The sequence below is a fragment of the Mercenaria mercenaria genome, chromosome 7 (assembly GCF_021730395.1).
Source record: "Mercenaria mercenaria strain notata chromosome 7, MADL_Memer_1, whole genome shotgun sequence".
Classification (NCBI taxonomy): Eukaryota; Metazoa; Mollusca; class Bivalvia; order Venerida; family Veneridae; genus Mercenaria; species Mercenaria mercenaria.
In genome coordinates this window covers 48,543,013-48,751,660 of record NC_069367.1, presented here as the reverse complement: position 1 = coordinate 48,751,660, position 208,648 = coordinate 48,543,013, and the positions used below count along the sequence as shown (strand labels likewise).

The 208,648-nt window shown below is 35.8% G+C and overlaps 4 protein-coding genes across 4 annotated transcripts; 2 read left to right on the top strand and 2 right to left on the bottom strand.

The window, feature by feature from the left end:
- The first annotated feature begins 6,988 nt into the window (after window positions 1–6,988).
- LOC123554178 (integrator complex subunit 6-like) lies at window positions 6,989–31,125 on the top strand. The gene is made up of 18 exons (XM_045344133.2): window positions 6,989–7,214; window positions 7,313–7,390; window positions 9,823–9,972; window positions 10,604–10,693; window positions 12,009–12,198; window positions 12,911–13,072; window positions 13,629–13,837; window positions 14,787–15,072; window positions 17,466–17,560; window positions 18,090–18,200; window positions 19,996–20,075; window positions 20,993–21,142; window positions 22,102–22,208; window positions 22,451–22,596; window positions 23,750–23,861; window positions 24,192–24,311; window positions 24,953–25,228; window positions 25,726–31,125. The coding sequence occupies exons 1-18, from the start codon at window positions 7,104–7,106 to the stop codon at window positions 25,905–25,907; spliced, it is 2,655 nt and encodes an 884-aa protein (XP_045200068.1). The 5' UTR covers window positions 6,989–7,103; the 3' UTR covers window positions 25,908–31,125.
- Window positions 31,126–31,221: 96 nt separating this feature from the next.
- On the bottom strand, window positions 31,222–43,938 carry LOC123554177 (uncharacterized). Its single transcript, XM_053548347.1, has one exon. It carries the CDS (start codon window positions 35,909–35,911, stop codon window positions 34,205–34,207), a length of 1,707 nt encoding a protein of 568 aa, XP_053404322.1. The 5' UTR covers window positions 35,912–43,938; the 3' UTR covers window positions 31,222–34,204.
- Window positions 43,939–48,421: 4,483 nt separating this feature from the next.
- Window positions 48,422–124,017, bottom strand: LOC123554176 (cohesin subunit SA-1-like). Its single transcript, XM_053547168.1, has 27 exons — window positions 123,935–124,017; window positions 117,224–117,309; window positions 116,471–116,567; window positions 110,894–111,013; window positions 110,036–110,209; window positions 105,507–105,711; window positions 104,968–105,193; window positions 98,054–98,129; window positions 96,638–96,787; window positions 95,713–95,827; window positions 95,023–95,129; window positions 93,931–94,020; window positions 93,371–93,460; window positions 92,867–93,070; window positions 92,434–92,504; window positions 89,169–89,427; window positions 86,429–86,582; window positions 83,918–84,051; window positions 83,464–83,565; window positions 82,927–83,075; window positions 78,526–78,654; window positions 77,624–77,808; window positions 75,652–75,811; window positions 59,782–59,886; window positions 59,317–59,464; window positions 54,937–55,242; window positions 48,422–50,035 (listed from the first exon to the last, which is right to left on the bottom strand). Exons 2-27 carry the CDS (start codon window positions 117,301–117,303, stop codon window positions 50,009–50,011), a joined length of 3,663 nt encoding a protein of 1,220 aa, XP_053403143.1. The 5' UTR covers window positions 117,304–117,309; window positions 123,935–124,017; the 3' UTR covers window positions 48,422–50,008.
- A 50,586-nt stretch (window positions 124,018–174,603) lies between these two features.
- Window positions 174,604–176,235, top strand: LOC123555842 (uncharacterized). The gene has a single exon (XM_045346430.2). The coding sequence runs from the start codon at window positions 174,604–174,606 to the stop codon at window positions 176,233–176,235; it is 1,632 nt and encodes a 543-aa protein (XP_045202365.2).
- The last annotated feature ends 32,413 nt before the right edge of the window (window positions 176,236–208,648 follow it).

The window sequence follows — 208,648 nt, the reverse complement described above, 5'->3', positions numbered from 1 at the left end:
CAACGCCTGAATCCCAGGCTAGGTCAATAGCATCTTTGTAAGATCATTTCTCAAATTTGTTCAATGGGGGTCCTTGACTAGTTAAATTTTTAGCGCAACTATAAGAAGTATGGAGAGCTATCCTACTTGACTCGGTGTTGGCGTCCTTCCACATCCACACTTTGGTTAAAGTTTTGATGCACTTTCTCTTTATCTTTGTTATTACTTGATAGATTTGCTTCAAACTTAAAATTAAACTAGCGCCTAGACTATGATATATCTTTTTACATTTTTATGATTGAATGTAGTGAACTGAGCCAGTCTATAATTTCAACATCAGTCCTGTGTGAAAATCTCTAAAATAGACTGGCTATTGTCTCTATGAAATTGAATTTATCAAAAAAGGGAAAAATATAGAAATATAGTTATTATCAGTCTAGTGGCTAGTCTAACTTAAAATGGTTGTTTCTTATCATCACCCACTCTGGCACCAATATTTCATGAATTATCCCCACTTTTTACTTAGAATTTCAGATTAAAGTTTTGGTGCACTTTCACTTTATCTCAGTTATTACTAGATGGATTTGATTCAAACTTCAAACAGTTGTTCCACATTATCACCCACATCTAATGACACAAGATCCATAACTCTGGCACCAATTTTTCATGAATTATGCCCCCTTTTTACTTAGAATTTCAGGGCAATTGTGGTGTACTTTCACTATATCTTTGTCATTACTTAATGAATTTGATTAAAACTTAAATTAGTTTTTCCAGATCATCATCCTCATCATATGGCACAAGGTCAGTCAGTCACAATTGTTTTATGAGTTATATTCCCTTTTTACTTAGAATTAGTTAAATTTTGATGCTTTATATATCTCTACTGTTACTAAATGGATTTAATCAAACTTAAAATGGTTGTTCAGCATCATTACTCACATCATACAACACAAGTTCGATAATGCCGGCACCAGTACGTTCTGAGTTATGCCCTCTTTTTACTAATAGAATTTACTGTTCAAGTTGCGATACACTTTTGCTGTATCTCCAGTATTACCAAACAGATTTGATTAAAACTTTAAATAGCTGTCCCGAATTATTAGCCGCATGATATGACACATGGTGCATTACTTTTGCAGAATTTTTCCATTACGTTCCTTTTATACTGATTTAATTTTTTGAGACTTAAGCTATTGTCCAATATCTTCATCCACATTTGAGTCATTAAACACTAGTGACAGCTCCAGCTTCCTCAGATGTACCCAATTTCACTATCCAGCATCGAAATATTCCAGCGCGCTGTCTCCTGTGACAGCTCTTGTTAGCTGGTCTGTCACGTAAGGCTCGTCCGTCTGGATAGAGACACAATAGAGACCACATTCTGCAATCAGTTTTAATCAAACTTGCACACAACTTGTAATGGCATAATATCTGGGTTCTTTTCGAAAAGTGGTCAGATCCTACATGGGTTCCAAAGTTGCCCCTTAAAGGGCCAAAATTTGCTATTCTGGCTTGTAAACACGATAGAGACCACATTTTGCAATTGATTTTATTCAAACTTTCAAACAACTTGTATTGGCATAATATTGCAGTTCCTATCAAAAACTGGCCAGATCCCATCATGGGTTCCAGAGTTAAGGCCCCTTAAAGGGCCAAAATTTGCTATTTTTGGCTATTGCAGCCAATATAGAGACTTCATTTATGGTTTGATTTGATACAAACGTGCTGATTAAATATCTTTAAAACAATAGATCTTGGATTACATGATGAATCCGTCAGATCTGGTCATAGGTTCCGGAGTTACAGCTCCCGATTGACCCCTGAAAGAGCCAAATTTTGTTAATTTTAACCTTGTGAACACGATAGAAGTGACATTTTACATTTGATCTTAACCACACTTATACACAACTTAAATCACAATAAGGTCTTGGTTCTTTTTGAAAACCGGCTAGATTTCATCATGGATTCTAGAGTTACTGCCCCTGAAAATGGCAGAATTTTCTATTTTCACACTTTCAACCATATTGAGGTTTCATTTATGCTTTGATTTGATACAAACTTGCTTAGAATGTTTATCTGGATGATCTCTATGCTAAGTTCGAAACTGGGTCATGTGGGGTCAAAAACTAGGTCACCAGGTCAAATCAAATGTAAAGCTTGTTAACGACCTAGAGGTCACATTTATGACTGTATCCTCATGAACCTTGGTCAGAATGTTTATCTTGATAATTCTTAGGCCAAGTTTGAAACTATTTGATTTGTATTTGATACAAACGTGCTGATTAAATATCTTTAACAACAATAGATCTTGGATCCCATGATGAATTACATTAGGAGTTACAGCCCCTAATTGACCCCTGAAAGAGCCAAAATTTGTTCATTTTTACTGAACACGATAGAAGTGACATTTTGCATTTGATTTTAACCATACTTACATACAACTTAAGTTACAATAAGATCTTGGTTCCTTTCAAAAACCAGCTAGATTCCATCATGGGTTCATGAGTTACTGCCCCTGAAAGGGGCAAAATATACTATTTTGGCCCTTCCAGCCATATAGAGGTTTCATTTATGCTTTGATTGTTTATCTTGATGATCTTAAGGCCAAGTTCGCAACTGGGTCATATGGGGTAAAAAACTAGGTCACCAGGTCAAATCAAAGGAAAAGCTTGTTAACACCCTAGGGGCCACATTTATGACTCTACCTTCATGAAACTCAGAATATTTATCTTGACGAAACTTGGTCATATGGAGTCGAACACAAGGTCACCTGGTCAGATCAAAGGAAAAGCTTGTTAACCTCTTAAGGCCACATTTATGACCCTATCTATATGAAACTTGGTAGAATGTTTATCTTGATGATTCCTTGGCCAAGTTCGAAACTGGGTCATATGGGGTCAAAAACTAGGTCACCCGCTCAAATCAAAGGAAAAGCTTGTTGACACTCTTTAGGAGGCCATATTTATGAGCCTATCTTCATGAAACTTAGTAAGAATGTTTATCTTGATGATTCATTGGCCAAGTTTGAAACTGGGTCATATGGGATCAAAAACTAGGTCACTACACAAATCAAAAGAAAAGCTTGTTAACACTCTTGATGCCATATTTATGACCCTATCTTCATGAAACTTGGTCAGAATGTTTATATTGATGATTCCAAGGCCAAATAACAGGTGAGCAATATAGGGTCATTGTGACTCTCTTGTATAATGTTTTGATACACTTTCATGCTATATCTGTTATTACTAAATACAATTTACTCAAACCTAATATTGTTCAATTGCAGTCATTCAATGCATAGCACAGATATGCCCTATTACACTATTCAGGATCGAAATAGTCAAGCACACTATCTCATGTAATAGCTGTTGTTAATGCCCTGTCTGATTCTGCTTGCAAATCGGCGTATGATGTTCCGTTCATGGGAGCTCCTTTACTTAGCCGCCTTTAACCTTAATTATCATGCTGAACACAACTGAATCTGCCTTTGCGACCAGTGTAGATCATGATCAGCCTGCACATCCATGCAGTCTGGTCATAATCTGCACTGTTCGCCATTCAGTCAATATCTTTTTGGTAAGCACCACTTTTAACAGTTAATAGTACTGTCCAAATAGAAAAATGGATGAGTTCATTATAGAAATTTAGTACGTAAGGGTAATGATATGAAAATATTGAAGCAGCTCTTTGATTTCAATGTAATTTGTAGTTCTACATTTGCATTTAATAAGTATTGGGATTTCAACAATCTCAACAAACATGCAACTTTTAAAACTAGATGAAGCTTGCTAATTAGTTTATTACCAATTTAGTTTTGTTCTGCAACCAATATAGGTAAAGGGAGGTAATCATAATTTTACAAACTTGCATTTGTAATAAATTCTGGCAAAACTAGATGAAGCTTGCTAATTAGTTTATTACCAATTTAGTTTTGTTCTGCAACCAATATGGGTAAAGGGAGGTAATCATAATTTTACAAACTTGCATTTGTAATAAATTCTGGCAAAATATATAATTATTACTGCAAATATTTGAAAAAATATGATAATTAGTTATGATATTCAAATCATTCCTGAGGCAAAGTAGGTTTAACAAATTTACACTAACATTAAAATAACTCTTTATGGTGGGCCAACAAAGATCTGAAAATCAAATTTTGAAAAATACCTCCAGTGAAAAACATGTACTATGCTCCCAGTGAGCACAAATATAATGTCACTTAAAGTTTCACAAACTTCAAACATAACTTGTGAACATGACGAATTAGTATATAAAAACTTTTATGTTGTAGTAAATCAAACTGAAACTTGACCACTAGAAGACAGTAAATACAAGCAATGAGAATTTTGGCCTTTTTATCTTCACCCAATTCAGCATGATTGTGTTTGTTTTTTTTTCATAATGATTGATTTTTGCACACTTGTTTATCACCATAAGGTAACTGTGTAGGCCAAGAACCATAACTCTGATATGCAATTTTTCAGAATTATGGCCCTTTTTGCACTTTGTTTTATATGTAGAATAAAAAAATATTTTACTCGTGAACACTCTATCTTACGTTTTCTCGTGAAAATATTGCACTTCGTGTCTACTCGTGAAAGATAATTTAATCTTACATTATACCTCTATTTAATACATTAGTAACGGCAATCAAGCCTTATGGTTATGACAAATGTATCATCACCATGTCTGATTACATGTGTAAAGCAGTATATGCATGCGCTGGCGGATGTCCGGCTTCCATCACGGTCATGTGGAATGTGTAGGTACATTCCCAAACGGAGGAAGTATATAAGTACTCACACAGTTTTCCTTGTTAGTTGTTGATAAATATCCCTATTTACATGTAACTTCAGTGTTTGTCCAAGCAAGACCAGTAGCGTAACTTTTCATTAGGCCCAAAGACCCTGGTCTGCATATGATTTTCACAAGTATAATTTATTGTATATAGATAATTTTAAAGTGAGTTGGGAAGCGGAGATAATATCCACCCCCCCCCCCCCCACCCCCAAATATATGTCATAATTCACAATTAGCGGGACAATGCCACCTCCCCCACACACACACCCCCACACACCCCAACCCTCCGCCCCCGGACATAGCATAATGTGCCCTTCCACATAGGCTAATGTGCGTGGCTGGCTAGGAACTTGCAACTTGATGAAAAAAGTTCAACGGTCTGGTCACTGGTTTTGTAGAATAGTTGACCTTCACAAGTCATATCATCAGTATTATATCCAGGTACATCAATCATACCAGCTTATCACTTGAACGCTTACAAATGTCCCACGCAAATCCTGTTTTGAATACTATCTGCTTCATATGATTTAAAAACAGGAGGCAAGAAAATGATAAGAGATCAAAAATACAATGCCAGTAACGATAATAGACCAGTAGACTTGCTGAAAATGAGGAAGCACGGTCTTTTAAGCTTCTCTGATTTTCATTGGCCCGACACACCGACCTAACTTCTTACAATGCAAGCAATATTTATACTTATATACTGGTTTACGAAAGTGGCCAAATGGTGTTGATCTGGTATCAGAAAGACAGAAAGCGACGCAATGTACACAAAATACCGAAATCAAATAAATGCATCTTGAAACTGAGACGCATATAAGAGAAGATCTCATGTTGGGTTGCCCGTTGGATGGATATACTGAACAAAGCAGTTAACCCGCCATTTTTTATTTGGCCAATAGCTTAAATATTCATGACGTACAGTAATTTTTAAGAGAACAAGTTGTTGGCCAACATATATTCTTTTTACAACATGATCACTTTTTTGAAAACGGTCACCGGAAATAATAAAAAAAAAAACATTTTAAATATCAATCAATTTACAAAGCAGATCTTGCGAAAAAAAAAAACTTTATGTGAAAGAAAATGATCGTAATCCACTCCAACTCATCCTGTACGCTGTTGTATGATTTTTTAGGGGAGACTGATTAACCCCGTCCGTCCAGGGTATGCGCAAGCTTTTATACAGTCGGCCGCATTGGTCGAGAGGGCTAAGACGCTTTCCCACGGAGGTGGAGGCCCTGGGTGTGTCCTTGGGCAAGGCACTTTATCACCATTGCCTCAGTTGACCCAGCTGTAAATGGGTACCGGTTCTTAAATAGGGTCGCTCAAAAGCCTAGAAGTAGAGCTACAGAACTTATGTTCATTGTTTCACAAAGCGACGGTAAAAAGATGTACCTTTACTTTTATATAACACACAAGCTTTTGAAAGACCTTATATGTAATTTCGCGTGATTTTCACTGGTGTATGCTGAAATGCTATGAATCAAAGAGCTATAAAAATAAGTATTTATAGACTACTTCTTTGTATGAATGAAGAAAGTTTTTTCACAGTTGTAGGCCTACCGATAGTTCAAGTTTATGATGTTGCCCAGCCGAGTCCACAAAAAGTCTGCTACCGTGAGAAATAAAAGCGGTACTGGTGCGTTCAAGCATATCACTAAACGACTCGTGCATTGCACGTTTGACTTACAATCATTACTGACAACACAACAGTCGCAGAGTTACAACCATTGCCAACGCGGTACTGTGTCTAGTATATTCGAGATTCCAACAGAATGGTCATTGTCCCCGAGATTAATCCGAGTAAAATTAATTAACAACATCTAGTTATTCCCGGATCCAGATCCATAAACGTATACATGCATCTGTAACGTCAACAATTCGCTTGACAAAATAGGTCAAACAAAACGAAAGTAATTGGCCTAGTTTTTCGAGGGGATATCTCAAAAGACTTATTGGTTTTGTTTTAAATCACAGTTAGCAATATCCTTACATTAATCCATTTCAGGAAATCTCAATTCATGTAAAACAATAATATTTAACTGTAAAGTGACAAAAGTAGCTTTAAAAATATATTCTTAAACACTATTTTGAAAATAAATTAATCGCTCCCCACAAAAATATATCCACCAATCAGAAATTAATGGCGAACTGGTCACGTGCTCAGATTTCGTGGCGTGCTAGCTGCTGATTTCGGCAGCCAAACCGGGCTGAGACATAGTGAAAGACGGACGGATTTTACGCGATTTTCACCGTAAGGAGGCCTTTTGGGCTTCCGGAATCGATCTGGAAATAAGCTTTAAGGCTTTGGCTTTAAGATGACAATAATATTGTTTCTTGTAGACACTAGTGCGTCTATGAATCAACGCACTTATTTGGGTACCTCTTTGATCGACATAGCGAAAGCATCAGTTGAGAATTTTATGAAGGTAAATAAACAATCTAGGCATTTTTGTTGATTGACATGTTAGTTGGCAGTATAATAAAGAAGACTGACTCGTAATTTTGCATTTTATTTCTGATTCAGATTAGAGCCCGCGATCCAAACAGCCGCTGGGACAGGTACATGCTTTTGACTTTGGAGGATCCCCCATCAAATATCAAGGTATTTTCACTCTGTCTAAATCCGATCAACAGTATTATGTGATCGTCTCGGTAAACAATTTATTCATACACATAATCCGACACGGTTTCAAGCATTTGGTCGAATGTAACACACAGAAATCGCCACAAAAATCTAAGCGAAGTCCTTCGTACGTCCATTCGCCATTGCTTTCTCCGTGTTGGTAATGCATTGTGGGAAAATTTCAATAAGTTACTAAAAATAGAACGACCTGTCTAATTTACATAGATATGTAGGTCAATTTGTGTATCACAAAGAAATCAAAGTATCTGAAGTACCAGGGAAAATGCCACAGCAGGTCATATTTGCTGAACATTTTCAAATGATGTATATAGAACTTTTAAAAAACAAACATGCAGAACAAAACAATTGCAGTTGGATTTTTTATGATGTTTGTGGATTATTACATTTTTAAATAACTAATACCAAAGGTCAGGCTCTGCTATTGATTCATTATATGCTGCTTTCTCTTTGATTCGAGCCTCTTAAATCTAATGCGGTTGTGCATATTTTTGTAAACCTGTTCAATTGAATAATTTTTGTTTTTTGTTACAAAAATATTTGCATTTAACAATGGGCAATAAGAATAACAATGTTACCATCTTTTACATGTACTTTTTTGCACGAGACTGTTCAAAGGAGGTCAAACTCCACATCATTTTAAAGCTTTCTCATCGATTCGAGCCCTTTATTTGGAAGGTCATTAAGTGTTAATGTTTGCATATTCTATTTCCATAAAGCAAATATCTATCAAGATTGACTTCTTGTTCACTCCTTACAACAGTTGAAATATGCTCATGATGTTTTTAATTTGAAATTTGGGTTCACAATATTACCCACTATGTAATTTCCTTTTGAAAAAAGCAATTTTTGATGCAAAATATTAAAACAGGTATTTACTCAATTTTTAAGTGGTTTCATGACTAATATTTTTCAAGGCATTTTAAAATGTTAATGACACAAATTTCTGATGGAAGAACATGCTACATGAGCATGAATTTTACTAAAACACAAGGGCTCGAATCGATGAGAAAGCTCGAACCTACGAGAAACAGGCATAATATACCTAAGAAATGAGACTGCGACATACCCAAAAATTGAAAGGTGACAAATAAATTTGATTCCTTTTATTAAATACCATGTCAGACACCAAAACAGTAATTTATAAAAACTTAATCCAGGCCCAGATCCAGGAAAATATGATTGGGGGACACCAGTTTAGAACAAAAGCATCACCTGCAAGGTGCATAGTGCCAAGAGGGGATATGTACAGGGGTGGATGGGGGGGGGGGGGGGGAGAGGGGGCTCTGTCCATGTTTTGGGGCATGAGTGGGGTCTCTCCCTGCTGGTCCCTAGTGCATTTTTTGTCTATAAATTTTTAGGTACATGTATTGGGGGGTATCCCAGTCATTGTAGGGTGAGGGCATGGGGCTCTCTCCATGGAATATTTTGAAATGGTGGGCTCTGGTGCATTTTTGGTCTAAATTTTGATGTACCAGTACTGGGAGTTTTACTCCTCATTTTAGGGTGGTCAGAGGTTCTCCCTGTGGAAAAATTTTGAAATATACTAAGGTGTGAAATGGAGGCCTCTGGTGCATATTTGGGTCTAAATTTTGAGAAAATATTATTCTTTTGCCAAAAAAGTTTGGTGCAACTTTTATGAGTATACTGTAGGTCTTTTCTCAGCCAACTTGGGGCGGGGGAGGGTGGCATGGGCCTCCTCGGCCCTGAAACCGGGACTGTAACCGATACAATTTTTCAAGCATATCCACCCCCTTTGTGGAATGGTATTTGGAGGCCAAATGCCAACTGATACCTATTATTCTAAAATGACAAAAAGTCATGCATTCAGTTCAGACACTTGTAAAATATTCTAAATTTCATAGAAAACATAAACAATGTTGAATAAAACTTAACTTATTTGGACCCAAATTTTATGATGGTAAATGTTACATTTTTATCCTCATTGATTCTCATGAGATTACCTACATTTCTTTCAACCAGTTGTGACTATACTTTCCTGGAGCGAGGCGATTACTGAAGATGATGATGAAATCAAAGCCTCATTTCTGTAAAAACGTGTCAGAGGGAGACTAGATTTTAGCATATGCCACAAAGATTAAGAGATAATTCTGAATATAAGAGAAATGCAGTTATGCATCTCAATAAAGGTGCCTATTATCAGGGGCAGATGAACATTGAGTGTGTACAAGTAAAATCTCACAGTGATCTGCACATATTTAATGTAATTAATATATAAAATTGAATTAACATTAAAACACTGTTCATTGCTCTTGAATATCAAGATGTAAAACATTGTGTCAATTTAATGTTATCAAGTTTCTAAAATAAATTTTACCTTTCATTGTACTAAATTTATGTAAAGTTAAGAATTTATTCTGTCTATGTTACAGGCTGGTTGGAAAGAGAGTCATGCAACATTTACTGCTGAATTAAAGAATCTGACAGCAGCAGGAATGACCTCTATGGGGAATGCAATGAAGAGTTGTTTTGATTTGCTCAATGTCAATAGAATGCAATCTGGTATTGATACATATGGGCAGGTAATTAAATAAAGCAGTATGTTGCTTAAATAAAACAGTAAAGGTTAAAAAGCCCACTCGAAGCCTTAGTGGTACCTTTTTATACGCCTGAAGTGTTGTATGTTATGATGCGTCTGTCTGTTAGCAATTTCATGTCCACTCTGTAACTCTTGAACTGCTTGAAGGATTTTAAAGAAACTTGGCACAAATGTTCACCACATCGAAATGAAATGCAGAGCGCATGTTTTTCATGGCTCACTTCCGAGGTCACATTTGGGGTCAGAGGTGTTACCTTTGGGCATGTATTGCTCTGCATTGCAGTGCTCTTGTTCACATCTTGCAGTCTCACAGAGCCCTTGTTAGTATTTCTGTATCTGAAGACTTTTGAAAACAGCATAGGTATTTGTGTACATTGTGACTGTAGATCATTGGAATGTCGATATCATATTCATATTTGAAAGGGGTTGATGTGTAGTTTTCATTCATCAGACTTGTAAAAACGTTTTAAAGATATTGTTTTATCATTGTGACAGATTTAATACCAGTTACTATTTTATTAGATAAGGAAATGTTGCGGTTGCATATGGAGGCGGTTGCATATGGAGGCCCGAGAGTGTATATCAGTTCATAATAAAAAAAATTGTCTTTATAGGGAAGATGTCCACATTATCTGGAACCTGCAGTGATTATAACACTTACAGATGGTGGAAAACTTACATCATTTAGTGGTGTGCAACCAGAGGTAAATCCAGAATAATGCTGTAAAAGGGTTTTCAGTACTTTGACAAGAATAGCAGAATTGCCATTAAACTTTTTAACCTATGCAAATAATGTTTATTCTGTTAGTTTTAGTACAAAGGCCTGATAATCTTTTTGTTATATTTGATAAACGAAGCAAATGTAGTTGAACTCTATAGAGCCAAATGATGGAAAATGAAAGGATTTTATTGTTAACACTTCTGTTACTTGAATTTGCTTTGTATTCTTAACTGGCCTGAGCACATAGTGCTTATGGTTGTGCTTACATGATCTTTGTTTGTCGGTGATCAGTTCTTTGAAGGTTAAGACTTACCCAGCTAAATTTCTTTAAATAACTTTTCCATCTTTCAATTTGGACATTACCATTAACTGTTAAAAGGGGTGCTTACCAAAAAGCCTGATAAGCAGATTTCATAGCTCAACACAGGTATGTTCCTTGGATGGTCATTTTGCAGAGTCCTTCAAATTAAGGTCATCTATGCAAAGTTATGGTTGCCGTGGCAACTGAAAGTAAAAAATGGTCGCATAAGAAACATAGGCCCAAGTTCAAAATAATTTCACAGAACTGTTGTACCAAATTCTGTCGCTCTGTCTCATTTATTTCAAAACATGTCATATGGCCAGTTGGTTAGCCCCGGTCGTAAAGGGAGATGTGTTCAAAACGTTAGCCTTTGGTGAATAAATCTTTTCAAGTGAGGAAGAAGTCCAGCTAGCTTTCATAATGGTGGTGGTTCTACCCAGTTGTCGGTGAGTCTGAGGGTTGTATGGGGGTGTTTGAATTGAAATCTTTTGAATATCCTTCTCTGACACTGCAGGCAGTTTTAAAATTATTTCACTAAAATGTCCTTTGTTCAGTCAAGCCATGTTGGATCTTTTGCTTAATTTAGCATAAAATACATGGCAGTGAAAGGACTGGGCAAGTATTCCTTTTATGGCTTTAAATAGTGGAAAGCATTGGTGTGATATTCAAATAATTTTACAGAAATACTGCATCTCAGCCAGAGCTGAAAATAGAAAATGTTTCAAATGATGGCTTCTGTAATGTTGATAGGTCTATCTGGGTTCCTGCTTGTGCCTAAAAAAATGTCTGAAGGAGCACCTTGGATTTGCCTTCATCATCAAAAGCTGGAAAGTGTGTCGGTGAGACATTAAACCAAACAAAAATCTCCCAAGAAACTTGGCTTGATTAAAAGTGGTTGAACATTTTGGTACGAGGACAAGATATTCACTTAAATATGGGAAGACGTAGGGTTGATAATCAGGGAATATACAATATGTATTTTGATTTTTATTTTCAGTTGAATATTCCAATGAACACTTCCTGTGTCCCTGGACATGAACTTACAAAGGAACCATTCAGATGGGATCAGAGGATATTTGGGCTGGTGATGAGATTACCTGGCAGTGTGCCAATTGATCTGAGTAGTAATACATTCATTCCGTCTGCTGACAATCACCCTTTAGATCTGATGTGTGAAGTCACTGGAGGTAAATTTATTTATTTTGTTTGGTTTAAAGTCGCACTGACAAAATTTTTGGTCATATGGCGACTTTCCAGCTTTGATGGTGGAGGAAGACCCCAGGTGCCCCTCGGTGCATTCTTTCATCACGAGCAGGCACCTGGGTAGAACCACCTACCTTCCATAAGCCAGCTGGAAAGCTTCCTCACATGAAGAATTCAATGCCCCGAGTGAGGCTCGAACCCACATAGATGAGGGGCAAGTGATTTGAAGTCAGGGACCTTAACCACTCGGCCACGGAGGTCCCTGGAGCTAGAGAGCAATATTCAAAATGTTCAATTTTTTACATTGGTAGCATTGAGTTTCAGTCAAAAGTTAAAATTTACAACTCTTAATTGCAACTGAGAAGAATGTTCATCTCTTCACTGTTGCAGTAGTTTAATATTAAAGTCTGTTATTTTTGTACCAAATGTACAAAAAATACGGGCCTTAACAGTTTTAATATATTTTCAATTACTACATGTGCATGATCATCACTCACCAAGGCCACACTAACTTGAAAGGTCAATAGTCCTAATATTCTAAAGCACTAGAAGGATTTTTTAATAAAACTAGCATCAGATGTTTCTCTCGTCAAGTGGTACATTCCAATTAAAGCAATTTCATCTACTTTGAGGATATAGTATACTCCGATGTTGTTAATTTGTATGTGTATGCCACATGATTTTTATGCTTTTCAGGTCGTTCCTATGCAGTTTATAACCAAAAGATGCTCGGTGCAGCAATAGAAAGTCTTGTATCCAAGGTACAGAATGGTGTAGTGATACAGTTTGAAAAAATAGGCCCTGACCCACCACTGTTACCAAATGAACTTAATAAGTTAGAGAATGAAAGTATGAAAGGTAATGCATGTGAAATTTCTGTACAGTTATCACTATTATAGAAAAGCTTGTGGTGTCTTAGGATTTTTGACTTGATGTTCCTTTTACTTGCTTTATGAGGCAAAAATGTGATCTTGGTTATTTTCTTACATTGATGTAATAAATACAAACAGTTCTGTTATTATTTCTTCCATTTTTGAGAAATTGTTATATCAGATAAATAACATAGGAATGTTCAGTCAGTGTACAAAATGTTAGAGGACTGCAAGACCCAGAGATTGAGAAGTGTGTTTCCTGTCATTGGTCTGCTTTAAAGTAGAAATGTTACATTTGAAAGACATGTAATACTGGTCACATAGTAATTCGTGTGTCTGAGTTTTTGGAAGAATTAGAAAATAAAGGTTGAGGTAATGTACCTTTCACCATTTTTTCAAATACAGAATTTAAAATGAAAAAGAAAACAGTGGATAATATGTAGGTAAGCTCTGTTGAAACTGTTTATTCCATTTCACTAGAAATTCATGTTAAATCTTTGTTTCCATGTATAAAACATTAATTTGATTAATTTGTTTAACAGAGAACCAGAGCATGAATGGTCAGATAATTAAGATGGAGGAAGAACCGAAAGCTGCGCCCACACCACCACCCTCACATTTACCGGGGAACACAAGTTGGCACAATCTGCGACGCTTGATACTTGTACCAAGGTCGGCACAGAAAGGCTATTCCGTAGGGCACTGGCCAATACCAGAGTCATTCTGGCCAGATAATACAAATCAAACATTGGTGAGTAATGCTGGATTTGATCTTGTTTGTTACATGTGTTGCAAGAATTGCAAGAAAATCATCATTGTTAATCAAGGAGAATTGTCAAAAAATTCCAACAAGCTGCTGGATGAAAAATGATGCTCATCTTCTTTTCAGCCCATAATAATAAAAAAATGAAGCAGATTTTTTTCCCTGTAGATTTGACATAGCAGTTACAAATGAAATTTTCTTATACAAAAAAAGAGAGATATGTGAAGTATTGCTTAATCACTTTGCATGGTGGGCTACTCTGTCTGTACTTAAATACCTTATACTAGCAGTTACTCCCCTTCTGCAATATAAAATGACAGGTTGTTGTTTCTCTATGCAGAGAGAGACCCTCTTGATTTGGTAGTGAGCCAGGTCGTAAGTGAGGGTTACCAGTCGACAACTTGGGCTGTAGTGAGTCTTGCTTTTTTTATACAAATTTAATGTTTTTGTGTAAAAAAAGATGTGTTATTGAAGGGAATTTCTTACCAGTTACAGAGGCCGAAATGTCAGACTGTTAGTTAATTAGCTCAACAAAAGTTCTCAGAAAAATAAGCTTTCTTTCCAGCCTAGTTTTATGAGGAACCAACCTTTATTGTTGAATATAGTTTATCAAGCTTCAGCATGTATATTTGACAGTTTTATAACAGTCTGACCAAAGAAAATAGTGGAAGGTTGTTTCTCATTCATCCATATTTCATGAGAAGAGGTTGTTTTCAATATAGAGTCTGACATGAATAGCCCAGAAAGTCAGTATCAGTCACACTGGTAAAAAATGTAATCCTGCGTTCATAGAAATATTTAGACCAAAATAAAGAAGATTGAAATTCCTTCAAACAATAATCATGATGCAAAGTTTGTCAAAAATAAGAACTGTTTTGATTTTACCTAATTTTTTGCAACTTAAGTTATTATTGCAGGCATGTTTTTTTTTTTTCAGCCACCAAGATCTGCACATCCAAATGTTCAGTTTTCATGCAATCCTTGTGAGCCTATGGTCATTGACAATTTACCGTTCGATAAATATGAACTTGAACCGTCACCGCTTACGCAGTATATTTTGGAACGTAGACAGCCAAATGTGTGCTGGCAGGTTTTCATTAGTAACAGTGCTAGATACAGTGAACTAGGACATCCATTTGGATATATAAAAGCCAGTAGTGCATTGACTTGTGTCAATTTATTTGTGATGCCATATAATTATCCTGTGTTACTGCCATTGTTAGGTAAGTTGGAATTATTTGGCTTTGAAGACTCCAGTCCCAACTAAATGAGCTGACAAAATATACCCAGTTTGGTTTGGTTCAAGAGTTTAACCATTACTCTACTAAATTCCTATAATGAACTTTTCCATTTTAATTCTTTCAATTTGGACAGTACAATTAACTGTTAAAAGGGATGCTTACCAAAAAGATACCGACTGAATGGCGAACAGTGCAGATCTTGATATTGAAACTGGAAGTTGTTTATCAAACAGTTATGGCCTTCATGTGGTTTGTTGCTTGATTTATCATGGTTCAGAGTTGAAATGTGCGGGAACTGAAGCAAGCGGGCAGTGACTCAAATGGTTAACTAAGCATCTGAACGATGAACCATTGTAAATTAGACGATAAACCACAAGAATAGTTCTCATTCTTGCATGCACAGTGGAATATATTTGATAAAAATTATGCTGGACTTCATCAGAGTTTAATGAACCAGATGTCATCTGGCAGTTTGACGTCACAATTGGCAATCAGATCTAGCCTGGCTAGAATGATGATTTATGCTTGTTTTTATCCTGTCACTAGCAGTACTTTCGACCCGATATCAGGGTGCCGTATATCTTTCTTGATATACCGTCAGTTGACACGTGACCAGTGATATACGGTCAGTTGATCATGTGACCTTATGATCGATATTGTTGTCATAAGAAATTTTGCATTGAAACCATCACCATCGTGTTGGAAATGTCCAAACTAAGTAAATGAGTGGTCAAATAATGAGTTTTTATTCAAAAACAAAGAAGTTATTGCGATTTTGTTGGTGATTACGTCATTATATAAGTGACGTCATTACAAATATGACGTCATTGAAACGGTTGTCGCACACTTATTTTTGTAAAATAAATTGCCAAATATCGGAAAATGAAGTAATGACAAGATAAATAGAATAATAGGTTAGTGCCTAAGATGGAGAAAGTTTATCAGGCTCGGCTCCGGACGTTATCAGGTTCGCCTTCGGCTCACCCGATAACCTCCTCCGCCTCGCCAGATAAACTTTCTCATCTACGGCACTAACCTATTATTCTCTATATTACTATACAAAATACTGTATGCATTAAACACAGGCTTATTAGTATTGATTTAAAAATTGGCAATTGAGACTTGATATTATCAACAACATATACAAGAGAATTGTCAGACTCATTGCAAGGCTGGATAGTTACCTATTGTTAGTGTACAAGCAATTTGAAAATTTTTGCAGTAAAGTTTCCTTTTTTTGAGTCGGCTGAACGATGAAATCGTTTTGATGAGTCCTTGCTATCCAGCGATTCTCTAAGTCTAAATGGACCAAATAACACAGTGAAGGGATGTAGTTCCATTAGATTTCTCAAACTTCAAACAGTTCACTGCATGAATGAAGTTAAGTTGTGTGAATTCCCTTTGCTATGACCAATATACGATGTAATCTGTCATATTTATGACTTGTAATTGTGCAATACTCGAATGTAACTCATTAAGCATAAATGTGCATTTTATGAATTGCGCAGGCTTTCAAAGCTTGCGTAACATCCAGCAAAAGACAAAAAATAGTTCCACAGGGCTCCAGATAAGATGCCTATTAGCGTAAATTACGTATAGAAATAATGCAAATAGGCATGTCTAATAATTTCTAAGTGTATAAAAACGTATATAAAATTACAGAAATGCACACAATGCTTTTTTAAAAACAAAATCTGAATCGTCTGGATGCGTTAGGTAACATAGCCGATCCCGATCAGCCTTAATTCTCCCGCATTGAACGTATACACGCATCGTATGATTTCTATAAACTTTGCGTGGGTTTCTACACACACACATGAATTTTGCAGTCAGTAAACGGATAAATTATCGGAAGAAGAAGCTCTTACTGGTTTGTTTAGTTACTACAGATATTAAAAATGATTTTAATTCTTATTTTTCGAGAAATAAACAAATCGGCGAAACATTAAATTGTATTTTCTTGTAGTTTTTGAAATCGAAAGTAGATCGTCTATGTTTGGCGAAACGAAACAACTTTTTTATGAAAAGATTTAAATAAGAGGTAATTTAACCGTAAACTTCAATGTCAAATACTGCCAATTGCTGCTAAATGTCTTCGTATCATCACAATTTGTAAAATATATTGTTCAAACTGGAGAAAAGTGTAATCGTATCCGGATATAATATTTTGGGTAAATATCGAGCTGTGTTATGAAATTTTAAGAAAAAAACTAAAAACAAACTGAAACTGGTAGACTATACTGTCAGTGCATCAATCATTAGCTGACTCAGGCCATTCAGGCCTTTGATTTGTTGAAAAGTATTTAATTTCTTTGTATGTGTTGCTGTTTGTAGAGTTTGCTTAGAAAGTACAAATAATTTTGTTAACTTTTCAGATGAGTTATTTAAGGTTCACAAGTTAAAGCCATCTCCCCAATGGAGACAGAGATTTGATAACTACATTAAAACTATGCCAGGATACTATGCACAGGTAAACAATATTTTTGCAATTTGCATACAATGCCAACAAATTCCTCTTTGTTTTTGTTCATTTGATGACCAGTTCATTCAGGAAGGAAAGCATTTGTTCAATCTATTTTACATCAATTGTAGAGAAAGTTTATTTATACTTTAATTATGCTGTTTTGTGGCAGCCATCGTTTCACCCCTTCATCTAGTAGATTGGTATGGGGCCTGGGACAACAGTGCCATATTTGATGCGAAAATATGATGTTAATATTGCATCACATCATTGCACCATTATATCATATTTTTGCATCCTATTGAACTATTACCACCCTTACCCATCTACTGGGTGAAACAATGATGGCCCTTGCTGAACACCATACTTCATGTATTTAGTTTTTAAAGATACAAGTCACAAGATATGATTTACGTAAATAATACTTGCTTTAGAAATTATAAATTCTGATTTTCCACCTTTTCTCAAATACATTTTAAGTACCAAAAATTACATGAAATTTGATACAAAAAAAAATCATTCTTTTGTTTTTCAACAGCCATTGAAAAGGGCACTAGCTAGGATGGGTGCTCATAACCTCGTACCGGAGAGTATGGATAATTGTCTTTCATATAGTGTCATTACCTACCTGAAAAAGTTGAAAAATATGGTATGTATATCTATTGACCACTTCAAGTTGAAAAAAGTAGAATTGTACAGCAAAAATGTCATAGGTCCTTGTAATTATGAACACCATATTTCATTGATGATTTTATTGGTGCACATGTTAATTATGTTATTTAAGCAATTAACTGAAGGACTGCTATACAGTTTGATGCAGAAACAATGAACAATATAATACTATGGTGTGCAGAGTGAAATGTGAAGTTTATTTGGTGGTATTTTTAGCTCATCTGATTTTTTTGAAAAAAAATGATGAGTTATTGTCATCACTTGAGCGGTTGTCGGCGTCGGCGTTGCCTGGTTAAGTTTTATGTTTAGGTCAGCTTTTCTCTTAAACTTTCAAAGCTATTGCTTTGAAACTTGGAATACTTGTTCACCATCATAAGCTGACCCTGTATAGCAAGAAACATAACTCCATCTTGCTTTTTGCAAGATTTATTGCCCCTTTTGGACTTAGAAAATAACAGATTACTTGGTTAAGTTTTATGTTTAGGTCAACTTTTCTCCAAAACTATCAAAGCTATTGCTTTGAAACTTGGAATACTTGTTCACCATCATAAGCAGACCCTGTACATCAAGAAACATAACTCCATCTTGCTTTTTGCAAGATTTATTGCCCCTTTTGGACTTAGAAAATCAGTTTTCTTGGTTAAGTTTTATGTTTAGGTCAGCATTTATCCTAAACTATCAAAGCTATTGCTTTAAAACTTGCAACACTTGTTCACCATCATAAGTTGACCCTGCACAGCAAGAAACATAACTCCATCCTGCTTTTTGCAAGATTTATGGCCCCTTTTGGACTTAGAAAATATCAAATTTCTTGGTTAAGTTTTATGTTTAGGTCAACTTTTTCTCTTAAACTATCAAAGCTATTGCTTTGAAACTTGCAACACTTGTTGACCATCATAAGCTGACCCTGTACAGCAAGCAACATAACTCCATCTTGCTTTTTGCAATAATTATTGCCCCTTTTGGACTTAGAAAATCATTTTCTTGGTTGAGTATTATGTTTAAGTCAACTTTTCTCATAAACTATCAAAGCTATTGCTTTAAAACTTGCAACAGTTTTTCACCATCATAAGTGGACACTGAACATCAAGAAACATAACTCTGTCCTGCTTTTTGCAAGAATGATGGCCCTTTTTAGACTTAGAAAATTATGGGTAGGACAATATTTCTATTACACAAAAAAATCAGATGAGCGTCAGCACCCGCAAGGCGGTGCTCTTGTTATTCAATACTTTAAACGTAAATGTGTTATCAGAAACAAATAGTGTGTCATGTAGAATAGACTGGTCTTTGTCACAGGTTTGACAGTATAATCTCATTTATAAGGAACAAAGGAGCCTCCATGGCCATAGTGGTTAAAATTACTGACTTCAAATTACATGGCCCTCGCATAAATTTATGGGTCTGAAACCTCGTTGGGAAGTAGAATGTTTTTCATGTTGGGAATCCAGGTGGCTAATGGAAGGTTGATTGTTTTAACCAGGTGTCTGTCTGAAATGCTTCCCATAGGGCATCTGGGGTTATCGCCATGGAAAGTCATCAAATGGCATATAACTGTGTTAGTGTGTGTTAAACACTACCAAAAAAATTATAAGTATTAAACAGATTAATGCACAGTATTCCGGTGGAAACTAAAAAGCCAGTCACTAAGGGGATTTTAAATAAGGATTTTGAATGTCTTAGTGCATATCAGAAATTTATCCATATTTCTTCATGTTTAGTACCGGTATGTTGGTTCAGTAATAAAAAATAAGATTTCTCTTTATTTCTAGGCAAAGATGGAAATGGACAGGCTAGTAGCATCTGTTGGTTCCAAAGTTCCCCCACATGAAGGCATCAAAGTTAGCTCAAGGTACTGTATTGTTGTTTTTTCCTGTATTAAATACTCACCAGTCCTTTCATACCACTGAACACAAACCTTAAATCATATTCTCAGGAGTATAAATATCTTAAATTACAGTAGTTGTAAACCATAACTTGTATTTTCCAGATTATAAGTAACTTAGTTGCTGGAAAAAACGGTGATTGTGCTTTTTTGTGAGAATTTTTATAATCGAAATATCACTCTATAAGGCTTGGCTATTTCAGAGATATCCTGTAAGGCTGGGCTATTTCAGAGATATCTTGTAAGGCTGGGCTATTTGATATCCTGTAAGGCTGGGCTATTTCAGAGATATCCTGTAAGACGGCTATTTCAGAGATATCCTGTAAGGCTGGGTTATTTCAGAGATATCCTGTAAGGCTGGGCTGTTTCAGAGATATCTTGTAAGGCTGGGCTATTTAAGAGATATCCTGTAAGGCTGGGCTATATCAGAGATATCCTGTAAGGCTGGGCTATTTCAGAGATATCTTGTAAGGCTGGGCTATTTAAGAGATACCCTGTAAGGCTGGGCTATTTCAGAGATATCCTGTAATACTGGGCTATTTAAGAGATATCCTGCAAGGCTGGGCTATTTCAGAGATATCCTGTAAGGCTGGGCTATTTCAGAGATATCTTGTAAGGCTGGGCTATTTCAGAGATATCCTGTAAGGCTGGGCTATTTCAGAGATATCCTGTAAGGCTGGGCTATTTAAGAGATATCCTGTAAGGCTGGGCTATTTCAGAGATATCCTGTAAGGCTGGGCTATTTCAGAGATGTCCTGGCCATTGTATCTAGTTTTATACTGATGATGGAAACGGTGATATTATAAGAACAGAGTTTCAGTAAGTATTGAGTTGAGTACATGTATCGAACTCTATATAATCCTTTTGTTTATGGTGCATTTTAGAACAAAGACTTCTGTATTACAAAGAAAAGATTTCAGCCAATTGTTGAAGAATGTTGGAGGAAATTTATCTAGTCTAAAACAGGAACTTACAGATTACAACACGTTTACTATAGCTGTACCGGACAAGGAAATTAAACCACAGCAATTTAGGTAATTCAAAGATAATTACATAAAATGGATATCAATTCATGCAAAGGCTCATAATGACGTTGTTTATACTGTGGATGCTACTTTTCTTGTTACAAACATAAAATACATAAATATTTTGTTAAATCTGACTTTCGATAATTGTTTTCTTCAGTATTTGGCAAATGTTTGAATATTTTGTTTTAGTTAGTACGCAGTATTATTATGTCTCCCACCACACAGTGGTGTGGGAGACATACTGATTTACTCCAGTCTGTGTGTCTGTCTGTCACAAAGCTTGTCCGCACTCTTAAGTCAAACATTTCTCATCTGATCTTCACCAAACTTGAACAAAATGTGTTTGACCATAAGACCTCGGCCAAGTTCCATAACTAGCCAAATCCGCCCAGGCACTTTTGAATTATGGCCCTTGAATTACTGATTGGGTCAGCTCGTCTAAGCCATCTAATTGGGTCCATTCGTCTAAACCAACTGGAGAAACTAGACATTTTTCATTGGGGCAGTTGTGGGAGACATGCGCTTTTCTCAAAAGCATCTCTAGTTTAATCTATTGTTACTCAAATACTTCCCTTAATGTGCTGATCATGTAAAATTGTATGCAATATTTAAAGTAGTGCTTTTCTAACCATGTCATTAAGTATACTCCATTTTACTGACAGACCTTCTAATATTGGAAGGTGCTGTCATGACTCATGAGACAACTCTGTTTATTACACTACAGTGATCTTGCAAGCTCCGTTATTCTAAATACAAACTTTTTTCTGTTCTTCAAACCAAGACGTCAATAGTTTGAACCCATCTGGTCACTACAATTTGACATATTTCCTGGAGGAGAAAACTGGGAAGTGTTAAAAGTGTTTACCTAAGCTGTCTTACATGCAACAAGAAATGACTTGTATTAAAAAAAGTTTTATTTGTCAAAAGAAAATGCTTTAAATCAAAATTATGTTCACTAATTTCAGAAATCCATATGATATTCCACGCAAGAGTTTACTAGATCAGATAGCAAGAATGAAAACCAACTTTCTCCAGACATCTTATACCAATAAAACAAAACTGTCTGATACAGGTTAGTTTTTATTTCTGTACCTTTAGAGGAAAATTTTTTTGAAGATGTGATCATACATGTAATCTTTCTATTGTTCTGTTGTTAGAAGAAATTTAGTACCATTTATGACATCACAGATAATATTTTTCACCTGAAACTGTTATTTAAAAAATTTGCATAGTTTTGAATCAATGTACATAATTCTGTGTATGGAATTGAGTATATTGTGATGGATCTTTCAAACAACTGTGATCTCTTTGCAGATGAGTTACACAGTGTACCTATAGGGCAGATGGGTAATTATCAGGAATACCTCAAGAAAATTTACAGTGAATCACCACCTCTACGTCAGTTAGAAAATACACCAACTAGGGTCCATATGTTTGGAAATCCATTTAAAGTTAACAAGGTATGGTTTTTGTATATTTTTTAAGAAAATAATGCCCAGTACAGGAAGATGGATGGAAAATAGAGACATTTTCTATATGGAGAATATGACATAAAATAGTGTAATGCTATGAATGGCAAATGATTACTGGGGTATTTTAATATAATTATGATTGAGAATAACTTGCGTAAGTTTAAGGTTGTATCAATCTAAAGAATCGAAAAAAATCAGAACTAATTTTTTATCTTCAGCAGTTGACATCCACATATTTATGTTCCCAAAGATGCAGGTGTTTTGACAGAAATCAGTTTATGCCAACAAAACTGATTTCACTATGTGTATATAAGTTATACGTTATGGCTTTGACTTAAAAATGTCGGTTTTGTTTACAACTTACTTGTAAAGCTGTATTTCGGTATTTTCATATATTGGGTTGAAACTTAACAATGTACTTCCTAGTCATCAGCCCCTCTTACAAATTAAATATATCAAAATACGTGTATATAGAAGTTATTTCCGTTGTTTATTATTATTCCCTGATGAAGGCATGTAGCTGAAACGTTGGAACTATAGTAAATTTTGAAATTGACAGCGTGTTTGGTTATCTACTTCATTATATAAAAGTACCAAATATGGCCCTTCTTTAAGAGAAAGTTTGCTTTCAAACTGCTATCATTTCCAAAGTAAAAGTTTCAGTTGTAATGAAATAACTTTGTTATGCAAGCCTTACTGACTGTAACAAAAGTTACGGCATTTGTTAAGCTTGCTGACTTCAAATCACTTGCCTCTCACTGTTGTGGGTTTCAAACCTTACTTGGGTTGTAGAATTCTTTCATGTGACAGTCATTCTGCAAGCTTACAGAAGGTTTGTTTCTTTCCATGCCAGAAAAGATGCACAGAGGGGCACCTGGCAGTCCTCATACACTATGTTAGGCTAGAAAGTCGCCATATGATATATAATTATGTGTGTGAAGTTGAACCTAACAAAAATATGTTCCAATTTAGAGGTTTTTAGATAGTCTAGTGCACAGTGGTACGAACAGCTCTTGTTTGACTTTGGTCAATGTGTTGCTTCTCTGTACTTATCTTACTTTACATAACATTAAAAACATATTAATAAATTCTCAGTGCCCATTAAAAAAATAAATATTGCCATATGTATTTATTTTTACAGAACATTATGGTGGATGAGGCTGAAGACTCAATGTTAGGTGGACAACAGTCTCAGAAGAAACGAAATATGGATTCCCCGCCTGGTTCACCTGGACCTCGAAAAAGGAAACCTGGTATGACTAAAATATGAATTTTAAAATGCAGAATTTGTTCTTGTTTAAGATGAAAAATTGATGCAAGTGAGATGCAGGAAATGTGGAAATGGTCATTTTGAATAATACAAAAATATATAACTTAGGGGTTGTCTACGTAAGAATAAGAAATGTTTATAAGCATGTGCATGTACTTAATTTACGATACAATTCTGATTTTAAGGAATAGTCTACAACAAAGGATTGGGAGCATATTGCCGGAACTGTTTTATGTGTCACTGGAACTTGTTTTGTCATTTAAGTAGAAAACCTCTTTATGTTTGAGTAAACTTGCATAATGTCAATTTTCAGGGCCATTGCCAAAAGACACTCCAATACGTCGCCCAAAGACGCCACCGGTTGTACCCAAACCAGAAAAATTAGATCTTAAACCAATGTCTCCTATACACGAGGAGTCTGACTCGGATGCAGGTATGTTATTATATTTCCATTTATACATGCTTTGAGCTTAGACAGGTAACTGTTTTGTTATATGAGCCATGCCATGAGAAATACAACATAGTGGCTTTGCAACCAGCATTGATCTAGACCAGCATGCGCATCCACGCAGTCTGGTCAGGATCCATGTTGTTTGTCAACGGTTTCTCTAATTACAATTGGCTTTGCAAGCGAACAGCATGGGTCCTGACCAGACTGCACGCGGATGCGCAGGCTGGTCTGGATCCATGTGACGATCCGCGCAGTCTGGTCTGGATCCATGCTCGTCGCAAGCCACTATGTTGATATTCTCATGGCGCGGCTCAATTATACGTTTGGTGTTATTGATCTCAAATGTACCAGGGGTCTTCCTCTGTTATAGTTGGAAAGTTGCCATATGTTTAATCTTGTTGTCATGCTTGAAATTGAACAAATGTGGGCTTGAAACATGGCAGTCCAAGAGTATCTGTTACATACAGAATGCAAATCTTTGCTGACAAACTTACATGTGTGTATGTAGAATTCAAGATTGCTAAAATGACTATCTTATAATGGAATAGTTCTTCAAAATTAGTTACAGAAGTAAATTCTGTCATTTGCATGCCTGTTAAAGTTACTGTGTCTATTTATTGTAGAATTACCATCACCTAAAGAGTTTAATAAACCTGTGATAAAGGAGGAGCTAGTAGAAGTCAATCATGTTCATCATAGTGTGAATGACACTTCATTAACCAATCATGTGTCAGAAATGAAAAATGGGCGGACTAGTCCTGAATCTCCAACCAATGATAAACCTGTGTTAAATAATAAACATCCGAACAAGTTGAATCACAAAAAAGACATAAAAGTTTGGAATCATAATGTGAATTTAAGGCAGCTGGTGGTGAAAGAGGTTCGGAAGCCGGGAAGGAGTAAGCCTATAGTTTTTTTTCTGTCCTAATATTTAAGAAAAATAGAACTGCCTCAGTAATGCATATTTGCAGAAATATTTGATGTTTTAAAGTTAAGAAGTTTTAGTCATGTTGACCTTAAAAAAAAAATCTTTCAGAAACTGTAAAAAATTTACAGGTAGAATTTTATTTTGTAAAGGACATCTGGAAAGGAGTGTGGTAATATAAAAATAAGTATGGTCTCGATCACTGTCCAAGTTCTATTTAAATGCAATAATACAGCAGCAAAAAGGACGGAACAAATTCCTGACTGAATGTATGTTTATCTTTGCAATACTGTGTAAATCTCATTTCTATTCTGCAAAAAATGCTGACAATAGCAAAAACTCATTGTGTTCTGAAAAAAATCAAACTGCTTATTAAAAATAACTTTTAGTATGTTCTCCAGAGAAGCACATGTACTTAAATATTTTACAAAGTGATGAAAACGTATTCTCAGTATTTCAAATCTGTTTCAGGATATGATGCATTGTTTGAACATATGAACAAAGTTCAGGGAAGTTATGAAATCAAGCGTGCCTTTGTCCAGGAGATCATCCACGAGGCCGGGAGATTCAAGAAGAAAGTGCTTATTAATTTGTTAGAACAATTTGAGAAATCTTTGACTCCACATTCCAAAACTAATGATAAAGTCAGATGATACATATGAACAAAGTATTTGTGACACGAATGTGCATGTGGCATATATTTTATATTTTTCCTACACAAGTTATGTATTATTCATTGTTTCTTTAACATTAGCCTTGCATAAGATTAGTGTTCTCAAAAAAATAGTTTTGTAATATTCATTGCCCTAATACCAATAAGGAAGTTAACAGCTTAAGTTACTGGATCACTGTTTGACAAGAGTTTGGCTTTCATATTAAAAGTTACAAACAGATATTGTCAAAAAGACGAGTAATATCTATGAAATTATGGCTTAAGATAATTTTTCCTAATAATTTGTTTTTTCCCTGTGATTCTAGTTCTGTTCAAAATATAAAGAGTGCAGGTTTGATTTACATACTGTTTTATAAAACTAAGTTTACTTAGAAAAAGGTGGTGTTGAAACCCAGCAAAACAGATCGGGCAATAAGGAAGGAATCATAGAGAAATAAAGAATGAATTGTGAAATAGTGCTTGTAAAAACATCTATCTTTAATTAGTGCTTACAATGTTGGAAAATTGCATTAGAGAATAAATATTTTTTGTTAAGTGTTACTGAAAACAAAAATTATTTTTGATTTTGAAATTAAAAGTCCATAAACATAACCCGTGATTTCAAAATACCAGTACTCTGATGTCTGGAAATAGGAAGCTATTTGTTTGATGGCTAAGTGAGGCAGTGCAGTTGGGAAATAATTTATTGTGTACTTTGAAATGTTTGAATGTTGATCATTTAACGTAGTGGACCCTTAATGACAATTGCCAATTTCTGCTTGACATCATATTCTCTGATTGTGACTTTGGCTTTGCCTGAAAGGTTCATAAATATGTATGCTTGTGTCTGCAATTTTTTTTTTTTATTTAACGGGGCCATTCATAGGTGCCTTCCCCTGAGAAAATTTCTTTCAGATCATGCAGTTTTCCTCAAATATTGACTTTACATCAGGTTTTTTTTTATTCCCCTTTTTAGCTCACCTGTCACAAAGTGACAAGGTGAGCTTTTGTGATCGCGCGGTATCCGTCGTCCGTGCGTGTGTCCGTAAACTTTTGCTTGTGACCACTCTAGAGGTCACATTTTTCATGGGATCTTTATGAAAGTTGGTCAGAATGTTCATCTTGATGATATCTAGGTCAAGTTCGAAACTGGGTCACGTGCCATCAAAAACTAGGTCAGTAGGTCTAAAAATAGAAAAACTTTGTGACCTCTCTAGAGGCCATATATTTCACAAGATCTTTATGAAAATTGGTCAGAACATTCACCTTGATGATATCTAGGTCAAGTTCGAAACTGGGTCACGTGCCATCAAAAACTAGGTCAGTAGGTCTAAAAATAGAAAACCTTGTGACCTCTGTAGAGGCCATATATTTCACAAGATCTTCATGAAAATTGGTCAGAACATTCACCTTGATGATATCTAGGTCAAATTTGAAACTGGGTCACGTGCCGTCAAAAACTAGGTCAGTAGGTCAAATAATAGAAAAACCTTGTGACCTCTCTAGAGGCCATATTTTTCATGGGATCTGTATGAAAGTTGGTCTGAATGTTCATCTTGATGATATCTAGGTCAAGTTTGAAACTGGGTCACGTGCGGTCAAAAACTAGGTCAGTAGGTCTAAAAATAGAAAAACTTTGTGACCTCTCTAGAGGCCATATATTTCATGAGATCTTCATGAAAATTGGTCAGAATGTTCACCTTGATGATATCTAGGTCAAGTTCGAAAGTGGGTCACGTGCCTTCAAAAACTAGGTCAGTAGGTCAAATAATAGAAAAACCTTGTGACCTCTCTAGAGGCCATTTTTTTCATGGGATCTGTATGAAAGTTGGTCTGAATGTTTGTCTTGATGATATCTAGGTCAAGTTCGAAAGTGGGTCACGTGCCGTCAAAAACTAGGTCAGTAGGTCAAATAATGGAAAAACCTTGTGACTTCTCTAAAGGCCATATTTTTCATGGGATCTGTATGAAAATTGGTCTGAATGTTCATCTTGATGATATCTAGGTCAAGTTCGAAACAGGGTCATGTGCGGTCAAAAACTAGGTCAGTAGGTCTAAAAATAGAAAAACCTTGTGACCTCTCTAGAGGCCATACTTGTGAATGGATCTCCATAAAAATTGGTCAGAATGTTCACCTTGATGATATCTAGGTCTAGTTTGAAACTGGGTCACGTGCCTTAAAAAACTAGGTCAGTAGGTCAAATAATAAAAAAACCTTGTGACCTCTCTAGGGGCCATACTTTTCATGGGATCTGTATGAAAGTCTGAATGTTCATCTTGATGATATCTAGGTCAAGTTTGAAACCGGGTCAACTGCAGTCAAAAACTAGGTCAGTAGGTCTAAAATTATTAAAATCTTTTGACCTTTCTAGAGGCCATATTTTTCAATGGATCTTCATTAAAATTGATCTGAATGTTCACCTTGATGATATCTAGGTCAGTTTCGAAACTGGGTCACGTGCGATCAAAAACTAGGCCAGTAGCTATAAAAATAGAAAAACCTTGTGACCTCTCTAGAGGCCATATTTTTCATGAGATCTTCATGAAAATTAGTGAGAATGTTCACCTTGATGATATCTAGGTAAAGGTCAAAACAGGGTCGCGTACCTTTGAAAACTAGGTCAATAGGTCAAATAATAGAAAAACCTTGTGACCTCTCTAGAGACCATATTTTTCAATGGATCTTCATGAAAATTGGTCAGAATTTTTATCTTGATAATATCTAGGTCAGGTTCAAAACTGGGTCACATGAGCTGAAAAACTAGGTCACTATGTAATAGAAAAAACGATGTCATACTCAAAACTGGGTCATGTGGGAAGAGGTGAGCGATTCAGGACCATCATGGTCCTCTTGTTCCAAATACTGAGCTATTTTTTCCCCAAATTTACAGGCCTGGGCCCCTTCTCCTCTTGGTAAAAAAAACCCCTGGATTTGGAGAAAACGTTATCACAAAGAAATTGCCAGTTGTCAATATGGATTCAGTGCAGTAATGACCAGACTAGTGCAAAGGTTGTCTGTTAAAAATTATGTGCTTTTTTGCTTGTAAATCCTTGACTCGGACTGTGATATGTTAAATTTACATACTTGTATTATTTGCTATATAAATGTTTCTTAAATGTTGGAAATAGATACTGTGAAAACTTCAAATTCCTTTGATGTATATGAGATTGTGGTTTTGTCCAAACTCCTACTCCAAATCTTTTTTTTTCTTTGGGATTGATTAACCGATTACACAATGAAAAAAGTTTCAAAATTATAATGTTTTTACAGTGTCGGTTGTAACTTGTTCTTAACTGATAAAGGCAATTATTCTGTTAGTTATGTTTGTAAAATTGTTCATAATTCTGTTATGTTAGCATCAGGGAAAAAATTGATTACACATTACTGAATCTATTTTAACAAATTTTTCTCTCGCAGATTTGTAATCCTTGAAAAAAAGATTGATTTTGGTTGGGATCTGGGGAAATGTCACTAGCTATATCTGGGGAATTATAGCATGTAGTTAATGTGTTTGCCATGAATTAGATGAACAGGAAATGTTGGGGAAAAACAAACCGTTGCTGCAAAAAAACCAAACAAACTGTTACTATAGGCTCTAAAAGTGCAAGAGTAAAAATCAAATGAACTAAAAGGGCCACCTCAGAAAACAAAACTTTATAACCTTGTTTCCTCAGAAAACTTGCTATAATCTCAAAAAAGAGCAAAAAAAATCAAATTAATGGCAAGATGGATAAAGTTTTAAGATAAGTTGCAATAAACATTTGTTTGGATTTGAGATATTGAAAGTGGATAAATAGTGTTTTATTGTAAAAACAAAAAGAGGATGGCTAGGAAGTGTATAACTGAAATATGAATACCACTCGAAAATGTCTTGCCTTTTCTGTTGTAATATTGGTTTAGTTACACCAATTGGTTTTAACTCATTTGTGTTGAAAATTTGTTGAATCACTCTCAACTCTGCTTCCTGAGAAAAAAAAAAGCTGTTACACTGTCATCATGCGGTGTGGCTGTAACCCAAGTTCAACTCCAACCCACATCCTCGAGACTGAGCGAAGGACTTCTCAACCGGAAGACCGCTATTTCCTTTAAATGGTTTCCATTCTCGGAAAAGACCTTATGCATTTAGGTGTATGTTGTTTGTATTTTTATCTTGCCCATAGTATGTATATTTCATGACAAAGAGCAATATTGTGATATTTCATGACCCATTACACATTCTGTTTTGTCATGTGATATTTCATGGTTCATTACACATAAATGTTGTCATTACACACTGTGTTTTGTCATGTGATATTTCATGGTCCATTTCACATCATGATTTGACATGTTCATTAATCATTTAAACACTGTTTATTGTGGTGTAACTGCAGTTGTATGAGTGGTGACCTGTTTCCAAGGCAGTTTTTTCACGAGGGTTTAAATCAACTGTATATTATGATTCCAGTTTTAAGTGCATATCCGAGAGTCGAAGCATTATCTGACTACCATTATATAGGTGAAATAATACACAGTAAAACATTGAAAGCTTGAGATTGCAACAGGGTGAGAAACATGTTCAAATTATCTATGTTTCAGAGCAATCTAAAAATAGGAAAATAAAGGAAAACACCCCGGAGACCACATCCATTGCACAAGCAAGCCCTCTGTGCTTAGGACAGTGTTTCACTGTAATTGAAAATATTTGCAGAACTAAAATATTTAATGATTGGCATCAGGAAGACTAGTTAGCTAGTCATGATTGGCATCTAACCATTATGCAAAGTAGTTAATTTTGATTTAAGAAAGGTAGAATGGTACTTACTTTACAGTTCTTACAGAAAATCAAAACAATATGTGTCAGGCTGTTTCTTTTTTAGAGACCGCTTTCATCAAAAGTGTTAATTTTCAATTGTAATGCCAAAAGTGCTTTTAGTTTTGTTAAAAATTTTATTTATTAAATGGTACCAGAAATATTAGATTTTACAAAAAATGTGTTTGCTAAAATTACAGTAAATTCCAAGACAAATATTACCATACAAAAAAGATTAAAAGACCTTCGTGGAAGTTAAATTTCTTTAACTATGTTTGTGCAGCACATTTTAAATAAACTACATTACAGACCTTTGATATAATTACAGTGTATATGTACTGTAGTTATACCATGATAAATGGTAATTGTGCATCAGTTGAATCTCCAATGTGCAGCTTATTGTTGAATAAAAAATGATGAACAAATATATATCCTGTTTAGTTTTCATTGTTATTCAATAAAACATGTACAACACATGCATCATTTGGCCAAGGCATAGAAATACGTTTAATTGCAAAGAAAAGTGACCTTTTTAAGCTCACCCGAGTTAAAAGGTTAGCTTCACGAGTTAAAAGGTTAGCTTCCTCGATCACCCAATGCCTGTCAGTTTAAAGCAATTGCTGTTAACAGCATCTCTTAGCTGCTTTGCTTGTTTTAACTAAATTCCAGGGGGAATGCCTCTTAGGTTGTCCCCTTTAATAAAATTATTCCTTGCAAACTCTGGTTGTCATGTGAACAGAAAAAATAAATATTGGAAACAGTTGTTGGTTTTCAAAATAATTTGACAGAAATCTTCATTTGGTAACCCTTTATCAAGTGTTCAAATTATTTCTGTTCATTAGAATCACAACTCGCTTTTCCCCGTTAATGTTTTTAGTGGAAACCTAAAAAAATCTTGTCAAACTGCAGGCCAGATTTTGAAATAAATTTTCAGGTTGCTTTGGGTGACCCTCTTGCCAATTTTCTGCCAGATTTTGACTTGGAGGGGGGAGGGTGGGGGTGGAATTTTGGATATTTTATAGGTTCGCTTATTAGATTGGGGACTTGGACTTGAACTAGCTGTTTAATTTCCCCATCTCGTAGGCGAGTAAATATGGTAATTTTGGATATTTCGTTACCTGCCTATAGGACGGGGAGGTGACTTTGGACATTAAATAGCTGTTTAATTTTCCAGTCTTACAGGCGAGTAAATATGTTACTAAGATTGTTTCAAATTGCCAAACATGGTCTCTATTCAACCTTTGAAAATGTTTTTTTACTTGACCTCCAAAAATGTAAGTCATATCGACGTTTCAAAATCAGGCCAGGCTGCTAGAGGACGGGGCCAGTTTTCAAAGTAACTTACATTTGAGCTGTGAAACTTTGCACAGTAGTAAAAGGTCATCATGACCTTGCTTGGTTTAATGAAAGACTATGCAGACACGTACCTATGCACGCACGTAGGAGCAAAATAATTAAACTACCCCCGCCAGAGGCAGAGGGATATTGTTTTTACATTGTGTTGCCTCCCTCTGAATATGAAAATGCAAAATCTCATATAATTATTGATTAGCGCATGACTGCCTATATATATATAATATTATCCCCCTTGACCCAGGAAAAAGTTTAACCCCTTGTTAATGCTTATAACTCAGTATTTCAGCTAGAATCACCAAACCTCACATTATTAATTTGCACATTGATGGATCTTCATGAAACTTCAAATAAATGTAGATCACAATAGGGTGGTGATGCATGTGCAATTTCATCAAGATCACTTCATTAACCAGAGGTTTTGCCTCTTAATTATCTTACAATGCATAAATTTCCACATAACAAAGTAATCCGTTCGTGGATCTTCAGGGCATTTTCACTAAAGGGTGATGGTGCATGCATATCTTTTATCAGGACCTATTCAGCAACTGCAGTTGTTGCCCGTCCCTTTGTTTAACAAGAGCACCGCCTTGCGGGTGCTGACGCTCGTCTGATTTTTCTGTAAAATAGAAATATTGTCCTACCCATGATTTTCTAAGTCTAAAAATGGCCATCATTCTTACAAAAAGCAGGAGATAGGTATGTTTCTTAAAGTACAGCATCCGCTTATGATGGTGAAAAATTGTTGCAAGTTTTAAAGCAATAGCTTTGATGAGAAAAGCCGACTTAAACATAATACTCAATCAAGAAAACTGATTTTCTAAGTCCAAAAGGGGCAATAATTATTGCAAAAAGCAGGATGGAGTTATGTTTCTTGATGTACAGGGTCAGCTTATGATGGTGAACAAGTGTTGCAAGTTTCAAAGCAATAGCTTTGATAGTTTAAAAGAAAAAGTTGACCTAAACATAAAACTTAACCAAGAAATCTGATATTTTCTAAGTACAAAAGGGGCCATAAATCTTGCAAAAAGCAGAATGGAGTTATGTTTCTTGCTGTACAGGGTCAGCTTATGATGGTGAACAAGTGTTGCAAGTTTCAAAGCAATAGCTTTGATAGTTTAGGAGAAAAGCTGACCTAAACATAAAACTTAAACAAGAAATCTGATTTTCTAAGTCCAAAAGGGGCAATAATTCATGAAAAAAGCAGGATAGAGTTACAATTCTTGATGAACAGGGTCAGCTTATGATGGTGAACAAGTGTTGCAAGTTTCAAAGCAATAGCTTTGATAGTTTAAAAGAAAAAGTTGACCTAAACATAAAACTTAACCAAGAAATCTGATATTTTCTAAGTCCAAAAGGGGCCATAATTCTTGCAAAAAGCAGGATGGAGTTATGTACAGGGTCAGCTATTGATGATGAACAAGTGTTGCAAGTTTCAAAGCAATACCTTTGATAGTTTAGGAGAAAAGCTGACCTAAACATAAAACTTAACCAGGCAACTACGACGCCGATCAAGTGATGACAATAACTCATCTTTTTTTTTCAAAAAATCAGATGAGCTTAAAATTCATAAATTCCCACACAACAAAGTAACCCATTGATGGAACCTTCATGAAACTTAATACAAATATATCGCTATTAGGCAGAGCTTTTCCCCTTGATTTTGTAAAAAATAGGAACCATTAGAGCTGTGTATGTCTAGAATGAAATATCTTTCAAAATATAGTCCCTCATTCACAGAACAACTTATTTGTTAGGGGATATAAATTCACTAAAATTTGCTTATTTTAGATGTCACCTTGTCCAGCCATCACACTTTCATCCACAACCTCTTAAAAAGGCTGAAGAGATTTCAGTTGAACTTGGAATACAGAAATGAAAAGTGTAAGAATCAGAACTTTTTTCCTTCACTTTTTGTATTAAGCATTTTTTTTTGTCTTGAGCAAATCCCCAGTTTCACCTAAGGTACCTAATACTCTATCATTTATACCTTTTCACACTCCTTTTGTCAATTTGGGTACAGCCCAACTGTGCCGAGTACAAAATTTAATGTCTATTTACAAAGAAAGGACAAATGTTCAATCTTGAGCATGTCGATGCTCAGCATAAGTTATTAGTACTGAAGATGGGCTATTCCCTGACATAATTTAATAGTTTAATTCATACTGTAAACATTAACTTTGCCAAGTCTGCCTCCTACCCACAACAAACCATTTTTAAATGCTACGCTTTGTGGACCTTCTATGTCAGTGATGAGTGTTTTAATGTATTCCCCCTCCTGCGATACCAGGATAACCTGGTTTCCACTCCATTCTGCAATGATCACATTTCCCACAGAATCAAAGCATACACCAAGAGGTTTAAACATTTCCTCATCATTTTCTCCAGTATATATTGCTTTTACAAATTGTCCAGACAAGTCACTTATCATTACACATCCATTACTGTGATCAGAGACACAAAGAGTATTACTATCGTGATGAACATCGACACGCACAGGGGCCTGTAGATGGAAGCTTCTCCCTACATCGTCGCCATTTTCTGAAAATACTCGCAAACAACCCTTTTGATTATCATACAGGGACACTGTAGATCCACGTGTTTCAGTGAAACAAACATAAAGCTCCGTCATTGGGTCTCTGTCTTGTGTGTTTCCAAACTGAGATAAGCAAATGCCGTGCGGATCTTGACGAAACCGGGACACAACTTCTTCAACCTGACCATTCTGACCGACTCGCTTAATACATTTTGTTCTTGGACAGGTGATATAGCATTCTCCATCCAAGTTGGCAGTAACATCCTCACACACATCCCCGACATCTGCTGATGATAAAATATTCCCTTTTATATCAATCAGAACAACAGTTTCATGGTCAAGTAATGTAATCCAAGCTCTGCTTTGGCTTACAGGTGCAATTCCATATACATAACCCATTCCGTCAGTAAAAGGAATTACAAATTTTGAGTAAAGTTTAAAATTTCTAATAGATGATGCAGCCATGCTAGACTCCCTAAGAAACATCCCATCAGCTGACATTTGCCTATGCTCAAACCTTTGTGGAGACAGGGATGACCTGCTGTCATTTTCGCTTACATATCCCATCATACTTTGTATTTGCTGAGTATCAATAGAGCCATACTGGAAGCGCTTTGCAGGTTTAATCGAACTTGTCTCAGAAGTATCTCTGATGTCACATTCCATTTCGTTCAACCTATCGTATAAAAACATCCCTTTTCCAACAACATAAACATCATTGTTACTATTTAACAACTGTAAAGCCTCTGTGTTTGCTGCTCTGTATTTTTCATAATCTTGTGTCAGGTGTCCTCTATCTGTTTCGTATTTACTCAAATGATCCCCATAATGATGTTTTAATTCCTTCTCTGATTTCTGTTTCTCATTTTCTATTTCTGCATGCATTTGTGATGCTTGGTAATTCAATTTTGTCAGTTCTTGCTCCAATTCATGTGGATACTGTGTTTTCCTCGTTTCTGTTTCCCGAATTTTCATCTGCAGCTTTTCTCCAAGGCCAATCTGTTTCTGAAGGAGTGACGCAAGTCTTCGACGTACTTCATTCGCTTCTTCAGAGATTGGTTTTGTCACATGATGTTCGTGCTCCAGCAGTTTACATATCAAACACAGAACAACATCACATTCCTTGCAAACAAACTTAATTTCCTCATTTCTATGTCTCCAACAGTTTTTCTGTGACCTTGACCTGTCGGGATAATTTGTGATTGACTGATCTGCCAATGGTACAACATGTTGTCGATGGTAACGAGACGCCTTCATTTTCAGATGAGCATTCGTGCAGGCGTGACACAGACTTTCTTCACACTGCATGCATCTGTTAATAGCCATCCTATCATCAGAGCAAATGTCACATGTCTGACTCGAAAGAGGTTAAATAATAATTGTCTTCATCATAGTTCTCACTTTTAAAGTGGCGGATTACCTCCCCTGGTAAATTCACTGATGCCTTACAGATTGGGCAACGATAAATTGTTCCACCAAAACTTGACACTTGTCCTCGCAAACAATCTAAACAAAACGTATGGAAGCACGAAGATACAGTCATCTCCTCAAATGTTTTTTGACAAATACTACATACAAGTTGTCTCCCTTTGTTTGAAACAGACACTGCCTCTGCCATTTTTAAAAACTCTAGTCTGCACGATCAAATTATTCCCATGAAAACAATTGCTTCATTTAAACTGAAATAGATAGATTTAGATGTAGCATCATTCCAAAATTTTAAAAAGTTTAATGTGAAGGTATTTAACATGATCTAACCACTTACAGCCTAAACACCAACATTCAAATGAATATTTTAATCATTTTTGTGAATTTGATGTCTGTATTTAAATATTTATGAATGTCATTATATATCCATACATTAATGATAAATGGATTGAATATAGGTATTGATGAAGTCTTTTTCCTATTCAGATTCTATAGAGAGAGATGTAAATAAAACCCAACTGCCAGAGCAAACATTTCTATTACTAGCATTTTTCTGATCTTTTCATCCACTAAAAGGTTTGTGCTCTATGAAATGAGAATGGAATAAACTAAATGATGCATGGACTTTAACCATTTACTGACTCCTCCATTATACTTCAGCAAGACTGTGAAATTGATTTTGGCTGTAAATCAATAAAGCATATCATTAAACACAAAAACAAACATAAATACTGTTAAAATGGCTGTATCATGGAGACATGGATGAAGTTAAATCAACTGTTTTGTTGAGACGCACTCTGGTCCTGTTAAAAATGTTTCATGGAGACAGGGGTTTGTTTAAAAAGAATTGTTTCATGGAGATGTTGTTTTCAAATTCTAAAGACAATGGGATTTTTTTTACAATATTCTTTACTTAGGATATCATTGCCACGCCAGTCTTCCACTGTTCAAATAAAACTCCAATTCATTTGACCTACCTATTTCTTGTCCCCACTTTATTAAAACAGAGTTACTGGTTGAAAGACAAAAATCAAGGATTTAGGAAATCAATTTGGTATCGTCATTTCAGTGCAGTATTTTGGGCGAGGTTATCATTTTTCAAATAGTATCCATTTTCTGTAATCACAAACATTTCCATGTCACACAAGCTATTCTCATTCCAACAGCAAATGTTAACACTTGACATTTTCACATCTAGCCGACTTGTGACAATTAATACTATATAGTTTTACTTTCTGCCCATCAGGTGTGCTCTCTGTTGTGAAACTGGCAAGTAGAGTAACCAAATATGTTTTGTCAGACAGTATCAATATACCTTATTGTGAGAATTCTCATATCATCAAGATAACTGTATTTTCATTTCTCTTAGTTACCAGTATAAGTTATATTCCTTACATTATCAGATGGAAGTATAATGAATGAACTACACTTGCAATATTATCATTTTATTACATCTGAACACAGGAACCAAGTTCACAAAATTCTAAATATTAAATAAAAACACACACCTACAAATGTTTGAAAATAACACCAGAAACCCCTGAAAAACTTTTCCGTCAACAAAATTATGTATTATTTTCAAAATTTACTTCTGCCATTATAACTTAACTGCTAAATCATCATCCAGTTTTTGCTTAGAATGGGGGCAATGAGGTTGGGTGGGGGTTGGTGGCAGTGAATTTGATTGTATCCTTTATGGAAACACAAAAAAATGATGAGATGTAGATATAATATACAGTAAAGTTTATGTCAATTAAATAAACAGATGAAAAAACAACACAGATACTTATTGAAATAAAAATGGTTAGGAGCAGAATGTAAAAATTAGAGGCGTGTAGGAATGATTATAAGTCAAGGAATTAATTTATCATGGCATACTGGCAATAATTCTTTCTTTATAGAAATTTTACTGTTGCTGTTTCCAGCAGTTGCTGAATGACTGTACCCTCTTGATGGCATTTTTGGCCTGCTAAATTACAGAAAATTTCATTATCATACCAAAGCAAAAATAGGTGTCAAACTTTCATATTTACCCCTAGAATAATCAACATAGTGACTATATTTATGCTGCATTGTAGATGTTTTTTTCACCATTTCTTGCCAAAGTTTGAATTGAATTTTAATTTTCAAAGGTGGATGAAAAAGAAGAATCCGTTGTAAGATATATAACAATTACATTTAAAAATCCATTTTAGAAAAGAAATCAAAATTGCCCAAATCTAAGGTATGTTTAATGTCCCCAAAAATGAGAGAAAATAAACCAACTTAAAGGCAATCTATCTACATTTATTACTATTGAACAGAACAGGTAATTTTAAAACAACTTTTTACATTACATGTACATTTAAAATTCATGGATAAAAGAAACAAATAATCCTTAACCATCATGTGTTTTGTAGAGAGATACCGGTAGGGAGATTGTGTACACATGTGTAGGTCGAAAAAAAATTTTTTATTAAGAGAGACTTAATCGGAAATTATTTTTATGTCAAAAAATGAATACAAATAAGAGGGTTATGCCTTTAGATAATCAATAAATTGATTTCTAATGTTGAAAGCATAAAAAATGCAGTTTTGCAACTTTTTGTTAAAAAGTTGAAAAAAATATTCTCCAAGGTCATTTATAGTCAAAAATAGCAGGTATTTGATTAAAACTTTAATACCAGGTCCTGCTGAAATCAAGAGAAATCAGGTGTTAAGACCCTTTTTATATATAGTTGCCTCTTACAACCGCGCAAGGAAAAGACTACAGTTCCAATTCTTTTCATTCACAAGTTGTCCTAGAACCTCACTGTAGGTAAAACTACACACTTAAAATGTAAGTTGGATTTTACAGGTACAAATGAATGTGTATGGCTATATTTTGTGAACAACTTCAATGTTTTGAATTTTGACATCAGAATAAACAACAGCTGTCAGTTGACAGAGCGCTCGACTATTCTCAGTTCTTGATGGTATAATATAAGCTACGAGTAAAACTTTAACATTACAATAAGCATATTCGAAAAGGGGCCATAATTCAGTCAAAATGCTTGATAGAGTTGCCTCCTCCTTTTTACAGACTGGGGTCATGATGGTAAACAAGCATGCAAAATATGAAAGCAATATCTCAATGGACTTTGAAAATATTTGGGGTGGTATGCAAACTTTAACATTTGTGCGACGCTCACGCCGACGCCAGGGCGAGTAGGATAGCTCCCCTATTCTTCGATAAGTCGAGCTAAAAATAAAACCTTAGACAAGTTCCCATACAATTCTGAAAGCACAACCTGTGCAGGCTGATCATGGTCCACACTGTTTGCTATTCAGTCAGTAAGCTTTCAGTGAATACCTTTTAAAAGGGTCATTGACCCTAAAGCGCTCACCTGTGTACAAGGCTTCAAGTGTGTTTATGTAAGTACAAAGTTAGATTTCTTCCATGTTAGCCTAATAAAAGTATATCATATACATGCCACACACATTTTTGAACTTTGGGCAATACTTCGAACAATTATGGTAGACAGTACAACCCAGATATCACATGCCAAGTATCAAGACTCTCCTGTTATTGATTCAGAGAAGATTTTCAAAGTTTCTTATAAATAACCCGACAGCAAGTACATGTCATGCACAAGGGCATGGACATTTTTTACCTTAGGGCAATAATTTGGACAATTATGGTAGAGAGTCACACCCTTATATCACATGACCAAATATCAAAGCTCTAGAGAAAGATTTTTATTAAAGTCTGATAGCAGCTGAAAACCTATTTCTAACCAAAAAGACCCATACGTTCAATGAACCGGAACCATTTGAACAACTTTAAAAGAGGGCTACCCAGAGATCATTTGTGTAAAGTTTCATCGAAATCCATTCAGTGGTTTTGGAAAAGATGTGTTTATGAAAAGTGACCATGCCCTCTGGCAGCCATGTTTTTTAACATATCAAAAAATTTTGAACACTATTTGTAGAAGGTCACACACGGACCATTTGTATAGAATTATTTTAAAATTGGGCTAACAGTTTTATACAAGAAGTTTCTGCTATATACATATAGGAAATAGTGACCACGTCCCCTGGCAGCCATGGTTTTTGACGAATCAGATAATTTGAACAATCTTGGGAAAGAGTCACACAAGGAACATTTGTGTAAAATTATTTTAAAATTGGGCCAGCAGTTTCACACAAGAAGATTTTTAATGTTTCCACTAGAATTATACATGTACAATGTAGAGGGAAAAGTAACAATGCCCTCTAACACCTATGTTATTTGACAAATCAAAATAATTTGAATAATCTTGGAAAAGGGTGACATAAGGACCATTTGTGTAAAATTATTTTAAAATCAAGCCAGCAGTTTCACAAAAGATTTTAAAAATTTCCACAATATACATATAGGGAAAAGTGACCATGCCCCCTGGCAACCATGTTTTGAAAAAATCAGTGTAATATCAAAAATCTTGGTAAAAGGTCACACATAGAACATTTGTGCAAAATTATTTTAAAATCAGGCTAGCAGTTTCACACAAGAAGATTTTTAAACTTTTCATTATGTACATATTGGGAAAAGTGACCATGCCTCCTGGTGGCCATGTATTTGACAAATAGGAACTAGAGATGCTTTTCGTTTTGTCAAAAGCGCATGTCTCCTACAACTGCCTAATCATCTAAATAGTAAGTCAGTCTGCGCTTTCTTGGACCCAAAATGTACCCTGTACTACTTGTGCATGCGCTTTCTTGCACCCAAAACGTACCCTATACTATTAATAAAAGTAGTATAGGGTACGATTTGGGTGCACGAAAGCGCATGCGCTCCGAGGATTTTTCGGTAATTCAAGGGCCATAATTCCGAAGTGCCTGGGCTGATTTGGCTAGTTATCGAACTTGGCCAAGGCCTTATGGTCAGACACATTTTGTTCAAGTTTGGTGAAGATCGGATGAGAAATGTTTGACTTTGAGTGCGGACAAGCTTTGTGACAGACAGACAGACAGACAGACAGACACACACAGACTGGAGTAAATCAATATGTCTCCCGCACCACTGTGTGGTGGGAGACATAATAAGAATAATCTTGGTGAGGGTGACATAAGGACCATTTTAGTGAAATTTTTCAAAAGTCGGACCATCGGTTTAGGAGATGTCGTTTGAAGTTTTTTTCTTTTTTAAGCTCTGGCAGCCCCTGTGTGCAACCAACTGGAACCGTTTGAACAACTTTGGTAGCGGACCACACAAGGAACATTGTGGCCAAGTTTCTTCAAAATCCATTCAGTGGTTTTGGGGATGTCGTTTAAACACAATTGTTGACGCCGGACGGACAACTTTGACAGATGCACGCCAGACACAGCGTGATCACAATACCTCACCATGAGCATTTTGTGCTCAGGTGAGCTAATAAAAAATGGCACTTCCAAAATTTAATGATGGACCAGTCCATTTTAGAAATATAGCAGGGTAAAGTCAGGGTTAATTCATGGCCACAATCTGCATAGTCTTAGACAACAGTTATTAAGTGAAACAGAATTTAGTGAATTTCAAACAAAAAGATAATATATTTGCTCCCTTAGTTTAACTTTCAATCCTTTACCCAACCACTAAATCCACGATGGCTATTCACCCATGATTAATAATGAATTGATAGTTCATGATTACAAACTGAGGAGTTAACCATCTTTATCCTGATGAGTCAAAGGTACTGTGAAATCATTTAAATTCGCTGGCATGAATTTTCGCGCAAACGTGAAAAAGGACTGTTTCGCGCGGACTTTAATTCGCGCATTTTCAATTTTAGAAATTAAGTTAAAAAACAATAATAGCGCGGTCTTTAATTCGCGCATCGGTCCTAGCGCGAAATATGCAAAAATTCATCCTATGCGAATAAAAATGATTTCACAGTATCTGTAATTACCTGTAACAAGTAGTCTTGTGGTTGATAAATGAGGTGATCAGCAGTACACTAAAACCCTCTATATAAACACCAAACATGGGGACAGCTATAAATTGGACTTAAGTTGCAGATGGTCTTTTCTCACATTATTAAACTGTACTCTGAATGTTTAAATCAGAAATCAAACTTATTAACTTTTAGTGGTTTCTGTTCACGAAAGTTGTTATACCAGCTAGTGGTACATATAATGGCAGTCACTTCAACTTATATTCACGGGAAAGGACGGATGGGATATTAGTTTTTGACCAGTTGGTGAAATGAAATCCCAGTGAACAAAATGAAATTGCCAGGAACGAGGTCCTTTATTACCTTTACCCTGCTATATTTCTAGAATGAACTGGTCTATTATTTAATTTAGGCAGTACCATTTATTATTTGAAGGGGTATTCATTAAAATTTACTAAATGAATAGCGTAAAGTGCAGACTATGATCAGTCTGCACAGATGTGCAGGCTTATCTTGGTCTGCACTGGTTGTAAAGGCAAAATCACTTGCCACCAGTAGGCTAAAGGTTAAATTTGAATTCCCACAAATTCATGTCACTACAAAACAGCCATCTGGGCCAAAACAAAAACATTCTATGCTCACAAAATTTAAATAATGTCACAGTAATCAGTGTATCCTGAATTCAGTACTAGTACTTTCTTATTCCCCATTTATAACTGACAACTTTTCCACATAAATCAGAGGTGGACGACAAATCACAATTTAGAAGTTGTCAGACTCTTTTTAAAATACAGTTAAATCTATGTAGACAACATACAAAATGTACATGAACTATCAACCTGTACTTCATATCATTAAGTTTGATTGGGAGCTAACATTAACTTAATAAATAAATAAATGACAATAAAATATAAATACAACTTTCTATCATTCATTTTGCAACAAAATATCCACACTTATCAATGTTCTGTAAAGTGACTCATTCATATTTTTAGGGGAAAATTTTAAAATGTGGGTGCTGTGAAAAATGAACTTATTGACACAAGACTATTGTAAGATATCCTAAATAATTTGCTAAAATACTGTGCAGATCCATGGGTGTAACCCACTACAACACTTCTGAAATAACAGAGAAAAACAAGATTCATCTTTCTATTTTTACCAATATCGGACACTCATTTTCACTAACTATCATTTTTCAGTGTCATACATACATTATGATGCGAGCAAGTTTTCTCTGTGTCGTATTTTCAATTTAATATCCAAAGGTTTGAATTATGTGGCATCAACTTTTCCGGAGTGTGTTATCATTTGGTGTGACATCTTGCCAAGGTTAAATTGGGGTACTGGTCAAATTTATAAAAAAGCAGATGGCAAAAGACGGCGTATTAACAGGTTTGGTCGCCAAAAAGTTCTTGCTTTGCCCAAGGGCGACGTGTTGTCCATAGACATTGACACTGATACCCCCGGATTTTATCGTTTAGATGGGGTGCATTTATCACTGGTGGGGCTTGAATATTTTTTAGACGCATTAAAAGACAAACTAGTTTCGTGGCTTTGAATTTTGGGGGATAAATTTATTTTGTGAATGTGAAGTTGTAATAAATTTATTGTGGCGGAAAATTCTGGCAGCCGGGGATCATTTTTTGTAAGGTATAAGGAAAAACAGTATTGAATGCATTATTTTTGGTTTGATGTATAATTGAGCAATTATTTTACTGGGTTGTTGGTCCGCTTCGGCGGAATGTTCAATGATCTGGTGAACTTGCTCGATTACATTTCAAAATTTAGTTTTTTCTGTGAGCACTGGGTTTTGCCCACAAGTTGTTGCTATACTTGGTATCTCCTAGGTGTCTCTTTGGCATTATAATTTTTACATGGATAGGACATTACAGTGCTAAATATAGCTATTGCCATTAAAATTTTTGCTATTGTGCACCGGCTAATTGCTATTGCCTGATTAATTGCTGGGTGCTTGTCACTGCCGAATAATTCTATAGTGTTAGCACGAAATTGGTTTTTGTCGACCGAAATGTTGCTAAATTATTGTCCAAGTATTATGCAAGACAGATACATTGTGTTTTGCTATTGTCTGTGCCATATTGTATGGCCGAAATATTGCTAAATTATTTTCCGGATATTATGCGCGACACATACATTGTGTTTTGCTATTGTATGTGCCATATTGTATGGCCGAAATATTGATAAATTATTGTCCGGATATTATGCATGACAGATACATTGTGTTTTGCTATTGTCTGTGCCATATTGTATGGCAAAAATATTGCTAAATTGTTACGAGTACTTTACGCGTATTGTGCGCGGAAGAATGATTAAGTAACAGTTATTAAACGGTGGCATGTGTATTGTACACACCTGGATTTTTGCTATTATTAAAGTATTATCCTTCATTGTGAAAATTTTTAATTTTGCACGGCAGAAATATTATTTAGTCTTGCTAATTTATTGTACTGATTTAGTGCATGGCAAAAACATAGCTAATTTCAAGTTTACTTGAGGGTGTCGGCAATTTTTGGTCCTCGGTTGTTAGAATTTTCATTACATTTTCTTGGCCTGGGTCACAGCGTGTGACAAAAATTCAGGCTAAAACAATTATTGTCATAAAGATGCGGCCATAAACTATCCAAACTTGTGTTAGGGATTTTATTAATGTCTTGTTATTGATAACAAAGTATTATGCAATATGTTTTTGTGAATCAGTTTCAAATAATTAAAACAGGTTTTTCAAAGAATTCTGGTTTATTGTGTATAATTCAAGTCCTTAAATAACAGAGAAAAACAAGATTCATCTTTCTATTTTTACCAATATCGGACACTCATTTTCACTAACTATCATTTTTCAGTGTCATACATACATTATTTGCCAGACTTGGTTTAACTGAAAATGTTGAAAATTTTACCGATACCCTTTCTGTAAATTAACAAGCTCCATGATTGCTCATAGTATCTACTTTCCAACAAAAGAAATACCCAGGTTACTGTCAAATCATAATATTTTTCAGTATACAATTTCATAAAATATTTAAATAAATTAATATCATCAGGAAAAAATGTTAAAAATATTAAACACTTATGCTACAGAACAACACTTCCACAAACTACAGATAACTGCTATTAACATTACAAACTAAGTACAGCTTAATAAATAATAGAAATAAATTGTATATCCCTTGTACATTCTCTGTTAAAAGTTCCATGCTACCAGATTTACATCAAAGTCACCAAAATTTTGAAAAAAGACAACACCCAAACAGGAGGGTCATTGACCCTTAAGTGCTCACCAGTCCTGTGTATAAGGCTTTTAGTGTGTTTGTATAACGTAATGGTACAAGTATTGATGGTTTCTTCTATGTTAGCCGTCACACACATTCTTTAACCTAGGGCAGTAGTTAGAAAGTACAACTCAGATATCATACGCCAAAAATCAAGGCTCTAGCTATAATTGATTCAGAGAAGAAGATTTTCAAAGTTTCTTATATATAAGCCTATAGTAAGTACATGTCACATACAGGGGCACCCGTGCGAAAACAGGCCAGAAAATCCTGGGATTATCCTGGGATATCTCAGGTTATCTCAGGAGAAATTCCTGCCATTTTCCTGGGATATCCTGGGATATCTCAAGATTTTTCACGCCGGTAATTGGAACAGGATTTATTCCTGCACATTCCTGAACAATCCTGTATAAGCAGGAAATGCCAGGATGTAAAAAATAACATTTTGAGGGCCAGGAAATCCCAGGATATCCTGGGAAGCCAAGATTGAAAAAGTGTCCTGGGGCCAGGATATCCTGGAATTTCCTGGAATGTAGATGGAGTACCAGGACCAGGAAATCCCAGGAAGCCAGGATGGTAGAGTGTCCTGGGGCCAGGATATCCTGGGATTTCTTGGCAAGTAGAAGGAATCCTGGGGCCAGGACATCCAAGGTTATCCTGGGTGCAGGACTTAACCTTAAATAATTGTTAGAAATAATCAGTCCTTGTGTCTCATTTGGAAAGAATTAAGTTTTTGTAGCTTTAAGATTATTATTACACTGAAATGAGATCCTAAAGACAAATACAGGTTGTAAGCTTTCCTTTCTTTTTAGATGAATTCATATAATAGGTATCTCACAAACACTGACAACTGTATAAACAAAAATTAATGTAATAAAAAATGTCAAATGTTATTTTTTAGCTCACCTGTCACAAAGTGACAAGGTGAGCTTTTGTGATCGCGCAGCGTCCGTCGTCCGTCCGTGCGTCCGTTAGTGCGTAAACTTTTGCTTGTGACCACTCTAGAGGTCACATTTTTCATGGGATCTTTATGAAAATTGATCAGAATGTTCATCTTGATGATATCTAGGTCAAGTTCGAAACTTGGTCATGTGCGGTCAAAAACTAGGTCAGTAGGTCTAAAAATAGAAAAACCATGTGACCTCTCTAGAGGCCATATATTTCACAAGATCTTCCTGAAAATTGGTCAGAATGTTCATCTTGATTATATCTAGGTCAAGTTTGAAACCGGGTCACGTGCCATCAAAAACTAGGTCAGTAGGTCAAATAATAGAAAAACCTTGTGACCTCTCTAAAGGCCATATTTTTCATGGGATCTGTATGAAAGTTGGTCTGTATGTTCTTCTTGATGATATCTAGGTCAAGTTTGAAACTGGGTCACATGCCTTCAAAAACTAGGTCAGTAGGTCTAAAAATAGAAAAACCTTGTGACCTCTCTAGAGGCCATATATTTCATAAGATCATCATGAGAATTGGTCAGAACGTTCACCTTGATGATATCTAGGTCAAGTTCGAAACTGGGTCACGTGCTGCCAAAAACTAGGTCAGTAGGTCAAATAATAGAAAAACCTTGTGACCTCTCTAGAGGCCATACTTTTGAATGGATCTGCATAAAAATTGGTCAGAATGTTCATCTTGATGATATCTAGGTCAAGTTCGAAAGTGGGTCACGTGTCTTCAAAAAGTAGGTCAGTAGGTCAAATAATGAAAAAACCTTGTGACCTCTCTAGAGGTCATACTTTTCATGGGATCTGTATGAAAGTTGGTCTGAATGTTTATCTTGATGATATATAGGTCAAGTTTGAAACTGGGTCAACTGCGATCAAAAACTAGGTCAGTAGGTCTTAAAATAGAAAAACCTTGTGACCTCTCTAGAGGCCATACCCTTGAATGGATCTTCATGAAAATTGGTCAGAATGTTCACCTTGATGATATCTAGGTCAAGTTTGAAACTGGGTCACGTGCCATCAAAAACTAGGTCAGTAGGTCAAATAATAAAAAAAACCTTGTGACCTCTCTAGAGGCCATACTTTTCATGGGATCTGTATGAAAGTTGGTCTGAATGTTTATCTTGATGATATCTAGTTCAAGTTTGAAACTGGGTCAACTGCATTCAAAAACTAGGTCAGTAGATCAAATAATGAAAAAGTCTTTTGACCTCTCTAGAGGCCATATTTTTCAATGGATCTTCATGAAAATTGGTCAGAATTTTTATCTTGATGATATCTAGGTCAAGTTCAAAACTAGGTCACATGAGCTCAAAAACTAGGTCACTATGTCAAATAATAGAAAAAACGACGTCAAACCCAAAACTGGGTCATGTGGGAACAGGTGAGCGATTCAGGACCATCATGGTCCTCTTGTATACTTAAATATGATCATATTTGACAGGTTGTATTATTTTTGTTGTTTTGTTTTTTTTCCAATTGGCATAATTCAACATCTCTTTTCATACTTCAGTTCATTTCATCAACTGCTGAATGTAATTAACCTTTGCCTGACCAGCTTCAGCCTATCCCTCATTATATTTAGGCACCCATGTAATTAAGTCAGTGGTTCAAATTTATTTATATAACAATCACCTAAAATATATACAAGTATTCGATAAACTCTTGTTACAGAAGCATAATTATCTATCCTTCACATATACCTGAACAAAAAATACCTGTGACCAGGTAAAAGTTTAATTAAGACACTGAGGGGATAAAGATGGTATTTTATTTAGTCTATAATTTTTTTTCTGGTCCTGTGACATTACAGGTTTGAATTACATTTAAAATTAGAAAGTTTAATGTTCTTACCTGATATCCTTCTTAAACTTAAGCATTTTTAGAGATTCCAGTTAAAATATTTTGCTCCATTTCATGTGCCAGCAACAACATGAACAAAGCACTTCCTGTTTACATTCAAATTTTTTTGGCACATGTATAACAGCTTCAGAAGCCTTCATTGTCATTGGTTTTTATCTTGATGCAGGATTTCTCAGGATATCCTGGGATTTCCTGCATAAAGAAAATTATGATTTACATTTGTTACAGCTTATTGAAACTTATTTAAAGAAGTCCTGGCTTGTCCTGCCTGTTCCTCAATCAATTTATATAAGTCCTGGATTGTCTTGCCTTATCCTGTCTTCATTTATTCAGGTCCTGGCTTTTCCTGTCTTAAGCTGAGCTCTTAAAATATCACGTAGGATATCCCAGGATATCTCAGGATTTACCTGGGATATCCTGGCCTCCAGGATTTATTTCTGCATGGGATGTATGATGGCCATTTTTGACCTTAGGGCAATAATTTGGTCAATTTTGGTAGAGAGTTAAACCCTTATATCACATGCCAAATTTCAAAGCTCAAGAGAAAAAGATTTTTAAAGTGTGATAGCTGAAAACCTATTTTAACCAAACAGACCCATATGTTCAATGAACCGGAAGCATTTGAACAAATTTGAAAGAGGGGTACCCAGAGATCGTTTGTGTAAAGTTTTATCAAAATCCATTCAGTGGTTTTGGAGGAAATGTTGTTTAATGAAATTGTTAATGAAAAGTGACCACGCCCTCTGGCGGCCATGTTTTTAACGAATCAGAATAATTTGAACAACATTGGTAGAGGGTCACACAAGGACCATTTGTGCAAAATTATTTTAAAATTGGGCCAGCAGTTTCACACAAGATTTTTTAAATTTCCACTATATACATATAGGGAAAAGTGACCATGCTCCCTGGCAGGCATGTTTTTTGACGAATCGAAATAATTTGAACAATCTTGGTAGAGGGTCATATAAGGACCATTTGTGTGAAATTATTTTAAAATTCGGCAAGCAGTTTTACACAAGATTTTTTAAATTTCCACTCTGTACAAATAGGGAAAAGTGACCACGCCCCCTGGCAGCCATGTTTTTTTGATGAATCAGTATAATCTGAATAACCTTGGTAGAGGGTGACAGAAGGACCATTTGTGTAAAATTATTTCAGAATCGGACAATCGGTTTAGGAGGAGATGACATTTGAAGATTTTTCTATTTTTAGCTCTGGCGGCCCCTATGTGCAACCAAGCGGAACCGTTCGAAAAAATTTGGAACAGGACCACTCAAGGAACATCCAGGCCAAGTTTCATCAAAATCCATTCAGTGGTTTTGGAGATGTCGTTTAAACATAATTGTTGACGACGGACAATTTGACGGATGAACGGACGATGGACACAACATGATCACAATACCGCACCAAGAGCACTTTGTGCTCTGGTGAGATAAAAAAACAAACCATCATACCATATAAGGGGGCACAATTCTTATGAAATATTATGCCTAGCCTTGTAAAGAAACTAAATTACATTTTTTACTTAAATTTAATACTTCTATTACCAGTATGTTCTAACATTTAAAGTAAGTGACAAAATCTAATTTTCTGGCTGGGGTTTATGTTATAGAAATCAGTAAGAGTTGTATATCCTTAAGTGGTTGCTGTACAAAAAATTTAACTTCCATGATTGTATGCCGTGATGACTGTATCATATGACAGTTGTACCCCATGATGTTTGTATCCTGTTTGTGTCATTCCGTGACACCCTACATGACAGGTGTATCCTGTAATGACTACACATTCTACATTCTGTGATGATTCATCATTCGATACACATGTAGTTGTTTATGTTTTTTTGTTCATTATTTATTTTCAGCAACAAAGTACTGTTAATATCAAAAATAATCTGAGTGACACTGATGCAAGTTGCTTAAAATAATGTCAGTACTTTGAGTAAATCTGAAGTCAGCAAAGATGAACACACAAAATGAACGGGGATCTTGGAAGAATTTCAGCAACTTCTCTCTGTATGGAAACCTAGTATCCCTGCTGCCCGTAGTCTGACTGTAATAGATCAAGTTTAACATTAAATCAAATCAATATTATCATATATTATAACAAAATTCCACTGTATAAACTATATTGAAAAGGAAAGTCGTCCAATAATAGATTACCGAAGAATAATGCATACATTTTTATGTTTATATATAAAAAAATAAGTGAAGCTTTTTCGGCTAGCTTTGATTTAATTGAAAATGACATAAGCAAACTTACATTTGATTATATTTGTTACTTTACAAAGAAAAAGTTAAAAATACATTTTAATCAGGATGGTGCAAAAGTGGTTTTGCCTCAATATTTTGATACATATTTTGGTTACTGAACATTTAAGGCTGTTAAAACTTAAGTTTTTTTATATCTCATTTCCGAAGATATTTGAGCTGGAATTTGAAACTATTTAGTCTGTATTATAATATTATATAATACATGAACATGTTTTACATATATACTGTGTAAGTAAAATCAAGCAAATAAATATCAAAGTTTAAATTTTCAGATCACTTTATCTTAAAACTTAAAATGAACCTTTACAAAGCAAAATATTTGCTTTAATCTTGAAAACATTGTATTATATACTACTTTATATTAAATCTAAACTGTGTGGAATCTTTAAATACTTAAATTTAGAAGGTATTAAAAAGTAAAAAAAAATTTCATAAAAGATAAATTAAGGTATTCTAATTAGAAAATATAGAAAAAAACATGTGCAATATACAGCGATACTGAAAAAATCTTCAAGTTTATCCACAACTGAATACCTTACAAAAATCATCTCTTAATATACTGTCAGGGCTTTTTTTCCCTATAAATCTACCTCCGGTAAAAGGAGGTAATCCCAATGCCAAAAAGTATGTTTTTTTCCCAAAGTTGAATCTAAAATTCCCAAATGATTATACCTTTTAGGGTTTTTGCTGTTTTAAGATAGTTTTGCTAATTTGTATGTATATTTAGGTAAATTATAATACTGTTGAACAATTACTGAAATGCAATTCATTAATATTTCACACAAAAACACATTTATGTAGATTTAGGCAATTTGCAAATTGTCCCAATTAAGATAATTTCCGAGAACATTTTCCCAATTCCACCGGTGTCGGTGACATTCCCAAATTGATGAAAAAAAGGCCTGACTGTACAACAGAAACACGATAAAGCCACCTTTTCCATCAATCAGTTTTTGATTGGCAATTCAGGGCAGCATGAAAATTTTGCTGAAACTAAATCATAAGATTTAGTAAGAATTAAATGTACTTTTAGCACTGTGTACTAGTGAATTTGGTGGAAAGCACTCATACTAAGTGTTAGCAGGGATGAAAGTATCAAACTATTCTGTTGTGTTGTCACCATTGTAAAACAACACAAACAGCATAATATGCTGTTTGTGTTGTAAATAAATAACTATCTCTGTATCTTCTTACAGATTTTATTAACTATCACAACAGCAATCTTAGTGCCATGCGGCAGCAGTAAAGTCTCCCCGTACTTTGATTCAGTGTTGTTATATTTTCTGGTCCCTTGGGATCATGGAGTTAACTCAATGTTCATGGGTAATAGAGTTCCGCTTAAGCCGGTGCTAGGGGGCGTGAGGGGTGTTGCAACAAAATCCCATTGAAAATCATTTACGATTCCAGAGGAAGCAAGTAAAATTGATTGTGTATATTCTCATTACACAATCTGCAAATCACACATCAACATGAAATATCTTAAAAAAAACTGGAGAAAAAGATAACAAGAGCTCGTCGAACATGAAATGCACCCCCTTGATGCATTCAGTAATTGCTCAAGGAACAGAAATTATATGCTCAATGTAAACAAAAGTTCTACCGTTCTGGTTCAATCTGACCTTGACCTTTAACCTATTAACCTAACAAGAGATCACAGAGTGATCTTGGCGCCCACCACTGACCTATTTTTGAATGTTCCAAATTTCAAGACTAGCTCAAGGTCAAATTTCACATCTGTACAAAACACTGTGCATGTGGTCCAAATTTGAAAGCTGTGGCTTGAGAAATGTGAAAGTAGGTCACTAGATCAATTTCAAGGTCAAAGTTCATTTCGGTAGACAGAACTATGCACGTGCTTCAAATTTGGAGGCTGTAGCTTGAGAAATGTGAAAGTAGGTAATAGGTAAAGTTCAATGTCAAATTTCAATTCAGAACACAAAAATATGCATGCGGTCAAAATTTGAAGCTGTAGCTTCAGAAATGTGAAAGTAGGTCACTAGGTCAATCTCAAGATCAAAGTTCATTTCGGTACACAAAACTATGCATGGGGTTCAAATTTGAAGGCTGTAGCTTGAGAAATGTGAAAGTAGGTCACTTGGTCAAAATCAAGGTCAAATTTTATTTCGGTACATAAAACTATGCATATGGTCCAAATTTGAAGCCTGTACCTTCAGAAATGTGAAAGTAGGTCACTAGGTCAATCTCAAGATCAAAGTTTATTTCGGTACACAAAACTATGCTTGTGGTTCAAATTTGAAGTCTGTAGCTTCAAAAATGTGAAAGTAGGTCACTAGGTCAATAACAAGGTCAAAGTTTGTTTCGGTACACAAACCTATGCATGTGGTCCAAATTTGAAGGCTGTAGCTACAGAAATGTGAAAGTAGGTCACTAGGTCAAGATCAAGGTCAACTCATGTCAAGCTTCATCTTGCCACTCAAAACTATACATGTGGTCCAAATTTGAATGATGTAGGTCATGGACATGAAGACACTAAGTTTTTTGCCTATACAAGTCTTTATGAACCATGTGACCCCCGGGACGGGGCCATATTTGACCCTAGAGGGATAATTTGAACAAACTTGGTAGAGAACCAATAGATGATGCTACATTACAAATATCAAAGCCCTAGTCTTTGATGTTTGGTCAAGAAGATTTTCGAAGTTTTCCCTATATAAGTCTATATAAACCATGTGACCCCCAGGGCGGGGCCATATTTGACCCTAGGGGAATAATTTGAACAATCTTAGTAGAGGACCACTAGATGATGTCATATACAAAATATCAAAGCCCTAGGCCCTGTAGTTTTGGACAAGAGGGTTTTCAAAGTTTTTTCCTATATAATTCTATATAAACCATGTGACCCCCGGGTGGGGCCATATTTGACCCCAGGGAAATAATCTGAACAATCTTGGTAGAGGACCACTAGATTTTGCTACATACCAAATATCAAAGCCTTAGGCCCTGTGGTTTTGGATAAAAAGATCAGAAACCGTTTAACTGTTCCTGGCCAATGTGACCTTGACCTTTGACCTAGTGATCTCAAAATCAATAGGGGTCATCTGCTGGTCATGACCAACCTCACTATCAATTTTCCTGATACTAGGCCCAAGCCGTCTTGAGTTATTGCCCGGAAACCTTTTTCCTGTTCCTGGTCACTGTGTCCTTGACCTTTGAAATACTGACCTCAAAATCAATTGGGGTCATCTGCTGGTCATGACCAACCTCCCTATAAACTTTCATGACCCTAGGCCTAAGCGTTCTTGAGTTATCATCCGGAAACCATTTAACTGTTCAGGGTCACTGTGACCTTGACCTTTAACATACTGACCTCAAAATCAATAGGGGTCATCTGCTGGTCATGACCAACCTCCGTATCAACTTTCATGATCCTAAGCCCAAGTGTTATTGAGTTATCATCCGGAAACCGTTTAACTATCCAGGGTCACTGTGACCTTGACCTTTGACATACAGACCTCAAAATTAATACGGGTCATCTGCTGGTGATGACCAACCTCCCTATCAACTTTCATGATCCTAGGCCCAAGCGTTCTTGAGTTATCATCCGGAAACGGATTGGTCTACATTCCGACCGACCAACATCTGCAAAACAATATACCCCTCCTTCTTCGAAGGGGGGCATAAAAAGACGGAGTGCATGGGCCATAACTCAACTGAAAACCATCCTACCAGAAACCAAACGACTTTCACCGGAAATTTTCTCAAACCTCTGCAAAATATTGGCTCAAAATTTGCAGACATGACAAATATGAAGACTTTTTGCAGAAAGACAGACATGGCAAAGTTCAATAGCATTATCTCCAGTGGACACAAAAGTGCTTGCTAAAATTTATGGTCTCTCATTAAATGTATATTTGTAAACAATCTGAAAAATTCCATCCAAAAAAAGAATGCAATCCTTGACACAAGGACTTTGGGCATGTGAACATAAAGACTCTTATTTCTAACATCTGCTACAGGTTTCATACTTTATACCTGACCTGAAGCTATAACATGCCCATTCTTGCTTCACTACATTCTAAGTCAGAAAGACCACATACACATGCATACATATGACTGAATAATTATGGACCTGTGAAAAGCTAATTAGGTGTCCAAGACTTTTTTGTATTCACAAGTAAAGATAAAGGTTTAAACAATGACAAGAAGTGATACACAATGTTTGCTCTTCCATATTTCAAAGCTGCCAGGCCCATAGTCATATTGTCATAATTTACAACTTTTTCCATAAAACATAGAAAACAAAAATTGCTGTTTAAAACAAAAACTGCTGCAAATAAAGACAAAAGCAGAGAAAATGGTACATTTACATGTTATCATTGTATAAGTTAACCCATAGGACTAAAAGAAAAAAGTTAATGTACATTTTCTTTCATTGTGCTCATCTGCTGTAAAATATAACACACAGGAATCTTTTTTTTTTAAATACAAATTTGGTAACAAATCTTCTTTTTGTTGTATCCTAACAAAACTAATTTAAATCAGGCAATCTATTGAGTCATCAAATTTTCAAACCGGAATAGTATTTGATCAAAATTTTGCAAAGTATAGTCCAACAACTGTATTAGAAATGTCATACCAACTTTTCACAGCTATGAAAACAATGAAAGAAAATGTAAGGATATATAAATCTGATCTGGTATATTTCATGCAATTACTTACTGAATGGCCCTGTCCCATGTTTTGTGGAGTATGGGGCATCATTGGGGTATGAGGGTGGGGGGTCATGGGGCTAGGGCATGGTCCATGTGGGGTAAGGGGTGACTGGGACATATGGGTATGTGGTGGAGCTTGTCCCATGTGACCTTGTGGAGTCATGGGAGTGTGTGGAATTTGTGGGGTTAGAGGAGGCGGCAAAGGGGTGGGAGGCTGGGGAGGATGTGGGGTCAAGGAGGGTGGGGGATGAGGTGTCAGCGAGGGAGGGGGATGCTGATGTTGCATTTGCTGAATAACTCCAGCATGGTGTCGCTAAAACAAGGAACAACAATCATTTAAATGTCTAACAGTTATTTAATATAATGTTAAATTAGTAGAGAAGAACAAAATCAGGCAAAATATGAGTTCTTGAAAATAATGCACCAAGTTTTAAGTTAATCTCAGTATGCAATCTTGCAATTTGTCGAACAGAATTTCTTCAGAAACAGCCAAGCAGATGTTAGTGACTACTTTTTTATCTACATTTTCTGCAAACAGGCTTTTCCTTGATTTCTTTTAAAATAATACCATTGATGTTATATATCACTCCAAATTTTATATATTTTATTTTATTGGGTTTATCGTCACACTGACACAATTATATGTCATATGGCGCCTTTCCAGCTTTGACGGTGGAGAAAGACCCTAGGTGCCCCCCCCCCCTTTAATTATGGTTACCTCCGCCAGATGGGTGGCTTCCTCACATGAAAAATTCAATGCCCCGAGTGAGACTCAAGCCCACGTCGATAAGGGGCAAGTGATTTGAAGTCAGCAACTTTAACCACTCAGCCATGGAGGCCCCTGTGGGTGCTGATAGGAATGTTTGAAATTTTAAAAGTTTAGGCACTGCCATTTAGACATACTTTTGCTTTAAGCAAAATAAGAATGCCATTTTTTGATAAAAACCAAAATATACCTGTAGTAACTCTTTATTATGTTAGAAGTACATATATTACCTCAAATGTTTTATCTATGGTACTAGCACATTGTACACTGTATTTAATAGTGATTTTTTTTTTTTTTTTTGCTATTTTTTACAGCTGAATAAAGGCTGTTTCCCCTAGCCAAAAATTATTTTTCCCCCCTAAATTTTTTATGTTTTCCCCTTAAAGAAGGTCATACTTTCCTCTTGGATTTTAAAGAAAATGTTCTGTAATATGAACTGTGAATAATTTTACGAAAGTCTGCATATATGTATTGTCTGTCTATATGTTTCCCCTATAGAAAGCTACAAGTTGTTTTGAAAAATAAAAAAGTCACTGCATTATGACTAAAAAGTATTTGTAAATGGAGAATTATGCTGAAATCAACACAGAATATGCTGGCATAGACAACTCATTCATTCATTCAGACAATAGCATGAACACAAAACACTCAATTTTGTCTGTTTCAGTTAAAAATATTTTAGTAGTTTCTGTGACATATAATGCTGTTAATGAGTAATAAATAACAGTTATTGAAAAGAAAGAAGAATGGTTCTAGTATTTAGTAATGTTAATTCTCACACTGGATAACCGGCTATCTTGACGCCCGCTGGAAATGTAACTCAGCTGGAAATGCAACGCAGCTGTAAATAGGTAGGTAAAGTTTTTCATTTATTTCTATTAAAACGAAGCCAATTCTTGCAAATCAACTTGACAGTTTTATCAAGGAATGACCATTGCTTACATTTACAATTTCTGGGCCAAAAACGATCGTTATGTTTTGAGATATTCTCTAACAATTTCTTCACTTTGAAAAATCGAGCAAAAATCCAAAGTTTTGTGCAAATTGTTTTGTTTATGAACAACCTGTGAAAAATTTTATCATCTGGTTGAACAGATGTGTCCTTTTGGAACACCTGTGTGAAGTTTCCGGGTTCTACGTTATTCCTGAAAAAGTATTTTAGCCGTTAAATAGGCATGGTCGAAAAAAAAAGACTGTCGAAAACGGCCGCTGTATTTGCAAAAGGCAGTCGTTGAAGTCAGCTGTCGGCTATCGAGAATACAGCTGTATCAAAGTAAAAAAAAATGTCTTGTAGACATGTAATATGCCCCGTAGAGTCTCTTCTTTATGTATATTTTGGATCTGTTTTGTCTGTCTGTGTTTTTGCGACTTCATTCGTCTTTAATTTGTGTAAAATGTGTATACTTGCAGTCCGTAAACAGTTTGAATATACTTATGTATGGTCCTTATTGCCTTGTCGAGTAATTCTGGTTGATTTCATTATCATTGTCCGTTTGGTTTAGGGTCTAAAAGTTGCTTAGTTCCTTTCGTCTGTCCGTTCGTCCGCCCGCAGTGTCTTGTCCGGAATCTGATTCTACATGCACGTGAACAATTTCCTCGTGTGCAGAACCTGAACTTGTCCTCTAATTGATTTTTGGATCTAAGATATCCAAATGACATCTATCATGTTTTGAAGTACGGGATTGGCAGTACAAATCAATAGGCTATCATTGTACCTCTGAGTCACATTTATACACGAATCTTAGTAGATAAGGTATATACACGAATACACTAAAAGTCTGTGTTTTATGGCAGCTTATTTATGGCTTATAATACTGTGTATGCGTAAAACTTTTATTTTTAAACAAAAAGACATTATGTATGTGAAACAATATACAATACCTAGCGTTGTACAAAATAACAGTGTAAGACAGAAAGAGCAAATGCGTAAACTGCACAAAAGGGGGATAACTCTTGTGACATAAATTCTGGGATCCGTTATCGTAAGATCGTAAAAAAGCAAAGAACAGTTCCGATCTACCTTGTTATATGTTGATTAAAGCTACATGTGACTGCCATGCTAAGAAATAACTAATTAACATTCATGTGAGATTTTGCAAAGTACTGCTTATTTAGATTTGAAACAATCGTTTTCAATCGTTTGCCTCTATACATCAACAACTTGCAGTTTTAGACCATGAATAAACTGGTATTTGTTGAAAAGGTATTTATGAATAAAACAAAATAGCAGATTTACATTAGGAGCAATTAAATAATTATGTATGAGCAAATAATATTATACACCATCTAGCACCATCAAGGACTGACGGCCAGAAGCAATCATTTGCACTTGCAAAACCCGAGGTGAAATTACTTTCTGTAGCAGCCCGGAGGCACCTGTAGTGGTTTTCCTCCACCAACAAAAGCTGGCAAAATTGCAATATGCACTGTATTGCTTCGGTGTAACTGCAAAAAAATATATGGTTGGCTTTCGCATGCTGGAAAAATGGCAAGAACGCGTGAACTACGTTTAAATTCAGCCCGGGTGTGAAGGAATATAGTCCTAAAGCCTCTTGAAATGAAAGTGCCAATTTTAAAAATAATTACGTTTCCGTCAAATCACTACCAGTAATACTTTTTACTTACAAAAGTATTCAAAATCATCGGAGTTAATGGATAGTCTATAAATGCTAACATCTGAGTTCAACGACAGCACTAGCGGCCGTTTTCGACAGTCTTTTTTTTTCGACCATGCCTATTTAACGGCTAATATACTTTTTCAGGAATAACGTAGAACCCGGAAACTTCACACAGGTGTTCCGAAAGGACACATCTGTTCAACCAGATGATAAAATTTTTCACAGGTTGTTCATAAACAAAACAATTTGCGCAAAACTTTGGATTTTTGCTCGATTTTTCAAAGTGAAGAAATTGTTAGAGAATATCTCAAAACATAACGATCGTTTTTGGCCCAGAAATTGTAAATGTAAGCAATGGTCATTCCTTGATAAAACAGTCAAGTTGATTTGCAAGAATTGGCTTCGTTTTAATAGCAATAAATGAAAAACTTTACCTACCTATTTACAGCTGCGTTACATTTCCAGCTGAGTTACATTTCCAGCGGGCGTCAAGATAGCCGGTTATCCAGTGTGATTCTACTACCTGTTTAACTAAAGCTGTAACAAGCTGAGATAGCATTCCATTGACCTGTTATTATAGTGGAGATTCAAGTTTCAAATTTGCAGTACATAGAGCAACTTTCCAGCTTTACTTGTCGGTGGAGGAATACACCTTGTGTTCCTTAAGGCATTATTTCAGGCACATGCTGGGCACCTGAACCACAGACCTTCCCCCAGCAACCTGGATAGCTCTCTTACATGATCACACGAGAAGAGCCAAAACTGATTAAAGGTGAAGGGCAAGTGATTTTTGAACTAATGACCTTGACTACCGAGTCATCAAGGCCCTTTCATTCCATGGTATATCTTACTATGCCAGTCAACTAGAGATCAACTTGGTACAGCCTCAGAAAGAAGTCTGAAGTTACTATAAATGCATTTTAGTAAACTTGTACTACAAGATTTCTGTGAGTGTTTTACAGAAATAACAAACATTTACATGGAATATTGCATTAATACTCACAGAGGCGTCATCGATATTCTGGGAGCCATCATCATACATCATCTGCTGGGGATGATGTCGCATATTTCTGTAATGGGGTGGTGCGGACATCTGTGGGCTCTCGTATTCGGAGATACTTGGTTCACTGGTCTCTGGCTCAAGTTGAGGCCTAGCAGCATGAAGATTCAAGAACAAAATAATCAGTACAAAAACTCCAATTATTATAAATACCCAGGTCATACTGTTGCAGAAATAATGTGTCTAGATAAATGGATTTGTAGTAAATGTTGCAACCTGAAAATTAACATCAAGGGTATTATTGATCTATGGCAAACAGTTTAAAAATAGCTATGGAAAAATATACCTTATTTTTCTCCAATGATATTCAAGGCATCACATGTCTTTACCATACCTGATCATTCTTTTATTCTGAATCTGTCAACAAGTTTAAAGATGAACATATAAACAGGACTCCAAACAACTTACATTTCCTGTGGATGTCTGTGACCTTGGTAGCCTTGCTCCGCACGTCTGTCATGACCTTTGTTCTGGTTCATCCAAGAAGCCTGTGCCTGCTGGTACCCAGCATTACTGTGTAAATATATCAATTATCATCACTAGTACTGTAACAGTTGATTTTTCATAAATCATCAACATTGTTATAGCTGAATTTTCATTGAAAGAGCATGTTTTCAATTATTTAACAATTTTATGTAAAAATTTCATTAACAACATTTTTCACAGATACTGATCTACAAAATGGATAAGAATTTATTAAAAGCACTGAAAAGAACATGAAATAAAAATAAAATTTGTTTTACATGCAAGATTGAATTATCTTTCATTTCATAATACCACATCTTACATTTTATCTCATAGCTACATCACTAGTGTTAAGGGTTTAAACCATCTGAAAAAATCTGGCACAAATCCATACAAGAATGCTACATACCTAGTCTGGTAAAGATCCATTGAGTGGTTCATGAGAATGATTAAAAATGTTTTCCTTTTTAGGCCTGGCACCCCTTATAAGGGGTTCTGCAACACTATTTATTTAACTTGAGTAAGGTCCATGCCAGAATGCTACAGACCAAGTTTGGTATAATTTTGACCTGTAGTTCTAGAGATAACTAGAAAATGCTTTTGTAAAAAAGCGCATGTCTCCCCCAATGCAAAGTCCTATAGGCAAGAAGTCAATAGGGGTCAGGAGTGAAAATCAAAGAGACACTGATGGTTGGCTGCAATAGGGATCATCTACTTGGCATGTCTAGTCATCCCGCTAAATTTCAACACTCTTGGCCTAGTGGTTCTCAAGTCACTGTTCAGACTCCTGTGACCTTGACCTTTGATCAAGGGACCTCAAAATCAGTAGGGGTCATCTACTCTGCATGTCCAATCATCCTATTAAGTTTCAACATTGTAGGTAAAGTGGTTCTCAGGTTATTTCCAAAAAATGATTTTACATGAACAGGCCACTGTGACCTTGACCTTTAATAGACTGACCCCAAAATCAATAGGGATCATCTACTCTGCATGTTCAATCATCCTATGAAGTTTCAACATTCTGGGTCAAGTGGTTCTCTAGTTATTGATCGGAACTGGTTATCAATGTTCAGGCCCCTGTGACCTTGACCTTTAACGGAGTGACCCCAAAAACAATAGGGGTCATTTACTCTGCATGAACAATCATCCTATGAAGTTTCAATATTCTGGGTCGAGAGATTCTCAAGTTATTGATTGGAAATGGTTTTCCATGTTCAGGCCCCTGTGACCTTGACCTTTAACAGAGTGACCCTAAAATCGTTAGGGGTTATCTACTCTGCATGATCAATCATCCTATTAAGTTTCAACATTCTGGGTCAAGTGGTTCTCAAGTTACTGACCGGAAATGGTTTTTAATGTTCATGCCCCTGTGACCTTGACCTTTAATGGAGTGACCCCAAAATCGATAAGGGTCATCTACTTTGCATGTACAATCATCCTATGAAGTTTCAACATTCTGGGTCAAGTGGTTCTCTAGTTATTGATCGGAAATGGTTTTCAATGTTCAGGCCCCTGTGACCTTGACCTTTGACGGAGTGACCCCAAAATCAATAGGGGTCATCTACTCTTCATGACAATCATCCTATGAAGTTTCAACATTCTGGGTAAAGTGGTTCTCTAGTTATTGATTGGAAATGGTTTTCAATGTTCAGGCCCCTGTTACCTTGACCTTTGACGAAGTGACCCCAAAATCAATAGGGGTCATCTACTCTTCATGACCAATCATCCTATGAAGTTTCAACATTCTGGGTCAAGTGGTTCTCTAGTTATTGATTTGAAATGGTTTTCAATGTTCAGGCCCCTGTGACCTTGACCTTTGACGGAGTGACCCCCAACAAGAGGACCATGATGGCCCTATATCGCTCACCTGTTATCATTGCACTTGAGGACAAGTCCTCAGAAAAAATATCTAAGTCCAAAGGACAGTAACAACAAAGGGAAGAAATTTAACCAAAAAGAAAAAAAAAATCTTACAAGGTACAGATATGTCAAAATACACCTACAAATTGGAGGTACCATCCATGTTGTACCACAGAAAAGTGGTCTCAGTTTTTCCCTACGGCCAATAATAAAAAAGTTACTAAAAATAAGCTATTTATAGTAACGTAAAAGGGAAGTAATTAAAACAAAACAAGAAACACGGCAATGCCACGAAACCAGGTTTTCAACACTTTTCATAAGAACAAGAGGACCATGATGGTCCTGAATCGCTCACCTCTTCCCACATGACCCAGTTTTGAGTATGACGTCGTTTTTTCTATTATTTGATATAGTGACCTAGTTTTTCAGCTCATGTGACCCAGTTTTGAACTAGACCTAGATATTATCAAGATAAAAATTCTGACCAATTTTCATGAAGATCCATTGAAAAATATGGTCTCTAGAGAGGTCACAAGGTTTTTCTATTATTTGACCTATTGACCTAATTTTCGAAGGTACGTGACCCTCTTTTGAACTTTACCTAAATATCATCAAGGTGAACATTCTCACTAATTTTCATGAAGATCTCATGAAAAATATGGCCTCTACAGAGGTCACAAGGTTTTTCTATTTTAATACCTACTGGCCTAGTTTTTGACCGCACGTGACCAAGTTTCGAAACTGACCTAGACATCATCAAGGTGAACATTCAGATCAATTTTCATGAAGAGCCATTGAAAAATATGGCCTCTAAAGAGGTCAAAAGATTATAATAATTTTAGACCTACTGACCTAGTTTTTGATCGCAGCTGACCCAGTTTCAAATTTTACCTAGATATCATCAAGATGAACATTCAGACCAACTTTCATACAGATCCCATGAAAAGTATGGCCTCTAGAGAGGTCACAAGGTTTTTTTATTATTTGACCTACTGACCTAGTTTTTGATGGCACATGACCCAGTTTCAAACTTGACCTAGATATCACCAAGGTGAACATTCTGACCAATTTTTATGGAGATCCATTCACAAGTATGGCCTCTAGAGAGTTCACAAGGTTTTTCTATTTTCAGACCTACTGACCTAGTTTTTGACCGCACATGACCCTGTTTCGAACTTGACCTAGATATCATCAGATGAACATTCAGACCAATTTTCATACAGATCCCATGAAAAATATGGTTTTTAGAGAGGTCACAAGGTTTTTCTATTATTTGACCTACTGACTTAGTTTTTGATGGCACGTGACCCACTTTTGAACTTGACCTAGATATCATCAAGATGAACATTCAGACCAACTTTCATACAGATCCCATGAAAAATATGGCCTCTAGAGAGGTCACAAGGTTTTTCTATTATTTGACCTACTGACCTAGTTTTTGTAGGCATGTGACCCACTTTCAAACTTGACCTAGATATCATAAGGATGAACATTCTGACCAATTTTCATGAAGATCTCATGAATTATATGGCCTCTAGTGATGTCACAGGGTTTTTCTATTTTTAGACTTACTGACCTAGTTTTTGACCAGACGTGACCCAGTTTCGAACTTGACCTAGATATCATCAAGATGAACATTCAGACCAATTTTCATACAGATCCCATGAAAAATATGGCCTTTAGAGAGGTCACAAGGTTTTTCTATTATTTGACCTACTGACCTAGTTTTTGACGGCACGTGACCCACTTTCGAACTTGACCTAGATATCACCAAGCTGAACATTCTGACCAATTTCATGAAGATCTTGTGAAATATATGGCCTCTAGAGAGGTCACAAGGTTTTTCTATTTTTAGACCTACTGACCTAATTTTTGACGGCACGTGACCCAATTTCGAACTTGACCTAGATATCATCAAGGTGAACATTCTGACCAATTTTCATGAAGATCTTGTGAAATATATGGCCTCTAAAGAGGTCACAAGGTTTTTCTATTTTTAGACCTATTGACCTAGTTTTTGACGGCACATGACCCAGTTTCAAACTTGACCTAGATATCATCAAGGTGAACATTCTGACCAATTTTCATGAAAATCTTGTGAAATATATGGCTTCTAGAGAGGTCACAAGGTTTTTCTATTTTTAGACCTACTGACCTAGTTTTTGACGGCACGTGACCCAGTTTCAAACTTGACCTAGATATCATCAAGATGAACATTCTGACCAACTTTCATAAAGATCCCATGAAAAATGTGACCTCTAGAGTGGTCACAAGCAAAAGTTTAGGGACGCACGCACGCACGGATGGAAGACGGACATCCCACGATCACAAAAGCTCACCTTGTCACTTTGTGACAGGTGAGCTAATAAAAAAGTATACTGAATCACAGTGCATCACTTTAAAGCACAACCCTAACCCTAACCCAACCCTTTTTTTAGTAACAATGACCTTGACCTTGATCCCAGAAACCCCAAAATCAATCCCAAGCTACAACATTATGTAAGTTTTCTATATACCAAGTTTCATCATGATAGCTTATTCCTAAGTTAAGTTATTGACCGGAAACCCTTTTTCTATTTTAAGCAACAGTGACCTTGACCTTGACCCCAGAAACCCCAAAATCAATCCCAGCCTTTGTCTTGATATAAGCTACATACATACCAAGTTTTATTCAAATATCTTTACCAAAACAAAAGTTATTGACCGGAAACATCAGTTTGACGCCGCCGCCCGCCCGCCCGCCCGACCAACAACATACCCCAATCTAATAACTCAGGTTTTTCTTGAAAACCTGGTTAAAAATTATTGTAAGTGAAGAAAAGAAGGATCTGCCAAATAAATCTGTTGACATAAATGAAATTTCAAATCAGTATCTTCATTAGTTACAGAGATATACCCATTTTAATTTGAAATAAAGGGAGGTAATTTGACATAAAATCAGTCCACAGTTATCTACCCTCATTGGCTCAGTCCAACTAATGACAATAATGAAATTTCAAATAAGTACTATAAGTACTTTCTGATATAAATCCATTTTGATTACAATCAGGGGAGGTAATCAGATATAAAATAACTCTGAACCTACGCTTGGACCTGATTTGTCATGGAATCCAAGAATTATTGTTGTTGAAGTTATTTTGGAAGTTTGTATCAAATAAAACCATAAATGAAGTCTCTATATAGCTGCAAAAGCCAAAATAGCCAATTTTGGACCTTTAAGGGGCCATAACTCTGGAACCCATAACGGAATCTGGCCAGTTCAAGAAAGGAACCGAGATCTTGTGGTGATACAAGTTGTGTGCAAGTTTGGTTAAAATCGAATCATAAATGAAGCTGCTATTGTGCAGACAAGGTCAAAATAGCTAATTTTGGCCCTTTCAGGGGCCGTAACTCTGGAACCCAAAATGGAATCTGGTCAGTTCAAGAAAGGAACCAAGATCTTATTAGTGATACAAGTTGTGTGCCAGTTTGGTAAAAATCAAATCATAAATAAAGCTGCTACTGTGCAGACAAGGTCAAAATAGCTAATTTTGGCCCTTTCAGGGGCCATAACTCTGGAAACCATAATGGAATCTGGCCAGTTTAAAAAAGAAACCAAGATCTTATGGTGATACAAGTTGTATGCCAGTTTGGTTATAATCAAATCATAAATGAAGCTGCTATTGTGCAGACAAGGTCAAAATAGCTAATTTTGGCCCTTTCAGGGGCCATAACTCTGGAACCCATAATGGAATCTGGCCAGTTCAAGAAAGAAACCAAGATCTTATGGTGATACAAGTTGTGTGCCAGTTTGGTAAAAATCAAATCATAAATAAAGCTGCTACTGTGCAGACAAGGTTAAAACAGCTAATTTTGGCCCTTTCAGGGGCCATAACTCTGGAACCCATAACGGAATCTGGCCAGTTCAAGAAAGGAACCGAGATCTTATTGGTGATACAAGTTGTGTGCCAGTTTGGTAAAAATCAAATCATAAATAAAGTTGCTATTGTGCAGACAAGGTCAAAATAGCTAATTTTGGCCCTTTCAGGGGCCATAACTCTGGAACCCATAATAGGATCTGGCCAGTTCAAGAAAGGAACCGAGATCTTATGGTGATACAAGTCGTGTGCAAGTTTGGTTAAAATAAAATCATAAACGAAACCACTATCGTGCAGACACGAAATTGTTGACGGAGGCACGGACGGACAGACTGACGACCACAAAAGCTCACCTTGTCACTATGTGACAGGTGAGCTAAAAAACAATAGGGGTTGTCTACTCCAGCAGCCCTACAACCCTATGAAGTTTGAAAGTTCTAGGTCAAATGGTTTTCCAGTTATTGCTCGGAAATGAAGTGTGACGTACGGACGGGGGGGAGAGACATAATTAAGTAAAAATATTGATGCCTAATGATTAACAATCAATGCTGGACTTTCCACCAATACTAATATCTCACTTTAACGGGCCTGTGATTCAAATGACAAGAGGACAAATTTTAAAATGGCACTATATCGCTCCCCCGACTCAAGTATGTACGTGATTTCTTGGACAAGGACATCTACTCAATGCTACATGCCAAATATGTAAGCTTTAGGCCTTGAGGTTTGACAAAAGTGACCCCATGGGTAGGGCCAAGTTGACCCAAGGGGCATGATTTTAACAAACTTGGTAGAAACGCAACAATGTATCAAGCCAAATATCTAAGCTCTAGGGTTCAAGGATTTAGACAGGCAAGAAGATTTTTGAAGTTTTTCCTGCGTAAGTCTTTGTTAAACACGAGGGCCCTGAAGGCCCTGTATTGCTCATATAACCTAGTTCTTACCCCCAGATAATCTAGTATGTAATTTAACATACATTTCATTGAGACAGACATTTCGACCATGTTTTATGTAGATCAGGTTGATCATTTACTCAATTTTTCAATTATTTGACTTAGTGACATAGTTTTCGACTTCAGGTGCTTCACGTTTGAACTTTACCTAGATTTCATACACACAAACATTCTAACCTTGATTTATGACGATCAAGTTGAAAAAAAAGGTCTCTCAGTGTTAACAAAGTTTTTCTATGATTTAACCCAATGACAGTTCCCCCCTCCCCCAAGTGATCAAGTTACAAATTCATCCTAGATTTTTAACAGACAAACATTCTGATCAATGGTAGTCAATGTGGCATTTTGAGGGTTCACAATGTCATTCTATGATCGGATCTAGTGACCTAGTTTTGATCTAGATAATCCAGTTTCAAAGTTGACCTAGATTTCAAAACGACAAACATTCTGACAAATTTTTATGAAGATCAAGCAGAAAATGTGGCTTCTACAGAGTTAACGAAATGTTTCTATTATCAGACCTAATGTTATAGCAAGACCTCAAGTAAACTAGTTTTGAACCAGTTTTTGATCTAAAAGAGTCCAATATATGGACAAAGATTTATAACGATCAATTTGAAAAATCGGCCTCTGAAGTGTTTACTAAGTTTATATGACCAACAGTCCTAGTTTTTTCTCAAATGAACCAGTCACAAATTTATCCTTAATTTTAAAAGGACAAACATTCCAGTCAAGTGTCATGAAAATCTATGTTCAAAATGTGGCCTCTTGATTGTTATAAGACCAAGTAGAAAATGTGAACAAGGTTTTTCTTGGATCTGACATAGTACCCTAGCTATAGATTTTACCGAAATATACAAAATCAAACACAAAATGTGGCCTCTAGAGTGTTAACAAAGTTTTTACAATGACCTGACCTAGTGACCCAATTTTTGATTTTAGGTACTAACCCTATTTTGATCTAGACTTCACAGGGACAAACATTCTAACAAAGTTTTAAGAAGAACATATATAAAATGTGGCCTCTTATGTTAACAAGGTTTTTCTATATGACCTAATGCCCTAGTTTCAGAGCTAAAATAACCCAGTTTCTTTCTTGACCTACACTTCATACAGACAAACATTCTGACAAAATTTCAAGAAGATAAGGTAGGAAATCTGGCCTCTAGAGGGTTCACGAAGTTTTCCTATCAATATGAAATAGCAACCTAGTTTATGAAACCTAGACTACCCAATAACGAATTTGTTAGAGGTAATATTCTGACCTAGTTTCATTAAGATTGGGCCAAAATTATGATCTTTAAGTCTTTAGTGTTAACAGTCAAATTGTTGACAACGGATATACAGTGACCACAACTGCTCACCTTGAGCACTTTTGACTCCAGGGGCATGATATGAACAAATTTGGCAGAGGCTCTCTCCAAGTTCTTGGCCTTGTGGTTTTACAGAAGATTTTTAAAGTTTTTCTTATATAAGGCTGCGTAAAACAAGTAAACCCTTGGGCAGGGCCATTTTTAACCCCTGGGGTATAATTTCAACAAATTTGGCAGACCACTACTACACAATCAACAGACTTGGCAGAGGACCACTGCACAATGCTACAAGCCCAATATTTATGCACTGGGTCTTCTGGTTTCAGAAAAGAAAAACTTTCTTGTCTAAGAAGTGTTTCCTACTTTCTTATAGAACTCTTTCGTAAAACAAGTTAACCCTGAGCTGGGGCCAACTTTGATCCCTGGGGCATGATTTGAAAAGCTTTGGTAGAGGACTGCTAGACAATGCTACATGCAAAAACAGGGCACTAGACAACTTTTGGGGACAGGTACCCATACCCTCAGGAAGGGGAATTTTTCCACATTTTAAGATGAAAAGGGGAAGTTTAAGCCATGTATATGTAACTACTTTTCACACTTATTAACACTGTTTTCAATCATTCCTAACTGATGTGACTATATTGCAACAGTAATCTTCCTTAGAGGCACTATATAATATTAAAAGAAAGAGTTAATATCTATTTGTGTCAAACAACCTATCATCAGGGGAATTTTCTTCTGAGAAAGGGGAAAAAAACATATTATTTTAGGAGGGGAATGGTACCCATATTTGGCCCCAAAAATGGCCAAACGAGTGCCCTGCAAAAAGCCTTCTGGTTTTGGAAAGGAAGATTATTAAACTTTTCCTTTTGGTTGCCAAGGCAAACTTCTGCATAAAGAACCATACAAGGAACATGTAGGCCAAGTTTCATCAACCTAGAATGGTTTCAGAGGAAAAGTCTCGAGCAATGTGTGGATGGATGGATGGATGGATGATGGACAGATGGCGAGTGATCAAAATAGGTAAACAAGAGGGCCATGATGGCCCTATATTGCTCACCAGAGTTTATCTGGCCTATTGACCAAGTTTTTGCCCCCAAATGACCCAGTTTCATATAGATTGAGTCACAACTGTTGCCTTTAGAGTTCACAAACTTTTACTTTGATTTCATCATGTGACCTAGTTTTTGACCCCAAATGACCCAGATTAAAACTGGGCGTAGAGATCATCAAGACAAACATTCTCACCAAGTTTCAAAAAGAATGTGTCACAACTGTGGCCTCTAGAGTGTTTACAAGCTTTTCCTTTGATCTGGCCTACTGACCTAGTTTTTGATCCCACATCACCCAGTTTAGAATCTGACCTAGAAATCATCAAGACAAACATTCTGACCTTGTTTCATAAATATTGGGTCACAACTGTGGTCTCTAGAGTGTTCACAAGTTTTTCCTTTGATCTGGCCTACTGACCTTGTTTTTGAACCCATATGACCCAGATTCATACTTGACCAAGAGATCATCAAGACAAACATTCTGGCCAATTTTCATAAAGATTGGGTCACAACTGTGGCCTCTTGAGTGTTCACAAGCTTTTCCTTTGATCTGGCCTACTGACGTAGTTTTTGACCCCATATGACCGAGTTTCAACACTGACCTAGAAATCATCAAGACAAACATTCTGACCAAGTTTCGTAAAGATTGGGTCACAACTGTGGCCTCTAGTGTTCACAAGCTTTTCCTTCAATTTCACCGTGTGACCTAGTTTTTGACCCCAAACGACCCAGATTCAAACAAGACCTATAGATTATCAAGACAAACATTCTGATTAATTCTCATGAGTTTCAAACTTAAATTGTGGTCTCTAGTGTGTTGACAAGATTTTCCTTTGATCTGGCATAGTGACCTAGTTTTTGGCCCCACATAACCCAGTTTCAAACTTAACCTAGAAATTATCAAGAAAAACATTCTGACCAAGTTTCATAAAGATTGAGTCAAAATTGTGGCCTCTGAAGTGTTCACAAGCTTTTCCTTTGATTTGACCGGGTGACCTAGTTTTTGACCCCACATAACCCAGATTCGAACTTGACCTAGAAATCATCAAGACACTCATTCTGACCAAGTTTCATAAATATTGTGTCATAACTGTGGCCTCTAGTGTTCACAAGCTTTTCCTTTGATTTGGCCTACTGACCTAGTTTTTGACCACACATGACCCAGTTTCAAACTTGACCTAGAAATCATCAAGACTAACATTCTGACCAAGTTTCATAAAAATTGGGTCACAAATGTGGCCTCTAAGAGTGTTCACAAGGCAAATGTTGACGGCCGCTGCCGGACAATGACCGGTCACAATAGCTCACCTTGAGCACTTTGTGCTCTGGTGAGCTAAAAACATGAAAATATCTCTTTTTAATATTGGTCAATTATGGCAATCAAAAGCCTAAAATCAGGACCAGTTCTCAAAATCCAAGGCCCTCTGGTTCAGGTGAGATAAGAAGGAAATGTAAAATCACAAATTTGTAATACGGTCAATTTCAATTAAATGCAAAATTTGCATTACATCGCCAATAATAAGAAATAAGATTGGCTAACTTCAAGAGCATGAAATTTTGTGGTCTAAGCCAAAGAGGCTATTTCAAAGGAAAATGAACTTGGGAATTCAATCTTTGAAGATAAAACTTTTACAGAAATTTCATTTGTCACTGGAATTTAATATTGCAGATTGATGCAGCCATAAAACAAGTCCCCTATAAATGTGCCGATCCATGAGAAAACGTGTATTAAAGACAAAAGATCAAAACTGAGATAACAAAATATTTATAAAGAACATTCTTTTACCTTTCAAAAATTTGATGTAATTATCTTCACTATTTAAAGAATTAACAATGCTCTGAAGGCATTTTGAGATGTGACACCATGAAAGCAGTATGACATTGTTGAGCATAGACTTTACTTTTTCTGTCATTAATAAAACAAATTATGCTTATCACCTACTAAACATCGTACATTTGAATATTTAGAAACAATTTAAAATGATTTTACTGAAAACTTACTTAACCATATATCTTTGGTTTCATCATAGGCCTTTTATCTATACACCACTACATTTTCATGATGCATGGGTGCTTTGGAATTTCCATTGCCATGACAACACAAATGACAATTATTTGTAAAATAATATAGAATTTGATTTGCCTTAGACAACTGTATTACAATGTATTTGTTTTAGTATTAGCATGAACATATGGAAAACAATGCTTTTCCAGTATTTCAAAACACTTATCACGCAATAACTGTATCATGTCACTTATACAGGTTTTCCCATGGAACAGTCCAAAACATTTCACAGAATAAAGCAGGAATAACATCAAATAATTTTGCAATTTATTCTGTTTTCACTTTATACATGTACAAGGCAGAAGTTGTATGATAAATGCACAATATAAATTTGTTCTAATCTGACAATGACATCTACAAATAATTTTCTCTATTTACACAACAACATTTAAAGTTGTACACAACATACTAGAGTAAGTTTCTATGTAATATAACAAAAGAATGTACTTGCACTAATGGTACAAAAGTTAACAATTCTATTCAGAAACTTTACCCCCCCCCCCACCCCACCCCCCACAAAACAAGACAAAAAAGTGCTGCAGCAATTAATGATGATTTCAATGCTGATGATGAATGAGTGGTATGATACATTTGATAATGTGAGATGATTATGGAAGTGATGGTATGATAGATATTGATGGAGGTGAAGACTAATGATGAGCCAGTGTTACATGCAGTTACCATGACGATGAAACATTAATTCAAACGAGATCACAGCATAACATGAATGATGGCATGCCAGTTTCTTAATGAATAACTACACTCATTTTACAAAATTTGTAGATTGTTAAGGACTGAATTAAAATTCATAGAAACAAAACTGCTAAAACATTAAATTTTGTAAACTTGCGATATACTAACAAAATGAAATGATTCTGTCGCTGTTGTTCTATGATGATGATGACGATGATGATGGTAAAATGAGATTTGGCAAAAGGTTTACTAAACAAGAGCACCGCCTTGCGGGTGCTGACGCTCATCTGATTTTTTTTGTGTAACAGAAATATTGTCCTACCCATGATTTTCTAAGTCTAAAAAGGGTCATCATTCATGCAAAAAGCAGGATAGAGTTATGTTTCTTGATGTTCAGTGTCCACTTATGATGGTGAAAAACTGTTGCAAGTTTTAAAGCTATAGCTTTGATAGTTTATGAGAAAAGTTGACTTAAACATAATACTCAACCAAGAAAATGATTTTCTAAGTCCAAAAGGGGCAATAATTATTGCAAAAAGCAGGATGGAGTTATGTTGCTTGCTGTACAGGGTCAGATTATGATGGTCAACAAGTGTTGCAAGTTTCAAAGCAATAGCTTTGATAGTTTAAGAGAAAAAGTTGACCTAAACATAAAACTTAACCAAGAAATCTGATATTTTCTTAGTCCAAAAAAGGGCCATGAATCTTTCAAAAAGTAGGATGGAGTTATGTTTCTTGCTGTACAGGGTCAACTTATGATGGTGAACAAGTGTTGCAAGTTTTAAAGCAACAGCTTTGGTAGTTTAGGATAAAAACTGACCTAAACATAAAACTTAACCAAGAAAACTGATTTTCTAAGTCCAAAAGGGGCAATAAATCTTGCAAAAAGCAAGATGGAGTTATGTCTCTTGATGTACAGGGTCTGCTTATGATGGCGAACAAGTATTCCAAGTTTCAAAGCAATAGCTTTGATAGTTTAGGAGAAAAGTTGACCTAAACATAAAACTTAACCAAGAAATCTGATATTTTCTAAGTACAAAAGGGGCCATAAATCTTGCAAAAAGCAAGATGGAGTTATGTTTCTTGCTATACAGGGTCAGCTTATGATGGTGAACAAGTATTCCAAGTTTCAAAGCAATAACTTTGATAGTTTAGGAGAAAAGCTGACCTAAACATAAAACTTAACCAGGCAACGCCGACGCCGACGCCGACAACCGCTCAAGTGATGACAATAACTCATCATTTTTTTTCAAAAAATCAGATGAGCTAAAAAGAAACTAAAACCAACTGAAGGTAAACTATTACAATAAAGAAGTTTGGTGCAATGTTTGAACTAAAAGACAAGTCAATTATAAAATGTAAACCAACAGGGGGCCATCATGGCCCAAAGTCACGCAACTGACATTGCCTATTCTATTTGGAACATGTTATAATCTCCTGTATAATGAAAGGTGACATCAAGCATTTCTGATTAGAAGTCATTTTAATGTTTTTCTATTTTAAACTCTGGCTAAAAGGGGTTATTAAACAAACCAGTTAACAAACTTAAGCAAGATCAGCACAAGAATGCTAATGCTACAGACTATGTTTGGTGAAGATAATTCACACAGAGATCATTTGAAGGTTTTTCTTTTTAGCATTTCCCATTTTTAAAATCATTTGAGCATTTTCCGTTTTTCCCTGAAACCTTAACTCATGAGCTACATTCAGGTCCAAATAATGCTTTAACAACAGGTGAGAATATGAAATTTCACTAAAACTGCCAACTGTCAGTATGGATCCACCACCTTAAAAAATATTCTAGATTTAGCTTTAGTTTAAGACTACAAGCAGAACAATTTGAACAAAACGTTTTCCCCCTATATTCAGCTCTAGCAACCCCTACAAAGGGCTGAACTATTTAAATAAACGTGAGGCAATGATACTTCCGACCAAATCTGGTGAAGATCCATAAAAAATGGTTCGTGAGATAAAATGAATACTCGTAAAAAGAGGTCTGGTGGAACCATATGAACAAACTTGCAAGAGGTCCAAGCTAGAATGCTACTAACCAACTGTAATTCTGACCAGCAGTTTCAGCAGAAAAGATGCTTAAGTAAAACTGTTGATGCCAGATGACCGTCCATCCACCTATACTAAAAGCTCACCCTGAACAAAGTTCAGGTGAGCTAAAAATGACATTTATATTGGAATAACTGCTGAATAATTATTAGTGATTTATTCTGTACCCACATTTTCCGAGAAGACTTTATCAGACATAAGAAATGAATCTCAATAAATAAGTCTCAATGTGTGCATAGCAATAAATGTGTGAAGAAAAAAAAAAAAATTCTTAGCAATAATGAGTTTGCCTATTTTTGGGAATAGCTGAAACTACAGAGGCACTTTTTGTTAAGTATCCATAGTGACAGAAAGTAATCACGATAAAGGTAGAATTGTAATGATGTTTCTATCAAGATTTTGATAGAAGTAACTGGGTTTAAAACTGTGCTCAGCTAGATATATTTATGTAGCTGTTTGCCATATTTGTTAAACAGTATCTTTGAAGGTTTCTAACAGGGTAAGCCTTCCTTTTGTTTGATCATGCGTTTCATAAATGTCATTGCACTCAATTATCCTTTTCTTCAATGAAACTATAAGCAAATAAGGAAATATCTAGAATATAGTTCTTCCAAATGCTTGTTGCATGCTCTCCTTTATGCAATGGTTCCCAAACAAAATTATTAATTTTCTTTAACTCTTTAAGCATAAACTGTCAACCAAAGACATAAAAGGCACTAAAATATGGGTTTGAACAAGTGCAGGTTTCCACTCAAAGCCTGGGTTGCTCCGTTCTAACTTCATCCCCACACACTAGAAATAAAGCAAAAACAACAACAAAAATAATAAAAGAAATAAAAGAACAAAAACACAAACAACAAAACACACTAAACAGTAAAACAATAACAATAAATATCCTCAGATTTTATGCATGGCTTTCTGTTGTTGTTTTTTTTAACTTGAGACGGAGTGTTAAGCAACATTTTTTTGTAAATCTTATCACAACAATTAGATTTCAAAATCCTTCCAAGACATGGATATAGAAAATGGAGGTGAGGTAGAAATGGTTGATCATTTTAAACATAATATAGTCTTGTTTGACCGCTGTTGCCTTTAGCTTTTGTAAACAACCATTCATTGGCTTAAATAGCTCATAAAAATAAATCACGATCAAGATACTGTAAAATCATTTAATTTCGTGTGCATGAAATTTCGTGGTTTTGGTCAAAATGGTAATTTCATGGGGATATGAATTCGTGGATTTCAACTTTTGAACATAAAATGAATGGGAATTTTACTTGTTTGTTGGGATTAAATTTCGCAGATTGACTCAACCATGAAATCCACGAAAATTAGTCCCCCATGAATATAAATGATTTCACAGTATTGATAAAAAGAAATTCTACACAGATGAAACTTGTGACCACCTGTGTCATGTGAACAAGCAGAAACACCTTGGGTGACAACAAATCATTACAATTTTAAGCTACAGTCAAGTACTGAACTAAAAAACGCGATTTTATCTAATGGTGCCTAAATAAGATATAGTAAAAATACATGCAAGAAAAAACAACAGTGCCAGCTTACTAAGGCAAGAGTTCTAAGGTATTGCTTGATGCAGAAAACAAATGCTTCCCTAGTTCAGAGGTATATCTGCCATTCTGAACTAGCAAAAACATTAAAGGTATGTCTCCTTTTGGGAATGTTTCTCTTTCATTTTTACAACCCCAAAATACTACTGCAATACAAAATAGGTACAGGTAGAATTTCCATATTACATGAATTTTTTTCAATTTCTGATTCAAGCAAATACACTTTATAAATATGTCAAAACTATGTGAAATAAAAGTATCTTGAATTTCAAAATTAGACATACAAAAATGCTCACAAAACTCCTTTCTGCACAAACAAAATTTCATTAACAGAACACCCACAACAAACATACATAAAATTATTACAGCACAAAAACTGTTTACTTACGAGGATTCCTGGAAATCAGCTTCTGATCCTTGTTCTGATGCACTCTCCTCGTCCATCCTTCGTCGTTTTACAGCCGTGGACTGATGTTGCGGCATACCCAGTCCCGGTGCTGGGGTAGCAGTGTCCCAACTCTGGTTTGAAGACTCTTCAGCAAGTGTTCCTGACAAATGTAAAACATACTTTCTGCTCTACATATCTGTATGAAACTGGATTTAAACAAAAGTGAGTTGGATTTTACAGCATATCTTTGGGTTTTTCTTTGTGGAACTAGAGCTATCACTAAACGTGATGAATGTACTTCCCTCATGCACTGACACAGTACATTGCAATTTGACGCACACAAGATTGCATAATTATGTGGACTGTATGCATACAGACTGTAAGTACACAGTACAGTAAAAAAAAAAAAGTCCATAACTATCAAAAAAATTTATCTAAAAGAACGTAAATGACCATGCACAACTAGGCTGGTACTGATCACTTGTGTGAAGTTTTTAATTGTGTGCAAGGGTTCGGAAGATTAGGCGCGCACAAGATTGCATATGCAGACTTATGTACATAGTATGTTAACAAGAAACAAGTCCGTACTCTGCAATTTTTTTCTGAAAGAACCTAACATTGCCCATGCAACTATGTTGTTACTGATCACTTGTGTTAAGTTTCATTAAATTGTGTCAAGGGATGAGGAGAGATGTGCCACAAGATTGTGTCTATGTTATAAGTACGTAACAAAAAACAAAGTCCCGTAACTCTGCAATATTTTTTTCTGAAAGAACCTAACATGCCCCATGCACAACTACTGTTGTTACTGATCAACTACAACTACTGTTGTTACTAAGTTTCATTAAATTGTGTCAAGGGGATGAGGAGAGATGGTGCGCACAAGATTGTGTCTACGGACAGACAGACAGACAACCTGAAACCAGTATACACCCACCCCTTACAACTTTGTTGTTTGGGGGGGGGGGGGGGGGGGGTTACAAAAATCATATAAACACCTAACATTCTTAATAAAGAACAGCATATTAACACCTTAATTAGGAAACAGGTCTGCTTCTTTACTGTGACCACATTCAATCTTATCTATTTCTTTTCATAAAGAAATACTGATTTTGAATATTCTATAATGAATGGCTTTGAAACTGTCAAAACAATTTGGTACTAAAATAGGAATGAATAAGGCTATAAAAAGCCCCCCAGCCCCCTGCAAAAAGTCCTGTTTTACCAGCACAATATTTTCTTCACAAGGAACTAGCAACTTCACCACATAAGACAGTCATTTATGAAGCATGACACTTACTATCAGGTCTTTGCTTACATCTCCAAAGAGAGTAATTTATTCAATTGCCAGTACACTGATGATACTAGTCACACACTGCATTTTTTGGACATTAACTCAGGTATGAGCTTGAAAATGAGTATAACTGTCATTCTTCAGTAAGCAAACAGGATTAGAGACTTTAATCAGTAACCTCAAGCATGGCTCAAAACTGTAGTAGTAAGGAAGCAGATACAATACAACTTGTGTTATGAGACCACCTAAAGGACAAGCAAATAGTGGTCATCTCTTAACACAACATCTTTTCTTCTTTAACAACACAAAAAGGAACTGAACAAGAATGATATCAACATGTCGCCTGAAGAATTCCTGAAGTCCACAACAGTCACAGGGCCATAACTTCGGAAAAATAATCGGACACGGAAGTCCCCAAAAAACAGACGTCCACTTCAAGTTGCTGATGTATACCAAGTTTTATTTGAATTAGAGATAACTGAATGAGTTGAATACATAAGTGACAGACAGACTGACAGTTCAAACACGACATGGCTGCTGGTGGCATAAAAGGTGGTCTCTCCAGCAAGTTAGACAGTAATTTCAGGTCAGCCTACTCAACTGCTCAGCCAGTTTGACACCCTGAGTCATAAATAAAGTGCTGTATGTTCATTTAATTATCTAAGACAACACACTAACCATCTATATTGGTATTATTTCTCTTCTTGCCGTATCGTTTCTGTGCTGCCTGTTTCAGGGTGATCGGGTGTATTTCATGTTCTCCCTGCACCAAGCTGTTCCGGTATGTAAGAAGGGCCTGCCAGTCCTCGGAATTCCTCGAAATGGGCGGAACACCAGCAAGCTGTTTGTCCAAATAGTTCAATCTGTCATGTTCAATTGAAATATCATCTTTAAAGAAATCTACTTCACCCTTCGTACTTCAGACTTTTTAATGACTGATTTATCATACAAATGTGATTTTTATTATTGATCACTGGAATTAATCCGCCTTATTACTAGTACTAATGCCCATTCATTATTTGAAGAGTATGCACAGTGTTAGACAGGTTTGTACCCACTAGGGTAATAGGACTTTTTACGAATGCCAGTGGCCAATACATGTTTGAACATACATTTTTATTTCTCAAAATATGCTGTTTTTACTGCACCATTCAAAATGTAAGGAAGATTGCTAATGGTAATCCATATCCTGGCATTAGAGATTATTCACTGACATATATTTGGTTTGGGCTATTTAAAGTGATCATGTTATAATGTTATCAATTAACATAAGTTTACAACATAACATATTAATAGATCTCTGATCTTTCCTATTTATATTGGCCTGAATGACAGACCTCAGATTTGTTACTGGGCCATTATGAAAACACAAGTTCATCAATATTATTCTAGTTTATATTTTTCAAAAAGCCTTTTATTTCTTTCCATTGTTTACATCTCATTTTCCCATGGCATTAATTAGATGTATAGCTGTATCACCAATTTCAGTATAACTCTGATGACAGAAATCTTTATGAGTAACATGTTTCGACATTTTGTGTAATCTAAGCAAACTGAAGCATATTCATGTGTGTACTTACACAGTCTTTTTATCTTGCTTCATGAGTTTGTTGGTGAACTCACACAATACCTCAAGAAAGGAGATGTTGGGTGGGGCTTTACTGAGATCATTTGGGTCAACGTTGTTGATACTGAACAATATACCATCTCTGAAATAAAAATGATCTCTCTGTGTTTAAAGTCTACTGAATGTCAATAACTGAAAGTTAAAATTGTGGTCAAGATATACCGGTAAAAATGCAAAAGCTAAAAAATTATAACGCAAAGCTGATGCAAATTATCAATTTCAAACTGTTTCCAATTTCATGATTCTTTACATCAGAATGCTCTGTGAATACTTCAATAGTCAGAGGCATACCCACTCCAACTGCCAATTTAAACTATTAAAATTATGCAAGGCACATCTGAACATGTTGTAGAACATGTAAGTTTAGTGCTATATATAACAATGATAATATGTCAAACTGGACAACTTCTATTCAATGATTTTGTGTCAGCTGAAAACAGTAAGACTACTGTAAGTGTACTTATAATAAGCGCGGCTGAATTTTAACGCAAACGCCTAAAATTGAGTAGTTTCAGCTTTTTAGCGCGTACTTGTATTAGCGCAGTATCACCGGAGCTAAAATAGCCAATTGGTGGCTGAATGGTATTCGTAATGAAAACGGCCAGGCACGAAAATACACATGCATAGGTCTACAGTATGGCATAAAATCTGCATTCGTTTGGATCAGTGTTAATCTGTATACCATAAATTTGTACATGTACGCAGTGCAGAATGGCGATAATTGTTTGTTTTCAAATTTACACTTGGTGTTCAAAGCAGTAAAATGTTATGTTGACACTCGTAATTAGCGTGACCGGACAAACTGACGGTCTACTCCGAAGGTGTTTATACAATGGCGAAGAACAAAATGCAACTTAATTTACAAAATAGATGATTTTTGTACTAATATTCAAACAGGTTAAATTATTCTATTCAAAGCTTTCTGCAGAATATTAGTTAGGAATGCAGTTATTGTCATATTTACACAATAAATAGTTATTCCACTGTGCTTTGTTGCATTGTAATTACGGTATTTTCAATACTATAAATATTGCTTTTTTAAGGAAAGCCTTTCATTAGCGCGCTAGACATGAATTAGCACATGCCCGATCCCATTAATAGCGCGAAAATTAGTACTCCGCTTAAATTAATACACTTACAGTATTTCTCCTGTGCAATCCAGCACATATTTAGAGAACTTGTAAACATGAAAACTTCAAAAAGATGTTGCCGGCTAAAGAAAAGCAAAAACATGAAAACATCATTTTACAAGTCTATTTAGAGTTTTAGTTTACTATAGATGGGCTGGAATCACAATTAACACTGTAAGAACATAAATTTTCAAAGGACCAACATTTCACTAACTTGAACATGAGCACCGTGATGCGGAGCAATATACGTCCAAAGGTATGACATTTGACCCTTAAGTGTGACCTTGACCTTAAAGCAAGCCATCCGAAACATGCGCTCTGCATGTCGTCTCGATGTGGTGAACATTTATGCAACGTTTCTTTAAAATCCTTCAAGCAGTTCAAGAGTTAACAGAGCGGACACGAAACAGTCATATGACCTTTGGCCCCTAGGTGTGACTTTGACCTTGAAGTGAGCCATCCAAAACATGCGCTCTGCACGTCGTCTCAATGTGGTGAATATTTGTGTCAAGTTTCTTCGAGAGCAGACATGAAATTGCTAATGAATGAACAGACATCGGACAGACAGTGGCGTCATAACATAATACGTCCCCTTGGGCGTATAAAAACAGTAGCAGTCTGCAAACTTTGAATAAACCTTCAATTTTTGCCTTTAAGTAATCAACAACACTTTTTCAGTGCATGAATTTCAAGAAATAAACCAAAAACATTAAATCAGCTACCAGTATTCATTGCCAATATTTCTGTTTTGAACAATTTGCATTCCATACTATTATGCTGAAAATGAATACTCATACATTACAGTGTTACTTCACCATACATGAAATTTCCAAGACGCATTAAATTTTCATGAAGTACAGCAGTACTGAACAAGAGGACCATGATGGTCCTGAATCGCTCACCTCTTCCCACATGACCCAGTTTTGAGTATGACGTCATTATTTCACATAGTGACCTAGTTTTTGAGCTCATGTGACCCAGTTTTGAACTTGACCTAGATATTATCAAGATAAAAATTCTGACCAATTTTCATAAAGATCCATTAAAAAATATGGTCTCTACAGAGGTCACAAGGTTTTTCTATTATTTGACCTATTGACCTAGTTTTCGAAGGTACGTGATCCTGTTTTGAACTTTACCTAGATATCATCAAGGTGAACATCTCACATATTTCAATGAAGATCTCATGAAAAATATGGCCTCAAAGGGAGAGTCACAAGGTTTTTATTTTTATACCTACTGGCCTAGTTTTTGACCGCATGTGACCCAGTTTGAAACTGACCTAGATATCATCAAGGTGAACATTCAGATCAATTTCATGAAGATCCATTGAAAAAATATGGCCTCTAGAGAGGTCAAAAAGATTTTAATAATTTTAGATCTTACTGACCTACTTTTTCACCGTCAGTCGACCCAGTTTCAACACTTGACCTAGATAATCATCAAGATGAACATTCAGACCAACTTTCATACAAGTCCCATGTAAAATATGGCCTCTTGAGAGGTCAGAAGGTTTTTTTTATTATTTGACCTACTGACCTAGTTTTTTAAGGCACGTAGACCCCAGTTTTTAAACTTGGCCTGAAAATATCAAGGTGAACATTCTGACCAATTTTAATGGAAATCCATTCACAAGTATGGCCTCTAGAGAGGTCACACGGTTTTTCTATTTTTAGACCTGCTGACCTAGTTTTTGTCCGCACATGACCCTGTTTCGAACTTGACCTAGATATCATCAAGATGAACATTCAGGCCAATTTTCATACAGATCCCATGAAAAATATGGTCCTACAGAGGGTCACCAAGTTTTTCTAGTTATTTGACCTAACTGACCTAGTTTTTGATGGCACGTGATCCACTTTCGAACTTGACCTAGACATCATCAAGATGAACATTCAGACCAATTTCATAACAGATCCCAATGAAAAATATGGCCTCTAGAGAGGTCACAAGGTTTTTTTCTATTATTTGATCCTACTGACCTAGTTTTTTGAAGACACGTGACCCACTTTCGAACTTGACCTAGATATCATCAAGGTGAACATTCTGACCAATTTTCATGAAGATCTCTGAATAATATATGGCCTTAGAGAGCATACAAGGTTTTTTATTTTTAGACCTACTGACCTAGTTTTTGAAGGCATGTACCCGCAAAGTTTGAACTTGACCTAGATTCATCAAGATGACATTCAGACCAATTTTCATGAAGCTCATGAAAGATATGGCACTCTAGAGAGGTCACAAGGATTTTTCTATTTTTAGACCTATGACCTAGTTTTTGAAGGCACGTGACCCAGTTTCGAACTTGACCTAGATATCTTCAAGATGAACATTCACACCAACTTTCCTACAGATCCCATGATAAATATGGCCTTTAGAGAGGTCACAAGGTTTTTCTATTATTTGACCTACTGACCTAGTTTTTGATGGCACGTGACCCAGTTTCGTACTTGACCTAGATATCATCAAGGTGAACGTTCTGACCAATTTTCATGAAGATCTTGTGAAATATATGGCCTCTAGAGAGGTCACAAGGTTTTTCTATTTTTAGACCTACTGACCTAGTTTTTGACCGCATGTGACCCAGCTTGGAAATTGACCTAGGTATCATCAAGATGAACATTCAGACCAATTTTCATACAGATCCCATGAAAAATATGGCCTTTAGAGAGGTCACAAGGTTTTTCTATTATTTGACCTACTGACCTAGTTTTTGACGGTACGTGACCCAGTTTCGAACTCGACCTAGATATCATCAAGGTGAACATTCTGACCAATTTTCATGAAGATCTTGTGAAATATATGGCCTCTAGAGAGGTCACAAGGTTTTTCTATTTTTAGACCTACTGACCTAGTTTTTGACGGCACGTGACCCAGTTTCGAACTTGATCTAGATATCATCAAGGTGAACATTCTGACCAATTTTCATGAAGATCTTGTGAAATATATGGCCTCTAAAGAGGTCACAAGGTTTTTCTATTTTTAGACCTACTGACCTAGTTTTTGAAGGCATGTGACCCAGTTTCGAACTTGACCTAGATATCATCAAGATGAACATTCTGACCAACTTTCATAAAGATCCAATGAAAAATGTGACCTCTAGAGTGATCACAAGCAAAAGTTTACGGACGGACGGACGCACGCACGGGCGACGGACACCGCGTGATCACAAAAGCTCACCTTGTCACTTTGTGACAGGTGAGCTAAAAAGACAGAAACAGTACCTATGCATAGCTGCTACAGCTTCCCTGTTCTTCACTTGATCTAGTCCAAACGAGAGGGAGAATCTTCTAGCTAACTCTTTGATAGACTGGAAGGCATCAGAGGACCTATCTATCAGCCCTCTCTGCTCGTCCTGCAGCTCCTTAAATAACTGTAATATAACATTCAATTTATCACTTAGTTTTTTCATTTTTTAAAATAAAGCCTAAGAAATTCTCAAAGATTTCATTACATTATCCTTGTCAAAGTATCAGAGTTCATAGTATTTCAGTGTAACAAAAATCGTTACGTAACTGTGTAAGGCTATACCAACAAACTTGAGACCATACGGTATCTTTTGCCTTTCAAAACACTATACAGTCATGGGCTGGTACCTAGGTCGAACCAACCTTCCACAACCCCGCTGTAAAGCTTCCTTATGCAAGGAGCCAAACATTGGTCCAACACACCAAGGTTAGGGGCAAGTGATTCAGTCAGTGACCTTTACCACTGGGAAATGGAAGCAACATAATAAATTCTAGGATGTATATAGCATTTACCTGTGTAAGACTCATAATAAGTGTTTTAGCAGTGTGCACTTTGTTGATTTCTCTTGCTTTACTCATTGTTGCTTTAATAATGTCACCATAATCATTGTAAAACTGAAAGAAATTGAAAAACAATATTTCATTATTTCAAATATAATCTAAAACCTTGGTTATAGGTAGTATTTAATGAAAAAGTTTTATTTCAATCAAAACTTTTTGAAAAATTGGAAGCAGCATTGTACAGTCTAAATTGTAACTTGGATTTTTAACATTATAAAATTTATACGGAAAAAAGAAGTTCTTGAAATTTTAAAGAAATGCAATTTGATAAAACAGTACTAATCTAATAAAGAACTGTATTCAAAAAAATGTCACAGATATTCTAAAACTCAATTATAGGTAAAAGGAAAATTTAACTGGCATTTTAATGAAAATTGAGGCATGTTCAAAATGTTCACTATTATACCTTCATATAGTGTTTGAACATTGGAGCTGCTACCTTGATGTTGAGGACATTATATACAATAAGTTTACAAAAACAGGCAAGGAAGTTTCTCCTCTTGTGCAGTTCCTCAATTTTGATATTCTCATCTACATCATCTGTAAGCACAAAAATTAAGATGCACATATTTAAGCAATAGGCAAGATTTCTCTCTATATACCTCTAGGTCTCCTTTAATGACTTTTCTGAACTTTAACAAACTTTACTTCTGTACTGCTTTCAAAAGGCATTTCTCAAAAACAAAAACAAAAGCTGTATGGGATCATCAGACTTGCTCCCTGCTCTTCAGGATGCCCCAAGCTAAACCATCCCTTTCCCTCTCCCCTCCTATCAGATCATTGAGAAAGCTTCAAGTTATGAGAAAGTGTCATCTTAATAAAAATGCACACTGAAATTTTCCTTTACATATCAATCTTGTTTAATGGATCAATCTTGATACTTCTGACATTTTAATTTTAATTTCATAATGACTACTTATATCTGACTTGGGACACCCATGTCTTCTGTTCTATAAAAGGGGTTGATGTTAGGCCCCTTTTCAATCCAAAATTGCACTTCTTTCAAAAGGAACTAGAAAATGCTTTTGTAAAAAAGCGCATGTCTCCCCCAATGCAAAGTCCTATAGGCAAGAAGTCAATAGGGGTCAGGAGCAAAAGTCAAAGAGACACTGATGGTTGGCTGCAATAGGGATCATCTACTTTGCATGTCCAATCATCCCGCTAAATTTCAACACTCTTGACCTAGTGGTTCTCAAGTCACTGTTCAGGCTTCTGTGACCTTGACCTTTGATCAAGTGACCTCAAAATAAATAGGGGTCATCTACTCTGCATGTCCAATCATCCTATTAAGTTTCAACATTGTAGGTCAAGTGGTTCTCAAGTTATTTCCAAAAAATGATTTTACATGAACAGGCCACTGTGACCTTGACCTTTAATAGACTGACCCCAAAATCAATAGGGGTCATCTACTCTGCATGTAAATCATCCTATGAAGTTCAACATTCTGGGTCAAGTGGTTCTCAAGTTATTGATCGGAACTGGTTATCAATGTTCAGGCCCTGTGACCTTGACCTTTAACTGAGTGACCCAAAAACAATAAGGGTCATTTACTCTGCATGAACAATCATCCTATGAAGTTTCAACATTTCTGGGTCGAGAGGTTCTCAAGTTTTTGATGGAAATTGTTTTCCATGTTCAGGCCCATGTGGCCTTGAACCCTTTTAACAGAGTGACCCTAAATCGTTAGGGGTCATTCTACTCTGCATGACCAATCATCCTATGAAGTTTACATTCTGGTCAAGTGTTCTTAGTTATGATCGGAAATGGTTTTCCATGTTCAGGCCCCTGTGACCTTGACCTTTGACAGAGTGACCCCAAAATCAATTGAGGTCATCTACTCTTCATGACCAATCATCCTATGAAGTTTCAACATTCTGGGTCAAGTGGTTCTCAAGTTACTGACCGGAAATGGTTTTCAATGTTCAGGCCCGTGTGACCTTGACCTTTAATAAGAGTGACCCAAAATCGATAGGGGTCATCTACTTTGCATGTACAATCATTCTATAAGTTCAACATTCTGGGTCAAGTGGTTCTCTAGTTATTGATCGGAAATGGTTTTCCATGTTCAGGCCCCTGTGACCTTGACCTTTGATGGAGTGACCCAAAATCAATAGGGGTCATCTACGCTTTATGACCAATCATCCTACGAAGTTTCAACATTCTGGGTCAAGTGGTTCTCTAGTTATTGATCGGAAATGGTTTTCAATGTTCGGGCCCCTGTGACCTTGACCTTTGACGGAGTGACCCCAAAAACAATAGGGGTCGTCTACTCCAGCAGCCCTACAACCCTATGAAGTTTGAAGGTTCTAGGTCAAATGGTTCTCCAGTTATTGCTCGGAAATGAAGTGTGACGTACGGACGGACGGACGGACAGGGCAAAAACAATACATTAATTCATGCAGATTTCATAAGCTATCGTAGTTGTTAATGTTCCCATACACAAGATGCTAAACAACAAATTTGTGTTTTGTTTTTTTTTTATTCACATGAAGTGGTTTGTTTAATGGTGGGGTAAACTGAAATGTACCGTAGCAAAGCAGAATTTATACAGAATTTATTTCAGTATGTGGGTTAGGTGTTGTGAAGTAAATAGAAACAGATACCATGACAAAAGAGCAATACATTCTCCAAATATCTTTTGATACTCTCCTAAATAATCCAAGGCAGATGATAATGATCTCCAATATTAAGGGTGTTTCAGTATTTCTGTTTTCATTTTCTGAGTAAGAAGTTTTAAGTCCGCCAGTTTATAAATCCATTTTATCGTTACTATAAATACATGTACTCAAATTTTTGATTTTACTAAATACTGCACTTATTTTCACAAAATGATCAGGACCAAGCCCAATCACTATTGGTGCAAAAACAAAGCCCTGACGTTATTTTAATCACAATCATTGTTTACTTATATACTCACCATCATCATCCTCAAGGAACACTTTGTCCATAAGAAAAGAGCTGAGCTGGTTTTGCAAACTTTTCTCTGGTTCAAACACAAGGGGCCGCAAAAGTTCTCTCTCAGCCAAGTTCTTGCTAAAAATGATCAGTGAGTCACATATTGTAATATATGCCTGAAAAACAGAGGTGAAATTAAATTATATAATCATTGAAGCTAGGTTCATACTGTATGATCAATAAATCAAAATTTGTCAATAATAATCAGTCTGACGACAAAATTAACCTGCAAATAAACAATGATCATAGAAAAATAAATATTTCTGCAGCAAAATTCATTTATATTTTTTAACAAGAAACAGGTCAGTTGTGTTCCTAGATCCTTATAAAGTATTACTGCATAAGAAACAGTTATTTTTTTTAACTGATTAGAAATGGGGCCCCCGAGGCCTTTACAATTGGGAAAATTGTTGTATCGTCATCTTACGAATATAAGACGCACATTTTTTTCCGAGATTCTGGTCTCAAAGGATCAATGCGTCCTATATATGGGGATAGAAAAAGACCAAACGTTTCCCCCCAACTCAGAAATTAAGAAAATTGATCTTTGTTTACCCCTCGTACCTCTATATTGAAGAGAATTCAAGGGGAGTAAATACCAATGACTCGGGCATAGCTAATAGCTGGTATCGGGACCCGGCATCTTAAATTACTTTTGTAAAAAATGTAAAATTTAGAGCTCGTACAAAAAAGATAAATAAATGCTGTTTTTCACTAAAATATATTTTACATCGCATTTCTGTAACTGATCATTTTAACAAGACCTGTGTAAAACTTTCCCGGCGTGTTTTCACACTTTTTGCATTGAAATACTTGAAACTCCATATCAGGTAGCCCGGAAATCGATTATCTAATCTTCAAACATAATTTTGATAGTTGTCTATAATCCTCTTGTTCATTGAGAAATTCACTCCCGAGGCTTTACTTATCTTACACCTACTGTCACAATCTGCAAACAATTAACCGTTTAATCATACCCGGAGGCAATTGTAAACATGTGCATGCGAGATTTTAGACTGATCCAATATGATCACAGTCGCTGATTTGTAATGTTCAAAACAATTTGCAAACCAGTCTTAAAATTATCTATAAAATTAAAAAATCATTTTACCGCCACATGCCAGTGTACTTTCGTTTTCACTGGTGTCAATATTCATGGAGTGGTCACAGGATGCGGCAGTTAAGTGCTTACACAGTTTATGCTTTTCAATTTAAATACTTGCCACAACATCCAAAAACATCGACAATGATTAAGCAAAAACCGGCGAGTTTGTAGAAACTATAGCGAATTTCGGACAAACATAAATTCGGATAAGTGATAAGAAGGTATAAGCATTTTTCCAGAATTCTGCTGATATTTTTTCACTGCGTCCTATACACGAGTGCGACCTATATTCGGCCGATTACGGTAAAATATCGAAATTGGGAATGTCAAAGTCAAACTTTTTATTACAATATTACATTTAATAACAAGAGCTGTTTGAGGACAGCAACGCTCAACTATTCAACAGCCTTGTCGATTGAATGAAAAAAGCAAAATAGGGTTATGGAACCTGCATAGTGCTTATCAGCTCATGACAGTGGGCAAGTGTGTGAAGTTTCAATCTATTCCCATTAGTGGGTACTGAGATACCAGCTTACATATAAGAACTTAACCCAAAACTCCTAAGTTGAAAAAGGGGCTTAATTTTGTAAAATGTGAAGTTGAGTTATTGACCCTTTACACTGCATGTCATATCATGACAGTGAACAAGTGTGTGAAGTTTCAATCCTTTCCCATTAGTGAATACTGGGATACCAGCTTATATACAAAAACTTAACCAAAAATTTCTATGTTGAAAAAGGGGCATAATTTTGTAAAAAAGCAAAATAAAGATATGGAACCTGCTTTGTGCATGTCAGATCATGACAGTGAACAAGTGTGTGAAGTTTCAATCCAATCCAATTAGTGAATACTGAGAAACCAGCTTACATACAAAACCTTAACCAAAAAATTGTAAGTCATAAAAGGGGCATAATTTTGTAAAAAAGCAAAACAGAGTTATGGAACCTGTGCAATGTAAGTCAGTTTATCACAGTAAATAAGTGTGTGAAGTTTCAATCCATTCCCACAAGTGGTTACTGAGATACCGGCTTACATACAAAACTTTAACCAAAAATTTCTAAGTCAAAAAAGGGGCATAAATTTGTAAAAAAGCAAAATAGAGTTATGGAACCTGTGCAATGTAAGTCAGTTTATCACAGTGAATAAGTGTGTGAAGTTCAATCCATTCCCACAAGTGGTTGCTGAGATACCAGCTTACATACAAAAACTTAACCAAATCGCGACGCGGACGCATGGGCGAGTCCAATAGCTCTACTATTCTATGAATAGTCAAGCTAAAAATGGTCATAAATGCATCAAGCTTACACACTGTCTTGTGTTTCAAATGTTCAAGGATGCATAGCTACAGTCTTGATTGAACTTTTAGAATTTTAGCTTTGAAATTGGGAAAAACATGCAGTTAGCCATAGAGATTAGAGCCGTATTTCAGCCCCAAATTTGCCTCAGAAAAAACATCAAGCTTGAAATGAACTGTATTTCACCAATTCATGACTTCACATAACATACTTCTTTGCCAGTATTCCATGTGCTAAATCATCTTACAGTCCACTGTATGAAGGCAAAATAGTAACAAAACAAAACAAAACAAAGAACTTACATCTTCACTAATTTTATCCCTGCTGTGGTACAACAACTGATGTAAATATCTCATTAAATTAACAAGGTGTTTCTTAATGGTTTGGACAAGGTCTGGATCAGGTTTGTCCTCTAGTTCTCGCAAGTTCCACAGCAACAGCATGTGTAAGGTAGTCTGTGCTTTACAAACAATCTCGTCAGAGAGCTCAACATTCTCCGAGGCAAGACGTACAATGTGGAACAAATCGTCCCATAATTCCCAGGAACTTAAATCATGGCAACTGAAATAGACATAAATGCAGAGGATTAGAGAGCCAAGGGAAATAGATCTGGTAGCAAGAACTGTCTGGTGAAAAGTGGTGGTATAGCGAAGATTTTTTAGACTATACTTGTGAACAAGAGGGCCATGATGGCCCTATATTGCTCACCTGTTATCACTGCACTTGAGGACAAGAAGGTCCTCAGAAAAAATATCTAAGTCCAAAGGACAGGAACAACAAAGGGAAGAAATTAAACCAAAAAGAAAGAAAAAATTCTCACAAGGTACAGATATGTCAAAATACACCTAAAAATTGGAGGTACCATCCATGTTGTACCACAGAAAAGTGGTCTCGGTTTTTCCCTACGGCCAATAATAAAAAAGTTACTAAAAACAAGCTATTTATAGTAACGTAAAAGGGAAGTAATTAAAAAAAAATGATTGTAAGTTAACAAAAGAAGGATCTGCCAAATAAATCTGTTGACATAAATGAAATTTCAGATCAGTATCTTCATTAGTTACGGAGATAATTGATACCAATTTTAATTTGAAATAAAGGGGTAATTTTACAATAAAATCATCCATAGTTATCTACCCTCATTGGCTCAGTCCAACTAATGACAATAATGAAATTTCAATAAGTCCTATAAGTACTTACTGATATAAATCCATTTTGATTACAATCAGGGGAGGTAATCAGATATAAAATAACCTGGAACCTACGAATGGATCTGATTTGTCATGGAATCCAAGATTTATTGTTGCTGAAAATATTTGGAAGTTTGTATCAAATAAACCATAAATGAAGTCTCTATATGGCTGCAAAAGCCAAAATAGCCAATTTTGGACCTTTAAGGGGCCATAACTCTGGAACCCATGAAGGAATTGGCCAGTTCAAGAAAGGAACCAAGATCTGTGGTGATACAAGTTTTGTGCAAGTTGGTTAAAATCAAATCTAAATGAAGCTGCTATTGTGCAGACAAGGTCAAATAGCTAATTCTGGCCCTTTCAGGAGCCATAACTCTGGAAACCATTATGGGATCTGGCCGGTTCAAGAAAGGAACCGAGATCTTATGGTGACACAAGTTTTGTGCAAGTTTGATTAAATTCAAATCATAAACTAGAGCTATTACGAACGGTGATGAATGTACCCCCCGCATGCACTGACACAGTACATTGCAATTTGACGCACACAAGATTGCATAATTATGTGGACTGTATGTATCAGTATAGTAACAAAAAACAAAGTCCCATAACTATGCAGAATATTTATCTAAAAGAATGTAACATGCACCATGCACAACTAGGGTTGGTACTGATCACTTGTGTGAAGTTTCATTAAATTGTGTGCAAGGGTTGTTTGATTAGGCACGCACAAGATTGCATATGCAGACTGTATGTACATAGTATGTTAACAAGAAACAAAGTCCCATAACTCTGCATTTTTTGTCGCTGAAAGAACCCTACATGCCACATGCACAACTACAGTTGTTACTGATCACTTGTGTGAAGTTTCATTAAATTGTGTCAAGGGGATGAGGAGAGATGGTGCGCACAAGATTGTGTCTATGTATATAGTATAGTAACAAAAAAACAAAGTCCCATAACTCTGCAAATTTTTTTTCTGAAAGAACCTAACATGCCACATGCACAACTACTGTTGTTACTGATCACTTGTGTGAAGTTTCATTAAACTGTGACAAGGGGATGAGGAGAGATGGTGCGCACAAGATTGTGTCTATGTATATAGTATAGTAACAAAAAAACAAAGTCCCATAACTCTTCAAGTTTTTTTTCTAAAAGAACCTAACATGCCCCATGTACAACTACTGTTGGTATTGATCACTTGTGTGAAGTTTCATTAAATTGTGTCAAGGGGATGAGGGGAGATGGTGCGCACAAGATTGTGTCTATGTATATAGTATAGTAACAAAAAAACAAAGTCCCATAACTCTGCAATTTTTTTTTCTAAAAGAACCTAACATGCCCCATGCACAACTTATGTTGGTACTGATCACTTGTGTGAAGTTTCATTAAATTCTGTCAAGGGGATAAGGAGAGATGGTGCGCACAAGATGGCGTCTACGGACAGACAGACAGACAAGACCTGAAACCAGTATACCCCCCCCCCCCCCACCAACCCCCTACAAGTTGTTGTCGGGAGGGTACAATGAAGCTGCTATTGTGCAGACAAGGTCAAAATAGCTAATTCTGGCCCTTTCAGAGGCCATCACTCTGGAACCCATAATGGATCTGGCCAGTTCAAGAAAGGAACCAAGATTTATATGGGATACAAGTTTGTTGCAAGTTTGGTTAAAATAAAATCATAAATGAAGCTGCTATTGTGCAGACAAGGTCAAAATAGCTAATTCTGGCCCTTTCAGGGGCCATAACTCTGGAACCCATAATGGAATCTGACCAGTTCAAGAAAGGAACCGAGATCTTATGGTGATACAAGTTGTGTGCCAGTTTAGTAAAAATCAAATTATAAATAAAGCTGCTATTGTGCAGACAAGGTCAAAATAGCTGATTTTGGCCCTTTCAGGGGCCATAACTCTGGAACCTGTAATGGGATCTGGCCAGTTCAAGAAAGGAACCGAGATCTTATGGTGATACAAGTTGTGTGCAAGTTTGGTTAAAATAAAATCATAAATGAAACCACTATCGTGCAGACAAGAAATTGTTGACACACGGACGCACGAGACGGACGGACTGATGACGGACGAAGGGTGATCACAAAAGCTCACCTTGTCACTATGTGACAGGTGAGCTAAAAAGAAATGTCTGTATTCTTATACACTACAATCTAGAATTTTATGCAACCTATAGGTACACTTCTAAGCACTAACCAGTGAATTATTAGACCTACTGCTGACAAATCATCAAAGTTTCAAAGAAGCAACGTGCTAAGGAAGATAATGACTTTGTATAAAGATCAGTATCAATGCATCAATACAAGATCAAGTAGACGGAGCTTGCTCAAAATACAAGTAACACTTGGACTTCTCTTTAACAAAAATATTCTTACCAGGAGAAAGCATATAATCTTTTAAGAGCAGCAATCAGTGCATAAACCTCGTCTTCATCTGGCTGTTCACCCTGTTTATGAAACAATAGGTTTATTCATGAAAGCAAACCAACCATTTTGTTATCATATGAGCATACATAGAAGGAGATGGTAAGACCTATAGTTAAAATAAAAATTTCATTTTGACTGTTACTTGACAACCATGTGGTGGTCAAAATCTTGGGATTTTGACCCAGCAATTCAAGAATCCTGGCCTGGTTTGTTTTACCATTATTTTGACTTGTAGAATCTGGTACTGGCCTGTACTTGTACGGTCACGTAAAAATATATATATTATCTTGTATAAGCTGTCATTTCTTACTATGGCAGTACTTGCATAGAGGCAACGTTAATTTAAACATTTGCTTTTTTGTATTAAAAACTTCGTATTTACCTCTGCGAAAAAGTCTTGCATTGCTTCTTTGAATTTAACCACAAGGCTATCAATGAGTGTTTTCCTTGCTACATCACATTTACCACTGATAGCATAAGCCTCATCACAGAGACACTCAAAACATTTTGAACACGCCTCGAGTACTTCCTGATCTGTGTGCTTCTCTACAATCTCATGTAAATACCTCAACAAACTTTCCAGATTCTGAAACACAATCATTTCCCTTGGATGGTAAGACAGTATAGCAAAACATGGATTTGCACCCTATCAGAAGACAGGACATTTAGAAACTATTAACTTTTCCCCCAACTTAAATCACTGTTAGAATGAACAGGAAGTGATATTACTCTGAACAACAAAGCTGTCTGCTTCAGAGCAGAACAGTTGTGACTGTTTCTTAGTGCTTATGTATAAAATAAGTAAAGTAATTTTTGATGGAACTGGGGGAAAAAGACATTCTGTGTTCATGGAATGTAGTCATTTTTAAAACATTTCTGCTCATACCTTTTCTTGTCTACTGGATGTATAGATCTCCAGATCAAAGTACTGAGGTATCTGAAGTAGGTTTGTTGCTTTCTCTGGGTCCATCAAGTACTGAAATACAAAATTATAATTACATTTTGATTCCCCTATAAAGTCTGTAAATATTTTTTGCGGAATTAATTTTCACATATTTGCTTATTTCTCAAATATAAGTCCTTAACAGTTATATTTAAAATTCTTTAATGGGGAAAAAATTTGTGTTTTAGAAAAGTCTAAATTTCAAGAAGTTATGGTCACATGAAAATATATAATCTAAAGTATCCCTAATTTCTGCCTCAATGAACTGGAAAGAAATGATACAAAATTTGGTTGAGAACCAAACTTTACCAAAAATATGAGCTGGACACCTAGCTACCAGTTGTAAGTAATAATGTCAACTTCTGCCCGACTAGTTAACATGTAACATTTGGAAAAAGACACTTCAAGTCCAAAAAAATAAGGTCATGTATATCATGGTAAGTGTAAAGTAAATGAACCTTAAGGAAGAATTTAATAAATATTTATCAATAATTTAATTTTACCTTTAGCAACAGTTGTGGTAGCGTAGTAATAAAATGTTCTGTCAATTTGGTTTTGTCATCTTGAACTGACTGCTTCTCTTTTGCTGTTAACTGGTAAATAAAAACAAATATATTTATAAAATTTAAATATCTGTAACAAAAAACTTATCAAGTTTGGTTTAAAATAAGACTAAAAGTAGAAAACAAGCGTTCCTCCATGCCTATATATACTGCCATGACTATACACATGTACAGAACTACTTGAAACAGGTATGTGCCATTAATACCAATGTTTAATGTGCATCAGTGTATAATAAGCATTCTTAATTAAAGCCTAAAATTCTGGGAAGAGAATTTTTGGTCAAGCCTGAAAAGAAGTGGAACTGAAAATCAAGTAGAAATACCAAATTTACCTCTGAGGCTGTGAGTCTTGAGAAGCTGTAATTATCATACTTTATCAAACATTATACGTCCATAAAAATCAGCTATTTATATGACCCATGACTGAACTCGAAATTTTTTTAATGTTCATGAGAAGAAGTTTCTAAAAGGTATTACTATAGAGGCACCTAAAAGGATGCTCAATGCCACAATTTTAACAAGGTTTGGAGAAAGGCTTAGAACAAGTTTCATCAAGCTGTTTGTGAAAAGATGTTGTTTAAAGGTACCGGTATTTTGATTTTTAGCTCCGGCCGCCCCTACGAGACGAGGTGCCCCTCATTTCAACTCATTTGGGAGTGGGACTTTACAATTATGCTATAGACAAAGTTTGATGATGATCATCAAGCAGTTCATCAGAATTTCTTTTACAAGTACTTCTCTTTTTAGGTCTAGTTGCCTTTAAAAGGGACAAAGCACCTCCAATTCAACAAATATGGCAGAGAACCTTATAGTGATGCTACAGACTAATTTTGATGAAGATCCATCAAGTAGTTCATGAGAAGTCATATAAAGTTTCATTTACTGGTATTTCTACTTTTAGCTTTAGTATAGATACTTTGTATCTTGCGAGTAAAATAACATTACACCGTTCAACTGTAAAACAAATAGGGTCATCTTAAAATAAAACATGTGCAATAATTCCATGTGGCAATGCTTAAATGGCTGTTCTACCTTTTGTTTAGCATGTCCTCGTCCGACTGGAGATTCTCCAGTGGCCGCCTGTTTCACACAACATACCATAATCTCTATCAAACTGGTTTCCTGTTTGTCATCTAGAGCTGTAGAAAAATATGACAAGATTATTTTTGAAAGCCACGAATGAATAACGCAAGTAATAACGTGGGGGTTATGAAATATTTCATAAAGCTACAGCAGCGCTACCTGACCTGAAGTATATCACAATACTGGGGATAGTCTGCTCTCCCCCATTTATAGGCTATATATGTATAGGCCATTAAGAAAACAAGTTTCATAGAACATAGAGATACTGGATAGTTAAATGATTTTAACATTTTGAACTTGGTAGACAAGGGAAAAAGGTTATGTAACCGCAGTCAGTTACCCAAATCAATGTTTCTATATTCTGAACCATAACGTAATTGTTCTACATAACTCACAACTTCTTGGCTGGCACTGAACTTTTTTCTGCCAGCAGCCTCACATGAGTACACTGTCTTCTGTTAAATAACCACAGAGAACATTTGCCTTACTATTAGCTCTAACTAGTGATATCCTGTTTCATAGTATTGTGATTTACCTATCAAGCCGACCATGCAGACTATACTTTGTTGATGTTCAAATTCTATACAAGAGCAGCTAAGCTCTCCTATCTACCACTCTTGACATAGTCTAGATGCCTACCTTCTTCATTTTTGCCTGGTTCTTCAAGGAGAAGATCTGTCATACATTCCCAGTCTTTCATCATTGGATTAATTTCCCATAAACTATCAACCAGATATGCACCATGCTCATGTAACTGCAATATGTACATGTAAATGTACTACTTAAGAGCCAACATTAAACACCATGTTTTTAGAAAATCACATCACTCAAACAACATACAACAGCTAGGGAGAAAGTAAATGTGAATAAAATACAGCCCTTACACTTAGTATTTGTTTCAACTGAAGTAATCCTAAGACTCAGGGTTTTCAACACATAATGATCATACATCAGAGAGTGGAGCATTTTCTAGCAATGAGATGGAATGTTAAACATACCTGAACACTTATGGTGCTGCATGAACCAAAAATATGGATGCAATCAATTCTAAAAAAATTACCACCTAACTGGTCTGATTTTGTGACTACTTCCAACTTCCTAAATCTTAAACTAAAGTTAAAAGTATGTCTGAATTTTGTCAAGATAAACCATCTCTATCTCCTTTTTTACATGCCACATAAATCTGTTGTAACTATTATGGTGAAATAAAATCTCAGTCATATGGTGTCTTTTAGTGAATTATTTTGGAACAAAGGCAAGCATTTTGGTAGAAGCAGTGACTGTTTGTTAGCCTGCGACATGGTCCTACTGTTAACTGGGTAGTGTTCACCTAGGCTTTATTTAGCCATTTCCTGGTTTACAGCCTTATTTACGAAACTTGAGTCTATGTTTTATATGACATGATGCAGATTCAGGAATAGTCAGAATTGTTAAGTGACATTTGCATATATTAGCAAAACTAAACTACTATACAAATCACCAAGTCAACAGCAAATGTTTTAAATGTTACTATGCTGTTTCTGTCTACAGCATATTCAAAATACATCATAAAATCCCCCCTTACCTCACTTTCAATAAAGAACTGCACCAGATCTCTGATAAGTGGTGTATTAGGACTTCTCTTTTTACCCTTGGCTGTCTTTGCTGCAGTAGCATCATCGTCTTCATGTCGGAACAACTTGGCGTTCAGAAACTCCCCAGCTGCCTGGGCAACCTGACACAATTAAAGAAAAAGTATATTGTAGTTTTTAGTTATACTAAGATATAAATGTAATAACATAGTAAAACAAAAACCAAAAATTTTGGCCGGCCCTGTAACATTCAAAGATGTGCAGGTCTTTTCTGCTTCTTTTTTAAAAGTACTTGACTGATACAGTTAAATAAATACAGGTATATTCAGAAAAAAAAAAACATTATTCAACTCGAAATAATGTTTTCTACAAAACTCTTTTGGACTAATTAAAAAAAAACCCGCCATTTAAGTTTATTTAAACAAAAGATTATATACACATTTAATCAATGTCTTCATAATAACAAGAGCTGTAGGAGGACAGCAATGCTCGACTATTCAATAGCCTTGTCAATTGAATGGTTATTAGAGTCCAACAAGAGCTGTCCGTAAGACAGCGCGCTCCACTATTCGGCAATTTGACAGTAAAATGAATGTACGTCTCAATAAGAAACCTCTACTTTTAAAAGGAAGATACACCATGGGGCATAATTCTGTCAAGAACACAAATTAGAGTTATTGGGATTGTTACCACACATGCAGATAATGATGGTAAAGATATATTTTGAGTTTCAAGTCATTATCTTATCTAGTACAAAAACTTTAACCAAGAAAGGTCACGCTGACGCCGGGGCAAGTAGAATACTCCACTATTCTCCGAATAGTGGAACTAAAAAGGGGCATAACTTTATAAAAAAAGCAAAATAGAGTTATGGAACCTATGCAATGTAAGTCAGTTTATCACAGTGAATAAGCATTTGAAGTTTCAATCCATTTCCCCAAGTGGTTACTGAGATACCAGCTTATATACAAAAACTTAACCAAATCGGGACGCCAATGCATGTGCGAACCCAGTAGCTCTACCTATTCTTTGAATAATGATGATGCCTCATTTTGTATCAGCTGAACTCTACAAATAAGTCATCAAAAATGTAAATAAGTTTAGGTATACTCAGTGAAGGAAATACAGAATTTAATCCCGACTTCAGACTGCCACAAGACTACAAACTTGCCATTTTGGACAGCCACCATGCCACAGAAACAAAATTTTATTTATTTATTTTGTTGGGTTTAACGTCGCACCGACACAATAAACAAAATTTTGGACTGTCATAAAAATATAATTATGAAAGCGATTTTGGACTGTCACCATGCTAAACTTAATAAGGCAGAATATTCTCAATTCTATGTCAAAGGAGGATAAGTTAAGGTTCATGGGAAAAAATCTTACGACAAAAAAATTGTACTAACCTGTCTGTGTGATGAGTACACAAGTTCATAAACATTCTCACAATCTTTGTCACTTAACACAGCATCACCAAAACTACTGTAAATGCAAACACAGAAAATGTCAGAATGTTCTTACTTAGTGTGTTACAAGAATATGCACTCAACATAGTACCATTCATATATACCTATTTATCACTCTGAACCATACAGCTCTTTCTATTATAAGCCATTGTTCTTCAATGAACTGTGATACCTTTTAACCTGTCTAGAGTCGTGCATTCCAATTTCTTGACATTACAAATCCTTATAATGGATTATTTAAGTTTTAGATTTTCTATCAAAGTGTACATTTCTGTCTAGGCTTTTATCAAAAACCTGTGAAATCCAGGAAAAAATATTTATGTATGGTTAGTAGCAGACCTGGGCATGATGCACCGGCACTTTTCACAAACAAGTAGGTCATACATGAATACATATAGGTAACAGAATGTCTTAAAGAATGTCTTTGTGTGGTCCCCAGCATTTTTCCTTATTTTTGGTGTTTGGATTGCTCGATACCCTGAATAACTTGAGTATTTTGTTTATTAACTGGCCACTTTGGGGGACTGGTCCCTTTAAATGTATGTAAAATTATAAAATTTCCCAATTAAAAAAGACAGCAAATTTTGGAAAAATTTGGGCCCTTCCCCCACTGAATAATGTTTTGACTTACTTGGGATATGGATGACTACCCTTCACTCTTTTTTTTAAAACGCACTTCTGTCCCTTTGTTTAGTGCCCATCTAACCTATCCGGGCCCTACAAAAAAAACCACACTTTTTCAATATATTTTTTCATTTTTTTTGGGGTTTTAACGCCTTTTTTTTCAACAGTATTTCGGGTCATGTAGCGGCGGGCGTTACCCAAACCCAGTTTTCCTGGATTCTGTCCCTTTTCAACCTGTTCTCTGCAAGAAGCTGAAAACTTCCCCTTTTTGAATCAGAGGTGGAGGACTAATGATTTCAGCCCACATGTGTTTAAAAAATTTTGTCCGGAGAACATACAAACCTCCCCGGGTTCGAACTCAAAAAACCCCCCCCCCCCCCCCCCCGCGACCCGGCCAAAGCTTTTCCTACTGAGCAAAGGGCGGGCGGGCTGTTAAATTATAGGGTAGTCAATAAAACAATAAAGATAAACTTTAGCTTCATGGTTTTGGAACAAGGTACCACAAAGTTAAATGATTTCAGGTTGGTGACAACTTTACAAATTTGCCCCTAAAGTTTAACGGATAAATGTTTTGGAAAAGATAAAGCAAAAAAAAAATATATGGGAAGAAAGTTTTTAAGGTTTTTGGGCAAAAAGTCATGAAAAAAAAAAAACACAAAATCTTAAAAAGATTTCAAAAAGCTTTCAGGAAAAAACAAAACCTTGAATCTTTTGGAAAAATTTACTCCAGTTTGTGACAGTTCGATGTATCATAGAGGGGGATATGGGCTTTCGAAAACCAAGTCTTACATCACCAACCTGTAAATAGGTAGATAGGTTTTAAACATGTTTTTACACTTTTATATACGTTTTTGTCAAGCATTTTTTTACAACGTATTCTTAAATTTTAAACAATTTAATTGGGTTTTTACCCCCATATTTCTTTTGCCCCCCCCCCCCCCCAAAATGTCTCTAAAGTAAACCCGAAAAACGTTTTGAAAAAAATCAAAATATTTAAAACAACTCCTAAATTTATAATTTAAAGGGATTTTTTTAATTCAGCTTGGGTTTTAAACTATGTTCTTTACTCTGTACAAGAAAAATAAATTTTTTTTCCAAATAATTTTTCCCCTTTCCCCATTTGAGCGAAAATTTAAATAATAGAAAATTTTGGCTGAATAGCGCAAGGGCTTTCATAAATATTTTTGACTTGCCCAAAAAAAGACATAAGCTGATTTTAAATTCCCTGAATTTTCCCTGTTTTTTTCTTTTTCTTTGATTTTTTAAAGATATCAAAAAAAACTTGGGGCAAAGAGTTTTTTAATTTTTGAAACGTGTTAAAACCCAAAATGTCATTCCCAAAAAATACCCTCAAAAAATTTCTCGAGACAAAATTTGTATAAAATCAGATTTACAAGACTTTTATATTTTGTAAAATATTTTTTCCCAAAAAACTTATGGGAAAAATTAAAGGTTACTAAAAAATGTGTCTGGAGGACAAGGGTGTGTCCCCCCCTGGGCATTTTTCAAAATAAGGGGGAAAATTAAAAATTTTTGGGAAAAAAAAAGGATGGTTTTCCCCCCCTGCCAAAAAACCCATAGGCAAGAAGTCAATAGGGGTCAGGAGCAAAAGGGCCCAAAAAAAAAATGGGTTTGGGGCTTTGGGGATAGGGTTTAAAATTTACCTTGGGGGAATGGGGGCCAAGGGGGGGATCCCGCCTTTAAAAAAATTTCCAAAAAAAAACGCTTGGGCCCTTAAAAATGGGGGGTTTCAAGCCCCTGGGGGGGTTTTTGGCTCCCGTGGGGGGGCTTGTTTTTTTGGGGGCCAAAATTGACCTAAAAAATTTTTTAAAATTAAGGGGTCCCAAAAATTTAATTTGGGGAAAGGGGGGGCCAAACTCTATTAAGTTTAAACTTTTCCATGGTTAGGTCAAGGGGGTGTTCCCTTTAAGGGGGGGGGTTTTTCCAAAAATTTTATTTTACCAATTTTTAAATGGGGGGGGCCCCGGACCTTTTTTTTCCTTTTTAACTGGGCAACCCAAAAAAAATGGGGGTTCTATCTTTTCTGGGGTGTTCCATAATTAGGGGAAGGGTTTAACCATTTGGGGGCCAGGGTGGGGTTTTCTTCAAGGGGGGGTTTTTTTTGGGGGGGGGGGGGGGGGGGATTGGGGGGGGGTGGGTTGGAAAAATTTACCCTTTAAAAGGTTTTTGGGCCCCCCAAAAAAAAAAATTTTGGGGTCATTTTTTCTCCCGCATGAACATTCATCCTAAATTGGGTTTTTTAAATTCTTTGGGGGTCAAGGGGGGGTTCCTTCAAGTTTTTTTGATTGGGGGGAAATTTTGGTTTTTTTCCCGGTTTTAGGGGCCCCTTTTGGCCTTGGGGCCTTTAATTTTTGGGGACCCCAAAAAAAAAAAATAGGGGTCATCCCCCACTCTGCCCCTTTATTTTAACCCAATTTTTCCTAAAAAGGAAGTTTTTTTAAACTTTGGGAAAAAAAAGTGGGGTTTTCCAAGTTTCTGGGCCTGGAAAAAAAGGGGGGGTTTTTTCAATGTTCCCCCGGGGGCCCCGTTTGGAAATTTTTTTAAACCTTTCCCACAGAGGGGTTTTAAATGGGGGGTTCCCAAAATTCCGTTAGGGGTTTTTTCCTTTTTTAATCTGGGTGACCTTTTTCAATTTCCTTTTTAAGTTTTTCATTTTTTTATTTTGGGGGGCAAAGGGGGGGGGGTTCTCAAGTTTACTTTACTGGGGAAAAGGGTTTTTTTTTTTTTTTTTTTTTTTATGTTTTTAGGCCCCTGTGCCCCTTGGAAACCTTTTTACAGAGTGACCCCCCCAAATTTTGTTTTAGGGGGGATTAAATTTCTCTGCATTTACCAATTTATCCTATTAATTAATTTCAAAAATTTTGGCGTCAAGTGGTTTCATGTAAATGACAAAAAAAATGGTTTAATTTTAAATTTTTTTTTTTCAAAGACCCCCTGTGAAACTTTTTTCCTTTTTGACCCGGGGGATAAATGGTGGGCCTTTAAAAACAATAGGGGGGGGGCAAACTATCTTCATGACCAATTTTTCCTATGGAAGTTTTCCAAAAATTCTGGGGTTTTAAGTGGGGGTTTTTTTTTTCTTAGTTATTTATCGGGGAAAATGGTTTTTTTTTTAAAGTTCAGGCCCCTGTTTTTCCCTTTTACCCCTTTACGGGTGACCCCCAAAAAAAAAATTGGGGTATCTTTCTTTATGACCAAACATTCCCATGAAGTTTCAACACTAAGGGCAAGTTTGGTTTTTAGTTATTGTTTTAGGGAAAAAGGTTTTTTTAAAAGTTCAGGGCCCCCCGTGCCCCCTTTACCTTTGGGCGGGGGAAAATGAAAACCCAAAAAAAATAGGGGTCGTCTAAATCCGAAGGGCCCTTTCAACCCTATGAAGTTTTTTAAAGGGTTTTAGGGAAATTTGGTTCTCCGTTATTTTCTCGGAAAAAGAAAATTGGACGGACGGACGGGGCAGGGCAAAAAACCAAAATGTCTCCTTGGGGGGGGCATAATAATTTTAAATGTTTTTTAGGGCTCAGTTTTTGGGGTTTTTAGCCCAACAAAATTTTATGAAAAGGGTTATTTTTCTTGGCCAAAATTTCTTTTTGAGCTATTTTTGAATACCAAAAAATCCTATTTTGGCTATTTTTAAGGGCCCCTAACTCTTAATAAGGAATTTAAAATTTTTTAAAAAGGAATGCCAAAATGTGCAAGGTCAATCACAAATTTTAAAACCCCCAGCAAGGGTTTTTTGAATTTTTCCCTCAAAAAAACTTTTTTAGCTAGGGACTAAAATTTGGTTTAAAAGTGCATTTTTTTTTTATTTCAGGGGCCATAAACTTTTAAAAAATGGGGGTGGAGCAAGCCAAAAAAAATTTGAGGTTTCAAGTTTTATATCATGGGTTTTAAATCTTTTGAAAATTTTTCCAAAATTTTGGGGTTTGCCAAATTTATTTATGAATTTAAATTTATGCCAAATTTTCAACCCCTTTTTATTAAATATTTTTTTTGGGTTTGGTGCGTCACAAAAAATGAAAAATTTTACCTTTTTGACTATTTCAGGGGGGCCCTTAAATCTAAAAAAAGGGGGCGGGCCCAATGGGAAAAAAAGGGGGCGCGTTAGATTTCATATCATGGGTTAAGACTCATGCAAGGTTTTATGGGAATTTTTTTTTCAAATACTTTTTGAGCTAGGGGATTTTACCCCAAAGGGGGAAAAGTTTCATTTTTTTAAATAAATTTTAGGGGGGGATAACTTAAAATTGGGGGGGGGGAGGCAGTAAAAAATTTGGGGTGCCCCAATTTATATATGATTAAGACTCGTGAAAGGGTTTATGAATCTTATCAAATACTTTTTGGCTAAAGGCCCTGTCCAAGGGGGAAAATGTGCATTTTTGATATTTCCGGGGCCATAACTTAAAAAAAAGGGGGGGGGGGCCAGACGAAAAATAGGAGGTGGCCCCAAATTTATAATCTATTAAGACTCATGAAAATTTCATGGAAACTTATCCCAAAACTTTTGAGTAGGATGTCACAAGGTTTAAAATTTTGCATTTTTGACTATTTCGGGGGCCCTAACTCTGAAAATAGGGGGCGGAGCCGATGAAAAATAGGAGGGGCGCAAATTATTTTAAAGTTAAGATCCTGCAAGGTTTATGAATCTTATCCCAAAAAAATTTTTTAGTAGGATTTCACAGGGGAAAAATTTTGCTTTTTGATACTTCAAAGGGGGCCCTAAAATCTGAAAAAAGGGGGCGGAGCCAGACGAAAAATAGGGGTGGCAAGTTTAATTTATGATTAAGACTATGCCAAAGGGTTTTATGAAACTATATCAAATTTCTTTTTAGCCCAGGCGTGTTTACAAGGTAAAAAGTGCATTTTTTATACTTCAGGGGCCCCATAACTCTGAAAAAAAGGGGGCGGAGCCCCGACGAAAAAAAACAAAGGGGCGGGAATTTTTATTTCATGATAAAGACTATGCAAGGGGGTTTTATCAATTTTTTTCAAAAACTTTTTTGAGCTAGGCGGACGCACGGACAAAACCAAATCTATATGCCCCCAATCATGGGGGGGGGGGGGGGGGGGGGGGGGGCAAAAAATGCTAAATTTTTTATTGGGAAAATTTTTTTGTTGGGGTTTTTTAACGAGGTATTTTTTAAAATTTTAAAAGTATCTTTTTTGAATCTTTCCCCGATTTTTTCATAAAATCCGCATTTTTCAAATTTTTTAATTTTTTAGAAAAAAAAATAAAAAGTGACTTTTCCAGAAAAAAAATGAATTCCCTGACTTTTCCAGAAATAAATTGTTTTTAAAGACTTTTCCTTCCCTTTTATTTTTTCCCCCTCAAATTGAAATTTCTTGACTTTTCCAAAAAAAAATTGAAAACCATGCTTTTCCGGGCAGGTTTAAAAAATGACCCGCTCACCCTTTTCGTTTTCAAGTCCAGCCACCCTTTTTTCAGAAAATCCCTCTTTGAGAAAAAATGTTGGGATATTTTTTCCTCCTTCCCAAATTTCCTTTTATACAGGGTAAAACCTTATTTCTGCTTGGTGTCCCTTTAAACATTTTTAAAAAATTTTACAGTAGTATACACAGTAAAATTGCCCCTTTTTTAAAGTCAATTAGGGATTTTTCTATCTTGGGAAAGGTAAGTTCAGAAGGTGGGTTTTTTTATCTAAGCAAAGTTCTAGTAATGTATGGGTTCCAGCATCCCAGGAAAACCAGGCTAAGCTTTACAAAACCCCCACCTGGCAATTTTTCATAATTTTTTATATTTTTCTCCCTCTTTCTAAAAAAAGTTTGGTTTTTGTTTGGGGGGACGAAATACAACCGTTTAAAAGGGGAGCAAGATACAGATTTTTTTATTTTCACCCTTTTGCACTGTTCCCTTTAAAAAGGGGGGGTTCCCTGACATCAAAAAGGGCATAAAAACTGATATGTTGATAATTTCTTGGTCAAAAAAATTTAATACAGACAAAAATTTTGTTTATCTCTAAAATGATTTAATGTGGGAAAACAATTCAATTTTATTTCCCTTTTCTGTTTTTCAGTAATTCTTTAACTGGGGGAAAATTAAAAAAAGCTGTGTCAAAAAATTTAGCAGAGGACATGTATTTTACAATTTTAATATACAGCAAATTTTTAAAAGTTACCTGAATGAATAACAGGTAAAAGCCAATAAAAAAATTAAAAAAATTTTTAATTTCAAAAATTTCCCCAAAAATCACCTGTTTCTATGAACAAACACTCCTTTGAATATATATGTCAACATATTTCTAATTTCAGCCTGGTTTTCTTCAAGTTCCTGACGTTTTACCAGGAGTAAATTGAGACGTTCTGTAGCCTGCTTATTCTTAGTTTTCTGTCGTTCTGACTCATATTGTCTCTGTGTGTTGTCCAAGTTGATACTGAGATTCAAAGCTACATCCACAAGGGCTGTCATCAATTTCATAGCTGAAATTGTAGTATATACTTGCATCTGTACATCTGTGTATAAAATATGAACTCTCCAATTTCAAAGTATTGGAGACTAACAAATTTGACTTAAGATGCAAATATTCTGCTCTAATACATCTGACTTTAGTAAAGGAAAGATCCACAAAAATCAAAAACTATTCCTCAGATAAAACTAACACTGTAGTTTCCGCCTGTTTCCCTTATCTATTTTACGTTTGGATAATTCTAAACCATGAATAACTCGAGCATTTTGCAACCCCCTAGCTACCACAGTGTTTTACTGTATTCTAAGTTTCCACATCCTACCTACCTGCTAGTGTACTTGTATGTCTGAAGGCTCTGACCTGCGAGTCGGTGAGACCAGTTAGTAGAGATATTACGTTGTCCATCATGTACTGATCGTAGATGATGCTATACTGGCACTGTCGGACAAGGACTTGCACAAACTCGCAGTAATTTGGTTTGAACTTCTTCCAAGTAGGTCCAGGCATTATGAGGGGATAGTCTCCGCTATCCTGAAACAGTCATAGAATTTTCAATAAGATAAGCTAATAACGCTCAAATATCCTTAGACCCTATTTTAACAGTTCCAATTTTCTTTGTCGAGTTTGATGTAACAACAACATAATTATAGGTAATATATGATAACTTTCCACCTATTGATGGTGGAGGAAGACCCCAGGTGACCTTCCAAGCATTTGTTAGGCACAAGTGGCCACCTGTGTAGAACTTCAAACATTCAATTAACTGGGAGTTGAAATTTAGAAATCAAGTATACTATCAGTGTTGCAGCGAAAAGTAATTTATCTGTACTTGGTGTAAGCTTTTGCCTCAACCCATTTAGACTGACTTGGGTCTAGAGTTGTCATATGATATGATATGCCCCAAACAGCTAACACACTTATAACACACACAGTTAATTTTTACAATTTTCATTGGAATTTTGTCTTAAAAGTGGCAAAACAGACTGGTTGAGTGAAACAACCAAGAACTGCAGATATGAGATCAAGTGAAGTTAATCCAAAAAAGATCTGAAAGGATACTGGTCTGAATTTCATCTGCTGCTTATAAAACTTTTTTGCTAATATTTACTGCTGGTTAGTAAAAATTATTAAGTTCATTTATGATTTGATATTAAATTTATAGACATTTCTACTTCCAAAAATCTGATATTCCATCATAGATGCAAAATCATATTGTGAAAGCATGAATTTCTGTGGGGGGATTGGTTTTTGTGGGTTTCTTGATTCAGAAAACCCACAGAATTTTGTCCTTACAAACCATTTAAGCCCATATATATATTCAAAGGCAAAAATACAAAAACACCATTATCTCCAGGAAATAGCTTTTTTGGCTGAAACCTCAAAATTTTGTGCACACGGAATAAAATGATTTCACAGTACTGCATTACATGTTACAGCAATCCTTCCAGTGATAAGATTCACCAGAAAATACACCAAGATATAATGTAAATATATATAAATGTCAACGGGTTTAAAAATTATGTTGTCGTACCCATAGGAATGCCAGTTTATTCTGAATCTCCGTTATAAAACCTCTACAGATATTATGGTGCTAGTAACTGGATTAGATGTACAACAGTTTCATCTTGGCTGTGCAAGTTACAGCGTAAATATTCCGATAGTTTAATAACAGACTATGCGAAGGAGAAGTGATATATTGTGTCATTATGGTGGCGATAACCAGCATATTATCGTTTTGCAAGAGAAATGTTTTACAAAAGAAATAAAATCACAGTACTACACTATGACATTTACATACTGTTCATTTACATTTCCATAACATTCTAACATTCTGCAATGTTGAAACAAGGTTTCATTGACTCAAGTATTTGGGATTTATACACTTCACACGTGTGTGTTGTGGGGGGGAGTAAGTGTTGGAGTGTGGTGTATAATATCATATATTGGCCTTATGGCAACTTCCCAGTTTCTTTATAGTGGAGGAAGACCTCAAGGGCCCAGTTGTTCGAAACTTTAACAGACTGTTAAACTAATTGCTTGTTAAAATTTGATTCAAAATACTAGTCTTTGGGGGGAAACATAGTATGATGTTTTGATTTTGCTGTAGACGTTTTAAAGTTCATAACCCTTAAGCCATATATTTGTATTTCTAAGTTTTCTACAGTGTCGAAATTTTACTATATAAGTTAATCAACTGTTATCTTAATCAACTGTTAAAGTTTCGAACAACTGGCTCCAGGACTTTATTTCACCAGTCAGGCACCTGGGTAGAAGCTCCAAGCTTTTGTAAGCTATTCTTGATGGCTTCCTCACACGAGTGAATTCAACATCCCAAGTGAGGCAGTATTGGGCAAGTGACTCAAGTTAACAACCTTAAACATTTGATTCTGGATAGGAGTTTATAATGCAAATATAAGTTTAAACAAGAGCACCACATATGGGTGATGTGCTTTCCCTCAAATGACCCTTAAAAATTACTTACAATATGTTTAAAGTTTTTCTATATATAACTCTAGTGGCTCCAAAAAGGGGACATGAGTGCCCCCATTTGAAAATGTTTGGAAGAGGACCATACTATGATGTTACAGACCAAGTTAGGTGGAGATCCATCTGGCAGTTCATGAGAAAAAGTTGTTCAGAGGTATTTCTAATTTGAGCTCTAGCTGCCCATAAAAATGGCCAGGTGCCCCAATTTGAACAAAACTAAAAGCGACCTCACAATGATGCTACAGACCAAGTTTAATCAAGATTCATCTAGCAGTTCAAAAGGTTGTTTAATGGCATTTCTATTTATAGCTCTAACAGCTCCTTTGAGGGGCCAAGTGCAACTACTTTTTAACAATATGACCAAAGTGGCCTAAGGCACTCATCTGGAGAAAACCTTAACCATCTGACTTTGCTTCTAAATAGGTCTGGTGAAAATCCTTCAAGCTGTGCATTAAAACAAGTTATTTCAACAAGAGCTGTCAGAGGACAGCAACGCTCAACTATTCAACAGCCTTGTCAATTGAATGAATACAAAGTCGAAAAATGGGCATAATCTTGTAAAAATGCAAAACAGGGTTATGAAACCTACACAGTGCTTATCAGCTTATGACAGTGGACAAGTGTGTGAAGTTCAATCCATTCCTATTAGTGGGTACTGAGATACCAGCTTACATATAAGAATTTAACCAAAAACTGCCAAGTTGAAAAAGGGGCATGATTTTGTAAAATGCAAAGTAGTGTTATTGAACTTTTGACTGCATGTCATATCATGACAGTGAACAAGTGTGTGAAGTTTCAATCCTTTCCCATTAGCGGATACTGGGATACCAGCTTACATATAACAAGAGCTGTCACTAATGGTGACAAATGCCCCGCAGTGCCTTGACCTGGTGACCCCAAGTCAGTAGGGGTCGTGTACTCAGTAAGTACTATCAGCATGTGAAGTTTGAAGGTCCTGGGTGCAAAGTTAACGTTGTGACGAACAAACTGACGAACAGTTAAAAACTAATATGCCTCCCTTTGGGGGCATAAAAACTTAACCAAAAACTGCTTAGTCGAAAAAAGGGGCATAATTTTGTAAAAATGCAAAGTAGAATTATGGGACCTGCTTCGTGCATGACAGATCATGACAGTGAACAAGTGTGTGATGTTTCAATCACTGAGATACCAGCTTACACACAAAACCTTAACCAAAAATCTCTAAGTCTAAAAAAGGGCATAATTTTGTAAACAAGAGGGCCATGATGGCCCTTTATCGCTCACCAGAGTTGATCTGGCCTACTGACCAATTTTTTTACCCCACATGAGCCAGTTTCGAACTTAACCTAGGGATCATCAAGACAAACATTCTGACCAAGTTTCATAAAGATTGAGTCACAACTGCTGCCTTTAGAATGTTCACAAGCTTTTCTTTTGATCTGGCCTACTGACCTAGTTTTTGACCCCCACATGACCCAGTTTCATAACTGTTCCTTTGATTTGACCATACAACCTAGCTTTTGATCCCAAATGACCCAGATTAAAACTGGACTTAGAGATCATCAAAACAAACATTCTGACTAAGTTTCATAAAGATTGAATCACAACTGTGACCTATAAAGTGTTCACAAGCTTTTCCTTTGATCTGGCCTGACCTACATGTAGTTTTTGACCCCACATGACCCAGTTTCAAAACTGACCAAGAGATCATAAAGACAAACATTCTGACAAAGTTTCATAAAGATTGAGTCACAATATTGGCATCTAGTGTTCACAAGCTTTTTCCTTTGATCTGGTATACTGACCTAGTTTTTCACCCTACAAGACCCAGATTCAAACCTGATCTAGAGACCATCAAGACAAACATTCTGACCAAATTTAATAAAGATTGAGTTACAACTGTGGCTTCTAGTGTTCACAAGTTTTTCCTTTGATCTGGCCTACTGACCTAGTTTTTGACCCCACATGACCCAGTTTCAAACTTTACCTAAAAATCATCAAGACAAACATTCTGACCAACTTTCACAAAGATTGGGTCACAACTGTGGCCTCTAGAGTGTTCACAAGCTTTTCCTTTGATTTGACTGGGTGACCTAGTTTTTGACCCCACTTTTGATCTGGCTTACTGACCTAGTTTTTGACCCCACATGACCCAGTTTTGAACCTGACCTAGAGATCATCAAGACTAACATTCTGACCAAGTTTCATAAAGATTGAGTCACAAATGTGGCCTCTAAGAGTGTTCACAAGGCATAAGCCTTTGGCTCAGGTGAGCTAAAAATGGAGAGGACCTTATAATGATGCTACAGACAAAGTTTGATAAAAGATCCATCAAGTAGTTCATGAGAAGAATCTGCATTCAGAAATAATTCAGCTAATAAAAATTTACCTCGTCAAATTCTTCCGTCATTTTTCTAATGATTTCTGCATGTTCCATGTTGGAGTACATAAATGGAGTTATCTTCCCTTTACAACCCGAGCACTGGATGAAAAACTGTATTAATTCCAACAAAGATGAGTCTCTGTCTGACTTGTAGTTCTCAATCCAATCATCCACGACAGTCTGTAAAGCATACAAACAGTATCAGTCTTTGTTAAGCATATACACAGTCTTAAGTCGGTGTAGAACATATCCACAGCAGTGGTTTTTGGGCCTTTTTTGGGACTGAAATTCGGCCCCATTCCCATGTCCAAAAAGGACGTTTTTCCCCCTATTTCTGAAAAAAATTCCTCTCAGTTTTATTTTTTTTACATATCCCAACCAACAAAACCCTTTCTAGATATACATGATAATGTAAACTGTACCTTCATGAAAAGTAGCTGGCAAGGAAGGTAGATTTCTTTAAATACAAAATGTGAAATTATTTTTTCAATGTAACATAGGTCAGAAACTATAACAGCTATTGTTATTCTTAACAGACAGAAATTCAAGACTGAGCCAATTTTACAGCCAATAAACAAGCCTAAGTTCTCAAAATCACTACAGAACTAGAAAAATAACAGGAAGGGTACGCAGCTTCAGCAAAGTTGTGAAGGGTTACAAACAACATTTTAGGCTATATACATGCTACAATTATTTGGATCAGAAAGAGACACTTGTATGGAGGCCCTTCATGCCGCAACTATCTCTGATAATCATAATGTCATACAAATCTGTAAGGTCATTCCTGTCATTTCAAATAATGAAATAAAGCCCGGTTATTAGACCTTTCCAACCATGGCTATCACAAAATAATGTCATACAAACCTGTAGCGAGGCCCGTCCAGCCTTTACAATCTCAAATAATGATCCCCCACCCTCTTCCTCTTCAACAATAGCTGCGCTCCTTCCTCGACCTCTACCACCACCTCGACCCCGTCTTGTTACCTGAAAACCACAATGCACAGGTCTCTAAGTAAAAGTTCTTTTCATCCTTATATAACAGAGGCCTATAATAGGCCACTTCCCAGTCCAAAAATATACTATTTTTTCCAAACTGTGGCAGAGATATTTCCAAAAATGATAGGTAAGATTTCCCAAAATCAAGCCAACAGGTGGTGAAGATTTTGTTTACATTTTAGAATTTCTATCTAGAGGAAGCATTTGTCTGATAATGATTTTTTGTCACACTATAACCTAACAGCGCACAGAGCCACTGTGATTACAGTCTAACCCATTCTGGGGAGATAAATTTAATTTGTCTTTCAGTGTTTACTTCCAGCTGATTATTTTTCCCAAAATGAACAATTATCGTGCATAAATTTCCCAATTTGAAAGGCAAAGGCCTCTTCCCAATTTCCTGATAAAAAGTCCTGAAGTAGTAATATTTAGTAACTCTTTTATATTCAATATGCATGTATCAATGGTACTGATAATCAATAAATCAAAATTCAACATTTCAGCAAGAGGGTCATGATGACCCTATATCGCTCACCTGTTAAACTTGGCCTTGGAATCACAAAGATAAACATTTCAACCAAGTTTCATGAAAATAGGGTCATAAATGTGGCCTCTACAAGTGCTAACAAGCTTTTCCTTTGATTTGAGTGGTAACCTAGTTTTTGACCCCACATGACCCAGTTTCGGACTTGGCAAAGGAATCATCAAGATAAACATTCTTATCTTACAAAGTTTCATGAAGATAGGGTCAAAGATATGGCCTCTAGAATGTTAACAAGCATTTCCTTTGAAAGAGGGTGACCTAGTTTTGACCACACATGACCCAGTTTTGAACTTGGCCTATGAATAATCAAGATGAACATTCTGGCCAAGTTTCATGAAGATAATTTTCCTTTCATTTGACCGGGTGACCTAGTTTTTTACCCCATACTGAACTTGGCATAGGAATCATCAAGATAAACATTCTTATAAAGTTTCATGAAGATAGTGTCATAAATCTGGCCTCTACAGTGTTAACAAGCTTTTCCTTTGATTTGTGTGGTAACCTAGTTTTTGACCCCACATGACCCAGTTTCGGACTTGACAAAGAAATCATCAAGATAAACATTCTTACAAAGTTTCATGAAGATAGGGTCAAAGATATGGCCTCTAGTGTTAACAAGCACTTCCTTTGATTTAAGAGGGTGACCTAGTTTTGACCCCACAAGACCCAGGTTTGAATTTGGCATATGAATGATCAAGATGAACATTCTGACCAAGTTTCATGAAGATATGGTCATAAGTGTGGCCTCTAGAGTGTTAAACAAGCTTTTCCATTTATCTGACCGGGTGACCTAGTTTTTGACCCCACATAATTAAGTTCAAAACTAGGCCTAGAGATCAAGATAAACATTCTGTGCAATTTGTATCAAATCAAAGCAAAAATGAAACCTCTATATGGCTGAAAGGGCCATAAATATAAAATTCTGCACCTTTCAGGGGCAGTAACTCTAGAACCCATGACAGAATCTAGCCTGATTTCGAAAGGAACCGAGATCTTATTGTGACTGAAGTTGTGTGTAAGCGTGGTTATAATCTAATGTAAAATGTCACTTCTATGGTGTCAATCAGGGGCAGTAACTCTGGAACCTATGATTGGATCTGCCGGATTCATCATGGAATCCAAGATATATTGTTGTTAAAAGATATTTTGCAAGCCTGTATCAAATCAAACCATAAATGAAGTCTCTTTATGGCTGCAAAAGCCAAAATAGCAAATTTTGGCCCTTTAAGGGGCCATAACTTTGTAACCCACGATGGGATTTGGCCAGTTTTCGAAAAGAAACGAGATATTATGCCAATACAAGTTGTGTACAAGTTTTATTAAAATCAATTGCAAAATGTGGTCTCTATAGTGTTCACAAGCCAAAATAGCAAATTTTGGCCCTTTAAGGGGCCATAACTCTGGAACCCATGATGGGATCTGGCCAGTTTTCGATATTATGTATTATATAGATATTATGCCAATACAATGTTGTGTGCAAGTTTGATTAAAATTGATTGCAAAATGTGGTCTCTATCGTGTTCACAAGAAATTGCAGACGGACGACCGACGGACGGGCGATCAAAAATGCTCACCTTGTCACTATGTGACAGGTGAGCTAAAAAGAGTGCAAACTATAACTATATAAATTCTAAGGAGGCCTCCAGTGACACCTACCCCCAACTAAATTTCAAACTGCATTTTATACACTTTCTGCCACTTGAAAAAAACCTTGTGATGGTGGAATATACAAAATGTTGAAGAACCCCCCACCACAGTATAATATTTCTTTCTCTTCTCACTTTATAAAGTATCAATCTTTAAGATTTGAATTTGAACAAGTAAATCAACAAGAGCTGTCACAGGAGACAGCGTGCTCGACTATTTCGATGCTGGATAGTGAAACTGGGCACATCTGAGGAAACTAGAGCTGTCACTGGAGTGTTTAATGACTTCAATTGTGGATGAAGATATTGCACAATAGCCTGAGTCTATGTCAAAAATATCAACTTAAAGTAATAAGAGAGGCAAAGATAAATTGTTTGTTTGTTTGTTTTGGGTTTAACACCATTTTTCAACAGTATTTCAGTCATGGTAAAAAAAAAAAAAAAAAAAAAAAAAAATGTATCAAAACACTATATAAGTATATCCTAAGCAAAAAGGGGCATAATTCATTAAATATTGGTGCAAGAGTTGTGCAGCCTGTGTCATATAGTGTGGGTGATGATGTTGAACAACTATTTTAAGTTTGAATCAAATCCATTCAGTAATAACAGAGACAGAGTGAAAGTGCATCAAAACTTTAACCTAAAATTCTAAGTAAAAAGGGGGAATAATTAATAAAAAATTGGTGCCAGAGTTATGCACCTTGCATCACATGGGGTGGGTGATGATGTTGAACAACTATTTTAAGTTTGAATCAAATCCATTCAGTAATAACAGAGACAGAGTGAAAGTGCATCAAAACTTTAACCTAAAATTCTAAGTAAAAAGGGGAAATAATTCATGAAAGATTGGTCCCATAGTTATGCACCTTGTGTCATATGATAAGGGTAATTATGTTGAACAATTGTTTAAGTTTGAATCAGATCCATTCAGTAATAACAGAGATAGAGTGAAAGTGCATAAAACTTTAACCTGAAATTCTAAGTAAAATGGGGAATAATTCATGAAAAATTGTGCCAGAGTTACGCATCTTGTGTCATATGATGTGGGTGATGATGCTGAATAACTATTTTAAGTTTGAATCAAATCCATTCAGTAATAACACAGGTAGAGTGAAAGTGCACCAAAACTTTAACCTGAAATCTAAGTAAAAAGGGGGAATAATTCATGAAAAAATGGTGCCAGAGTTATGCATCTTGTGTCATATGATGTGGGTGATGATGTTGAACAACTATTTTAAGTTTGAATCAAATCCATTCAGTAATAACAGAGAAAGAGTGAAAGTGCATCAAAACTTTAACCTGAAAATCTAAGTAAAAAGGGGTATAATTCATGAAATATTGGTGCCAGAGTTAGGCCTCGACCTTAGCGGTGGACCGTTGGACCGACGCAACCAAAATATCGGCAGGTCCACTAACTATCAAAAGTTGGGTAGACCGACGGTCAACCAGTTTTCAGTCACGGTCTGCAAATAAAATAAAACCCTTAAAAGTAAACAAATAGGGGGGAAAATCGTACCCATATCGGCGAATTCACAAAACGAAAAGTGATTTTGACGGCATTCTACCGTTATAAGCATTGGCGAGTTAAAGTCAGGAGAGCACGAATGGACTACTCCACCGATCGGGCGAGTGGTTTTTAAGTGGTATTTACCAAATTGAGAAATTACATCAGGCAAAATTACCTGGATTGACTGGAATTTACCCGCGAATCGTAAAAATATCAAAACGTCATGCTGGTAATTTTCCATTCCACAAGCACGTGCGCCCTATCGTTGTCTAATTTACATCACGGTTACTTTTGACACAAAAAACGCGCGTAGTGCATTCATTTTTTAATATAATCGCTTTAAATTTTCAACACCGCTTGAGAACTAATACAGTTTGAATTCTATAACAATTTTAATAAGATATCGACAGGAATGTAGGCAAAATTCTTTAAAAACGATCAAATTTTCATATAATGTTTTGTAAAATTTCAAACAGCGCGATCTTGATTATTTATTTCTTTCTTAAAGTAAATAAATGGTACATACTATGGTAATAAAATTCAGACTTTTGACCAGAAAGTACAAAAAAACACAATTAAAAAATCTTAAATAATGAAAAAGCGGCAGCAATTTAAATACATGGAGTAAAACGATTTTTGGCAAACAGATTTCTGTTAGCGCGGCAGAATAGGTTACGTGACCTAATGAACGTAAATAGAAATGTGGTTTTAAAATAAAGCAGTATGATGTCGTTGCGGTTTTTAATAAGTTTTAAATGATTCTTTGTACATGTATTTTTTGACACAACACTTTGTTAGATATTCTTCTCAAACAATAATGTAAATTTCTTGAGGGCAAATAGGTCACAGAGGTAGGGCATCCACTATCATCGTTCACGGTTTGACACATTTACATGTCAGTTTATTCGGGATATTGCACATTCGCTTTTAAAAAATCAAAGAAAAAACTTTTTTACTGATTTCTTCTCAACAATTAAAGGAATCGAGAAGTACAATCAGACAGTGATGTGTCACATGGCGCGAAAACATGACGTAATGCCATGACAATCTCGGGGAAACTATACCGCTTTGATCTCCGCTTCAGATGCCACTAATAACCGACACACTTCTTGTAGCTCTTTGAGAGGGTGTTAATTGAAGATGAAAACAAGGCCAATTACTTAGTTTATCATCAGAATAATTACCGATAATTAATTGTTGATGTTTTCTTTTTTCACTTTCAACACGGGTCGGGAGGATGATGATTATTGTGTCCATATTTTGGGACACTTTTCAAAATAATTATTTTTCGGGATAACAGATTGCTACAGTCTTCCATTTTTAATTATTTTAGAAATAAGTCCTGTTGCTTTGCGTCATATGAAGTTATGACGTCTACAACATCACAATTTATGTGATAGAATTGGAGGTCCACTAAAGTCTGAGCAGGTCTACTAGATTTTAGCAGTTGGTGGACCTGCTGGCAACTGCTGAAAAAAGTTAAGGTCGAGGCCTGATGGCCCTTATGTCAGATGATGTGGATGATGATGAGGAATAAGTATTTCAAGTTTGAATCAAATCCATCAAGTAATTACAGAGATAAGTTGAAAAAAGAGAAAGTGTAAAAAAACTTTAACCAAGGTGGGGACGCGGAAAGACGCCGAAGCCGGGGCGAGTAGGATAGCTCTCCTTATACTTCGTATAGTCGAGCTAAAAAGGGTTCTTTTAGTATGGCAGACAGAACAATTCAAAATTGGTGCTATTCTTACAGTGGTCCCATCGGTTTTCCTCTTCCTACCACGTCCTGCAGTAATAGGACGTGCCATGGACATCTCTTCATCACTGTCATTTTCATGTTCATGATCACTGAAAAAAAAATGCAATAAAATTTAGAACAACTTCAATACCAACCTGTTGTATCATCAATCAGTTTAACAATCTGAGACTAAAAAACACCAACTGTTTACTGGTGTGTTACACTGCAAGTCTGTACACCAGTCCAGTACAGAACTGTTGGATTTAACGTCGCACAGACACCATAGGTCATATGGCGACTTTCCAGCTTTAATGGTGGAGGTAGACCCCAGGTGCTCCTCCGTGCATTATTTCATCACGAGCGGGCACCTAGGTAGAACCACCGACCTTCCGTAAGCCAGCTGGATGGCTTCCTCACATGAAGAATGCAACGCCCTGAGTGAGGCTCGAAAACTCATCGATGAGGGGCAAGTGATTTGAAGTCAGCGACCTTAACCACTCGGCCACGGAGGCCCCCAGTCCAGTACAGAGTTGCAGGTTCATGTCAAGGCAAATGCTTTAAAGAACCTCCAGAAGACTGGACAGGTTTTATTTGTTCCTCCCATCTGTTTCAAAAGTAACGTAATCTTATCTTTATAGACATTTTTTTTATGTGTCGTTTATAAATCTTTTTTTCACTGGCGTTCAAAGGTAGTGAATTTGGTTTACCATTTATGTGTAACATCATTTTCAAGGCAATAAACAGAAAAGAAAATGAATAAACTTACACAGACATTTCAGACCCAGGCTCTGCCATACTCTGTACTGCATCCTGAACAGCTCTTCTGGGTCTTACCCCAGGCATCATCTGTCGCTGAAAAAGTTTTTAAAATTAAATTATGGGAAGAAATTTTTTTAGCATCCACAATGAATGTAGGTTCCTAACGTCAGAAGGAGACCTATAAAGCTATTCAACTTGTGACTCTGTACTACTGTAGCACTGTTTTGCTGCTTATTATTTTGGCAGAATTACTTTTCACTGTAGAACAGGCATTATTCGACTGGCCAACAATTAACTTAAATAATATTAAACTTAAAATATCATGTGTGACTGGCTTTTAATTAATTAAATTTATAGATCTTTTACAGTTTACACATTTTGGGGGAATTGGAAAAGTCTACTCCTAAACTTTACATTTAGAAAAGGCAGTGGCTACAGTAGACCTGCACAATTTTAGAACACAATTTTCAATACTTAAACTTTTTCTGAAGTTCGTGGACAGTCAATATTTTTTCTTTTATTGAGGTTATGAGAGCAGGAAGTGTTGAAATTTCCTGTGAAGTGATTTCCTTCTTAAAACATAGTATCATAAAAGACACATTTTTGAAAACTTCATTTCTTAAAAACGAGGGGCTAGGACTTCCTCAAAAGTGGTCTGAAGCCCATGCTAATTCTGTAGCAAATAAAGCTCTTAATAGGAAACCTCAGACTCTCCCCTCTACTCTGAAACTTCCGCCTTCGAATTCATAAACAACGAAACCGCTAATTAGGCACTTTTTTGTCACTAAATTTGTAAGGAGTGCGGGGACTAGCTGAATTTTGTGGGGACCACTAAATTTCAAATGTTGGTGGTCCTTCGCGGCCACTAGGTAAACAAGAGCTGTCACAGGAGACAGCACGCTCGTCTATTTCGATGCTGGATAGTAAAAATGGGCACATCTGAGGAAACTGGAGCTGTCACTGGAGTGTTTAATGACTCCAATGGTGGATGAAGATATTGCACAATAGCTTCAGTCTGTGTCAAAAAATACTAAGTAATAAGAGAGGTAAAGATAAAGTGTATCAAAACACTATATAAGTATAATTCTTAGCAAAAAGGGGCATAATTCATAAAATATTGGTGCAAGAGTTATGCACCTTGTGACATATGATCAGGGTGATGATGTGGAACAACTACTTCAAGTTTGAATCAAATGCATTTCGTAATAAGGCCTCACCAAATTAAAAAGTTGTTCATCGGATTTGCCGCTCATATATTTTCAGAAACACAAAAAAAATTTTTTTTTTCTGTTTTTGGCTTGCGCTCGCCCCACTGAAAAAAATCAATCAAAAATTTTTGGTGCGCTACTTTTTACGGACGTAAAACTGTATAAATGCTTATACTTCCAGTCCCAGATTGTTCTCAAATGGATTTTAATCACAATAAATACATACTACGCACACATCGTCTATAATAAATCATAATACTTATATTTAGTTGCATTAAAGTTATTTCCCCTTTATGCAGTTACGCCATTTTCTTCAAATGTTTAACAAATATCGATTTATTTCATTGAAAACTGGATAAGAAAAAACATACTAATTTGTTTGATAACATCAATCTACATTATTTTGGTAAGGGTAAATACTTATTGATGCATGTCACTTATCTGTTTTTGCTGTTTTTTCCTGTCCAAATCATCAGCATTAGCATACAAAAGTTGGTGGAGTAAGGAATTTACATTACGAGTTGTTTTCAGGACAGTTTTGATTTTCAAATTTTCCAATCATTTAGTAGACTAATGTTAATGCACGTTAATCTCCATTTCAGACTTTAATTGAGACTTTGTTTCAACAAATTCAATATGTTATGAAAGTTTAAAGTTAGAAAAAAAGAGCTGTACATAAGACATCATGCTCGACTTTTCTAAATCAGAGCTTTGCCAGTAAAAGGGGCATAATAGTCAGAAGCTATTAAAGTACAGAGCTATTGGTCATTATATAAAACTTAATTAACAAGAGGACCATGATGGTCCTGAATCGCTCACCTCTTCCCACATGACCCAGTTTTGAGTATGACATCGTTTTTGACCAACTTTCATGAAGATCCCATGAAAAATGTGACCTCTAGAGTGGTCACAAGGTTTTTCTATTTTTAGACCTACTGACCTAGTTTTTGAAGGCACGTGACCCAGTTTCGAACTTGACCTAGATATCATCAAGATGAACATTCTGACCAACTTTCATAAAGATCCCATGAAAAATGTGACCTCTAGAGTGGTCACAAGGTTTTTCTATTTTTAGACCTACTGACCTAGTTTTTGACCGCACGTGACCCAGTTTCGAACTTGACCTAGAAATCATCAAGATGAACATTCTGACCAACTTTCATGAAGATCCCAAGAAAAATGTGACCTCTAGAGTGGTCACAAGGTTTTTCTATTTTTAGACCTACTGACCTAGTTTTTGAAGGCACGTAACCCAGTTTCGCACTTGACCTAGATATATTCAAGATGAACATTCTGACCATTTTTCATGAAGATCCCATGAAAAATGTGACCTCTAGAGTGGTCACAAGGTTTTTCTATTTTTAGACCTACTGACCTAGTTTTTTGACCGCACGTCACCCAGTTTCGAACTTGACCTAGATATCATCAAGATGAACATTCTGACCAACTTTCATAAAGATCCCATGAAAAATGTGACCTCTAGAGTGGTCACAAGGTTTTTCTATTTTTAGACCTACTGACCTAGTTTTTGACCGCACGTGACCCAGTTTCGAACTTGACCTAGAAATCATCAAGATGAACATTCTGACCAACTTTCATGAAGATCCCATGAAAAATGTGACCTCTAGAGTGGTCACAAGGTTTTTGTATTTTTAGACCTACTGACCTAGTTTCTGAAGGCACGTGACCCAGTTTCGAATTTGACCTAGATATCATCAAGATGAACATTCTGACCAACTTTCATAAAGATCCCATGAAAATGTGACCTCTAGAGTGGTCACAAGGTTTTTCTATTTTAGACCTACTGACCTAGTTTTTGACTCCACGTGACCCAGTTTCGAACTTGACCTAGATATCATCAAGATGAACATTCTGACCAACTTTCATGAAGATCCCATGAAAAATGTGACCTCTAGAGTGGTCACAAGGTTTTTCTATTTTTAGACCTACTGACCTAGTTTTTGACCACACGTGACCCAGTTTCGAACCTGACCTAGATATCATCAAGATGAACAATCTGACCAACTTTCATGAAGATCCCATGAAAAATGTGACCTCTAGAGTGGTCACAAGGTTTTTCTATTTTTAGACCTACTGACCTAGTTTTTGAACGCACGTGACCCAGTTTCGAACTTGACCTAGATATTATCAAGATGAACATTCTGACCAACTTTCATGAAGATCCCATGAAAAATGTGACCTCTAGAGTGGTCACAAGGTTTTTCTATTTTTAGACCTACTGACCTAGTTTTTGACTGCACGTGACCCAGTTTCGAACTTGACCTAGATATCATCAAGATGAACATTCTGACCAACTTTCATGAAGATCCCATGAAAAATGTGACCTCTAGAGTGGTCACAAGGTTTTTCTATTTTTAGACCTACTGACCTAGTTTTTGACTTCACGTGACCCAGTTTCGAACTTGACCTAGATATCATCAAGATGAACATTCTGACCAATTTTCATGAAGATCACATGAAAAATGTGACCTCTAGAGTGGTCACAAGGTTTTTCTATTTTTAGACCTACTGACCTAGTTTTTGACCGCACGTGACCCAGTTTCGAACTTGACCTAGATATCATCAAGATGAACATTCTGACCAATTTTCATAAAGATCCCATGAAAAATGTGACCTCTAGAGTGGTCACAAGCAAAAAGTTTACGGACGCACGGACGCACGGACGGACGACGGACGACGGACACTGCGCGATCACAAAAGCTCACCTTGTCACTTTGTGACAGGTGAGCTAAAAATATTCTATGTTAAAAAGGGGCATAACTCTGTCTAGATTCAGACTTAAGTAAGAGTATTGTTTCTCCTGGTGTAGACTTTGACAGTAAATAACTGTTCTAAGTTTCAAATCAGAAGCTTTAATAGATCTAGCAACACTCACATAGATATTTGATGTATCAAAAACTTTGTAAAGTCAGCTAAGAATGCTACATTTTCATAGCAGTAAATATTCGATTCGATATTTGATTACAGTGTACTGTATGACAATGTTATTACCTTTTTTCACGAGTTCGCTTTGTTGTGCGTCTGCGGGTTAGATTTTCCCAATCTCTGGGGACTTACTTTTTAATTTAAAAGGGCTATACATTCTATTTTAAAGTTTTTATTAGTCAGTCGAGAGCCAAATGAAGACAAATATATTTCTTCGCTCTTCGCTCGCTCCTGATTTTCTCAAAAACCAAAAAAAATATTTAAATTATTTTTTCGCTCGCCGCCTCAAATTTTTCAGAAAAAAATCCGATGAACAACTTATCAATTTGGTGTGGCCTAACTGAGATATAGTGAAAATGCATCAAAATTAACCTTAAATTCTAAGTAAAATTAAAAGATGGCATAATTCATAAAAAATTGATGCCAGAGTTATGCACCTTGTGTCATATGCTGTGGGTGATTATGCTGAACAATTATTTTAAGTCTGAATCAAACCCATTCAGTAATAACAGAGACATAGTGAAAGTGCATCAAAACTTGCACCTGAAATTCTAAGTAAAAAGGGGGAATAATTCATGAAAAATTTGTGCCAGAGTTATGCACCTTGTGTCATATGATGTGGGTGATGATGTTGAACAACTATTTCAAGTAAGAATCAAACCCATTCAGTAATAACAGAGATAGAGTGAAAGTGCATCAAAACTTTAACCTGAAATTCTAAGTAAAACGGGGGAATAATTCCTGAAAAATTTGTGCCAGAGTTATGCACCTTGTGTCATATGATGTGGGTGATGATGCTGAACAATTATTTAAAGTTTGAATCAAATCCAAACAGATTTATGCCTCGCTCTATGATTCCATAATAAGGTTGAACCCTTCAAAATTAGAGGAGTAAAGTGATTCAAAGTTTCGGATTAACCAGGGGCCTTGTTACTCATTTGGTACAGCACAGGTGACTTGTTAGCAGGCGGACGTAGCTTCGAGTCCTACACTGGGTAGATGTTTTTCTCACTAAAATACACCAAAAGTTAATCAACACTACTGTTGCACTAATAATGAAATTAACTAATACAACGGTCGTGCAGATAAAGAATATTTTAAGCATAACTGTCATGTAGATAGCCTCGACCATTAAAATTGGCCCAGGGTTATCCCCAGGATTTTGTTATAGCTGGGCTCTGCGAACTATTGCCGGGTACACTCTTATAGCGGTTTATGGCAATAAGCATATTATCCATTTAAGTAAACTGAGATGATGAAATATAAGAATGATATGAAACAGCTTATGAAAATGTAAAAATTATATGATTTATCTAAGGTAGATATGTAGAACTGAATATTGATACATTTTCAGAGAACTTCATTCTGTCATAACTAAATGTGGTTCTGGGACTGTGTATGAAAAGAATTGGAACCACTCCCTTACCCTTGCATCGTAAGAGGTGACTAATAGGGCCTTAACACTTGGTTTTGCAGTAACTCTGTGATTCCAGCAGGTATGCAAATTTTGATTCCATACCTCATGTTTTTATTTCGATGTAAATGAGATGTGGAACCAAAATTTGTAGTCCTGTTTGGCACCATATAACCTATACTGTGTTGGTGCACCGTAAAAAACCCAAATAAATAAATATCTATTAACCGACCGTTGCTGAAAGCGACACAGTGTTATTATTCAGAAATACCTTAACAAATGGCAGATACTACTGTTGCCGAAGAACAAAGATCAGCGCATTGAAGTAAACTAAAATGGTAAATTAACAGGTAAGACAAGGTTTATCTTACTTCATTCCTTTCATAATGTTCATACATATTATAACTGGTGACAATATCTTATAACTATTAGTTTCTGTGAAATGCGTCGGGGAAGTGATTGGTGGTGCAGTTTTAGTTACGGTAAACCAATGTTTCACGTGTTTAAGAGTTTTCCTACATTACACTTCAGTAAAATAAAGTCGTAATCTGTGCTATGCAAATGGCTGACATTCGATTAAACTTGACACAGGGACATGTTGAACGTCCAAATATTAAAAGGCGCCCTGTGCAAGTTTAATGTTATTGAACTAATCTTTCTGTAGCTGGGGGATGTTACGTTAAATTTTGTGTCCTCTAACCTATAGGCGGGTCTTAATTTGCATAATTAATGAGGACAAATGCCGATCAGCTGGTAGACAAACTTATAAACATTGCAAATATTTGCTTAATTCATGGATTTTTGCAATAAATATGTGAAAAATACGATTTTAATAAATCTTGACAGACATTTAGCAATGTAACTGCAGGTAGAAACATTTTTCGCTAGCATGAGTAAAATAGGTCACGAACTTCCCCGGTAAACACCACGTAGGTGGCACAACTCAAATACCGCGGAATTAGTGATGACGCGAGATTAGTGATGTTGAGTATACTACAGATTTCATTGTGTGTTGCATTTCAGCTATAAAGTTTGCACGATCCAATATGAAAATGTAATAAATAACAATGCGTTACAATGCTGTGCACTTCTTAAAGGTATATTTCCTTGAAAAATATGTGAATAAAGATGAATATTCGTTAAAATTTACCAAAATTCTACAACTTGGCGGGAATAATTTATTTTTTCCAAAACCGGAAGTTTATATCACGTGATCGGATTTGTCTAAGTAGCACACTGCTATGCCTCCTCATATCGTCATTGACATCGGTATGACTTATTACCGAATATGAGTCATATTCGCGAATATGAGATTAAATACCGAATATGAGATATATTTTTTTTATTTGTGAACTTAATTATTTTTTGTTAATATCAAACAATAAAACATATTAATAAGATATTTCAGGCGAAATTTGGATGGATTTGAAGCATTTTTTAGGTATTTAATTACAATAATTCACCCGAGCGCTAAGAATCTCATATTCGTGTATGCGGATAATGACCGAATATAAGATATAAATATTTTTATTTTGATCTAAATGAATTATTTTTTATACAAAACTTTTATGTATATTATCATTATAGTTCAAGCGAAATTTGGGTTGATTTGAAGCAGTAAAATGTATTAATATGAAATAATTCATTCAAGCTGTATCAATGTCATATTCGTTTATGCGTGGTTAAGACCGAATATGAGATGTACTTTTGAAATCTATGAATTAAATGTATTGTTTTTCATATTAAACTGTAATATATATTATCATGATATTTCAGGCGAAATTTGGGTTCATTCGAAGAACAGATAAGGTACTTAATTGAAATAATTCACTCCAGCAGTGAGAATCTCATATTCGTGTATGCGCAGCAAAGACCGAATTTGAGATGTATTCTTTGTATTTATAAATTAAAATATTTTTTATACCAGACTGTAATATATATTATCATTATATTTCTGGCGAAATTCGGGTTGATCTGGCGCAGTAACAATGTATTTATTTGAAATAATTCATTCAAGCTGATTCAATGTCATATTCGTGTATGCGTGGTTAAGACCGAATATGAGATGTACTTTTGAAATCTATGAATTAAATGTATTGTTTTTCATATTAAACTGTAATATATATTATATTAATATTTCAGGCGAAATTTGGGTTCAGTTGAAGAACGGATAAGGTACTTAATTGAAATAATTCACTCCAGCAGTGAGAATCTCATATTCATGTATGCGCAACAAAGACCGATTATGAGATGTATTTATGAATTATTTTTTTTAAACCAAACTGTAATATATATCATCATTATATATCAGGCGAAATTTGGGTTGATTTGAAGCACTAATAATGTATTATTTCAAATCATTCACTCAGCTGTATTGATCAATGTCATATTCGTGTATGTGCGGTAAAGACCGAATATAAGATGTAAAAATATCATCTATGAATAAAATGAATTATTATTTATCATCACACTGTAATATGTATTATCATAATATTTAAGGCAAATTTTGGATTGAATTAAAACACTCAGATATCTAAATGATTTCACTCCAGCAGTCAGTATCTCATATTCGCGTGTGCGCGGAATAGACCGAAGACCGAGATGTAATATTTCTTAATCGTCAATTCATTAAAGCATTTTTATAAGCTATTTATATGAAATAATTCACCCAAGTTGTATCAATGATACATTATCAGTTATATATATATATATATATATATATATATATATATATAGCTCAAATATCGTATACGAGCATTATTTACAATATGAAAGAAATAACCTTGTCAGTAAATCATCACCTTAGCGCAAAAAGTCTTTCTTTAAGTCAATGCAGTTATCTACTTTAATCGTTGAGGTGACGAAATGCTGCCCTTTTTCCTATTATCTTCAATAGCGAAAAAAATTCTTTAATGACACGCATTGAAAACATTTAATAACTTAAACTTTGATATGTCATGGTCAGTTATCGTATATATGAGTCAGTTACTGTGTTCAAGAAGAAAAAACAACAACATTTAAATAAATGGAATAATAAACAAACACCGATCTTTTTGTGCTATTAAACATCATATGTGAAAATAGGGGGAAAAGATTCTTTCATGGTGCGCTTTGAAGACATTAAATAATTTTATCATTTTTCTGTGTATATAGCTTAACGATATGAAAAAAAAAAACAAAAACAAAAAAAACAGCAACCATGTAAATAAAGTAAAAGATAAACAAATGCCGCGCTTGTTTTGCTATAAGTGGATTTTTTGTTAGTTTTTGCCAAAAAAAAAAATCTGTTAATCTGATAATCAGTGATAAATTGGTGTTATTTATCCCTTTAAGACAATGATATAACATAATTAATCAGAACATCCGATAATAACTGAACTAACCAGATTAAACTCCGCTGTTCGAATTGCGCTAATTGTTTCCAACTGTGTCAACTGAGCACGGGCACACGTCCCAATTATGTGGCTCCAATAAACACTATTTATTCGGTATCCTCGCAAATAATACAAAATGTCATAGTTTTTGTACTTCTTATTCGCTCATTCGAGTGATATTTTTACAATTATTTTTCAACTTGGATAACTTTCTTCTGAGTGGAAAAAAGAATGTGAAGAAATATTTCGTCAGTTCTGTTTCCCGCCTAAATGTGTGCCATAAAATGTTGTGATATATTATGAATGTCTACAATTCTTCACAAAACAATAGCAGACATTTAAGTCAATACGCAAAGTATATATGTCACCGTTAATACGTAATCATATTTAAATACGCTTCATCTTTAACATGATCTAATGTTTTTGCGGCTTTCGTGAATAAATTAGAAACCAGAGAAAAACAAACTTACACAAAGTATATAAATTAAATGCAAAATAAATAAAAACGCCATAATACTGCGCGGTACTTATATAGACTTGTACATATGAAGTGATATATATTCCCTGACATGATACTTGTATTCCGTCTTTTGATAAATTGTGTTCAATGGGGAATCGTTTTATTTTAAATGTTATAATGACATTGCTCATTATTTTCTGCGTGTATACATAGATAGTTGTTTTGTCAGTCACTGAAAAGTGGAAGAAGATATATTGATTAAAAGAAGAAAAATTCAACAGAAGAACCCCCGCAATGCGTATACGAATGTAAAACTGGTTTCAAACAGAGTTACGTGCGCACATGCCACCCTTCACAAGTTATCAGATCTATACATTTCTTTAAAACAAGAGCCGTTACCACACATGATGTATCAATCACATGTTAAATGGCGATAATTAGATGTCTGCAAAGATTGATCTAAAAGGATTTCGAAGGAAAAACAGCGTGCGACTGCATGAGGTATTATCAATTATCTCGAGCTCGTTCCACTTGTCATAACTCCTTGGTATATATATACTTTAAATCTCAATTATAATCCCTCTTCCATTTCTGGAAACTACATGCTAGATATATATCCTTTATAGTGTGCCTTCTTTAGTATTCATTGAATTATCCAAATATCTATAATGGCAAAATATCCTTGTTATGTGTGTTCGGATAATTGCGAAGACTTCTGCAAAATACGTAAAACTGACCTTGAGTTTCACCCAAAATTTCGCGTAAAAACGCCTATATCTTAAAAACTGTGAGATAGTTTTTTGAATAAATTTCAACAGAAGTACAAAATTTCAATCGCTATCGATTTCTTAAAAGAAAAATGGGGGTCACCGATTTAGATTTCGCTCTATTTACCGTTGCGCTTCCCCTACCCCCAGTAAAAATAACAACGTTTTCATACTTATTTCGTAAATTTCCATTAATACAAATTCAGTTTCTTCTTCTGTTGGTGGATGTAATGAAATAATATTAGTTTCTGCTGTTGGATATTATGAAATGATATCATAAAAATGATAAAATGAAGACGTTTTTTGTTTAATAAATTTTTCAAACAGATGAATGTTTTCTAGAAAATGTTCTATACATGATAAACAGACATGTTCTGTTATTACAGACGCTTTTGCCTAAGTGCCTGTGCACTCTATATAGTATTTCAAAGAGTGCGCAGTTAATGATTCCATCTTTACATAGAAACAGTTTACAGAAATTTAGATTACGCATACAGTACTCTAATGAGGAGGGAAAGGGATTTGTCCCATAAGTTTATTTAAGGTGTTAAGAATCACATGTACCTCCAAGACGTTCACACTGCAAATCTTCTGATTAATGTTGAGTACTTTAACAAAATACCTGTTTTGTTTATATATCCCGGTAAACAAATGTTACAAACAACACCGAGGATAGTTTCCGCCTGATATCAGAAGACGCAGGTTCGTACATGTGCTATATATCCCGACAAAAATTATAAACGTCTACTGGAAATTAAGCAGTAAATTGAATAAAATGCTCACAAAACGTGAGCACGGCTTAATATATTACCCTATTTTATAATTTAATTTTATACTACAGTCATGTTTTACAAAGTCTCCATTTTATTTTCTGGCCACATTTGCTTAATTAAACTATCTACCGTGCGCATGCTTTTAATGCCTTTAAAATGAAACATTTAAAATTGTGGTATTTGTATGGTTTGAACCTACGTCTCCTGATATCAGACGCAAACTTTCATCGTTGTCAATCTAGATGACGATCTTAACATTTGAGCCAGGCCATGAGAAAACCAAGCAAGTGCGTTTGCGACCAGCATGGGCACAGACCAGCCTGCGCATCCACGCATTCTGGTCATGGTTCATGCTGTTCGCTAACAGTTTCTCTAATTGCAATAGGCTTTGAAAGCGAACAGCATGGATCCTGCCCAGACTGCGCGGATGCGCATGCTGGTCGCAAAGCCACTATGTTGGTTTTCTCATGGCGCGGCTCATTTATGTTTTGACGTTTAAGTGACAGATATTGAATAGTCACTGTAGTAGCATGAATGACAAAGCAACTAAACTATAAAAAAGAATGTGTAAGAACAAAGGATCAGTCTTTATATTTCAAAACTGCACTATTAGTCCCGATAATCTATTGTTTTACTAGAACATATGTAAAAACTGCACTAATTTATCGAAATAACTGCATTTTTATTAAGACCGCACCGTCTTCTGCATTTTCTTATAAACCATTTCATCTTGTTTACCTCACACGAACCGGCCAACTGAACTTCCGGCGGGGAAGTTCGAACTTTTACCTGTTTCCTCTCCAGATAACGGTTTTGTGCACACAAGTCACGTGCAGTATTATTTTCTAGAACGGTTCCTTTTGTCCCTGTCATGCGTTCGACAGAATACCAAAGTAAGATAAAAATACACTGACATGGAAATATCCAGTACTGGCATGAAGCATACCTGCGTGAACATAAATTTAAAACGAAGTCTTAGATGAACACCAAAATATCCAGTAATAGAATCTCTTTAAGATTGACTACAAACATTTTGCTTAGAACTTCAACATTTGATGTGCTTCACTTTTCTGCTAAAGTTTTAGCGTTTTGACAAATATTTTTAATTTTATTAAACAAAGTTTGCTTAAGAATTGAAGCTGCAACTACAACTAAAATTAAGCGTATTCTAGGTGAATACAACTTTCGGCTAAAATGCACTTTACTTTACCGATACGTGTTTCAATAAAAAGGACTCTTTGTGTTTCTGTGTCATGTATAGGAGAGCAATTTCCTGAAATCATTCATTTATTTCAATAATTTCATTTAATCATATCTTCTTTTTATCATTACTGGAATTTAATAGCATTATATCCAGCAACAGAAACAGAAACGGAATTAAAATTTATGAAAATTTACGAAATAAGTATAAAAACGTTGTTATTTTTTACTGGGGGTAGGGGTAGAGCCACGGTAAATAGAGCGAAATCTAAAACGGTGACCCCCATTTTTCTTTTATGGAATCGATAGCGATTGAAATTTTGCACGCTTGCTCAAATTTATTCAAAAAACTATCTGGCAGTTTCTGAAATATAGGCGTCCTTACGCAAAATTTTGGGTGAAATTTCGAAATGCGAAATGCAATAACTGAACACTCTCAATTAAAAACTTCAAACCAACTCAAATTTCGCCTGAAATATTATGATAATATATATTACAGTTTGATATTAAAAACAATACATTTTATTCCTATATAAAAACACGAATATGAGATTCTAAGGGCTCTGGTAAAGTATTCTAATAAAATACCGTATTAATGCTTCAAATCAACCCAAATTTCGCTTGAAATATTTTATTAATATGTTTTTCTTTTATTTAAACAATAATTTAATTTATAAATACAAAGAATACTTCTCAAATGCGGTCTTTGCTGCGCATACACGAATATGAAATTCTAGCTGCTGGAGTGAAGTATTTCAATTAAATACCTGATTCGTTCTTCAAATGAACCTAATTCTCGCTTGAAATATTATGATAACATATATTATAGTTTGATATGAAAAAAACCCAAAACAACAACATTTAATTCTTAGATTAAAACAGTAAATCTCATATTCGGTCTTTACCACGAATACACGAATTTATGACACTGATACAGCTTGAATGAATTATTTCATATTAATACATTTTAGTGCTTCAAATCAACCCAAATTTCGCCTGAAATATAATGATAATATACATAAAAGTTTTGTATAAAAATAATTCATTTAGATCATAATAAAAATATTTACATCTCATATTCGGTCATTATCCGCATACACGAATATGAGATTCTAAGTGCTCGGATGAATTATTGTAATTAAATACCTTAAAAATGCTTCAAATCCACCCAAATTTCGCCTGAAATATCTTATTAATATGTTTTATTGTTTGATATTAACAAAAAATAATTAAGTTCACAAACAAAAAAAATATATCTCATATTCGGTATTTAATCTCATATTCGCGAATATGACTCATATTCGGTAATAAGTCATACCCCATTGACATTAAGTCACCATTTTTGGTAGTCTGTTACACTGATCTGTCTTAGCGAATACAGAGTTAATATGTAGTATCTAACGCGTGAAAGAGTCTACATTTTTGGTCATTTTAATTACAGCTGTATGATTAATTTTTAACCTCGCTGGATTTACCGCTGGAATCATTCCATGAGAATGCTGTCTACTGAATACTTGGAGCCAACCAGTTCAGCCAGACAGTCTGCAAGGTCTTTAGTCTAACTCGTGACGTAATTATTATTACTTTCGTTTAATTTCAAAATGATGTTACCATCAGGGGTAGTCATACTCGTGACGTAATTATCACTTCATCTACATCTACGGAGATTCTTCCAACAATCAATCACTGATCATAAGTGGGAGGTCGGGGCAGTTGTTAAAAGCATGTTGCTATGTTACATGATACATGATATTCATCTTGTTAAAATAGTGAGAGCAGTAATATGTACAGCTTGTTAAAAAATAAAAACAGGATGATGACATTAATACATATACGAATCTAGGTCAGATGTGAAGCACTGAAGGTTCACACTGTCCTTTATGTTATAAGGTAAGGCGTTCCAGTATCTGATTGTGCGGGGAAAGAAGGAGTTCATATTATATTGTGTTCTTGAAGATGGAATGATGAAGTTTAAATTTCTATAGGTTGTCAGGTGGTTATGATCTACAGAGACGAGGTTGTGTGATATTTTATACAACATAATTAAAGATGCATGCATTCTTCTTTGTTCTAATGTCTGCCATTTAAGAGTTTCAAGCATTGATGTTACGCTGCTTTGGTATGAGTAGTCATTCATAACATATCTGGCTGCAGCTCTTTGTACCTTTTCTATTTCATATGTTAAGTTTTTCTGCCATGGATGCCATATGGTGTTACAGTATTCTAGTTGTGGGCGAACGTATGTTTTGTAGGCAGTTTCTTTGATATTACGGTTATTACATTGTACATTTCTTTTTAAAAATCTGAGGGTGTTACTAGCTTTTGAAGATGTAAATTCAATATGTTTCTTCCAACTAAAGTCATCTCTAATAGTAATCCCAAGATATTTAGCGTTTTCTGTGGTTTTTAGTTCTTGATTATGTAATTTATATGGAAAGATAATATTTTTTCTTTTTTTTTAGAGAGAGATTCTTATGATTTCGCATTTATCAGGATAAAATTCCATAGACCATGTACGTTCCCATTCTTCTAATTTTGTCAAATCATCTTAAAGTTTATAGGAGTCAACTGATGAGTCGATAGTGAGGTATATGATGGTGTCATCAGCAAATAAGCGTATTCTACTTTTAACAGAGTCAGGAAGGTCATTGATGAAGCAAGGGAAGAGACAAGGACCCAACACTGAACCTTGGGGAACCCCTGAAAGAACTGGTAAAGAATCAGAGTGTGAGCCTTCAACTACTACAGATTGAGAACGATTACTAAGGAAAGACTGATTCCAGGATAAAGATGTTTTGTTGACACCAAGTTTCATAAGTTTATAGAGAAGAATTTGATGATCGACTTTATCGAAAGCTTTCGAGAAATCCATTACAATGAGATCTGTTTGTTTTTCAGATTGGAGATTGTTAAAAATTTCCTGTGAAAAGGATAAAAGTTGAGTCTCACAGCTATGTTTAGAACGGAAGCCATGTTGGAAAGGTGTGAGAAGATTGTTATTGTCGAGATGGCGCATGATGTTTGAGACCATGATATGCTCTATCTATCTATAAATACTGCATGACACCCTTGCGAGTATTTTATGCAGGTGCGCGTCAGTGCATAAGAGTTTAAAAGCAGGAATGTACAGGAGAATTAAAGTAATACATAAAGTATTTGTGAGAATTTGAGAAAAAGCTGATAGTGCTAATAAAAAGGCGAAATGTACAGTAAAAGGATTAAAAACAGCCTGGTCACTCAGAAGTCCTGGCCCAGTTTGGTTACCCCTTGCCTAAACTGGTCCAGGGTAGGTGCTTGAGCAATGTCAGCCGGCAAAGAATTCCAGAGAATGATGGTAGCCGGGTAGAAAGAGAACTTGTAATAATTACAGGGTGTTTGAATTTGCCGGAAAGATTGGGAATGCATGTGTCTAGTGAGCCGGGTAGGAGGTAAAATATAAGATGGCATTGGCACTGCAACCAGTCCATGGACAATCTTGTAAAACATCAGTAGCCTGGCATCATTTCTTCTGTTTGCAAGGGAACGCCACCCCAATTGCTTTAACATGTGTGTGACACTGCTGTAATTTGAATAGTCACTGGTGACCCATCGAGCGGCCCTGCGTTGGACCATCTCGATTTTATTTATGTTGAGCTGTGTATGTGGACTCCACACTGAGCTGCAGTACTCTAGTTGTGGTCTAACAAGGGTTTTGTAGGCAAATTCCCTAATATTTTGCTGTTTGGAGGGAATATTGCGCTTAATGAAGTTAAGTGTTTGACCAGCTGTTGAAGTGACCTGGTTTATGTGTTTGTTCCAGTTTAGATCTGAAGTGATGCTAACACCAAGGTATTTTGCATCACTCACGGTTTCTAGTGTCTGCCCATGTAGTGTGTAAGTGGATTTGTAAGGGTGTTTAGACTTGGAAATATTAATCACTGTACATTTGGATGGATTGAATTCCATGTCCCATGTGTGTTTCCATTTTTGTAACCTGGTTAAGTCCTCTTGCAGAGTATGTTGTTATGTAACATTGTTGACTGTGATATAAACATCAGTATTATCAGCAAATAACCGGACCTGTGAAACAATATTTTCAGGCAGGTCGTTTATGTATAGCAGAAAGAGAAGAGGGCCGAGGACAGAGCCCTGTGGGACACCAGATGTGACCGGGACCTCGTCAGACTTATCACCATTGACTAAGACGGACTGACGGCGACCGATGAGAAATGATTTGACCCACTGTAGTGTACAGTCCTGGATGCCATGTTGGTGCAGCTTATATATAACTTTAGGTGATTAACCTTATCAAACGCCTTTGAGAAGTCGAGGAGTAATAAGTCTGTTTGGTGACCTTGAATTAAATTCCTGGATAGGTCCTCGACAAGTCCTAACAGTTGAGTTTCGCATGACCGTTTTGACCTGAAGCCATGTTGAAGGTGATAAAGTATGTTGTTGACCTGGAAATGTTTAGTGATGTTTGATGCGACAATGTGCTCCATAACTTTGCAAAGAACACATGTCAGGGAAATGGGTCTATAGTTAGCAGGGTTGCTTTTGTCACCTTTCTTAAAGAGAGGAGTGACATTCGCCTTGGACCAGTCGGAAGGGATAGTGTATGTTTCTAGAGATTTTTGGAAAAGTTTGGTAACCAGGCTGGCTATTTGTACACTTAGGTTTTTCAGGACTACCGGTTTTAAGTTATCGGGACCGCAAGTTTTGTCACTCTGTAAAGTGGACAAAAGCTTTTGGACACCATTTACACTGATGGAAATTTCAGACATTTTGGGGTATTGAGGCTTTGGGGCATTGCTAAACATGTATTTAGTTTTCATTAAGCATAGCTGACTTAGTTTTAAGGGATTCATTGGACTCCATTAGTTTGGAAGCTATGCAAGTCAAAGAAATTGGTCGATAGTTGCTGGCTTTATATTTAGGGCCCTTTTTATATACAGGTGCAACAATAGCAGTTTTCCAGTCCTCTGGAACTATACCAGTTCTCAGTGAGTTCTGGAAGACTTTAGTGAGAAAAGGAGCTGTTTCAAGAGAAAGTTCTTTAAGTAATCTTGGCGACAGCTGATCCGGACCAGACGCCTTGTTTGGATTTAGATCCTTGAGCATTTTCAAAACACCTTCTACAGTTATATCAATGAGAGACATTTTATTAACTTGTTGAAATTTGTCACTTTCAAAGAGGTTTAATTCACAAAGTTGTAAAAGACTGACTGGTTTAGGTTTTGAGAAAACAGATTCAAATTGTTTGTTAAGAATTGTTGCTTTATCATATGGTTTGGTATAAGTTTTACCTTCAGATTTTAAAGGTGCTACACCATGATTGTCTGTTTTTTAGCTCACCTGAGCAATGCTCAGGTGAGTTTTTCTAATCGATCGATGTCCGGCGTCTGTCGTCCGTCGTCTGTCGTCTGTCAACATTTAGCTTGTGTATGCGATAGAGGCTGTACTTTTCAATTAATCTTCATGAATATTGGTCAGAATGATAACCTTGATGAAATCTAGGCTGAGTTAGAAATTGGGTCATCTCAGGTCAAAAACTAGGTCACTAGGTCAAATCAAAGAAAAACTTTGTGTATGCGATAGAGGCTGTATTTTTCAATCAATCTTCATGAATATTGGTCAGAATGATAACCTCGATGAAATCTTGGCCGAGTTCGAAAATGGGTCATCTCAGGTCAAAAACTAGGTCACTAGGTCAAATCAAAGAAAAACTTTGTGTATGCGATAGAGGCTGTATTTTTCAATTGATCTTCATGAGTATTGGTCAGAATGATTGCCTTGATGAAATCTAGGCTGAGTTTGAAAATGGGTCATCTCGGGTCAAAAACTAGGTCACTAGGTCAAATCAAAGAAAAACCTTGTGTATGCGATAGAGGCTGTATTTTTCAATTATTCTTCATGAATATTGGTCAGAATGATAACCTTGATGAAATCTAGGTCGAGTTTGAAAATGGGTTATCTCGGGTCAAAAACTAGGTCACTAGGTCAAATCAAAGAAAAACCTTGTGTATGCGATAGAGGCGGTATTTTTCAATTGATTCTCATGAATTTTGGTCAGAATGATTACCATGATGAAATCTAGGCCAAGTTTGAAAATGGGTTATCTGGGATCAAAAACTAGGTCACTAGGTCAAATCAAGGAAAAACCTTGTGTATGCGATAGAGGCTGTATTTTTCAATTGATCTTCATGAAATTTAGCCAGAATGATAACCTTGATAAAATCTAGGCTGAGTTCGAAAATGGGTCATCTGGGGTCAAAAACTAGGTCACTAGGTCAAATCGAAGAAAAACATTGTGTATGCAATAGAGGATGTAGTTTTCAATTGATCTTCATGAAATTTGGTCAGAGTGATTGCCTTGATGAAATCTAGATCCAGTTTGAATATGGGTCATCTCGGGTCAAAAACTAGGTCACTTGGTCAAATCAAAGAAAAACCTTATGTATGCGATAGAGGCGGAATTTTTCAATTGATCTTCATGAATTTTGGTCAGAATGATTATCATGATGAAATCTAGGCCGAGTTTGAAAATGGGTCATCTAGGATCAAAAACTAGGTCACTAGGTCAAATCAAGGAAAAACCTTGTGTATGCGATAGAGGCTGTATTTTTCAACTGATCTTCATGAAGTTTAGCCAGAATGATTACCTTGATAAAATCTAGGCTGAGTTCGAAAATGTGTTATCTGGGGTCAAAAACTAGGTCACTAGGTCAAATTGAAGAAACACATTGTGTATGCAATAGAGGATGTAGTTTTCAATTGATCTTCATGAAATTTGGTCAGAATGATTGCCTTGATGAAATTTAGGTCGAGTTTGAATATGGGTTATCTGAGGTCAAAAACTAGGTCACTAGGTCAAATTAAAGAAAAATCTTGTGTATGCGATAGAGACTGTTTTTTTTTCAATTGATTTTTATGAAATTTGGTCAGGATGATTGCCTTAATGAAATCTAGGTCAGATTTGAATATGGGTCATCTGAGGTCAAAAACTAGGTCACTTGGTCAAATCAAAGAAAAAACTTGTGTATGTGATAGAGGCTGTATTTTTCAATTGATCTTCATGAATTTTGGTCAGAATGATTGCCTTGATAAAATCTAGGTCGAGTTTGAACATGGGTCATCTAGTGTCAAAAACTAGGTCATATCTAAGAAAATGCTTGTTGTATCGCAAGAGACCAATTTCTTGGTCCAATCTTAATGAAAATTGGTCAGAATATTTGTTTCCATGAAATCACTAGGTCAAACATGTTTTACACTGTTATGGTGTGTTTCTTAGGTGAGCGACCTAGGGCCATCTTGGCCCTCTTGTTTATGTTTTACAGAAGAATAGAATTTTTGTTTTTACCAGATTCTGAGTCATTAGAAAAGATTACCGATTCTAAATATTCCCAATAAGATTTGCGTATTTCTCTTTGGATGGTGGCTTTAAGAATAGTAAGTCGCTGTCTCTTTTGCTGTATCGTTCTTTTTCTTTAACGTTTTTACATTTAGTATGTAATTTATCTCTTTTATGTATCATTTTTAAATTGTTTGATTTCACGTTTTACTTGCCGAGGTCTGCCAATTTTGATGTTCATTTCATGAAAGACAGTATTATGATCTGACGATCCAAGACTAGGTAATGTTTTGATGGAATGAACTTGAGAAGGTTGATTTGTCAAGAATAAATCAAGAACATTGTTTTTCATTTCATTTCAGTCTGATATTATGCACCTATCAATGCCTTGCCCCAGGGAGGGGGTGGCGGGCTGACCTAGGGGAATTTGACATTTTTCATTTTTCGGAGTCTAAATCCCCACCCTAAAGCAACGGCAATTTGTCAAAATCCCCACAGTTGTTTTACATATGACCCGGGGGATGGACTTTAATTAATATCCATGAACTTATATAAGGTTATTGCTTTTTCGCATACAATCATTAAAAGGCAATAAGTCAGCCAGTTTCAATTCAATTTCATTACATTTGTATATTAAAAATTTCACTCTTCCTGTATATTAGACATTGTCTCTGCCTCCTCTGCCATCCAAATCTTGATACATCAACTGTGATACATGAAACAGAGCCCAGTTATTTCCTTATTTTGGAAATTCAGTTAGAATTAGTAATACAAAAAGTCAATGATTGTTTAATATATATATAACGATTGGTAAATTGTTGCGCATATAACCAACGTACAAAAATTTGTTATATGCGCTGCGCGTTTGGTAAATAGCGCAGATTGGTTATTTGCGCTCAACATAATATATAAGGAACAGTTTCCAACAGTTGTGACAATTCGCCGGTCAAGTGATGTGACAAATTTGCGACTTCAGTAATCGCCCAGAAGACAATTTCGAACTCCCCCCAAATAAATTTTCAGCTTCAGGCCGATCTGCAAATATTCCCTGTGTTCATCAGCAATCAGATAACCTACAAAATGTTTCCAACAGTTGTGACAATTCGCCGGTCAAGTGATGTGACAAATTTGCGACTTCAGTAATCGCCCAGAAGACAATTTCGAACTCCCCCCAAATAAATTTTCAGCTTCAGGCCGATCTGCAAATATTCCCTGTGTTCATCAGCAATCAGATAACCTACAAAATAATAATAATAATAAAAAAAAAAAAACATTCAAAACAAAGATCAGAATTTCGAGAAAAACAAATGTATTGGAAACTGTCAATTTTCTCAATGTTGTGAAGCCAAATGACTCGAACAGCTATTAATCAACACTTTCGTCCACATTTATTAAAAAAATTATTTATAACGCTTAATGTTGCTTTTGGAACGGCATTGTTTTTTTTCTACACATTTAATTGTTTATAAACTTCAATAGTGTTATTTTGTTGACAAAAAATATTCCACGATGGAAGATCAAAGATAATAATATTAAATATTGGTGTATCACTTAAGTAAATTTTAAGATACGCAAAGTTCTTATTTTTCAAACTTGGCCGCCAATTTGATGACGTCATAGATCACACTGGCCATAGCTTTCGCGGAAGCGGTGGTTCCAACGCCGCGGCGGTGGGGGATTCGTCGCAGAAGCGGCGGATTAAATATGGCCGGCTGACTACATTTATGCTGTCATCGGTACGTTTTCTAATGACCTTTTTCACGTTTGACTGAAAACAACCAATGAGACAGGAGCCAACATGTGTACTCTTCCAACCAGAAGCACTTGTCCAGTGCAATTCTTTGTCATTAATGTAAACACTTCTGCACAGTTTGACGAGGGACTGCCGTTTTTGTAGAATTCCCATTAGAAATGGTAAAATCTTGTACAAAACGACCCCTGAGCACGTTTACAGCAAATCGTAAGTACGGCCCTGTCAAGCAAACACTATTTCTTCGTAATAAGTGAATTTTCATTACAGGCATATGAAACAATCGACCAAAAATGATTCCAACGCAGTGTGCGGTGGGTACAACTGCAACGCATTACGGTAGATCTTGTTTCTTTAATATTCGTTATGGACTTTTAACTTATGTAAACAGCATTTTTCTGGGATTTCCGTTCTGTTTGATGCACACACGAAAAGCTTTATTTTACACCATAATTATTTTACTAAATCAACTGCCAAACTAGAGAAGCTTTTGAGAAAAGCGCATGTCTCCCACAACTGCCCCTATGAAAAATGTCTAGTGTCTCTAGATGGCTTAGATGAGTGGATCCAATTAGATGGTCTGGACGAGTGGATCCAATCAGTAATTCAAGGGCCATAAATCAAAAAAGCCTGGGCGGATTTGGCTAGTTATCGAACTTGGCTAAGGTCTTATGGCCAAACATATTTTGTTCAAGTTTGGTGAAGTTCGGATGAGAAATGTTCGACTTAGAGAGCGGACAAGAGTAAAAAGGCAGATTTTTCAGTAATTCAAGGGCCGTAACTCCAAAATGCCTGGACCGATTTGGCTAGTTATCGAACTTGACCGAGGTCTCATGGTCAAACACATTTTGTTCAGGTTTGGTGAAGATCGGATGAGAAATGTTCGACTTAGAATGCGGACAAGAGTAAAAAGGCCGATTTTTCAATAATTCAAGGGCTGTAACTCCAAAATGCCTTGACCGATTTGGCTAGTTATCAAACTTGGCTGAGGTCTCATGTTCAAACACATTTTGTTCAAGTTTGGTGAGGATTGGATGAGAAATGTTTGAATTAGAGTGCGGACAAGAGTAAAAGGCCGATTTTTTGGTAATTCAAGGGCCATAACTCCAAGACGCCTGGACCAATTTGGTTATTTATTAAAATTGGCCAAGGTCTCATGGTCAAACACATTTTGTTCAAGTTTGGTAAGGATTGGATGAGAAATGTTTGAATTAGAGTGCGGACAAGAGTAAAAAGGCCGATTTTTGGTAATTCAAGGGCCATAACTCCAAGACGCCTGGACCTATTTGGCTAGTTATCGAACTTGGCCGAGGTCTCATGGTTAAACACATTTTGTTCAAGTTTGGTGAAAATCGGATGAGAAATGTTCGGCTTAGAGTGCGGACAAGCTTTGTGACAGACACACAGACACACAGACAGACTGGAGTAAATCAATATGTCTCCCACACCACTGTGTGGTGGGAGACATAATAATAACGCAATGTTCTTTCGTACTAAATACATCTCAATTATGATTATTGATATTAAAGTATGAAGATTTTCTTCATTTTCCCTTTCCCTTGTTATATACAAAATATCAACTGAAAATATCGATTGTTTGATTAAATGCTTACCACATGCGACTTTTACATCATAGAACAGACCAACTTATCTAATATACAAACTGACAGGGTTTCTGCTGTCCCTTTTTTGTTTTGGCCACATAATATCGAAGTCGGGTCCGCATTCCGGTGGTGGCGGGGGAGTATTCTCCAACACACTGCACATGCTGCAACCATTTGTCATTTTTATAGGTTTTTAATCATGTTTTAGCATATTTAAGTATGTTCCCAGCTGTAATTTCTCTTCATTTGTTATAATAAGAATAACTGAAATGAGCTGATTCCTTGTCGTCCTCTTGGAACTAGAACAAGGAGTTAAAGGTCTCTTAATAATGTTTGATTGGCGCTGTGACAGTTTGTTTTCAGAGGAGAATGAAGTTTTTGTCTTTCATTTATTGTAACATTTCTTTCTGCTTGTCTGTTGTTAGTTGTTTGTACTCTGTTTCTCCGTTTATCTTTTCAATGTTAAACTTAGCCTTGGAATCATCAAGATAAACATTACTGAAGATAAGGCCATGAATGTGGCGTATGGCGTTAACAGACTTTTCCTTTGATTTGACCTGGTGACCTAGTTTTTGACCCCACATGACAACGTTTCGAACTTGACATAGAGAGTATTAAGATAAGAATTCCATGCACAGTGTGCCTAATCACGTGATCGCGCTACGTCATTTTGAGCTCGAAAGTGAAGTAGAAAGGTTAACAAAAATTGAAAATCAGGGCGTAAGTTTTTTTTAATCTATATATTGTGTTTATATCATGCATATGATTCGAAACCTATTTGAAAGTGCTATCCCAGGTACTATGATTTCCCCCACCAAAAGCTTTTCGTTTAAATGCTATTACTGTTCAATTGACTTGCACATTGAATTTTTGTTTACGTTTCCACTTTCACTTTCGGGCTCAAAATGACGTAGCGCGATCATGTAATTGGGCACGCATATGCAAGTTTGTATCAAATCCAAGCATAAATGAAACTTTATATGGCTGAGAGGGCCAGAATAGAAAATTTGCCCCTTTCAGGGGTAGTATCTCGTGAACATATGATGGAATCTTAGCTGGTTTCCAATAGGAACCGAGATCTTATTGTGACTTAATTTGTGTGTAAGTGTGGTAAAAGTCGAACGTAAAATGTCACTGCTATCATGTTCATAAGGTTAACATTTTGGCTCCTTCAGGGATTAAAATCTGTTTAATCCGATTACGGAGAAAAAGTTTTTGCTTGACAGTTTCAGACTTACATTTTGATGCAAACGTGCTCAGGGGTCGTTAAATGTACAAGATTTTACCATTTCTGATAGAAATGCTACAAAAACGGCAGTCTCTCGTCAAACTGTACAGAAGTGTTTACATTAATGACAAAGAATTGCACTGAACAAGTGTTTGTGGCTGGAAGAATACACATGTTGGCTCCTGTCTCACTGGTTGTTTTCAGTCAAACGTGAAACACTCGTTAGAAAAAGTACCGATGAGAGCGTAAATATAGTCAGTAGGCCATATTTCTCCACCGCTTCTGCGATGAATCCTCCACCGCCGCGGCGTTGGAACCACCGCTTCTGCGAAAGCTATGGCCAGTGTGATAGATGGGCCCAGTCGCGGAACTTGGACTTGCAACATGTCTTTTTGTGACTAGATCTAACTACAACGCTCCTTGCTACTCCATGCTCCGACAGGTGTGTGGGGCGTGTAGGATCGGAACTGCACTGTTTTTTTTTTAATATCTTGTGTTTAAAATACATTTATTTTGTTCATAAATTGTATACTGCTATTAAACAGTCGTGGTGCACATCCGTCTTGCTGATGAAGATATGTCGCAAACAGGACGTGTTGAAGTGTCTCCAAACGGCAGTTTAGGACACAGTGTAGGCAATGGTTTTGAAAACAGTGCTGCTTAAATTTAGTTTTGCTGAAAACGAGATAGCTAAATAATACAATAATTTATGTTATGATACAAGCATGAAAATGTATTAAACTGGTCAAAAATCATTACAGTGTCGTTTCTTACACGTTAGACTATTTTTTTTTTGAGATTTTAAAGGGTGATAAGATCGGCAAAAGTCATTTATAAAAATGCATGTGCAGGTAGCCTGTCATTTTTGCGGAAGTTTTCGGAAATAGCATATTTTCTAGAGAGATCTTAGTACATTGCAATATTTTTAGAAAAGACGCACACTTTTTAGTCGGTGTCAGTGCTGGTACTGGACTTTTTTCCTAGTACGAAATCAAATGTACGGGGCCAGTAGATTCCTTGCAGTCGGGATTCACCTCTTGGTGTTACAGATTGTAACCATGACTTGGATGTTACAGTAAAATGTTCTTGAAAAGTATGCGGCCTGTTTAAATTAAGTTCATTTGTTTACAAAACGTTCTTAAATAATGTGTTGTTAATACCATTGACATGTTATCAGGCGAGGATAATATTTTGGCAGTAGAAGGCGATGCCTTAGATTATACCTAAGTCTGATAGTGATAAACCTGAACAATTTTTTCCATATTATTTCATATACTTTATTGTTTAGCATATACGTTTGAGCCATTTAACAACATGCACGTTGAAGACGCGTACCTCTCTCTGCCATGTTTTAACCCTCTCCATTCGATGTCCACAGAAACGTTGGAGAGTTGTTTTATGAATTTAAACAACTTCCCCCATCCGTTGCATGTACATCCAGAAAATGTCCGTGCGTACAATTTGTAGACTTGCCTTCTGCATGTTTTCTACCGTCTATTTAATATATAGGATATGGAAGTCATTTAAAAATAAATTATTATTTCAAGTTACTGTATAATGTTTTACATATAAGATATTCTAATGCAATAATTTTTGACATATTTCAACATGAATATTTAAGACCATGTTATATGTATACTTTAAAAAAGTGGATAGCTTTTATGTATCTGTGGCGCAGGACTAGTTACGGAATCGGGCACCAGGGGAGGTGCTAGTAATATCGGAGGGCCGGCTTAAAGCCTGAACTGTCTTTGAGCACATTATATAATCTTCCAAATGGCGTTTTCACAAATTAACTGCTCAGTTTTACAGTTTCTTACTAATTAATGAACCACGTGAATCCACTTGATTTTTAAGAACGTGTGTCGTATCACAGTCTGTGAATTTCCTGATTTTAATGGGCCTCCTCTGCCTCGCCGATGACAGGTATTGCGATGGAGGTAGTGCTTTTGGTCTGCAACCCCTTCAGTATTTATAAATACTACTAAAATAAAGTTTTGCGAGCGATCGAAAAGTTTGACTAAAATGTCTAAAATCTCAGTTTTAGTCTATCGAACGTGTATGCTCGCCAGACTGAAGGAGGAGCACACAATTTGCAATCTTAATAAAGTAATTATTTAACTGTTTGCATGCATCCAATTTGCATATGCGACAGCTTACAAGGTAATTTAAGTAAGTATATGCAAATTGGCGAGCGAAGTGGGCCGGAAGAAATACAGAAAACATACAGAAATGGCTTAAAAGGTATATTAATGGAATGCAGTTTGCAAACTTTGCCCGAACGAAAAGGCGGTGCGTTCGCACCCACCGCACCCCCTCTGAAGACGCCCTTGTCCTCCACCCTCCTGTCGGGTTTTGGCTGTTTTACATTTGTATCATGTATGTAGGCCTACTTACAGTCATCCCATCAATGCCCCTCATCGATGTGGGTTCGAAACCTCATTTGGGGCGTAGAATTCTTCACGTGAGGAAGCCATCCAGCTGGCTTACGGAAGGTCGGTGGTTCTACCCAGGTGCCCGCTCGTGATGAAATAGTGCACGGAGGAGCACCTGGGGTCTGTCTTCCTCCACCATTAAAGCTGGAAAGTCGCCATATGACCTAAAATTGTGTCGGTGCGACGTTAAACCCAACAAAATAAATAAATAAATTGTTCCTAGCGCAGATGTTAGTCGAACTAATCCGACGTATACAGTTTGTTTTATATTGCGACGGTCAAACTGTAGCGGTGGCTGAAAAAGTTAGAAATTAAAAAGCAGCCACTCAGCGACAGTAAGCTTGTCTAGCGCAGATGTATGAACAATTGTTTTAGAACTAACATTTCTCTGTAATGTTGTAAGTGAAAGTACAGTAAAATATATCAGCAAAATTGACTCCGCCTGAGGGGTCATATGATTTTACATAGGAAAATCTTAAAAAATCTCCTACTCAAAAACCAGAAGCCCTAGAGCTTAGATATTTGACATGTAGCATTGCCTCGTGGACCTCTACTAAAGTTATTCAAATCATGACCCTGGGGTCAAAATTGACTCCGCCCCGGGGGTCGCTTGATTTTACATAGATTGCTAATAGGAAAATCTTCAAAAAATTTTAAAAGATAAACCAGAAGGCCTAGAGCTTAGATATTTGACATGTACGTAGCATTGCCTTGTAGACCTCTACAAAATTTTTTCAAATTATGACCCCCCAGGGTCAAAATTGACCCCGCCTCAGGGGTCACTTGAGTTTTACATAGTAAAATTGACCCCAGCCCCAGCGGTAACTTAATTGTACATCGGAAAATCTTAAAAAAAATTCTAAAAATAAACCAGAAGGCCTAGAGCTATGATATTTGACGTGTAGCATTGCCTAGAGGACCTCTACAAAAAATTTTCAAATCATGACCCCCGGCGTCAAATTGGCCCCGCCTCAGGGGTTACTTGATTGTACATTATGTCATAGGAAAATCTTCCAAAAATGTCTAGAAATAAACTAGAATGCCTAAAGCTTAGATATTTCGTGTGTAGCATTGCCTAGTGGATCTCTACTAAGTTTGTTCAAATCATGACCCCGGGGTCAAGTTTAAAAGCAAATCTTCATAGCAAGCATTTAACCAGGTGAGCGATACAGGGCCATCATGGCCCTCTTGTTTTAAAAAAATGATCAAACCTTCAACATGTTAAGTTGTAACTGCACCAACCTTGCCCCCAGCCATGTTCAAGATATCTTACTTGATTGTGTTCTCTTAAGGACATCTTTTCTTTTAAGTTCTAATGTACATGTTAAACAGCAACACTTGGTGCCAAACCACTCAAAGACAATATTTCTTTCCAGTTAAACTTCAAGCTCACATTTCAATTAACTGCATTTAATTTTAAAAGCTAAAATTATTACAGTAAGCATATTCCATTCAAAATAAATTCTTTAGTCAGGATCAAAGTATCATACATTTATTATGTACTCTTTAATTAAACATTGTTTTCTGTTAAATTGATTTTGACTTATGAAATTATTTGCTTCTTAGTACCATCCTTAACTTTTTGCGGTATATATTTTTTTGCCATTCCTCACTACAAACCCTTTCGGAGGGGGATACCAATTCATTGAATTTGCTTGTTACTAAACATGCTAAATGGATTTGATTCAAACTGAAAGTAGTTGTTCCACATCATTTCCCACATCATATGACACAACAGAGCTCCAGATAAGCTTTTGGTGGAGTTGGGTATTTACCCATCACTTTCTATCTGAATGGATACTGATAATTTGAATTGGGTAAAAAAAATATTATTACCCAGCCTTTTCAGAAGTAATAGGATATTTTGCTAAAACCAGTTTGGTATTTCACCAGTCTCTCACGAACAATAGAGTATTTTATTCTTTATTCTTGTAGTTTAAATTGTACTGGATGAAACATGCTTACAGCATAATCATTAACCAATCATTTAATGTTTTCTGGGATACTTTACATTTTTGTGCCCCCCCCCCATGAGTGATGGGGGCATATAGATTTGCTTTTATCCATCCGTCTATCCTCCGTCCGTCCGTCCTTCCGAGAATGTTGTGTCGCGCCTAGCTCCAAAATTATTTGACGTAGAGTCACAAAACTTTTACAGGAATGTTGGTCAGCATGTGTAGTTGTGCACCTGGGGTTTTGTGTCCGGATTCATTCAGTCATGTAGGAGTTATGGCCCCTGACTTAGTAAAAAATTGGTCATTTTAATGTTGAGTAGCTCCAAAAGTATTTGACCTATAGTCACCAAAGTTTACAGGAATGTTGGTCAGCATGTGCAGTTGTGCATCTGGGGTGTCGCGTCCAGATTCATTCAGTCTTGTAGGAGTTATGGCCCCTGACTTATTTTGTTTTTTTAAGTTTTTTTCGTTTAATACACAAGACCAGACTTCTTGTCCAGACATACTCAAAAAAAAAAAGTTAGTGAAACATGTATGTTAAAATGTACTTGATCTACAATCGTCTTATAGCCTGTGAAATGTTCTCTTTAGGATTTCACTCAGCTAGGCCAGAGTTATGGCTTACTAAGTAAAAAATACACATAAGGTTCTTAAAAATTTGTGTTCCAAACATCTTAAATATTATTTAACCCGAGTCATAAAACCATGTTACAGTGGCAGGAGAGGGGGGCACCTGTGTCCTATGGACACACATCTATTTTTTTTTTATGCCCCCCTTCGAAGAAGGAGGGGTATATTGTTTTGCAAATGTCGGTCAGTCAGTCTGTCGGTCAGTCGGTATGTATTTATTGTAGACCATTCCGTTTCCGGATGATAACTCAAGAACGCTGGGGCCTAGGATCATGAAAGTTGATCATCACCAGCAAATGACCCCTACTGATTTTGTGATCTGTATGTCAAAGGTCAAGGTCACAGTGACCCTGAACAGTTAAACAGTTTCCAGATGATAACTCAAGCACGCTTGGGCCTAGGATCATGAAAGTTGATAGGTAGGTTGGTCATGACCAGCAAATAACTCCTACTGATTTTGAGGTCAGTATGTCAAAGGTCAAGGTCACAGTGACCCGGAACAGTTAAACGGTTTCCGGATGATAACTCAAGAGTGCTTAGGCCTAGGATCGTGAAAGTTGATAGGAAGGTTGGTCATCACCAGCAGATGATCCCTACTGATTTTGAGATCAGTAGGACAAAGGTCAAGGTCACAGTGTCCAGGAATAGCAAAACGGTTTCCGGGTGATAACCCAAGATTGCTTGGGCCTAGGGTCATGAAGATTGATAGGGAGATTGGTCATGACCAGCAGATGACCCCTATTGATTTTGAGGTCATTAAGTCAAAGATCAAGGTCACATTGGTCAGGAACAGTTAAACTTGTTTCTGGACGATAACTTGAGAACACTTGAGTCAAGGGTCATGAAAGATGAAAGACAGGTTCATCATGACCAGCAGATGACCCTTATTGATTTTGACGTCATTAGGTCAAAGTTCAAGGTCACATTGGCCAGGAACAGTTGAACTTGTTTCTGGAGGGTAACTTGAGAACACTTGGGCCTAGGATCAGGAAAATTGAAAGGGAGATTGGTCATGACCAGCAGATGACTCAGATTGATTTCGAGTTCAGTAGGTCAAAGATCAAGGTTGCAGTGACCTGGAACATTTAAACCATTTCAAGACAATTACTTGAGAACACTTGGGCCTTGGATCATGAAACTTGATAGGGAGGTTGGTAATGACCAGTAGATGACCCCTATAGATTTTGAGGTCAGTAGGCCAAAGGTCAAGGTCACATTGACCAGGAACAGTTAAACCCTTTCCGGACATACCTTGAGAAGGCTTAGGCCTAGGATCACGAAACTTAGTGGGGTTGATCATGACCAGCAGATGACCCCTGCATTGTTATATGCTATAGCAACAAGTACTAGGAACATGGTGCAACTCAGTAGTGTCAGGCTATGGTAAGAATTGTAATATATTAATATTACCGGAAAATAACTGAATTCATTAAACGATTTTCTACAATCACTATTTTTGTCAGCCAAAAAAGACTGAAATATTTGTACTTCTTTTCTGTATGCTAGATATATTACAGGTACAGGTTTACCAGTAAATTGTCACAAATGACAGCTATAGATGAGTCTATGATACATGTACACCGGAATGCAATTCATTGTGGTTTCCCTGTCTGCAACTGATTAATCCTAGTGATTACTAATCAAGTTTCTGTTTACCAGGAACCAGCTTTACAACATCTGATTAATGGTAGTTCTTTATTTTTCAAAGGAGCATAAGATTTTTAAGTAAAACATCTACTTAAAGACATTAATATCTTTATAAACAAGTATGAAAATAAATAACTTTCAACCGATTATTTTTCCGATACATCACATCGGTTTGCTAAATGATTCCAACTGATGTCCCATCACTAATCTCTCTTATGACTTAATATTTCTGACACAGACTCTGGCTATTGTGCAATATCTTCATCCACCATTGGAGTCAATAAACACTCCAGTGACAGCTCCAGCTTCCTCAGATGTGCCAAGTTTCACTATCCAGCATCGGAATAGTCGAGCGCGCTGTCTCCTGTGACAGCTCTTGTTATACGCCTATTTGAAAAACGGGATGTATTATGGAAACGCCGCTGGCAGGCGGGCGGTTGGTCCACAGACTTTGTCTGGAGCATAATTATCTTCTTCATGCATGGAGGGATTTTGATGAAACTTGGCTCAATTGTTCACCATTATGAGAGGGAGTGTCATGCGCAAAGCCAGGTCCCTAGGTCTAAGGTCAATGTCACACTTAGAGGTCAAAGGTCAAATTCAAGAATGACTTTGTCCGGAGCATATCTTTTTCATGCATGGAAGGATTTTGATGTAACTTCCCACAGTTGTTCACCTTCAACAGATAGTGTCATGTACAAGAACCAGGTCCCTAGGACTAAGGTCAAGGTCACACTTAGAGGTCAAAGGATACAAGAATGAAAACTTTGTCCGGAGCATTTCTTCTTCATGCATGGAGGGATTTTGATATATCTTGGTACAAATGTTCACCACTATGAGACGGAGTGTGATGCACAGGAACCAGGTCCCTAGGTCTAAGGTCAAGGTCACAGAGTCCAAAGGTCAGATGCAAGAATGACTGTCTGGAGTATTTTTTCTTCATGCATGGAGGGAATTTGATGTAACTTTGCACAATTGTACACCACCATGAGATGGAGTGTCATGTGCATGTCCTTTGTTTAGAATTACTTCCCTTTGTTGTTATTATAAATAGCTTATATTGTAACATTTTCATTACTAGTCGTAGAAAAATTGGGACCACTTTTCTGTAGTATAACATGCATGTTACATACATTCAATTTTGAGGTGTATTTCGACCTAATTCTACCTGGTAAGGATTTTTATGTGGACGTAGAATTTTTTTTCTTCTTTTTTTTTACTTTCCCTAGTTGTTACTATAAATAGCTTACATTGTAACATTTTTATTACTAGTCGTAGAAAAATTGAGACCACTTTTTTGTAGTACAACATGCATGTTACATTCAATTTTGAGGTGTATTTTGACCTAATTCTACCTGGTAAGGATTTTTATGTGGACTTAGAATTTTTTTTATTATTTTTTTTACTTCCCTTAGTTGTTACTATAAATAACTTATACTGTAACTTTTTTATAATTGACCATAGGGAAAAACCAAGACCACTTTTCTGTGGTACAACATAGATGTATAGAAAAACAAAAGAGTTACAATAATTACTACACAACCACAAAATTAAAATTTCATTTGAAGATACAGGTGCTAGTTTAAAGAAATTTGCTATAACGGGTGTATATTGTGACATTCTGGCACTCTTTTTCACTGTGATAAACTAACTAACATTGAACAGGTTCCATTACTGTTTCTTATTTTTACAAAATTATGCCCTTTTGACGTAGCAATTTTTGGTTAATATTTTACATGTTAGCTACTAGCTTTGTACCTACGTCAGGGAATAATTTGAAACTTTCATGCACTTGTCCACTCTATTGAGCTGACAGGAAAATTTGTACAGGTTGCATAACTCTTGTTTACATTTTTACAAACTGTGCACCATTTTCGACTAATATAGTCATTCAGTAGACGAAGCTGTTAAATAGTTGAGTGTTGCTGTGCTGCTATAGCTATTCTTTTTCCAACCATTTTCCTTTGATACGCCCGTTTTGGTAAACAGGGATGTATTATGTGATAGCACTTGCATCTGTCCGTCTGTTCATCATAATTCGTGTTCGGAGCATAACTTTATAACTGTTAAAGATATTAACTTTAAACATGGCATATAGGTAGATGGCAATTAAACGATGTGCAGAGCACTTAAACCGGCTCTGTAGACGAAAGGTCAAGGTCATAAATTGAGCTAAAAGGTCATATTTTGTGTCCAAAGCATAACTAAATGATCCTGCAAAATATTGACTTTTAACTTGGCATGTAGGTAAGTGGCAATAACATGATATACAGAGCACATGAACCATGTCAGTAGGTCAGAAGTCAGGGTCACAAATTGAGCTCAAAGATCAAATTTGTCCGTTTTATTTCATGTCCAGAGCATAGCTTATTAACCATTCAATTATTCACTTCAAACTTTGGTTGTGGGGCATGCCCGCATAGCTCAGTAGGTAGAGCGTTGGTCTACGGATCACAGGGTCACCGGACTGGGGCGTATGTTCTCCGTGACGCTTTGATAAAAGACACTGTGTCTGAAATCATTCGTCTTCAACCTCTGATTCATGTTGGGTAGTTGGCAGTTACTTGTGGAGAACAAGTTTGTACTGGTACAGAATCCAGGAACACTGATTAGGTTAACTGCCCCCTGTTACATGACTGAAATACTGTTGAAAAATGGTGTTAAACCCAAATCAAACAAACAAAATTGGTTATGGGTAGATGGTGATGAGACAATATGCAGAGTGCTTAAACCAGAGTGGTAGGTCAAAGGTCCAGGTCACAGCAAGGTGAAATCTGCCATTATATTTCATGTCTAGAGCATAACTTAAGAACTATTAAAGGTATTAACTTGAAGCTTAGAATATATAGACACTGCAGGTGTTGATCCAGACTTCCAACTATCTACATTGATCATTTTCGAATCAAGAATGATTTTGGTAGGCTATTTTCCACTTGTTGCAATATAGTGAGTGGGGTTGACTTTGCGCTCTTGTATCATTTTAACAATCTGAAACTGTAACAGGAGTCTTTATTGATAAGAGATCTTTAAGACACCCCACAGAATTATCTGTATTCTTTTGTTTCCATGATGGTGACCATACATAATTTGCATGGAAAAGTTTGAGAAATATGGGTGTCTATAGTTACAAACTAACAGTGACATATATTAGGTCAATACAACCTGTTTATAATGTCTGAAGATTTTATTTAATTTATCTGGCACAGCATTTGATGTATTAAGTTGAACTGAGACCACACTTCATAGTAAGATAGTTATCTTTGTTTTTAATGAAGTTGTAAACCGTATATAATTTAGGCCATCTTAAAAAAATTGTTTGCAGTTACTGACCCAGGATTTTAACCATGGATAGATAGGTAGGTTATTAAAAAAAAGAATTCCTCAAAGGAAGTGATCCTTACCTATTAAGTGACACTTTCTTATTAGTTAGAATACACTATATACACCCCGGGGTGTAAGATAGATTTTTCTAGCACTGGTAAAAACACTAGAAATCCACATCTGGTATGCAAGAAACAAATATATTAATACATTACTGTTGCAGTATAAAATATAAATGTTTATTTTTGTCTTCCACTTGTAGTGGGACAGACACGAAGACATATTCATTCCTTATAGTATACTTTTCCAATGTATCAGATGCATAATCTCGGAAATTCGCTTTTACATGCTAAGAAAATTTTACATGTGTCTGAAGAAGGCAGAGCTTAAGGTTTACGAATACATTTTTATATCATCAAAACACAGAATTATTTGATAAACGAACAAAATCTTTACCAACAATCTACCTAACCATTATATGTTCTGCCATACTGTCCCGTATGATGGATGTACTTAAAATATTAACAAAAAAAGTTGTTCCGCTTTAAAATGAATGCCATTTGTAATGAAATAAAAGTAAAGGATTGCTGGAAACTATGTTCCACCTAGTTACTGAAATTTAAACACTGGGACATTATTGCAAATGCATCGGAACAAACACCTAACAGTTATTTGAAAATGGTGAGTTTTTATAGGTGTTTAACTGGCTGGAAGTGTACTCCTTTTGTGCAGTCTTTTTAGGGAATTCAATATATATATTAAAATAAATAAATAACATTTGAAATTTGATTATTGTCTTAAGTTGGACTGAGACAATCAGGGTAGATAGCTATGGACTGATTTTATTTCAAATTACCTCCCTTTGTTTCAAATTAAAATGGGTGTATCTCAGTAAAAAATGAAGATACTGATTTGAAATGTCATTTCATTCATTTGTGCCATCAGATGGACTCTGACAATCTAGGTAGATTTATGACAAATTACCTCCCTTTATTTTCTTTACTTAAACAAATATATCTCAGCAGCATCTAATGAGATTGGTTTTAAATGTTATTTAAGTCTTCCAGGGTAAGGAATAGTCATGTTAGTACAAAAATGCAGCATTTGAGACTAGGACCCTGAAACTTGGTATAGAAATTGGCCCTGACTAGGTCAAAAGGGACAGTTACAAGAAAATGTTTATCCTGATGATATTTAATGGGTATACCTATGTGCTCTATGTCAAAACTTGATCATATCATTTTGAGCAACGGTACTCAGGTGAGCGATACAGGGCCATCATGGCCCTCTTGTTAGCTGATTTTGCAGTTTGTGTTTGACTGAAAATATTTTTCTTGCATTAAACATAACTCCTACTTTCTTTTGATTTTTATTCAGCACTGACAATATTTTTCAAGAAAATTTTAATTACTGACATATAAAGGGACTGGCCTCCAGTTGAATCGACAAGACAGTTTGCTGTTTTTACAACTTTTTACGATGAAAATTGAAAAGTGTTTGTAATGCTCTGGATTATGAAAATCTATATTTTGAAGTCATAATTCACTAATTCCGCTATAGCTATATTAGTTACAACGACGAGAAAATGTCTTAATTGTTGCGGCAGTCCGGGATCGATTCCAGACAAGAGTATCTTTTTTTCTTGATTTGGAATTTTTATAATATTTTAGAAACACTAACTCATATTCTAATGTTCATAATAAGACCAAACTTAAATTTGAAAGAAAGATAATTTTTAGCCAAATCTGGAGGTCAGTGCCTTTAAAATGGGTCATAATGTGTGCTGCAGTCATTGGAAATATGTCACTTTTATATAGAATAAAGAAGAACAGCTATTTAGTGTGTTGTAACCTATAATTTGTGTGCATTCAGGTGTAATGACCCAAGATCAGACATTTCCCTCTCATTTGCTTTAATTTCATTGGATTAGGCATTGCAGATTATCTGATCATTGCCTGTAGCTTTTTCTAACTGCAAACTTGTGATTTGTGCATTGATTATATTAAAATGATTTGAAAATTATTGGATTATAATACAGGTTAGATAATTTTACTAATATGTTCATTGGACTCATAAACTGTCAAGTTATTATAAACTATCCAGTTTATTTTTTGTTAAACTTTTGGCTCATTGTATCTTGACAGTTTGGTAATATTTTGAGCAAGTGAATGTTTTATAAATTCATAAATGTCTTTCCTTTACCACAGTCTCATGCATAATTTACACTGTAAGCCATTTAATCATTTGCAGACCATCAACTGGATCAAAGAGATTGTGGTGTGTGTGTGTGTGTGTGTGTGTGTGTGTGTGTGTGTGCTGTGTTGAGATACCATTGTTGAGGAAGAGTTGCATTCCAAGTTGCACAACTTGGTAAGCATTATTATGTTTGTAATGTATATTTTTACCTAGTATGCATTTTTTTTAGCAGGAGTGTGCCACTGAACACACATATTTTAACCTACAATGTCATTACTTGGGGAATAAAAAGCTGATGTTACGTCTCAGTTTTTTTTGGAAAAAGTATGGTCTGAAACTCTGATTATTAATAATATAATATCATAGAAGAACAACCTGGGCGATGAACTTTTGTGTTATTTAAATGCATCAGTATTCTAGGCTTAGGTTTTATAGAATAAATAAAATCAACATCAAAACCTCAGTTATTGATCATAAAATTGACATTTGTGATGTCATTTTTGGCTATTTGAAGAACTTAGAAATTATTCAATGTTAGGGTTTCACCAGGCCATTTCAGCTGGAGCATCAACCAGCTAAAATATCTTAGGGGTTATATCTTAGGGGTGTCTTCGGGGTTATAAAACTAGTTCATAGAATCAAGTCCTGTAACTCTGACCTTCATTTTAGCCAAATTATGCCCCTTTGGACTTAGAAAATCCTGGTTAAAGTTTTGTGTGCAAGTACATACAGCTATTACTTAAAGGCATATAGATTTGAAACTTATTTTTTTCATTTTCTAGATCAATTACCAACCTCACTGAGTCAAGTCTGATAACTCTGACAGGTATTTTTGGCAAATTATGCCCCCTTTTGGACTTAAAAAAATCTGGTTAAAGTTTTACATATAAATTACTATCTCCGAAACTAATACAAATATTAAATTGAAACTTCACATGTGCCTTCGGGGTTATAAAACTAGTTGATAGCATCAAGTCCCATAACTCTGATATGCATTTTGGTCAAATTATGTCCCCTTTTGAACTTAAAACTCTTTTGATATTTAACATTTTGGGTAATATTTTCCTGCTTCTGGGACAATATTTCGAATAGCCGAGCTTGGCTGTCTTACGGACAGCTCTTCTTTTTTTAAGCCCAATATCTTTTTGTCTTTTAAAACGAACTGTCTTGATCATACAACAACTTCTGTTACCATTTCAACATGTTTAAAAAAACTCCCATATTCTACCAATGCTCAGAAAAACTAAAGACAACTTAATCCGAGCATTTTCAACACAAATATCTTGTCCAAAGAATACGAGAATAGTTGCAAGCTTCATGTCAGTTGCAACAAACATAGCCGTGACACATACGATATCGTCAGTGGTTATCTGGAGGCACTTCTTTGGCAGTGACCACAGTATAGGTCCGGCAGATGGATGTTCTGGAGTATACAAAGTCAACTGGAGAGGTACAAATACCTGCTGGAATTGCAGAAAAAAAACAACAAAACCGCTATTTCCTTTATGGAAAGAGACTTAGAATTATTTTCGATAATTGATTTCTTTTGCTTCATTTAAATTTCATTTCCTCGTGCAGAATTTCATGGTATTTAGTCATTCGAGGTTTGCTATTTGACAGAGAAACAAGTCTTTTGTTCAGTTAATTTTCAAGAAGGTAAAAGTGAGATCGTTGTTAAAAGAAAAAAGAAAAAAAACAACAACAAGCAAATTCGATGAATTGGTATCCCCCGCCGAAAGGATTTGTTGTGAAATGGCAAAAATATATATCCGGCAAAAAGTTAAGGATGTTGCTAAGAAGGAAATAATTTCATTATGTTATGATAATCAATGTATAACAGAAAAGCATGTTGAGGTGGTTATGAAAAAAGGAAAATAATATTTTATTAGAGAGGGAGTGTGGGGGGGGGGGCGGAGGCTGGGTGAGGGTTAAAACTTCACAGTGTGTGGCATGAAATGATGGAAATAAATATTAGAATCAAAATGTTGTGTGTGTGGGGGGGGTGGGGGGGGGGATTCATGGAATGGTTTGATATAAATTTAAATTTAGGAATGAAAAAAAAAAATCTTCTTTTTTTTTGGGGGGGGGGGGGGGGGGGGGGGGGGGGGTAAGGGGGTGTGGGTGCCCAGGTGTGGGTACACAACTTCACATGTTTATGATAAATGTTCATGGAAAAGAATGGAAGAAGTTTAATGAAATTCTACCAATTGGTTGGTTTGTTATATACAAATCTGTGGATTTTTAAACAATTAAAGGGCAATAACTGTGTTACTTTGGCAATTTGCCTGAAACTTGACGGGCCACATAACCTCATAGTGGTAACATGTATATGAAGTTTTATTTAAATCTTCCCAACAAATTCCTAGACATTGCTCCGGACGTGGAATTTTTATTAAATCAAGGGCAATAACTCTAAGGAAAATTGACCAATTCAAAAAATGACGAGCATCATCTAGTTTCATGAAATTCTACCAGCTTGTTACTGAGAAATGGCTGCAGACGTGGATTTTTCATTAAATCAAGGGCAATAACTCTAAGGGAAATTGACCAATCTAATACAGATCGAACTTTACATTGAAAAGGTGCATAGCTATTGTGGTATACTGTGCAGAACATTGTAATATGGAAACGCTTTTTTTTTTAATCAGTTAAACTTGATTTGATGTAAATAGTACTGTGTCTATGCTGTTATAATATGAATGAATATATTAAAAGTAGCAAACCGCCTTCTAACTCAATTTAGTGTTTGTTGTTTTTCAAGTTTAGCACATAATGTCGGACAAACGAAGTGAGGAGAAAATATAAATTTTTTAAAAGAAGAATACCACCAAAGGTCACAGTTGTTATTTTATGGTAACAGACCACCAATTTTCATAGGTCACAAACCACCAATTTTCTAAGGTTACAGACCACAATTTTTTAAGGTCATAGACCACCATTTTTTAAAGGTCACAGACCATCAATTTTCTAAGGTCACAGACCACCAACCTTTTAGGCCACAGACCACCAATTGTTTAAGGTCATAGACGACCAAATTTTTAAAGTCACAGACCACCAATTTAAGTTCACAGACCACCACCAATATTTTAAAGTAACAGGCCGCCAATAGTTTAAGGTCAGAGACCACCAATTGTTTAAGGTTAGAGACCATCAATTGTTTAAGGTTAGAGACCACCCTTTACCAATATTTTACCTGACCATTTTAACTGTCCATACGACGTATATTTAAAATATTCTGAAAAATTTGTCCCCCTTTGAAAATGAATGCCATTTGTTTAAAAACAATTGCTGAAAACTGAATTCCACCTAGTTATGTGAAATTTCAACACTTGTACATTATTGCAATGCAACAAAACAAACATATGTATCAGTTCTTTGAAAATGGTGAGTATTTAAAGGCGTTTAACTGTCCGGAAGTGTGGCCCCTTTATGTATTCCTTTTCCTTGGTCTGCACTGGTCCCTTGCCACCAGCCATCTAAAGGTTATTGTTTTAAAGTTCCCATTTTCAAACCCCACCTGTTTCAAACCTTAAACGTATACACTATCATCACTGACACTTGCAGGATTTTGATATACAAGGTGCCTGCTACATCTTTCAAAATTAAAAATGCATTTAAAACAAATACATCTTATTTAGATAAATTCAAGGTGATGTCAAAAAAACAAACTTTTCATATGCTCCACAAATATCTTATAATTATCCTTAGCAAAAAATTTCTGTTTTATGTAAAGCAAAATATTTCTTGGCGGAAATTACTTACAGTCTCCTCTTCAAAGTCATTCATAAGTTATTTGACAGTATCAAAAATGTATTTGTACAATTTCATTTAAGTAAATACATGTATGACCAAAAACGCAAACAATATGACTGAAAAAAAGGCTTTACAACTCCAGTTTAGTGGTTTCTTACCATTCTTAAACAATTCAAATGATATCTTCAAGATTTGTAAATACCGGTAGTAATGTCATTTTGATTTTGTTTTGTTTGAGAAAATATAACCGGGCTCCATTTTTCTCGGGGAAATTAGCTATTATTAAACAAGTGGTAGAGTTCTAATATTCTTTTATTCCATTTTATATAATTTATTTCTTCAATAATCCAATTCATATCAATTCTCAGTACATAATATCATTCTCTAAAGTTTCCAAAGTACTATTTGCCTAAAATATTAAAATAGCAATTTTGACTAATTTTGACTGTGGTGCCTAACCCCCCCCCCCCCCCCCCCCCCCAAATTCTAACTCAAACTCCAAAACTGACTTCTTTCAACTCTCCTTCCAAACTCTGCAACCTATTCAATCATGCCCACTTCATACTTCAACCAATCACATCTAACATACCTCATACTTCAACCAATCATATCACACATACATACATTAAAACCTGACCAGTACTTGTCTACTCCAGTGGCTTATTACTTTCTGATACTAATTAATTATTACCATATCAAATTCTGTCTGGAATATCTTTTGAAGTGGTAGACCAAATCAAATGCACATATGTTTAGCTATAATTATTTCTAGCTAAGTAATAAACTGTAGAAAGGTATGGGTAGTCTGATGAAATAATGACTTAATGTTATTTTAATGATTTTCATAATAGAAATATATCTAAAGTATAGAACTGGTCATAAAAATATGTTTCTGAAGTGTGTAGATACATGTCCTAATAAAAGTACCACTTCAAGATAATAGTTTTCAGACTTAATTATTAAATTTTCTGTCATTCCTTATTTTATCTAGATTTGAGAAAAAGACAAAAGTATAAAGGAGATAAATATCAAAATAGTTCAGAAACTTAAAAGGCTTTTAAATTGTTAAAACAATTATTACATGCATTTTTGCAAGTGGTTTGGAAACAGGTTATTGGATCTGTCGCCATGTATTGCTTTATTAAATAATTCATTAATTTTAAATGTCCAAGACATTACTTGACTTGATAACAGTTTCATCATAGCCTGTAAATTTAATTGATTAAAAGTAATTTCCACAAAGTTCCTAGGGGTTTGAAAACTGGTAATTTGATGGTAAGCTTTTACTTAAATCTTTATATGTATTTATATGATTTCTTTTTATTTTAATTTGCAAAACCAAGCTTTAAACACAAACTGCTCTACAAAATGTGTTCAAATCAGAACAAGAACTATAAAAATAGTAAAGCAGAGATCTCTAAAACAAATATTTTATACAGTAGGTGTACAGACTCACTTACTGTAGTAGGGTATAGCTCTGGGGAATATATGTTGAACAGCATCAGTATTTTATGATATAACTCTTTCAAACACCACAAGTACCAAACCAACATGTATCTGAAGAGAAACATTTCAATAAATTATAAAAGATGAATAATAATTTGTTTTCTTTTTCTTCTAATTAGTGAGCAGAACCCCTTCATATATGTTAGAAAATGGCATCAAGATAATAAATAAAGAGAGAAATCATTAGCATTTAAAAATTATATTGCTTCAAATCCAGGAAGTTTTTATACAAATGATATGACAATGAAACTGACCTGATTTACCTATGAGTTTATGAAATATATATCGGATATCCTCGCATTTTTTTTTAATTTTTCAAACACCACCAAGTCATAGGACCGAAGCAACATAAAATCTCTGAAAGAAACAAATCACGTAACTATAAATATCACTACATGAATGATATACCCACTTGCAGATTAATGAAATGTGAGAAAATCATCTTAAGAAATACATCATACTATTACATACAATAAAGGAAGAAATATGGAAATAATAAACAATCAAAATCAATACAATAAGACAAATAACAAGAGGGTCATGATGACCCTGGATCGCTCACCTGAGTAATATGAGCTACATGTTTCAAATGTCAAACTGATGATTTTTAGATTTTTTTTTGAAGATTTTCCTATGTACAATCAAGTAACCCCTGGGGCGGGGCCAATTTTACCCCGGGGGTCATGTTAGAACAAATTCAAAGTAGTCTTCTAGGCAATGTTACATATCAAATATCTAAGATCTAGGCCTTCTGGTTTATTTTTAGCAAATTTATGAAGATTTCCCTGTGTACAATCAAGTAACCCCCTGGGGCTGGGTCAATTTGACCCTGGGAGGTCAAGGTTTGAATAAATTTTGCAGAGGTCCACTAGGCAATGCTACATGTCAAATATCTAGGCTCTAGGCCTTCTGGTTTATTTTTAGAAAATTTTAAAGATTTTTCTATGTACAATCAAGTAACCCCATGGGGCGGGATCAATTTGACCCCGGGGATCATGATTTGAATTAATTTTGTAGAAGTCTACTAGGCAATGCTACAAGTCAAATATCTAAGATCTGAGCCTTCTGGTTTATTTTTAGAATTTTTTTTGAAGATTTTCCTATGTAAAATAAAGTGACCCCTGGGGCGGGGTCAATTTTGACCCCGAGGGCCATGATTTGAATAAATTTTGTAGAAGTCCACTAAGCAATGCTACATGTGAAATATCTAAGCTCTAGGCCTTCTGGTTTATTTTTAGAAAATTTTTGAAGATATTCCTATGTAAAATCAAGTGTCCCCTGGGGCGGGGTCAATTTTGACCCCAGGGTCATAATTTGAATAAATTTTGTAGAGGTCCACTAGGCAATGCTACAACCGCATAAATCTAAGCTCTAGGCCTTCTGGTTTATTTTTTTTTTAAATTTGAAGATTTTCCTATAGAAATCTAGGTAAAATCAAGTGATCCCTGGGGCGGGGTCAATTTTGACCCGGGTAATGATTTGAACAACTTTAGTTGAGGTCCACTAGGCAATGCTTCACACCAAATATCTAAGCTCTAAGCTTCTGGTTTTTGAGAAGAAAATTTTTAAAGGTTTTCCTTTCGGTTGCCATGGCAACCAGAGTTCTGCATGGAATTCAATTCTTTGAACAATTTTTGTAGAGCTTCTCCCAAGGAACATTCCTGTGAAGTTTGGATGAAATTGGTTTAGCGGTTTATGAGGAGATGTCGTTTAAAGTAAAAGTCTACGGACGGACGACGGACGGCGGACTACGGACGACGGACGATGGACGACAGACGCCGGACGGTGAACGATCAGAATAGCTCACCCTGAGCCTTTGGCATTTGATATTTTTGACATGAAGATGATTACCTTACTGCCTATTAAACTTTGTTATATTTAGAACAGCACCATCACCTTGCAACCCTTTTCAAACTGCCATCAAGACCAAGGCAACCTAATCCTCTACAGTTCAGAAAACTGTATTATAAAATATCCATACAAGAATTATTTATCTTTCAAAAACAAAAGCAGAAACTGTCACCAAATTAGAAACTTCATCTTTGACTTTAAGCAGTTAAATTTTTATTTTTAATCATGAATAATATTAAAGTACCTAATTACCTATGTTAATTTTTTTAATTATTTGAAACTCGCCATTCCTTTCTTGTTTTCTTTCTCTACAAACTGCTCTGGGGATTTATTATATCTATAAACAAAGAATTAAAATTAATTATTACGTTCAATGAAAAAAGTCCTCTAACGTCAGTTATAACCGATAGTAGTAATTAATTGTTTTTAATTTGTAGTTTGACGGAAACGGCGTTCCATAGTTGAAAAAATGACTAAACATGTCTTTTAATTCGATTATATGTTAATATTTCACTACATATTACTATACTATTGTTATATTAGTGCATCCATTTTTTATCCGAAATGAATATTTGGCCACCTTGCCTGCAACACGATGTTCGTAGGCTAGTCAAAGTGCTTCTAATGTAGTATTAAGAATGATCATGTCAAACTAAATTGATCAAATATATATTGAAATCGATTATTTGCCTTAGATTTTAACTATCGGCCTGATACACTTTCGAGAATTGTCCGCCATTAAAACTTTTCATTATGACGTCACAAATGCAGGTATGGGTCGCTGTATACACAATATATACAGGGAATGAAAAACGCATTTTTTTCTCAAAATATTTTCTTATCAAACGAGAGAAAATGGCAAAGTCATTAATTGAGATTTCCCATTAATTCTCGAATCGTCGGTCGATCTTACTTCAATGATCAGAACAACCACCTTGATCACTCACGATGATAGTCAGGTAGATCTACCAGTTGTAAATATGAAACAATGCGTTGTTAACACTATTTTTCAAGTAATAACAAGCATTCTTTGCATACCGCCCCGGCCACTGCATGCATGTATTTCCAAGATTGACACTCTATAACCTTTTCTAAAATAATTTCCATTCAACCATGCATCTGCTTTGAAAACACACTGGTCATGATTCTTCTTCTATCGCAACCGATTTGAAAGTGACATCATAAATGACATAATTTTGAATGACGTAACAGGGGGCTGGTTGACGTAACAGTACGGTAGCCCTTGTTTACTATGATAGTCCAACAAAATTGATGCGATCCTTGCATGCCTAGGAAATACTGAGATTTGTTTTCAGATGGGCAATATCTCCATTCCATAAGTGCGCCTTCAAACCGTTTAAAATCGCTTCTCAGTGACGCCTGTGAAGGGAGGCTGTATGTGTAATATACATATCTAATTATTAAGTGATCTCTACATGAAAAAAAAAAAAAAGAATTTCGAGTAACTTTAACTATATTTTCAGCTTCTGAAAGTTTGTTATGCACAGCAACATTAGCTATTTCTGTATTCCAAATGCACCACGGACGTTCTTGATAATTGAATATCTAAATAGCTTGTAGCTTTTGCAAAGACGAATGTAGTTCTAAATCTGTAACCCGCGTGGGAAGTCAGTTCTGCGCTAATAGCAAATCCTGAATTCAAATATATTTCATTTATAAAACATATCATTGATGTACCTTTTAAAAATGTAGTAGAAAATAAATAGAAAAAAGTGACTTCCGTCATAACGAGAACGAAATATTATATGTTTTATCTGTGCAAGATGTATTTCCTGCGCTAATAGAAAATTTTAACATTACTCCGATAATTCCATACGCTATGTCAACTTTAATTTTGTTATACCATTACATACTTAAATTGTAGCTCGAATGTAAAGTTACTGCGGGATGACGGTCCTGCACTAATTGCAATTCCTTAAATGACAACGATATTTCAAATACGAGGGGTGTTAAAAAAGTTTTGAGACTGTAGCAATAGAATAAAAACAACAAAAGATATGAAATTCCATTCTATTTTAATCCCTCAAAATAGTTTCCATGAACACGAATACACTTCTGAAGTCGATCGATCCACTTCCGGAAAGCGTCAAGTAGTCCCCCTTGGGGATACCCAAAAGGCACTGATATAGCGCACTTCCCAGCGCGCTGCGTGATGCGTAACGCCGCCCAGACAGCCGCTTCTTGACTTCAGGGAAGAGAAAAAAGTCACATGGACTAAGATCAGGAGAATAAGGGGGATGCTCCACTTGTACAACTTTTTCTGCCTCAATGAACCTTTGCACTACATCACTTTTATGAGATGAAGCGTTATCATGAATGAGATACAGCCCTCTTAAAACAGTTCTAGGCCGACGATTTTCATAAAACGCCTTGACAAGTTTCAAGACCTGGAACTGCAATCAGTACCACAGGGCCTTGCGAGTTAAAGAAAACAGCATACATGACTTTTTTGGCACTCTTGGTCCTTTTAGCAATGATGGATCTAGGCTGGTCTTTGCGGAGCCATTGCTTGTTGTTTATGCGTCTCTGTGGCTCGAAGTAGTAGATCCATGTTTCATCTCACGTAATCAGTTCATTTATTTTCCTGGAATCGAGCTCTTTGATTCTTTCAATGTTTCTTTAGCACAACGCACTCTTTCTTTTTTCTGATCCTCGGTCAGGAGATGGGGCACCCATCTGGAACAAATCTTTCTTAAATACAATTTCTTCGACAGAATGTTCTGAACTGTTCCCGTTGATAAGTTCAGATAACTAGCTGTCTCACGTACGGTGTACCGAGCATCATCTTCTATGAGGGTTTTCACAGCAGCAATGTTTCTGGAAGTGATTGCTGTCTGAGGTCTGCCAGAACGGTTCCTATCTTTGACATTATTCAATCCATTAGTGAATGCTTTGAACCACCTGTAAACTGTGCTTCTCGATACACTGTTGATTCCAAAGTGTCTGTGCACTTCATTCAGAATCTTCTCTGCAGTAATTCCTAAACTACACTGTACTTTTATATATCCTCGGATCTCTAATTTTTCACTAGATTTCATATTTACATATACAATTGACCAGTGTATACGAGTATATGATAAATAATGCACAATAACTTTAAAACGCTTGATTTGATTTCAATGAAATTTTACTCGATTGTCAACGAAATGCTAACAATAAGATTCCGTGAAATTCGTGAAAATCAAATGGTAACTTTCTACGGAAGCGCATTAGTTTCAATTTTTTTTAATACCCCTCGTATATGTCATTTCTTACAAATCTAATTGATATTATTTGTTCATGCTTTTATAATTCAAAATCAGTAGCAGATTTGTAATACCTCTACATTTGATTAAACGATCAATCTTGCTATTTTAGGTAAGTATAAAACCATGCCACAATTTTTTTTATTTAAGTCGTATTTTACTTATTTATTATTAAATTGTATTGTACTGATATATATAAACTGTTAGCCTAAATGACAAGCATAATATTTTGTTATTGTTTAAAGGTATTGGGTGGGGGTGGGGTGGGGGGAGGTGGGGGGAGATATCGTGTGAATTCATAAATATTGAATAGAAATACCTAAAATATCAGCGTAATTTTGCTTTTAGCGCAGGCCAGGTAATCCTTGGAAATAACCAGCGAAATTAGATAAATATATACGAGATTCATGTTATTAAAAGTTTGGTGAGGATTTCTTCAGTTATTTATTGATATTACTTGCAAAATAAAGGCCTATTGCAATAACAAATTATAATATCGTATTCTATTCCCTTTCTACTAAAGGAAGTCGATTCTGTGCTAATGTCAATATATATTCCTGTAATGAAGGCGATATTTCTATCATCCTATTGATATCATTTTTTTCGCGATTTGATATTTATGCAGGCCATGCAAGCAGCGAAATTAACCAATGTAATAAATTATTAAACAAATACATGATTATGTGATTTATGTTTTTTTTTAAGTTGGTGCTTATTTCTGAAGTTGTTCGTTGAATTGTTTGTAACAATAAAGACATATTACAATAAAAAATAATATATATTGTAAATATTGAACTAGTAACTTTTTTGTTATACTATGATTGTTGAAGAGAATTGAGCCGCGCCATGAGAAAACCCACATAGTGCGTTTGCGACCAGAAGGGATCCAGAAGAGCCTGAACATTCGCGCAGTCTGGTCAGGATCCATTCTGTTCGCTAATTTAAGGCTTTTAAAGCAAACAACATGGATCCTGACCAGACTGCATGGATGCACAGGCTGGTCTGGATCCATGCTGGTCGCAAACGCGCTATGTTAGTTTTCTCATGGCGTGGCTCAATTTAATTGAATCACTCAATCAAGAAAGAAACCAGCCTTAGAAATATCCAATGTTATCATTTCCTTTGTTGCTTTGATCGAAGTATTAGCGCAAGACAAGCATCTTGTGTTCTCGTTATGACGGAAATCATTTTTTTTTAAAATCTATTCCCTACTCTTAAAACTATTTTTTTTTAAAGTTATATAGATGGTATGTTTTAGAAATGAAATATATTTGAAATATCGGCGTCATTTCAGGATTTGCTATTAGCGCAGGACTGACATCCCGCGCATGTTACATTAAATTTTGCAAAAGCTACAATTTTAGTCTGTAATCATAAAACAAAGATAAACTTAACCTAGTTTATCAGAGACATTCAAGTTACCATTTACTATTAGCGCAGGACACATCTTGCGCTGATACCAAATGTAAAATTTGCGTACTCGTTACGACGGAAATGACTTTTTTCTATTTATTTTCTACTCTTTTAAACATATTTTTAATTTTTAAAGATACATAAATAGTATGTTAAAGAAATGAAGTTTTTTGAAATATCGGTGTCATTTCAGGGTTTGCTATTAGCGCAGGACCGACATCCCACATTATATTCAGCTTTGATAAAGCTACAATTTTAGTCTGTAATCATAAAAAAGAGTTTAAGTTAACATAGTTTATGAGAGACATTCAAGTTATCGGAGTAATTTCCAGATTTACTATTAGCGCAGAACGCACATCTTGCGCAGATAAAAATGTAATATTTCGTTCTCGTTGTGACAGAAATCACTCTTTTTTCTATTCATGTTTTTACAATATTTTTTGAAAGTTACATAAATAGTTTGTTTTATGAATGAAATATATTTGAAATATCAGTGTCATTTCAAACTTTGCTATTAGCGCAGGACTGACCTCCCGCGCAAGTTACAGATGTAACATTATAGATCTCAGATTTGCAAAAAAACCTATAATTTTAGTCTGTAATCGTAAATTGAAGTAAAAGTTAATATGATTTATAAAAAATATTGAAGTTATCAGAGTAAATTCCAGATTTTTTTTTAGCACAGGGAAACGAACACATATCTTGCGCAGCTACAAAATGTAAAACTTTGTTTACGTTTTGACGAAAATTACTCTTTATTCTATTGATTTTGTACTATATTTTTTTTTTAGAAAATAATAATAATATCAATAAGATTTGTAAGAATTTTCTTTTAATTCTGTCACTTTTTTATTTCATCTTTTATCTTAGCCATGTTGAGAGATATGCTCCCGTTGGTAAAAAGAATATTATTGTGAAATTTCAAGGTATTTCAATATAATAAAAACGATATTTTGCTAAGTGTGTGCTTGGGTGAAGTACAAGATTATAAAAATAGCCTAAAACATACCAGAGGCCGACGTGTGCAAGCTGGAGGAAATCACACCTTCACGCATGTTTGAGTTTTATTGCATCTTGATCAGATCGGAGGTATTGAAACCTGGTGACCGACTGCTGTGAATTTACCAATGTAGAAACAAATTTATGACACATAATTTAAGTACCAAGATATTCAACATTTGACATTAATATTTATTAATAAATTGACCAACTGCATGATTTATCAAACATGAAATGCAAATTACTGATATATAAAGTTTCATTTGTTATTTGCGCTGCCCATTTGGTAAATCGGGCAGGTTAAATCTATCCTTCGCAATCGTTGCGCATATAACCAACGTACAAACATTTGTTATATGCGCTGCGCGTTTGGTAAATAGCGCAGATTGGTTATTTGCGCTCAACATATATATATTACATTTATAGGCTGACACACTGAAATCCAGCTTCTTTTTTCATAAAATCCATACTCATACGTGTTTCGACATTTTCTAGCATATCGATTTTCAGAGACTTATTCCTAAAGAACTAGATCGCTACTTAGAAAAACAAAAGAAAGGGTGTTAACTTATAAAGAAACTACAGTTCGTTAATACACCCGCTGAATTTATACTTTTCGCTTCTTCAATTTTCTTTTCGTGACATTAAATCTTACGCCGCCATTTTTATCTACATGCGATAGGAACATGTGATTCATAGATGCAAGTGATACTACTGAACGCGGTGGGTAAGTAGCACATTGCTGCGAGAAATGCATAGAAAGAAAAAAGATTAGTATATTTATATTTGGACTACTTGTGACTAGACCTGCGGAGGCTTACATTCTATTTGGTAGTGATCAGCCTTAAAGAAGAGCATTGCCTAATCGGGGCAGATGCTAACACTCGACAGTGTTTGCCCATAAAGGGGTCAACTTTAAGTAGATCAATGTGAAGGTCTTTCCCCAAGGCTTATTGTGTCTAAATATCATTCAAATCTTTAAATTTTATATTCAATATGCCTCAAACCTGCATGAGAGGTTATTATAAATAAAATATTTACAAAAAAAAAAAAAAAAAAAAGAAAAGAAAAACGTTAGAACGGCAACTTTATGACAACTAATCATAATTTTTACCAGCTATAACCTTATACACTGGTAAAAAAGTACATTAGGGCAATTCCAGAATTAACTATATGGGTTTTTTTTGGATGGGGTTGTCAGACGGCAACCGAATTTTGGGGGTCCATCGGGAAATCATAATTATGGGGGGTGGGGTCCATCAGAAAATCATTATTATGGATGGTTGTCCTCACAAAAATTGTCTTTATGAATGGTGGGTTGATTGTTAAAATATAAAAATATAGATGGGTGGAAGTGAAAGTGTGAAAATGGTCAGACGTCGAGTAACTGACTTGTCATAAAAACTGATTATTTTACTAATTCTAGTTAAATAAAAGTAATGTTTTTCATATCAAACTGGAGATAAACTTTTACTAGACTAGATAGTGAAGTTGATTTTATGTAAATGAGTGTATGTTGGACGCAATTAACAAAAAAAATGGAGAACAATACAAGGTAATCCTTTGTTCACCTCTGTTAAAACTTTCGTGCCTCTGGTTACGAGCTACCTGGTTTGTGTTAATCTTCTAATCCAAGATGGCGACAAATATTGACAATAATATAAACATTGAGTTTGAACTCGTGATGATGAATGAAGAAACCGAAGTAAAAGTTCCTCTCATACTAAACGCACCCGTAGCAGCGGATCAGCCCTATATATCTGAGTGTCCTGTCCTTCCGTTGACAGAGCAGCCGGCTGAAAATGGTGATTCTGATGATATCAGTGAATTCCATAAACTTGTAACTCTGTATCGGGGCGTTCCTAAAGATATTTTTATTGCTCAAATGTTACGGGAATATGCTTCAAGCGAACCGGACTTAGAAAGAGTTCGGATGCAATATTTTGAGATTATAAAACAGGAGAGCGAGGAGTTCCCCTTCGGTCTTCACGCTGAACTCAAACGTCGTGTATTTACGCGAAAAGGTGACCCTGTGGCGAGCAAACTTGCTCAAGACATTTATAACATCATTGCAGTGGCCGAAGGTGAAGACTATGGATTGTTACGCGATATGATAAGTGCGTCAAAACCCCGAGCTCCCTCCGTGGCAACGCCCAGACCCGCGCGGGGAAATACACTGCCGAACCGTACTCCTGATTCGTGTCAGTGTGCGAATAAATTGGCTTTGCTGAAGGACACTGTATCGACATTACAGGCCGGGTTTCACCTGCTTAAAGAATCGTTACATGCCATGTGATAAATTAAGAACATGTCAAATGAACTATGTTAAAGCGTCTATGAAAAGCATCAAAATTGACGTTCTTCAATGCGGACAGAGTGTACGCAGGTGCATTCACGAGCTTGATTTTAAGACGTCTGACGGTAAGCGTACCCAGGAAATTGAGCAACACTTGCAGACAATAGACGACCGTCTATACGGATTGGAACACTTTATAGACACAAATGAACTGGTGTTCATTTCGAAATATCATATAAATTATGGCGACCAACAATCAGAAAATGTTAATCAAAAATCCCCTGGCTTATCTAATACATCCGAACCTGATAATGTCATAATGCAGTGTGGACCCGGAATCGCACGTGTTCCGGAATTTGAGGAAGATGAATCATTTGTACAGTTGGCCACCACTGTGCAACCTAGATCTAGAACACAAGACCATCCTATCATGTTACCAGTTAATACGCCCCTAGAACCTTTACAACTCACAACAGAACCCCAGGACGTCCCAGCAACGACCCCCTCTGAGGTCCCTAATTCAGACTCAGTGGATGATCCTATAATGAAAGGTCATCACAGTTCCGGCAATGTAAACGAGCCAATAGTGATAACGGATGTGCCAGAATTTAAGCCAATAACCGTAAGAATTACACACAGAAACGAGGGAAACAAGGGAAACAAGGGGGGGGGGGGGGGGGGGGGCAAATCTAATGATGCATTCCATTTTCAAACAAGGAAACGAAACGCACAAAGTGTTTGTGTGTCACAGAATTCAAAGATACTCTAAACGTTAGCAGACTGAATACATTCGTTTCTAAGGGTGGTTTCCGTTTCCGGGAGGTTGATCCCGTGTGTGGTCCAAAAGTATATACAATTCGCACGTTTCCCATGCGGAATTCTCGCATTAAACTTCTTGTTAGACTGAATATTGCGAGTGATGAATACGCTAATTTTGTTACAAGTGAAGGTTTCTGGCCTTCTCACATCAAGTGCTTTCCGTGGATGTCTCGAGATGCTCGTCGTAGATCTGGCAATTTGAGAGCACGTGTCAATATTTCAGACGCGCGTGACGTTCACACACAAGGAAACGAGTGGAGAGTACCCTATCACCAAAGAGGCATGTTTGTACACGGAAATCGTTTCAACTTACTGTCTGAACAGTTAGATTAAGTGTGCTAAATTGGCAGGATTATATGTGCTATTCTGTATAACAGTAAATCATGTAATATCCTTTTTACTATGGATTTTAGTATAATGACATGGAATGTAACGGGTTTGATGTCAAGCGCTTCCTACCTTGCGGACATTCTTAAACATAGTCACAATGACCTATGTGGTATTTCAGAGCATTGGTTAATGCCTCATAATATGCATTTTATTGACATTATTGAAAATGATTACAATTACCATGCAGTTTGCAGTAATGATGTGAATTATACCAGATTAATGCATGGTAAAGGTGGTGTTGCCATTTTATGGCATAGACGTTTTGACAATATAGTTACTCCTCTTTGTACTGATGATGACCGAATCATAGGTATTCAACTGCAGATATCACCTAACCAATATATGTTTGTATTCCAAATATGTCTGCCATGTGCGAATCATTCAATGCTAGCATTTTCTACTTATATTGACAAATTATATGATTTGTATAATATGTACTCGCAGTGGGGTACAACCATATTTATTGGAGACTATAACACGCGATGGATAACATTGCAAATGACTAATCGTCAAGCTTTAATGATGCGCTTTTTGAATGACTCTAATTTATGTGCTGTAAATACACTATCAAATTGTTTAGGTGCCAATAATTCGTATGTTTCATATGATGACCGTTACCACACACTAAATGGCTATATATGTATGCCTGTTGAAATATTAGATCATACTGTGAAATTGTAGATGATGATTGTTTAAATGTGTCTAGGCATAGGCCTATCATCACTTCCTTAAGTCTGTACATTGGCCAGCATTGTTATGTAGAGAGCAATTGTAATATGTTCAATGTTAACTGAAAAAGGCAACATATGACCGAATTGAGCAGTATCAGTCTTTATTGTTGTCTGACGTAGACTTGATGAATTTAGCACATTGTAACCTTGACAGGGAAGGTGTCGATCGAGCGTGTACGTTATTCTCAACGAAACTTTTGGAAAACGCATGTCAAGCAATACCTAAGAAATGTTTTAAGAAACACTTAAAGCCGTTCTGGAATGAAGAGTTGTCAAATTATCATAAGAAAATGATGTTGATGCGTGAAATCTGGTATCGAGAAGGACGACCACGTAATGTTGATAATGTAAGTTATGTTAACTATAAATCGGCAAAGTGTATATTCTGGCGAATGCTTAGAAAGTGTACTGAAGAGTATCAGATGCTAATGGACCAAGAACTGGACAGAACAGCCGAGTAGATTCCAATCAGTTCTGGAAACTTGTGAATTCCAGAAAAAGAAAGTCACGGTGTAAAATGAGTTCCGGAATTAAATTTGAAAATGAGGTAATTCGTGATCGTGAACGACTTACGGAACATTGGGGGTTACATTTTAAATCCCTAATTTTACTCACCTAACGAATCTTCCAATTATGATGAAACTTTCAAACAGACGGTGGCCATTGTTGTTGAGGAAACCTTTAGTAACACTGCAACATATGAAAGTGTAAGGGTGTTACCAGAAGATGTGTCCGGTGTTATTGCATCATAACCAAAAGGGGAAAGCCTGTGGTTAAGATTATATCGTTTATGAACATTTACTTTTTGTCTTGACGTCAAACATCTTGGCTAATATTTATACATTCATGCTTCGTCTTGGTTATATTCCGGATAATTTAAAGCGTGGTATTACCATCACTTTACATAAAGGCGGAAACAAAAGAAAAGACGACCCAAACAACTATCGCGCAATAACTTTGTCATCTGTGATACTTAAAGGCAAAGAAAATCTCCTATATAAGTGACCCCCACTAAAAACCAGACACTTTAATCCCCAATAAATAGGATCCTGTCTGGTCCAGTCTGATAAGGGTCCATAAAACCCTTGTAGACTTGAGATGTAGTCCATGTCAGAGGATCATAAATTTTATTGATATGTAAAGGTAATTGGTTATTTCTAGTACTATACATTTCACTGATTGAAATGCAGCATTTTTTTCATATTATACACAAAATTATTTTAATCGATAATATACTAATTGTAATTGCTCATTCTTGTTGAGTAATGTCCTGACCAATTAAATGATAATTCTTACATCAAGACAATTCTCACCATTTTAGAAAACTCTCACCTTTATTTAATGAAAAATGAAATAATTATTTAAAACTCAATAAGAGAAATGACAAGCATTTTCTCTATTATTAATTAATATATGATCTTTTTAATTAAGTAACAAAATAAAAAGAAAAATTGAATATTGCTGGATTTTATTAGAAATTAAAGAAACGCTGAGTTGCATTTTAAATAAATAAATAAAAAAAATATGGACCTCCATGATAAAATCCAGCAATAAACAGATATCATTGTTCAAAATACACATGATTTATTTATACATGAATTCTTCATTATATTTAAAAAGGTGCCTGAATGCATTTTCTTTCTTTATTCTTTTTATAAAAATCAAGCAATAATGAGATATAATTGTTTATAAAGCTTGATTAATTGAAAAATAAATATGTTGTTGTATTTTATCACTTTGTTTGTTGTACTGCACAGTAGCTATACAGTAGCTTTATATGATAAACAGAAGCAAGTCTATCAATCGTCCAGTCTTTTATATTGGCTCTTACTGCCAATACGCAGACCATAGGCCACACACCTTGCATACCAGAATCAGTGTCTTTAAAGTGTATGAACTGGTATTGCTGTCAAGATGTAAAGATGTGTTGCTTGATACCTTAAGTGCTCAACAGGAAGGATTCCAGGAGCAGTTAGGATGTTTAATGACGTCATTTGTTCTACGTGAGAGTATCTACTTTGCCCGCGAAAATTCCTCGAAACTCTATGTGTGCTTCCTGGACGGAAAGCAAGCGTTCGATAACGTATGGCACCAAGGCTTATTCTATAAACCGACTGAAAGTAACATTGACCATACGACGCTAATTGCGATACGTGAATTGTACAGAACCGCTACCAGTTGTGTCAGATACCAAGGCTTAACCTCGACCAGCTTTCCGATTTTGCAAGGAACAAGACAGGGAGGAAAAAGATCACCGCTATTTTATCTCGTTTTTATTAACAGTTTGATTAAACAATTAGAAGAATGTGGATATGGGTTTTGCATGTACAATATGAATGTATGCTCTCCAACTGTAGCAGATGATATGGTCCTTGTTTCCTTTTCAAAATACGGCATGGACAAGATGCTAGACATATGCTATCAATACTCACGAGATACAGGCACAATGCTAGTAAATGTGGAGTTATTGTTTAACGAAAACCTAGAGAGGCTGTGAATCGTGTGTTTAACATGGGACAGGAAATCATAAACGAGACTGAATATTACACTCATTTGGGCCTTGAATGTAATAAGTATTTATCGACACAGAAACCAATCTATGATGCCGGTAACAAGTTAAGAGGGACATTTTTGAACATTGTAAATAGCGGTATACATCCCATGCAATTGAACCCGATCACTTCAAGATCTATCTACTGTGCAATCGTGTTACCTAAAGCCCTTTACGGTTGCGAATTATGGAACATGTATTCGTCATCAGATATTCTTAGCCTAGAAAAAGCTCATAGGTTTAGTGTGAAGTTCATGCAAAAATTCAGACGTAATGCTGTAACAGACTTTGCATTAAGTGCCATAAATATTGACAGTATTGAGAATATCATAGATTATAGAAAACTGCAGTTCTTTGGTCAATTATGTAATTATCTGGCTAAACACATTTTTATTAACAGATTAACAAAATTTCTTCTGTTTGACAATTAGAGATGTGGATTTATACCTGATGCATACAAACTTCTTCAAAAATACAATTTGGAAGGCACTTTAGAAATGTATAAAGAATCAGGTGTCTTTCCATCGAAATATTCTTAAAAAGCAACATTACAAGCGGTGATTACTCACAAGGCGAACACTGAACGTGTTGAGAAATTAGTTTCTTCAAAACAAGAGCTGAATAACGTCATCAAATGTAAGGCGAATTTGTTGTCCGTCTCAAAAAACAATTCATAAACGGCATATATATGTTCATTTCTGATGGATACAGTAGGACATTATTTTTCCTCATCCTACGTTGTCAAGTGTAAAAGATGTGGACTATTATGTTACAATCAAGTAATACATTTGATGTGTTTTTGCGCAGCAAACGATAAGAACATCACCTGTGTGTGGGGGTCTATTATTGAGGTTTGCGGCATTGGCGTTTTTAAAAGCCTTCTCGCATTATCCCCGGAGGCCCAGTGTTGGTGTATAATCGAGCTAGCGGTGGATAATGACGGCTGATTCTACACAATTACACTTCCTCAGGTCTGGAGGGAGGCGATCATGGCACCTATCCTAAAACGTGGAAAGGACAAAAAGAAAGTAGCCAGCTGTCGCCCTATTAGTCTCACCAGCACAGTGGGAAAGACCATGGAAAGCATCATAAATCAACGCATGAAGTGGTACTTCGAAAGTAACAATATCATGGCCCACCAACAGGCTGGCTTCAGGTCAGTCCGGTCAACAGAGGATCAAACAACATACCTTGCACAAGAAATCGAAAATGCCTTTCAGGCCAAAATGGTTACTCTAGTGACATGGGTAGACCTTCAGAGAGCTTTTGACAAGGTATGGGTGGATGGTCTTCTGGTAAAACTACAGAGGAATGGTGTTGGAGGCACCATGTACAGATGGATCAAGTCCTATCTCTTCAACTGAAGGGCTAGAGTGAACCTTGATGGAACCTCTAGTCATAAGTTTCTGCATGGAAATGGAGTTCCCCAAGGAGGAATACTCTCTCCTACACTCTTTCTTCTCTTTATCAATGATCTGGTGGCTGAACTTCCAAGAGGAGTCAAAGCTGCACTCTACGCGGATAATTTGGTGCTTTGGTGCTCAGAGGAATATGCAACAACTGCTAACTACAGGATGCAAGAAGCCACAGACAGGCTTTCAGTCTGGGCAGAAGAATGGTGTGTTCAGGTCAACACTGAGAAGTCCTGCACAACCCTGTTTTCACTGTCACCAAAGCAGACAGATGCTGGCTATATTAGGATTTGTGACACCCCACTTGCAGAAGTGGAGGAGGCAACATATCTGGGAGTAACGTTCGACAGGCGCCTTACATGGAAGGCACATCTAACCAATGCAGAAAGCAAGGCACGAAAAAAGCTTCCCACTCTACGGAAACTTGCTGGTATAAACAGGGGAGCACACGAAAACATACTCAAGACAGTATATCTTGGGACCATCAGACTCATCCTAGAGTATGGCTCCTCAGCTTGGATAACAGCGGCCAAGACAAATCAGCAGAGGTTAGACAAAGTGCAAAATCAGGCTCTCAGGATCATCACCGGAGCACTGAAATCAACACCCATTAAGGCCATGGAAGACGCTACCGCCATCCCTCCACTTGCCAAGAGAAGAGAGTCCAAAACTCTGGTACAAACCAGCAAATACCAATACCTGCCAGATCACCCCATGAAAGCCAAATTAGAAGGGCTTATCAAAAATCGTTTAAAAAGAGGCAGCTTTGCACATGAAGCCAAGAAGCTCAACAAAACCTTTGCAGAGCATCTTGGACAACCCAGTACTCCCTTCACTGTTCAAGATCTACCAGAGCCATGGAAACATGACCAATCCAACCTGACTATACGTACCAATGTTCCTGGTCTTCCCCCAGGTACTTCAGATGAAATGACCAAGCTATCCTTTACACAGGCCATGATCCAAGACACGTATCCGTCAGAGACGTGGACACATGTGTACACAGACGGCTCAGCCTCAGCTGTAATAAAAGACGGAGGAGCTGGCATTTTCATACTGTATACCTCGAGAAGATCAGAGACAAATAGTATCCCAACCGGAAGGCACTGTACCAACTATAGAGCAAAGATTGAGGCCATCAAACAAGCTATTAAACTCATTGAGGAGTCTCCAGAGAGCTGCCCCAACGTGGTTATCTTCACGGATGCTCTGTCAGTACTCCAAGCACTGGAAAATTCCAAACAAACATCCATCTCCAGGGCACTGTTCAGTCTATGCAAAACAAGAGTTGTGAACTTACAATGGATACCTGCACACTGTGGTGTACCTGGAAATGAGAATGTAGACAGATTAGCCAAGCTTGGAGCTACAGATAACCAGTCACAAAATGCCATTACTCACGAGGAGAAGGTGACAATGATCAAAGCACTTACAAAGCCAAGGCCAACCAAGGATGACTACCACCTACTAGAAAGATGGGAACAAGTCATCATCTTTAGGCTTCGCACAGAACATAACAGGTTAAATGCCCACATGTGCACAAAGCTTAAATTGTCTCCCTCTCCGATGTGCCCCTGTGGTCTGGAACAGCAAACTGCTGAGCACATTCTGCAGAGATGCCCACGTCTGGCCAAACAGCACCCCAATGAAAACCAAAGTGCACGGCAAGAAGGAGGACCTGAAGAAGACGGCATCCTTCATTGCTGGATCAGGGGTGACAGTGTAGGCGATGAACGCCAAGAAGAAGAAGAAGAAGACACAATTACAGAGTGGCAAAGTCTCTCTATAGATTAATAAGATAGAGAAGGGTTTGGCGTTACGAAAGGACTATATATACTCTTGAGTGCTATGTCGTCCGTTTCATTGGCATTACAGTAAAATAACATGTAACGTTACTTGAATTGAATTTTGGAATGTTTGGAGTTTGTAAATCTCGAGATTTGTGTTGTCTCCAACATCTCGTGAGGTCATATTTTTTACGCTCGTAATATGTATACACTCGTTTTACTTGGTAAAAAAAAGTCGTTTAGTTTCGACTTTGTGAGCATTAACGCATTGGTCGGCTAAGTTATATTTACGAATGAAAATAGTTTCCGCATCTAAATAATACATGCTCATAATATATATAACATATATATATTTTATGTTTTAAAGTTCAAAAGCTCTACTGATCCAAGTTTGAATTATGAAATTACATGTTCATTTTGTCAATAATGTTTAAAAAATATGTACTTTTTGCATTTAAGTCATTTGTTTAATTGCATTTGTCAATCATGGGGAACCTACACCTGCGGTGGACACCACCGTGGGGTAGGGGACACTCAAGTGTTGCTCACTGTGCAACACAGAGTGTGCTGCCATGAAGATGGTCTGATGCGACCCTCGCTTGGCGGCTTTGCACCTCTGCATATCTGTAGTACATACGGTTCGTTTTACATTTTACTCAATTCACATGTCAGTTGTACATTTCGACCAATATTGTTATTTATTTTTGTTTGCAAATGACTTTACTGGTTAGTCTTAATGCATGTATAAGATATTTGTAAAAAGTTTGTCAGTGGGTTGTATTGTTCTGTATAACTTGTAAAATATCAACAACGTATAATCTATGATATCATGTCGTGCAGTTTTTATAGAACAACATGTTTCTCCATTCGTAAACTGTGACTACAATTTGTTATATGCCTCATTTCTTTTCTTTTTCTTTATTTAAACACTGTATGTGTTTATCACGTGACCATGAAACAATTCTGATATGTTTAGGTATAGATTTTTTTTTGTTGAATCAATCTCCACATTGCCGTTGGTCTAGCACTTTCGTTTTCGATTCATAGACTATCTATATTTTGGTTTGATTGATAAAACAATGTTTTTGTCCCTATATTTGGATTCTGTTCCGGAGTTTTACATTTCGTTTTATTTTTCTTTCGATTTTAATCGCAAGGCCGGGTACATTCTTTCATATACTGGGGGCAACCAGGATACATTAATTTCATTTTGCTTAAAATTGTTGAAATTCTATTTATCAATGAATTGAAATTACACAGTATTAAGCACTATTACATACCTCTTCTTTTGTTATACAAAGGTCTATATTATTCTGAAAGACCTCTTTGAACAAAAGAATTCTCGTGCAGAGGTCTAGCTGTTCTGACCCAGACCTGAGCACGTGAAAAACGATGAATACCATCTATCAAACACATGTTTCAATAAAATGTTGTTTTTTTTATAATGATCATTGTAGAGTATATACGGTATATCACGTGGTCATGTACTGGCGGGAATCTTATGTATTAATATGTATGCATGCTTGATGCTGATGTTAGTTGTATATTTGTCATCTATGAGTATAACTGTGTATTAAAGTATAGAACCCACAAAGTGTTCTCTATATAACACTACAATTTGGCGACGCAATGGGATGTTTTTGAATTAAATTGAAAGGACTTAAATTAAGATTTAAAATTCTCGGTGTTCACAAGAAGCCCGTGCACAGGTCTTTCCTACAGAGAAAGACCTCGTACTCGGTCGATATCCTATACATAATGAATAACACTATTTCACATTGAAGACTTCTCTTCCAATTTAGCTTTTGATTTGCATTAACATTGAAATGCTATCGCTGAGCGTACACTTTTCCTGATGTGCGATATCACGCTATCTGGGCATTTAGTATGTTATTTAAGCATACTCATTTACTACATGTATGTGTTTAAATGCTTGATATTATGTTGTTTATATTTGACTTTGTTTATATGTTTGTTGTTGTCCTGTTATAAATATGTTGTGCTCTTCAATAATGGAGGAATAAAAGGTATCTATCTATCTATCTGTCTCGTTCCCGTTGAATTTGCAGTCAGCGCCCTTAATCGCCGAAGGTATGCCAATCGACATTTCTTTACGTATATATAGAATCGTGTCACCGATTATGTACAATATCTCGCACTTGTGTAGAAGTAAATAAAACCCTGAAGACCTATTGATACTTCGTTTTCCCGCCTTTCATTCGCACTCGTGTATTCTGACTGGCACGTGACGCGTATAAATAAATGTTTGAAACCAAGACAGGCCGAAACGAAAACATGTGTGAATTGAGTAAAAATTCTTTGGATGTAGATCACTTTTCCTTAATATTAGTCGAGTTTTTCCATGCTGCACAAATGCTTTAAAGAGGCGTACAGAATCCTCTTGCAATATCACACAAAATGATGTAATCGTACGTTAATAAATCAATGTTACCGATTTCATTATCCGATGCCGACGTAAATAACATAGCGTCATCATCCATATTAAGGACATATCTTCCTCAGATATTTCAATATATTTGTGAAGCACTAGCCGATTCAGAAACCTTTTTACAAGAAAATTTGTATGTCGCCAAGAAAACTAACATCATAATATTCCCGACAGTCGTTCTCGTTTATAATTATGGGAAGTCACTAATGTCGCACACAGTCATATTTGCTGCAGTATTACGCAAATCTTTTCTTTGCTAATACGTGGCCTAACATGTATTTGAACTATTCAAACTGTTTGCACACGCGGTTTATCTATTTTTTCTGTCGAATAGTTCAGTTAAATCGCTTATGCATCAATGCAAAGTTAAACTTAAACAAGAGCTGTCCGTAAGACAGCGCGCTCGAGATTTCTCAGTGCTTGACTCTGAATTAGAGCTTTGCCAGTAAAAACTGTATGAAACTTTAAGATAAGAAGGGGCATAACTCTGTCAAAATTCAAATCAGAGTAATTGGGTTGTTTCTCCTGGTGTAGGCTTTGATAGTAAATAATATTTTAAGTTTCAGGTCAAAAGCTTTGGTAATAGCGCAGCGCCGTAGCCACACTGAGGCAAACCGAGGCAGGTGCCTCGGTTAAAATTTGAGGAGCCAAAAAAAAGAGTAAAAAGTAGGCCTATCACACTGATGAAAAATTCAGTTACAAAAATTCAGAAAAGTATATAAATATGAATAGAATATATTAGAATATCATTTGCCTCATTACATCTTTGAGGCAAGGTGAGGTAGAAATCCTAGCAGTCATATTAATAGCCTTGCCAGGCCCTTGCCCCATCCCAAGTTTGCTTACAAGTGACTTATACTCATCAAGGTCAAACCCAATTGTTTATTATCATTATCACATTTAAACCCCAAAACGCACCAGAGGCCACTATTTCATACCGATATTTAAAATTTTTCCAGGGGAAGAATCACCGTGACCCCACTAAAATGAGGGTACCCCCATACTTGAAACTTAAGACCATAAAATGCACAAGAAGCCACCACTTTATATCTGTATTTCATTTTTTCCATTGAGAGAGCCCATTAACACCCCTAACACGAGAGGCTTTCCCATTCAGTACCTAAACATTTACACCAAACAATGCACCATAGGCCACCATTTCGAGAGAGAGGCCCCTAAAATGCCCCGCCCCCCTCACACAGTACCTCATAATCAAGACAAAAAAAATACACCATAGGCCACCATTTCGAATCTGTATTTCAAAATTTTCCAGGAAGAAAGCCCACTGGCCCCACTAAAATGAGGGGGAAATCCCCGCCATACCTTAAAATTTAAACCGAAAAATGCACCAGAGGCCACCATTTCCTACTTGTATTTCAAAAATTTCTACTGGGAGATCCCCTGACCCCCCAGCCCCCACAACACGGACAGAGCTCCCTCCCGTACCTTCCCTATCTCGGCCTATATAAACTAATAAACTACTAGTAAACTGATGAATAGCATGTTCTTGTATGTCTTTATTGGTGGCTTTCTGATTTTACTGCCTTTTAGTTACAAAAATGATTGTATCCGACCATATAAATCCCCAAATATCATTGTTATCAATATATTTCTTTCTTAAAATATGAAAGTAGAACTCTGATAAATAGGGCTAAAAAGACGATTTTTATTGTTATATAACACAATCTGAGAGGGCTCCGGAACGCACCACAGCCTTCCTGAGAACAAATATTTGAGGGGGAGGGGGTATGCCCACGGACCCCCTAGATTGCCTCGGTTAAAATTTGTGTCTGGCTACGGCACTGTAGCGGAGATACTTGACTCTATCAAAAACTTTAACAAAAAATTCTAAGTTTAAAAGGGGCATAACTCAAATCAGAGTTATAGGGGATTGTTTCTCCCGATGTAGACTTTGAAAGTAAATAACTATTTTAAGTTTCAAGTCAATAGCTTTGATAGTAACAGAGATATTTGACTTTATCAAAACATTTAACCAACGGCGACGGCGACGGCGACGCCGACGCCGACGCCGACGCCGGGGCGAGTGCAATAGCTCTACATTTTCTTCGCGACCATCAATTTCTTTAAAATACTTGCATGATTTATGTCGAGCATGATAAAAAACAAAGCCATGTTTTCTTTTGGTTTGCAAGTTCAACTTATCTTTTATTAGTTTCCAGTCATATTTTGCCCCCCAGATTAATGCAAATGATAGAAAGAGCGCATTTTTGCACTTTAAAGTACTAATGACAAAGCCAGCATCGTAAAAAGAAAACTTTTTCAAGACCTTTTTTACGTGGAAGTAAAAAAAAGTGACTTGCGAAATATTTCATATCTTTTCCTCTATATTACTACATCTTAATTATTTCCATTACGTTGAACAGTATGTGGACAAAAAGATCACAAGTTTTTACTTTCGCGTTTAGCCATTTGAAGGCATGACCTCAAGATTTTCGCTTGAAGTTTGGTCATGTTTTGAACATTAAAACACGAGTTATTAATCTGTCGTAAAATGCCAAATCAAGAGAGAAAAACACATTCTCAAGTCGGGAATCAAACCAGAACCGCAATAAAAAAAATCTGCGGTCTGGACCAATACACCACAGAGGAATTTGCGCGTAACGGCCGTTAAATAAATATAAAGCTTTTTGATTAAAGCAGTTTACTTACACTATCCCGATATTTTTGATGGAAAAAATCGCAAAATCAACTACTAGTAATTCTTAGATGTTCCTATAAAATAATCTGACAGTAAATAAGTTTTAAAACCTTAAGAAATATAGCAATAATTTTCTGATATCTATTTTTTTTCCTTTTCTGTTGTCATACAATCCAGAGGTCAGTGTCTTTAAAACAAGTTTACAAAAACATGAACTGCTTGAAATCATTATTCTTAAAACGGATGACTAAACTTCTATAAATCATGCCCAAAGAAATCACAAGTCTTGTCGGCGTCAGGGCATGATAAATGTATGTTTTAATGACTCAACATGATTCTTCCGAAACCATATTTCAGTAGATACTGTGCTTGATCGATATAGATCTATACATTTTCGTACACTGTTCGGAATTGGTTGAACACACCTACAGATATGAACGATCCGTGGCCGAGTGGTTAAGGTCGCTGACTTCAAATCACTTGCCCCTCATCGATGTTGGTTCGAGCCTCACTCGGGGCGTCGAATTCTTCATGTGTGGAAGCCATCCAGCTGGCTTACGGAAGGTCGGTGGTTCTACCCAGGTGCCCGCTCATGATGAAATAATGCACGGAGGGGCACCTGGGGTCTTCCTCCACCATCAAAGCTGGAAAGTCGCCATATGACCTAAAATGTGTCCGTGCGACGTAAAACCCAACCAAAAAAAAAAAAAAAAAACGATGGAAACGTGAATAATAAAACGAATGAAAATCCGACTTAAATATGCGTAAATATCGAGCCTTCTTGATAGATACGGAAGCAGACGTTTCTTCTTTGTATTTTGGCGGGAAAACTGCATGCCTTCCATGATGCCCCGGTAATGACCGCGTGCTTCCGCGTCACCAGAAACGTTACTGTATTGAAACTTTATGTGTAATTGTAAACAAAATGCTCTACAACCAAATAAAAATGCATGCTTAAGAGCTTGAATTTATACCGTGTCTGTTCGTCCATCACAGGCTCTTATAACATTTTTTCATTCGAGTTCTTAATATTATATTTATTTGTTCAACTTTCAAAAAGAAAAGGTGCCAACGTTTAAACACTAACAGGTATGTAATGACGATTGTTTCACTTGTTCTGGCGACTCTCTCCTTGAAGTGCTGGGTTGGAAACGGTAAAGTAACAAGTTTTACGGATGAGCTTATAATAAATGACGTGGGTTGGGTATAGACATTTTTTTATTCTAACAGCAAAATCTCGAAGCGGAATGGAGCAATTTGGTAACTCTTCGACGTTTTTGAGATAAAGATGGGAAAACGGTAAATACTACCGCCGTTGTTTATAACAATAACGCTCTCCATGTTTCGATTTTTGAACATTTAATAATTATAGGTTGTGGGGGTTAGTGGAAAATTCATAATTTTGGGTAGTGGGGTTGGAGGAAAATAAAAAATTATGGGTGGTGTTTTTTTTTTAAGAAGTGCCTTTCGACCCATACAGTTAATTCTGGAACTGCCCTTATAATATTACATGTTTATTGGTAACCGGACCCAGAAATATTTGTCGGGGTGGGGAGGGGTGGGGGAGTTGGGGGTGGGGCAACAGTCTAGAACGCTGATAGCGGGTAGGTATTTGAGGGGGCCTCTGCCCATATAAAGGGAGGGGTTCAGGAGGGTCTCTCCCCTGGAAATGTTTGAAATACAGATACGTTATGGTGGGCTCTGGTGCATTTTGAGGTAATGGAAGGGTTATCCCTTCTAGATGGTGGGGTGTTAGTGGGCTCTCCCTTTATTATAGGGCGGGGTCAGAGGGTTCACCCCTGGAAATATTTTAAATATAGGCATAAAATGGTGGCCTCTGGTGCATTTTGAAGGGTTACTCCCTTCTCGATTCGTGGGGTGGGGGGGGGGGGGGGGGTCAGGGGACTCTTTCCCTGGAACATTTTGAAATACGGATATAAAAAATGGGACCTCTGGCGCGTTTCCGAGTTTAACTTTTGAGAAAATATTATTCCTTTGCCAAAATAGTAGCATGTATCTTTGATGAGTATAGGTCACTTTTTAGTCAGCTGAGGGAGGGGGCAGGGGAACACATGAAACACAGAGGGGTTGATCATAATGTAATGAAACCATGGCCACGTGCCTGAGAGGCACGTGATGAAAACGTATATATTGCGTAGGGAGACATCAGGAAATACCTACGTTCACTTTCATTTTACAAAACAGCTTCGACTCAACTTTTGAAGCATATACATAGCTTAAAATCATCCACAGACATTCATCTTCACAATCAAGCATCAATAAAGCTTATATCTGGCATGAAAATGACCACCACTAGGCGGGAAAATCGCACTATATATTGATACATACTACATTCGAGCGGATCACGGAGACATATCCGGCGAATTACTACCTTCATGCCTACACGCGTCTGCCATTTGTCTTGTTTCTTTAACAAATCGAATCGGATCGCTGTCGTGTTTCAGCGATCGTAGTTAGTTGTATCCCCTATCATTTCAGCGGTGTCAAATTTTCATCCCCCTGGGATCTAAAATTCGGCCAAAGTCTATTTCCCTGGATTCGGCACCATTCTGTCTGTCAAATTCCCGCCTATTGGGAATTGCTTTCTGTGTATACAGTCCCGTGTATGCCCGCCGCTCCCCCCCCCCCCCCCCCCCCCCCGCGGGATAAACATTGATAGGTGCATTACGGACCGACGGGGGAGGTAACTAGAGTCACGGATTGGGACTACATCAGGGGATCCAAGAGTCACGGATTTGGGACTAGCGTCTCATTAGAAACCTGCTCCTTTAGAAACCTGCTCTTTTAGAAACATGCTCTGTTTCAAATGTGCTGTGTATACCCTGTAAACACGGAGACAGAAAACCTTCTATTTCCAAATAATTTCATGCCTCAAAATGAGTATTCTCGAAATGTGTGTTTATAGATAATCATTGTTGGGCCAGAAATGGCCAACAATGATTATTAAGTATTGTAAATACAGCTTTTGTGCCAATATTGAACCAACAATTAATTTCAGTTAGAAATATCTTTGCATTGGTCCAATATTAAACTTGTATTTACAGCCGTATGATATTTTGAACTATTTTAGAACTATTTTAGAACTTCTACCTAAAAATTTGATTTGTGAAAAAATATTGAAGAAAAAAAACCTGCTGTAACTAAAGTTTATTCTGTACAATCATAGAATGTTTACAAAAAATCTGTTGAATGTTCCAGAACATGAACTCTCGTTAACCCGAGTTTAATATGTAAGGAATCCCAGAAAATAGGGTTAATTTTACACTCAAGGCGAGATTTCTAGCTGCATAGACACGTGAAGTTGAGGAAAAGTATAATACATGTGATAGATCTAGATTTAGCTTTCAAGAACATTGTAAGTAGAAGTTAATAAATGAGCCGTGCCATGAGAAAACCAACATAGTGGGTTTGCGACCAGCATGGATCCAGACCAGCCTGCGCATCCGCGCAGTCTGGTCAGGATCCTTGCTGTTCGCTTCTAAAGCCTACTGCAATTAGAGAAACCATTAGCGAACAGCATGGATCCTGACCAGACTGCGCGGATGCGCAGGCTGGTCTGGATCCATGCTGGTCGAAAACCCACTATGTTGGTTTTCTCATGGCGCGGCTCAAATAGTTTTGATAGAGTTGTGGTATCTTATGGAGGATTTCTTTTCATAATCTGTATGCTTGTATCCATGTGACTTCTACATCTACATCGGTACAACCAACAATCGATTTCCGATTATGACTCTTCGGCGCTGTCAGATAAACAGTTGTTAAAGAAATTTAATATGATACAGTATTAAAAGTAAAAGATAAAATGACAGTATGCTACAGTTAAAATAGGACAGAATGGAAGAATTACATAGTGACCACCGCCAGCCTCTCTGTAAAGATACTGAGGCTGGGGCTAGCTTTGACTGATGTGGGGAGGGAGTTCCAGAGACGGATGGTTCTAGGGAAATAAGAGTTACTAAAGTATTGGGTGCAGGAATAAGGGGTCAAGTAGTTAAGATTTCTAATGGGGGTCAGGTAACCTTGGTCAATTGCGACGGTCTGGGTCCTTATTTTGTAAAACAGAAGTGATGAACAGTTTAACCTACGATACTGGAGAGTTTTCTATTCAAGGGATTTCAACATTTCAGTTACACTGCTTGTGTAGTTGTAATCATTCATTACATACATAGCTGCTGACCTTTGGACTCGTTCAAGTTTATGGGTAAGAGATTTCTGCCAGGGATGCCACACACTTGAACAGTATTCTAGCTGGGGACGGACGTAGGTGGTATATGCGGCTTCTTTAACCTTTATGTTGTCTGTCTTTACATTTCTCTGGATAAATCTAAGGGAAGAGGTTGCCATAGAAGTTATATTCTCTATATGTTGTGACCAGTTCAAATCATTGGTGATAGTTATTCCAAGGTATTTGGCTGATGAGGTGGACTTTAATTCTGTGTTGTGTAACCTGTATGGACAAGTGACCTTCAACTGTGACCTTCTAGGTACGATTAGAGAGGAAGGATTTGACCCAGTTAGTTATTTGGGGACTAACACCTAGGGATTGTAACTTGTAAATTAGCCTCAGATGGTCGACTTTGTCAAATGCCTTAGAAAAATCCATAACGATGACGTCAGTTTGTTGACCTTGTTCTAAATTGCTATAAAGTTCCTGTGTAAAATTAATAAGTTGAGTTTCGCAATTATGACCCGACCTAAAACCATGTTGGAACCGGCTGATAATGTTATGTTTATCAAAGAAGGACATGAGATTTGAGACCACGATGTGCTCAAGGAGTTTGGACGCAATATAGGTCAGAGAAACTGGTCGATAGTTGCTGGGTTTTGATTTGAGACCTTTTTTGAAAACTGGTGCAACTGTTGCCTGTTTCCAGTCTTTTGGGACAATGCCTGTATTCAGAGATAAATTAAAGATGTGGCAAAGGACGGGGGCGATTTCTTGATGAAGTTCCTTGAGAACACGGGGAGATAATTCATCTGGCCCCGACGCTTTATGTGGGGATAGGCCAAGGAGAAGTTTGTCAACACCCTCTGGAGTTACATTTATTTGGTCCATGAGGGAAGAAGGGGATGTTAACAGTCTAGAGTCCATATGTTTAAGGCTTAGGGGCTTAGGTGGGGAGAAGACTGATTCAAATTGCTTATTAAGGATGTTTGCTTTGGTGACTGGATCAGTATGGGTAATGCCATCTGATTTGAGAGGGGCTATGCCGACATTTTCTTGTTTATTATGTTTTATGTAACCATAAAACTTCTTATTCCTACCAGGTTGAGAATCATGGCTAAAGATGACATTTTCCATGTATGACCAATATGAGGCTCTTATTTGCCTTTGTATATAGGATTTTAGGGACTTCAGCTTCTGGTGCTTTGCTTGATTTGGGGATTTGCTGAGTTTGTGATAGTTTATCACGCTTGTGGATAAGCCTGATAATTCTGGGGGTTAACCAAGGTAAGTCGGCACGGGGTTTGGATATTCTAGTAGGGATATGCTTGGTACAAGACTCATTTAAGCTGTCCTTAAATGATTTCCAAGCCTCATCAGGGTTTGTAAAGGCCATACTAATAAAACTACTGATAAATGACCGTATGTCTGATCTGATCCCATCCCAGTTAGTTTTCAGATAATATTTTATTAGCCTCTTTGGCTGGAGCGCTCGCCCTCTTTTCATTTTGACCTCATGAAATACTATATCATGATCAGAGGTTGCTAGGCCGGGAAGTGTCTTGAAAGGTGGACATGAGATAGGTGGGAGGTAAGAAAGATGATCAAGTTACGAAGTCGAAAAATCATATGATCATATATATAGTCTGTCGGCCGGTTTCTGTAAGTCCTCTAGTTTTTCGACTTCGTAACCCAGAAATTAGGCAAAGAGTCATATACTTTAGCCATAAATACATTCATTCCGGGACCGTTGAAGACTGGATGTCGATTTCTCACGTGACCATATATCAAACAAAAATTATACTCATTTTAGTATACCTGGTGTATGCAAAATGTGGCATTCGCTCTCTTTGAAACTATTATCGGTTACAAGTTAAATTTTATTAAATTGTTTCAATATTGACTTTCAGATAATAGAGTTGTGCCTATGTAACTGTTCTGAATCAATTAAAGGCTTGCTCTAACAATTTATTCCAAATTTTGACGATTTCTATCAAAATGCAGGGGTTAAAATACCTACCAACCCGAGCTTCATTTTTGCCAGTTTTAATAAAGCGTAAAAAAATTGTTTGTTCCAGTATCCCGACCTACCCTATTTTTTGGCCCGACCCTAAATGTTTTTATGGCTGGATTTTTTTTCAAAACTGTACTTTTAATGCTTTAAACATGGTCAGTGATGTTAGAAGTCAACTTACTGATGCTCTAAAGGCATAACCCCCTTATTTGTATTCATTTTTTGACACAAAAATAATTTCCAAAATGTCCCACTTAATAATAAAAATAATAATAATAATAAAAAAAAATACCGACCTACCTACCCCATTTTTTTAGCATGTTACCGGAAACAAACCTTTTTAGGCCTAAATTAACTAATAGAATTATCAAAATAACTTATTTTTTATGTAATATATCATCACACAATTAATTGTGTTAAGATTAATAATTTGATATATTTTCATGAGAAAATATAATAGTTTGCAATCAGTTTAGATGATAGTCAACGTGCGTATAAATGTAAAACATATAAATTACACGTTGTTTCTCAATAAATCGAGCCAATTAATGTTCCATTTAAGAAAGGTTTGGAGTATTAATAGTTTCCTTTTATTATAGATGTCAAAGTAAGCTAACTTGCATAAATTTGACTTTTAGTGAATAATGTAACATACGTAACTGTCGCCGCTCATTTTTTTACCGTGTAGAACTAGCAACATTGAAAACACACAAACTATTGCATTTGTATGTTTTTAATTTAAATAAACCATGTTTAATGAACATGCACGCATGACCGTTATAATTTTATTGGACGTAACCATGTTACTATTCTAAATTATCGGATGCCGACAAACAGTGATGCCTCTTTTAGCATCACTGTAAAGATAGCAAAGATTAGTAATTGTTCATTGCCTCTGCTTCAAACAAAGATAAACTATTGATGATTTACTGTTGATTTGGTATAGTACGTGCGCAGTCTGAATATTTTCGACTTTCATCCAAAAGACAGAACATGAGCGTATCTAATAATCAAACATATGCATGATCAACAATTAGGTAAAATTTGCCGTCTTATCGGTAAAATTATCCCCCTTGAAATCACCTGGCAGTGCGATATCGATTTTTATCTGGTTGATATTTTCCAATAGAAACAAAGAAGGAAAAAAAGTTTGAACAAATATTGTTTTAATTAGAATGAAAACACAATATTTATTATCCTATTGAAGTGTTCGTCAGTCTTTTCTCTTTACAAAGATATAAAAATTATTTATCTAAAATGAAGAATTAATGCTTCCCTTGGCGATTAAAAAACATCACTATCAGTCTCTGTTTACGGCATATAGTTACTGAATAAAATAAGTAAAAACCCGTGATACGTATCTTATTCTTTTCCCTGTAGCCACTTTATTCATATATTGAGAATATTTATTATCCTATTGAAGTATTCTACAGACAATAAACTTTTTATATATGTTTTTATTTTGAAATTATTTTAATGTCTTCTTGCTTCCCTAGACGTTTAAAAGTTGGTGATTTTTGTATTATTTCTTTATTTGCCGTGTCCGTGGTATTTCCGGACGCGTGCGGAAACGCACGAACCCGCCCGAAGTTTAGCTGCCGATGATACAGAAAATATTTTTGTTACATAGTATTAAGTGATAATAATAGTGCGGGAATAATTTCAGTTATATTAAGGCGAACCATAGTTTTTGGGAATTACAAGCTTACCGCAAAATAAATGCTACAGAGAAAGATGCTGACGTATCATGTTAATAAATAAAAAAAAAATAAGACATGATGCACGTTGCAACTATATATATATTTCTTTCTAAACCACTGTCTCGTATTTTAAAGATTCGTTTAATCATACTTATATATACCCCTTAGTTTAAGTTTTAACCATAAATATGTTATAAAGAATTTATATAATGCAACATTTGAGTAAATTGTTTTCGGAGCCCCTGAAACAGCCATATTAAAGCGCTTTCGATAGTTGTTTATTACCAATTAACAGCTTTTTGCAGGTTTATTGCTTATCAACACCTTTTATTAGGGGATTAGGGACGATCAGGTCTTTTTATTACACAGATAATAATCTTCTCGGTGACTTCGTAAGAGCATTTTGAAAATTGTAACATGTTTAATGAACGAGACTTAAATACACAATAAATATATTGTTTCATTTTCAAGTACAAATGTTGTTAGATACATAAGATAATGGGACAGTGATTGAGTATTTACTTGTATTTGATTAACAGTATTTTTTCCTGAATACAGGTTAATTGTTCGATATTAAAGTATAGATATATAGAACACGTGTTAAAAGTTCGCCTAAGGGTGAAAATATTATAGTATAGAAGTTTTGTGACAACATTGTGAAAAATTGTCGTTTATTAATTTATTAGTTTATTCAAAGAAGTATAAAATACATTTTTAATTTTTTATAGCTCTTTGGTTTATTGTCTCTCCTGAAAATTATTATGTGCTTTCTCTGCTCCATATTATATAATGCTTTCATTTGCTGTAGGCATTGTATTTATGCAATAAATCGAAATTGAATTGAACTGAATGTACGCACAGATAATCTCAAGAAGGTATAGCACGCGCTAAAAGATATGAAAAATCTGTAATCCCCTGTTCATATAGTAAAAATATTCGTGATAGTTATTATGAATAACCTTTACACTACATTAGTGTCACTTTATCCTAAATCTTTTCTAAAAGACTTTTTCCTATGGTGTGCTTGTTTTATTCTTAGGTTTTCCACTTTTTATTTTAAAAATCTGACATTTATTAAATCAGTCAGCCAGTCCCTTTTGAGAAACCTTGAGAAGTCATAATTCGCACATACTTTATTACACAATGACTGGCTTGGGGGCAAATAGGTCACACTTCCAATTAACAGGCTCTGGTGTCATAAAAAAGATACCTTTTACATTGTCAAGTATGTTTGCTAGTTTGTTTTTCTGTTCATTTTTCATCAGTTTGTGACAATATGTTTTTCAAATGTTCATTACATAGCAAAATTGATTTTAACAAGTTAAATATGATTAATAATAATAATAAAAAACGCATTTCACATCTATTTATAATAACTGAAAATGAAATTGTCAAGTTTGTAAGCACTTTTAAAAAATATATTTTTTTTTCTGCTTTCTGTTTTTTAAGATAATAGTAGTTTCATGTACGGGAGACAATCAAAATCCCCTTGATCAAAATCCCCTCCACTGAAAAATGACAGGGTGTTACAAAATCCCCTTCATACTTTTGCAGGGGGTATCATAATCCCCTCTGTGATTTTTACTTCTTTCATCAAATTCAAATACAATTATATACAAGTCTATTGCATAAAGCACGTAAATACAATGCCTTTAGCAAACATAATATAATTTGGAGCACTGATATCTATATCTATAATGACAGTTACGCAGTAGATAATATTTCTTTGTGCTCAAACAATGATGATCAATAGCCCCGACAGGGAGAGTTCCCGTTAACTAACAGTGAAAATTCAAATTACCGTCAATATAGAAATGCTATATATTGCGATATAAATACAGGCAAACAGAATTTGTCTCACCATTTAAAAATAAATATTTTATCGCTGAATGTTTGCGGATTGAAATCGAAGCAAATAGTTCCCGAATTTAACTCTTTTTTGAACAGCTTTGATATTATCGGCTTTCAAGAAACAAAAATGGACTCTTTAGATACTGTTGAATTTGAGAATTATAAACTTTATTTCAAACACAGAAAAACAGTTGCTCGGCGTAAATCGGGCGGATTAGCTCTCGCTGTAAAGAAAAATATAGATCAGTACATAAAGATAATTGAAACTGACAGTAGATTAGTTTTGTGGTTCGCAATATCAAAACGATTGACAAAAAAGGGTGATTTTCTGTACGGGGTTGTATATTTGCCACCTGATAATTCGGAATTTTCTATTGAAGATCCGTTTTTAGAGATTCAGACTGAATTAAACACATTATCCGAGAAATATTCATTTATAGGACTGTTTGGTGATTGGAATGCACGAACAAAATTAATGCCAGACTTTGTTAACGTAGACTTCGATATTTTTCATGAAACTGGTCTCGATGATCTTTATAACTCGTGTAAAAACGAATTATACAGTTTCGAAACAGGAAATGTTAGACTAGAAAGAAATAACTGTGATCAGGGTGTAAATAATTATGGATATAAGTTGATAGACTTTTTACAGTGTAACGGTTTATATCTATTAAATGGACGCACGAAAGGTGATCTTGAGGGCACGGTCACGTGTAAAGATGTTAGTCTTGTGGACTATTTTATTTGTAATTCAAATATGTTTTGCACAATTGATGAATTACATGTACATGATTTTTGTTGTATATTATCTGATGTTCATTGTCCTGTATCATTATGTTTGAACATGAGTATCACTAGCACGGTTGATAGACAAACATTAGAAACACATGTCAAATACTGGAACGCGTCACAAGGCCAATTGTATATAGATAATATGGACGAACTTAAAGTTGAAAACATTTACTCTAAACTTTGTAATATCGAAAGTATGACCTCAGTCACTAAAAACGATGTCAACAGTGTTGTAGAAGAATTATCGGCTTTATACATCGAATGTGCCGGTAAAACTTTTGGATATAGTAAGCCACATTCAGAAAATACAATTAACCCCAGCAATAATAAAAAATGGTTTAATTCTGCTTGTAAAAACGCACGAAAAAACTTTCATCGAGCGAAGCATTTATATAAATTGAGAAAAACTGATGAAAATAAAAGAAATCTGAGAATGCATAGTAAAACATATAAGGCTACATTAAATTCGAATTTCAAAAATTTTCAAAGAGAAAATGCACGGAAAATCTCAAAAATTAAAAGTACAAAACCTAGAGAGTTTTGGAGAATCCTAAATGGGAAAAAGGTTAACAGAACTAATGCCAAGCTTGAAGATTTGTATGAATACTTTAAAGAAATGAATTTTGTACAAGACGCCGATGGTAATGATAATGTTGATGCTGTATTTGTTGATGTAAACAATGTACTGAATCAACCAATTACTTTGTTTGAAATTGACAAGGCAGTTAGGAATCTTCAGAACAATAAATCCAGTGGTACTGATTGTCTGTTGAATGAACATATCAAGTATTCTTTTCCAAAGTTAAAATATGTGTTGCTTAAATTATTCAATATCATTTTTAATACCGGAATTGTTCCAAACTCCTGGACTGTAGGGAAAATTATACCAATTTTTAAAAATAAGGGAGATAGTTCTAATCCATGCAATTACAGGCCAATAACACTGTTAAGCTGTTTGGGGAAAGTTTTTACACTTATTTTAAACACTAGGTTAGAAACATTTACAGCAGAAAACAATATAATAAATCAATTTCAAGCAGGATTCAGAAAAAACTACTCGACAGTTGATAATATGTTTGTTTTAAATACTATAATAGAATTATTGAGACATAGTAAAAAGACCCTTTTTTGTGCTTTTTTAGATTTAAAAGGGGCCTTTGATACAGTGTGGCGAAACGGCCTGTGGGCAAAACTTATTCTAAACAATATAAATGGGAATTTTTTACGTATTATTATGAATATGTACAACAAAGCGAAGTCGTGTATTTTTTCTAATCGTATGACATCTGATTACTTCCCTTGCAATGTTGGTGTAAGGCAAGGAGAAAACTTGTCTCCCCTGTTATTTTCACTCTATTTGAACGACTTGCATGAATTTATATTAAACAGTAACCTAGTACATGGTGTTAGATGTGACAAGCACATATTAGATAATAACCTTGTAAATTTTGTTAAACTATTTGTACTTTTATACGCAGATGACACTGTGATTTTATCTGAATCTGCTTCAGATTTACAATCAGCACTCAATGTTTATGCGACTTACTGTGAACAATATAAATTAGTTTTAAACACGAGTAAGACTAAAATCCTTGTATTCTCTAGAGGAAGACAAAGGCATTATAACTTTACCTATAATGGCGAAAACATAGAAATAGTATCAGAGTTTAAATATCTTGGTGTTTATTCAACAGATCTGGTTCTTTTTATAATACGAAAAAAGAAATTGCGAAACAAGCAACAAAGGCCATGTATAGTCTTATTAAAAATGCCAAGTCCCTTTGTCTACCTATCGATACCCAAATCGATCTATTTAGTAGCATTGTTAAACCTATATTGTTGTATGGTTGTGAAATATGGGGATATGGAAATATTGAAGTTATAGAACGTGTTCAACTTAAGTTTTTAAAAACTGTTTTAAAGGTTAAATCTAGTACGCCAAATAGTATTGTGTATGGTGAAACAGGTGTAAAACCTATTGCAATTGATATTAAGACAAGAATTATTTCATTCTGGGCAAAAATTGTATCATGCAACGATGTAAAACTCACCAAGGATATGTATTTATTACTGTTCGGACATTATAAGTATTCAAATCCAGTTGCAAACAATTCAAGAAAATTTCTTTGGATTAGAAATGTTCAGAATATATTTATAAGCTGTGGAATGTCGAATATTTTTGAGTCCCAGTCTTTTCCGAATTTTAAATGGTTGGTTATGTCTGTCAAGCAAAAGCTATTTGATCTTTTTTTGAACGATTGGCATTCAAATTTAGAAAATTCATCTAGCTGTAGGACATATAAACTTTTCAAACATGAATTTTGTTTTGAAAAATATCTTACCTGTACAGATCATAGATATCTTAATTATATCATAAAATTCAGAACAAAAAACCATAAACTTCCTGTTGAGACAGGAAGCTGGAATAGAACTCCATATGATGAGAGAAAATGTACCCTATGTAATTCAAATATTGGTGACGAATTTCATTACTTACTTGAATGTTCTATATTAAATACGTTAAGGAAAAATTATATCAAACAGCAATTCATTCGTTGTCCAAATATTATTACATTCTTTAGAATTATGAATACAGATACCAATAATCATGTTCTTTATAGAAAGTTTTGTCTATTTGTAAAAGAGATTATACAGATGTTTCAACATTGACATTTCATATGTACAAATATTCAGATCCGGGTCCTACTCCCGCTTTGTAACGATTTACTATTTTTAAACAGTGAATAACACATGCCTCACTATGTATTTGTATAATTTGGTACCTCATATTGTCATGTATACCATGAAATGAGAGAAATAAATATTGTATTATAATGTCAATCACAGAGGGGATTATGATACCCCCTGCAAATGTGCGAAGGGGATTTTGTAACACCCAGTCATTTTTCAGTGGAGGGGATTTTGATCAAGGGGATTTTGATATACACTCTCATGTACATGTATGTTATGCTCGCCTAATATACATAATTTTGTGTATTTATATTTGTTTTTATGTCTCAATTTCTTTAATGTAAAATATAAAGAAGATAATATAGTGTTGATCATATTTTCATATACTATGCCAAAGAAGTATAAAACACTTTTTTTATAGCTCTTTGACTATGCAAAATAAAAGAATAAATAACGTAGTGTCTTCTTTTTTCCGTTCCGTATTTTACATTATTGAAAAACAGAATTAAACCAAGTTGATGACTATATTTGCTGTTGTTGTTTTACTTAAAATTGGTGAAAAATAAATCACCCTTCCCACTACGTTTTTACAGGAGATCTCTAATCTATAATCCTTGTTTTTTTATGATCGGCACCTCCCGTGATCGATAAGCGGAGATAGCCGAACCATAACGATCTAAAAAATATCCGATAGTGATCGATATTTAGCTAGACGGTCGAAGGGAGACAACAAGGTATAGCGTTGATCTCAATAAACAAGGAAAGATAATAGAATCGATTTTTGCCCAATTCTTCAGTATGTTACCTAGGTACTTGGATTCAGTGTTGTTATATTTTCTGGTCCTTTAGGATTATGGATTCCATTCAGTAGATGTGTAATTGAGTTCAGCTTAAGCCGGTGCTAGGTGTATGAGAGGTGTTGCACATTTCATTACCTCTCATGAACAGACTCAATCAAACCGAACCTGCTATTATACTGCTTGGTTGCAATCTATGCTTCCAAAGGATCGTTTTACAGATTTTGTTAAAGATCACCTATTCAGCTACATATCTCGTATATTTTTCTGCCTGGCTATTGCATAAACCATGCTTATTGGCATTACAAAGCACCTACTCAGTCATTTTACATAGCATTACAAAAATGAAATAAAACATACATTATGAAACATACGTTACCAAGAATACACAGAACGTTAGTAACACTAAAGCTAGTGTATGAGCTTATATGTTCTGTGGCGACTTCAAGACAGTGGCTTTAGTATTTTCAATGCGTTTGTGTTATGGTATTTAATGGAAGGTATAATGTTTATATATATTTACTGAAATTATCGGTTTATATGTACATTGTATTATGTGTTCAAAATTGCTTATGTAATTCTTGATGTAAATAGACACTGCACATTTTGTTCTTATAGCACATCATACATATATACAGGTACAGCATGGGTAGTTGAACAAATATTACTTTTGGTAGAACATGTTTTTTCAAATAGATCTGTTTCTTTGACTATAGTGATTTTTAATATCACTTTTACTGTGGGAAAGAGTTACTGCCCTCCGCAATCATATTATATTTCCTTAATGAAAAATATAGAGCATACTCCTTGTTCATATTGTGGTTGTGGTATCATTGTTGTCAATTCTTAGTTCTTAGTAAAATATGCGTCTTTAAAAATGTTAATAGGTATAAAAACTATTTCATTCAAAAGTAAAGATGTATTTCAACTGATACATAAAGTTTACCTCAATATGGAACTGTGTTTAAAACATTAAGTCTAGAAAATACCTTTCGGTAACATATATTTCAGAGCTACACAAGCGGACACATGATAACATCAATGTACAACAGGATAAGTGCATCATACATACATACATTCATACATAGATGCATATGTACATACTTACAAAGTCTGCACCATTTGTTTGGAACACGCCAGTGGTGCATTGACATGTTTGTAAAAAGTATTTTTTGTTATATAATTTATTCCGTAGTAATATCATTAAGCTCTTTTATTGATACTACATCCTAAAATAGATTGAAACATACGTTACTTTAAATATTAAATACATTAATACCACTTACAACAGTACCAGTGGTATTGCTCATAATACCAAGCAACACACAGATACGATATGCGACATACTTCTTAATTTCAGGACATGCTCAGTGTATAGCTGAAAAAACTCAGTACATTTGTACTACCTGTTCATAACCTGTTCATTAAATGTCAAGCAAATGCATGACTATAGATGTATTTATAATATGCACTGAAAGGATAACGAAGGGATTTAACATTGTGATATATCTGAAAAAAATTATTTCAAACAAAACAGCTAAAACGTTCTAATACCACAAAAAGTACAAGAAATCTATATGTAGCATAAACTGCTTTGAGAGGTTTGAAACTGTATATGCTCATTTCCGTTTGTGTAATCAGTGTATGTCATAGTAAAGAAATAAGAGGGTATATAAAAACCCGTTTTAAACTAGGGAAACGTGCCGAAGAAGTATTTGATGAATTATATGTTGCATATGGAAATCGCATTGTATCATATTCAGCAGTGACGAGATGGTTTAAGCGCCTTAAAAGTGGGATTGAGACAGTTGAAAGTGCATCAAGGCAAGGAAGGCCACCTAGTGCAATTGTTCCTCAAATATTAAAAAAGTAGAAACTCTTCTGAAAAAGGGTGCACTTTGACTTCGCATCAGATAGCTAGGGCTGTCGGTATTTCGACAGGATCAGCTTTTACGATCCTGAAGCGCGATTTGAAAGTACGGCGTATTCCTGCAGATGAATACCCAATTTGCTTACCGAGGACCAAAAGAAACAACATGTGTCGGCCACCCGACAATTGTTGAAACTGTACCCTAAATCCAATCAGCGAACATTTTCTAACCTTATGACTGGTGACGAGACATGGGTGCATTATTTCCAGCCAACCAGAAAGTGCAATAACAAAATATGGGCCGCCAAACAGAAACATTCTGTGGTTAAAAGAATTATAAGTGTAAAGAAGGTCATGTACGCTGTTTTCTTCAAAAGTCGTGGAGAAACTGTTTAGGTAGCGATTCCGCGTGGTAGGGCAGTTACTGGCAAAGTATATTGTGAAGTCGTTTTGAAAAAGCTTGAGAAAAGGTTGAAAAAGAGACGCCCAGTGTTTGGTTGGTCAGGTATGACCTTACTCTATGAAAATGTCCCAGCTCACAAGTCCTGAAAGGGGTGTCTGTTCTGCCACACCCTCTTTACTCGCTCGACCTTGCCCCTTATGACTTCTTTTTATTTCCAAAACTCAAAACATTCCTTGAGGGTCGCAGATATCACAACAGAAATGCTATAGGGTCAGCCATTTTCCAGTATCTCCAGACGATACCCAAAAAAAGACTATGAAGATGTTTTTCAGAATTGGATCAAAAGGTTAAAACTTTGCATACATGTAAAAGGATGAATTACTTCGAATGTATGCAATAAAAATCTCCTATACTTGTGTTATTTTGTGTTTTACAGGCAAAGTTGCAATACTCACTGAACGGCCCTCGTATAACTGGTTTTCTTTAAAGTAGGGTCACTCAAAAGCTCTTCAGAGCTAATGGTACTCGTTTCATAAAGTGACGGTTAATTAAATTTATTTTTACCTTTTCAGATAAAAGCTATGTCAAGAAGAACCTACCTTTTTAGAAGGTGTTTGGTTTATGTTATATAAATAAAGCAGAAAAGCTTAGACTGTACATTTTTATAATTTTGGCTTCTTTCCTCATTATGTAATGAAGAATATTTTCATTCTTCATTGACACTGAATAGTCATCATGCTGGGCTCAAAAATGGGTACTTAAACTGAGGAAATAATCGGAAGAAGGGTACTTTATTCGGTCTATGACCTAAGGTAATTTATTTACACTAAACTTTGAAACCAAATGGATAAAGAAAGCAATGTATTGCCCGGCAATAGATGTCCCCGACCGGAAGGGGAATTCGTCATAGTTGCTATCATAGGATATTGAAACTGGCTGATATACGATACTGAATATTGTATATTCTCCAAAATATCCTGCCATCTTAAGTCAGGTTTCATAAAAAATCTTGTAAAATGGCGGATAATTAAACCATTTGTTGGCGTAGCAAGAAAAAAATGCATATTCTTTTTATTGCCATCTATTCAAGTATCCAGTTTAATGAAAATTATCTTGCACTTTAACTTACCGTAAGATCTCACCTTACAATCTTTTGTTATACTTTTTTGATTACTTGTTACCATAGAAACCATAATTTCGGTATATCAACAAAATAAAAGGACGTGCATATTTTCCATAGTACCATTTACCGATGTACCAAGTTTCGTATCACTGACGGACGGGCGGGTGGACGTTAAACTTTAAAGAAAATTCAATCATATCAACAGGGCCAGTTAAAAAGGTCTCTGAATGATACCCATTTACTTATTTGTTTTGCATAATAATGTATTCCTTCTCATCAGGTCAGAATCGTTTTCCCAGAATGAAATAAATGTCAATGTCAACTCGTTTAGTTTCACATAATCTCATTTACGATTCATTAAGATGTTCGTATGCCATTATCACCGATGTCAAGAAATAATGCTTGTAAAATTAACAGATTATCATCTAATGTCTATCATGCCAAAAGAGTTATCTGTGAAAACACAATTAAAATTTGATTAAAGGCTGGTAAAGTTAATGTCCATTTTAGCCAGAGCTCAAAAGTCAATTTCAGTGATATAGTTCACTGATCTTCATTTGTCCACAGCTGTGCAAATTAGAGATGAGGGGCCGTATTCATAAAGCATCTTAAGTATAAGTTTTGACTTAAGTTGAAGATTTTACTTAAGTTTGTGGTGATTTCAGCTTAAGTCTAAGTAAAAAACTTAAGTCCTATTCATAAAACAGCTTAAACTTAAGATGCGTAAGAAATGACTTAAGTCAGAAAACAAAATGACGTCGTGAGTACGATTAAAGTGTTGTTTTTCAGATAAAAGCACTTAAACATAATTGTGCTCGTTGTATCTGTCTCAAATAATGTTCTTTTTTAATGTCTTCATCCACAATAAAAGCAAAGAATTACTCATTAAGTTGTTTAATGAATAACAAATATACTTAAGTAAAATAAATTTCTTACCTAAGTAATACTTAAGTTAATAATCAATTTCTTCCCCAGGGGTCGTATTCATAAAGCATTTTAAGTATAAATATAAGAAATTGATTATTCACCTAAGTATTACTTAGGTAAGAAATTTATTTTACTTAAGTATATTGGTTATTCATTAAACAACTTAATAAATAATTCTTGGCTTTTATTGTGGACGAAAACATTAGAAAAAATAAACATTAATTTCAGACAGATACAACATGTACAATTATGTTTAAAGTGCTTTTATCTGAAAAACAACACTTTAATCGTACTCACGACGCCATTTTGTTTTCTGACTTAAGTCATTTCTTACGTATCTTAAGTTTAAGCGCTTTTATGAATAGGACTTAAGTTTTTTACTTAGACTTAAGCTGAAATCAGCACAAACTTAAGTAAAATCTTCAACTTCAGTCAAAACTTATACTTGAGATGCTTTATGTATACGGCTCCAGATATTTATTATTGACGCAACGAAACTTTAAATTATATGACCACCATCAATTGTTATGTACATTTGATTCACAATACAATAATATTTTTTTTACTTTGCAGGTTTTATTATGACCTGGCTATTAACAGAGAATTTCCTTTTTCTATAAGTGAGTTTCGAGTTAAAAAAGTGTGAGATTCGCGTTGAAAAAGTGAGTTTTGAGTTTAAAAAGTGTTAGATTTGCGTTGAAAAAGTGTGTTTCGAGTTAAAAAAGTGAGTGTCGAGTTAATTTAAAAAAAGAAAGTGAGATTAGACTTGAAGAAGTGAGTTTCGAGTTAAATTAAAAATTGAGTTTCGAGTTAAAAAGTGAGTTATGAAATACATACATTTTAAGTATTTGAGGTCAGTTAAACATCACGAGTCAGAGCTCATATATTTTTGTTATTTCTTGTGTTATATGTTATGTAATATATTTGTGTATATGTGAACTTTTTTGTTCGTTGGTTAGATAATGAAAAATATGTCATGTTCATTTGATAATATGTTTTTTTACGATGCATTATTAAATACTATTATTATCATAGAATTCTGAAGTTTCATTCAATTCCCATCGATAGTATAGGAGAAGTACCACGAACAAACTTATTTAAAATGAAAACTAAGGGTCCATGACTCCGGAAGAAAACAAAATGATCAAATCAATATTGAAATCTGAGCAGGAGTTTGATGATGAAGCACGGAGAAGCTTATTGCGATCACAATGACTGACGGCGAAGGCGAAAACAATAAAACAAACTGATGGTAGACTACTTTCCATTGTCTCAAAATGAAATGAAAGAAAATGAAATTATAGTTGTAAGTTTTTGTGAGTATATATAATTTTCTACAGCATTTTGTCCTTTAAATGGCTTATTTAATTTCGTAAAAGGGATATAAGCCTTTCACCGACTCGTTTTCATAAGTTGGTATTGGTTTGCATAGTGTGTTCATTTGTGTTTGTATGTATGTATGAGTGTTCGGGAAATCGTTTGAGTCTGAGAGCTTTGTTGTGTATGTTGAGATTTCGAAATACCTTAGCCTAAATGGCAAACACAACAAGACTTGGAGTCACGTGCAAGACCCAGACCTTAACTCAATTGGATGGCAACAATTTAACGTCATTTTTCTTCTTAACTATCACGCAGTACGGAAGACAGGTGCACAATTCTATATGCTCATATAACAAATGCCAAATTTTCAATAAAACCTGTGACAAAAATAACATAAACAAAAGGGCCATGATGCTCACCAAAGTTGATCTGGCCTACTGACCTAGTTTTTGACCCCGCATGACCAAGAGTTGAACTTGACCTAAAGATCATCACGACAGACATTCTGACTAAATTTCGTAAAGATTTGGTTACAGCTGTGGCCTCTAGAATGTTCACAGGCTTTTCCTTTGATTTGACCGGTGACCTAGTTTTTGACCCCGTATGACCCAGATTCGAACTTGACCTATAGATTATCAAAACAAACATTCTGACTAATTCCCATGAGTTTCACCCTGAAATTGTGGTCTCTAGAGTGTTGAAAAGAATTTCCTTTGATCTGGCCTAGTGACCTAGTTTTTGACCCCACATACCCAGATTCATACTTGAACTAGAAATGATGAAGACAAACATTCTGACCCAGTTTCATAAAGATTGAGTCACAAATGTGGCCTCTAAAGTGTTCACAAGCTTTTCCTTTGATTTGACCAGGTGACCTAGTTTTTGACCCCGTATGACCCAGTTTCAAACTTGACCTAGATATCATCAAGACTTACGTTCTGACAATGTTTCATAAAGATTGGGTCAAAAATGTGGTCCCTAGAGTGTGCACAAGCTTTTCCATTGATCTGACCTACTGACCTAGTTTTGATCCCACATGACTTAGTTTCGAACTTGACCTAGAAATCATCAAGACAAACATTCTGACCAAGTTTCATAAAGATTGGGTTAAAAATGTGGTCTCTAGAATGTTCATAAGCTTTTCCATTGATCTGACCTAGTGGCTCAGTTTTTAACCCGACATGACCCAGTTTCGAACTTTATCTAGAGATCATCAAGACTAACATTCTGACCAAGTTTCATAAAGATTAGGTCAAAAATGTGGTCTCTAGGGTGTTCACAAGCTTTTTCATTGATCTGTCCTACTGGCCCAGCTTTTAATCCCACATGACCCAGTTTCGAACTTGACCTAGAGATCATCAAGACTAACATTCTGACCAAGTTTCATAAAGATTAGGTCAAAAATGTGGTCTCTAGAGTGTTCACAAGCTTTTCCATTGATCTGACTTACTGACCTAGTTTTTGACCCACATGACCCAGTTTCGAACTTGACCTAGAGATCATCAAGACAAACATTCTGACCAAGTTTCATAAAGATTGGGTCAAAAATGTGGTGTCTAGAGTGTTCACAAGCTTTTCCATTGATCTGACCTAGTGGCTCAGTTTTTGACCCCACATGACCCAGTTTCAAACTTGACCTAGAGATCATCAAGACTAACATTCTGACCAAGTTTCATAAAGATTAGGTCAAAAATGTGGTCTCTAGAGTGTTCACAAGCTTTTCCATTGATCTGACCTACTGACCTAGTTTTGATCCCACATGAGTTAGTTTCGAACTTGACCTAGAGATCATCAAGACAAACATTCTGACCAAGTTTCATAAAGATTGGGTAAAAATGTGGTCTCTAGAGTTCACAAGCTTTTCCATTGATCTGACCTAGTGGCTCAGTTTTTGACCCCACATGACCCAGTTTCGAACTTGACCTAGAGATCATCAAGACTAACATTCTGACCAAGTTTCATAAAGATTAGGTCAAAAATGTGGTCTGTATTGTGTTCACAAGCTTTTCCATTGATCTGACCTACTGGCCCAGCTTTTAATCCCACATGACCTAGTTTCGAACTTGACCTAGATATCATCAAGACTAACATTCTGACCAAGTTTCATAAAGATTAGGTCAAAAATGTGGTCTCTAGAGTGTTCACAAGCTTTTCCATTGATCTGACTTACTGACCTAGTTTTTGACCCACATGACCTAGTTTCGAACTTGACCGAGAGATCATCAAGACAAACATTCTGACCAAGTTTCATAAAGATTGGGTCACAAATGTGGTGTCTAGAGTGTTCATAAACTTTTCCTATGATTTGACCAACTGACCTAGTTTTTGACCCCACAATACATATTTTCACTGTACATAATAATAAAATTATAAACTGTGCCTCGCTATAACACCTGCTGAGCGTTAATGGCCAGTTCATTGGGACAAATAACTCTTCAATATTGCCATGTCTCAGAAAAACACTTCTCTCTCCACTCTTTTCTGTATATGCTCATACCACCTGACTTATGAAATAATATTCTGGGGTTATGTAACATTTTATAGAGCGATTTAACTAAAATAGCAGTTAAAGCATATAATAAATCCAGTATGTTTAATGCAAGTTGATAAAGTAAAGATAAACATTTTCTTCACATTTTATTAATTTTGTATTAGTTTACAGATGATTTTGTATATTGTTTTTACAATATTCAGTTGGTTTATCAAGGTTAAAATAGTATTTGGGCAGTGTGTAAGTTGACTGTACATTATACAGCTATTACATGTATGTTACAGCTCATATATGACATCTTTTCCTTTTATTAAGATGCACCGTAATGAACATGGTTACAAGTATTCTTTGAAAAAGAAAGGAATAAAATATGCATTCATGAGCTCCTTAAATGTGATGTCTTTTTAGCTAATATAATATACCAGCTTTGTTACTTTACTCCCCCAACCTATTACAGAACCATTGAAGTCAACTAAAGGTCACAATACATGATGAGCACATTTGTAATTTTATCAAAAAGCATTTTATGGCAGACAGCTTTTAAAACAATTTACTCAGTAAACATAAAAAATCAACAGCGTAGTTTGCCTGTCCGGTCTGTCACTAAACTTGGCACAAATGTTCCCCATTACGGAACGATGTGTCAATTACAACGTAAAATAGTGTTTATAGGGTCTTTTTCTTGTCGTTCCATAACTCTGCCGCCATAAGGGGATTATAATACTACTCGGCACAAATGTTCCCCATAATAAGATTTGTCTTGCGAAAACCCCAGACCCTTAACTTAAAGACCAGGGTTCCCCTTGGATGTCAAATCTCAACAGGTTTTTTTTCTTAACAGCTACATAGCTTTCAACTTTCCGACAAGGATTGTTAATATTATTTATCACAAATCTTCCCCACTATGTAATGAAGTGTCATGTGCAACACCTAACTCAAAGGAAAAAGTTACACGTATAGGTCAAATGTCAACAAGGGGTTTTTACCTGTTTGATCTGCAACTCCACCATCATAAAAGGATTTCGATAACATTTGGCTCAAGTGTTCTTATTACTAGCAATAAGGCGATGTGTCCAGCACAGCTTATAGGGAGGTCAAAAGTTAAATGTGTCTGTTTAGTGTCTGCTCCATAACTATCATCCATTATGGATTTTCTTTTATTATTTGATACAAATGTGCCCAAAATGATTTGATATGTCATACGCTAGCTAAAAGTTGAATGTCACATTGGAGGTCAAAAGGCCTGAATAACTCAACCACCTATCGAGATATTTTGATATTACTTGACGCAAGTGCATAATGCGCAAAGGCATTCACGTTCAATGTTTCAGATATTTGTTTTTTGTATCCAGTCTACAAGTTCTTCATCAATACATAGATGCGAAATATTCAACATATCAACCTAATGTGATATAAGGACCAAAAAAAGTCGTCGGTGTATTTTCTTTAGGATTTAACGCCGCCCCCACCTCTACCAGTGTCCTCACCAAAATGAAAATGAAATGGAACATTATTTCTTAAAAAAAATATTAACTGATGTTAATAGCAATTAACAACTGTAGATTTTCAGATGTGTAGGTTGAAATCCAAACAGTTTAAGTTTTTGTTTTCAGTATTATATATAGTTTTAAATCATTGACAAATATCAGAACATTATGTTTAGTGCAGTTGTATGGTAAAAGATCGTGCTATTTGTGGGAAAAGCTTCAGACTTAGTAGAAAATGAGGATATGGTGTCATCAGTCCAAAAAGGACATTCAGAAAAGATCATAATGACCGGAATAATTCAAAATGGCCACCACTCATGGAACGTAAGAAGAAAAGTAAGGATCAAATAAACAGTATTTTTCCCTGTAAATTTGTGTTTTGTTCATCATTTCTATGCAAATGTTGATTAATGTTACTTATTTAGATACTAGTATATTTTAGGTATTAATTGTTTTTATCGTAGGTGGATGCTCCGGTTGTCATACATCAAAAGTTCAAGTCGTTTGCACCACTAGTGACTCAGTGTCATTACATCTTAGTTCTCTGTTTTGCTTATAAACTTATATCATGTTATTGATATGTGAATGTACTAGAAGATACCTTTAGGTATGAGTAGTACTACACTCTTTATCTCAAGGGTAGCGAAATGAGACACTTTTAAGATTCCTAGTTATTTTGCTAGCTACCATATTTAGGAATGATGCAGTTTGTACAATATGGTGCTATGGAAACATTCCATTAAACAATAAATCGCAATAGCCTAACTGCAAGAGTACCAGACAGTTCATTAGGGAGTTTGTTGCATCACTGTTGAGGTACTTGTGATATGACTTAGTATGGGTAGTCGAGAACATACAGCCTTGCATACAGATTTGAACACTGTCTATGCATGTTCCTATCAGTCTGACACACGTACTTTGTTAATTTTATAACAAAGTTCACAACATTCCTCGATATGTTAGCCATGTGACTGGGAAAATGTTTCGGTGTGAACAATACATATATTATTGAACTTTAGCAAGTAACGGTGCATCAAAAATACGACCTAAATACTGGGCAATCCCTAACTCTTCTCTTGGTTAAAAGGATAGGTACAGTTGATTGGCATCGGTGTAGTACCATCTGCATACTTTACCCTTAGGTTTAATGTTTATCATGAAATTGTCATGATCCCTAAGCACTTCATCAGTACTGGCGTCTACAACATCACAATAACGCACATCATTTGTTAGTGGCTGTTTAAATAGATGACATTCAGCTATACGAGTATCTGTTTTGTCTGTGACTTTGAAACGATGCTCAAGTCAGAGTAACAGTGTCTGATGGTAAATGGTACCAAAAGGCACGGATGGTTCTAGAATCACGAGAACCGAAAATAGGTATAGCTTTTGTCGAGAAAGTAAATGTTATTCTAAAATTACGCTAAGTCATTCGTTAGAGCTCACTCAGTACAGTAAAACTTCCTATATGTAACAGCAGTTCCCCATGAAGTTTTAGTTAATTTAGATACATTTGTACTGATCTCAAGGGATATCAAATACCATTTTCTCACCTCTTCCTCTGTCTACAGCCGTTTACGCTAAAACGTGCGTTTTAGATGCTTGCTCTCATAAAGGTCGCCCATAACATGCGGCTTAAGTGTCGATTACGCCCGTTTTCGTGCGGAAAGATGTATTAGTGCTAGGGGGCATGATTGTGTTGTAAAATAGTTACGAACAGGCTCAGTCAAACAGCTACCATGTATTATGTTACTTGGTTACGTCCTACGCTTCCAGAGGGTCTGTTCTCATAGATTTATATTGTTTATATGACATAGAAATGTTTTATTTAGAAACGAAGTACACGAAACCGCTTGTTTACCCCAGACATTAAATTATCGGCTGAATCTTTTGATTAATCGCGTTTTACGTCACATTTCCCAGGAGCGCGGGTAATTTTAATATTTGTAGCATGAGAGTGTTGCATGCCTTTACCATTATTAAATTTAACCTTATATATTTTGATATGTACGGGTGTATAAGTTCAAAATAATGGTGTATATATATAATGTCAAATCGTCTTTTCATTTCATTTATCAAATCTAAAAGTTCTGCCTCTAATCGTTCTCAGATTCAGAAACACACACATTTGGAAACTTATTCTCTCCTAAAATGATAAAGTTTATATATATATTACCATTTATGAGTGCATCACAATTGATGTCTGCTCTTCCAGCTGAGTTTATAACTCGGAGATATTCAACTGAAGGTTTGTAGATTTTCTTACAAATTTATCATTTCAGGATATTTAATTCAAGGCCTCATGATTGTATTCTAAAAATTTTAGATAAGTATTGTTTATTAATTAAAGAAAAACAACAACACCCCACCCCCAAACAAAAAACAAAACAAAAGAAAAAAAGGTATTTTTTTCTTCTGACGGTTTTTTATTTTAGAGGAAAACAAAATGCTAATATAAACAACAGTTATGATCTCCATTATCCAAGTTTCAACCAGTTAGGGTTGTTCTGCACACATTAATGCATTTGTTTCAATCCTTACTTTTCAAAACTTAAGAATATACTTGAAGAATTTGGCAAATAAGAAAGTAGGGTCATGCATTTAATATTTTGCTAGACGGATTTGAAAAATTTGGACCTCACAGGAGTTTTCATAATGGGTGTCTTAGAGAAAATCATAATTTTAATTACACTTTCACTAAAAGATTTTTTCTACGATGTTTATTTTAATGAAGCTTTGCACAGTCGGAAATAATACAATAAAGTGAATTCAATGTTTAGTTTCCCGACTTGTTTTTGGGATACTTGCACATGATTAAAAAGATCCACACGTTACACGCTGATTTTAAAATAGTATTTTGATTTATTTTACGTGTTAAACATTTCAATTTCATATTTAATTTTAGAATGATGGTCATTGACGTTTTAATAAATTTTTGGGGTGCAGTTAATTCATAAAACGATTTTCATTTCCGTATACCGAATCTCGTCTTTAATCTACGTTATTCAGATAAATGACGATACTCCATCACTTCTGGCATATAAAATGTGCAGAACTACCTTAAAATGACAAAAATGGTTCTTCATACTCGTATATTATTTTAAATGAAATGTCTAGGCAAATATAACATCTTAAAATAAAGCAGATCATTCTAAACTGATTAATGCCATTAATTATTATTTTATTTACAACTTTGAAACATTATTTAAGAAATAATTTATAGCAAAAGAGTATTTTAACACTTACATATGCACGATGGGCGGTTATACGCCAGGCGTAATAATTTATTTGTACGACGTATTACCGCAGAATAAAATATAATTATTTCACAAAAATGAAGCATTGTAGCTTTAAAATACTGACCGAATTCATTTATTAACAATTTTAAGTATTTGCCTCTCTATTTCGTTTTAAATTAATACGATCTGACATAAATTATTCCAACAGATGAAAATTAATACAACAGATGATCTTCTGCGTGTATAATTTGACATTACAGAAAAAGGAGTTCAATTTAAAATGCAACAATATTCCACAAAAAAAGCTGTTTTACTGTTTACTTTTCCTGAATTTTTCATGTTAATAGGTAGGGTGATATATAGCTGCTGCTTGTAATTCAGAAACTAAAGGTATGATTTCCTAAATAGCCTGCCATTTCGA

Bases quoted from the DNA above. Each gene is read 5' to 3' on its own strand.
- LOC123554178 (XM_045344133.2), top strand. From the start codon at position 7,104: ATGACAATAATATTGTTTCTTGTAGACACTAGTGCGTCTATGAATCAA. The intron at 17,561-18,089 runs GTAAACAATATT...GTTTTTCAACAG, and splicing joins TGCCAGGATACTATGCACAG to CCATTGAAAAGGGCACTAGC. The intron at 22,209-22,450 runs GTTAGTTTTTAT...ATCTCTTTGCAG, and splicing joins AACAAAACTGTCTGATACAG to ATGAGTTACACAGTGTACCT.
- LOC123554177 (XM_053548347.1), bottom strand. From the start codon at position 35,911: ATGGCTATTAACAGATGCATGCAGTGTGAAGAAAGTCTGTGTCACGCC.
- LOC123554176 (XM_053547168.1), bottom strand. From the start codon at position 117,303: ATGATGCCTGGGGTAAGACCCAGAAGAGCTGTTCAGGATGCAGTACAG. The intron at 89,428-92,433 runs GTAAGAATATTT...TGTCTATTTCAG, and splicing joins AGATTATATGCTTTCTCCTG to TTGCCATGATTTAAGTTCCT. The intron at 59,887-75,651 runs GTAAGTAAACAG...ATATTTACACAG, and splicing joins GCTGATTTCCAGGAATCCTC to TAATGCTGGGTACCAGCAGG.
- LOC123555842 (XM_045346430.2), top strand. From the start codon at position 174,604: ATGCAAGAAGCCACAGACAGGCTTTCAGTCTGGGCAGAAGAATGGTGT.